We start from the raw sequence: 269,547 nt of genomic DNA on the forward strand, positions 1-269,547 counted from the left end.
AACTGGGAAGGACTTCCTGGAGTGAGGAGAACTGGGAAGGACTTCCAGGAGTGAGGAGAACTGGGAAGGACTTCCTGGAGTGAGGAGAACTGGGAAGAACTTCCTGGAGTGAGAACTGGGAAGGACTTCCTGCAGTGAGGAGAACTGGGAAGGACTTCCAGGAGTGAGGAGAACTGGGGAGGACTTCCTGGAGTGAGGAGAACTGGGAAGGACTTCCTGGAGTGAGGAGAACTGGGAAGGACTTCCTGGAGTGAGAACTGGGAAGGACTTCCTGGAGTGAGAACTGGGAAGGACTTCCTGGAGTGAGAACTGGGAAGGACTTCCTGGAGTGAGGAGAACTGGGAAGGACTTCCTGGAGTGAGAACTGGGAAGGACTTCCAGGAGTGAGGAGAACTGGGGAGGACTTCCTGGAGTGAGGAGAACTGGGAAGGACTTCCTGGAGTGAGGAGAACTGGGGAGGACTTCCTGGAGTGAGGAGAACTGGGAAGGACTTCCTGGAGTGAGGAGAACTGGGAAGGACTTCCTGGAGTGAGAACTGGGAAGGACTTCCTGCACTGAGGAGAACTGGGAAGGACTTCCTGGAGTGAGCAGAACTGGGAAGGACTTCCTGGAGTGAGAACTGGGAAGGACTTCCTGGAGTGAGGAGAACTGGGAAGGACTTCCAGGAGTGTGTACAACTGGGAAGGACTTCCAGGAGTGAGAACTGGGAGGACTTCCTGGAGTGAGGAGAACTGGGAAGGACTTCCTGGAGTGAGAACTGGGAAGGACTTCCAGGAGTGAGCAGAACTGGGAAGGACTTCCTGGAGTGAGGAGAACTGGGAAGGACTTCCTGGAGTGAGGGGAACTGGGAAGGACTTCCTGGAGTGAGGAGAACTGGGAAGGACTTCCTGGAGTGAGGAGAACTGGGAAGGACTTCCTGGAGTGAGGAGAACTGGGAAGGACTTCCTGGAGTGAGGAGAACTGGGAAGGACTTCCTGGAGTGAGGAGAACTGGGAAGGACTTCCTGGAGTGAGAACTGGGAAGGACTTCCTGGAGTGAGCAGAACTGGGAAGGACTTCCTGGAGTGAGAACTGGGAAGGACTTCCTGGAGTGAGGAGAACTGGGAAGGACTTCCTGGAGTGAGCAGAACTGGGAAGGACTTCCTGGAGTGAGAACTGGGAAGGACTTCCTGGAGTGAGGAGAACTGGGAAGGACTTCCAGGAGTGTGTACAACTGGGAAGGACTTCCAGGAGTGAGAACTGGGAGGACTTCCTGGAGTGAGGAGAACTGGGGAGGACTTCCTGGAGTGAGGAGAACTGGGAAGGACTTCCTGGAGTGAGCAGAACTGGAAAGGACTTCCTGGAGTGAGAACTGGGAAGGACTTCCTGGAGTGAGGAGAACTGGGAAGGACTTCCTGGAGTGAGGAGAACTGGGAAGGACTTCCTGGAGTGAGGAGAACTGGGAAGGATTTCCTGGAGTGAGGAGAACTGGGAAGGACTTCCTGGAGTGAGAACTGGGAAGGACTTCCTGGAGTGAGCAGAACTGGGAAGGACTTCCTGGAGTGAGAACTGGGAAGGACTTCCTGGAGTGAGGAGAACTGGAAAGGACTTCCTGGAGTGAGGAGAACTGGGAAGGACTTCCTGGAGTGAGGAGAACTGGGAAGGACTTCCTGGAGTGAGGAGAACTGGGAAGGACTTCTAGGAGTGAGCAGAACTGGGAAGGACTTCCTGGAGTGAGGAGAATTGGGAAGGACTTCCTGGAGTGAGGAGAACTGGGAAGGACTTCCTGGAGTGAGGAGAACGGGGGAGGACTTCCTGGAGTGAGGAGAACGGGGGAGGACTTCCTGGAGTGAGGAGAACGGGGGAGGACTTCCTGGAGTGAGAACTGGGAAGGACTTCCTGGAGTGAGGAGAACTGGGAAGGACTTCCTGGAGTGAGGAGAACTGGGAAGGACTTCCAGGAGTGAGAACTGGGAAGGACTTCCTGGAGTGAGGAGAACTGGGAAGGACTTCCTGGAGTGAGGAGAACTGGGAAGGACTTCCTGGAGTGAGGAGAACGGGGGAGGACTTCCTGGAGTGAGGAGAACGGGGGAGGACTTCCTGGAGTGAGGAGAACGGGGGAGGACTTCCTGGAGTGAGAACTGGGAAGGACTTCCTGGAGTGAGGAGAACTGGGAAGGACTTCCTGGAGTGAGGAGAACTGGGAAGGACTTCCAGGAGTGAGAACTGGGAAGGACTTCCTGGAGTGAGGAGAACTGGGAAGGACTTCCTGGAGTGAGGAGAACTGGGAAGGACTTCCTGGAGTGAGGAGAACTGGGAAGGACTTCCTGGAGTGAGGAGAACTGGGATGGACTTCCTGGAGTGAGGAGAACTGGGAAGGACTTCCTGGAGTGAGGAGAACTGGGATGGACTTCCTGGAGTGAGAACTGGGAAGGACTTCCAGGAGTGAGCAGAACTGGGAAGGACTTCCTGGAGTGAGGAGAACTGGGAAGGAAATCCTGGAGTGAGGAGAACTGGGAAGGACTTCCTGGAGTGAGAACTGGGAAGGACTTCCAGGAGTGAGCAGAACTGGGAAGGACTTCCTGGAGTGAGGAGAACTGGGAAGGACTTCTAGGAGTGAGCAGAACTGGGAAGGACTTCCTGGAGTGAGGAGAACTGGGAAGGACTTCCTGGAGTGAGGAGAACTGGGAAGGACTTCCTGGAGTGAGCAGAACTGGGAAGGACTTCCTGGAGTGAGCACTGGGAAGGAATTCCTGGAGTGAGGAGAACTGGGAAGGACTTCCTGGAGTGAGGAGAACTGGGAAGGACTTCCTGGAGTGAGGAGAACTGGGAAGGACTTCCTGGAGTGAGGAGAACTGGGAAGGACTTCCTGGAGTGAGGAGAACTGGGAAGGACTTCCTGGAGTGAGGAGAACTGGGATGGACTTCCTGGAGTGAGGAGAACGGGGGAGGACTTCCTGGAGTGAGGAGAACGGGGGAGGACTTCCTGGAGTGAGGAGAACGGGGGAGGACTTCCTGGAGTGAGAACTGGGAAGGACTTCCTGGAGTGAGGAGAACTGGGAAGGACTTCCTGGAGTGAGGAGAACTGGGAAGGACTTCCTGGAGTGAGGAGAACTGGGAAGGACTTCCTGGAGTGAGGAGAACTGGGAAGGACTTCCTGGAGTGAGAACTGGGAAGGACTTCCAGGAGTGAGGAGAACTGGGAAGGACTTCCTGGAGTGAGAACTGGGAAGGACTTCCTGGAGTGAGGAGAACTGGGAAGGGCTTCCTGGAGTGAGGAGAACTGGGAAGGACTTCCTGGAGTGAGGAGAACTGGGAAGGACTTCCTGGAGTGAGGAGAACTGGGAAGGACTTCCTGGAGTGAGGAGAACTGGGAAGGACTTCCAGGAGTGAGAACTGGGAAGGACTTCCTGGAGTGAGGAGAACTGGGAAGGACTTCCTGGAGTGAGGAGAACTGGGAAGGACTTCCTGGAGTGAGGAGAACTGGGAAGGACTTCCTGGAGTGAGAACTGGGAAGGACTTCCAGGAGTGAGGAGAACTGGGAAGGACTTCCTGGAGTGAGAACTGGGAAGGACTTCCTGGAGTGAGGAGAACTGGGAAGGACTTCCTGGAGTGAGGAGAACGGGGGAGGACTTCCTGGAGTGAGAACTGGGAAGGACTTCCAGTAGTGAGGAGAACTGGGAAGGACTTCCAGGAGTGAGGAGAACTGGGAAGGACTTCCTGGAGTGAGGAGAACTGGGAAGGACTTCCTGGAGTGAGGAGAACTGGGAAGGACTTCCTGGAGTGAGAACTGGGAAGGACTTCCAGGAGTGAGGAGAACTGGGGAGGACTTCCTGAAGTGAGGAGAACTGGGAAGGACTTCCTGGAGTGAGAACTGGGAAGGACTTCCTGGAGTCAGGAGAACTGGGAAGGACTTCCTGGAGTGAGGAGAACTGGGGAGGACTTCCGGGAGTGAGGAGAACTGGGAAGGACTTCCTGGAGTGAGAACTGGGAAGGACTTCCTGGAGTGAGGAGAACTGGGAAGGACTTCCAGGACTGAGGAGAACTGGGAAGGACTTCCTGGAGTGAGGAGAACTGGGGAGGACTTCCTGGAGTGAGGAGAACTGGGAAGGACTTCCAGGAGTGAGGAGAACTGGGGAGGACTTCCTGAAGTGAGGAGAACTGGGAAGGACTTCCTGGAGTGAGGAGAACTGGGAAGGACTTCCTGGAGTGAGGAGAACTGGGAAGGACTTCCTGGAGTGAGGAGAACTGGGGAGGACTTCCGGGAGTGAGGAGAACTGGGAAGGACTTCCTGGAGTGAGGAGAACTGGGAAGGACTTCCTGGAGTGAGAACTGGGAAGGACTTCCTGGAGTGAGAACTGGGAAGGACTTCCAGGAGTGAGGAGAACTGGGAAGGACTTCCTGGAGTGAGGAGAACTGGGAAGGACTTCCAGGAGTGAGGAGAACTGGGGAGGACTTCCTGGAGTGAGGAGAACTGGGAAGGACTTCCTGGAGTGAGAACTGGGAAGGACTTCCTGGAGTGAGGAGAACTGGGAAGGACTTCCAGGAGTGAGGAGAACTGGGAAGGACTTCCTGGAGTGAGGAGAACTGGGAAGAACTTCCTGGAGTGAGAACTGGGAAGGACTTCCTGCAGTGAGGAGAACTGGGAAGGACTTCCAGGAGTGAGGAGAACTGGGGAGGACTTCCTGGAGTGAGGAGAACTGGGAAGGACTTCCTGGAGTGAGGAGAACTGGGAAGGACTTCCTGGAGTGAGGAGAACTGGGAAGGACTTCCTGGAGTGAGAACTGGGAAGGACTTCCTGGAGTGAGAACTGGGAAGGACTTCCTGGAGTGAGGAGAACTGGGAAGGACTTCCTGGAGTGAGAACTGGGAAGGACTTCCTGGAGTGAGAACTGGGAAGGACTTCCAGGAGTGAGGAGAACTGGGGAGGACTTCCTGGAGTGAGGAGAACTGGGAAGGACTTCCTGGAGTGAGGAGAACTGGGGAGGACTTCCTGGAGTGAGGAGAACTGGGAAGGACTTCCTGGAGTGAGGAGAACTGGGAAGGACTTCCTGGAGTGAGAACTGGGAAGGACTTCCTGGAGTGAGAACTGGGAAGGACTTCCTGGAGTGAGGAGAACTGGGAAGGACTTCCAGGAGTGAGGAGAACTGGGAAGGACTTCCTGGAATGAGGAGAACTGGGAAGGACTTCCTGGAGTGAGGAGAACTTGGAAGGACTTCCAGGAGTGAGAACTGGGAAGGACTTCCTGGAGTGAGGAGAACTGGGAAGGACTTCCAGGAGTGAGAACTGGGAAGGACTTCCTGGAGTGAGGAGAACTGGGAAGGACTTCCTGGAGTGAGGAGAACTGGGAAGGCTTCCTGGAGTGAGGAGAACTGGGAAGGACTTCCAGGAGTGAGGAGAACTGGGAAGGACTTCCAGGAGTGAGGACTGGGAAGGACTTCCAGGAGTGAGGACTGGGAAGGACTTCCTGGAGTGAGGAGACCTGGGGAGGACTTCCTGGAGTGAGGAGACCTGGGGAGGACTTCCTGGAGTGAGGAGAACTGGGAAGGACTTCCTGGAGTGAGAACTGGGAAGGACTTCCTGGAGTGAGAACTGGGATGGACTTCCTGGAGTGAGGAGAACTGGGAAGGACTTCCTGGAGTGAGGAGAACTGGGGAGGACTTCCTGGAGTGAGGAGAACTGGGGAGGACTTCCTGGAGTGAGGAGAACTGGGAAGGACTTCCTGGAGTGAGGAGAACTGGGAAGGACTTCCTGGATTGAGGAGAACTGGGGAGGACTTCCTGGAGTGAGAACTGGGAAGGACTTCCTGGAGTGTGGAGAACTGGGAAGGACTTCCAGGAGTGAGGAGAACTGGGAAGGACTTCCTGGAGTGAGGAGAACTGGGGAGGACTTCCTGGAGTGAGGAGAACTGGGGAGGACTTCCTGGAGTGAGGAGAACTGGGAAGGACTTCCAGGAGTGAGGAGAACTGGGAAGGACTTCCTGGAGTGAGAACTGGGAAGGACTTCCTGGAGTGAGAACTGGGATGGACTTCCTGGAGTGAGGAGAACTGGGAAGGACTTCCTGGAGTGAGGAGAACTGGGAAGGACTTCCTGGAGTGAGGAGAACTGGGGAGGACTTCCTGGAGTGAGGAGAACTGGGAAGGACTTCCTGGAGTGAGAACTGGGAAGGACTTCCTGGAGTGAGGAGAACTGGGAAGGACTTCCTGGAGTGAGAACTGGGAAGGACTTCCCGGAGTGAGGAGAACTGGGGAGGACTTCCCGGAGTGAGGAGAACTGGGGAGGACTTCCCGGAGTGAGGAGAACTGGGGAGGACTTCCCGGAGTGAGGAGAACTGGGGAGGACTTCCTGGAGTGAGGAGAACTGGGGAGGACTTCCTGGAGTGAGGAGAACTGGGGAGGACTTCCTGGAGTGAGGAGAACTGGGGAGGACTTCGTGGAGTGAGAACTGGGAAGGACTTCCTGGAGTGAAGAGAACTGGGAAGGACTTTCAGGAGTGAGAACTGGGACGGACTTCCTGGAGTGAGGAGAATTGGGATGGACTTCTCCTGGCAGGCGCTTGCTCAGGATGGTGGAGGAGCAGAAGGAGGGTGCCTTGGCACCCTGTTCTGTTGGCCGTGAGGGGCGATCGTTCTCAGGGCAGTGGCCAGGCTGGGCAGTGCCTGGGGAGCCTGAGTACCAGGTGTGTGCCAGGCTGGGGGGCTGTCATGCAGTGACGTGCCATGTGACACGCGGGGTTGGACAGTCTCCCTAAAGAGCTTGGGGTGAGTCCAGCCTCCACTGCGAGGGGCATTGTGTGGAGTAGGGCGCGGGAATGAGGGAGGGGGAGGTCGGCTCCTGGGTTGTGGGGCTCAAGAAGCAAAGCTCGGTTTGTGAGTAGGAAAGGTGTGCAGCGGGGAGGAGCTGAGTCTACCAGGACCTGAAGAGGGAAACGGAGCGGCTGTGAGCGTGGCCTGGCGGCTAGGGGCTGGGCCAGCACGCGGTGGGCACCTGTGCAGAGCGCAGCTGTCTGTCCACACTCCCACCGTGCGTCCGTCTGCGTGCGGTGCGCTTGCGCGTGCTGAGCTCGTCTCTGCCCCCACCTCAGAGTCAGCTATAATGGGCGGCCACTGCTGAGTCCCCAAAGCTGCCGCGGAGCAGGTCGTGGTGTGGGCTGCAGAGGAGTGGAGGCCCCAGGACCCCACAGCCCAGAGGCAGATCACGAGGATGTCTGTCCAGGCTTTAGGCTTTTCAGCTCATGGGCTGGTGTAAGGAGGTTGGGGCCGCTGCAGTGTCCTGAGGAGAGTGTCGCTGGCCCAGGGGAGCCCGCGCACTCACACGCTCCTCTCTGCTCCTCTCTGCTCCTCTCTGCTCCATCGCCCGGACTTCCCAGCGAGCCTCCCACCTACAGGCTCCCTTCTGCTCTCCCTCCCTTCTGGGGACCGGGGCTGTGATTCCAGGGCTCCATCCACTGTCACCCTGACCCCACCACTAGCCACTATGGCTTGCCTCCTCCGCTGGTCCCAGGGGGCTGCACGTCCCTGCTGACCCTCTGGGCTCCAGCAACCTCATCAAGAACCCCAGCTTCAAGTTTAGTATCTAGGCTGAGGGCACTGGGGCCTGGCCAGAGGAGGTGAGGGGCAGGTGGGGGTCTCAGTCCATCCTGCAGTCCTGGACACTGGAATTCCACATGGCACCCTGCAGCTCCGACGCAGAGCTGGGTCCCCAGGTGTGGACGGGTACCTGGTACTGCCCTACCCCCCACCCAGCACACGGGCATGTACACCCCACCCAGCACACGGGCATGTACACCCCCACACACAACCTGCACTCCCGCAGCACGCTCACACCTGGCTGGTGGCCTCCAGTTCCCGGACACACAGCCACCCTGTCTGCAGGCTGCCTGAAGCCCTTCCTGTCCCTGCCCTTGTCCCCAGCTGGGCCTGACCACGGCGGTCCCATGCTGCAGGGACGCGTCTGCTGATCTTACAGGAAAGCCAGAGCTGAAGCCCTTCTGGGTCTGCGTGGAGACTCCCCAGGTGCCAGGGCCGCCCACCAGGGGCCAGGGTGCAGCTCCACCAGCCCAACAGATTATTCTCAGGGCGGCTGGGGAGGGGTCGGGGGTGGGGAAGGGAAGGCAGCTGTTCTGCCCGGGCCGGGCCGAACTAGCATTTTCCGCAGACAGTGTTTCTCTGCGGGGCCTCAGGGTCCCCAGAATGATTCCTAGGGAGGATTAACCTCTGAATTCCTCTCGGCACTCCTTCAGCCCCAGAGTCTCCCGGTGACCCACCTGGCCCTGGGGGAAGCAGGAAAAGGGAATGGGGAGGGCACGGAGAGGGAAAGGGAAGGGGAAAGCGGAATCTCACGGTCCCCCAGCAGGGCCCTGGCCCAGGGCTCGTGGGTGTGGGGGGCTGGGCCCTGGCAGAGCACTGCGTCCTGAGAGGGTTGAGAGGATTGCTGATTCAGGCCCCGCGTGCTGGGCTCTCTTCTAGGCTGCACTGTAGCCCTTCCTCAAAAGACGGTGCCAGTCAACATCCAGCCGCCTGTCACGACCTGGGCCGGGAGGAAGGCTCCTCCGAGAGCGCCCTGTCCAGGGCTCCGTGGGGCAGGGCTGGCGACGCCCGGGGCAGCCCCACACCCTTGATTTTGGCCGCCAGATGTGCCCCTCCAGTGGGCGGGCTGGAGCCTGCAGGCCCCCTCTCTGCGTTGCACGAAGCTCCCCAATTATTAGTCCCCTTAACCCTGAGCCGTTCCTTTCTTCCAGGCACAGGGCTGCAGGCTCACCCTGGGCTCACCTCCGGGATTTTATTCAACCTACAAAGAGGGGGAGTCTCCTTGAGCCTCCTTCGAAAGCCAAGGGGGCCCAGGGAACGGCTTTCTGGAGACCTGGGACAGAGACATAAAGCAAACTCGTGAACTCGGCTTGCCCAGCCTTGGCATTGCCAGACGGCAGAGCAGCAGCGGGCACAGGCCCGGAGGAGGGCGGGCAGCGCGGCGGGCAAATCCACACCCTCGCCCGCCCCTCCCTTGGAGAAAGAAGGAAACCCCGGACAGCCACGCAGCCCTCGCCCACCCCAGAGTGGGACTTCCCTCCAGGCCCCAGGCCCCCTCCACTCGGAGGGGTGCGGGCGGGAGCCACACACACAGCAGCCAGGCTCCGCTGACCTTCGGGTCTACACGGATTTATTTTGTTTAAATATTTTTAAATCTTTTCTTCAGTCCCGTAGCAAATGAAAACAGTGCAACGAAAGCAACAGCACAACCAGAGCTTGGGCGAGCGGGGCCGAGGCCGCGGCGCCCACCTGCGACCCCCTCCCGGGCCAGTCCGGGAGTGACCGGCCGGGCTTAAAAACGAACCACGACTCCACAGCACCTCCGCGCCCGAGCCGGGGCGGGCCGAGCCTCCGCGGGAACCTCGGCGTCCCGACCGCGGAGACGCCAACAGGGCCTGGGGCGTGGAGAAACTGCAGCCCCGCGGGGTCCGGGCCAGCCCCGACCCGGCTGCGCTCCCGCCCTCCCGGCAGGGACGGCCTGGGCGCGGGCGCGGGGCGAGGGCGCGGGGCGAGGGCGCGGGGCGAAGGCGCGGGGCGAAGGCGCGCGGCCCGGGACGCAGGGCGCGGGGCGCGGGGCGCAGGGCGAGGGCGCGGGACGCGGGGCGCGGGGCCGGGCGGGAGGGGGCGGAGGGGCCGCGGCCCCTCGGAGCGAGCGGGAGGCGCATGCGGGCGGGGCGGGACCGGCTTCTTCCTCCCGGCTTTCTCCTCCAGTCACCGAGCCAAGTCATTAGAGAGGCTTCCAAAACCAGCCCAACTTTCCAGGAGGTGCGGGGCAGAGCGGGGAGGAGCGGGCCAGGTTGGGGTGGGGGGTGCGAGGTCCGGCGCTGCCCGGGTCGCCCGCGCTCGCCCCACGCGAGTCCCCGCGCGCTTCGAGTGGGTGACGGGGCCTCGGCGACCGGAGCGGCCCGGAGCTCGGCGGCGGGCGCGAGGCGGTTCTCGTGAGTCTCCGGCCGCAGGGTCCCAGCCCGGGCCCGGGCGGCTCTGGCGTCGGCGTTCCTGGCCCCGGCCCCGGCCCCGGCCCCGGCCCCGGCGCTCACAGGAAGAAGTCGGCCGAGCCCTTCGCCCCGCCGGGGCCGGCCTGCGGCGGCGACGCCTCCCGCGGGAAGCCCGGCCCGCCCCGGCCCGCCAGCTTCTCGTATTTCTCCTTGTACAGGTCCCGCTCCTTGGCCAGGCGCCCCACCTCCAGCTTCAGCTGCTCCACCTGGCTCTGGAGCTGGCACTTCTCGCTCTCCAGAATGTGCCGCTGCTGCACCCGCTTGAAGCGGCACGACTGCGCGTAGCCGCGGTTCTTGAGCGTGCGCCGCTTCTGCTTCAGCCGGATCACCTCCTCCTTGCTGAAGCCGCGGAGCTGCCGGTTCAGCTCGCGCACGGACATGGACACCAGCTGGTCGTCGGAGAAGCGCTCCTCCAGGCGCACGTGGTGGCCCGCGCCGCCGCCCCCCGCGCCGCCGTGCCCGGGGCCCGCGCCGCCGTGCCCGTGGTGGTGGTGGTGGTGGTGGTGGTGGCCGGCCGCGTGGTGGTGGTGGTGGTGGTGGTGCGCGCCGTGGTGCGCGCCGTGGTGGTGGTGGTGGCCGGCGCCCGCGTCGTCCGCGCCGCCGCCGCCGCCGCCCGGGAAGCCCTGGCCCCGAAAGGCCTCGTAGGCCGCGGCAGCCGCGGGGTGGTGCGCGCCGTGGTGCGCGCCGTGGTGCCCGCTGCCGATGAGCGCCTCCACCGCGTCCTCGGGCGTCAGGTTGAGCGCCTCGGGGTTGAGGGGGTGCTGGTACCCGCTCATCCAGTACAGTTCCTCCAGCGCCGGCTTCCCCGGGGCGCCCCCGACGGCGCCGGGGCCCCCGGACGGCGGTCCCGGGGCGCCCCCGGCCGGAGCCGCGCCGCCGCCGCCCCCCGCGCCGCCGCCGCCTCCGCCGCCGCCGGTGCCCGGGCTGGGCGCGCAGAAGCTGGGTGAGGAGGGCACGGAGGAGCAGGGCGTGCTGAGCGGCGTCGAGGACAGAGAGCCGGGCGGCAGGCGGTGGCAGAAGCGCTCGGCCTCGGGCGGCTCCTTCTTCACCTCGAACTTCATCAGGTCAAAGTCGTTCACGTACTCGATGGCCAGGGGGCTGCCGGGCAGCTCGGCGCCCATCGCCAGCTCCGCGGCCATCGCCCGGGGCCCCAGCCCCCGCCGCTCGCCCCGACGGGCGGGGAGAGGGCGGGGAGTCACGGGCCTCCCCTCCCCCGCCCCGGGCTCCCCGTGCGCCGCGGTCCCGGCCGGGGCGGGCGCCGACTCCTGGGCGGAGGATCACGAGGAAAAAGTTTCGCGCAACCAAGTGAGCGGCGGCGCAACGGCAGTGCCGCCCGCGGGGCCTCCCCGCGGGGGCGCAGGAGCCGCGCCGCCTGGGAGCCCGGGGCCTGCGAGTCCCCGCCCCGCCCCCGGCCCCGCCCCGGGCCCGCCCGCGCCGCCGGCCGGCCCCGCCTCCCACGGCCCGCCGCCGAGCCGCGCCCGCCTTTATAGAGCCCGGCTCCGGAGCCCGCCTCCCCGGGAGGGGGCGCACGCCCCCGGGCCAATCGGAGCCCCAGCCCCGCCGTCCTCATTTGCCTATCCCCATGGCAACCCGGACCCAGCTGTCAATCTCCTGCGGGAAACAGCTGTGGGAGGGGTGGGGACGGGCCGCTGGCGGGAACGTGGCCAGGGCCCCCTGGTGGCAGCCGCGGGGCACTGCAGGGCCGGGGCTCGGGCGCGCCGGGCGCGGGGCCGGGCGCCGAGCTCGGGGGCCGAGGCCGGCCTGGCCCGGGGCCCCCTGGACGCCGGGACGCCGCCGGGCCCCCGGCCGGCGCAGGCGGCGCAGGCGGCGCAGGGACCCGGCGCGCCCGGACGCCCGGACGCCCGGACGCCCGGCCCCGCGCGCGGTATTTTTAGCGGCGGCCGCGGCGGGCTCAGGAATTCCGTCAACAAAGTTGTTGGCACCTCGGGCGCGGCGGGGGCGCGGCGGGCCCCGGGGCCGGAGCCCGGGCCTGCGTGGCCCCCCGGACGATCCCGCGCGGTCGCCCTCCTGGCGCGGCTGCAGGGAGCCCGGGGCCAGCGGTGGGGACCCCGGGGCCGCGGGGCGCCTGGGTTCGGGCGTCGGGGCGGCCCGGTCCTGCGCCTGGTTGCGCTTAGGCGGCCGAGCGCTGGCCAGGCTGGCTGCCTGGGAGGTGGAGCCCGAGGGCCGTGGCTGCAGGTCTCGCGCCTGTCACTCCAGCTCGGGCCAGACCCACCTCACACGGCCAGGATCGGCTCTGGGGCCACGCCTGGAATCCTGGCTACTCGGGGCTGACAGGTGTGGGACTTGAACTCTGGGCCTGGGCGCCGTCCCGAGCTCTTGGCGCATTCGACCGCTCTACCCGCTGAGCCACAGCCCCGCTTCCGCTGGGGATAAGAGTCTCATGGCCCTTCTCGACAGGGCTGGCTTTGAACTGTAATCCTCATTCCTGAAGAGCTAGGATTACAGGAGAGAGTCACCCAGAGAAGCTCATCTCCAACTAAACAGGAGTGTGGCCTAGCGGCAGAGTGCTCGCCTAGCTTGCCTGAAGCCCTGGGTTCAACTCCTCAGTACCACATACACAACAAAAAGCTGGAAGTGGCACTGCGGCTCAAGAGGCAGAGCACTAGCCTTGAGCAAAAGAAGCTCAGGGACAGGGCCCAGGCCCCGAATACAGTTACCAGGACTGGCATCAAAACAAAACAAACAAAAAACAAAAACAAAAGCACACAGAAAAGCCAGACGTGGCTCCAGTGGTAGAGAATCAGCCTTAAGTGAAAAAGCTAAGGAACAATACGCAGGCCTTGAGCGAAGCCTCAGCACTCGTACCACCCGCACACACCAGCAAGATGCAATGAGCTGAAGTCGCGGCTCAAGTGGTAGATGACTTGCTTTGCAAGCCGGAGGCATTCAGATATCTGCTGCCTTACGGGGGAAAGGGCACACGGTCGGGTCAGGCAGTGCCGCCACCTCTCCAGCGTCCCACAGCTCTGGGCTGTTGGAGGCTCTTGAAGGCCAGGCTCTCTGCGCTGGGAACTTAGCTGGGAAGGCGCTCCACGGGCCTGGCCTCTCGCCCTGGAGCGAACCCCGTGGCTCAGGACTTGGTACAACCATCCTCCTAGCCCATCTGTTTTCTGGGGGAGAAAACAGGACCCTGACAGTAACAGAGCAGCTTTGCCTAAGAAGCCCCCGCTGGGGCTGGGACCTGAAACTGCCCAGATGGTTAGACAGCAGGGCCAAAGTGCAAGACCCTCGTGCCGAGGGAGGCTGCAGGCCGGAGCCTGGCTCCCCACGCAGCGGCTGTCAAGCTGCCTCTTGCAGTCAGGTGAGGCCTGGGGCCAGAGGACCCAAGAAGCTTTCTGTGGAGCCTGGGCACTCTGGGAAGGAGACAGGAGGAAGCTGAAGGCCGGGAGTGGGCATGGCCTATCTTCTAGGCCCCTGCAGGCCAGATTCCTGGGGGACACTGGGGAAGTGAGCCCTGGGGAAGGGGGACAAAGCCTCTGGCCCAGGCTAAGGGTCAGCCTCTGACTATGTGCGGGCTGGGTGGCTTTCTAGTCTGCTCAGTGCCTCCTCCTGTCCTGAGAGGCACCGGAAGGGGCTGTGAGACTGGGCAGCCCAGCAGACCTGGGCCACCCGACCCAGGGGAACTCTTCTCAGGGCTTCCAAGCCCCACAGCTCTCCGGATGGTTGAGCATACCGGGCCTTGGCCCAGCCCTGTCAGAGCCCACCATCCTTCACTCCGCACTCATGCGCAGTCTGGGCCCCATGTGCTTGCCCACGATGGTGTGTGTGTGTGTGTGTGTGTGTGTGTGTGTGTGTGTGTGTGTGTGTGTGTGTGTGAGCGCGTGTGCCCCCAGGCAGAGGGAACAGCTGGTGCTGGGCCTGCCTGGCACACAGAGAGCCATGGAGGGAGAGAAGGCCACTGCAGCAGCCATGAGGACGGCACGGGCGGACAGGGGGTGGCCTGGGTGCCACTGCAGGGAGGCGCGGGGGAGCGGAGGAGGGATGCCCGCGTGCTCTGGCTCCTCGCGCAGAGCAGCCTAGGAGGAGTGGAGGAGTCGGGACTGCCATCCTCCTGGGGCCAGGTAGCTCCAGGCTGGAGGCTGTTTCCCCTTGGCTCTGAACTTGGTTTTTAAAAGCCAATGGAGGGCCAGGAGTGTGGCCTGGTGGTGGAGTGCTCGCCTAGCACGCACGAGGACCCGGGTTCGATTCCTTGGTACCACATACATAGAAAAAAGCCGGAAGTGGTGCTGAGGCTCAAGTGGTGGAGCTCTAGCCTTGAGAAATCCAAGGACAGTGCTCAGGCCCTGAGCTCAAGCCCAGGACTGGAAAAAAAAAAAAAAGCCAATGGATCGGGCCAGCTTTCTAGACATTCTGTGAGCTGACAGGCTCCCTTCAGCTCCTGGCCTGTCCTTGTCCCGTGTCGGTGCTGGCTTACCTCCTCGCGGCCAGTCCCCCAGCCCAGGGGGAGGGAGAGGGTCAGTCCCCCCTGAGGGCTCACCAAGGTCCAGCCTGTGCTTGGTGACCACATGCACTGCACCGTCTTTCCTGGGCATCCACTGCATGCCAGGGCCCCCGGGCCACCAGCAGCTGCAGCAGCCTGGGGGCTGTGTTGGGCTGGCCATGGGGCTCCCGGGAGACGGGTGGCGTGGCTGGGCAATGCAGCCCACGCTGGCTGACAGGCTGGCTGGTCTCCCCCTCACCTTCCTCAGAGAGGAAGGTGGCACAGCAGCGGCGTGGCTGGGGAGGGCAGAGACACCACCTGGGCAGACCAGGCTGAGAAGCTGTCCTGGCATCTCTGGCAAATGCAGTCTTTCAGACGGCGTTAGAGAACAGAAAACAGCTCTACAGTGACGTGGGGAGTGAGCTGCTGTCCACCCTCGGAGTCTGGACTGGGCCTGGCTGAGCTCCTGGTGGGTGTCCAGGCTGCAGCTGGGGTGGACGGGGGTGGGGGTGTCAGACTACCTGTACAATGACTTCCTGGAATCCAGGCCTGAGTTCCTGGCTCCCGCTGGCCACCAGGGGCTCCTCAAGGCCTGGGAATTCTCCAGGCCTGCAAGCAGAGGCCACGGGCAGAGCCCTGGTGAAAAAGGGCAGCGGAGGCCTACCGTCCCCCTGTCAAGCCATGGTCTCCTGGAGGGCAGCACGTGTGGGTTCTGTCTATGGAAAGGTCTGGGAGGCAGAGGCTTGTGAGGGTTGGTTGTTATGTGAGGCATAAGGGTAGGAGGGGCCAGCTGGGTGGGAAGGTAGAGGAGGGGCTGAGGGGCTGAGTAGTGGGGGGGGGTGGCCTGGGCCTGCTGTGGTGGGGATGGTGCCTTCCTCCCCACAGCCTGCTGTGGGTCTGAGCTCAGGGTCCCCAGCAAATCCATAGCACCCAGGGGTGCAGCCATGGCAGGAATGAGCTGCCTGAATTTTTTCTTTCTTTTTTTTTTTTTTGCCAGTCCCGGGCTTGAGCTCAGGGCCTGAGCACTGTCCTTGGACTTTCTCAAGGCTAGAGCTCTACCACTTGAGCCTCAGCACCACTTCTGGCTTTTTTCTATGCATGTGGTACCAAGGAATCGAACCCAGGCCTTTGTGCATACTAGGCAAGCACTCTACCACTAGGCCAAACTCTGGGCCCTTTCTTTCTTTCGTTCGTTCTTTCTTTCTTTCTTGCCAGTCCCGGGCTTGAGCTCAGGGCCTGAGCACTGTCCTTGGGCTTTCTCAAGGCTAGAGCTCTACCACTTGAGCCTCAGCACCACTTCCAGCTCTTTTCTGTATATGTGGTATGGAGGAATGGAGCCCAAGGCTTAATGCATGCCAGGCAAGCACTCTACCACTAGGCCACATTTCCCCACCCTGCCTGAATTATTGTGTGTGTGTGGGGGGGTGGGCAGGTCTTGGGGCTAGAACTCAGGCCTAGGTGCTGTCCCAGGCTGCTTCAGAGTCTTCATGCAAGACTGGGTCTGTACCACTTCAGCCACAGCTCCACTTTCAGATTTTTGGTGGCTAACCGGTGATAAGAGTCTCACAGACTTTCCTGTTGGAGGCCGGCTTTGAGCCCCTATCCTCAGATTTCAGCGGCGAGGGTAACAGGCCTGAGTCACCAGTGCCTGGCTAAGGCCAGGCAGAGTTCTCTACTGACTGTACACACACCTGGACCTGTGGGTGTCATTGCTGCGTTTTATTTCAGAGAAACACTGGCTGTGGTGTCTCGTCACACAAATCCAGGGCTTAGTGAGGAGAGGGATTGGGGGAGCACTTGCCCCACACAGAGATGGTTTTCTAAGTGGGGGTGGGGAGTGCCCACCCCTGGGACCCCCCCCTTAATAGACACCGTGGGCTCATGTGCACTTAAAAAGGCAGTGGTGGCTGGGTGCAGTGGTCTGGAAGCCTAGCTACTCTGGAGGCTCTTATCTGAGGGGCTCCAGTTCGAAGGCAGAAAAGTCCCTGGGAGACTCTTATTTCTAATTATCCACGCAAAAACTGGAAGTGGAGCTGCAGCTCCAAGTGGTAAAACCTTGAGCAGAACAGCTCAGTGACAGCACCCAGGCCCTGAGTTCAAGCCCCACAACTGACCCAAAGCAACAACCCAATTGGTGGCTTCCAGGTGGCCTGCAGCCTGGCCGTGGTGCTCTCCCAGCCTTCCCCTCCCAGCGTGTGCCACCGGCTGTATACCTGGCCCGTGAGGGGCACACGGACCAGCCCAGTGACGCACGGAGCCAGGTGGGCTGGGTCTGAGGCTCTCCACAGGGCCGCCACAGGTTGGCCGGGGCCCCATCTCCCCAGCTCCTTCCTCCCAGCCCAGGGTAGGTCACAAGATGCCCCCGCCCCAGCCCCTGCCCCTTCTATGTGGGCTCTGTGGTCAGCTGTGGCCCCACCTGCTCCTGTGCAGCTGGTCCTGTGCACCTGGCCACTAAGAGGCACGCCTTGGCATCTGCCGGGCCTCCTGGGGGCACAGCCTTCGGCCCACCTATCATGGCTTTGGTGGCACCACGAGGTGCCCAGCCTCAGCACCTGGACCTCCGGCATGTCCATGTCTGCAGACCACCGTGAGGGCTGCTGGGCAAGGCCCCCTCAGCTGGGGCAGGGCCTGCCTACCCCTGCCATAAGGAGCCAGTGGCGGACAGGAAAACGCAGCTCAGAGGCGCCATGGATGGGCACCAGGCCCCGGCCCGTTCTGGGTTCCGAGCAGCTTCTTAGATGGTGGGGCCAGTCCTTCCTGGGCCTGCCTGATAGCTGCTTTGATGAGGGGTCCACAGAGGTGAGGAGGGGGAGGGGGAGGAGAGGGGAGGGGGGAAGGGAAAGGGGAGAGGAGGGAGGAGGGGGATAAGGGGAGGAGGGGGGAAGGAGGGGGGAGGGTCCCCAGCTCCCGCACTCTCCTGCCCCCTCGTGGGCCCGGAGCCTGAGTGGGCTGCCCGTGGTGTCTGGTCTGCCCCCTGTGCTGCCCAGGGATGTGATGGTGATGTGTGCAGGCTGTGTCCGCCCGGCACCACACAGGAGGCCTGGACTGAGGCCAACTGCAGAGGGGCAGCTACAGGCCATCAGGAGGCCGGGCAGGGGCCGCCCCAGCTGAGCACTGCCAGCGGTAGCTGCAGCCCTGGTGTCCGGGACCCCCTCTGCTTGCCCGCACTCAGGAGCAAGAGGGGGCGCAGGCCATGTTCTCGGCTCTGCCGGCTGCAGCAGGACCAACAGCCTCAGCGCCCTGTGCCTGCCTGGCCTGGAGCCCTGGTTCCCCAAGGAAGGGGGTGGGCGGAGGGGCAGCCATGTCTGCCCCAGTCCCCTTCTTGGGGACTCAGGTGATGGCTGGCACAGAGAAACCAAGGACCCCAGTGTGCGGCGAGGACAGCACAGAGCATGCCCAGTGGGGAGCACGCCCACCTCCCTCAGGCCCTGTGGGAGCCCCGCACACCGCGGTGCGCGGTGGCATCGGGGAGCTGAGCCCAGGGCCTGTGCACGGCTCCCAGCTCAGGCCTTTCCTCAGGTCCTCCCCACCTCCCACCTGGGTGCACAGCGGGCCTGCTCCATCTGTGGCATGGGTGTGGCATGGTAGTGAGTGGGGACAGAAACTAGGGCAGGCTCATGGGTGGTGGTGACCCGGGGTCTACAGGGAAGTGTGGGGGACCCCAGGGCTCCTGGCCTGTTCCTCGGAGGCCTCTGGTCAGCCATTCCAGGGGCCACAGTCTCTGTCCTCAGGAGGGGACACAGTCACAGCTCGGCCTCCTGGATCATCCAGGGTAGGAACGTGTGCCTAGCTCTCCCTTCAGGGCAAGGCCTGTCCCCTGTGTCCTTCCCTACCAGCCCAACAGGGTGACCTCCGAGCCCCCCTGGGGCAGGGAGAGCAGGGCCCAGGGGTGGCCCAGGGCCCTGAGGCGAGGTGAGGGTCAAGAAGGGGCAATCGGAGCCAGGGGTGGTGGCTCACACCTGTCACCCTGGCTACCCAGGAGGCGGAGATCTGAGGTCCGCAGTTCAAAGCCAGCCTGGGTCCTAAAATCTGTGAGACCCTCTTCTCCGGTTAACCACCAGAAAACCCAAAGTGGAGCTGTGGCTTATGGGGTAGAGGGATAGTCTTGAGCTGAAGAGCTCAGGGACGGCGCCCAGACCCAGAGTTTGAGCCCCACGACCGATCCAACAACAACAGCAACAACAAGGGGCAATCAGACACAGGATAGCCTTTATTGCTGAACATAAAATGCTCACCATGGACGCCTGGCTGGAGGCCTCTTCCCCTGGCAGGGGTCCTGGGTAGAGATGGCTGGGGACAGCTGTCTTACAGCTGCCGCCAAAATCATGGTGGATAACAGGCTGGGGTGAGGCCTGCCTGGCACCCCAAGGGATGGGACAGGGAAGCTTGTCCTGGGTGTGAAGTCGAGGGCCCAGAGAGAGGGGAGGCTGGGAGCCTGGCCTAAGGGGCACTCGGGTAGGAGAGGCTGTGAGTCAGGTGGGCAGTGCTGTGGCCTGGTGTGGGCATCTGGTGGTGGCCGATGGCCCCCGGGGGCAGAGCCTCCATCCTGCCAGGCGTGAAGGTCTGAGGTAGGTGCAAGCCGGTCCCGGAGCCTCACAGGCGTGGTTTGATGTGCAGTGGTCTCCCTGTACAGAGAGGCCAGGGGTCAGGTGCCAGGCAACTCCAGCAGTTTGGGGAGTGGGGGGGCTTCCATCGCCATTTCTGGCTGTGGTCTCTAGACCCTGCCTGTCCGCAGGCCCTGGAAAGGGAAGGGCGGCCTGGAGCCTGCAAAGGGGATGGGGTGGGTGCACGAGCAGGAACGCACTGCATCCCCAGCCTGAAGCCATGCAGACACACGCTGTGCTCACACCTGGAACAGGGCTGCCTGATGCATGTGAGGCGGCGGGCGCCAGGCTTTCCATCTGGGAAGCAGGGTGTGTGTGCACAAGTGGCTGGTGGGGTGCAGGCTGCTCAGAGGCTGTGTGGGGTGAGGCAGGCAGGATGCAGGGGAGGGTCCAACAGCAGGGCTCTAGGGATGGAGGGGGGAGTCCCAGGGGCTCCTGCCTGTCTGGGACACACCTGCTGGCTCCCATCCACAACTGCCACCTTTCCAGGCACCAGAGTCCTGCTGGTGCTTCAGAAGGGCTGCCACAGGCACAGCCACCCCATCTCCCTGCAAGACCCCTCTCCAAAGGGGGGAGGGTGCTTTTCAGGTCCACTCTCTCTGCTCTGCCTGGCAGCCAGGTCCAGGGCCAGGCGGGCAGCCCGTTCCCGCTTAGGAGCTACTTATGAAGACCCAGCCCCCCTTCCACCCCTCCAGTTCCCTTCTGGCCAAGTCCACACAGGACCGCGCAGCTCTGCGCCTCCTCTGGCCTCCGCTCCGGCTCCGGGGCCTAGCTCCTGGGCTTCTCATCTTCCACACAGAGGTGGTGGCTCCGGGGATCCCTCCCAGAGCCACCTGGACACTGGCTGGTTCCGCCCTGTCCAGGGCAGCCTGGCTGCAGCTCCGTGCCCGGGAAGGAGGCTGCACACAGGAGGCGGCCCCTTGGAACAGGCGCCTGAGTGCGCAGCGGCCGCTAGAGAAGCCTGCAGCAAGCATCTTCCATTAACGTTACGACCGTGAAATATGACAATAAAATGATAGCCGTATGGTCGCAAATTTGCAGCCCGCCGAGCTGCGTGGGGTTTATCGTCACTCAAACGCGCAGAGAGCTGTAAAATGTTTACAGAAAGGGTCGTTTGCAGCCATAAAATCCTCTTTTCTCTCCTAAACAAGGCTGAGTGGAGCCATTTACCAAGCCCCAAAGCTCACTGGGGAGAGGAAACATCTGTTCTCTCCAGGAGGGTGTGTGGTGCTCGTCCAGAACAAATTAACAGAAGCGGGTGCTTCCTAATTAAATCAGCCCTCACCGGGGGGTCTGCGTGGCTGCCACTGCCACATGCGCCCCTCGCCGCCCCCCCCACAGGTGTGCACACGTGGGCACTGATTCACCAGGCCACCTGCAGGGCCCACATGGAAGGACTGAAGTGGGCATTTCAAAGACCCCTGTGTCTGGACATGTAATTCTACTTACCTTCAAGATGGAAATCAGGGGATCATGGTTTGAGGCCAACCTGGGTGTCATTTACCTCAACCAGTGGCCAGGAAGCACAAACTGGAGGATTAGGGTCCAGGCTAGCCTAAGTATAAAGTGCGGCCTTGTCTTGAGAGAGTCGATGCAAGCCAACACTGGTGGCTCACGCCTGTAATCCCAGCAACTCAGGAGGCTGAGCCCGAGGGGTGTAGTGCATGACAGCTTGCGCAGGAAAGTCAGTGAGACTTAGTACCAAAAGAGCTCAAGTGGGGATGGAGCACTAGACCTGAGCAAGGCCCAGGACCGGCACCAAAAAAGAAAAGTAACGCAGAAAGTGATGAGTGGAAAGGCTCACGTGACAGAATAGCTGCTTAGCCAGCTCCACGTCCCAAGTTCAAACCCTGGCACTGCTACAGGACTAAACACTGGGACCCTGTGCGGTGCTGGAGGACTTGCGAGGGGCTGGGCCACTTACCCGAGTCCTTGGAGACGGGGCTCCTGGGGGTCTGAGCCCTGATGTGGCCCCCTGGGCTAGGAGAGGACTGCAGGGAGATGAAGGAGGGCAGCCCGCAGAGGCTGCCCACGGCAGACGCCTCCTCCTGGAGGCCTGACTCCTCCTGGTCCAAGGACAGGGACGGGGAGCCAGACGAGGGGGAAGAGGAGGCGGCTGCTTTTGCTGACAGCAGGGAGGCCGAGGCTATGGCTCTTGAAGCTGGGGTCAGCGCCCGGGGGGCCGGGGAGCTAGGCAGCTGCCGGGCGGAGCGCTGGGTGGCCGAAGACCTCCTGCAGGGAAGCAGCGAGAGCACAAGTAAGGGCAGTGACACTCAGGAAGGCTGTGGGACAAGATCTAGGCGGCACCTGTCTCACACAGCATCCTTGTCCTGACCTCATTTCCTACCCAGAGGCCACCGGGCACTGCCACTATGTCCATGCTTGGCTCTGGGAATCCCAGCTCCACGCCAAGCCTGACCCGGCCCTGGCAGGTGCTGCCGCCTCGCTGGTGGGCTGGTGATGCCTGGGCTCTGCCCAGTCTTGGTGGCCTGGTGCAGGCTTCTTGCCATACCGGGTACGCAGGGGACATGTATGTGTGTCTCCCACCTCTGACTTATCTTTTCTTACGGGAGGGGGCGCAGTCCTGGGGTGTGAACCCAGGGTCTGGACAGTGTTCCTAAGTTTTTGTGCTCCAGGCTAGCACTCTACCATTTTGAGCCACAGCGCCACTTCCAGTTTCCTGGTAGTCAGCGGGAGGTAAGAAACTCACAGAGGAGCCAGGAGTGTGGCCTGGTGATAGAGTGCTCGCCCAGCACGCACAAAGATCCGGGTTCAATTCCTCAGTACCACATACAGAGAAAAAAGCTGGAAGTGGTGCTGAGGCTCAAGTGGTAGAGCTCTAGCCTTGAGAAAGTCCAAGACAGTGCTCAGGTACTGAGTTCAAGCCCCAGGACCGGGGGAAAAAATATCATTCCTTCACTCTCTCAATATATATATATTACAATTTTATGGGAATCTACAACTATCTGATTAAAGGCAGCAGCCTGAAAAAGCACAGCTGCAGGGGCTGGAGTTTGGCCTAGTGGTAGCGTGCTTGCCTAGCATGCACGAAGACCCGGGTTTGATTCCTCGGTACCACATACATAGAAAAAAGCTGGAAGTGGTGCTGAGGCTCAAGTGGTAGAGCTCTAGGCTTGAGAAAGTCCAAGGACAGTGGCTCAGGCCCTGAGCTCAAGCCCAGGACTGGCAAAAAAACCAAAAACCCTCACAGACTTCCCTGCCTGGGCGGGCTGGTTTTGAACTGCAATCTGTCTTCAGATCCACCAGCACCTGGCTTGTATGACTGATATTTCCTTTTTTCTTTTCTTTTTTTTTGGGGGGGTGGGGAGGAGGAATTGGTCACAGGGATTAAACTCTGGGCCTGGGCGCTGTTCCTGAGCAATTCAGCTCAAGGCTAGTGCTCTACCACTTCGAGGCACAGCTCCACTTCCAGCTTTCTGGTGGCTAGCTGGAGGTCGGAGTCTCAGGGACTTCTGTGCCCAGGCTGACTCTGAACCACGTCCTCAGCTCTCAGGCTCCTGAGAGGCTAGGGTTATAGGCGTAAGCCGCCAGCACCCTTTATTGTTTTTGTAGTCCTGCATCTTTAACTGAGGGCCTGGGCACTGACCTTGGGCTTTCTCAGGGCTAGAGCTCTACCACTTGAGCCACAGCACCACTTCCGGCTTTTTCTGTGTCTGTGGTACTGAGGAATGGAACCCAGGGCTCTTCGTGTGTGCTAGGAAGCCCTCCACCACTATGCCACACTCCCAGCCCCTCTGCGAATCTTTTTTAGACACGAAGCCCGAAGCGCTGGGGTGGAAGTGGGCCATCTATGGCTCACACGTTCAACACCACTGCCCCCTCACCTGGATCCATGACCAGACGAGGCCCTGCTCCTCGGGAGGCTGTCACTGTGAGCAGGAGGAGGGGGCGCAGTTGCATGGCGGCTGGGGCACTTCTGGTTACGGTGGAGCAACTGGCACTGGGCACCGTGGGGACACACGCCGCTGCGAGCAAAGTCTGGGCACAGCAGTGTGTGCTTCTTCTTGCACTGGAGGAAGAGGAGACAGAGCTGGGAGGCCGGGTGGAGACTGGGGCCCCATGTGGGGGTGGCACAGAGGCTCCAGGCAGCACCACGGAGGGCCCACTGGCCTCGCTGCAGCATTAGGCCACCAGGCCACAGCAGCCCTCCCTGGACTCCTGGGCATTCAAGAGGGCAAGGATAGGCCGACCTGGAGTTTCCCAGAGCCCGTGCCAGGCCACCTCCAGGGCTCTGCTGATGGCCTACCCATCGTGGAGGGTGTTCCAGGAGTTCCGAGGAAGCAGGGCTCGAGGCCTCAGGGGACCCTGCCGAGTGGGGTTCAGGCCCAGAGCAGGCCTCGAGGGTGCGGCAGGTCGGCTGAGGCCGGGAGCACTGGGTCAGGGCCGGGCCAGGCACTCGATCCACGGCACCTGTCACAAGGCTAATTATACCACGAGGGGGTGGAGGAGCGGCCTGTGCCAGACGGCAGGTGTCCCAGACAACACTGGGCCCCCGTGCTGCTGTGAAGCCTCCTCCCGGTGCCGGTGCCGGGCCAGCGAGGCCAGGGGTGGAGATGGCGCTCAGGAGGCGGAAGCGCTCCCAGCCACCACAGGAGGCCTTCAGGGAGCTGTGCCTCCCTCCCCACAGCTGGCCCGTGGGCCAGGCCTGGACCTCATAGCTGCAGTTCACATCAGACTGAGTGACAGGAACCCCAACCCCAGATGAAGCCCCCAAACTCACAGGACCTGCCATGAATCACACACCAAACCAGCCAGCGCCCCAAACCAGCCAATGCCAAAGTGGCTCCTGCGCCTGTCATGGTGAGGACTCACTCGACCTGTAAACTACCTCCCAGCCTCCAAGCCACCCTCTCGGACCACACACCCACCCTGCGGGCATCGATCCTGCCCCATTCCTTGCCCCCAGGGGACCTCAGGTTCAGGACATCCATGGTGGCCTCTGGTCCTTGGTGTGGCTAGGGTGCCCCCTTTGTTCCCACACAGAGTTTGGGCCCAGCTGGTGACTCAGGACCTGAAGTTCAATTCAGCACCAGTGCCCCTGCCCCAGGCACAGTGGCACCACCCAGTGCCAGGACAGGGGTGTGTGATACAAACAAGTGGTTGAGGGAGCTCCTGGGACTTGTCTTATCAGGCCAAATGCGTGGACAGTAGAGGCCACTGAAGGCTGAGGCATGGCAGGGACAAGCTGAACTGTGATGCCAGGGACGTGTCCAGAGCTGTGGAACAGGGAACCTCTAGCTGTCCACTGATTATATGCCGGGATTCTGGTACGCTAAGCTGGTTAAGTAAAATACATTTCTCCTGGGTCCTTGGTGCTGGGGGTGAGCCCAGGACCTTCTGCATGCCAGACAAGCACTCTGCCACTGAGCTGTCCTGGATTTTTGTTTTAGGTTCTTAAAATGGCTTCTAGAAACACTGGAGTTAAACACGTAGCTCACTGTGCTCCTACCAAAAAGTGCTGGCCTCAACTGACCATTCTGAGGACAACCAAGAATCTAGGGTGAAGACCGGCACCGGTAGGTCACGCCTGTTATCCTACCTACTCAGCAGGCTGAGCTCCGAGGATCACAGACAGTTCAAAGCCAGCCCAGGCAGGAAAAGTCGGTGAGACTGTTATCACCACTGAAGTACTCAGAAAAAGCCAGAGTGGCACTGTAGCTGAAATGGGAAGCATTTTCTTTAATCAGCCAAGAGATATAAAGAAAAGGTGCTGCTGGGGGCTCACGCCTGTCATCCTGGCTACGCGGGAGGCTGAGATCTGAGGATCAAGGTTCAAAGCCAGCCTGGGCACAAAAGGACCTGAGAATCTTAACCACTAATTAACCACTAGAAAAGTGGAAGTGGGGCTTGGCTCAAGGGTAGGGCAGTAGCCTTGAGCTGCAGAGCTCAGGGACAGTGCCCAGGCCAAGTTCAAACTCCATGACCCACAAAAAAAGAAAAGAAAAAAAAAAAAGGAAAAGCAACATGATTGAAAATGTCCCAGCAGCAAACTTGATGTGAGACAGATCACGGGACCACGCAGGGGACAGCAGACAGCACAGAGTGCCAAGGAGGACGCCGACACAGCTCAGCTGTGAGGCTGACAGTACACACAGCCTTCGGGGATGGTTTAGAACAGAAGAACATCTCCAAAGAGACGGACATGAGCAATGAAAGTGAAATAGAACAGAAACCGGAGGTCAAGGAAGGAAAAACACTGGCTCTCGGAAAATGCTAAAGTTTCCAGGCTCAGATTCCAGGCTCAAACCTGTAATTCTAACTACTCGGGAGGCTGAGATCTGAGGGCTGCAGGAAAGTTCATGGGACTCATCTCCAGTTAACCACCAAAAAGCTGAAAGCGGAACTGAGGCTCAAGCGATAGAGCAGTAACCTTGAGCAAAAAAAGTCAAGGGCTCCAGGTCAAGCCCCACTACTGGCATGTGTGTGCGCGCACACACACAGAGTGCTAAATCTGTCCAGTTAAAAGGAAGAGGAAATGAAGAGTAAGTAAACACACCGGAGTAGCCTCTGGTGCAGTGAGGGTACCTGGATGACAGGATGAGGGCTGCAGGTGCAGTGCAGGCAGGGTGTGGCCTGCTGTGCAACCCCTGCAGTCCCGCAAGGAAGAAGAGACAACCACCCCAGGGACATGACAACACAGGCCAGACTGACCAATCAACAGACAGTGAAGAAAACCCTACGTTTCCTTCTCTTTTCTTTCTTTCATTTTTTTTTAAACCCTTCTCGGGGCTTGAACTCAGGGCCTGGGCACTTGGACACTTTTTGCTCAAGCCACCTGAGCCACAGCACCACTTCTGACCTTTTCTGTGTATGTGGTACCGAGGAATCAAAACCAGGGCTTCCTGCAGGCTAGGAAAGCACTCTACCACTAGGCGACACTCCTGGCCCCTACGTTTTCTTTTCTTTTGCTTTTTTGTCAGTCATGGGGCTTGAACTCTGGGCCTTGTCCCTGAGCTCTTCAGCTCAAGGCTACCAACCTACCCTTGGAATCACAGTGCAACTTCCCGTTTTCTAGTGGTTAACTGGAGATGAGTCTCACGTTCTTTAGTGCCTAGGCTGGCTTTGAACCTTGATCCTCAGATCTCAGCCTCCAGAGTAGCTAGGATGACAGGCGTGAGCCACTGCTTCTGGCTGGCCCCTACATTTTCTTAAAATATTTTCATAAAAATATTTCAATCAGCTCCAACTCAGGGTTTTACTTACACTTCTCCTACTAAGTATTTCCAAAACATACGATCTCAATCTTTTACCCACTAGCTCAGCTTGGACTGAAAGGCAGCAGGAAGGGGTCTGGGGCTCCCGAGATGGGTGGCTATGGGGCTGAGGCAGGGCTTCCCGGGGGAGCCTAGCAGGAGGGAATGATGAGGAAAATGGAGGGTGACAAGAGGAAAGAAATCCTCACCCGAGTGTCAGCCATGGCAAAGACCGGCTCCTCACAAGGCCAGAAGACCAGCAGAAAAGCTGGGGACAGAAGCCAGAGTAAACACGGAGGAGGAAGGCAGAGCCGAGGCCACCACAACCACCCTGAACACCTACAAGGAATGGCCCCGTCTGCGGGAGAGGAGGCCAGACGGGCATAAAAATCACCAGAAGGGACTTCCCATGCCTCCAAGACGGAGCGGGTGGCTGTCCAGGCTCTGCAGACTCTGCAGGCTCCACAGGAACGTGGGCAGACACTAGTGAGGGGCCTCCAGTGGCCTGGCGTGGAAAGGCACGTAGGTCTGCTGTACACTTAGCAAGCCTGGTACCACCGGGCAGCAGAGGATGAGTGGCAGCCTGGACTTGACTCTGGCCAGGGGTCAGGCCGTGCCATCCCTCCCCCCAGAGATGGTGAGAGGCCCCACCCATGGTGTCAACGTGTGCAGGGGAGGAGCGAGGGGAGGGCCTCAGGAGTGTGGAGGGGAGCCCAGTAGCAAGCAGGGAAGGGTAAGCGGGGGAGACGGCAGGTAGCACTCCCCTCCTTAACAACAACCCAATTGTCTGGTTTAAATACAAAATGAGCCAGATGCCAGTGGCTCAGGCCTGTAATCCAAGCTACTCAGGAGGCTGTGATCTAAGGATCATGGTTCAAAGCCAGCTAGCAAAGTACATCATCGGTCATTTCCAATTAACCACACAGAAAAGCTAGAAGTGGAGCTATGGCTCAAGGTTAGGGCTCTAGTCCTAAGCCAACAGAGAGAGAGAGAGAGAGACAGACAGAGAGAGAGAGAGACAGAGAGAGAGAGAGAGAGAGAGAGAGAGAGAGAGAGAGAGAGAGAGAGAGAGAGACAGAGAGAGAGAGAGACAGAGACAGAGACAGAGACAGAGACACATAGACACACACCCAGGGACAGCAACCAGGTCAACCAAAAGGTCTGAAGATGCAGCAGGAAAAGAAACAACCAAAAAAATAGGAAAGAGAACTTCCTTCTTCCATTTGGCACAGGAAAAAATACTCAAGAAACTGAGTGAACACCAAAGAAGTAAACCAAAAAAATCTACCCAGAATACATCATAGTCAAATCCATAAAAACCAGAGAAATCCTCAAAACAAATCCACCAAACAACCAGAGAAAGGTAATACTTTACTACAGGGTAAATTTTCAGATGATGCTACATTTCTTAGTAGATTCCATGGAGACAAAGGGAAGTAGCATAACATCTTTCTTCCTCCTCTTCTGCCTTCCTTCCTCTCTCTCTTTTAATAATTGTATTGTTATTATAAAGCTGACATACAGGGAAGTTACCATTATATAAGTCAAATGAAGAGTACTAGTGGTAGAGTGCTTGCCTAGCATGCAGGAAGCCCTGGGTTTGATTCCTAGGTACCACATACACAGGAAAAATTGGAAGTGGTGCTATGGCTCAAGAGGTAGAGCTGTAGCCTTGAGAAAGCCCAAGGATAGTGCTCAGGTCCTGAGTTCAAGCCCACGACTGGCACAAAATTAAAAAATTGGACATCTGCAGTTTCACTGTTGTGTTTTCAGACATGTAAATAAACTCTGTCTCTTTTTGAGTTTCCTAATTTGTTTTATGGTTTAAGTGAATATAAAGAAGGCAAATGCTGATAGTTCTTTCAGATTCATACAATGCTAATATCAGTAGACTTTAAAAATTATGAATATATAATGTAATATCTTTGGTAACCACTAAGAAAACTGTAGAGCCAGTGGCTCATGTCTGTAATCCTAGCAACTCGGAAGGCTGAGATCCGAGGACAGGCAGCAAAGGGCAGGCCAGGGCGCTGACCTCTGACCTCTGAGCCCCGCAGGGCAGGGAGGAGGTGAGGCAGGGAAGGGCTGGAGAGGAACACGCCTCTGTAACAAGCCCTGGCTTTATGAAGCAAGGTTAACAATTTCACTTGATTCAGTGGAATATTACACACTCTCTGGGGCCCATTTGAGGACTTCCACTTCAGGCGCAAGTGACGACTCAGCACTTTTTATATTATTTAGAGAATGAAATTAACCCTCGCAGGCCCGGGCGGCTGCCTCCCGTGCTGATCCGGCCTGCTCAGCGCTTTCCCATCTATAATTACAAGCTGCCATCCATCACGCACCAGCGGTGCGGCTGACACCCGCGCACGCGTGCTCGCGCACACGCAGAAAGGGACGCAGTAAGCACTTCCTCTCGAGCAGAAGCAGCACAACTTAAATGCCGCTCTGGTATTTTCATTCAAGTTGTCTGTAGCCCCGGTGGGCCCGGCTCCCCCTTGGGCTGTGCCTGGCTGCCCCAGCCAGGCCTCAGGCTCCGGGGCTCCTCAGGTGACTGAAGTGACTGTGCCAGCACCCCTCCCTCCTCGTGGCAGAGCTAGAAGGGCGTCAGGACGGACAGCGGGCTCCACCAACTGCAGAGGGCTGTGCAATCTGCGCCCAGAGGCAAAGCCTCTGCAGACCAGCGGGTGAGGCCTCACACAGGCTTTCTCAGGGTGCTGAGCGTCCAGCTCAGACTCATCCCTACCCTACCAGGGCCCATAGGTGTAGAAAGACAGTCCTGTTGGACCAAGCCTGCAGATGCCCTTGGTGGTCAGGAGAGTGGGAGTTCATTGGAGAAGAGAGCTCGGTTAGAGGGGGCAGTTTCACCCCAGCCCAGCAGGGGGCCTCAGCCACCTGGGCAGCCAGACAGGCAACCTCACCTGCCGGCAGCCGGGCGCAGGGCAGGTGCCCTGTGGGTGGCAGCAGAACCTGGGTCCCCAGGTCACGCCACGAAGGGCCACAGCAGCAGACACAGGAGGTGCCAGGGCATCTGTGGGGAATCCTGGGCCCCTGAGACCACCTCACCTTGGTGCCCAGTGGGCAGTAGCCTTTGAGGAAGTCCTTGCAGACCTCAGCCTTGCGGGACACGTACACGTGGCTGTAGGGGCAGTTGCTGTTGTTGCAGATTCCCTTCAGGAAGTAGGAGCACACAGGCATCTGTGGGGGGGAGGCGGGGTGAGAGGGGGGCCTGCACCCCAGAGCCGCAGCCTGCTCTTCAGGGAGGGGCACAGGCTAGCCGGGTGCGGTGGTGCAAGCCTCGGGAGGCTGAGACTCGGATGCCCAGTTCTAGGCATTGGGCAGAATCTAGGTGCACCTGGAGCCACCCAGAAAGGGGTATGTCTCTAAATTTCCCAAGTGGCCAGCCACCAGCTGGGGGACTGGAGCAAAGTCAGTGCCTGGGCCGCAGGGACCCTGCAGGCCTGCACCTCTTGTAGGACCCCTTCCTGCTGTGTCCTGAATCAGAACCCTGGGTTGTCACATCTTTCACCCTGCAATTCCTGAGAGCTGCTTGCACTCAAGAACACACCAGAGCCGGAAGGGTCTTCCCCACTCCAGCCCCCACAACAGAGAGGTGCGGAGAAGTCCAGGTTTGGGGGGGGGGGTAGAGGGGAAGGCAGAACCTGGCTACCGCTGAGGTGGGGAAGAGGGAAGAGCAGGGCAGTAGCCCTCAAACAGAGAGGGAAGGAGGGAGAAATCTAAGAAACAAAGGGTGATTTACTGAGCAAGAGTTTAGTTTAATTGTCTTTTAACTGCAGCCGCAGAGGGAAGAAGGGCTGGGGCCCCGATTGGGGCTGGCGGTGGTACGGCTGGAGACAATTCCCTTAATGTGGTTTTTGATATAGAGCCCAAATTAGCTCTAATAAAAAGGGATAATAAAGCCAACTCTTGCACCAACCGGCGCTCCTCCTGGCTGTCAGTGAGGGGCCGTTACCAAGAGGAAACTGCGTTCTCATTTCAATTAACCTTGTTTGCACCCCACCACGTCCACACAAATAACAATAACATTAACTCAGGGCGCTGGTGCAGCCCACATTAGACAGCTTGGGGCGCGTGCCCGCCTTGGCGCTGGCGCTTAATGAACCCGAAACTCGACGTGAATTTCCAAATTGCTCACGACAGAGTTTCGAAGCTAGATTAGGGAGAAAAATGCTGATTCTCTCCAAGCTCCTCAAGGGGAAAAGCTGTCGGAGCAGCAGCGGGCCTCCCCCGTGGCTCCCTCACACCGAGCCCTGCCCTTCCCAGAATCCTGGCAGGCTCTCAGGGGCCAGTGGAGGGCTTGGGCATGGGGCGAGGCTACCTGCTTTCTGGCTCAGGCTCCACCTGGCCTTGGCCTGTGCAGTGCTCTCTCAGCCCGCGGAGCCCCGGGCCTGGAGTACCCCACTATGACTCTCCTCCCTGACCCCCATCTACCCAGGAAGGCCCTTGGCCTCCATCAGGGCTCTCAGGGTGCCTACAGAGGTAGGGGAGGCCTCATCCCTGACCCCAGAAGCACCCATGGGGTGGTGGGAAGGAGCCTTGCCTCTCTGGAAGACCTGGGGAAGGGAGAGGTCCCGGTCTGTGCAAGCCCGGTTGGTGCTGGCATGTAGCCAGGGTAGACGCAGCTGGAGCACAGCCTCCACATAGGGGAGGCATGAGCACAGGCCACCAGGGGCCACCAGCTCCTTGTGGGACCTGGGATGGGGCCCAGGGAGGGTTAGGAAGGGCATGCCTGCTGGCAACCTCACCTTCTCCTTGGACACATGGTGAGAGAAGGGGCAGGTCCCATCCGTCTTCTTGCAGGTGCCCCGGAGAAACCTGCAGTGTGGGGAATAGGGTTTGAGAAGGGCTGGGGAGGGGAGGACCCATGAAGACCCCCGGGCTGTCGGGGCGGGCACCTGGTACACACGGCCACCTTCTCCGGGTCATGGATGTAGGGGCAGCGCTCTCCGCGGTTGCACTTGCCGAAGCGGTTGTAGTACATGCAGTACTCTCTCCTCCTCTTCTTGTGCTTTGCCTGCCGGATGATGGCCAGGCTACGCTGGACGGCCCGGCTGCACACAGGGAGAGGTTCGTGGCCTGAGGGCGTGCCGGGGGCCCCCACCTGCCCACCTCCAGGGGACTCACCTGGCCAGGGAACGACTGCAGCTGCTAGTAGTGTCTCCTCGGCCTGTGGCAGGAGAGAGGCATCAGGCCCCGCACCACGCCCCTGCCCTTTTCCCCACTGACCCACCCTGCCCAAAGCCCTGGCCTCCTCTAGGACCCTCCCTCCAGAGTCACGCCCGCGGTAGGCAGTGCACAGGGGTCTCTGGCAGGGGGGTGGACTGCTTGGACCAAGGGCAAGAGTGGCCCGTGGTCCCCAAGACCACACTTGGTACTGACTGGCACTCCCCACGCCCACCCTGGCAGACAGGCAGCTCAAGGAACAGGTCTTCTGACAGAGGCAGTGACCAGCCTGTGGGGCATATCTGCAGGCTCTGTCCTCTGCCTGGCCATCCCTCGGTCGGAGCCTGAGCGGAGGCCCGGGGAGAACCTGGGGCCACATGGCCTGGCCCTATAGGAAGAATGGTCCTGATACTGGGAGGTTCATGACGCGGTCAAGTATGGAAGCCTGCCTAACCCTAGCCACCGTGAAGGCAGAAGTACAAGACCTTTAAGATGACCACAGAAGTACAAGACCACAAGACAACAAGACCTTTAAAATGACCACAGGGATGAGTGCGGCAGGCAAGCCCGCTGTGCTGGCGCTGGCTGTGGCTGTGTGGACACAGGAGTCTGGCCCTCAGGCCCAGGCGGGGGCTCACTGACATTCTGAAGCTGTCCTCTCAGGCACGCCTCAGACCCCAAGCCCAAGACTGGTAATACGGCATGCAGAGGACAGCCAGGACAGGGAACCAGGCAGGGGCTCCCTAAGGAGTGGAAGGGAGTTTCAGGCTCTCCTGCAGCCTGCCTGATTTTGTTTCCCCCCTCGTTCTTGCGTTTGAACTCCAGGCCTTACACTCTGGATAGGTTTCCTTGCTCACAGCCATGCCTCTTTGCAGGTTAAGTGGAGATGGAGTCTCCAGGACTTTTCTGAATAGGCTGGTGGCTTTAAACTTTGATTCTCCACATTTTCAGCCTCCTGAATAGCTGAGATTATAAGTCTGGGCCACCTGCTCCCAGAGTTCCATCGTGTGCGTGCGTGCGTGTGCCTGTGTGTGTGTGTGCGTGTGCATGCGTTCGTGTACTGGGGCTTGAACTCAGGGAGCTGTCCCTAAGCTTTTTCTTGCTCAAGGCTAGCACTCTACCACTTGAGCTACAGCTCTACTTCAGGCTTTTTGCTGGCTGAAGGTAACAGGCTCATAGGCTTTCCTGCTTGGGTTGGCTTAGAACCATGATCCTTAGGCCTTGGTCTCCGAGTAGCTAGGATTACAGGCATGCCTTTTAAAGGCAGTCCAGCCCCAGGGTCACAGGCAGGCGGGGCAGGGCCTGCTCAGGACGGCTTTCCCAGGTTCCTCAAATACGCACATGACCCTTCCCAGACCAGATCCCATTTCCTACGGGGCAGCTGCTGAAATAGATACGGCACCAAGAAGCAGAAATGACATCACTCAGAAATTCTGAGGAGCTGAGGTGATGAGGAAGCCATCCTGCTCTAGAAAAGGGATGTTCTGAAATGCGGCCCGGCCTGCGCCTCCGCCTGGGCTCTGGTGTGGGTTTGAAGGGCCACTCTAACAACAGTCCTTGCTCACACGGAGACCTCCGCGAGCCATCCTGCTTCATTCTGTGTGCTCTTTTCTCCCCAGGCCGTGCCTGTCCAAACGGCCTACCTTCCAGGCCTCCCTCTTCCCGTGTGTCCAGTAGCTACTTGGTCTTGCGAGCCTCACACCCTCCCCACAAGTTTGGAGCAGGGGAAGGGGCCAGGAGTGCACTCTACTCTTAGCCTCTCATGAACTTGGGGCCCAGCACAGGATTAGGCCCACGGGGAAGAGCCTGTCTGTGGTGTGGACTCTGTGGGGTTTCCAGGCCTGCGCTGGATGGGAGGCTGGCCCTGCCCTTCTGGAGCCCCTGGGCTCCCCCAGGCAATGGCTGAAACGCAGTGTCCGGTTTGAAAGCAGTTCCCCGCCTGGGTAGCCAGACCCCAAGCAGGAAGGAGGGCCTTCACTGCAAGGCCCTGGGAGCATGAGTGGGGGCTGGGGAGGGCTGAGGGTACAGACAGGGATGTGTGAGAGCAAGGAGGGCACACAGCGCCCTGAGCGGGGTGCCTAGGAAGGAGGCCCACGTGTTCTCTGCTGGGAACACCTGTCCAGTGGGGGCGGCCAAGCCCCATCCAGGTGGCAGGCGCACCCTGGCACCTGCCAGCCTCTGCAGCAAGGCGATAGCCTGTCAGTGAGCCCTGGTTCCCCGGCCGTCACCCAGGCTGCCGGTGACACTGGTACCATCTGCTCCCGGCTAGGGGCACGCGGGTATCACGTGCTGCTTGTCAGGCCCTGGTAGGCGGGGGCACTCTTCTACTCTTTCCACTTTCTGCTTTAAAAAAACTGACAGCCTAGGGCTTGGGGTGGGAGTTTTGACAAGGGAGGGGGGGCACCTTTCCAAATGCTTTGCAGTGTTAAAAATGCACATAAAGTAGCTGGCTTGAAAAGAGGAACTGGAGGTGCAAAGAGTTCAACTGAACAGCCCGCCACGGAGCACGACGAGGTGCTGTGCTCGGGGCTCCACGGCCCGGGCGCTGGCTCCCTCACCCGGCCCCCCGTGGCACCGTCTCTTCCCCACCCACCACCTGCCCACCAGTCCTCCACAGGAGCCCCTGGGTGCTCGGCTCCCAGAGGGAGGGGGCGCATCTCCCTCACAGGTCAGAGCCCACTGCGGGGCAGTGACTGGCTGTCTGGGGTGCAGCCCTGCCCTGCGGAGCCAACCTGGCTCAGAGGAGCTGTTAAAATCCCTGGACTGCTCAGCTGGGTGCCTGCCAGGCCCTGCGGGGGCATATGGGTAAAAGGCACAAGAATGGCAGAGAGCTCAGGGAGAGGCAGCAGGGAGGGACCCCAGGGCATGGGGAAGAGGAGGAGGCAGGGACGTGTGCGGCTGGTCGGCAGCAGGGAGAGAGCCAGCCCTCGGGCTCAGAGCAGGGCTGGCACCTCTGCTGGTTCATTCCAGGGCCTCTGCTGACGTCCTCCCCACTGAAGGGACAGCACAGGTCAGCCAGCTGAGGATCAGGCCCCACGCCAAAATGTGGAGGCGGAGGTTGGAATCCCCAGGGTCCTGGTCCTGCAAGGGGCAGGGCTTAGCCTCAGGGAATGGCTCAGAGGGCAGCCAGCCGAGATGGAGCCCAACCTTGGGGGGGGGGGGTTAACCCTTTCTTGCCACACTGACACCAGGGGAGTAAGTTTTTGAAGTATGATTCATCTGAGTGAGCACTGGGAGCTGGCCCCTCCACTCCAGCGGGCAGGAGCGCCACCAGTGGGTGGTATCCAGGAAGCAGAGCTCCCCAGCTACCTACCACCTCCTCTTGCCCTTAGTAGGCAAGCTGTGGCCTTGCCAGCTCTGCCTCTGCTCACATACCCTGCATTTCCACCCTATGAAAGGGAAGACTAACACGCAGGATGGACTCACAGTCAGAGCTGGTCAGCAGGACATAGGCAGATGTAGCCCTGTGTGGTGGCAGCCTGTGTTGCCCTGGGCAGGAAAGATTCTCGTCCCACGTCCTCTGCAGGTGCCCACTGCAGAGCCAGAGCTGGTGGAGGCCAGCCTGAGTGGCTGTCAGGGCAGGGTGTGTTTTTGGGGGGGCACCTGTCCCACCACAGCTGTGCCTTTCCCTACTAGCCTCACCCCAGGCCCACCAAGCCCAGTCCAAGCCCCTGGTGCCTGCGGGCATACAAGGGTGGACAGGAGCCCTGGTGACCAAACCCATCAGCCTGGTGTTGGCTGAAGGTGTACCAGCACAAGCCACACAGCCACACGGATGGTGGTGGTCACTTCCTGTGGGCGTGGCTCTGGCATCAGAAGTGACCAGTGGGCAGTGCAGGGCGATGGGAGGGCCTCTGTCTCAACCCCGGGTGCCGGTCACTGAGTGCTCAGAGGAAGGGGCTGGGCAAGGCCATGATACACATAGGGCCTCACAAGAGTGGACAGGGAGAGGTCCAGGGCCTAGGTTCTCTGTGAGTGTTCTAGGCTCCTCTGTGGAGGAACCGCCAGCTGGGAACCTGCTGTCCTGAAGAGTCAGGCAGGGTGTGGAGGGCTGGCTGGGGGGGGAGGGGGAGGGGAGGGGAAGGCTCCCTAGACCTGAAGAGTCAGGCAGGGTGTGGAGGGCTGGCTGGGGGGGGGAGAGGGAGGGGGAGGGGGAGGCTCCCTAGACCTGAAGAGTCAGGCAGGGTGTGGAGGGCTGGCTGGGGGGGGAGAGGGAGGGGGAGGGGGAGGCTCCCTAGACCTGAAGAGTCAGGCAGGGTGTGGAGGGCTGGCTGGGGGGGAGAGGGAGGGGGAGGGGCAGTCTCCCTAGACCTGAAGAGTCAGGCAGGGTGTGGAGGGCTGGCTGGGGGGGGAGGGGGGGAGGGGGAGGCTCCCTAGACCTGAAGAGTCAGGCAGGGTGTGGAGGGCTGGCTGGGGGGGGGGAGGGAGGGGGAAGGGGAGGCTCCCTAGACCTGAAGAGTCAGGCAGGGTGTGGAGGGCTGGCTGGGGGGGGAGAGGGAGGGGGAGGGGGAGGCTCCCTAGACCTGAAGAGTCAGGCAGGGTGTGGAGGGCTGGCTGGGGGGGGGAGGGGCAGGCTCCCTAGACCTGAAGAGTCAGGCAGGGGTGTGGAGGGCTGGCTTCCAGGGGGGAGGGGGAGGCTCTCCAGACCCTACTCTACCTGAATACCACCCCTTCCCTTTGTTCCCCCATCCCCCCACCCCAGATCTTTTCTTCCTCAGGCCCCCTACTGGGGGCAGCGGCCTCTGTGATCCCACAAGGACCAGCAATCTCACGTGTTTGATGGGCAAAGAAAAGTATAAAATGGAACTGAAACCAAAATATTTTTCTAGTTGATTTGCACGCTAAGCACGTCCGAAGCATTTCCTTCTCCTCGGCCTGTTTCCCGGGCTCAGGGGTTTGTGGTGGCAGTGGCCGTGGCTGCGCCAGGCGCACTTGGTGAGGCATTGCTGATGCGATTAGGCCCAGCATGGCCCCAGGTGTGGGCTCACCGGGCACGGTTGCCACACCTGGCTCATCCTTTGTCCAGGAGCAGCGCACAGACGCCCGTGCACAGCTCCCACAGAGAATCAGGGCCTGCTTAGCCCCGTGAGAGGCCGGCGTTGCTTGGTCTGTCCCAAGGGACTGCAGCCCCCCCCCCCCCTCTGCATTCCGGCTGCCCAAAGGGTGTGACACAGACAGCTCCCAGCGCTGTGCATGGACGACGGACAGTAAAGTGAATTCCCAGGCTGGGACACGGCCTCTGGAAAGCTCTCCTGTGGATGCGCCCGGAGCCAAGGTCCACGGAAGCCGTGCGACGCTGTGGGCAGCGCGCGCCACCCCTGCACTCACCTGTGCGGAGGAGGCCCCTGCTGCCGTCTCCCGGCCGGCTGGAGGTCTTGGAGAGCTTGTTGGCTGACACCTTGTAGAGGACCCCGCCGATGCAGCGATAGCCTTTGCTCCGCCACCGAGGGGAGCCAGACGGTGATTTCCCACTGCTGCTGGTGGCTGGGCGCAGGCGATTCAGCACCAGGGACCTGCGGACCCAGAAAAAGACCACTGCTGTGGATAGGGCAGGCTGGAGCCTGCGTACCCAGAGCCAGGTGCAGGGCCCCGCTTGGAGCACTTGCTACTTGGGTTGTGAGTCCCACTGCCAGGAAACCTCGGTCCCCTGCCTCCATGCAGGGACAGTTCTGTGACAAGGAGTCCCATGTGTGATGTTGCCAAACCCTGCCGGGAATTCCCGAGCCCTCCAGAGGTCGTGGAGAAGGGTTGGCCTCCTCCTCCGACACACCGCCCAGGGTGGCGCAGAGGGTGGCTCCTCTGAGCAGCAGTGTGGGGCTTCCGCGTCTCTCCGTGCTGCCCTGGACAAGTCCCCTGGCCTCCAGACAGCAACTGCATGGGGCCAACACATCCTCCCCCTCCCTCTGCTCGTATCATGTTTGGAAAGGCCAGGATTGCCTCTAGTCCAAGGGCCCAGCAGGCCTGAGGTGGCTGAGAGCAGACCCGGTAGCTCCCTTACTGCTCCCTGCCTCCCTTTCCTCTTCCTGGAAGCACTATTCTGCCACGTGTCCCACGCCCCCACGGACGCCCACCTGCAGGATGAGCTAGGGAGGAGCCCATGCTGCTGCCACTCAAGCGAAGAGGGCTTTGCCCATTGCCTCACCCAACTGCGACCCCAGTGGGCAGTCCCCGGGGAGGGGCTGCTCAGTGTCCAGCCACCAAGCGGTCCCAGAAGGCTCAGCATAGCACGGCCCTTCAGATGCTGTTCAGTGGGAAATAATTGCAGCTTTTGCTGACCATCTGCTTCGTAGACTACCCCCACTGGTAGGAAGGGAGGCCAAAATGCTCAAGTGGGAGGTGAGAGCAGCTGACCCACCCTGGTACAGAGCTGGGCCGAGTCCCTTCAGGGGCCTCTACTGTCCCTCCCTCCCCAGCCCTGATGGCCCTAGCTCCTAAGGGAAGCAAAGCTAGCAAAACAGTATCCCCTAGCCCTAGGCTGCCAGAACAGCAGGCAAGGACCTGCTTGCCTGGCTGGACAGGGTAGTGCCACCCAGAGGGAGGGGTGCTGGGAGGGGAAGCTGTTCTGGACCACTGTCCCGGCACGCAGACGACAGCTCCTGTGGGTCAACTTGCCAGCCAGTGGCCTTGGGGGGCGCATTAGTGAGATAATGTGAGCAAAGCGAGCCAGCGCTCAGGGGACCAAAGCTGCAGTGTAAGTACTAGAAGGGCAGGGAGGCCGCAAGAGGCACTTAACCCAGTTTCCCTTAATTAAAATTCAAGTTCACAAACACCCCTCTGAAGAGAAAGAGTCCTGCCAGGGGTCCGGACTGCTCCCCCACCTCCTGCATGCACAGAGGGACATCCTGACACCAAGCTCTCGCAGAGCTCGGAGCCCGGGGGTCCGACAGCCTTCTGAGCTCCTGCATTTGCTCTTGGATTGCACCTGGGCAGGAGCTGAGGTGAAGGAAGGCAGGCCATCACCCACGGGCCCTGTCAATCTGGGGTACAGAGGTGGGTCCTGACCCCAAATCCCCCGTCAGGAGTGAGGCCGGACCCCTTGTGCCTTCTGCACACCTGACTCTGTGTCCACCAGCCTGGAGGCCCACTCTGGCCCTCACCATCCAGAGGCCTCACCCAGTCTCGTTCTGTGGGCCCTGCCCTCACACCACCTCTTGGAGCAGCCCACGTCTGCTCACCCAGAAGCCTCAGAGACAGTGTGCAAGGGCACATGCTCACCATCTCCTGGACCCCTTCCTGCAAGGACTAACCAGCATGAGTGGGCCTCACTGAGGCCTACCACCACAGGGTCCTGGGGAGCTGAATGTGAGGTCTCACCCCTCACAGCTCTCAGGAGTAGCCCCAAGTGTGAAGCCAAACCAAAGCAACACAAAACAGGCACAGAACTGGCTGGTCTGGCTGCCAGGACTGCTGAGCTTCTCCAGTTCTGAAGCCCTGCCCAGAAGATTTGTATTCCCTTGGCTTTGTGCCGGAGGAACTCAGGTTGCTAAGGACTCCATTCCTCCTGCATGCATAGTACCTCCACTGGCGGTAATTAATGCGCATGCGTGTGTGACTAAGGTTTGAACTTAGGGCCTTGTATTTGTTAGGCAGGCATTCTATGTCCAGTTCTTTCTTTTCTTTTCTTTTTTTTAACCAAGAATATACCTGGACTGCATGCAGTCTACCTATCTGAGGCTCCCTGTGGTAGCTAGAACTCGGCACAAGCCACTATGCTCTGCAATGAAGTCTCCAAGACTTCTGCCCACACTGGCCTTGAACTCTGATCCTATCAACCTCAACTGTCCAACTAGCTAAAATTACAGTGTGAGACACCACTGCATCACTGGCACCTGGTAGAAAGTCCTGTGGCTTGTACTCTGGGCCTGGGTGCAGTCTCTGAGCTTTTGTGCTCAAAGTTTGCACTCTACCAGCTGAGACACAGCTCTACTTCTTGCTTTTTGGTAACAGTTAGTCAGAGATGAGCCTCAGACTTTTCCTGCCCAAGCTGGTATTGAGCTGTGATCCTCAGATCTCAACCCCCAGTAGCTAGGATTACAGGCCTGAGCCATCTGCACTGGGTGAAACCATCTTATTAAGGTCTGCTTTTCAGATTGGACTTCAGAGCTGGTGGGCATGGCTTGTGTTTCTTTCCCAGAGAGCCATACATGACCACAAACAGCAATCCGTCACCTCCTCTTCCCTCAGAAGACCACGCACTGGATTTGGGTAGCAGCTATGGGACACATACAGGATGGAGGTGTAGCAGCTGGCTGTCAGACCTACCACCCCCTCCCACGCCCTGGCACACACACACACATACATGCCTGCAGAGCTCAGGACCTTTAGGCATCAAGGAGAATCTGCATTTTGGGGTGCTGATGTGGATGCTGAGAACTGGGGAGGCCCAGTCAGGTCCTCGGGCACAACAGCTCAAAGCAAGGCCTGCTTGGATTGCCTGCCGCCCGCCCACCCGCCATCTGCCAGTTTTAAGGCCTTCAGCAAGCGGTGCCGAGCGGGGCCTTGTAGCTTCTCACTGCCATGGGTGTCACAGCACTCCAGTAAATTGTTACCCTAATGGAGAGGACAGCCTTTGGAAAGGAACTGTACAGAGAAGAGGGGATAAAATTAATGAGATAATAGCGGGGCCAAGGCCCCTGCAAGTGCCTGCCCTCACGGCATGGCTCTGTAATTCCTTTTCTGCAATGGGAGCCGCAGATCTAAAGGCTTCTCCCATCCGTCCGGCAGGCCCAGGCCGCCAGGAAATTTCATTAACGCTGGAAAATAGGAAAGGTATTAAGCGTGGATAATGAAGGCCAGGGAGGGAACAGCGCCTTAAGATAGTCTTCTTTCTCGCCTTTGTAATGGGAGCATGAACCTTCCCTTCAAATCCATTTCTAATCCATTTGAAATACTACAGCAAATTATCTTCCCTCCAGCCCGAAAGCGGCCAGCCAATTTACTCCGAATAGAAGTGACAATGCCCCAGGATTTATCACCATAACCTTGACTACACCGGGGTGAGGATGGGCCTCCCCTCTCCCCCTGGGGGGCACCAAGGATGGGCAGGGGTGGGGAAGATAACATTCTAAATGAAAAGCAGTAGTGATGGAAAAAAGACACACACACACACACACACACACACACACCACAAAAATAGGTAGATACACACATAGCTATGAGTCTACTACCTTGAGAGCAACAGAAACTTTCAGGCCAGAGGTTGTCCAGGTCAGCAGAGGGGCAGTGTGGGATACTCGGGTGGCTGAGTCTCGTGTCCCTACCTTGGAGAGGTCTGAGCATGACGGAAGGCCTCAACACTGTTGCTAATAACAGTACTAGTCTACATGCTGGTGGACTAGCCCCCCTGCAGGTGCCCACAGCCCCCCACAGGCACAGCCCACACTCTGGACATCCCTGGCCCCTTTTTGTCTCTGTGACCTGACCTCTGTCTTGGAGATGCCCAGTCCTAGAGACCAGCTAGCCCCATCTACATAGGGGCGACAGTGCTGACCAGGGCACAGATGGTGAGGGCCAGGGACCTTGAAGGGCACCATCAAGTGAGATCCAGCTCTGACTGAGCTGGGCCCAGGCCTCACCCGCTAACCTCTGTGGTTTTCCCACGTCCAGTCTGGCAGCTCCCCCTTACAGGATGGCCACTGGTTTGGAGCTGTACGTCTGATCAAGTCTCCCCACAGCCTGCAATGGGTCCTCTCTCTCTCAGGACTGTGGGCCAAGGGGCCCACATGGCGAGGCCCCCGGCGCTGCAGGAGTCCTGACCATGTCTGCCAAAGCTGAAGCATGTCTCAGGGATGCCTTCCCCGATTCCTGAGGAGCATGGCACCCTCCGGGCCTGGGGACCATGGTGCCTGGTTTCTGCCCCACCACCAGCCAGAGGCCTAGGGCTTCTGGAGGACGGGCTGTCTGTTAAGGGCACTGCTGTGCCGACCAGGAGGGCAGCTCTGCACATGTACGAGGGGGAATGTGTACCGAGCACGAAGCAGAGGGTGAGGGAGAGCGCTTGACTGACCCTCTGGGACGGAAGATCAGGAGGACCTGGACTTGCAGGGAGCAAGCTCAGGCGAAGAGGCCCAGGGCAGGGGACAAAGGAGGCGGGGGAGACAGGGATCAGGAGGCACGCGGGGAGGGGGCTGTGAACTCAAGACCCTCAAGGACCCCCAACATGTCTAGCTACCTGGGGGGGCGGGGCTGCGTGTGGGGTCAGGTGGCAACAGGGCAGGAGATTGTAGGCCGGCTGGGGAGCGGAGAAAACAACCAGGGAAGCATTTTTCAGGAAATGGAGCATGGTTTTTGGAGCCGGGAGCGGAGAGCGCAGAGTGCGCAGTCAGCAGAAGAGGCAGCTTGCACGGCGAATCCCCAAGTAGGTCAGGCAGAGCCACCGTGACAGGCACTAAACTGCTTAGTGGGGCTTTCCACCGGAAACGCCAACAGCCCGCCTGGCCACTCAGCTCCGGGGACGCCTGTGCATTTGAGCCTGCGTGTGCATGGGACACGAGCGTGCACATGCAGGAGACCAGTGAACGCTGGCCCAAGGCTAGGCCAGCCCCAAGGCTTCTGCGCCCGTCTGCACCAAGGAGCCCAAGTGGCAGCCTGCAGTCTGGCTATGTGAGATTCTAGGATGGAGGTAGTCCTTCAGGGGACTGACAAGGCTGTGTGTGTGGCAGGGGGTGACAAAGCAAGCGTGTGACCCCAGGGACCTAAGGCTGCTTCTGAATTGCCAAGGCTGAGACCTGATACCCAGTGGGCAAACAGGCCTTTGATTCTGTGGCCGCCGGTCTGGCTGGGCCCTTCTCCACCCTGGTCACTTGACTTCTCAACAGTCAAGTTCACCAAGCCTCCATGCCCACACTGGGGAACCAGCGAGCAAGCTCTGAGCAGGCCCCAGCTTCTGGCCTGGCCTCAGCACCATGGGCAGCGAGCTGTCCCTTCTCCAGCTGTAGGCCCTCGGCATCTGCCCCACAGGATGGGTGCGGGGACGGGCCACAGACTTAGTTTACCAGACACACTTGTAGCAGGCAGCCAGGAAAGAGACAGGCCTGAGCAGGAGCTGAGACCCCACCTCCACCCCGGGTCATCTGGTGGTCTTGAGCCCCAGGCTCTATCTGTTCTGGGGGACTGCCTGCCCTGGTATGCTACAGTGAGGGCAGGGAACACAGGAAGAGCACTGCCCAGGGCACTGCCCTGTGCCAAGCCAGGCGGGGAGGCAGGCAGAGAGCTGTGCATGAAGGAGGTAGGAGGGAGCTGGCTTGCCAGAGTCCTGGGCTGGACAGTGGGGCAGGGGCGGCCTTCTGGTGCTGCAGCTTCCTAAGGGACCATACCCAGCCCCTCCTGTCCCCAGAAATGAGTAGCCATGACTCGGGGTGCTCCTCACCAGCCAGCTGGAGGTGGTAGGTGACACTAATCCCACTGCCTCCATTACCAACGCTGCTGCTCCACTGTGAGGGGCCAGGACTATTTTATGTATTTTATGTGCTCACATCTATTCAATTGGTATTTCGATCAATGGATGCATTACAAGCTTTCTCTTTAAGAGCCTAATAAACAACAAGATGGAAAGTAAAATTCTCCATAAAATGACACTTTTAAAAATCCATTTCAGCTGAAGCTATTGGTGTTTTGTACGTTAGCTGGGCCTTGGAGGCCTCGCTCTGGAGGGCAGCGTTCAGCTCCACAGGCAGAGGGCTGGGGCCCTCGCCAGGCCTGCTGCTCACTCCACAGTACCCTGTGTCCTCTGCCCGGCACTACTGGGGTTTCCCAGGCTGCCACTGGGGCCCACTCAGGGCCCTGTGTCCTGAAGGAACATGGCAGAGACACCTCTCTGCTGTCCCACACAGCAGCCACTCCTAGACTGGCCAGCCAGTCCAGCAGGCTCCCTGAATACAGGTGGTGACCTCGTCATGTCAAGCTGCCAAACAGACAAGACGGGGTGACTGCCCCTCATCAGGGAACAGACAAGGCTCAACAAAAACACACGGCAAGTAGAGGAGTAGACAGCTAATTACAAAATAAATACACATGAAAATCAATAGCCTTCTAAGACATCAGCAAAAACAAGATGCAACACACAAGGAAGTAAAGCAAGAAAACTTCCAAAACCCTACAGCCGGCACGTGCAGGCCTCGGGTGGAGGGGAGCCCGAGCAGGGAGCAAAATGACCACGGGCAGTGCTGTTGACTCTGAGGATGTGCTGGGGGAAAGGCTCGTAAAGGTCACCTGGAAGAACAAACATTGGGAATAACTAAGACGGACAGGTGCACCTGCCTGGCGTGTGCAAAGACCTGGGTTCAATTCCTCCATACCACATACATAGAAAAGGCTGGAAGTGGTGCTGTGGCTCACGTGGTAGAGCTCTAGTCTTAAGAAAGCTCCCCTTCCTTTCTGCCGGTCCTAGGGCTTAAACTCGGGACCTGGGCACTGTCCTTGCGCCTCTTTGTACACAAGGCTAGTGGTCTAGTTGAGCCACAGTGCCACTTCTGGCTTTTTCTGAGTAGTTTATTGGAGATAAGAGTATCATGGACTCAGGCCGGGAGCTTGGCCTAGTGGTGGAGTGCTTGCCTAGCATGCACGAAGACCCGGGTTCGATTCCTTGGTACCACATACATAGAACAAAAAAAAGCCAGAAATGGTGCTGAGGCTCAAGTGGTAGAACTCTAGCCTTGAGAAAGTCCAAGGACAGTGCTCAGGCTCTGAGTTCAAGGCCCAGGAATGCCCCCCTCCCAAAAAAAAAGAGTATCATGGACTCTGTTGCTCAGGCTGGTTTTGAACTGTGATCCTCAGATCTGAGCCTCCTGAGTAGCAAGGATTATAGGTGGGAGCCACCAGAGCCTGGCTAAATATTTTTAAAAGAGGATACAAAAAACACTACTCACAAAAGAAAAGAGTGATCACCAGATGTCATCAGGAGGCCGGCTCTAGGGCCGGAATGTAGCTCACTGCTGGAACATGCATGCACAGGCCCCCCCATCACTCTGCACTGCAGATTAAGAAAAGGAAGGGAGAGGGGCTGGGAATGGGGCTGTGGTAGAGTGCTCGCCTGGCATGTGTGAGGCTCTGGGTTTGATTCCTCAGTACCACCTACACAGAAAAATCTGGAAGTGGTGCTGAGGCTCAAGTGGTAGATCTCTAGTCTTGAGAAAGCCCAAGGACAGTGCTCAGGCCCTGAGTTCAAGCCTCCCAACTGGCCAAAAAAGCAAAAAAGAAAAGAAAAGAAAGGAGAGGAGAAGAGTAAAGAGGAGAGGAGAGAGGAGGGGAATGCAAGACATTAGAAGAGCACAGGCATGGAGCAGATGTCAAATGTAGCAATAGATGTTTACCAGGGCATGCAAATTAGGACATCAGTGAGATGTGCTGTCATGGCACCAAGGAGAAAGATGCCCAGGAGAGCTGGCCAAGGCCACAGGACAATCACCAGGGGACACCATCCACTAACACAGCATTCGTGACCACCCCACCCCACCCCACCCAAGCAACTTCACAGATGAGGTGTTTTGTCCCCAGAGACAGGCAAGCCAAGGTGGGAGCAGCTGTTTGCAGCTGCCAGAAGTAGGACAAATTCCGGTTAACCACAAAATGGATGTGTTGAGCACGGCACAGCCTTTGCCACACACAGCATGATGGACAACCTGAGGACCAATGGTACAGGGCCAGTTGAGACTGTTCATGAAAATGTCACCGGCTGAGTGCTGCAACAGCACGACCACACTTCCTCACCAAGCGGGCTTCCTAACCCGGGAGGGCTGGCCTGTCCTCCTGGCTTGCATACGCTACCTCCTCGCTCTGGCCTGTCTTCCTGGCCTGCATACGCTACCTCCTCGCTCTGGCCTGTCCTCCTGGCCTGCATACGTTACCTCCTCGCTCTGGCCTGTCCTCCTGGCCTGCATACGTTACCTCCTCGCTCTGGCCTGTCCTCCTGGCCTGCATACGTTACCTCCTCGCTCTGGCCTGTCTTCCTGGCCTGCATACGCTACCTCCTCGCTGCGCTGCACCTGCTTTTCCTCCAGGTGCGAACATTGGGGCCTCTTTCTCCTCCGATACGGCATCTGTCAGAATGCATCCACCCATTTAGCCTACATCACTCCTTGAGACCCATTCTCTAAATACAGTCACACAGGCCTAGGACTTTAAACTTATTGTGGTAGGACACAACCCAACCCACAGTGACTAAAATGTGCCCGCCATAGGCTTCAGCTCTTACACAGCCCCGGCGGGGCCCTGGGGACTCAGGGTGCTGGGGGGGGCGGGCAGCGCACTACCAACAGATGCACCAGTCTGAAGGAGGAGACACTTCACAGTCAATCCCCCAAGTGAAAGCAAAACTTAAACTTGTCATTTAAAATATGATGTAAACATAAGCCATATAATGAATGATTGCTGTTCTTAAGGCACTATGTTATCTCTCATCACTTCTACTGTCCCTTGGTTATCTCATATGGTTACACTACCTCACTTTGTTACCTGATATATCGGATATATTTGTATTTGGTTATCTGAAATTGGATAGGGAACGGGGGAAAACAAGATGAGGGGTGGGGGAGGGGGGAAGGGAAATGGGGACCAAGACATGAGAAAGGGTATCAATGTATGGGAATTAATGTACTGTTTATCTGGCAAATACCATGTAACCCTTCTATTAATTACAATAAAAATAAATAAATAGATAGACAGATAGATAGATAAAAACTGAAACGGAGGCCAAGGCCCAAGGGTACCCCCATACAGTTAAAGGATCTGCAAATACAGGGAAGCCCACGAGCCAGAACCAGTGCCGGCAGTAACAGGAGCAGAGCTGACCCTGGCAGATATTGAACCAACTGAAGCGAAACCTGGACCTAGTTCGGTGGCAGTGACTAGTCAAGAAAGAGCAATCTACCAGCCTCCCTAAACCATAACTGGGCTGCACGAGGGAGCCCCCAGGGACAAGCACGGAAATGTGAGCGGAGGGCCCCACCAGCGTCCAGATGGCACTTCCCCTGACAAGGCTTCTCAGCTGCATCCCTCAGAGAAGGGCGGTGCTGGGTCTAGAATCAGTGGCCCCTGGTGGAACCACGTCCTGATACTCAGGTTGATGACCCGTGGACTATTCTAGCACCTGTGAGCACCAGGGGCCAGAGCCCAACCTGCGAGCTCAGGGAGCCCGGAGAAGAGAGCTGGCAGCACAGCAGCTCCCTGGCCGCTCACACACTAACACCTGTGGGCAGAGCAAGGCCAGCCAGCCAGGCCCCACCCCAAGCCCCAGCTCAGCTTACGCGAGGTAGGCCTGGGCCCACGCTCAACTTCAGTGTGGAGGAAGAGTGAGCCATAATTTACGCTCCCCGCCTATGCTTTATGGCTTTCTTAATTCAGCTCCTGCTACTATTAATGTAGTTAATGCTGAGATTATATCTATTTTCTGGCGTCAGGCAGAGATTTATTCAAGCCATTTTTCCAGTGGAGGCTCCCACGCTGTTAAATCAAGTGCCTTGCCAATTAAGTGCTGACTTGGGAAGTGGACGCAATCGCAACAGACATCCCACCGCAAATTACACGGGGTGCCTCTCTGGGGAGGAGTGGACAGCCAGGGCGCCCGCGGACGAGGGGAAAGCAGCGACGCACGGGGTCTGGCTCCACAGGCGCTGACAGTGGCTTGGTTGATGGGAACTGGAGTGCCAGCTCGCCGACGTACCGAAGGCCAGCCCAGGCCTCAGGGCCCACTCTACCACCCAGAGATCTCTCAAGCTGCCACCCGGACCGTACACCAGGCCAACATGTCCGACAAAACGCCCCTCAGCCCCTGACGGTGATTAACAGTGCCCCAGAGAGCACTGTAGCAGCCTTAGCACCTGTGAGGTAGAAAGAAGGGTCGACGAGGGCAGCCACAGGGGCCAGGGGCAAGGAGAGAGCACCCCTGGAGACCTGTCCACTGTGGGGTGGAGGTGGGGACAAGTTTAGAGGAAAGGTAAACAGCCGGGTAGGCAGGGACAGGGCCTCAGCCCCTCCTCGAGACCTCATCACCCCTGCAGAGGACCCGAGCTGCTGGTCGGTCCTATGTCCCCCGCTCCCCGGCATGGCATGGCTGGGTCCCGAAGGAGCCACTGTCAGGGAGCCAGGGCCACAGGCAGCCGGGCAAGCCCTGGGGACACAGCACAGCCGCTGTTGCCACTGTCGCCACTGCCAGGGGAGTGGGTCCCCAGTAGTGCCATGGGTGCCAGGTTCCGAAGCCAGCTCCCCACCACTGGCAGGCACACACCCTGAGAGGCATAGCATGTTTCAGGGTAAAAGCTAGAAGGTTGATATATGGTAGGAGTTAGGTATGATATTGATTGCCTGAATGGTACTTTACTACTTCCTCTAAAACCAGGGTACAAATGGAATTTAAAACTGTATTGAATGGTGGAAGGCACACAGGTGGTGCTGAGTGACAAGGAGAACAGTGTCCACTGTTGGGGTTACATCAGATACTACCTGCAGCCACATACAGGCTCTCCGAAGGCCCACCCCTGCCAGCTGAGGTCCTCCCTACAGCTCCCCAGGCTGAAAGCAGTTTTCTAGGGTCCACAGAGACATCTAACAGGCCAGCTAAAGGTCACCTGTCCCCATGGGCCCTCCTGTGGGCTATTACTCATCCACAGAGGAGGCCACTTTGTAGCCTGTAGTTTTGTTTGGCAGTGTCCTACCAAAACTGATGAGGGCCCTGCATCTCGGGCTCACCTCCGACAGAAACAGGGATGGTGTCAACAAGACAGATCTGGGAGGGGTTGTACCCTGCCTGGCCCTTCAAGAGGACACCTCCCTCCTACTTCCCACCACCAGGCCTGCCTGAAACCCATGGGACAGAAGGTAACAGAGAAGTCACCTTCACACAAAACCATCTACAACATGGCACTCAGGGCCCACAAGCGTCTCAGTGGACAGAGTCCTCTTGCTCCCAATGCCCCGGCCCTCTGCCACCTCCTGGCCTGACAGCGCCATCCACATGCAGTGAGGCTGAAGGCACAGGCAGGGCAGCGAGCAGGGGACGCCCTGGGCACCAGCGCTCTGGCCAGGGAACAGGCATGGTGGACTCCGGCAGGAGCAGGGCAGAATGTGCAGCCACATCCTGGAGCACTACCCCTCAGGCCGCGCTGGAGGGGCCTCAAGTGGCTGCACAGCTTCAGAAGCACGTGCTCCACCAGGCGTGAGGGCGAGAGAGAGCCCAGGGGCAGACCTTGAGGTTCCCCAGGCAAGGACAGGAGCGTGCCAGAGAGACGAGAAACACAAAGATACGACCGGCAGCACACGGACCCAGGGGCACACACTGATGTGGGGCACACAGGATGGCGGCCCAGGATTTGCAGACCAGAGAAGCCAAGCCGAGGGCAGAGCCCCGGGGAGGGGAAGGCGCTCTCTGGCCTTGGCACCTCTAGCACCTCCTGCTGCCCTCTCTAACTTAAGGGGAGACATGGAGACCGTGGATGGCCCAGTGGGACTCAGGACCAGGTCCCAGCGGGCATGAAGCATGTGGGAATCTCTGCCTGCTCTGTTCTTCCTCCCCCCGGGCCTCTCCAGGCCCACGACCCTGCCCCATCTGGTCAGGCTTTTCCTGGCCCCTGGCTGGCCCCTCAGGCGACATTGAGCCACAGAGCTCTCCCTGCACCATGATAGGAGTTTCCAAAGTCCACCGAGGAAGGCCCAACAGGGCATGGAAGGGGCAGGCTGATATGGGGTCCCTGTGGAGGAGGGGCCCGTGGCTGTGCCTCCGCCCCGTCCTTCTGGCCCATGTGCAGCCTCAGGACCAGCAAGGGCTTGGCCTGGGTTGGCCCCTGGCTGGACGCGCAGGGCCCAGGGGCCCCCGAGGGACGCTCAGGGCAAAGCATGCTCGCCAGACTGGGGTCCCCACGAGAAACTGACCACTCAGGTGAGATTGCAGTAAGCAAGAGAAGAGGCCTCGGCCCAGAAGCCCCAGCTGATTTCCTTCCCCGAGGCCCTCAGGAACAGGACTTCTGTGGGCAAGGCCACCTCCCCTCACACAGCCAAGGACGGAGCCATCGGCACCGGCGGGGCCCTGGCAGCAGGCGCTGCCTCCTCAGGGCCAAGGGCCCTGCCTGGCTCTGCCCCATCTGCCAACCAGGGTGGGGGCTTTAACAGCTCCAGCTCAGAGCCCCTGCCCTGCCTTCCTCAAGGAGGCCCTAGTACGATGGCTCTGCCCTATCACCACCTGAAAGGCTGAGGGAGGCCTGGGCCTCGGCTTGCCCATCGCCAACAGAGGTGGTGGTGTCTTGACTGACAGGATGCTGGCTCAGCCTTGGGGCCCAGCACCACGGAGAGCCTCAAACACACAAAAATAAATAAGGCGCACTTTGAAATGACTTCCAAATTAAGAGTTGCATCGTATTGTCAAGCCCCTGCTAGCAGCTTCTGTGGCACCTTCCATGCAAAAACCTATCTCAGCCCATTTATTAGAATGATGAAGGCAAAGGGATCTAAAAATTGCACTCCTTCCTTAATGAGCAGCCGAAGGGATCGGTAAGCATAATTTCAGAGGCCAGTAATATTTTATATAATCGCCGAGTGGTTTAAATTGAAAACCCCCAACTGAATCAATATTTACTGCATTGAAACGAAATGAATAGTAATAAGTCACTAAGCTCCCTGTCCTGTTTCATAAAATAAAAAATTATAAAAATGAGCACAGGCGCAGGGAGGCCATCACATTAACTTTTACAGCACTTGGGGAGCCGTAACCGCCTGTTCTCATAAAATAAAATTCTAAAAAACCTGCTGGAGGAGACCTGCTTTGGCACTACGTGGGAAAGTGCGGGAGCTAGGACAGGAGGGAAGGAGGGGCTCAGGGGTCATACCACAGGCCCACAGGCAGGCCCCGGGGCCACCACCTGGAGGCTGGCCACACCTGGCACCCAGGCCCTCTGCAGGAGGTCAGAGGGGAGTGGCCCCATGGGTGCCCTCCAGGCAAGCATCCTGCTTTGTTTTCTCCAATCCAGAGCCTGGCAGTGGGCACCACTGCCCATCACATCCAGCCCAGCATCACTGGCCAAGAAGGGAACAGGGCCCCAAGCCTGGGCCTCCCCTTCCACCCCCCACCCCTCCCAGCAGGGGCCTGAAACCACACAGCTCGCTCATGGCAGGACTGACGGGGGGGAAGGGGGGGGGGCGCCAGGGTGCTACCCCAGGCATGGGCAGGGGTGTGCACCTGCACACTCCTCCAGACTCTTCACTGCAACGCGAGCTCCTATCCACTTGGGAGGCTAACACAGAAGTCAGAAGTGAAAAAACACCACCACTTAAAATCATACACAAAATACCTGAATGGATCTTTCAAAGGGGAAGAGAAAAAAATGCCCTGGAGGCAGTCTGTGAAGGAGTGTTCTTCATCTCCTGTCCCCAGGGCACGCAGTGAGAAGCCTGGTATGAAGAAAACTGCGGACCTGAAAGTGAGCCAGACAGGGTAGCTCAAGCCTGTAATCCCAACTACTCCAGAGAGCTGGTACAGAAAGGATCACAGTTTGAGGCCAGATCAAGCAAAAAATTAAAGAGACTCACTGCAACAGAAAAGGCCGGATCTCTGGGGGCTGGTGGTTCACACCTACAATCATAGCTACTAGAGAGGCTGAGCTCTGAGGACTGAGGTGTGAAGCCAGCCCAGGCAGGGAAGTCCACGAGATTCTTGTCTCCATTTACTACTCAGAGAAGGCCAGAAGCGGCCCTGAGGCTCAAGGAGTAGAGCACTAGCATCAAGCAAAATCAAGCTCAGGAACAGGACTGGCATGTGTGCACCCCCCCCACGCATGCACACACAGAAAAAGGCATGGCTCAAGTTGTAGAGTGCCTACCTAGCAAGGGCAAACCCCAGTGTCCCTGCTCCCCACAAAAAGGACAATGAACCCACACAGAGTAAGGACAACAAAGTCGCCTGCTCTGGGACAGACTAGGCAAGTTCATGTAAGTTAAACCTCTTCTTTCCCTGTGCCCACCACCCAGCACACGAGGGAGGGGAGAGCTCAGGGCACCTGGCTGCCCAGCAGTGCTTACTCACCCTGCCACCCTGCCACCAGCTGCAGGGCTCTCCCCAGGAGGACTGACAGCAAGGGCTCGTCCTGGCGATAACAGGCGCACTACAGACTCTGTGAGAACAGAAGCAGAGAAACGGGGCAGGAGAACAGGGGAGGCCAGGCACAGACGTTCCGGACAAAGCAAAGGAATACACCGTACAAAAAGTCCAAACGAGGCTGGGACTTTGGCCTAGTGGTAGAGTGCTTGCCTAGCATGCACGAACACCCGGGTTCGATGCCGGAAGTGGTGCTGGGGCTCACGTGGTAGAGCTCTAGCCTTGAGAAAGTCCAAGGACAGTGCTCAGGCCCTGAGCTCAAGCCCAGGACTGGCAAATAAAAAAACCCTCCAAACGAGGCTGCACAGGCTGGAGGGGACATGGGGATGAAGTCAGGGTGACCAGAGCGCAGCTCCACGGAGGCCTCCACTGCACAGGTGCAGGTGTCTGGCAAAACTCAGACTTGGACTTGGACGCTTAGATTTCTACATCTCACCACACCAGAATCTAACCTGAGGAAAGAACCATAGCAGGGCACTGGTGGCTCATGCCTATAATGCTAGCTACTGAGGAGGCTGACATCTGAGCACTGTGTGTCAAAGCCTGCACCTGCAGGTGTGGCTCAAGTGGCTGAGCAACGGCCTTAAGTGAAAACACTAAGCAAGAGCTTGCGGGTGCGCGTGCTTCATGCCTGGTTAAGCCCCTGTACTGGCAAAAAACGAAAAACGAATCATGACCAAAGATGAAACTCCAGTCTGTAGGCTGGCTGACCTCTGTGGGGGGGTCACATGTTCTGAGACTTGCACTGTGGCCTGAGCCCACAGACTGCGGCCAGCAGACTAAGGACTCTCAGGTAGAGAAGAGCCAGAGGGCTGGAGTGGACACAGCAGTTCAAGTGTGTGCCCGTGCCAGTGCAAAATGGTACACAGCTGCTCGTCCGGCCCAGGAAGACCAGAAGCAGTATGCCTGGCTGGGCAGAATCACCCTGTGTTTGGCCCAAACTTCAGCACCAAGGAGGCTGGGTCCCACGGGGCTGTCCTGAGAGTCACTGGATCCGACAATGAGCCATTTTAGAAATTTAAAAAGTAGATGATTCACGGGCCAAGAAAGGAAAAGCCCAGGGTGGGCTGGAAGCACCATACCACACAGGAAGTGGTGAAATGCCAAAAGTGGTATGTTGTTGTGTTGAAAGAACCTAGGCCTGCCAGAAAGATAGGACTGAAGTTAATGACAGCAACAGACTGTAGGCCAATCAGAAAGAACACGAACCCTGGGTCCACACGGACAGGTGGATCCCACCACCCAGTCCCGGAGGAAAGACAGGCTGGAAATTCCCTACAGGACCTCGAGGACGGGGTGGAGCTCAGTAGAGTGCAGGATGCCGCAGTCCTCCTATGGACCTGGCCAAACGGCTCAGGGGACAGAGCCTGGCATACACCAACCAGCGGCTTCTGCAACTCTGGGCAAGGCCTGTGAGCCAGACGAGAGCAGGAACCTCATTCCAGGGAGCCAGCGGGACAGGCAGTGGGACATTCTGCACGCATCTGGCCTTCACTAAACACCTGAGCATCTTAAAACCAAGGAAGACTTCGTTCGCCCCTGGGGCCTGCTCAGAACCACTGTGTGCCCATGACAGCCCCTGACGGTCACGTGTGACAGAAAACAATGGTGTAGAACATAAGGAAGTGCCATCTACCATATGTCACTTCTCTGTAAATACAAAAGTGTATCAAAATGAAAGATCCTGCGAGGCGCTGGGGACTCGCTGTCGACTCGCTGCCTATAATACGAGCTACTTACAGGCCGAAATCCAAGGATCGTGGCTCAAAGCCTGTTCAGGTGAAATTCCACGAGACTATTAAGTCCAATTACCCAGCAAAAGGCTGTAACTAGAGGCATGGCTCAAGTGGTAAGTACCAGCTTGGAATGAAAAAGCCAAGAAGGCACAAGGCCCTGCGTTCAAGCCCCAGTTCAGAGCACATACGTGTGTGTGTGCATGCACCTACACAGTTACCGAAAGAGATTAGAGGCAAAGAACTAGGTAGGAAAGGGAGCTGGGCAAGCCAGGCACCGTCCAGCAGCTCCCCCTGGTGCAGTGCTGCTGAGATAGTGAGGAGACAAGCAGGCTATGTCCACTCAGGCCAGAAACAAGGAACAGGCGACTCTCAGGCAGCCTGCAACCCTGAGACAGCATCACTCCAGCCCAGACCCTGCAGCTGCAGCTTTTTCAAATTAGTAGTCTACCTACAGGCATCTAGCAAACAGGGCACAGAGCCCTGGCCAAAAGAGCCCAGGCTGCCAGTGGACAGGCCAAACCTGCACATAAACATTATGACCACCTGCTGGTCCCAATAGGACCTAGGCCAGGGCAACTGATTTGCCGTGCGCAGGCCTATTCTGCTACCCTAGAGCCTCACACTCCTCCTCCACGGTGAGCCCCCTCTGCTCAGTCTACTCTAGAGCCTTCACTCCTCCTCCAGGGTGAGCGCCCTCTGCTCAGTTTACTCTAGAGCCTTCACTCCTCCTCCAGGGTCAGCGCCCTCTGGCTCAGTCTACTCTACAGCCTCACATTCCTCCTCCAGGGTCAGCTCCCTCTGCTCAGTCTACTCTACAGCCTCACATTCCTCCTCCAGGGTCAGCTCCCTCTGCTCAGTCTACTCTAGAGCCTTCACTCCTCCTCCAGGGTCAGCCCCCTCTGCTCAGTCTACTCTAGAGCCTTCACTCCTCCTCCAGGGTCAGCTCCCTCTGCTCAGTCTACTCTACAGCCTCACATTCCTCCTCCAGGGTCAGCTCCCTCTGCTCAGTCTACTCTAGAGCCTTCACTCCTCCTCCAGGGTCAGCTCCCTCTGCTCAGTTTACTCTAGAGCCTTCACTCCTCCTCCAGGGTCAGCTCCCTCTGCTCAGTCTACCCTAGAGCCTTCACTCCTCCTCCAGGGTCAGCTCCCTCTGCTCAGTCTACTCTAGAGCCTTCACTCCTCCTCCAGGGTCAGCTCCCTCTGGCTCAGTCTACCCTAGAGCCTTCACTCCTCCTCCAGGGTCAGCCCCCTCTGCTGTCTACTCTAGAGCCTTCACTCCTCTTCCAGGGTCAGCTCCCTCTGGCTCAGTCTACCCTAGAGCCTCACACTCCTCCCCCAGGGTCAGCTCCCTCTGCTCAGTCTACTCTAGAGCCTTCACTCCTCCTCCAGGGTCAGCTCCCTCTGCTCAGTCTACCCTAGAGCCTCACACTCCTCCCCCAGGGTCAGCTCCCTCTGCTCAGTCTACTCTAGAGCCTTCACTCTTCCTCCAGGGTCAGCTCCCTCTGGCTCAGTCTACTCTAGAGCCTTCACTCCTCTTCCAGGGTCAGCCCCCTCTGCTCAGTCTACTCTAGAGCCTTCACTCCTCCTCCAGGGTCAGCTCCCTCTGCTCAGTCTACTCTAGAGCCTTCACTCCTCCTCCAGGGTCAGCTCCCTCTGCTCAGTCTACTCTAGAGCCTTCACTCCTCCTCCAGGGTCAGCCCCCTCTGCTCAGTCTACTCTAGAGCCTTCACTCCTCCTCCAGGGTCAGCCCCCTCTGCTCAGTCTACTCTAGAGCCTTCACTCCTCCTCCAGGGTCAGCTCCCTCTGCTCAGTCTACTCTAGAGCCTTCACTCCTCCTCCAGGGTCAGCCCCCTCTGGTTCAGTCTACCCTAGAGCCTTCACTCCTCCCCCAGGGTCAGCTCCCTCTGCTCAGTCTACTCTAGAGCCTTCACTCCTCCTCCAGGGTCAGCTCCCTCTGCTCAGTCTACTCTAGAGCCTTCACTCCTCCTCCAGGGTCAGCTCCCTCTGCTCAGTCTACTCTAGAGCCTTCACTCCTCCTCCAGGGTCAGCTCCCTCTGCTCAGTCTACTCTAGAGCCTTCACTCCTCCTCCAGGGTCAGCTCCCTCTGCTCAGTCTACTCTAGAGCCTTCACTCCTCCTCCAGGGTCAGCTCCCTCTGCTCAGTCTACTCTAGAGCCTTCACTCCTCCTCCAGGGTCAGCTCCCTCTGCTCAGTCTACTCTAGAGCCTTCACTCCTCCTCCAGGGTCAGCCCCCTCTGCTCAGTCTACTCTAGAGCCTTCACTCCTCCTCCAGGGTCAGCTCCCTCTGCTCAGTCTACTCTAGAGCCTTCACTCCTCCTCCAGGGTCAGCCCCCTCTGGTTCAGTCTACCCTAGAGCCTTCACTCCTCCTCCAGGGTCAGCTCCCTCTGCTCAGTCTACTCTAGAGCCTTCACTCCTCCTCCAGGGTCAGCCTCCTCTCCTCAGTCTACTCTAGAGCCTTCACTCCTCCTCCAGGGTCAGCTCCCTCTGCTCAGTCTACTCTAGAGCCTTCACTCCTCCTCCAGGGTCAGCCCCCTCTGGTTCAGTCTACTCTAGAGCCTTCACTCCTCCTCCAGGGTCAGCTCCCTCTGCTCAGTCTACTCTAGAGCCTTCACTCCTCCTCCAGGGTCAGCCTCCTCTCCTCAGTCTACCCTAGAGCCTTCACTCCTCCCCCAGGGTCAGCTCCCTCTGCTCAGTCTACTCTAGAGCCTTCACTCCTCCTCCAGGGTCAGCTCCCTCTGCTCAGTCTACTCTAGAGCCTTCACTCCTCCTCCAGGGTCAGCCCCCTCTGGTTCAGTCTACTCTAGAGCCTTCACTCCTCCTCCAGGGTCAGCTCCCTCTGCTCAGTCTACTCTAGAGCCTTCACTCCTCCTCCAGGGTCAGCCCCCTCTGCTCAGTCTACTCTAGAGCCTTCACTCCTCCTCTAGGGTTAGCCCCCTCTGCTCAGTCTACTCTAGAGCCTTCACTCCTCCTCCAGGGTCAGCCCCCTCTGCTCAGTCTACTCTAGAGCCTTCACTCCTCCTCCAGGGTCAGCTCCCTCTGCTCAGTCTACTCTAGAGCCTTCACTCCTCCTCCAGGGTCAGCTCCCTCTGCTCAGTCTACCCTAGAGCCTTCACTCCTCCTCCAGGGTCAGCTCCCTCTGCTCAGTCTACTCTAGAGCCTTCACTCCTCCTCCAGGGTCAGCCTCCTCTCCTCAGTCTACTCTAGAGCCTTCACTCCTCCTCCAGGGTCAGCTCCCTCTGCTCAGTCTACTCTAGAGCCTTCACTCCTCCTCCAGGGTCAGCCCCCTCTGGTTCAGTCTACCCTAGAGCCTTCTCTCCTCCTCCAGGGTCAGCTCCCTCTGCTCAGTCTACTCTAGAGCCTTCACTCCTCCTCCAGGGTCAGCCCCCTCTGGTTCAGTCTACTCTAGAGCCTTCACTCCTCCTCCAGGGTCAGCTCCCACTGCTCAGTCTACTCTACAGCCTTCACTCCTCTTCCAGGGTCAGCTCCCTCTGCTCAGTCTACCCTAGAGCCTTCTCTCCTCCTCCAGGGTCAGCTCCCTCTGCTCAGTCTACTCTAGAGCCTTCACTCCTCCTCCAGGGTCAGCCTCCTCTCCTCAGTCTACTCTAGAGCCTTCACTCCTCCTCCAGGGTCAGCCCCCTCTGCTCAGTCTACTCTAGAGCCTTCACTCCTCCTCTAGGGTTAGCCCCCTCTGCTCAGTCTACTCTAGAGCCTTCACTCCTCCTCCAGGGTCAGCCCCCTCTGCTCAGTCTACTCTAGAGCCTTCACTCCTCCTCTAGGGTTAGCCCCCTCTGCTCAGTCTACTCTACAGCCTTCACTCCTCTTCCAGGGTCAGCTCCCTCTGCTCAGTCTACCCTAGAGCCTTCTCTCCTCCTCCAGGGTCAGCCCCCTCTGCTCAGTCTACTCTAGAGCCTTCACTCCTCCTCCAGGGTCAGCCCCCTCTGCTCAGTCTACTCTAGAGCCTTCACTCCTCCTCCAGGGTCAGCCCCCTCTGCTCAGTCTACTCTAGAGCCTTCACTCCTCCTCTAGGGTTAGCCCCCTCTGCTCAGTCTACTCTAGAGCCTTCACTCCTCCTCCAGGGTCAGCCCCCTCTGCTCAGTCTACTCTAGAGCCTTCACTCCTCCTCCAGGGTCAGCTCCCTCTGCTCAGTCTACTCTAGAGCCTTCACTCCTCCTCCAGGGTCAGCTCCCTCTGCTCAGTCTACTCTAGAGCCTTCACTCCTCCTCCAGGGTCAGCCCCCTCTGCTCAGTCTACTCTAGAGCCTTCACTCCTCCTCCAGGGTCAGCCTCCTCTCCTCAGTCTACTCTAGAGCCTTCACTCCTCCTCCAGGGTCAGCCCCCTCTGCTCAGTCTACTCTAGAGCCTTCACTCCTCCTCCTCTAGGGTTAGCCCCCTCTGCTCAGTCTACTCTAGAGCCTTCACTCCTCCTCCAGGGTCAGCCCCCTCTGCTCAGTCTACTCTAGAGCCTTCACTCCTCCTCCAGGGTTAGCCCCCTCTGCTCAGTCTACTGTAGAGCCTTCACTCCTCCCCCAGGGTCAGCTCCCTCTGCTCAGTCTACTCTAGAGCCTTCACTCCTCCTCCAGGGTCAGCTCCCTCTGCTCAGTCTACTCTAGAGCCTTCACTCCTCCTCCAGGGTCAGCCCCCTCTGCTCAGTCTACTCTAGAGCCTTCACTCCTCCTCCAGGGTCAGCCTCCTCTCCTCAGTCTACTCTAGAGCCTTCACTCCTCCTCCAGGGTCAGCCCCCTCTGCTCAGTCTACTCTAGAGCCTTCACTCCTCCTCCTCTAGGGTCAGCCCCCTCTGCTCAGTCTACTCTAGAGCCTTCACTCCTCCTCCAGGGTCAGCCCCCTCTGCTCAGTCTACTCTAGAGCCTTCACTCCTCCTCCAGGGTCAGCCCCCTCTGCTCAGTCTACTCTAGAGCCTTCACTCCTCCTCCAGGGTCAGCTCCCTCTGCTCAGTCTACTCTAGAGCCTTCACTGCTCCTCCAGGGTCAGCTCCCTCTGCTCAGTCTACTCTAGAGCCTTCACTCCTCCTCCAGGGTCAGCCCCCTCTGCTCAGTCTACTCTAGAGCCTTCACTCCTCCTCCAGGGTCAGCTCCCTCTGCTCAGTCTACTCTAGAGCCTTCACTCCTCCTCCAGGGTCAGCCCCCTCTGCTCAGTCTACTCTAGAGCCTTCACTCCTCCTCCAGGGTCAGCTCCCTCTGCTCAGTCTACTCTAGAGCCTTCACTCCTCCTCCAGGGTCAGCTCCCTCTGCTCAGTCTACTCTAGAGCCTTCACTCCTCCTCCAGGGTCAGCTCCCTCTGCTCAGTCTACTCTAGAGCCTTCACTCCTCCTCCAGGGTCAGCCCCCTCTGCTCAGTCTACTCTAGAGCCTTCACTCCTCCTCCAGGGTCAGCCCCCTCTGCTCAGTCTACTCTAGAGCCTTCACTCCTCCTCCAGGGTCAGCGCCCTCTGCTCAGTCTACTCTAGAGCCTTCACTCCTCCTCCAGGGTCAGCTCCCTCTGCTCAGTCTACTCTAGAGCCTTCACTCCTCCTCCAGGGTCAGCCCCCTCTGCTCAGTCTACCCTAGAGCCTTCACTCCTCCTCCTCTAGGGTTAGCCCCCTCTGCTCAGTCTACTCTAGAGCCTTCACTCCTCCTCCAGGGTCAGCCCCCTCTGCTCAGTCTACCCTAGAGCCTTCACTCCTCCTCCTCTAGGGTCAGCCCCCTCTGCTCAGTCTACTCTAGAGCCTTCACTCCTCCTCCTCTAGGGTTAGCCCCCTCTGCTCAGTCTACTCTAGAGCCTTCACTCCTCCTCCAGGGTCAGCCCCCTCTGCTCAGTCTACTCTAGAGCCTTCACTCCTCCTCCAGGGTTAGCCCCCTCTGCTCAGTCTACTGTAGAGCCTTCACTCCTCCCCCAGGGTCAGCTCCCTCTGCTCAGTCTACTCTAGAGCCTTCACTCCTCCTCCAGGGTTAGCCCCCTCTGCTCAGTCTACTGTAGAGCCTTCACTCCTCCTCCAGGGTCAGCTCCCTCTGCTCAGTCTACTCTAGAGCCTTCACTCCTCCTCCAGGGTCAGCTCCCTCTGCTCAGTCTACTCTAGAGCCTTCACTCCTCCTCCAGGGTCAGCCCCCTCTGCTCAGTCTACTCTAGAGCCTTCACTCCTCCTCCTCTAGGGTCAGCCCCCTCTGCTCAGTCTACTCTAGAGCCTTCACTCCTCCTCCAGGGTCAGCCCCCTCTGCTCAGTCTACTCTAGAGCCTTCACTCCTCCTCCAGGGTCAGCCCCCTCTGCTCAGTCTACTCTAGAGCCTTCACTCCTCCTCCAGGGTCAGCTCCCTCTGCTCAGTCTACTCTAGAGCCTTCACTCCTCCTCCAGGGTCAGCTCCCTCTGCTCAGTCTACTCTAGAGCCTTCACTCTTCCTCCAGGGTCAGCCCCCTCTGCTCAGTCTACTCTAGAGCCTTCACTCCTCCTCCAGGGTCAGCTCCCTCTGCTCAGTCTACTCTAGAGCCTTCACTCCTCCTCCAGGGTCAGCCCCCTCTGCTCAGTCTACTCTAGAGCCTTCACTCCTCCTCCAGGGTCAGCTCCCTCTGCTCAGTCTACTCTAGAGCCTTCACTCCTCCTCCAGGGTCAGCTCCCTCTGCTCAGTCTACTCTAGAGCCTTCACTCCTCCTCCAGGGTCAGCCCCCTCTGCTCAGTCTACTCTAGAGCCTTCACTCCTCCTCCAGGGTCAGCCCCCTCTGCTCAGTCTACTCTAGAGCCTTCACTCCTCCTCCAGGGTCAGCCCCCTCTGCTCAGTCTACTCTAGAGCCTTCACTCCTCCTCCAGGGTCAGCGCCCTCTGCTCAGTCTACTCTAGAGCCTTCACTCCTCCTCCAGGGTCAGCTCCCTCTGCTCAGTCTACTCTAGAGCCTTCACTCCTCCTCCAGGGTCAGCCCCCTCTGCTCAGTCTACCCTAGAGCCTTCACTCCTCCTCCTCTAGGGTTAGCCCCCTCTGCTCAGTCTACTCTAGAGCCTTCACTCCTCCTCCTCTAGGGTTAGCCCCCTCTGCTCAGTCTACTCTAGAGCCTTCACTCCTCCTCCAGGGTCAGCTCCCTCTGCTCAGTCTACTCTAGAGCCTTCACTCCTCCTCCAGGGTCAGCCCCCTCTGCTCAGTCTACTCTAGAGCCTTCACTCCTCCTCCAGGGTCAGCTCCCTCTGCTCAGTCTACTCTAGAGCCTTCACTCCTCCTCCAGGGTCAGCTCCCTCTGCTCAGTCTACTCTAGAGCCTTCACTCCTCCTCCAGGGTCAGCTCCCTCTGCTCAGTCTACTCTAGAGCCTTCACTCCTCCTCCAGGGTCAGCGCCCTCTGCTCAGTCTACTCTAGAGCCTTCACTCCTCCTCCAGGGTCAGCTCCCTCTGCTCAGTCTACTCTAGAGCCTTCACTCCTCCTCCAGGGTCAGCGCCCTCTGCTCAGTCTACTCTAGAGCCTTCACTCCTCCTCCAGGGTCAGCTCCCTCTGCTCAGTCTACTCTAGAGCCTTCACTCCTCCTCTAGGGTTAGCCCCCTCTGCTCAGTCTACTCTAGAGCCTTCACTCCTCCTCCAGGGTCAGCTCCCTCTGCTCAGTCTACTCTAGAGCCTTCACTCCTCCTCCAGGGTCAGCCCCCTCTGGTTCAGTCTACCCTAGAGCCTTCACTCCTCCTCCAGGGTCAGCCCCCTCTGCTCAGTCTACTCTAGAGCCTTCACTCCTCCTCCTGGGTCAGCCCCCTCTGCTCAGTCTACTCTAGAGCCTTCACTCCTCCTCCAGGGTCAGCCTCCTCTGGCTCAGTCTCCATTGGCACTTGACTGGCCACAGGCTTGAGTCTCAGGGGTTTCTCACTGGGAGACCTGAGACAATACTGTGTCCTCTAATTACTAGAGGCCATCCATGTTGCACAGAAGCCCTGAGAATCCTTCCCAGACCTTGCTGGGACTCTTGGCCCAGGAGCCATGGCCTGCTCAGGTCCAGTCTCCACTGGCCAGCGTCCTGGAAGGCAGGAGCCTGAGGTGAGGCTCTCGAGGAACTGGGCGTTGGGTGAGTGTACAGATGAGCACACCCAGGGCACGAGGGAGGAACGCCTGGATTGTACGCCAGGCCACTTCTGACCTGGGCACTGGCAGGGAGCCAAGGAGACCCACCTAGTGACCCTTGAAGAAAGGTCAGAAGCTAGCTATGGCCTAAGTTGTGACATAGAGCCAGACACATAAACACAGGGGGGCCAAGCCAGGTAACCAGGCCCACAGGAGCGCCCCACGCTGACTCCTCAGAGCCTGGGGTGTGGCCCTCCTGTCTGCCTGTCTTGAGCCCGTCAGGAGCCTGATATACTTTGTTCACTGGCACTCAGATGGGCTGCCCTGGGCTACAGCCTCTGCATGGGCCCATGTACAGAGGGGCCTTGCCTCAAGTCTCCAATGCCAACCACAGGGGGAGGCCAGAGTTCCAGGGAGGCTGGCTTACGTCAAGGCCATTCAGGGAAGCTCGGGATGGGTGGCAGTGCTCTGGACCACGGCTCCCAGGGACTGCCCAGGGAGCAGACAGCACCCCCCCTCCTGGAGCTGCAGGCCCCGAGCCCCGCGTTCTGCCTAAGAACCTCACATGCTGTCAAGACCAGGTAGGGACTGAGTTAAAAGACAGCATGCAAGACTGGCAGGCAGAGACTGGCAAGGAGATGGAGAAAGGGGTTCCTGGGGCTGTGCCTGGTAGAGAAGGGCCTAGAGACAGAGCTGTGGCTCGTATTCCAGCCACTGAGACCTCCTCAGGGGAGCCCCTGGTCCCACCCCCTCCCAGCCAAGGCCATCTTGTTGGGACAGTCACCAGTCATGGTTATCACCAAGCTGAAAATACCAAAGGAGTCGTCAGAGCAGGAAGCCAGGAGGGGGTAAATGGACATGGCGAGTTCTGAGACGGGGCAGCAGCACGGTGGGACACCAGCCCCCAAGCCAGAGTGGGGTCTGAGTTGGGAAAGCGGCCGCCAAGGCCCAGCTCAGCCTTGAGTGGAGCGGGGCTCTTAGCACAGCCATGACTGGGCGATACAGAGTCGGTGAGGTAGCCCCACGGTCAGCTTTTTACTGGAGAGAAGTGGGACTGGGGACAGAGAAGAGAAGGCAGTGGCCTGTGCCAACCCCACATGTCTGCTGTGGGGCACTGGGTCCTGCCCAGCTCCGTTCCCTACCCCTGGGTCTGCCTCTACCTCATGCGAGTGCCCAGTGCCTGACTGGTCAGGCACAGGTTTCCTACAGCACAGAATAGCTAGCAGCAGCCCCCACGCCCACCCCTGCAATTCCCAGAAGTCCCACAGAGACCGGGCACAATCCATCACGGTGCCACGAGGAAAGTCCTGCCAGCAGAGGATGCGGGTCAGCCGGCCCCTTCCTGTAACACAGAAGCAGAATGTCTGTACACACAGCTGCAGCCCCAGAATGGCCCTGCAGCAGGCATCCTGTCCAACACTGGTGCCAGGGCTTGGGAGAAGCTGCAAAAAGGGCACCTCAAGGGCAAGACTTGAAGAGTGCCATGTGAAACCTCCGAGAATCCATTAACCTCAATCCTATTATGCTTAAGCATGGCCCCAGCTCTACTGCTGTTCAAGCCACACCCTCTGAGCTCCCTATCACCAGGCCTTGGGGGCCAGCAGAGCCAGGTAAGATACAGGCAGCACACAGGCAGGGCTGCAGCCCTCTCTCAAGTAGAGGGAACGGGCTGCCCTGGGAACACATCTCCAAGCTGCAGTACTGCCGCCAGGCAGGGCAGGCTGGCCCCATCTCGAGTCTCTCCTGCTGAACAGGAGCAGGCCCCCGGGACCACCCTTGAACACCAAGCCAATGATCTGCATCCTCCTCTAGGCCACAGAGGGCCTTGCTGGTGTGACCTGGGTTGCCCTCCCACCACTAAAGGCGCCGATGCCACACAAGCCTCCTCTGAAACCACTGCCCTCTGTCCTGGGTAGGACTTAGGGCCTCGGGAGCCCAGCAGTGGCAGTATGAAAGTACCTGCTTGTGGCCCACATACTTCCTGACCACCCTCCCTGCCCAGGTCGCCAGCTGGCCCACAGACTCCTAGAACAACACGCTCATCCCCCTTGGTATCTGCTAGCCTGCGGCAGGGCCCAGGCTGGGCTGGGCATGTCCGTGCATGCTGCAGGCAGGTGGCATTGCCTGAGATTCCTGGACTTCCCAGAGCTACCACAAGCCCTGGCATGGACCAGACAGAAGAACGGAGAAGAAAAGGGAGCACTGGCACATCAGGAAAGGGAATCCTGGCTGCCTGTCCTAGACTGAATGCGCCCTCAATGTACACTGAGCCGATGGCTCACTGTAATCCTAGCTACTCAGGAGGCTGAGATCTGAGGATCAAAGCCAGCTGGGGAGGGAAAGTGTATGAAACTCTTATCTCCAATTAACCACCAGAAAAGTCAAATGGCACTGTGGCTCAAAGTGGTACAGCATTAGCCCTGAGCAAAAGAGCCCAAGGGACAGCATCCAGGCCCTGAGTTCAACCTCATGACTAAAATAATTAAATAAATGATAAAATCCACCTGGAAGCCCCTAGCTCCAGCAAGACAGTTACTGAGGTGGGCCCTTTAGGGGGCTGCTAGGGGTTAGATAAGGTCCTGTGGTTAGGGCCTTACAAGGAGACTTGGTCAGAGAATATGGGTGGTGTGACTGTTCTCTCCGGCCCCTCCTGTGTCCCCCTGCCAGTGAAGACGCAGTGAGAAGATATTCCCCAGTAACCAGGAACCAGTTCTGACCATACATCAAATCATTCACACCCTGATCTCAGACGGCTGGGTGAAGAGCAAGAGGTGAACACTTGCTATTGAACCACACGCCTGGTGACACTTTATGGTGGCAGTCCTGGCAGCCTGCTGGCTAAGACAGTCTCCACGCCAGACAGCGGGCAGGAGGCAGAGCAGGGCGGTGGCTGGCAGGCACACCTGCTCATTAAGAAGACGCTCAGAGGGAGCGCTCAGGCACCAGGGCTGAGCGGCGCGCCGCCTCCATCTCCGGCTGAATCCTCTTTAATGAGATGTCACTTTGCAGAAGTGTTTCGGAGCCTTTCAAAATCTTGGTCTAAACCTCGTCAAACTGCACAGAGATTACTTAAGATTTACCGCATGGGCACAAAATAAAATAAAATAAAAAAGGCAGCCCAGCCAGCAGCAGCTCTGTGACAGGACCATTTGTAGTACGGATGGAAAAGCCTCCAGATTCATATGCTTAAGCACAGCAGCTTCTGTTTATTTCGCACTTTCATGTCAAATGAATTTGGAGAGAGAGAAAAAGTGACAGGCAGTTTAGGGATATAAGTCACATTTCAGCCTCAGTTCAGATTAATGAACTTGCTGGAAGCCAGAACTACGCAGGCAAATCCACAAATCTTAGAACAAAAACCAAAAAAAAGAACTCCTGCTTGCTAGCAACCTAGTCCCTGGCTCCCCTGGGGGCGTCCTCTTACCTTCAGGGGACCCTCTGGATCCCAGGGTGGGGGCTCTGGGCCTGGCTCTCCCTGGGGAGAGGCCCCACACCAACGCAGCCGTGTGCGCAGTCCTAGGGCAAGTGCAGGGCGGCTTGCGGAGGGAGGGACAGAGCTCCTGGGGCCACACAACAGCCTGACCACTTCTAGCACTTCCCAGGACTAGGTGATCCCCAGCAGCCTCCTGCACCTGCAGAGGACGGGACCAACATGGCCTGCCCTGTCCTGGAGGGGCTGAAGTCCCCCTGTCCTGGCCAACACAGCGCAGCTGGTCTGGTCACCTCACCTGCCAAAGAGCCCTCTGCTCTGCAGCACCCTAGACTGGGACAAGTGGTGACCAGGTAGGAGAGCCCAAGGCCACCAGGGCTTCTGGCTGCCCCACCCCCCTGCACCCTGTCCCTCCACGTCCAGCCTGCAGATTACTAGTGGCAGGAGAGAACTGCCTGTCCCCTCACACTTGTGGCCCCATGATGGCCGTCAGCTTCTCACCAGACAAGGAGAACAGCTTTCCCGAAACAGCCCCTGAGGCTCTGCACAGCTGTCCAGGAGCCGGGATGCTGCTCAGGCTGCAATGGCTCTGCCATGCAGAAGAGGACTGACGGAAAGGGGGGACAAAGTGGGAGGTAAATGAGGCTTCATCAACAGCACAAGAGGACCTCAGGGGAAGGGGCGACCTTCACCCACACTGTGCCACCATTCCCTGGCCCTCTTCAGTCACCAAAAGTCCAGCCCCTCAAGACACCAGACTCAAGCCTGGTGGCCCTCCCCACGGAGGACAGCGATGTGGCAAAGCCAAGCAGATGTCAGGTGAGCCAGACTGATGACAGGATCTAGCCAGTGGACTCTCTCCAGGCAGCCATTCCTAGATCGCTGAGGCTCTACCTGAACCCCCAAGCCTTCCTGCTACTTGTCTGCCCATGGCCTCTGCACACAACACCTTCTGTCCTCTCTCTGCAACCTCAGGTCAGGAAACGGAGGCTCCAAGCAAGAAGAGGGGTGCTCAGGGCCCCTCAGCCTTCTAAGGCTTCCCAGCATCTCCCACAGTAGGCAAGCCTGCCAACCTCGTACTGCCACGAAGACAGCAGGGAGAAAGGCACACAAGGCACCCGCTTGGCCACTGGCTCCAGAGATAGGCTCCTTCTGCTGTCTCAACAAGCCAGGCCCAGGCATGTGCAGCTGACGGCAGGCTGGGCAGCTGGCTAACAGCCACTCTGCTGAGCAGGCAGCCGAACCAAGGCACAGGTGACCTTGGGTAAGGGAGACCCAGCCTTCTGACAACCACTCTTCCTAAGGCCTCTCCCCTCCCACACCGACTCCCACTCTAGAGCCAGGGGTCATGGCCCTAAGGAGCCCAGGAACAAGCAAGGAATTGACCCGGCTGACAGGTGGTAAGGGAAGAAGGGCCATTCCCACAAGGCCCCTCGAGGGAGGCTCTGGGGCTATAGGCCTTGAGCCACCTAAAGGCAAGGCCTTCCCTACCTCCTGTCCACCCCTGCTCACCACTAGCCCACATCAGGCACCACCTTTGCAGGATACAGCTTTAAAGAGCAAGCCAGCTGACCTGGTCACTCTTGGCCTGTGGTCGCCACGGGAATCCACGTGACAGAGCAGCTGACAGTGCTCGTGGCTGTGCTCTTCCGAACCTTTCACCTCCTCAGTCTTATCTTGGCCCTCCAGGCCATTCTGGGGTTCTCCTAGGGGGCCCAGCTAGGCTCAAACCTGGGACCCCTTCAGTTCTCAGAGGCCAGAGGGCCAGGCCAGGTGAGTCCCCAAGAAAATTCACTTCAGACCCCTAACCATGCCCCTGGGAGAGGAGGGTCTTAGGAGAATGCGGAATGCAGGAGGGAGAGGCTCTTGGAGCCGAGAATCAATCAATCTGAACCTCATTCACAATGATCTGGGGCTCTTATTAAGTAAATTAATTTAAGTTAATTTAGCTCGATCATGGCTCCCGATCACAGTGATTTAGTAAGGGGGAAATTGCATTAGGAAAGGCCATGCTCACCAGTTAGAGGAACGGAAGAAAATTAGATCCACTTAGCAATGTGAATTAATATGGAAATAGCAGGTGTAAATTTAACCTTATCGAGAGAGTAAAAATTATCTTCATAAATTTGTAGAAATAGCCCCCAAGATGCTTATAAATCTATTTAAAACAAAAATATTACAAAAAGTATAGTAAAATTAATTTAAAATATACTTCCAGCTATTGCCTCCAGAAAGGCAGCGGCCGCTATAAGGGAGAGGCTGAGGCCTGAGGCAGGCGGGGCCCCCATGTCCACATAGCCCAGTGCACAGGGGTTGACCTCACGTCTGGGACACGGTGGGTAGCCTGGTGGCAGGCAGGCCCCTGGATGCTCTACTCAGTCCAGTGGCCTGCCCATAATTGCAAGCCACCTCAGTTCCCTGGGGCCAGCCTCTGCCACCACCCCTCCCCCTCCCCATGTCCGGAGGTGGGGCACTTCGACCTCAGCTAGGGAAGGAACCAGTCCTCGGACCTAGAGTTGAGCTATCTTGTTCCGGAGGTGGCAGAGCCTACCAGAGGCTCCAGAAGACAGGGGCAAGCTCCCCTGATGCCCGGCCCCACCCAGGTGCTCTAGGATGTGGCTACAGCAGGTCAGAGCAACACCGCCCAAGGTCGACTAGGTGGCGTAGAAGCTCACGTCATCACTCCTGGCAACACACTGGCCATTTTGGGGCCAGGCCATTTGCCGGCAGTTTGTCTCCAAGAGCAAAATGGCTCATCATGGGGCTTCAGTGGTCTTGGTAGTGGCTGCTTCTACAACACACAAGTGCGTGCCCACGTGTGTGTCTTTGTGTGCATATGTAGAGTGCCCTTATAGCTCGTGTACCAGCTGCTCAGCAAACCCCAAACCAGGCTGTCAGCCATCATGCTGTATATGTATACACACCGCAACCTAACGCAAGCTTGGTTTCCACATCCTTTGGGCCCAAACCTGTAGCCCTCAATACCCAGCCAGCCCAGTGCCCAGGCCTGAGAAGCCCAAACGAGGTCCCCTACCTGGACAGGGAGGTCCGCCGAGCCCGCCAAGAGGGCAGAGTCAGGGGGAAGGGCGGGATGCTGAGAGGAGACGCTGAATTCTTCTTGATGATTCTATAGCGCGTCTTGATCACCTTGCTAGTGGGTGGGGGCCGCAGGTGCAAGCTGGATGCTGCAGAGAAAACCCAAGGCACAGGTGTGGGTCAGTGGACACTTGCCTAAGAGGTGGCCGTGCGGCCGGGAGCGTGGCCTCGGGGAAAAAGCCCCGGGTTCAATTCCTCAGTACCACATACTCAGAAAAGGTTGGAAGTGGCGCTGTGGCTCAAGTGGTAGTAAGCAAAAGTAGCCTTGAGCAAAGGAAGCTTAGGACAGCGCTTAGGCCCTGAGTTCAAGCCCCAGGACTGCCAAGAAAAGAAAAAAAGGTGGCCTGACTCACACCTCCTCCACAGGCAGATACCTTTCCCTTCCCACCAACTCCAGCCTGACCTCACGTGACACAAGTGTGCCCTGCAGAAGGCCTGGCAGGCAGGAGCCACACGTCCTCACAGCTGTCCTGTTCACAGGGAGGGCCAGCCCTCCCCAACGCAAACCCAACAAGTCAGGCTTGGACAGACTGGCCAACCGGGAGGCACTGCAGTCAAGCGTGCACTCCAGGAGCCCCCAGACTCCAACCCCAGGTGGCTCCGAGGCTGGGGTGGGCCGAGCTCCTGTGCTGGTCCTATGCCTCCACGCGGGGAGGGCACTAGAGCTCCCCCCCACCCGGGCACCTCCCCTCCGCCGTGCCCAGGCAGATTTATGTACTTAATCACTGTTTTCATAACGTTCTGCAGGGTGATAGCCACGCGGCTTTTTCTTGCTGAATGTTTCTGCAATTAGTGGGGATCTGTTTTGCCCGAGTTCCCTTCCACTTGATAGCCGGCAATTTCTCCACAGCTTCGAGGAACGAGCCTAATTGCCCGGCTTTCATAATGTACAGCTCTAACTGCCCAGATAATTAAAGCTAACACGGCAGCCACTCATGGCTGCTCCCCTCTGGCCCTGGGCACAGGGCCGCAAGCAGAACCTCAATCCAACCTTCCCAGGTGGCCTGGCTTCCCTCTGGCCCAGGAAACCTTCCCCCACCCCCAGATCCCAACTCCCCACCCAGGACCCACCCAGGATTGAAGGCTGGTGCCAGCCTGGCCCTGGCCACACAGCCAGGAGTGCTGCTCCCCACACTGGAGGTGAGCGAAGGCCCCTCCTTTGGGTGTTCTCCTCTCATGCCTGGCAGCCACAGCTTCTTCTAGAGGAGCCGAGTCAAAGCCCTTGAAGCCCCCCAGCCCACCGTGGGGGGAAGGGGGGAGGAGAGGCTGCCCCGCCCAGCCCCCAAAGGGAAAGAGCGCAGAGTGGAGGTTATATGTGCCCATGCTGGCTCAGGGCAAGAGGCCCTGGGTGGCAGGAAGGAGGCCACGTCTTATCCTGGGGGGCTCTAGTAACACAGCCCAGCAGGCCTGGAGGCTGGACACAGCTGAGCAGGACAAGGCTAGGACCTGGTCATGCCCCATACCCGGCTGCGCTCTCTTTACCCTGTTCCCTTTGGCTACAGTCAGTTTCACCAGAGCTCCTTTCCTCTTCTTCTGGCCCTAGAGATGTCACCTCCTCCAAGAAACTCCCTGTCCCACCCACAGGACCGGACTCAGTTCTAGAAAGTTCCTCCCTGGCAGGTCACTCAGCAGGCTATACTTGGATGGTAGCTACCAGGACTTGGCCTCTGGCTGCCCTACTCCTGCCTGCCAAGGAGCTGAGTATGAACTCATTCCTATGCCCACCACAGGTCAACTTCCACTGCATTTCCTTACAGAAAACACAAAGCAACAAGTCTGGGAGGTTCGGGGAGGGCGGGCAGGGGCCTAGTGCACGCCTTCCCCTCCCTTGGCCTCTGGGAGCAGGCCTCCCATCAGACGGGTGCTACAAGGGCTCACGGGAAGGAGGGCTCAACCCACGCCACCCCAGGGTGGGGCTGTACCCCTGGGCCTTGTCCCAGCTACCTGCAGTCCCTCTCTCTCTCAGTAAGGAAGCTCAGATGCACCCCAACAGTGGCACAGGACACCCAAGGGCCATAAGACTGTGGGGACACAGACCCAGAAAGTCAGGTTGGAGAGGCTGGGGTCCCACTCAGTGGGCACAAATGTGGGGCCTGCAGGAAGCCCAGCTCAGTCAGGAACAGTCTGGCCTCCTCAGAGGACGGCCTCGTTGCTGGCCAGGAGTTTTGTGTAGATAATCATGCTATTTAGATAGGATGTTGGTTTAATTCCTTTCATTACAGACTCCCAGGGTTGTAAATTTTTCTCCACATGATGTATCCCCGTGGCACGCTTCACTCAAACCAAGCCCCTTGGCGCTTTTATTGCCAACGCTGCCCGCGCCGCGTTATCAGGCCCACACACGCAGCCCTCTCCGCCCGCCGTCCAGAGGTCACTTCTAATGACTAATCGATCTCATTAGCTTTCCTAATTAAAAACTTTACTACTGCAATGGAAGACAAACTACAAAAAAACTGCTGGCATCATACGTGAATGGGATATGAGTCCCATCTATCAGCAGGGCCCCCGCTCCTGCTGGGGGCATGGTGCCCTCTGCATGGGGCCTTGGGCTCTAAGCAGGCTGGGAGCCGACTAGGGGCAACCCAAGGGCCCCCGATGAATGTGGCTGAACTCCAAGCATCCCCCCTAGGCTGTGCTGTCAGAAGGAAGGCCAGCACTAGCCACAGGCTGGGCAGCCCGGGAGCCAGCCCCTGCCCCACCCACAGGCCCATCTCCCTCCTTGGGCAGGCAGGGCCTCACCACAGACGGCAAAGTGCATGCTGAGGTCATGCTCTCACCCTGCTTTAGTGCAGGCGGGAGTTTAGAGGCAGTTCAGATTTTTATGGAGCTTCAAAGAGAAATAACTATGAAGAAAATGAGTTGCTAATTTCACAACTGGCTAATGAATAAGACTGAAACTACTACTTGTGCAAAGAATTGCCTGAGGCTGCCAATGGGGGTGAGGGGGGCAACTGCCCCCTCCTCAAGGTGGTCTGCAGCCCCAGCAGGGCCCAGACACAGAACAGCCAGCTCTATCAGGCGCTGACAGAGGACACTGAAACTGAGCTTCTGTCTACCCCTACACAGGGGACAGATGCCCAGGCTCCTCACCATGCCCCAGGCTGATGCCCATGGCTAAAGGAAGGAGCACCAGGGCCCCAGAGAAAGGCAGTGGAGACTGGAGCTATGGCACAACATGACAGAGCAAACAACCTCACAAAGGCAATCCTGAGTCCAAGCAAACAGGCAGGCACTGGTGGCTCACACCTGTAACCCTAGCTACGCAGAAGGCCGAGATCTGAAGGTCTCAGTTCAAAGCCAGTCCAGGCAGGAAAGTCCATGAGACAACCACCAAAAAGCCAGAAATAGAGCTGGGGCTCAAGTAGTAAAGACCCAGTCTTCAGCAGAAAAGTTCAAATACAGTGCCCAGCCCTGGGTTTAAGCCCCAGGGGATGGACACACCCACACCCTCCCCCCCACACACACATATATATATAAAAGGCTGGATGTGGTGGCATATGACTGTCATCCCAAAGAGGTAGTGCAACAGGCCTGTGTACGGCTGCTAAGACAAAGACAAAGGTAGCTGCTCACTATCGTACTCTAGCCCAAGTCCTTCAGGCCAGCTCAAGGGAAGGCCATAGACTGACACCTGAGCACACACATGCAAGGTCAGCAACCCAAAGCAACCATGCCAGTAGGACAGGACAGGCTGGACCCATGTCCTGCCATGGACATGGGGGAAGGCCACAGGGCGCCTGGATGCCACACACAAGCAGAATGGGCAAAGGTCAGGGGCAGTCTGGTGTTGGGTCCTTGGAGCCACTGCAGGCCAAAAACCAGGGGGCGGGCTGCAGGGAGGGCCTTCTGCCAAGTAGGCTCTCCATCTCTATTTGGTGTGATTCAACTTTGCTCACATGCATCCTGATCTGCTTTTTATCAACAGCTGTCCTGACACTTCTTCAATATCTCCCAACTGTCCATCCCTACACTGGCTGAAGACAACTCTGAAATGCTGCTGTGGCTCAACCTTTCAGAGGCACATTGATTTCTGCTCCCCTGCTCCATAAACCATGCTCACTTCCCGGTCGGCTCCGGTCCCAGCCAGCCCGTCTGCTGTCAAGAGCCCTCCCCATGGCTCCAGTGCCCGACCTGGCGAGGCCCAGATCTGGCACAGGCAGTCCCCGCCCAGCTCGCAGCACCCCCGACAGTGGTCTAAAGCCTTTTGTCCCCACCTTATGGTTTCTGCGCTGTCCCAGGTGGCCTGGGAGAGGCACCCCTGAACAGGAGACCAGGAGGGAGAACGACAGGTACCTGGCCCTCCACTGGCACAGTGGTGGTAGAGGACAGCTTGATACTCTGCAGGAGGCACAGAGTGGTAGAGGAAGGCCGAGACCCTGGGAAGGCAGGGTCCTCTACCTCAGGTGCTGTCCCCACTAGCCCACAGCTCAGGTGGCTCTGCCTCTTTCCCCATTGCCCCAGAAGGGTGCCAAAAGCAGAGGCAGTCTCCCAAGAGCCTAACACCGGATACCGATGGCTCAAACCTTTAATCCTAGATACTCAGGAGGCTAGTGCTTGAGGTTCCTGGTTCAAAGCCAGCCCAGGCAGGTAAGTCCATGAGATTCTTTTCTCCAATTAACCACCAAAAGGTCAACGTAGAACTGTGGCTCAAAAGCACCACCCTTGAGTGAAAAAGCCAATGAAGAGCACAAGGCCCTGAGTTCAAACCCCAGTACCAGCAAAAAAAGAAAGCAGGTGGGGCTGCGAAGATGGCTCAGGCGTAGGAGTGGTCACCTCACATTCATGAAGCCCTGGGTCCAATTCCCCAGTACCACAGACACAGAAAAAGCCAGAAGGAGCACTGTGGGTCAAGTGGTACAACACTAACCTAGAGAGGCTCAGGGACAGTGCCCAGGCCCTGAGTTCAAGTCCTGAGACTGGCAAAAAAAAAAAGGGGGGGAGCAGGTAATTGCCTAATTAGCCATGGTTACAACCAACAGTGCTAGGTGATGTCACATGCACACAGCAGGTAGGGCCTGCTGAGCAGGAGTCCCTCCAGAGCAACCAGGACCAGGGCTTCCGGGAGCAGAGCAATGCCCCGGCCTCAGGAAGCAGGGGCACCTTTGGCAGAGATGATCTCTCTTTCTGGCAGGGTGGCGAGGCAAGTATGGCATGGCTAAGCCAACACCCCTGCATCCCTCATTGGCATATGCTTGCTGGCCATTCACCAAAGCACTGACCAAACCCAGACCCTCATTTCTCATGCCTGGACATCTAGCCTCAGGACATTTTTTTTTTTTCTGGCAGTCTTGGGGCTTGAACTCAGGGCCTGAGCACTGTCCTTGGACTTTCTCAAGGCTAGAACTCTACCACTTGCGCCTCAGCACCACTTCCAGGTAACAAGGAATCAAACCCAAGGCTTCGTGCATGCTAGACAAGCACTCTACCACTAGGCCAAACTCCCCAACCTGCTCCAAGACTCCTTCTATGGGACACTGTCCTGGCCTCCGGACAAGAGCTAGGAGAGTGTTAAAGGACATGGGTCAGAGAGTGGATGCTGGGCAGGGACCCTGGGCCAGCTGGGTCCAGGATGGACAGCTAGCATTCATGCTGAGGGTAGACCCCACAGCCCAGAGACAATACCCCCCCCCCAGCTACCGCTTCCCCAAAGCCCTATCTCCTGCCCTGTTCAGGGGGTGCTCTGGGAGATGTAGCCCCATTCCCCAGCCCCAGGGCCCACGCCTCTAGCTAAGCCACCTGCTGCACAGAGCGGGCCTGGGATCCACCCCTGGCAGCCCCCACAGTCACTGTGGTCCAGCAGGGCTGTGCAGGCCCACCAGGTCTCCTTCCTACCAGCTGCTGAGCTGCACTTCTGGGACGCAGAACATGCAGCACACATCTCTCAAAGGCCTCTGCCCACATTTAAAACCGTGGCATACATCTGGGCTGTTTACAGCAAAGCCTGCAGGCCTGCTGGGAGCACAGGGCCCACTGCTGCCACAGGAGCAGAGGCAGTGGCAGCACAATTCTGTCTCCCTAGCTCACCCCCGGGCAAGGGCTGCTCCAGGGGTGGGAGGCCGCCCAGAAAAATCAGCAACACTGCCTGAGGATAAGGCCTTGGGTCAGGGCCGGGGGTACCATCTTGTAGAAGGCCAACAACCAATGAGGGCTTGATGCATGGCCAGGCCAGCCTTGCAACGGAGCCTGCCTGTCTCGACAGCCCACAGGGAGGGCCACTGCACTGAGGCTGCGTCCAGGGCAGGCTCTGGTGCTCGTGCATTATGACGGAGGGCCCTGGGAGACCAAGCTCCTTGTGGAGCACCTAGACCGCCACTGCAGGGCCATTCCTGAGTCAGGCCTGTTCCTCCCCAGTGCCTGCCACACCCCAACAGAGCAATGTCACCGCTGGAGCCCTCTGACCTGCCTCAGGCCTGCCCAGACTCCACCCTCAATGTCTGGCTGTGGCTATGCTGCTCTCCAGGTACGCTGGCTGGCACCGCCCATGTGCAGGGACGGGAAGACGACTGGCTACATGACAGAACAGACCCAGATCCCTGCGGATGCTTCTCATCCACTGTCACAGTCCTCGACTGTGCCAGGGAGAGGGCAAGACCATAGCTGCCTCCGTTCTGTGCCAGGCCCGGCCACATGGTGCCTGAGTGCAGCAGCCTCACTCCCGGCACCAGGTGATGTGGGGTTTTCCATGCCACTCTGACCACATGCCTCACCCATGCTTCCCTCCCATCTCATGTCCCCAGCTGCTCTTTCTGCTAGCCGTCTTGCAGCCCCTCTGAACATCTCCATCTCTTGTCTCTGTGGCCTGGTCAGACTTGGCAGTGGCAGCATGTGGCAGTGGCTCAAGGGTGCCAAGCCAGGTACCACAGGTACCCGGTGAAGCTCCATTCAGAAGACCCCTGTCCCTGGGCCCTGAGAGCTCACTCATGCAACCCAAGTCCCCACACACACACCTAGGCCCAAGCCTGCCGTGGAGCCCCTGCCCTACCAAACCCCATCTAGAAGCTACCCTCTGCCTTCTGCTCCCTGACACACAACCCGGAAGTTCCAGCTGCTCTTCCTGCCCGGACCAGAGACTGAAGGATGGGAGCGCGCCCTGCCCCTAGCCCTCCCTCAAAGTGGGCAGGCGGGCAGCAGCAAGGACCCTCAGGACCAGCAGGTGGAGTGATCAGTGCTATGAGCACGGCACTCCAGACTGCTCGTGCGTGACACTGCTTCCCTGCTGGTAGCCCTGGAAAGCTGCAGCTCTGGGGGGAGGCCTGGCCACATTCCCCAGAAACCCAACAGGGGAGCCACTCTGCGTCTCCCTGGGTAATACCCAGACCTCCAGGCCTCTCAACTGGAGGTAAAGAGGCCACAACATCTGCGTCCACCACTCAGGACACAGGCTCCACCTGGACCAAGAAGCCTACAGGCCAAGTGGGCCCTGCAAGTGCCTTTCTGTCACCACTGTCACCAGCCTGAAAACAACTGTGGAAGCACCTGATTCTCCATGTGTGACAACTGCCTGCCTGGACCAGCCCATCTCCACCTGTGGGGCTGATGGAGACTTGTGCTTGCACGCGAGGGCTCAGATTCCTGAGCCTGGCTAGTGTTGCTCCAGGCCCTTGCCTGCAGCTAGAAGCGGGTGAGTTAGCCCACCTGCTCTTGCCATGTTATCACAATGCCCGCCCCTCCTTGCTCCCCCCGGCTGCCTGCCATTCTCGTGTTTCCGGGGCCCGTCTATTTCTCTAAATGAGACAGGGTGGCAGCTAACGCGGGAGTAGGGAGAGCGCCCCGCCTGTGCTGGTGCAGGGGGAGCTGCCAGGAACCATGCTCTAACAAGCTTCACGTGTGGGATGCCTGGAGTCACAAAGTATGAATTTTTATGAGTCTAATAAATCACTCCACTTTCCCTGTGCTTGATGCTTCCCAGCACTTCAAACACACAAGCAGGGAGCCTGGCTGTGGGGGTAGGCAGCCCTTGGCCACCCCTACGCTGGGGATGAGAGTGCACGGGGTGTTCACACAGACACAGAACACACGCTCGTCCTCAGGGCAGACAGTGGAGGCCCAGGCCAGGAGCTGCTCAGTGCCTCCCCAGGGGACATGGGAAGCCCTGGGGCCATGCCCTCGCCACCCCTCAGCGGGTAGCTGGCTCCTCACCAGCCTGCCTTGCAGCCCCACAAGGGATCCATCTTTGACAAACATTTACAGATTATCAAATCACAACAGCAGCCCCAGACAGGCCCATAAGTCACCCTAAGCGGCAGTCCACAGTGCAGTGTGAGGAGTTTGGGTAGCTTGGTGATGACAAATAACCGCTGTCAGCCGTCCTGTCCCCCGTGCAGGACCCGTGTTCTCTGTTGTTCCACACTACCTGGTGTTTAATGACAACACTGTCAGACCACTGGAGCTGCCGCTAACACTGCCTCAGACTGTCAGAGCCCTATTAGAAGGAAGATTGAGACCCTACTCTTCCCAAAGTCACTCAAGCAACACAAGCCGCTAGTTCCTGTAATTATTGTGCGCGAGCCATCGATCGCGCACTGACACCTGACCCGCTGCTATGAAATGGGAGTAGTTTGCTTCCTGACAGTCGCTATAGATTACAGAGGGTGGGTCCTTCCCACCCTCTTCACCGTCTCTCCCAGACCTCCCGGCGAAGGAGGAAGGATGAAGACAGCACCACCCACCACATTGCCCTCTAACCCCAGGAGAGCCACTCCAACTGGCCTCTGGCCTCCCAAAAGGGACAGGGCAGCAGACGGCTAAGGTGACGGCTACAGAAGGTGGGCCCAGCCTGGGCAGGAGTCAGCAGCACGAGCCCTGCTGTCTGGGGCGTATAAGCCAGGCACACCCCAACCTCACCCTCTAGAATCCTCTTCAGAAGACGGGGGTGGGGGAGGTCTTGAACTCCCATTTCCTGCATGGGGAACAAGAAATGTTTCTATGTTTCTCAACTGTGACCCTGTGAGACCCCTCTTTTATAAGACTCCTGAAATGTTCTTCTTGACTACACAGGTGCACCTGGGATCTGTACGGAAACTGGGCAGCAGCGGGAAGCCCTCATCTGCTCTCTGGGGACGGAAATTGGCAAGCCTGAGCCAGGAGTTGGTGCTCAGAAGCCACCAACCCACCAGCATCAAATGAGACAGTTATAAAAATGACTTGATGGCTCCTGATCCCAGTCATCTCCTCATCCCGACCAGGGGGGCCTTGCAACTGGTCACTCGTGCTATCTCCCAAATCAGACAGGACCCCATCTTCCCAGGGGCCAGCAGCCCCCCCTGCGCAGGAAGATGGCCTTGGCCCTACTGACCCCCCCTTTTTTTTTGCCAGTCCTGGGCTTGAACTCAGGGCCTAAGCGCTGTCCTTCGGCTTTCTCAAGGCTAGTGCTCTACTACTTAAGCCACAATACCACTTCCAGTTTTTTTATATATGTGGTAATAAGGAATCGAACCCAGGGCTTCATGAATGCTAGGCAAGCACTCTACCACGAGGCTATGCTCCTGGTCCTACATCCCTCTTAAAATTAAAAGGTGCCAAAGTTACGTAGAGGGGAAACAAAGCAAGTTAAACAGATGATGAATCTGGGAAATTATATGATTTTGAACAAATGTCAGAAGGGTCAGATTCAAGGGTTAAAACTAAGCTGGACGCAGTGGCTCACACCCATAATTCTAACTACTCAGGAGGCTGAGATCTGAGGACTGTATTCAAAGCCAGTCCAGGCACTACAGGAGACTCTTATCTCCAATTAATCACCAGAAATCAGGAATTGGCTCTGTGGCTCAAGGGGTAGGGCAGCAGCCTGAGCTGAAGAGCTCAAGGACAGCACCCAGGCCTAAAGTTCAAGTCCCACGGCCAAAAACAAAACAAAACAACACCAAAAAAAAAAAAAAACCCAACCCTAAGAATTATGTAAACTAAAACAATAGCTGAGCCTCCACAAATGTCCTCTGCAGTTCAGTGATACAACAGGCAGTAGGGAATCTATGAAATCTGAGCACCAGGGGCTACACGTGAACAACGCCCTTCTTTAGCGCATTAGACAACACTGCCTCCGTGTACAGGCCGCTCAGCAGCCCCCTGGCCCCGCCCCTCAAGCACACCAAATCCAGCTGAGTCCAGGGTCAAAACTGGCTACAAAGGCGCTGGCACACAGAACCCATGGCAGGGCCCCTCAGGAGAAGGGCTGGCCTTGTGACCACGTGCCCTGCCCAGAGGTGGCCCAATGGGAGCTTCTACTCCCAGGCGGTGTGACAGGGACTGCCAGCTGCTCGTCTCCTAAACCCCACACTCTGCCAGGTGGAACCTGGGCCACAGTCTACCCTGCCACACCGCACACAACTTCACACACATGCTCTAGCTGCTCGCTCACAGCTATGGAGAAGCCAGACATGGACAGGAGCGAGAGCCAGCTCTACCCTCGTGGAGTCTCCCGGCGGGGGGTGAGGGGGCTCCAAAAGAAAGCAGGCCTTCAGCACACTTCCCAGCAGAAGACAGGGTGGGAAGGGAGACTCCTGGCCCCTGCCATCTTCTAGACTTCAGAATACAGGGGGACGCACCCTGCTTGGCCTCTCCGTGCCTGCCCTGTGAGTCACGGATGGGGCCTGACCGCCTCTCCAACGCCTCTCTCTCTCACATGGCTGGCCGACTGCCCCCAGCAGCAGTAGGAGTTCCACACACCCACGTGTGCTAGCACTCCCACTGACTCGCTACACGCCTGACACAGGTGGGCAATTAGGAAGGAAGCTGCCAGGGCCCATCACAGATCTACGCAGCGTGGAACACACCAGGGGAGGCAATGATTTAGACAAGCAGAGCCCACAGAACCATGAGACAGGCTAGAAGCCCACGGAGTCCACAGCAGCTCGAAGGAGCTTTGCAGATGCAGAGAGAGCACAGCCCTAGATGGGAGCCCGGGGACTCTGGACAAAGATCAACAGATCTACACTCGAATCTCACAAGCCCTCCCATGCTGACAGACTGGTTTTGTTTTAGGTGTACCAGGATTTGATCTCGAGGCCGTCCACTTAGTAGGCACGTGCTCTTCTATTTGAGCCGCACCGCCAGCTTTCTGTCCTGGAGTTTTCCTGGGCATTCTAAGTGACTCAGATCATGACCGCGACACCATGTTCGGCTGAGCAAACCCCAGAACTCTGGGTAACTGGGTTACCGGCCCCTTGTACCCACACTTTTAATGAACTTGTAGGTGCACCAGGACCCTAGCCCCCGGCACAGGCCTCTCCCTGCGGATGCCCTGATCCCGCAGCAGGTCCCTGACCTGTGCAGCGCTGACCCATTGGCCAGCCACAGCAGGGAGGAGCCTATGCTAGAGCCTGACAGCTACTGCCCCAAGCCAGCTCCTATGCCCACCTAGGACTGTGGTGGACATGTAGAGAGCCACCCGAAGCCCGTCGTGGACCACACACCTGAGCCCCTGCACTCTCCAGTGCTACAAGTCCACAGGTGGGAGCACAGTGGGCCTATGCACAGGGGCCCAGACGGCACCGCCCCTTGTCAGGCAGCCAGACAGGTGACTCAAAAGCCCCCTCCATGGGGAGCGCGTGGGACTCTCAGGGGCCAGCCTCCCAAGTGCCCAGCAGGCCATGGGGCGGCCCTCACCCCGCCCGGGAAAGACAGCACAGGCGATGCCCTGGTCAGCGGGCCATACAGCATCCTAGTGAGTACACCATGGTCCCCATCCAACCTGGACCCGCAGGACCCGTCACGGTCTCAACCTCCAACCTTGTAAACAAGGCCCACTACTCTACAAAACAACCAGGCATGAGCAATCAGAGGAGATTCAAAATTAAGAGGAAAACAACAACGGGCAAATCTTAACAACTGGATGCCTTTAAAAGTACTGGAGGGCTGGGAGTGTGGCCTAGTGGTAGAGGGCTTGCCTAGCACGCACGAAGACCCGGGTTCCATTCCTCAGTACCACATACATAGAAAAAGCCTGAAGTGGTGCTGAGGCTCAAGTGGTAGAGCTCCAGCCTTGAGAAAGTCCAAGGACAGTGCTCAGGCCCTGAGCTCAAGCCCAGGACTAGAAAAAAAAATCAATTGTCAGCCGGCATGGTGGCTCACGCCTGTAATTCTAGCTACCCAGGAGGCTGAGACCTGAGGGTCCAGGTTCAAAGCCAGTGGCTCACCCTGTCATCCTGGCTACCCAGGAGGCTGAGACCTGAGGGTCCAGGTTCAAAGCCAGCCTAGACACTAAAGTCCATGAAACACTTTTTCGTTTTTATTTTTGTTGGTCACGGGGCTTGAACTCTGGGCCTGGATGCTGACACTGAGCTCTTCAGCTCAAGGCTAGCACTCTATCACATGAACCACAGGACCACTTTTGGTTTTTTGGCGGTTAATTGAAGATAAGGGTCTCACAGACTTTCCAGCCCAGGCTGGCTTTGAACCACAATCCTCAGATCTCAGCCTCCTGAAGTAGCTAGGGTTGTAGGTATGAGCCACCGGCGCCCGGCCTGGGCGTGTCCGTGAAACTCTTATTTTCAATTCAAACATCACAGCCGGGCACAGTGCCTCACGCCTATCATCCTAGCTACTCAGGAGGCTGAGATCTGAGGGTCCAGGTTCAAAGCCAGCCTGGGCACTGAAGACCATAAGACTCTTATGGTTAATTAACCACTAGAAAACCAGAAGTAGTGCTGAGGCAGGGTGCTAGCTTTGAGCTGAAGAGCTCAGGAACAGTGACCAGGCCAGAGTTCAGGCCCCATGACCAACAAAAAAAAAAGGTGGGAAGGAGAGACCAAAAAAAAAATCAGAAAACTGGAAGCAGTGCTGTGGCTCAACTGGTAGAGCGCTAGCCTTGAGCTGAAGAGCTCAGGAACAGTGCCTAGGCCAAGACCAACATAAACAAATAAATAAATAGGTGTGTGTGTGTGTGTGAGAGAGAGAGTATGTGAAGTACTGGACTCCTGTGGAGATGCTAAACCTAAAAGACATACATAGCTGGGCACTGGTGGCTCAGGCCTGTAACCATAGCCACTCAATCTGAGGATCACAGTTTAAAGCCAGGCTGGGCAGAAAAGTCTGTGAGACTCTTATTCCAATAAACTACTCAGAAAAAGCTCCAAGTGGTGGTGCTGTGGCTCAAGTGGTAGTATGCTACCCTTGAGCAAAAGAAGCTTAGGGACAGGCCCAGAGTTTAAGCCACAGGCCAAAAACATGAACCTACATATACACCTATATATGTTTCCTTTTTGAATATACCTAAGTTTATATACATACACATAGAACATGATTTTAACTATGGGACTATTTAGGAGAATGGGGGGATGGAGAGAAAAAGAAAGCGTTAATTTCAAAATACACTGCTACAATAAATGAAGTAATGAAAATGAGAGCTGTTGAGACAGTGGGTTTGCAAAGGAGGGGGAAAGAAAAGGCAAAGAGAGGGTTATTCTGATCAAAATGTAACTAACACATGTGTATCTGACATACCATGATGACACCCCCTCGGTGCAATTAAAACACACTACACGATGAAGGGCAGAGGGCCGCAGCTCCTGGGGCCCACGACTGTCACCAGGGGACCTTGGGCGGCTGCCCCCAGGAGTGAGGAGACATTTAAGTGCAAGGACCTCAAAAGTGGGACAATATATGTCTAAAGAGCCCAAAATAAATGATGCTATGCAAGAACCAGTTAACTGCAAGCCATGCGAGGTGGCTCACGTCTGTCATCCTAGCTACTCACGAGGCTGAGATGTGAGGATCAAGGTTCAAAGCCAGCCCAGGCACAAAAGGACCTGAGACTCTTATCTCCAATTAACCTCTAGAAAATGGGACGTGGGTAGGGTGGTAGCCTTGACACCCAGGCGTGTTCAAGTCTCATGACCCTCCACACACACACACACACACACACACACACACACACACACACACCAGTTAACTGTACACACTACCTTGTTCATGTATTTTCCAGCACCCAATGTAACTTGTAAGGGTTCTAGCAGCAAAGAAACACATTTTACTGGAAATGAAGCTGGCCTTCTCCGGCCCATATCATGCTGAAATGTACGTGGGCTACTCCTACAAGGAGGCATTTGCACGGTCTCTTTTCCTTGGATGGTTAGGGCAGATCAATGGTATCTTAGGAACCCTGCATTGGGTTTACTGAAGTTTTGCACTATAGGATTTTGTGGAAGCTGGGCACCAGTGGCTACTCAGGAGGCTGAGATCTGAGGATCGCGTTTCAAAGCCAGCCTAGGCAGAGGAAAGTCCCCATGAGACTCTCACCTCTAATTTACCACTCAAAAACCGGAAGTAGAGCTGAGGCTCAAGTGGCAGAGCTAGCAGTGAGCACAGAGAGCTTAGGGACTGGTCCAGGCTTACACCCACAACCAACCACAACAGACCAATAAAAAAGGTTTGGTGGAACTGCAGGCCTGAGTTTATTGTTGAACCTTCAGATGGAACTAGTTACATTATAGATTTCTATGGAACCAGACCTACAAGACTATCACTAGGGCCGGAGTTTGGCCTAGTGGTAGGGTGGTAGGAGTGCTTGCCTAGCATGCATGAAGACCTGGGTTCAATTCCTCGGTACCACATACATAGAAAAAAGCCAGAAGTGGTGCTGAGGCTCAAGTGGTAGAGCTCTAGCCTTGAGAAAGTCCAAGGACAGTGCTCAGGCCCTGAGCTCAAGGCCAGATTGGCAAAATTTAAAAAAAAAAGACTATCATTAACAAAACATTAGAAAAACACAATTATAGCCATAAATACTCAAAAAGAGAAACACAATTGAGCCTCCTTGAGCTCAGGGCATGAGCACTCTTATTGGAAACTTTTTTCTCAAGGCTAGAACCCTCTCACTTGAGCCACAGCACCACTTCCAGCTTTTTCCATGTATGCAGTATGAGGAATTGAACCTGGGTCTTCATGCATGCTAGGCAAGCACTCTACCACTAGGCCAAACTCCTGGCCTTCCAATATTGTTTAATGTCTCTTATGAAGGTAAGTTGCCCCTTGTCCTTTTTCTCTTTTGAAAGGTATAACTTAAAAAAACAAAAAGAAGGGGCCGGGAGTATGGCCTAGTGGTAGAGTGCTTGCCTAGCAAGCACGAAGACCCGGGTTTGATTCCTCGGTACCATGTATGTAGCAAAAGCCACAAGTGGTGCTGTGGCTCAAGTGGTAGAGCTCTAGCCTTGAGAAAATCCAGGGACAGCGCTCAGACCTTGAGCCCAAGCCCAGGACTGGCAAAAAAAAAAAAAAAAAAAAAAAAAACAGGAAAGTAAGGGTCTACTGGAGGTAGAACCCGCACAAAGGAGAAGGATCCACCAGGGAGTGAAGGAGGGAGAATTTGGTTGAACCAGTATGTTTTCATGCATGAAAACTGAACGATACAGCAGAGGGCCAGTGGCTCACTCCTGTAACCTTAGCGACTCGGAGGCTGAAATCTGACAATCAAAGCTCAAAGCCAGCCCAGGTAGGAAAGTCCATGAGACTCTTCCCTCCACTGACCCATGACGGCTCAAGCTGCACAGCTCTAGCCTTGAGCACAAAAGCCCAGAGACAGTGTCCAGGTTCAAAGAGTTCAAGCCCAAAGACCAGCAAGAGAAAGGAAAAAAAGAAAAGACATCATAAAACCTATTCGTTTTAAGAAGCAGAGGGGATAGGGATGATTGAGAATGATGAGGGGGTGACGCTGACTGGGATACATTATAGGCAAGCTTGGAACTGCCACAATGACAAGTCACACACACACACACACACATACACCTACGTACAACCAATGAATGAAACAACAACAAAAATAGAGCCAAGCACTGAGCACCCAGCTGGCTCGCGCCTGTAATCCTGGCTACTCAAGAGGCTGAGATCTGCAGATCAAGGTTCAAAGCCAAAGCCAGCCAGGCACAAAGGGCCTCTAGAAAACAGGAAGTGGGGCTTGGCTCAAGGGTAGGGTGGTATCCTTGAGCTGAAGAACTCAGGGACAGCATGCAGGCCAAGTTCAAGCCCCCCCCCCCCAAAAAAAAAACAAGAGTCATATGCGGGTGGCTCATACTTGTAACCCCAGCTGCTAGGGAAGCTGAAAAGTCTGTGAAACACTTATCTCCAATTAACTAAAAAAAGTCAACAGTAGAGCCCTGGCTGAAGGAAAGCTCAACACAAACAAGAAAAAGGCCTGGGGTCAAGGCGGCAGCTCAGGGGTAGAGAAGACCACACCTCATGTATATGAAAACCTGGTTTGATCTACATCGCTGCAAACAAACAAAATGTACAATAGGACTCACATGCTATCCTCCAGATTCAAGCAAGCCTCAAACGTGGTTAGAAGCCAGCATGGCGGCATGTGTCTTAAGCCCCAGCAACTCAGAAGGCTAAAGAGGATGATCACAAATTTCAGGCTAGCATAATAAGATCCTCCCTCCCTCCCTCCCCCACCCCCCCCCCTCTCTCTCTCTCTCTCTCTCTCCCTCTCTCTCTCTCCCTCTCTCTCTGTCTCTCTGTCTCTCTGTCTCTCTCTCTGTCTCTCTCTCTCTCTCTCTCTCTCTCTCTCTCTCTCTCACACACACACACACACACACACACACACACACACACAGGGATCATGTGCAAAGGCTAGAAAAAAAATAGCAAACTTTGATAGAGACCAAGAAACTATTCAAAAAGACAAATGGAAATTTTACAATTTAAAAACTGAAATCAAGGGATGAACTTAGTGGCAAATTATACTGAGCGGAATAGCTGACAAGTAAGCTAGACAGAATAAATTAAAAGCACACCTCAGCATGTGATAGCAAAACTGCTGAAAACCAAAGAGGGAAAAATCTCAGCAACAACCAGAGGGAGAGGAAGATGTGTGACTCTCAAGTCCCGACAGCAGATTTCTCAACAGCAGCAGCCAATTCAGAAAGCAATGGAACGAGATCACCAAAACACAGAAAGAAAATAACTACTCTAAAACTGGTATGTTTTACTGTCTGCAGTGCTAGTATCGGCCCAGAGCCTCACAGATGCTAGGCAAAAGCACTGCCACTAAAATACTTTACCCAGCCAAAATACCCTTCAGAAATGCAAGTAAAAATAAAGACATCATCCTACAAACACTTGAGGGACTGGTCCACAGTAGGAACTGCATTATTTAAAGAAAAAAAAATATGTATATATTATATATATACTTATTTTCTTTTTCTTTTTTGCTGGCCATGGGGCTTGATTATGGGCCTGGTGGTTGCCCTGAGCTCTTCAGCTCAAGGCTAGCATTCTACCACTTGAGCCACAATACCACTTCCAGGTTTCTGGTGATTAATTAGACATAACAGTCTCATGGACTTTTCTGCCCAACCTAGTTTTGAACTACAATCCTCAGATCTCAGCTTCCTGAGTAGCTAGAAATATAAGTATGAGCCACCAGTGCCCGGATTTATTTAAGAAATATTTTTATTTTACTTATTTAGTTTTTATTTACTTATTTTTTGTCAGCCGTGGGACTTGAACTCTGAGCCTGGGCGTTGTCTCTCAGCTCTTCAGCACGAAGCTACCCCCCTACCTCTTGAGTCACAGCACCACTTGTAAGATATATATATATATATATATATATATATATATAATTTTTTTGTGGGTTATGGGGTTTGAACTCTGAGCCTGGGTGCTGCCCTTGAGGTCTTCAGCTCCAAGCTACCACCCTACCCTTGAGCCAAGCCCCACTTCCTGATTTCTAGAGGTTAATTGGAGATAAGAATCTCACAGCTTGGGGGCCGGGAGTTTGGCCTAATGGTAGAGTGCTTGCCTGGCATGCACGAAGACCCGGGTTCAATTCCTCGGTACCCCACATACATAGCAAAAAGCCGGAAGCGGTGCTGAGGCTCAAGTGGTAGAGTGCTAGCCTTGAGAAGAAGAACCCAAGGGCAGTGCTCAGGCCCTGAGCCCAAGCCCAGGACTGGAAAAAAAAAAAAAAAAGTTTCAATCAGCCCAGCTAAGAAATATTTTAAGAAATATTTTTTTCTAGGTATAAGCAGAGAAAGGAATCAAGAGAAACAACAACAACAAGAAAAAGCTCAGCAACACTGGTTCATGCCTGTCATCCTAGCTACTATGAAGATCATAGTTCAAATCCAGCCTGGGTAGAAAAATCCATGAGACTCTTATATCCCATTAATCAGCAAACTGTCAGACTAGAGGCAGAGCCAAAAGAATAAAGCTGCGAGTGAAAAAGCCAAGAAAGAACACAAGGAAGACCCTTAGTTCAAGCTCTGTACTGGCACAAAAAAAGAAGAGAGAAATGGGGGTCTGGGAGTTTGGTCTAGTGGTAGAGTGCTTGCCTAGCCTGCACAAAGGCCCGGGTTTGATTCCTCGGTACCACATACATAGAAAAAAGCTGGAAGTGGTGCTGTGGCTCAAGTGGTAGAGCTCTAGCCTTGAGAAAAACCCAAGGACAGCATTCAGGCCCTGCGTTCAAGGCCAGGCCCGAAAAAGAGGGGGGGGGGGATGGAAGACTAACTATGCAAGTCTAAGTGAATGTCTAATGCGTAATCATCTTATGATATCTGAGTTCATAGAGAAAGCTGTGCCCCCGTGGCTCACACCTATAATCCTAGCTACTCAGGAGGCTCAAAGATGGCCCAGGCAGGAAAGTTGATGAAACTTTTATCTCCAAGTAACCATCCAAAAATCCCGAAGTGGAGCTGTGGCTCAAATGATAGAGTGCTAGTTTTGTATAAAAAAGGCTGAGACTGGGCCAGGAATTTGCCTAGTGGTACAGTGCTTGCTTAGCTTGCATGAAGACCCAGGTTTGATTCCGCCACACCACATACATAGAAAAAAAAAAGCCAAAAATGGTGCTGAGGCTCAAGTGGTAGAGCTCTAGCCTTGAGAAAGCCCAAAGACAGTGCTTAGGCCCTGAGTTCAAGGTTCAGGACTGGAAAAAAAAAAGCTGAGGGCCGAGAGTTTGGCCTAGTGGTTAAAGTGCTTGCCTAGCATGCACGAAGACCCGGGTTCGATTCCTTGGTACCACATACATAGAAAAAAGCTGGAAGTGGTACTGAGGCTCAAGTGGTAGAGCTCTAGCCTTGAGAAAGTCCAAGGACAGTGCTCAGGCCCTGAGCTCAAGCCCAGGACTGGCCAAAAAAAAAGCTGAGACAGCACCTAGACCCTGAGTTCAAGCCCAAGAATCAGTACCAAGAAAATAAATAGGGGGCTGGGAATGTGGGGAATGTGGCTTAGTGGTACAGTGTTTGCCTAGCATGCATGAAGCCATGGTTCCATTCCTCAGTACCACATATACAAAAAAAGCTGGAAGTGGTGCTGTGGCGCAAGTGGCAGAGTGCTAGCCATAAGCCAAGAAGCTCAGGGTCAAGTGCCCAGATCCAGAGGGCAAGCCCCAGGACTGGTAATAAACGGACACGCACACATGCACATCCATGAATGCATACACACACAGTTAGGAGTTTAGGTCATGACAGCTCTCCCATGAGGAAGCCATCTCCCTTCTTCCATTGTCCACAGCATGACTGCAGGTGGGCTGACAGGCGTCTATCGCTGTGGTGATGTCCACAGTGGGACATTCCAGTGGGTATGCAGCACAATCTGTGGGGAAACCACTAAAAGTGCAGGAAAAATGGCTAGGAGCCTGTGATCCCAGAGACTCAGAGGAGCATGGTTCAAAGCCAGCCTAGAAAGTAAAGTTTATGAGACTCTTGTCCCCAACTAACCAACCAAAAAGCCTGAAGTGGAGCTGTGCCTCAATCAGCTAAGGGGCAGCCGGGCACAGTAGCTCATGCCTGTAATCCTAGCTGCTCAGGTTTAAGTCCCACAACCAAAACAAAACAAAACAAAACAAAAAAGCTAAGGGACAGTGCCCAGCATGGAGTTCAAACCCAGGACCAGCACAAGTAAATAATTTAGTGGGGGGGAGTCATGGGGTTAACTCTGAGCCTGGGCATTGTCTCTGAGCTCTTCAGCTCAAGGCAATACCCTACCCTTGAGACAAACCCCACTTCCCACTTTCTAGAGGCTAATTAGAGATAAGAGTCTCAGGTCCTTTTGTGCCTGGTTTTGAACCCTGATCCTCAGATCTCAGCCTACTGAGTTGCTAGGATTACAGGTGTGAGCCACTGCGCCTGGCACAAATAAATAATTTTTAAAATGGCAAATTTAAACCCAAATAAATTAATACACTGAATAGCCAGGTGCCAGGAGCTCATATCTATAATCCTGGCTACTCACGAGGCTGAGATCCGAGGATCAGGGCTTGAAGCTAGACAACTCTTTCCTTTTTTTTTCCAGTCCTGGGCTTGCGCTCAGGGCCTGAGCACTGTCCTTGGACTTTCTCAAGGCTAGAGCTCTACCACTTGAGCCTCAGCCCCACTTCCGGCTTTTTTTCTAGGTATGTGGTACTGAGGAATTGAACCCAGGTCTTCGTGCATGCTTGGCAAGCACTCTACCACTAGGCCACACTCCCGGCCCCCATCTTTTCCTTTTGAAGTCCAAGACTGGGACTGGAACTAAGTACCTCCTAACATTTTTACTCAGTGGCTAACACTCTGTCAACTTAGTCATACCGACAACCCCAAAGGTTTTTTTTCTGTTTTTCTGTTTTATGTTTTTTGTCAGTCATGGGGCTTAAACTCAGGGCCTGGGCACTGTCCCTGAACTCCTGCTCAAGGCTAGCACTCTACCACTTGAATCGCAGCTCCACTTCTAGCTTTTCTTGGTGCTTCATTGGAGATAGTCTCCAATGTTTTCCCGCCTGGGCTGGCTTCAAACCATGATCCTCAGATCTCAACCTCCTAAGTTGCTAGGAATACAGGCCTGAACCACCACGGGACCCAATAAACATTCTTATCTCCACTTAAACGGAAACAAAGAGCTCTCTCTCTCTTTCCCCCTTATCCTTCTCCTCCATCTCATGCAGCCAGCAGTCTGCCCCCCACCCCCAAGCTCTTGAAAAAAGAAAGAAAGAAAGAAAACCCTGAACAAACAGACGAGATATTCTAAATGGCATTTTAAGACTACATTTAAAAGCCAACTATTTGGGCCAGGCACAGCAACTCACACGTAACCCTAGCTACACAGGAGGTGGTGCTGGGGAGAATCAGAGCTCTAGGCTATCCGAACATCTCTAGGCTAACATCTCAATTAATAAGCCAGGTGTGGTGCCATGCAGCTAGAATTCTGGAGGCGATAGGTAGGGTTGCACTTTGAGGCAAGCCCAAGCAAAAACGTAAGACCCTACCTGAAAAACAACTAAAAGCAAAATGGACTGGAGACATGGCTCAAGTTGTACAGCACTTGCCTGGCAAGTACAAGGCCCTGAGTTCAAACCACAGTCCTGCCAAAAACAAAACCAATAAAGTAATGATATGCTACATACAGATCAACTAAACACAATAGAGACAAGCTGAGCATATGTGTATCATATACATGTCCATATGTATAAACCTGTACATTTTCTGTTTATATACATGGGCCCCCATACTACAAATGTCAACATGTGACAACACAGCACATGAAGCATTACTCAAGACTGAGAGGACATTTCTCCTCCAGGGAAAAACAATTTCAAATTGGTTGCATGCAGCAAAGTGACCTCAAGATATCAAATGCTGGGTTGGCACAATGGAAGGTTCTAAGACATCTTCACAGGTCTGCCACTTCCTTCCTCCCTCTGGACCTGGAAGGCATACAATTAATACTATTTGCTGTCTACATCCACACCCAGAGCTGGAAACCACACCCTTTCCAAACACACACACAGCTCGACTAAAAATCCATCACAAGCTGACCTCCCCTAGAGTGCTCAGGCCAGCCATCAGCACGGCCTCCTGGCCAGACAGCTCCCAGAGCCCTCCCGCCCTTCACAGCACCCCCACTCAGGACCTGCCTGCTGCCAACATCCTCTGTCCTCCAGCCTTCAGGAAGCCCTATCCAGCCAAGGGCCGCCACCCACATGGAGAGACCCCCAGCTCAATGCCCACTCTGCCCTGGCTGTCCCCAGACCACAAGCTGGCCATCACTACATGGCAGGGGAGGGATGGCAGAGCAAGGGGGCCTCATCAGAAACCCAGGAGAACCAAGGCGTCCCCTGGCCGACACCCACATCCACACGAGGCTCTGACCAAAGCCAGCCTGGCTTGGTGGGACCACAGCACCACTAAGGGGTCCTCAGGCAAGGGTTCCTGAGGGAGGAGAAGGCAGAGGAGAAGCTACAGGGAAGATAAAGCCCTCAGTAAAGAGAAGCCCCAGGCCTGGACACAGACAAATTCCTAGGACCTCCAAGACATCCAGGGCCACACCCACACCGGGCACTCTTACCAGCAGACGCCCACCAAGGCTGCCTGAACACTTGCCAGGCCCAGAGGACTTCCTGCTGGTGACGGACAGTGCCAGGAAGTGTGCGGAGAGCCCACATGCAGCCACAGGGCTCCACTGCCTAAGGAGGCAGAGTGGGAGGAGCAGGGCATCCAGCACCACACTGTGCCATGCTCCCTAAAACCCCCAGCACCAGAAAGCACGCCATGTGGGCCCCAGCAGCCTGCCAGAGGTGGCTGGACACAGCGTTGACCCTGGAACCCAGCTCCTCTGTCAGGCCTGGACTCCCAAACAGTCTCAAGCTGGCCCAGATCTAGCTGCCAAGGCACTGTGCTTGGCCTAAAGTCTGCCAAGAGGCACAGGAGATGTAGTCATTCCCGAGGAATGCAGGTGACAAGAGGACCGTCTCAGTTCACCTGACCCAAGCCAGGGGACCCAGGGCCCCTCAAGGAACAGGCTCTAGCCCCTTCCCAAGCCTGGAATCACACAGGCCTGGCAAGCCCCGGGACTCTGCCATGAACTGCACACACATGCACTGCCACGTCAATTCTTGTGGAATAATTAATTAGCACAGCCACGACAAACGGAGAATCAGAGGCCTCCGGCGTGCCTGATAATTTATGCAAGACCCAAGGATGGCTGTGGCTGCCTCTCCCAGAGCCTAACTCAGCACTTTGCTTTTCCCTTATGAAAGCAGGACTCCAGATTTAAGTGCTCTCACACCCTGAACGGTGTTCACAGTGGTGAAATCAAGCAGCGCAGCTGCGGAGCCGTGAGCCATGATGGGTTCAAGCCCCAGGCCAGGCTCTGGGCAGGGCTCCCACACAGCACTGCCAGCACCCACAATGCATAGGCACGCCACCCTGGCCGTAGCACCCAAAGGCTCCACTGGCTCCATCTGTGCAGCAAGTCCAGAATCAACCCTGACGGATAAGGAAATGAATGAGGGCGCAGTTTCCTGGCACTGAGCCTGGAGGGCAGAGCTGCTCCATGCCCACCCTCCAGCCAGGTTCCAGGCCCTCGCACCAGGCACAGGCTGCTCCCAACACCCACAAGAAAGAGAGGCCTGGCCTCTGTCCTTTGCTGCAGCCACAGTGGCCTCCCGGAGCACTGCCCACAGCACCTTGGGTCCCAGGGGACAGAGCCACCAAACACACCGCAGCGGCTGCCTCCTCCACTGGAGCCACACACAGGGAGAGGCATCCATGCCTGGACCAGGCAGCACGTACGTCACAACCTGAGCCTCCACGCCTCCAGAACGCAGTCAGCAGGTGCACTCCGCTGCAGAGGCCCCGGAAAGCTGTCCAGCTCAGGCCCTGCCAGAGGACCCGTTCCCGAGGCTGCAGCTTAATTTACAGCCCAGGGTGAGAGGGAGCCTTTGCCTACTGTGCCCACCTTGGCAAGGGGCAGGGGTACCATCCCAGCAGGGAGGTCAGCTCCTTGCAGACCTCTTCTCTCCCTCGGCTATGAGCTGACACTTCAGACCACGTGAGGTCCGGAGCTCCTAGGTACACAGGACCCTTGTCCACACTCTGCCCATCGTCCACGCACCGCCCACTCAAGGGCCGGCTTGGGAGGTCAGACGGGAGAGGGGGCTCCTGGCAGGACAGAGCTCGCTCACTTATCTGGAGCTGTGTGGTGCGGCAGGGAACACTTTCCCTGAGCACCCTCTGCAGCCAGCCCTGCACACAGAGCCTCCGGCAGGCCCACCCCACTATCTGGCACCTCACACAAGAGGACAGGCAAGTCCTACAACGAAAATAAGGACATGGCTCAAGTGGTGCAGGGCCAGCACAGCAAGTGTGAAGCCTGGAGTTCAAACCCCAGTACTATCAGATAGAAGAAAAGAAATGGGGGGGAGGGGAATGAGGGGCCCGGAGTTTGGCCTAGTGGTAGAGTGCTTGCCTAGCATGCACAAAGACCCGGGTTCAATTCCTCAGTACCACATACATAGAAAAAAAAAAGCCGGAAGTGCTGCTAAGGCTCAAGTGGTAGAGCTCTAGGCTTGAGAAAGTCCAAGACAGTGCTCAGGCCCTGAGCTCAAGCCCAGGACTGGCACAAAAAAAAAGAAAGAAGGAAAGAAAGAAAAGTAGGGAGATGAGGTATAAGGCTCAAGTGTTAGAGCCCCAGACGAGCAAGCTAGCCAAGTAAGTGCAAGGCCCAGAGCTCAAACCCTGGTACCAGAATTATTTTTAAGAGGAGGAAGGGAGAGAAGAGAGGGGAAATGAACGAGGCAGTAAGCAGACCTATTCCCGGTGCTGGGGCAGCCTGAAGATGGTGACCCTAGACCAGGTAATCTGGGAAGGCTGGCCACGACAACACACCGGCCATCCACGGGAAGGGAGGTCTGGTGGAGGAACAGCACTGGGAAGCAGGCAAGCGCAGAGCTTGCCAATATTGGGCTCCGAGAGGCAGGGCCTGGGAAGAGGCCGGAGAGAAGGTGGGCCTTCTCACTGGACTTCAGAGCGCAGTGAGAAAGGTCTAAAGGCTTCCAGAGAAGACAGAAGGGGCTGCTGGGGACAGCAAAGCCAAAAGGCTAGCATATTCCAGGCCCCAACACATCTGTGAGCACACTGAGGGGAAACCCTTGGCGGGAGGAGGAACACCAGCCAAGCTTCCATGCCCAAGGCTGCCAGCCAAGCCGCCCCTTCCCCCAGGTGGCTGGGGAGGCAGCTAAGAAAGGATCCCTCTCCACCCCACCCACCCCATGCTCAGCACTCTGCAGGAGCAGCGGCGCCAAAAGATAAGCCTCTGAGTGGTCAAAAGAAGGACGCCAGCCAGCTGAAGTGGCTCACACCACGGGCTGAGCCCCCTAGCTGCTCAGGGGGCTGAGATCTGAGGACTTCCTGCTTCACGCAGGGGCACAGGGACAGTGGGTGGAAAATGGCCGCAGCACATCCATTTGCCTGGGCAGGTGAAGCACAGCAGAGCTGAGTGGAGGGAACCCCTGCCTGGGGCCAAGAGAAATGGTGCACAGGGGACCTGAGGTTTGTAGGCCACCAGCACCTGGGCACCACCTCCGCAGAGTCCAGCTGTCACCTCAGGCCCCAGGACACAGCCGGAGCTGAGAGCCATCGGCTGCCATCACGCTGTGACTACTGAGGGCTGCAATTACACGGACACCCCAGACTGAGCGGGTGTGGTGTCACTGCGTGCACAGCCTTGGCCTCCCCTGGGGCACCCTGAACCAATCCTCCATCCCAGACTGACAGCAGGGAGAGGCCCTCAGCCCACTCCTCAGCCTAAGTCTGACTCAGGTGGAAGAATCTTCCCAGGGAGCACTCAGGAGGCCTTGGGGCCGCAGACAGGAGGAAGGCACTGAGTCAGGCAGGAACTTTCCTGACACTCTCAGTCCCCAGGCGGGAGCAGCCCTCCTCTGCTGAACAATGCAGTTTTGAATTCAATTAAAGCGATTATCTGTTGTGCCAAATAAATTGTGTACAGCATATATCCTGCAGCACTTTACACCTCCAGGCTCATTATTTCCTAACGTTTCCTCCTGTTTATGTGCTCTCAAATTAAATTGCTGATAATATGCGCCAAAATAAAAAATGAGCGCACCTTGTCCCAAGAAAATTGATTCTCCTTCTCCTGAACTGGCGATGGCTGGGTTTTATATACTCGGTTCCTGGCGATCATTAGTAATTCAATTTTCTTTTTATTAGCCCCCTTATCTGCTGAGCAGTACAGTGGCAGGGCTGACCTCTTTCGCACGGGTAAATGTTTAAAATCTTTGCCCTGATTAATTTTGCCAGTTAAGAAAAAGAGGAGAAATGGCCCGGCTCTTAACCATCACAATGAATAAAGCTTAATGTTGATTGTGATGGAATTTCTAATGCCAAAGAAATTGATTGAACGCGGCAATTACGCTGCAAGAGTAACTCCAAGAGATGGGATCGCTTTCTCCTGGCCCTAGCCTTTTGGTTATTTAAAACAATCCAATTTGCAAGGATAATTATGTATTAGTGTTTTATCTGCCACTTGAAATGAACAGGGGAGTTTCGATACTGGCCCAGCATTAGCAGGTTATTGCTGCAAATTACCTGATATCTGCTTTCTTTCACATAAAGAGGAAATTAGGCAATCAATTACCAGAAAAAGGTGGATAAGGAATAAGAGGAACAAGGGTGCCCTCTGCTGGAAGCTGGGCTGTACAGCAGGCCTGAGGCCTTTCCTCCCTTTCCCATGCAGGCGCCCACTTGGCAACCACGTTCTTCCCTGGACAGCCAGGCACTCATGTCCCTTCCAAAAGGACAGTGAGAGCTGACGGTAAGCATTTTCTGCAAAGATATGGGATAAGAGAAGGCTCCAAGCAGCCAGAGGAGGGGGCAGCCCTTGCCATGTTCAGAGGCCACTCCTTTAGCATCGTGGCTCATTCTAGTCCCCAACCCATGGCAGCCCCAGAGTGCCCAGGACACACAGGCCTCAGTTCCTGGGCAACCAGGGAGGATGTAGCCTGTTCAGGGAATTTCCTCACTCCCATCCCCTCCCTTCTCCTCAGCCAATGCCCCAGACAGTCCACCCACGGGCCTCTGCCTGCCTGGAGGTCTGCAATAGATCTCTGGGACCAGCTGCCTGAGGAACTGCGCAGGACACAGGCTCAGCTTCACTCCTGTGCTCAACTCTCACAGGCCACCTGCCTGCATGCAAGGATAAGGACCACACCTTGGCATGGCATCATGCCCTCCTGCTCACGGTCTGCTCCAGCCTGCTAGGCACTCACGGTCCAACACAACCACCTGACGCTCCTGAACACAGTGACCTAGCCCAGCTCCCTCTGCTGTCCCTCCCTGACTTCCCAATGAGAACCACAGCCACCCCCTCTTCCCACAAGAACTTTCCTTACAACCTAGCGCCTGCCCCTGGCCTCCTCGCTTCCCTGACCCTGGATCACATACGGCTGTGAGGCCTTCCTTCTACCCTGGTTGGCAGCCAACCTGAGGCAGTGCACTGCCTGCACGCACAGCTGCCCCCTGCCTGGCTGCTCCATGAGACTCCTGAGTGTCACAGCGAGCCAGCAGGAGCCAGCTTCACTGTCCACAGCCTGCACCCCACCCTGCCTGGGACCTAAAGAGGAAATACACCAGGGCACAGGCACAACTTTGGAGATTCCAGCAATGGTCTCCACAGCATTACATTCATATTGCTGGTCACACCAGCAGGCCCTCTACTTCTGCCACTCAAAGCCAGGGGCCTCTTCCACCTTGCGGGGGTCCACTGTCCAGCTCACTCCTGGGTCTGCATTCCCACGCAGCCCCTCACCATAGACCCCAGCCCCTGTCACACAGAAGACCACACCGGCCCCAGCACACAGCCACATGGGATAGCCTGGCAGCCGTGCCCTCCAGCCTCGCTTCCTCACACCCTGTGGCCACGGTGACAGAGCACCTTCCGCCCTCGGAAGGCTCAGGCTCCATACCCACTCTCTATGGCCAGACCTGTATAGGCTCTTGGCTCTTCCCAGAACCACTCCTCCATGAGCCTTCTCCAGATTGTTCCTGTCCAGCCAGGAACAGTCCCCAAGTGCCACACCCGGCACACAGTCACCAATGTCAGTGCCACTTGGACTACCTATATCCAGGCCTGCTAGTCCCCAAGCCCTCTACCCTCTCCATCTACCCACATCTGCCCAAGTACATCAAGAGAGAACACAGGACTGCAGGCGCCAGACAACCCACTCTGCACGCTGACACCAGAAGTGCCATCCCCAAGCACGCACCCTTCTGGGCCTGTCCTGGCACAGCACTCCCAGTGGGGGACAGGCTGTCACAGGACCATGCCACACCCGCATGTGCAGGCTCTCAGGAGTCATCGCACAGGCGACCAGTCACTCAGATGAGGGCTACTGAATTCCCACCAGACTAGCTTGGGACAGGAAGGGGCACCCTCAGCCCTGGGCTGGCTCAGGAGGCAGAGGCTGGAAGCACTGAGTGGCCACCGTCTTCAACTTGCCCCGGAGGTGCAGCAGGGACAGACAGAGGAACGCACAGTGCACAGGACAACGCACCCTGGCCTCTGCCCCACTCCCCCCATAACCTTCCAGGGCCAGGACCACGTGACAAGAGAAGCCGGTTAACACCCAACTGAGGCTGGCAAGATGACCATTCCCAGGCTGTGCCCGCCGTTCCCGGCATACCTTCCTTGGTGGGGAGGTGGCCCCGGCTCTGCGGCAGACGGCACAGCCGATGCTTGGTGACCTGCACAAGGCCCCTGGTGGGGGTCTTCTTCAGAATGGGGCTGCTCTTCCCGCGGAGGGCCTGTCTCCGCCGCAGACTGAAATGGCTCCTGGTGCTGGTGGCAAGGGCGGGGCTGTTTTTCTTGTCCCCAGGAAGGCTATGGAGACAAAACACATGCCCTATCAGCAAGCTCACCAGGTGATTCTGCCCGCCCAGAGACCAAGGGAAGGGGACAAGGGAATGCAACCAGAGCCAGCCAGGGCCCATGCAGGGCCCTGCCCTCCCCATCCCGCCAGGGCCCTGACTGCCACAAAGGGAGTGGCGGGGCTAAACCAATCTGCCTGCACTGGGGCAGCCACCTTCAGCCACAGCAGCTTCTCTCAAGGGAGCCACAGAGCCCAAGGCTCAGAAAGCCCAAAAACTGCAGGGCACCAGCCCCACCACAAGTGGCTACCGCAGCACAACCAGAGCATCCCTCCACCTGCGGCAGGGCAATGTGCCCACAGCCTGGGCTCCTAGAGCCAAGAGCACCCCTAGGTAGTACCCAGAGCTCCAGGCTGGGAGCAGCCGCGAGTCTCCCACCTCCCCCCCATTCCCCCCCCCCCCCCCCGCCACACACTGAAGACCCACGAGGCTGCTCCTCCAACACCTGGACTACCACATGTGTCCTTCAGCAGGAGAAAAGGATGGGCCTTGCAACAAGGCCCTTGCAGCCCCCTCCCAACGCATGGCTGGGGTCCTGAGCAGGTCCCTGAGCCACCCCGAGCCCACCTTATGCATCTTTAGCTCTAGCCTCACTGCTATTCTAATGGAAGCACCCAACCATGCTCCTTCCTTTCCTCCCCACAGGACAAGAGCCAGGGTGGTGCTGGTGGGGGCAGGGGGAGGGGGGAGGGCGGGGGCCTCACCTGGCACTGCCCCGCCTCCGAATGATCTTGGTGCGACTCTTCACTTTGTATGCTGAGGTCTCCCCAAAGACAGGCTTCACGCTGCTGGACCCCACTGCTGGTCTGTCCTCCGTCGGGGATCTAGATGGGGCTGGGGAAAGCTTGGAAGTGGGGTCCTTGCTGCCACCCTCTGGCTCCCAACAGAAGGAAGGGGCAGGGGCAGCAGCAGAGGGGCTGGAAGCCTTCCACTTGTACTTGCTATGAGAGGCCCCAGGCTTGGAGGACGCTGCCAGCTTCCGGGGCCTGGCCTCTGGCTCGGCTCTGGCTTGTGGCTTCTCTGCCTTTCCAGCCGTACCACAGGGAGCCCTGTTCGCACTCTCCACCATTGTTCTGGGGCTAAGGGACCTCCGAGTGGCCCGAGGGCTCTTCGCTGAGGCAGCCACCCATTTGTAGTTGTTTTTCCGGAACTTATTGCTTCTACAAGGTACTAGCAGAGAGGCCTCCCGGGCCTGCTTGGTCCCCGAAACTGGTCTTGTCAGGGCCAGCACTGAGCCAGAGGGAGCTGGCTCATCAGGGAGGCCAGAATTCTCTTCTCGCTCATCAGAGTGTGTGGCACCACTGCTGGCAGCAGGAGATGGCGCTGCCTTGTGGGCCAGGGTAGAAGATGAGAGGTGGCCTTTGACAGTGATTTCACTCTCACTGACTGTCCGCCGGGAGGGTTCGGGGGGACTGCCATTCCTGCTGCCCACAGATTTCACTATTCGAGACTTGCCAGGCTCCTTCTGGCAGACCAGAAGGGGCTCCTCTGCACTGTAGCTTCCCTTGGCTCTTCCTGGCCTTGAGGTGGGCAGCTGCCCACCAGGGGGCTCACCTTCACCTTCTTGGGGTCTTTGGTCACTCCAGGCAGGGTCACAATACTCTTTCAAAGAGCCCCGCTGGGCCCCTGAAGCTGGACCCATGGAGCTGGACTTGGATGGCGGCTTGATTTTGATGATCATGTTCTGATCTGGATTGAGCTGGACCTGTCTCTCAAAGACATACTGCTGGGGGTCAGGGCCTTGGCTTCTTCCAGCTCCAAGTGGCGTGGACACAGCACGGTCACCAGCTGTGTCAGATGTTCTAGAGGGCCGATTTACAAGAGAGTATTTCTTGCGCCATGAAGGCCCATTTTGGGAGGAGAAGCTCCTCCGACTTGAGCGAGGATAGCGGGCACTAAAGGCCCTGCCACTGTGGTAAGCAGATGGCTGCCACTGGGAAGCTGCTGAGGTGCTCGGAGCAGGGGCATTGCCATGGAGGTTCTTGTAGTCATCAATTAGACCTGGAAAGATACAATCACAGCCTCAATTAACCAGAAGGTATAAATCAAAGTAACAGTAGTCAGCCAAGTGCCAGTGGCTCACACTGTAGTCCTAGTTTATATTCCAGAGGCTAAAAATCTGAAGATTTCTATCCGAAGCCAGCCTGGTAAGGAAAGTCTGTGAGACTCTATCTCCAGCCACCAAAAATCCAGAAGTGGAGCTGTGGCCCAAGTGGTAGAAATGCTTTAAGCAAACAACTCAGGGACAGCATCTAGGCCTTGAGTTCAAGCCCTGGCAACAAATGGCAGAGCACTTGCTTAGCAAACTCAAGGTCCTGAGTTCAAGCACCAGTACCAACACACACAAACACACAACTGCTTTTGAACCAATCCCCTGGAAGAGCATCAAAGATACCCCCAACCAGACCCAGACCCTATCTTATACACAAGCCCTGCTTGCTTCGGAGTAGCAGCTCCCAGTCCCACCAACCACTGACAGCTCAGTCCAATCCCCTGGGCCTGTTAATTCCAAGGTGCCTTTTCCCCATCAGTCCTACTCCAACCCTGTTTCTATTTGCTTTTTCTGAAAATGCAACCCTGTGGTATGACAGTTTCTACTTGACAGAGTACTGTGTCTACAATGCTTTGGGGGCAAGCATCACTTCACACCACTCAGACCCAGTAATGTCTGGACAAGAGGGACAAGCCAGCCACAGAGCCCTTCTAGCTTGCCCACCGCTGGGAAGGGCAGACTCGAACCTCAGTAAGCTCCACTCGGAGTAACAGATCTGACACACATGGCAAAGAAGAAAGAAGAAGAACTGACACACCGGCTGACGAAATGCCAGACATGACACCATCTCCTACAGAAGCGGAGGGGCAGGCAAGTCAGCAGGCAGTGGCCGGGCTGGGGCCCAAGGCCCCGCTCTTGCGGGTGACCCTTCAGGCGAGGGGCGAGGGGCGCCGGAGGCAGCCGGACTCTCCTCCGCACGCGCCTTCCAGGCCCTCCTTGTGGAAAGAACTTTCCGGAGGATGACGGCCCGGTCCTCAGAAAGACCCGCCTGGGTATTACCAAGCGGGAAGCCGGGAGGCGCGCGGGAGGCGCCCGGGAGGCGGCCGGGCCTCGGAGGAGGCTGTGCCAGCCGCGGGCGGGGTGAACGGCCGCCGGGCCGGCCCCGGACGCGGCCGCCCGAGGGGAGACGCGGAGGCCGCCGGCCCCTCCCGAGGCCGCCGACACGCTGGCCACCGCGGCCGGAGCCAGGGTCGGGCCGGGCCCCCGACGCCCCCGGAGCCCAGAGCGGGCGGCGCGGAGGGGAGGCGGGCCCGCGCTGCGGCCGCGGCCGACTCACCCTGCAGGAGGCGGATCTGCCGCCGGAGCTGCTCCTTCTCCTCCATCTCCGGAGTCCGCAACGCCGGGCCGTGTTCCCGCGACGTCATTACTGCGCGACGGCCCCCAGCAGGCGGGGCTGCAACAGCCGGGAGCCGGGGCGGGAGCCGGGCGAGAGCCGGGCGAGAGCCGGGGCGGCGCCGAGGCCGCTTCCCACAGACGTAGACTGCGTGGGGGGGGCGCCGTCGCCCGGGCAACGCGTGCGCGGAGCGAGCGGCGTCGGTGGCGTCATCCGGCGGCGCCCGGAAACGGTAGCCCGCCGCCGAGCTGCCGCCGCACAGCCCGCGTCGTGCGCCACGCACGGGGGCTCCGGGCGCGGGCGGGTTCGCGGGCGGCCTCGCGGGCCCGGGGAACCCCGCCGACGGCCCTGGGCCCTCCGAAGACGCGGAGACTGGCTTGCGGTGGAGACCGGAGTTAGAACCGAAGTCGGGGGTGGAGCGGGGCTTCGCCGGGGGCGCGGCCTCCTCGGGGGCGGGGCCTGGGCGGCGCGCGGCCTCCTCGGGGGCGGGGGCGGGGCTTCGTCTGGGCGGGGCGCGTCGGGCCGGCGCCTCGTCGGGGGCGGGGCTGGGTGGGGCGGGGCTTCGTCGGAGGCGGGGCCGGGCGGGGCGCGCCGGGTCGGGGGTCTGGAGCCTGGCCCGGCGGCCCCGACGGTGGAAAGCGCCGTGCACGCGGGTGGACGTTCGTCGTCCGCGCAGGCGTGCTGGCCCGGCAGCCGCTGATGGACCGCACCGCCGTTCTTGGGGCCCTCGGGCTCCCCCCGGGCCTCCACCGCCCTGCAGCTGCAGGCTGCCGAGTCGCAGGTCCAGCACTAAGGCCTGTTGTAAGTCGATGAAGTCTTCATTCCGAGCTCCTAGACCGGGGAGGCCGAGAGGCCGAGCCGGGGTCTGTCCGGCCTCGTCAGTGACTCCGGGCCCGGGCGCTGCCCGGGGCAGGGCTGCTCAAGGCTAGCGTTCTGCCGCTGGAGCCCCAGCCCCAGCTCCGGCCTCCGGCCTCGCCAGGCGGGCCTGCCCCGCCGGGCCCCACGCTCCCCCCGCCCCCGGGTAGGAGTGTGAGCTCAGGGCCGCACCTCTAGCCCTGTGACTATTTCACATTTAGGAATTTCCCCAAAGGAAAGAAATGAAGCACATGTAAAAACTGTGCACAAAAAAAAAGATCAAGGGTCCTACTGTTTATGAATACCGAAAAAGGAGAACGTCTTATAGTCCTTTACAGCAGGTTAACATGCTTTCAGATAAGAGCACTTCACCACACCCCTAGCCCTAACATCTCATCTTTAGGACCCTGCCCCGTGTCCTGCCTGTCTTGGATTCGTGCAGAGTGACAGGCACTTGGGCAGCTCAATTAGAATGCAAGCTGGTTCTAGCACCTCCCAGTGACATGGCTTTGGAGATCAGCCTTCCGTCCTCTTTTGTGAATCCTCAGCCACTATTCTGTGGTCTCCTCACTGACTACTGTCCCTCACCTTGTTTAACCTGTTCTCTTTCTGCAGGCCTGCTCAGCTTTCAACAAATCATCCCTACCTGGGTGCTGGTGGTTCACACCTGTAAATCCTAGCTGCTCAGGAGGCTGAGATCTGAGGGTTGAATCCTGAAACCAGCCCAGGCAGAAGTACTCAGGAGACATACCTCCAGTCAACCAGCAAAAAATCTGGCCTGAAGGTTCAAAGGGTAGTGCCTGCTGTGAGCAAGAGGCGCGCACACACAGTATTCTCTAATAGTACACTGTGGTCAGTGTTGTGCTGGGCTGGCCTGTCTCTTTCCCCATGAGATGTTTCTCTGTGCCCCTCTTCCATGCTCCCCTTGCTTCCTGCCCCAGGCTTTCAGCTCTTCTGATGTCACAGCCTTACCCACTGGTGCTCTCCCTGAGCTCTGCGGCCCAGACCAGCCTTGGAGCAGGGGTGCTGGGAGCCCCGTGAGATGTGCTTTCAGTGGTGGGGATGTGCGCACACACACAGTTTGCCCTACAGAAGTGCCACCTCTCTGGCCCACTGACCCAGCAGCAGCCGCCACACCTTGGGGGTTGGTTTGGGAGCCAAGACTCTTGCCTCCTTCCTGGCCAAGTGAGAGGTCAGCAGGCAGGATAGTCAAGTGGCCTTGGCTTCCTAGGCCTTGCAGGGGGACTGGTCATAGCCTGGCCATGTGCCCCTTACCTTCCTGGGTGGAGGACAACAGGTGAGTGGGATAGAACTGCCCACAACACTGAGTCCTGCAGCCCACTGCAAAGCCTCTGTCATGGGGCCGGGAGTTTGGCCTAGTGGTTAAAGTGCTTGCCTAGCATGTATGAAGACCCAGGTTCGACTCCTCGGTACCACATACATAGAAAAAGCCGGAAGTGGTGCTGAGGCTCAAGTGGTAGAGCTCTAGCCTTGAGAAAGTCCAAGGACAGTGCTCAGGCCCTGAGCTCAAGCCCAGGACTGGCAAAAAAAAAAAAAAAAAGCCTCTGTCACCACTGGGCCAGATCCTTTGGGCACCAAGTTTACATTGTTGCTGACACAAATGAGACAAATGAGATCCTCCTGGCAGAACCAGTGCCAGCCAGGAGAGCACACCTTCCTGAGATGAGCTGACCTCTCAGCCACTCCCCAAGAGCCCTGGGAGGGATCCCTCCTCTACGCATTCTCCGTGCCCTGGACACCTGGCACACACATGCACACGCAATGCTAGCAGAGCTGCTCTCTCACATCGCAGCAGTCCAGACCTGGTACTCGGGACAGACAACAAAAGCACCTCCACCCACGGCGGCCTCTGGTCCCCAAGAAACAGGGACTTGCATCCAAGCAGCCTACCTCAGCTGTCTCCCCTCGGCCCGTCCCCTGACTAACGGCGCCATCCTTCTCTGGAGACCCTCATTCTCCGGTGAAGTCTGTCTCCTTTTCTCCAGGATGGAGAGGTGCGTGGTGAGAATCCAGACCCCCACGAGCCAGCCCTGCATCCCACCCTGGCCACCTCAGCTGCCCCGACTCTTCTAGAAAACAAGATTCACCCCAAAGTCATATGCAGATTCTGGCAGTTGGCTTTTTCTAGCAAAGAGATCCAGGTCCAAGAGGGGAGTGAGGTGGCATTGGGCACACACAACCTACTCAGTTGGGACAAGGACCACCCCTTCCCAAAAAAGAGACTGGAAGAGAGCATGCCCGGACGCTGCTTGAGCCTTCCAGCACCCACACTCGCGGTCTAGCAGTGCCCTGGGCAGCAGAGCCGCCACTAGAAAAGGACCAAGCATCGGACGGGCAGAAACGGCAAGAGTGAAGGGGGTAGGGACTGAGCCAGGGTGCCGCCCCAGGGTGGCTGAGGGTCGGAGACAGGATGCAGCCAGCACAGGCAGGACCTCGTCGTCCCAGGGTCCTTGCTCCATATCCAGACTGCATTGTCCAGCCTGGCCTGCGTCCGGAGGCTGCTTGCTGTCCGCTTCCCTCTGTGGCTGGCTGCCTGGTGCAGGCTGGGCACCAGGCCAGTTCACACAGGCAGGCTGTGCAAGGAGCTTCCTCCTCCCAGCCCCACCCATCCTGTTGTGCAGGTCCACTTTGCTAACCTGCACAGGTCACCGCGAGGCCATCCATCACACTGGCTAGGAGAAATACCGGCGCTCCAGCCTCTGGGCCTCGGAGGAACTAGAGCCCCCAGCAGCCTGAGATCAGGTGCCCACCTGCCCGCCTTCCCCTTCTGCTCTTCCTCACCTGTCCTCCCTCCCTCCCGCCTTCCCTCTCCTGCCCCCAGGCTCACTGCCCTCAGTGTGGAGTCAAGAGCACCAAGCCACGGCTGGTTTTGCATCATTACTGAAGAACTGAAAATAAGAACCAGGAGCAGTGCTCAGAATAGTCCCCCTAAGCAGGTGCAGTGGCTCACACCTGTAACCCCAGCTACTCATGAGCTAACAGCTGAGGCTCCCCGCCTAAGGCGGCAGTGGTCATGCCTCCCCGCCGGCCCCAGCAGTAGCTCCTCACTCCAGGCTCTGCGCATGCGCTGTTGGAATCCGCCCAAACTCCGGGCAGGTGATCGAGGCCCCCCTGTCCAGGTCAGGACAGGACCTCCAGCACCCCGCACCTGTGGTCCCCCAGGACAGTGTGTGTCCAGCTGGCCCAGTCTCTGCCCTGGAGACCACTCTTGTGGTCAGCATGTTGAGACTGCTGGCTCACAGGGCAGCACGGTGGGGCCCAGGAAGCGGGGGGACAGTTCTGCCCCCCTTCGTGTCCTGAGATGAAATCATCGTAGACTCCCCTGACCTGACACGAGCTGAGAGGCAGCACCATGGCCCCGTGGTGACCAGGCCAGGGGCTCGGGTCAGAATGGCCCGTCCACACCACAGCAGAACCAGGAGGGCTGGGTGCTGTGAGGCATCCTCTTGCCAGGACACCGGGCCCTGAGGAGTCTGGATTACTGTTTCTGCTGGGCTTCAGATGGGGGCGGGCAGTTTGGGATTTGAACTCAGGGCCTGAGCTTCTTTTGCTCCAGGCTAGCACTCTACCACTCGAGCCACAGCTCTGCTTCCAGGTTTTTGGTGGTGAGCCATGCTGGCTGGGAGCCAGGACCCTCAGATCTCAGCCTCCTGAGCAGCGGGGCTCACAGGTATGAGCCGGGTGGTTATACTCACCGTCCTCCCTGGCCACGGCCACTCCAGTAGCAGGTGTGGACATGTAGCTCAGGACACAGTTCCAGGCACCTGCAGGACTCAGGTTTTATCAGCAGAACGGAACTGGACAGATTTAACATCTTTTTCCTCATCCAGGTGCTGGGCGTGAGAGTGATTTCCACTATTTGATGGTGACACTGGCGTGTACATGTTCGTTTGGAGCACAGGGTGGGTGTCGGGAAGGTGTGGGGCCCGGGTGGGGAGGGCTCTGGTGGGGAGGGCTTGGATAGGGAAGGCTCTGGTGAAGAGAGCTCTGGTGGGGAGGGAGTGAGGTTCGGGTGGGGAGGGCTCAGGTGGGGATGGTGTGGGTGGGGAGGGCTCCGGTGGGGAGGGCCCAGGTGGGGAGGGCTCCGGTGGGGAGGGCTCGGGTGGGGAGGGCGGGCGGGCGCCCTGGGCAGGCCGGGGCTGGCGCTGCGTCAGATCCCGGTTTCACTTTTGGCTTCCTGCACGTCCGGGCTCAGCGGCCACTTTCCCCGGCCCTGCGGCAGGACGCCCGCGGTGAGCCCCCCTGCCCCAGCCCCAGCCCCAGCCCGCCCAGCCCCGAGGCTCTTCCAGGAAGGCCCGGCCCGGCCCGCGCCCCAGCGGCCCTCCAGCGCCCACCTGCACCGCCCCAGCGCCTTCCCGAGCCAGAGCCGAGCCAGAGGCCAGGCCCCGGAAGCTGGCAGTGTCCTCCAAGCCTGGGGCTCCCGGGGGAGCCGGGCGTGGAGGGGGGGATGGGGAGCCGGGCGTGGAGGGGGGGACTGGGGAGCCGGGCGTGGAGGGGGGGACGGGGAGCCGGGCGTGGAGGGGGGGACGGGGGAGCCGGGCGTGGAGGGGGCGGACGGGGAGCCTGGATGTGGAGGGGGGGACGGGGCAGCCGGGCGTGGAGGGGGGACGGGGCAGCCGGGCGTGGAGGGGGGGACGGGGCAGCCGGGCGTGGAGGGGGGGACGGGGCAGCCGGGCGTGGAGGGGGGACGGGGCAGCCGGGCGTGGAGGGGGGGACGGGGCAGCCGGGCGTGGAGGGGGGGACGGGGCAGCCGGGCGTGGAGGGGGGGACGGGGGAGCCAGGACGTGGCTGGTCTTGCAGGGTGCCTGGAGGTGTCCACCAGCCAGGGCCAAGCCCAGCGCCCCTGTGGATCCATCCAGCCCAGGCCAGGAGTTGAGTCCCTGGTGAGCCCAGACGTGCCAGGCAGTGGCAGGCCAGCTCTGCCCAGGCTGCCCCTGCCCCCCTCGGCAGCCTGCCCTGGGCCTGGTGGGGAGGACTGAGTGGCCAGACCACCCCTGCCCCCCTCAGGAGCCTGCCCTGGGCCTGGCCGCCCCTGCCCCCCTCAGGAGCATGCCGTCGGCCTTCGAGGGGGTGGTCCGGAGCGTGGTGCGGGAGCTGGACCACAGTGGAAGCCTCATCCCGGTGGACAGCCTGCGCAGCTCCGCCAGCTTCCGCCCCTACTGCCTGGTGAGCAGGAGGCCCTCACGGTCCTGGTTCTGGAAGCCTCCGTACACATGTGTCAACCTGTCAATCAAGGACATCCTGGAGCCTGATGCCCCAGAGCCAGGTACCCTACCTGGTGCCAAGGCCCTGGGGTCAGGAAAGGGAAAGGGGGGAGGGGGCTGCTCTTGGCTTGTGGCTTACTAGGCCTCTGGCTTGCTTCCAGAGGAAGAGCTGCACACACACACACACACACACACACACACACACACACACACACACGCGCGCACATGAGAGCCAGTCCTGGGGGTTGAACTCGGGGCTGGGAACTGTCCCTTGGCTTCTCTGCTCCCATCTCCGTTTCCATCTCTCTTGAAAGGTAATTGGAGCTAAGAGTCCCAGACTTCTGCCCTGACTGCTTTGCACAGCCATCCCCAGATCTCAGCGTTCTAAGCAGCTAGCGTGACAGGCGTGGACGGCAGCCCTGGGCTGGAGAGGCTTTTGGAGGGCTTGCCGCCATAGAGGCAGGGCAGGCAAGTGGCGGTGGGCGAGCTCTGCTGTGTCTCTGCTGTAGACCTGGAGCGCAGTGGCCCCTTCCACTTCTCTGATGACGTGGACGGGGAGCTGAAGGGCAGCGTGGAGCTGGCGACTCCAGGACAAGGGAAGATCTCAGGCGGGGCTGCCGTGTCCGACCGCTCCAGCACCTCCATAAATGTGTGCACGCTTCGTGTGGACCCAAACGTCTGGGAAGCCATGCACCAGGAGAGGTGAGCCCAGCCCCCCAGGGACACGTGCAGTGGACCTGAGCAGCCACTGGGTCCCCAGAGCCAGGGGACTTCCACGGCCGCACAGAACACTGTCACCCATCACAGGCTGCAGGAGGCTTTGCACAGCCCTGGGTCTTGGTTTGCAGGGAGGCAGGGGGGGGAGCGGGGGCAGAGGTGCGGGGGAGAGGGAGTGGAGAGGAGGTGACTGTCCGGGGGTCACACCCGCCCACTCACTCCACGTGGGGCTCATCCCTCTTCCCCACAGCCACGCGGACACCCTTGCGTGGGCTCAGGGAGGGTGCTCGTGCCTGGCACCTGTAGGTCCCTGTAGGAGCGGGGCAGAGGGCAGGAGCTGGGCTCCGGCACGCACACCCAGTCACGTTCCTCCAGGCGCCTGCGGAAGCCAGAGCACAAAATCCTGAAGCAACTGAGGAGCCGCAGGGACAACTTGTACGTGGTGACAGAGGTGCTGCAGACGCAGGAGGAGGTGCAGGTCACCCGGACTCACAGAAAGGAGGGCTCGGGCCAATTCACCCTGAGTGTCGCCATGTGCTTTCAGGTTCGTGGCCGGGCGGGGGTCCTGCTGGCCCCACGGGTGTCCGCGGCCATGACAGGCAGGATCCCGGGGGGCAGGAGAGCTGAGCTCTGCTGAAGCCCTCTGGGAGTAGCCCACAGATCCCTTGGCCTGTGGGCTGGAGCCTGGCACCAGTCCCCAGCCCACCTTCACACCCCGTGGCTCTGCGTCCAGAGCCCAACCACGAGCCATGTCCACGCTCAGGGCGAGGGCCAGGGCCACGTGAGCCAGAAGAACACCGTGTCCATCCCCGCAAAAAGCATCCTGGCCTTCCGAGTGGCCCAGCTGGTCATTACCTCCGACTGGGGTGAGCCGGAGGACGGGCGGGGGCGGGGAAGCTGGTCAGTTCCTCCCACGGGGGCGAGCAGGGCAGGTCTGGGCAGCGTGGAGGAGGCCTCTGGGGCCCAGGAGACAGAAGGCCTGAAGACCTTGGGACCAGCCAGGGTTTGCCCAGGCTCCAGGGATAGGAAAGGGCTCCCCGGGTCGGGGGATGACCTGCCTCTCTCCATGTGCTCCCACCTGTTCCAGACGTCCTCCTCTTCCCGGATGAGAGGCAGAGGACCTTCCCGCTGCCCTCCACAGGTGAGGATGGAGGCCTCTCGGGCTCAGGGCACTGGTGGCCAGGCAGCGCCCTGAGGGGTGGGTGCCCACATACACGCACATGGGGTGCTGGCCAGACGGTGCTGCCTGCTCGGCTCCTGCCCGTCTCAGCCCTCTTCTGCTCTCCCACCCCGCACCTCCCCCTCGTGCCCAGGCCACCGCAGGGCAGGCAGCCAGCCACACAGCTTCAGCCTGTCCGCCATGTTAACGTCCTTCCATGACCGCTTCAGACTCACGACAGGTGAGTGCCCTCTCCACACCCGTGGGCTGTTCTCATCTTTCCGTCCCCCTTGGGCCTGCCCTTCTTCACGAGGGCCCATGGGCTCCAGGCAGTGCCAGTCCTGTCCCCACAGACTGCTCTGAAGACTGGGTGGTCACAGAAGACTTGCGGGGCCTCCGGGCGGAGGTGGAAGCTGGCTCTGCCGAGCTGGAGCACATGGAGGTGGAGCTGAAGCAGCAGCTGCTGGAGGAGCTGGGAGAAGTGCTGCAGAGCGAGCCGGCCCTGCAGGGCCTGGAGGCGGCGGTGAGTGGGTGGGGGGTGCACGGCTGCCCCCCGGCCCTCCAGCCCGGGCTCACCGCCCTGTCCCTGCCCAGCTGGAGCAGGGCCTGTGCTGCAGCACGCAGGTGGAGCCTCTGGAGGGCCCGGCCGCTGCCATCGTGGAGTGCCTGGTCCTGCCCTCCCGGGTGCTGGTGCAGGAACTCGCTGCCCCCATCCTCTACCTGCTGGGAGCGCTGACCGGTAAGGAGCGGGGCTGGGGGAGGCCCCCCACCACTCCTGCGGGCTCTCCAGAACCCCCTCCCTCCACAGTGCTGAGTGAAGCCCAGCACCAGCTGCTTGCCAAGGTGCTGAAGACGGATGCTGTTCCCGAGCAGCTCCAGCTGGTGAGCAGGCACACGGGCGGGGGGGCGGGGGGTGGGGGGGCAGTGTTGGGAGGCCGGGGGGCAGGGTGGGGAGGCCGGGGGACGGGGGGCAGTGTGGGGAGGCCGGGGGGCAGGGTGGCGGGAGCCGTCATGACACTCTCCACCCTGTCCTGGCAGGTGGAGCAGGTCCTAGAGCAGAGCACGCCGTGGCACAGGCCGGGCACTGCCAGCCTGCCCCCTGGGCTCCTGGGGGGGCAGTGGGGTGAGGAGGCGCTGGCCTGGGCCTTGCTGGAGGAATGTGGCCTGGAGCTCCAGACTCCTGCCCCTCAGGTGCGCTGGGAGCCACAGGCCCAGGGCCCCACCTGTGCCCTCTACGCCTCCCTGGTCCTGTTGTCAAGACTGAGCCCGAAGCCCCGCTAGCCCGCATGCCTGGCACTCTCTGCCAGTGGAGAAAGGCCAGAGCCCACTGGTCAGGAAGGCCAGTGGAGAGAATTTAATAAAGATGTTACACAAAAGGCAAGAATGGCAGCCGAGGTTCTGAGAGGGCCCTGGATCTGGGGAGGGGAGGGGAGGGGAGGGCCAGTGCCCACAGTATCAGGAAAGACACGGGGACCAAGAGCAGGCATCTGTCCACACCCCCTGTGCTGAGAGGCTCGGGGGAGCCTGGCCTGAGCGGAGGTGTGGCCACAGTAAGACCGGCTGGCTGGCTGGCAGAACACGTGCCCGGTGCCAGGATCTTTGCCGGCAGGCCCTAGCACAGCGGCACTTCTTGCAAAGAAGGGACTGGCGGCTGGCATGGCTCTCCTGCGACACACCGCCCTCTTTCCTGGAATTCTAGCAGAGGAATTCTGGTGCAGCCTCACCTCACCCCTGGGCAGCCAGCCAAGGTGTACAGGCCAAGGCCAAGGCCGACGGGGCGGCTGCTATCCAGAGCGGCAGGTTCATAGGTCGCCACACATCCATGCTCCATGCAGCCCTCAAAAGGACAAAGTGCCTTTCCTGAGCACCGCAGGGCAGGCGCTGCCTTCCCACACGAGGTGCCCCATGGACGATTCAGCTGGCTCTGGGGCGCAGTGGAGCCTGTGCTTGGGAATCCGGGGGGAGGCCTCCCACGCCCCCGCCTGGGGGCCAGGAGAGCAAGCTGCTCCTGTCTTGGGCCAGTGCGACCTGGGGTCTGCCGGACCGCATCCTGACATGCGGACAGGAGCTCCGGACAGGTGGCCAGCTTGAGGATTCCTGAAGGGCGACACAGGCACCCACCACGCTTCGCCAGCCGCCTCTCCTCTCCTCCCTCGGTTCTACCGCGGCGTGGACACCTCCTGGCCTCTCCAGCATTTTCCTCGATACATGTCTTCCACACGTCTTCCTTGGCTCCAAGCAGCCCGTGCCTCGGCCTGCACCTAACCTCCCCTGAGAACCAGCTACCAAGAGACCCTGCCGGTCCGGGTGGCGTGACGCCAGCCCCTCAGCCTCTCCTCTGACCCAGGGTGCCCACGCCTGGACGCCTGGCCTCCGGGCTGCCTCCACACCGACCATCAGCCTCACCTGTTGATTTGCGCAGCCCAGCCTGGTCTAACCACTGGTACTCAGATGCCAGCCATACAAACCGAGCGTTTATTTGAACGTCCTTTCCACGTGGGTGTGGGGAAATGGGAGGGCAGGCCCCTTCCTGTGCCCGTGGAGCCCCCGAGCGGTGGAACAGCCCCCACGCTTCTCTGGTGGTTCGCACTGTGTGGGGGAGGCCACGGAGGGCGGGTGGGTGGGCAGGGCAGACTTCCGGGTGTGGGACCTGCCCAGGCTACAACAGGAGGGGTGAGGTGGCAGCTCTGGCCTCTGGCAGGGCCCTCTTCCTGCCCATCCTGTCATGCCACCCCACTCGGCCCTGCACCGCGCTGGGGGCTGCCACCCATCGAGGGGATGGGTGGGGTGGGGTACGTGCTCTCCGTTCCTCAGCTCACAGGGCGGCCCTAGCCCAGGCTGTCAGGCACAAAGGAGGGCAGGGCTGCCTTCTCGGGAAGGCTGTGGTGAGCAGGGGTGAGGAAAGGGTCAGTCAGAGCGCGGACAGAAGATGGGGCCAGGAAGGCAAGAAGATGCTGCCCCTAAGCAGACGTCACGAGAGGAAGCAGGGAGAGGAGGCACGGGAACAGGATGGGGGATCACTGCTGCTGTGGCCAGAAAGGACCCCGAGGACGCTGGAGCTCAGCCGGGGGTCCTCGCAGCCTACACAGGCGCCGACCTCAACAGTGTCCCGTCTCCACTGCCCGGGAGACATGCTGTCCAGGCCAGAGCTGGCCGGGATGAGGTGCAGGACCCACGTCAGGAGGGGACAGAGCCAGCTGTGCAAGAGGAAGACCTCAGAGTAGAGGGGAGCTGCTGTCCCTCTGCACTGGGGACACCTTGTCCTGTCATCTGGAGCGCGGTGTCTGGCCATAGGCACAGGGCACCGGCAGGTGCTCCTCTTCTGCAGACCCTGCCGGGGGCACCGTCAACAGCACAGGTGCCCGAGAGCCCCAGCCATGACCCTAAGTTTGGTCTCAGGACCAGGTTCAACGGGGCCGGGGGCAGCTCCAGCGGCCAGCCAGACTCCGTCGCTGGAAGGGGCTGTCGGCATAGAGCGGCACAGGTTGGGTTGGGCAAGGGCTTTGCCAAAGAAGGCGTAGAAGGCGGGGCCTGCGCGGGTGGCCTTGCGCCCGGGCCAGCAGCACCACTTGCTGGGCGGACACTTGTGCCGCGGTGGCCACTGCAGACTCCGGGTCCCTCTGCAGCTGCCCTAGGTCTGCAAAGAGAGGAGGCTCAGCCCTGGAGCTGCCCCGTCTGCCCTCCCGCTCTGGCCCAGCACCCTCCACTTCTCCAGGACCCCAAGCTCCAGCAGGTCTGGTCCCTACCCTGACACAGAGAGTCCAGCAGGTCCGGATGGACTCCACGAGGACTGGCATAATAGACCAGGAAGCCTGGACCAAGACAAAGCCGGGTGCGCTGCTGAGCCTGGGCCCAGGCCCCACCAGGAGGGACGGCTCCAGCTCCCTCCCTGGCGTGACTCCAGGCCAGGCCCCACCTATGAGCATGGCAGCAGCCCGGCGAAGAGGATCCTGTGGGCTTCGCAGGTAGCCCTGGGTCTGGCTCAGAAAGCAGGGCACGTGGCTTGGATATCGCTGAACCTGGAGACAGAAGGGCCAATGCTGTGTGGGAAAGGAGACTCAGGAGGCCTGCCTGAGTCTACTGGGGAGGAGACCTGAAGGGGGGCAGAGCCATCGGGGTGGTACTGGCCGTCGGGAGCCCAGGGGGGTATGACCATGGGGAGGGGAGGGCTGCCAGAGAGGTCAGGGCCACAGAGGAGGGGTAGGGCCATGGGAAGGTAGGCTGCTGGGGAGGCCAGGGCCACGGGCAGAGGGTGGAATCAGGCAGCAGGGCTTCGGGCAGTGGACCTACTCTACGGGAGATGTGATGGCCCTCCATTTGGAGAGGGCAGCCCTCGCACATACTGGAACAAGCAGGCAGCAGACCACAGCCTCCCCCCCCCCCATCACATTCTCTACTGACCAGGCGGTGGCAGACTCGGCCCAGGGCCTCAGGGCTGTCGTAGTGGGCCACGGTGACCAGCTCCTCCAGCAGGCCCCATCGGAGCGCCTGGTCACAGCGGGCCAGGGTCCACTCTGAGCTCTGGCACAGGGAAGGGAATGGGGCACGGGGAGTGGCAAGCAGTGAAGGGAAGGGGCTGGGGTCAGGAGGGCTGCAGAGCCCGGGGAGGGGCTTGTGTACAGCAGCCTCAGGGAAGATCAGGAAGCTCGGAGCCCAGGAGACCCTTGTGGGCACCCTGGCCTGGCAGAGGTGGGCATGGGGGGAGGGGATCAGTCCCCAGGACTGACCTCAGCAGTGTCCCGGCTGGGATCGTGGAGGCGCAGCAGGAGTGTCACGAGACTCTGCAGCACCAGTTTCCGCAGGGGTCCCCGGAGCCCCAGCCGGAGCCCACCCCGCCCCCGCCGCACCAGGGTACCAAGGAGCCCCACAGCCGAGGCGCGCACCGCGTCCCGGGCCTGCGTGGGAGGGGGGTCAGGTGGTGAGGTGGGGTAGGAAGAGGCAAACCTGGCCAGGGCGGCCAGGGTGGGGCCAGGAGCAAGGCCAGGGGCTGGCCAGGGTCAGGGATGCCGTCCGAGGTCAAGGCCCAGGCCCAACCGGGTAGGAAGGGCCTAAGGTGGACAGGGCCTGGAGGCAGCAAGAGCAGGAGGAGCGGGAGCGCAGGGGCTGGGCAGGGGGGGAAGGGGGGGCTGGGCAGGGGGGGAAGGGGGGGCAGGGCAAGGGGGGGCAGGGCGGGGCGGGCGGCTGCTCACGTCGTCCAGCAGCGGAGGGAGCCGCGGCCTCAGCTCGGTGCTCAGCAGCCGCACGGGTGCCCGCGGCTGCAGCAGAAGCCGCCGCAGGGCACCCAGCGCCGCGCCCACGAGCCGCGCGTCGCCCTCACCCAGGGCACCCAGGAGAGCGGGCAGCAGGGCACTCAGGTGCCGCGCCTGCGGGAACAGGGATTAGGGAATACGCATGCCTTGGCAGGGCCAGCCCCACCCACCAGCCCCACCCCCAGACACTGCCCCGCCCACCCGCCCCGCCCCAGGCACTGCCCCGCCCACCCGCCCCACCCCAGGCACTGCCCCACCGTGCCAGGCCCCGCCCCCATGCACTGCCCCGCCCCACCTGCCCCGCCCCCAGACACTGCCCCGCCCCAGGCACTGCCCCACCGTGCCAGGCCCCGCCCCCATGCACTGCCCCGCCCCACCTGCCCCGCCCCCAGACACTGCCCCGCCCCAGGCACTGCCCCACCGTGCCAGGCCTCGCCCCCATGCACTGCCCCGCCCCACCTGCCCCGCCCCCATGCACTGCCCCGCCCACCCTCCCCGCCCCCAGGCACTGCCCCGCCAGGCCCCACCCCCGCCTGGCCCCGCCCCCACCTTTCCACGGTTCAGGGCAAAGTGGCCCAGGCCCAGCAGGCCCAGCCAGCGCACGGTGGGCTCGGGGTCGCCCTGCCAGGCGCGAAGCCGCTCCAGGATGAAGTCCTCCCGCAGGAGCCGCGCCGTGGGCCCGCTCTGCAACAGCTGGGGGGGACACTGAGTCGGCACACCGCTCTCGCGCGGGCCTGCACCTTCCCTTCACCCCGGGAGAAGGGCTCACCCCGGTGAAGAAGGCCACGGCCGTGAGCCGCTGCAGGCGGTCAGGGCTCCGCAGCCGGGGCAGCAGGTCCGCGAAGAGGCCGCGGAGGTGGTGGTCCGCGTGTGCAACCATGGCGCTGGGAGGGCAAGCGAGAGGCCTCCAGAGCCGCGCCGACACCCGGGGGAGCCGAGTCCCGGGGGAGCCCCGTCCCAGGGCCCCTCCTCACCTGGCCAGCAGCAGGACGCCCTCCAGGTGGGTGTGAGCGCCTACCAGCCTCCTCCAGCCCCCAGCCTGCTCCATGCACGTGACCACCATGCGGCCCCCATCCCCGGTGAGCAGGGCTTTCAAGGCCTCCACTGTGCAGCTGGAGGGGGCCGGCGGTGAGAGGCCCTGAGGGCCAGGAGCCCCGGCCCATCCCCACCCACGGGTGTTTCCTCTCACCTGGCATGGCTGTGCGGTGGTCCCCGCTGGCACGGGGTCCACACCCTGGGGCTGTCCGGGGAGCGTGCATCCTGAGCCAGCTGATGCAGCTGCGTGACCAGCACAAGCAGCAAGTGCGGATAGAAGCCGCGGGTGGCTCCCACACAGCCAGACACCGCCAGCATTTCCCCAAGGGCATGCGTGGCCTGCAGAGCAGCAGCCACCCTGGGTGTTAAAAAGCTGCACCTGGCGCTGCATCAGGCACCAGAGTGGCAGGAATGCCACCGATGGACCTAGAACCCCTCTGTGTAACTACAGCCCATGCCTGGAGTCTCAGCCCCGTGGCCCACTCGCTCAGCACCGCCCAGGGGCGCGCACCCAGCCGAGCTTCTCACCGCCAGTGCTTCAGGCTCCGCCACTGCCGCGCCTTTCAGCGCCCACAGAAGTTGCACCAGCACCTGTCCATTCACCCGCTGATTCCGGCTGAGGCTGCGCCACAGCTCGGCTGCCGCCCTGGGAACAGGGTGCAGGGGGTGTCCTGTGTGAGGAGCTGCAGAGAGGCCCCAGAGAGGTGAAAAACACCGCCAACGTGCCAGCATGAGGAAGGGACTAAACCTCCAGGGCCCTTCCCTCACCCTCAAGTCACGGAGGAAACAAGAGGCCACTGTGCCAGACACAGACCTGGAATCAGAGGCTGCGGGAAATGTGCTCTGAGCCCAGTGGGGTCAGTGACTTGGTGTTAGACAAAAATCAGCTGAGAGCTGGTGGCTCACATTGTAATCCTAGCTACTTAGGAGATAGATCTGAGGATCGTGGTTCAAAGCCAGATAGTGTAGGAAAATCCATGAGACTCTCATCCCCAATCAGCCTCCAGGAAATAAAAACCAAACAACTGGAAGTGGAGGGTGCTAGTCTTGAGCAAAAAATAAGCTCTAAGACATCTCCCAAGCCCTGAGATCAAATCCCAGGATGGGGGGGGGGGAGCCCCACCGTAGAGAATAAAACCAAAGATGACTTCTAGCACGAATTAGCTGGAGCCCAAAGGAGCCTTATGCCTGCCTGGCCGGTCTCCATGGCAACCCCATGTGTGGGGGACCCGCCCCAGGCAAGACCTCAGCATCTGAAGGCAGCCCCACAAGGGCAGGGGCGGGGCTGGCCCAGGGGCTCTGACAGCCAAGCAGGAAGGGGGGAGGAAGCCGCGTGGGGGACAGGGGCAGCAGTGTGGGGCAGGTTACCGGTCTGGGGGCAGTGAGCAGGGCAGCAGTGCGCACACCACGTCCCCAGCATGCTCCAGGGCCAGCGCACTCAGAACCCGCAGGGCTGCGCGGCGGGGCCTCCCCTCTGCCAGGCCGGGCACCTGCGCCAGCAGCCCGCGCACCAGCGCCCGCACCTGGGTGGGGGGAAGACTTCAGTGACCAGGCCCCCGAGCCCTTGAAGGTGACCCCTTGGACAGCGGCCCACCCCCATCTGCCACCGGGCAGAAGCAACCCGAAGGGGCCACAGGAGCGGCACTGCCCACTCCAAACCCCACTTGGCCCCTGAGGGACAGGGGATGACTGACCTGGTCCTCCAATCGCTCCCCACGAGCCTCCAGGACTGAGGTCAGGCTGAGCGCGGTCGCCTGGGTCCCAGCAAAGCCAGCCTCCTCCAGGCAGGCAGCAGTGTACACTGCGAGGTCGGCCAAGGCTCCTTCCTCCCCAGACCCCTGGGGCCAGGGGCAGGGTGGGTGTGTGGGGAGGTCCCTAGGCCCGCCCCTGCCCACCCCTCCACCTCAGGCTCTCAGCCCCACTGTGCCTCCTGTTACAGCAAAACCCCAAGCCCCTGCCCTGCCTCCGAGCCCATTTGCTCTCCCATCCCTCTCCCTACCCTGGTCCCCCCACACCAACCCCATCCAGTCCCTCCCCTGGCCCTGGCACCCTTCAGTTTTGTAGTGCCCCTGTGAGCAGCAGCCCCATGGCTCCTGGTCCCCGTGCTCACCTGGCAGGGTCCCTGAAGGGCTGGATCCTGGGCGCTGGGTGGGGAGCAGGGCTCAGTGCCCGCTGAAGGGGTTGCCACTCTGTCTCCAGATTCGGCCTCAGAGCCAGGGGGGGCCTGTGCTGGGGGCTCAGCCTCGAGTTCTCGCTCCTGAGGCTCAGGCTGAGGGCCTGTGGAAGGGGGTCTCAAGGCCGGCCCCTGGCTGGCACGGATTCCTTCAGCCAGAGCTGTCAAGGTTAGGGCCCCCACAGGGGGTCCCTGGGCCCTGCCCCGGGCCCACACGCCCCCTGCCATGGTGTGCCTGCCAGCAACACCTGCCCCTGCGCCTCCAGGAAGTAGTCTACAGGTCTACAGGTCTGACCTAGAAGCCGGCCCTGGGCGGGCCCGTGGACCAGCGCGGTGGCGTGCATGCGTGGGTGTGTGCCAGCGTGCATGAGGATGTGAGCATGTGTCAAGAGTGACTGAGGAAACATGGCTGTGTCCTGGCTCGGGGCAGGACCTTCATGCCCAGGCTTCTAGAGGCTGGTCTGAGTCCTGAGAGCCTACTCTGGTCCCGACTGCCAGGGCCCGGGGAGGCCATGCGAGGGGAGGAGGGAAGAAGAGGCCCTAACCCCCTGCTTGGGGCCAGGGCCAGGACTGGGCTGGCTCTCTGCATTCTGGCACAGTAGGACATCTGTGGCATGGGCATGGCTGGCTGCTGTCCCCATCTCTGAGCTCCAGGCATCCCGGTTTGCAGTGTGAGTTTGCAGTGTGGGGGGCTCTTGTGGGCCCCCCACTGTGGAGGCAGTCCCCAGGCAGGGAACTTGGCTAGTTAGTTCTGCACTGGGGTCACGTGCCCACCCTCACCCACTCCACAGGGTGCCTGGACACTGCTAAGTGGGAGAGTGGGTCAGTCCAGGCTGCGTCCCAGGCTGGCCTGAGGAGGCCTCTGCCCCCCAGTCCCCGCCCTCCGTCCTCACCAATCACACAGCAGGCCCTGCCCAGCCCTGAACCAGAGGAGCTGGATGAGCTGGTCTGGTGGGGATCTAAGCAGTGGAAGAGCTCTGGAAAGGAAACACCAGGTAGGTGACCCCCATCCACACAGGTGACACCCCACATCGTGACACCCCCATACAGGTGACACACACACTTGATGGTGCGTGGGCCCCAGGCTGCCTAGAAGCCTAGGAACCCATCCCACTGCCTGGCAAACCTAGAACCTCCCTCCTGCATAGTTCCTCTCAAGTCCAAGGTCACTAGCTTGGGACAGAGTTAGGAACAACCATCAGGGAGCCTCAGTCTTCCTCCCTCTCAGCTGGCTGCTCGGCGGTTCCGCGGCGGAGGCCCCAAAGCCAGGGTCTAGCTGACCACTGACAGAGGCTTCGGTCATGCAGGCCTGGCAGTGGCAATGCGAGGGACGTGTGGGACATGACATCTCACTAGCTGCTGGCTCACGCCTGCAATCCTGGCTATTCAGGAGGCTGAGATCAGAAGACCTTGGCTCAAAGCCAGCTGGGGCAGGAAAAGCTGAGACTCTTTTTTTTTTTGCCAGTCCTGGGCTTGAGCTCAGGGTCTGAGCACTGTCCTTGGACTTTCTCAAGGCTAGAGCTCCACCACGTGAGCCTCAGCACCACTTCCAGCTTTGTGCATGCTAGGCAGCATGCACAGCCAGCTCAGGCACAAAAGGACCTGAGACTCTTATCTCCAATTAACTTCTAGAAAACGGGAACTGGGGCTTGGCTCTAGGGGTAGGGCGGTAGCCTTGAGCTGAAGAGCTCAGGGACAGCATCCAGGCACAGAGTTCAAGCCCCATGACCTTCAAAAAAAAAAAAAAAAAAAGAAAGAAAGAAAGAAAGAAAGAAAGAAAGAAAGAAAAAGAAAGAAAAAAAAGAAGAAGAAAAAAGAGAGAGAGATAAGGCCCCGCGTTCAAGGCCTAGGACTGTCAGAAAAAAAACAAAACAAAACAAAACAAAAAGCTCAGGGCAGTGCTGGGGACCTGAGTTCAAGCCCCTGCACTGGTGTGTGTGTGTGGGGGGGGGGTTACACCCCCCCCACACACACACTCACTGAAGTCCAGTCCCAGAACAGTGTGCTCAGCAGGTGTAGAACCCATTGCAGGACCGGGGTTTGGCCTAGTGGTTAAAGTGCCTGCCTAGCATGCATGAAGACCCGGGTTCAATTCCTCAGTTCCACATACATAGGAAAAAGCCAGAAGTGGTGCTGAGGCTCAAGTGGTAGAGCTCTAACCTTGAGAAAGTCCAAGGACAGTGCTCAGACCTTGAGTTAAAGCCCAGGACTGGCAAATAAAAAAAAAAAAAGCATCGCTAGATGAAAGTTCTGGAAGCTGCTTGTACAGCTGCAGGAGAAAGAAAGGCAAGATTGAGAGGTGACTTAGGACTAAGGTGGAGCTGAGGCTGAGAGTACAGACGGACCCTAAGCGAAGAATGAGGCTGGGTGAACAAATGACACATGACAAGTCGTGAGGACAGTGAGTGACTTGCTTCCAGTCAGTTCCCCACCCCGCACCCATCCCAGGGGCTTCCAGCACTCAGATCGTCCACCAGGGCCCGGAGCTTCTCAGACAGCGCCACCTGCAGAGGAGGAGGCTGGGGTCAGCGGGTACTGGGCACCCAGGGCAGGCTCACCTGGTGGCCCTCTGCCTACCTGGTACAGAGCAGGGTTCTGCAGCCGCTTCTGCGCAGGGCTGAGGCGGCTCAAGGACCACTGGGCAAAGGCTCGGGACTCTGCCAGAGATGGGAGTGGCTCACACGGCTGCCAGGGGGAGGCAGAGGTTAAAAGACTGTCAGGACCCAGGCTCCCCTGGGGCTGAGGGTGCAGGTGCAGAGCAGTCACCTGTCCCTCATGCAGCCAGGGTCGGAGCAGCGGCTCCACCTGAGCGGGCTTCACAGTGCAGGGGTCCTGGGCCCCTAGAGGCCAAACCGTCAGCTCCTTCTCAGCCTGGGGTGGGGGCTCTTCTGCCAACTGCAGCACGTCCAGTAGCAGAAAGCCTGTGCAGGCAGAGGGCAGGGGTGACTGTGGGGCAGCCACAGAGCCTCGAGGAGGCAGAGGCACAGGAGGGTCTCACCAGCAGAGTCCAGGAGCCGGAAGGCAGCCTTGCTTCCGGGAAGCGTTTGTTTCTCAGGGTCCTCTGTCAGCTTCATTCGAGCCTGGCCTCCCACAGACACCAGCTGCAAGAGGAAGGGGCCGGGACTCTGTCCCACCCCCGCCCCCACCCCACCTACCCAGGCCCAGAGTTAGTCCCCACCTTGTAGACACAGCCCAGGGAAGGCTGCTGTGGACAGGTGACCAAGCTGGTGCCAACCCCGATGACGTCCACCTCACTGCCCTGCTGGGAGAGGAAGTGCACGGAGCTCAGGCAGGGGCCTGCAGGGACCCAGGGCCCTCCACACCACCCTCCCCTCACACTACCTCCTGGGACAGCCGGGCCAGCTCCTCCTCGTCAATGCTGTTGCTGACTGTGATGGGGACCGACTCCAGCCAGGGCACCTGGAACCTGCACTCGAGGGGGCTCGGGTTCGCCTTGGCTGCCTCCTTCCCTCCCCACACCAGCTCTGTGCTTTGGAGCTCCCTGGTGGGATCTGTCAGGGCCCCGCCCCTCCCGGGCCCCGCCCACCACTGGCTTCAACCAAGCTCCACAGCAGTGCACCCTGGGAGGGAGAGGGGAACTCACCGGAGGGCGGCGGTCCTGAAGACCCCTCGGACCTCCTGAGCTTGCTGAAGTAAGTCACCGCTGTCCAGCCTCACACCCACCGCCCTATAACCCAGCTCTCCTAGTGCCAGGGCCACTGCCAAGAAGTTGGGGAGACCGCTCCTGCAGGCGCAGACAAGGGTGAGAGGCCAAGGCTGTCCAACCAAGGCCCCGGGAGCACGCCTGCCCTTACCTCTGCACGCTGTACGAGTCCAGCAGGCCCTGGAAGGCCCTGGGAAAGGCCAGAGCATAGGCCACGAACGCCGCCCGTTCCCCGGGGTGGGGCTCCTGCACGTCCAGCCCCAGGCAGGTGCACACGCGCTCCAGCCACCACTTCACACTGGCAGGCAGGTCCACCTTTGGGCCTGGACCAACAGCTGGAGCCAACATCTGTGAAATGGAGTCAGCGGAAGAGACTCAGGAGCGTGCACCGTGGGAGTGGCCTACATATCCTGACCTGAGGGCAAAGACAGTAATGCTATCCACGTCCTGAGGTGGCGCTAGGCCACCCGCCCAGGGCACCATTGGTGACTGCCCACCACCAGCCCAGATCACCCCTGCCCGGGCCGGAGCTGCTCTTGGGCCTGCCCTCTTTAGTGGAGTGTTTGCACACAGGCACTAACCGGGTCTGGTGGTACCTCACTCCCCAAAAATGAGGTGACAAAAGAGTGGGCTAGGGTCCCTGCCACGGGCACACCCCTCAGCTGCCCAGCGAGTGTGTTGCTGCTGCTGTCAAACCCTGGAGAGAAGGCAGGCCAGCTTGAGGGGGCTCTGGTGCGGAAGGGCTTCCCTTCTCCACCCTGGGCTGGCCCACAGGTCCTCACCGCCCATGTAACTGTACGTGGACGCTGTAAGGCCCCCGTCGGGGCCCTGAGCCCGGCGCAGGCCAAACTCCAGCAGCCGCTTATTGGGCCCCACAATCAGTCGAAGCCTAGCTGCGTTCGTGGCCACCAGGCTGTGGGGAATGAGAATGAAGGCCCTGTCCCCCAGCCCTTCTCCAGGCCCCCGGCAGCCATTCCCTCCTGCAGCACAGGCGTTCTGGGAGCCGCCAGTGCCGATCCCACCTTGCGTAGCTGACCAGGCAGAGCAGAGGAGTCTCCAGCAGCTGCACCAGCAGGAGAGGCCCAGACACCTGCAGCAGGGGCACCTGGAGAGAGGACAGTCAGCGGCGGGCTCGGCCAGTCCCCTCCAGTCACCCACCTGCCCCGCTCGCCCTGAACTCACGCCCGGGAAGGCCAGGGAGCCCTCGGGCAGAGCCCGCACTGTCACCCCCGAGCAATCCAGGGCCCGGAGGTGTTGGAAGAAGGCAGGGTCGGTGTCTGGGGGCAGCACGGATGCCAGGAACTGCACATCTAGAGATGAGAGGCACAGGTGGCTCAGCTGGGGTCCAGCGGGGGCCCAGGCTCTCCCTGGCTGAGAGCCAGCTTTGGAGACCAACCAGGTGGGAGTTCTAAGGTCCTGGAGTAGGAACCCTCCCGGGGTCACAAGGGCAGAAGTGAGCTCTGGGAGTGTCAGGGGTCCTCCAGAGGGTTTGGGGGGAGTGGGGGCAGGAGGTCTCAAGGTCTGCTCCCGGACCACACCTGCATCCCGCAGGCGGAAAGTGCGCAGGAAGCGCAGGCAGTCCCGCAGGCCTGCGGCCAGGACGAAGCCTCCGCCGAAGGGGCAGCGCCGGAAGAAGAGCTCGAACTCGGCGGTGTCCTGCGCCCGGCCCGCTCGCCAGTAGCCCAGGGCCATGGTGACCTGGTAGAGGTCGGTGAGCAGCGGTCGCGCTGCTGCCTGGTCCTCCCCGCCTAGCATGGCCGCCATCAGATCCACCACTGGGACCTCAGGGAGGCGAGGTGGGGCGGGAGGCGGGAGGCAGGAGGCGGGAGGGGGAGGCGGGAAAACCTTCCGGGAAGGGAGGGCGGGGCTCCCCGCAGGCCCCCAGCCCTTTAACCCTTGCCTCCCCAGGGCCTCTCCAAGCTGCACCTCTGCACACAGACCACCAGTGTGAACAGCTCTGCACACCCAACACACAGAACCACAGTGTGGACAGCTCTGCACACCCGAGGACACACAGACCCTCAGAGTGGACAGCTCTGCACACCCGAGGACACACAGACCCCCAGTGTGGACAGCTCTGCACACCTGACACACAGACCCCCAGTGTGGACAGCTCTGCACACCCGAGGACACACAGACCCCCAGAGTGGACAGCTCTGCACACCCGACACACAGACCCCAGAGTGGACAGCTCTGCACACCCGAGGACACACAGACCCCCAGTGTGGACAGCTCTGCACACCCGAGGACACACAGACCCCCAGTGTGGACAGCTCTGCACACCCGAGGACACACAGACCCCCAGAGTGGACAGCTCTGCACACCCGAGGACACACAGACCCCCAGAGTGGACAGCTCTGCACACCCGAGGACACACAGACCCCCAGTGTGGACAGCTCTGCACACCCGACACACAGACCCCCAGAGTGGACAGCTCTGCACACCGGAGGACACACAGACCCCCAGTGTGGACAGCTCTGCACACCCGAGGACACACAGACCCCCAGAGTGGACAGCTCTGCACACCTGACACACAGACCCCCAGTGTGAACAGCTCTGCACACCCGAGGACACACAGACCCCCAGAGTGGACAGCTCTGCACACCCGAGGACACACAGACCCCCAGTGTGGACAGCTCTGCACACCCGACACACAGACCCCCAGTGTGGACAGCTCTGCACACCCGAGGACACACAGACCCCCAGAGTGGACAGCTCTGCACACCCGAGGACACACAGACCCCCAGTGTGGACAGCTCTGCACACCCGAGGACACACAGACCCCCAGAGTGGACAGCTCTGCACACCTGACACACAGACCCCCAGTGTGAACAGCTCTGCACACCCGAGGACACACAGACCCCCAGAGTGGACAGCTCTGCACACCCGAGGACACACAGACCCCCAGTGTGGACAGCTCTGCACACCCGAGGACACACAGACCCCCAGTGTGGACAGCTCTGCACACCTGACACACAGACCCCCAGTGTGGACAGCTCTGCACACCCGAGGACACACAGACCCCCAGAGTGGACAGCTCTGCACACCCGACACACAGACCCCCAGAGTGGACAGCTCTGCACACCCGAGGACACACAGACCCCCAGTGTGGACAGCTCTGCACACCCGAGGACACACAGACCCCCAATGTGGACAGCTCTGCACACCCGACACACAGACCCCCAGAGTGGACAGCTCTGCACACCCGAGGACACACAGACCCCCAGAGTGGACAGCTCTGCACACCCGAGGACACACAGACCCCCAGTGTGGACAGCTCTGCACACCCGACACACAGACCCCCAGAGTGGACAGCTCTGCACACCCGAGGACACACAGACCCCCAGTGTGGACAGCTCTGCACACCCGAGGACACACAGACCCCCAGAGTGGACAGCTCTGCACACCTGACACACAGACCCCCAGTGTGAACAGCTCTGCACACCCGAGGACACACAGACCCCCAGAGTGGACAGCTCTGCACACCCGAGGACACACAGACCCCCAGTGTGGACAGCTCTGCACACCCGAGGACACACAGACCCCCAGAGTGGACAGCTCTGCACACCCGAGGACACACCCCCTCCCCAGGTGTGGACAGCTCTGCACACCCGAGGACACACAGACCCCCAGAGTGGACAGCTCTGCACACCCGAGGACACACCCCCTCCCCAGGTGTGGACAGCTCTGCACACCCGAGGACACACCCCCTCCCCAGGTGTGGACAGCTCTACAGCATCCGAGGACACACAGAACATAGCTGGGGCTGTCTGCCCTGCTCCAAAAGAGAGCTACTGTGGTTTGGGGGACCCTGCACTCCAGGGCCCCTTAGACACCAGTTATCCCATGAAGTCACCACATTCTAGAACCATGGAAGCAGCGCTGGCCCCAGGAGGTCAGGGGAGGGAAAGAGGGAAGCACAGCGAGGTGAGTGCAGTTCCAGGCCGGGTTCTGGCCTGTCCAGAATGTAACCAGAATGAACAGTGCCGACCTCCAGCAGGTGATGGGGCAGGAGCCAGGGCAGCAAGGGCAAGAGGCAGACTGGAGAAGTGGTGGCTTCTCCAATGAGCCAGCAGAAGGTTCCGGCAGAGCATCTGAGCAGGAGGGGAGCCGCCCACGTGTGCCACAGCTGTGTGTGCCGCACACAAAACCCCACCAAGTGACAGAACAGGAGCCACAGTGCAGAGTCTCAAGTCTTTAATTTCAGCAGAGGCTCACACACACACACCACGCATTCAGGCTTCAGATCTTGTTGAAAGCGGCAATGTCCACACTCTGCACCTGTGGAGGGGGAGGGAGGGGTGTGCTTTCCGGTGCCAACCAGCTTCCCAAGGCCTACCACTCCCACTCCACCTCCTCTCCAAGCTCCTCCTGGGTCTGACTCACATGCTCTTCAAACTTGGTGATCTCCTCTTCCAACAGGTCTGTGCCCACCTTCTCGTCTTCCACCACGCACTGGATCTGGAGTTTGCGGATGCCGTAGCCCACGGGCACCAGCTTGGAGGCCCCCCAGACCAGCCCGTCTAGCTGCACGGAGCGCACACAGGCCTCCAGCTGGGCCATGTCAGTCTCATCATCCCACTGTGGGAGAGTGCGAGAGGCAAGTGAGTCATCTCAGAAGACTCCGCCAGCAGGCCGGAGACGCCAGCGCCGCGTCCTGGCAGCCTGCACCTGCGGGGCTCTGCTCCTGTCCCTGCACTTCTACAGCAGATGGCTGCCAGGCCCTGGGGGACAGGGAGGCCCCCCTCCCCCCACTCACAGGTTTGACGTCCAGGAGGATGGAGGACTTGGCCACGAGGGAGGGCTTCTTGGCTTTCTTCTCTGCATACTGCCGCAGCCTCTCCTCCCGCAGGCGGGCTGCCTCCTTGTCTTCTTCCTCCTCATCGCTGCCAAACAGGTCAATGTCATTGTCCTCGTCGTCTTCTGCTGCTGTGGCTGCCTTCTTGGCTGGGGGCTCCACTTGGCGCATGGGAGACACGTGCTGCCACAGGCAAGCAGAGACTGAGACCCACCCAGCCGCACCTCTCCCCACAGCACAAGAGGGCAGCGGGATGGCTGCCCCTTGAGCAAGGCCCTATCAGGCAGCTGGACCAGTGTGCTCAGGGTTTAGGAGGGCCTCACCTGTGTCTGTGGGGCGGTGACTCGGTGGCCAGGTGAGCTCTTCTCCAGGGCACTCAGCCGAGCCTCCAGCTTGGAGATGGCCTGCTGCAGATCCTGCACCACTGCAGCAGGGAACTAGTCAGAGGACAGAAACAGAGGGCGGCACCCACCCCAGCAGGCCCCGGGCCTCACCTCCTCGCAGGCTCTGGTTCTCCACTTCCAGGCTGGCAATCCTCACGGTGAGTTCACTGTGATCTCCACCAGGCCCGCTGGAAACCCCAGGGCCCGAGCTCTGCAAGGAAGAAGCCTGAGACTCAGCACCTCAGCTTGTCCGAGGTGTCCTCACTCACAACCACTCAAGAAAGAGCTCTGCCAGCCTCACCAGGACCCGGCTACGCTCAGGACCATGGAGACTGGGCTCGGCCCCAGCCCATGCTCACAGGTGACGCAGTCCGGAAGGATGGGCTGCACAGAACACAATGCCATTCTCAGCCATGCAGAGGGCACAGCACTAAACAGAGGCAGCGTGCAGTCAGAACTGCCACTGTTCAGAGGACTTACAGTCCCAGGGGCGGCCTGGCTCAGAGCCTCAGGGGGGCCGGGCAGCACTGCCTTGAGCTGGAAACGGGAGGGAAAGCAGTTAAAGGGCTGCCAGCACAGCACCTTGCCTGGTCTAGGCCATGCAGTCACCATGTCCGGAGGGACAGCCTTCAAGGGACAAGGTGGGAGGAAGGCAGGCCGCCATGCAGGGGTGAGGGGTAAATCAGCTCTCAGCGCCAAGGACAGGGCACACCTGCCTGCGTGCAGGCCTGGCCAGACCATGTCAAGGCTCCTGCGTGGTCTCAGTTCCCAGCTTCTGTGCAGCAGAGCCTGTGGGCAGCAGGTGGCCCGCTACCCACTGAACGTCAAACCAGTGCCAGCCCTGGGGTGACACTGGGCTGGCAAAACCACTTGTCCTGACTGTAAATGAGGGAGCCAGTCCTGCAGAGCAGTCCTGGGCAGAGCTGGAAGCCCAGGAGAGAGAGAGGCCCTCCTGATGGACCAGGTACTCTGGTCGAGTCAGGCTGTGGAGACAGCAAGCACCTCTGCTGGGTCCTGGGGCCACGCAGGAGGCCGAGATCTGAGGATCTCGGTTCAAAGCCAATCTGGGGCACTAAAGACTCTTAGCTCCAGATCTCCATTTAATCACTAGAAAAGGGAAGTGCGGCTGTGGCTCAAGGGGTAGGGTGGCAGCCTTGGACTGAAGAGCTCCGGAACAGTGCTCAGGCCCAGAGTTCAAGCCCCATGCTTGACCAAAGAGTAGGAGGGGGGGAGAGAGGGGGGGGGAGAGAGTAGGGGGACAGAGGGAGAGAGGGGGGGAGGGAGAGAGAGGCACAGGGAGGAAGGGAGGAGGGGGAGAGGGAGACAGAGAGGGAAGGAGGCAGGGGGAGAGGAGAGAGAGAGGGAGACAGAGACAGAGAGACAGAGAGACAGACAGACAGAGACAGAGAGGGAAGGAGGGAGAGAGGGAGAGGGGGAGGGAGAGGGAGGAGGGGAGAGATGGAGAGGGGAGGGAAGAGAGAGAGAGAGAGAGAGAGAGAGAGAGAGAGAGAGAGAGAGAGAGCGAGAGCGCGAGAGCGAGAGAGAGAGCGAGAGAGAGAGCGAGCGCCCATGTGCGCACATTTCCATCAGAAACAGAGCTTGGGAGCAATCTGGCCAGAGCACCAGGGGCCTTGCTCATACCTCACAGGAGATTTGGGGCTCAAGAAAAAAGTCCCCTCTGAGAGAACTTGGCAGGCTATGCTGGCTCTGGGAAGGCGCTCTAAGCAAAAGCCTCAACCTCTTAGCTCTCCTGTGCAGTTTCCAGGAGATTTGGTCATGAGAGCCCTTCTGGACTCTAGGTACAGGTTGAATGTCTCGATGCTCACACACTTGACCTTAAGACTAGCCAGTGTTCATAAGATGCCCAGCTCTGTGACACAAGTCTTAAGCCCCAACAGTGTGCTCTATGCCTGTCCCCAAATCCTGGCACCTGGAGGTGAACCCCAGCTTAGCCTATGTGGAAATTCTAGGAGCCTCAGGGCCACTGAGTCCCGTCTGGTTAGAGTCCATGCTACTATGATTCCCATATTTGCCAGGCCTGAGCCTGGCTGGTACCCAAGCAGGAACGGGTCACAGGCTGGGATCTGAACTTGGTGGGATGAGGTCCAAGTAAAAGTCAAGATAGGGGGTGGGAGTTTGTCCTAGTGGTAGAGTGCTTGCCTGGCACGCACAATGACCCAGGTTCGATTGCTTGGTACCACACACAGTGGTAACCAAAGGGGCAGTGAGGGTGAATCAGAGCCACAGATGTCAACATCCTGCAGGCAGAAATGCTGGCAATTTCCAGCTGCAAATAAGCACTTTTTTGGTGAACCCTGACTTCTAGGCGAGGCGCCATGAGCCAATAGGCTGTCTTCAAAACTTGTGTGGTCAGCTTGGCTGGACTTTGAGTTCACTTGGGACCAGTGAAGCCCTTGTTTCCTCCCCCCCACCTTTTTTTTTTTTTTTTTTTTTTTTTGCTGATCTGGGGACTGAAGTCAGGGCCTAGGCATTGTCCTTGGGCTTTCTCAAGGATAGCATTTTGTCACTTGGGCCACAGTGCCACATCCGGCTTTTTCTGTGTGTGTGTGTGGTTTTTTTTTTTGGCCAGTCCTGGGCCTTAGGACCTGATCACTATTCTTGGGCTTTCTCAAGGCTAGAGCTCTACCACTTGAGCCATAGCACCACTTCTGGCTTTTTTAGTGCATGTTAGGCAACAACTCTACTACCAGGCCAAACTCCCAGCCTTTCCTTAAAACAAAACAAAACAGCAGGGCGCAGTAGCTCGTGCCTGCAACTGTAGCTATTCAGCCTGGGCACTAAAGTCCACGAGACTCTTATCTCCAATTAACCACCAGAAAACCAGAAATAGCACTGCGGCTCAAGGGTAGGGCGGTAGCCTTGAGCTGAAGAGCTCAAGGACAAGGCCCAGGCCCAGAGTTCAAGCCCCACAACTGACAAAGAAAAAAAAAGCAAAAAAAAAAAAAAGGTAAGAAAAACATCAAAACACCAGGATCATCTGTCACATCTGACCTGTGCCCATACTGGGGGAACAACTTACATTCTAGGTCCACTACTTCACCCCTGAAGAGGAATTGTGCCTGACTGCCCATGTTCTAGACTGACTCAGTGTAGGAGGACAGGCAAGGCGTAGATTGAACCTGCCCGACTCTGGGGCACCACGGGGTACACTACAGGGTGGTCCTCTCTATCAATTTTGTCACCTTACACAGCAATAGGAAATCAGCAAATACAGAATCAATGAAGTTTGCAATTTTGGATGGGAAGGAAATCCTAGACTATCTGGACAGGTCAGCTGAAATCACAAGAATCCCTGGGCTTGTGGGAAGGCAGGGGGCTCAGAGACAGGACGGCAAAGACAGAAGCAGAGGCTGTAGAGTTGAGACTGTCCACCATAAGCCAAGGAACCCCAAAACTGCAGAAAACAGATTCGTCCCCTGGAGACTGAGGGCATGCTGTGTCCTGCTGGCACTGGATTTAGGCTGGAAGACCAAGACCCATTTTGGACTTCTGTCATCCAGGACCCTGAGCTGAATTTACACTGTTTTTTTTTTTAAACCAGTCCTGAGGCTTGAACTCAGGGCTTGAGCCTTCTCAAGGCTAGTGTTCTCACTTGAGCCACATCAACACTTGCAGCCTTTTCTGTGTATGTGGTACTGACGACCCAAACCCAGGGTGTGCACACGGGAGGCCATGCTCCTGGCTGAGTTGATACTGTTTTAACCTCAGGGCAGTGGTAACCTGTTCCAGTAGCCCACTACCCTGGAAGGATGGGGCCCCCACCCCCACCTTGGGAGTAAGGAAGGAGGCCAGCTTGCCACTAAGACCATGTCCTCCCACAGTCACAGACAGCCCTCCACTCCTGACCTGTCCAGTGCCTGGAGGCCACACAGGACTATAGGGCCAAGATGGCGCTGATTCTACAGCCCAAACTCAAGAAATCTAGTGAAACAGCACCCATTCGGTGGGCAGTTCCAGCAGTCACTCAGCTCCTTCAGCAGGAAGCAAGCAGGAAGGAAGAGACCCCCACACGTGCCCAGTGCCCAGTGACACCACTCAGCTCAGGCAACCCAGGCCTGGCACAAAGGAGTAGCCAGAGTGACTGCCAGCAGACAAGAGGATCCATACAAAGGTCCCAGACCAGGCATCTCCCATGGTCCAGTGTGGGTCTGGGGGCTATAGCACCCCATGCCCTTCAAGAATACCCCACCATACTCTGTAGCCTAATTTGGCCCCAAGGGCCAAAATTGTCAGCAGCAGTGAGGGGGCATCAGACGTGCGACTTGGCCGAGCACGAGCCCATGGACACGTGGGCCGACAGCAGCAGTGAGGGGGCATCAGACGTGCGACTTGGCCGAGCACGAGCCCATGGACACGTGGGCCGCGGGTACTCACTCCGGCCAGGGATTTCTGGATGTTCTCCCGGGCTCTTGCAATGTCACGGAGGATCACGCTGGCACCGTTCTCCTGCAGACAGTGCAGAAAGACCAGTCTTTTTTTTTTTTTTTTGAGTTACAATTAAAAAACCGCCAAGGCCCTGAAAACCGTAAGAATCCTCACCCAGAGAGCAAAGCAGCATTGCACAGAATAAAAGCAAGCATGACAGTGAAAGCAGATGACACTGGAGGCCAGGCCACTGTACTGCAGGGCTCCGTCTGCAGGCAGACTGCGTAAGCTTGCCCTAGCTGCCTGGGCTGTGTCCCCTGCGCTACGGTCAAGAACCAGTAATACCCACCTCCCCAAGCCTCTAGAGCCACTGGGCCCTAAATGCCTCTGCCCACCTGGCCAGCCAGCCCCAGTCAGCTCTCACCTGGCGGGAGACACCAGCTGCAGGCCCATTCATCTGCTCATAAAATTTCCTTTCAGCATCATCATATTTGAACTTGTCAAACCAGATCTTCTCATGCACCAGAAAGTTGGTAGCCATTTTTCTGCTGGGAGGAGAAGTTAGGTTAGCATGGCCAGGTGTATGGGGTGGGGTGGGGGGGGGGGGGAAGGAACGGTCCTGAAGATATCCCCTGGCCTCATCTTCCCCACACACGCCATCCCAGTCTCAAATGCCAACTCCAGGCTGTGCCTGTTGGCTTATGGAGAAGAGAGTGTCTCTCACTGAGCACATCTCACCATGCAGCCCCTCTGCACAGTGACCACACCAAATACTCCACACACCTCCTTTCCCCAGCTAGTCCTTCACACTGGTGTCCCAAAGTTGGCCCAAGGACCTCTGGGAATCCACAAGGCAATACTCCCTTTCCACCCCATGTACCACACAGCAACTGTCTGAGCACAGGGAGAGCATACGAATCCAGCCACAAACCAACCAGATACAGATCTGCAACAATGTCGTAACGACCACTAAGCCCACTGCTTTTTTTCCCCTGCTGTTTGAAGGGCATTTTTCATATATGATGTGCCAGTAACAAGCTTATTCTTCTTTAATATACAAACACTTTTTTTTTTGCAGGGGCGGGGGGGGGGGGGGGAGGGTCCTGGGACTGTACTCAGGGCCTGGGTACTGTCCATGAGTTTTTCCAGCTCTAGTATTCTACCACTCGAGTCGCAGCTTAGTTTCTGGCTTTTTGTGTGTGTGTGATTAATTTGAGGTAGGTCTCATGGACTTTCCTGCCCAGGCTGAGTTTGAGCCATGATCCTAAGTAGCTAGGGTTACAAGTATGAGCCACAGGTACCCAACTTGTATGCATATTTAGTGTTCCTCAGTTGCAATCAGTGAGATATCTGGCAAATATAAATACACATAATTAGGTTCCTTTGTGAACCAAGATCAAGATGTTCGAGTCTATGGTTCTAGACAAGGTCCAGCCATATGGCCTGTGGGCCTCATCTCTCTGCAGTCAGGCTCCCTGACCCTCCTGTTGCCCTGCAAATATGACACAGCCCATCACTCCACCATGCACTACTCTGCTCCCATGAACATGGCTGACTAGCTTAGCTGGGGAGCGGGGCCACTGTGAGCCCGGGGCAGGAAGGCAGGGATAGCAAGTGGGACACTGGGGTGTCTAGGGGCCATTACTGCTGCTGCTTCTCAGGAGGTCCAGGACCTCCGAATCCTTCCCTGACCATTCGTCTGTTCCAGCTTCCCTTCCACGCCCAATCACCCCCACCTATGTCCTCGAAGCCCAGTTGGCAGCAGGGGATGAAGCTGTGCCTCTCCCACAGCCTGGCATTGCCCTCGCCTCAGACCAAGTTCCAACAGAGGCTGCTGACTAGCATGAGCTCCTGGGTCTGCTGCCCACCTCTTCTCAAAGGCAGGTACACCTTACAAGGCTATGGAGTACCCATGCACGGCCCCCACAGTCCACCTCAACACCCCAGGGGCCAGGCTGCAAGGCTTCTCTTGCCCTGTCCTGCACCATCCCCATAATCCCAACAGTTCAGAGCCACGACCCCCAAGAACACTACCCTTGTCCACCCTTTCAACTCTGCCGGGCCCCAGGTCTGGGGAGCCCCCACTTAGGACAGGACAGGACAGGACAGGGAAAAGGAGCCCCAGCCTGGGACAGCTGTTCCTATGCCAGGCCAGGCACCCACTGCCACTTTTCCTACTTGGGTCTCAGGCTGGACATGGACGGGCCAGACCGGGGCCCGGGGCGGTGAGCCAGGGAGGCGGCTTCCAGGCGCCAGGCCATGCGCAGGGCTTCAGCAGCATGATGGCGGCACTCGGCACTGTCATAGCTGGGCTTGCTGAGCCAGGGTGCCTCGGCATCCTTGTGCAGGAAGTACCAGTAGGGCAGGGCGGAGGGGACCTCCCCATCAGTGCGCCGTGGCCCAGCCCGCTTGCTCCCTATGGCGTTGCGGCCCCGCCGGTCTCTGCGGCCCCGCCGGGTACCCTCGGCCTGGTTGGCTCGCTCCTGCAGGCGCACTTTCCCAGGAGGGTGGCCATCAAACAGGGCCTCATAGAAGACCCTCTCTGCTGTGTCATACCGAGGCTTCTCCAGCCAGACCTCCCCAACCAGTGCCTGCAGGCTCCCTAGAGGGGGCTGCTCATCAGCTGGTAGGCTGGGCTGGCAGGCCAGGGCCAGGTCAGCAGTGGCCACCTGATGTCCCATGTCAGGAGCTCCCTGCGTTTGGCTCTGCTCTGCAGCCAGCAGCAGAGCTTGAGACCACTCCACAAAAGCGCGCTCAGCCTGGTCAAAGCAGGGTTTGTTGACCCAGACCCCCCATGTCACGTGGTGGCAGGCCACCTGGCTCCCGTGTGTGCAGGGCCCCCGAGGGGCCTGCGGAGGCTGCTGGGCTGACGCATCTGCCAGCCTCTGGCGGTAGGAGCTTTCTGCCTGGTCAAAGAGTGGCTTCTCCAGCCACACGTGGTCAGCTGAGAGGCCCACAAGGGCCAGGTCATCCTGGCCAAGCCAACTCTTGGGGGAGCGCTTCCTCTTTTTCTGCAGTGGCTTCTTGCTGTCATGGCTCTTCCCAGGGTCGCTCGTGCTGCTGGTATTGGGGGCCTCGGCCTCACAGGCGTCCTCGAGGTCCTCCTGTCCAGGCCCGTTTACTGCTGGCACCTTGGCCAGGAGCTGCTGAGCGGAGGTGGCAGCCTGCATGGCCTTGTGCTCATGGAAGCGCCGCTCAGCTTCCTCATACTTGTGCTTGTCCTCCCAGACGGTCTCCAGGGCACAAGAGGCCTTCCCGCTCCTCATCTTCAGACACAGCATTAAAAAGCAAGCACAAGAAGGCAGTTGCAACACAGCAGAGGCACCTGCCTCCCATGCCCTCCGCAGCCTGACAGGAGGGGCTAGCAGGGAGGCAGGGGAGGAAGGTGGGACTTCCTAAAGGGGACTGTCTGTGACACGACATGCAAGGGCCCAGAGGCAGAGTCACACGGGAAACTCTTCTAAGAGAAAACTAAGAACATGCACTCATATGTTTACATGTTCTTACTGCAAAAGTTGCCTTTGCTAAAAAATAAACACGCCCCACAGACTGCCAAGGGATCTACTGGACACCACCTCCAAACTTGCCACAGAAGCCTCCTCTCGTGGCTTCCAGATAAAACAGCTTGTATCACCAGCAGTTTCCTCAGGTAAGTATAGCTAATGAAATGCCCCATCTCTCTTACATTTAGAAACCATTCCCAGCCTATCTGAACAAATGGAGCCAGCCAGCTGGTACTTCTGGTCCACAGGGATGATCTGTGGCCACCCGAGGGTGCCCCCACCAGCCCATCACCAGCACAGGCTGACTGCCCACGCCTCAAGGGTCCACGGGAGACCCAGGTAGGATGCTGAGGCCTGGCCCCTGGCAGGGCGAAAGCATGGACACCAAAGGCCCCAACTCTGCCAGCCCAGGAAGCCAGCACCTGTGTGCCCCAAAGGAAAAGCTGTCAGGAAGGAACTCCTTTAGCCAGATCCAACTAACTACCCATGCCACAGCCGACTAGATGGGAGGGGGCCGTGCCTTGCCACGCTTACAGGGTGGCAGGGAACAGCCCAAGGCAAGACCGCCAGGCCCTCTACTGCTTCCCGCCAGGAAAGCAGTGCCTCACTGCCCAGGGCTCTCTCCTAACAAAATCTAAGTCCTACCCATGAGCAAGACTCTGGAGGCTCTTTGAGGGAACCCCACCAGGCCCCTCCCACTACCAGGAGCTGGACCAGGAGCTACTAAGGCCCAGGACAGAGAGGACACCCCTCACTTACCAAAGGCAGATTTCAGGGGCACTGGCAGGGGCAGGGGCAGGAGACCTGGAAGCAAGGCACTGTGACATCACCCACTGTTACCATGGGGACAGGGACACTGGCTTTTGGAGGGGCTCCCCAACACAGCCAAGCTTGAGAGACCTCCAAGCTCACAGGCACATCACCTAGGACTCTACCTAGGTCTGGGTCTTTCAGAGCAGCCCAGTTCTCGACTGACCCCCAGGACCAGTGCCTCACTACCCAAGGCTCCCAGAGCAGCTCCCGAGGAGGCCACCTCTAAGCTGTTGGCCAGTAAGGGACAGGGCTAAAGACATACTGCTCCCTCAGGCCACAAGCCAATAGGAAGGTGTACTTACTTTTGCTTTGGCCTCCTAGGACAGCATGAAGGAAAAGCACCAAGGTTAGACCAGTGGGAAAGGTCAGCTGCCCCAGACAGCAGCTCAGACATCCAAGCAGGCTGAGCCTTTGGGTCTACTGAGGGGGCTACAAAGCCAAGAGCAGGACAGAGCCATGCCACCAGAACCTCGGGTGGCTGGCTATCTAACCCACACACCAGATTCATCCCTTGAAATGTAGCTCTTGGGCTCCCACCAGAGCCACCCTCTCCTAGCTGTCCTCAGTTGAGCCCAAGAAGTCTGGGACAAGGTGAAGGGCTGGGTGGTCCTGAGCTCCTGTCCAATACACTCTAAGGCTGTCTGCAGGGACTGGAGGTCCACCTCTCCTGGAAGATGCTCCATGTAAGCCGGGACCCTTCAAAACAGCTTCCGGAGCCCCAAGAGGGCAGCCTGGCCAGCCACATCTCCACACAATGGGGGATAAAGCTGGTCTCAGGCTTCTGCAGGCAGGGGCAGGAGCTTGGAGAGAGAATGGAATACAGTGAAGAAAGCTAGCTGCCACAGAAGCAGGCCCAGATATTCTGAGCAAGAAGAGTGGCCCCGTGCCGTCTCAAGAGGAGCTGAGCAGGGTGCTGACCCGCTCAGCCCAGAGACAGCACCAGTAGCACTCAAGAGAAACTGGCTGAAGGGGCTTGTGGACTGGCTGTAGCCTCCAAAATACAGGCAGGGCCTCTTACAGACTCTGCCAAGGACAAGCTTAGCTGGAAGACTGAGTCCTGAGGAAGGTTAAGGTGTCTCTATGCATCAGGATGGATGGTGAAGGTTTTATTCTTTCTTTTTTGGCCAGCCCCGGGGCTTGGAACTCAGGACCTGACCATTGTCCTTGGCGTGAGCGCTCTCTCTCCCTCTCCCCCCCCCCCCCCCCCCCCCCCCCGCCTCCAGTCCTGGGGCCTGACCTCTGGGCCTGGATGCTGTCCCTGAGCTTTTCAGCTTTTTACCGCCCTAACCCTAACTCTACCCCAGGGCCTATGCACTGTCCCTACAGCTCAGAGACACTGCCCTACCCTGAGCCAAGCCCCACCTCCCATTTTCTATTGGTAAATTGGAAATAAGGGTCTCTCCATCTTAGTCTTTAGTCTCAGTCTTAAGTGCCTCCGGCTGGCTTTGAACAGGGATCCTCAAATCTCAGCCTCTTGAGTAGCTAGGATTACAGGCGTAAGCCACTACACCTGGCTTTGAGCTTTCTCAAGGCTAGCACTCTACCACTTGATCCATACCACCACTTCTCATTTTTTCTATGCATGTGGTACCAAGAAATGGAAGCCAGGGATTCATGCATGCTAGGCAAGCACACTACCACCAGGCCATACTTCCTGACCGAGGTTTTCAAGATCAGCTTACTGGGTCCTACCCCTGACAACTGTCCTGCACACCCTCAAGTAGCCTGTGCCTGCCTGCAGGAGAAGAAAAGTGAAGTGGGCAGGAGAGTGAGTTCCATGCACTCCCACTCCAGCAGCACCACTCTGTGTTTACCTGCCTGAGTCTGTGGACCAGTGCTGCCCACCAGAACGCTGGTGTCCCAAAGCACAGATGCCAGCACTTTGCATGCTGAGGGTCGGAAGGAACGGGTGCTGAGTGCTGTCCTATGTGAGCAGGAGTGACACTTCAGCCGTTCCTTTTTGGCAGTATGGGGGGTTTGAACTTGGGGGGCTTTGCACTTGCTAGGGTGGCATGCTACCACTGCACTATGCCTCAGTATCTCACTTCTAGGATAGGGCTTCATGGGCAGGGGGGGAGCAACTGAGCAGTCACCTACTTTTTTTAGGCTTTTGGTTGTTGTACAGAGCACACAGAGCACTGCTTCCCTTTCATGGAGACAGATGCCTTCTGAATTTTTCTGCCTGGCATCTTGACCCCCCTAATCTTGGCTTGGACGACAGTCATGCACTGTCCTGAGGCATCTTTCAATCGTTTCTGCACTGACTACCTCCGTCCTCCCAGGATTACAGGTTATGTCACACCCAGCAACCAATCCTTCATCCTTTTGTTTTGTTGTGCCAGTCCTGGTCCTTGAACTCAAGAGCCTACATGCTGTCCTAAGATTGCTCAAGGCTAGCACTTGAGCCAAAGCTCCTCTTTCGGTTTTCTGGTGGTTAGCTGGAAATAAAGAGTCTCAGGGAGTCTCAGGGAGTCTTGAGGAGCTGACCACAGAGATGGGCCACTGGCACCTGGTTCTTTCATTTTTTAAGAGTTAAATTCCACAGTCTCAAGTTCCCACTCACAGCTTCTCTGGCCTGAACTCTTGCAGACCGCAGCCCTATCCAGAACCACTGACTTAGTCTGGCGTAGTGGCTCGCGCCTGTAATTCTAGCTACTCAGGAGGCTGAGATCGGAGGATCAAGGTTCAAAGGTAGCCCAAGCACATAAGGACCTGAGACTCTTATCTCCAATTAACCCCAAGACTGGAAGTGGAGCTTGGCTCAGGGTAGGGCCGTAGCCTTGAGATGAAGAGCTCAGGGACAAAAAAAAAAGAACCACTGACTCTTGTCTTATGGCAGAAGAGGCCTGCACGCCTTAGGCCTAGAGCTGACACGCAGCTACCAAATCACTCCAGCCCAGGCCTAGACAACCCCAACAACTTCCTTGCCTCAAATGCTAGCTCATCAGTTCTGTTTTTGTCATGACCTGTGGTACTGGGCCTGCTTGATAATTGAAGCCCTTAACAGCCTTTCCTTATACTCATGACGGACCTCACAACTACTTGAGGACTGGAACGGGGCATTTCATACACACAGGATAATCATGACTCCCCGTGCAATGACCATGGAAAGCCATCAAGCCAGGGGGCTGAAACCCACAGCATGCTCTTCACACTTACACAGCCCACAAAATGTATCACTGCCGGTGGCTCATGCCTGTAATCCTAGCTTTTGCCAGGCTGGGCAGAAAGCCCTAATCTCCAATTCAACAAAAAGCAGGAAGTGGTGGTGTGGCTCACGTGGCAGGGCCCTGGCTCGGAGAGAGGAAAACAAGCTAGAGCACCAGGCCAGGATCAAGTCCCAGAACCACCAACACACACTCATAACAATAAAAACCCCTAAACAAGCACACATGTCCCATCACCTCCACCTTCCAATGTGCACTGGTCAAGCGATGTTCTCTCGCCAGGGATGATGCCAGCACCCCCCACCCTCCGTCCCTGAAAGGCTGAAACTAATACACACCATCCCAAATCCTGTCAGGCACACTTGCCCATCTTGTCTAGCCTTCAGCTCCCCCAAAGCCAGGACTGGAGCGCTGGCCCTTCAAGGGACCGGAAGCCAGCCTGCCAGCCCTATGGGCTCTGAGCTTCCCAGCTCATTAGGAGACGTGGCTGGCCCCTCACTCCAGGGTGAGGAGGACTGCACTGAGTCTGCCACCACAGCCTGGGATGGGAGGCTCCTTTCTCTTACTTTCAGGTGGACTCCTGTCTGCTAGCCTATGGCTTAGAACCAAGAAGCCCTGAAGAAGCAGGGGTAGACGCATGGCTGCATCTGAGTTTATGTGCCGGGCATTTGATGAGTCTTTTCTCAGGAGGCACGGGGGAGGATGAAGTCCTGCCACATTTCTCCTTTGCCACGTCCAGGTCGATAGCTCTGCTTCACCCGCCACGCACACCCCAGGCTGGGCTCCAGAAAGTGGCTACCACCAGAGGTGCAGCGGCCCTTCGAGGGGACCCCGTGGCTCACGCCCGTGCTTCTGGATGGGAGATCCATCCCGGCCAAGTCAGACTGGGCCAGGTCAGAGAAGCCTGCCGCCTCGGTCCCCCCGCTCTTCCCCGCGAGCCCTGGGGTTCCGCCAGGCTTGCCCCGCGTCGGTCCCTGTGCCCCGCGGCCGAATACGCACGTGCTGAGCGCACTCGAGGGCTCCAGGCCGCCCTCGGCAGCGGAGCCCGGGCGGGGCTGCGGCTGGGCCGCGCCGGGGGTCCGCGCCGCGCTCCGGGACCTCCGGCCACGCGGACGCCGGCGCGCCCCCCGCGCCGCTCCCGCCGCCCGCCCGCCCGCGCCGGCCGCCCGCCCCGGCCCTCGGCTCGCAGGGCCGGGCCTCGAGCCCCGGGCGCGTGCGCGCCCAGCGGCGGGGGCCGCGGTACTCACGCCAGCCGGGGAGGCGACGACCGCGAGGAGCGACGGCGAGCTCGGGGCTGCGGAGGAGCGGCGTGCGCCGGGACCGCTCACCAGAAGTGAGCCGGGCCGTACCACGTGGGCCGCCGGGGGGGGCGAGGCTCGGCGCCGGCGCCGCCGCGCCACCGGGGAGCCTCGGGGTCACGCGTGCCGTGGGCGCCCAGCAGGCAAGAGGGCGACGAATAATCTCGGAAGCCGCTCTACCTTGAGGCTGTGGACGCAACGAGCTCGGGACTGCGAGGCGGCCCACCCGCCACCCCTTCGCCGGCCGCGGAGTGGAGCCGTCCTGACGACTCGGGGCGGGGCTGACGGACGCGCGCCGCGAAGGCAGCGCCCGGGCACCTCTGCGCAGGCGCGGCGGACCGGCGGGCCCAGCGCGCAGGCGCGGCGGACCGGCGGGCCCAGCGCGCGTGCGCCGGTCCTGCAGCCCAGACAAAAGGGAGGGACCCCGGCGGCCCCGCCCTCCGGCCCCTCCGCGGGAGGCCGGCGCGGGCGGCGCGGGCGGCGCGGGCGAGCGGCGGCTGGGCTCCCGCGCCCCCCGCGGCGGTCCCCGTCGCCGCAGCCGCCATGGACCCCGTGAGTTCCCCGGCCGGCTCTGCCCTGCACCGCGGCCGCCTTCCCCCGTCCGGGCACCCGACCGAGGCGCCGCGGCTCCCCGCTCCCGCGCCGGGCTCGCGGGCTCGCGTGGCGGCGGTGAAATTGACCTTCCGCAAGGCCTATTCCATCAAGGACAAGCTGCAGGCCGTCGAGCGCGTCAAGGGCGGGGAGCGGCAGGCCAGCGTGTGCCGGGACTTCGGCGTGCCCGGCGGCACGCTGCGCGGCTGGCTCAAGGACGAGCCCAAGCTGCGCCGGTTCCTGGACCAGCTGGGCGGCGAGGTGGGCACGCAGCGCAAGAAGATGCGGCTGGCCAACGAGGAGGCGATCGACCGCGCCGTGTACTCGTGGTTCCTGGCGCTGCGCCGGCTGGGCGCGCCGCTGTCGGGGCCCGTCATCCAGGCGCAGGCCGAGGCCCTCGCGCGCCAGATCTACGGCCCCGAGTGCACCTTCAAGGCCAGCCACGGCTGGTTCTGGCGCTGGCAGAAGCGCCACGGCATCTCCAGCCGGCGGATCTATGGCGAGGCCCGGCCCCCGGCCCCGGGTCCCCTGCCCCGCCCGCTGGTCAAGGAGCCGCCGGCGCAGCAGCCCCCAGGCTCCGGCCCACCCCGCGACCGAGCCCCGGCCCCGCCGGCCCCCTCCGAGGGCGGCTGCGGCCACGAGCAGATCTACGACGCCCGCGTCACCGGCCTCTGCTGGAGGCCGCTTCCGGAGCGGGCTGCGCCCCCGGGGGCGGGGCGCCGGCGTGGCGACCGCGTGACGGTGCTGCTGGCCGCCAGCCTGGCCGGGAGCCCCACGCTGAAGCCGCTGGTCGTCGGGCCCGGGCCCGTCCCGCGCAGCCTGCGCCGCCGCCGCCCCCGGGGCGAGCCCCCAGCCTCCTGCCGCCCCAGCCCCGACGCCTGGCTCCGCCGCCCGCTGCTTCGAGGATGGTTCTTTGAAGAATTTGTTCCCGGCGTCAAGCGCTGTCGACGACGGAGCCGCCTGCAGCAGAAGGCCGTGCTGCTGGTAGCCCCTCCGCCCTGTCCGAGGAGGACCGCAGCGATGCCCACCTCGGAAGAGGGCGAGGACACTCCCAGGCCCTGGAGGCCTGAGCGCCTCGGGTCCCCGGACGAGCTACAGACCCCCGACGTTAGGGTTCTCTTCCTGCCCCCGGGCTGCGGCCTCGCGCACATCCCGGCCCCCCTGGAGCAGCGGGTGGTAGCGGCCTTCAAGCATCTGTACGAAAGGGAGCTGCTGCGGCTGGCGCTGTCCCGCGGCGGTGGCTGCCCGCCGGACTTGGTGCGCAGCTTGATGCTCAAGGACATGCTGTCCCTGGCAGGGCTCTCCTGGGACCTGGTACAGGCGGGCAGCATGGAGCGCCGCTGGCGGCTGGGTCTCCGGGCAGCCGTTGAGCCTGGGCGGCAGCCTGTCCAGCAGGTAGAGAGTGCGGCCGGGCACCGCAGGCTGCTCACCGACCTCACACGCCGGGCAGCCCTGGCTTATAAACACATGGCACCCAGGGAGGTAGCAGAGCCCTTACACCTGGATGATGAAGGGGGACTCCCCGCGGGTGGCATGGCGGCAGGGAACCCTGTCTGGCCTTCCTCACTGGCTCCTGAGGCCCCTCCATCCCCAGCCAGCCTGCCCTCCAGCACAGCGGGTGGAGAGGAAGAGGAGGAGGAGGAGGCTGCCAGGGAGCTCGAAGGGGGGCTGGTGACGCCCACTGCTGGAGGGGCTGTCTGGGGACTGGAAACAGCTCTGAGGTGGCTGGAGAGCCAGGACTCCAGGGAGGTGGGGCCACTGGGGTTGGTGCAGCTGTGCTCCCTCGTCACCACGGCCCCGAGGATAGGATGTGTTGGGCTGTCCCCAGTCGTGCCTGGTGATGGAGTGTGACCAGCCTGACCCTGTGGCCAGTTTCCTACTGAACTGGGAGGGAACAGGCACCCAGTCTGTCATCTCTCCCACTAGGCTGGCCCACTCACCACATGGACCAGGAGATCGCGGTGGTCCAAGCTCAGCCTGGTGTGAAGGAGCAGTTGGAGGAAAGTATCCAGCTCCTGGGATAGCAGTCCCTGGCTCACTCCCTGGGCAGGCGCCCTCCCCCGGGCAAGCACGCACAGTAGGGTCCTTTGCTCAGCTGGTCACACAGCCCAGTACCTGTGACCAGCAGTTCTGGCCCCTGTGGGGTTCCCCTGATCTCTTCCTGGCCTGCCACATGCACTGGCAGCCAGTGGCTGGTGCTAACCAACTGCCACTCTATCTCAGTGGGGAGGCATGTCACTTGGAATTTTTTGTTTGTTTCTAAGACACATTAAATGTGCTTTTAAAATTACTGTTCAGGTTGGGAGCGTGGCCTAGTGGTAAGTGCTCACCTAGACCCAGGTTCCATTCCCCAGTACCACATACATAGAAAAAAAGCCAGCAGTGGTAGAGCTCTAGCCTTGAGCAAGCCCAAGGACAGTGCTCAGGCCCTGAGTTGAAGGCCCAGGACTGGCCAAAAAAAAATAAATAAATAAAAAAGATGCCATGATAACTGGGCAAAATGGGGTGGTCTCTAGCTGCTTCTGTTCTTGCTCTGGAAACTTCTGGCGTGGCTCTGGATCGACTCCCTGGCCTAGCCCTTTTGTCCAAGCTAGTCCATCACAGTGGTGGATGCAGTCCAGTACTTCCTGGGGTTCTGAAATGCAGCAGCAGGTATAGACCTCTGTCCCTAACAAAATTCCATCCTGGGTTTATTACATGGTTTGGCAAGTATTTGGATCTGACCCTTGGTATTTTGACCAGTAGTAGAACAAGCTCCTCAGATTCCCTGTTGTTGGCTTCTGACAGCTTTGTCAGGCCCCACTCACTGCCAGCCAGTGTCTCAGTGCCTTAGTGGCATCTCCCACACAGCCCCAGGGTTTCTTAACCTTGTGATGCTGCCAGGGTTGTGGTCTCAGAGCTGCTCTGAGTGGCCCAGTTTGAGAGAGGAGAAAGGGCTCCCGTGACTGTGTAAGCTTCATTCCCCTCTGATGTTCCATCCAGATTCCGACTGGAGGTGGTCTGGATGTGGGAAAGCCGGCCTCTTAGGCAGGAGCTGGGTCGCTGTATTGCAGAGATGCTGCTGCCCCCAACCCTTGTAAAGGGAGGGGTCTGGGTCAGAGGAGCTGCCTGCCTTCCAGGGCTCTTCCCTCATGTCACATGTCCTGAAGTCAGAGCCTTGGGAACACAAGTGGGTGAGGCATGGACCCGCATACAAGTGATGTACACTGAAGGGAAAGCTACGTGCTGGCTGGGCAGCAGGACAACTGAAGGAAGCATTTCCCAGAAGTGGTTTCCACCCAGGCCTGGGTCAGAACACAAGTTGCTGCAACTACCTCCCATCCCTACTCAGACACTGAGCGCAAGCCCAGGACCCGGCCTGCTTGGCCGGGTCAGTCAGCGGCCTCCACTTGTGTGTGCTGGCTCCCTCTGGTGACCCACCGGGATACAGCCTTGGGCATTTGGCGACAGCTGAGAGCCCAGCCTGAGCAGCATTACACCATCAGCCTCCCCTTGGGCCCAGGTGCCCCAGCTAGGAGCTGCCACCCAGTGCTGGCAAGCATGTGCTTTGGGGACTCCAGGAGAGCCCCATCTCACAGCGGTAGAACCCAGGCCTGGGTGCCCATCCACCTTCAGCACGGCCTACCAGAGCTGCTCCTGCAAGGCTGCCAACATCACCTTCCTTCTGTGTTCTTTCTGTTAGCTTGGACCAAATAAGCTGGAGTCAGCAGAGACTTTGGTCACCGTCATTGTGCCTGCCTCTCTACCCGTCTGACCCCTCAAGGCCTAGGGGTAGCCGTTGTATGAACAAGGCAAGTGGAAGTCTGTATACTGGCATTTGCTGGGCTGGGAAAACCCCAAGGTGGCTCAAGGGGTTGTCCAAGCAGTCCAGGTGATTGCCCTGCTTCTGGAGTCACTGAAGGCCCTCTGACCAGCAGCACACTGCAGACACCATGCAGAAGACATAGCCCCTCAGCACTGCTGCTGGCTTGAAACCACCCCACCTCTCCACGCAGTTCGGTGCAAAGTAATGGGGGCCGTGGGTTGGTGGGCCCCACTGGGTGTGCATGGCTGCATACCCACTTGGCCTGTCCCCCTTCTGTTTCCCCACCCTTGGTGGTCTGAGGTAACAGAATCAATGCTGCAGTTTCTTTAGGCAGCCATTTGCACCTGCTGGATAGCTGTCAGACAATGTGTCAGAATTCTGGATCTCTTGCTCTGGGGTTTTTTCCTGGTACCCACAGTATGTGTGGGTCCCTACAGCCTGGGAGGTTCAGCCAGCCTTCCCACTGGCCCTGTGATAGACTGCTGTCCTTGCAGTTAGTGACCCTTATGCTGAGGCCATGCACAGAGCTCCTGAGCTGGGCACAAAACAGTATGGAAAGATGGGTGTGTGTGGCTTATATTAAGATGGCACCAGGAGGAATGGGGAAGCTGGCTTGAAGCAGTCATAGGCAACTGTGCCCCCAGACCTGTGCTTGGAAAGTAATCAGCTGGATATGTTGGCTGGAGTGCAGGTGAAACAGCATGGAAAGGAGAACACGGAAGCCAGGGCGAAGTCCTCTGAGGAACTGCAGGCCCTCACTCTACCTAGTTGCAGTGGCCTGTGGGGAGCCAGGAGGAGGTCTGGCAGTCACAGTTCCCGGGGAGATCCTCAAGAGGACCTGGGGCTGTGCTGTCGGAGGGCCCATCGTGCCACCTTGCTGACACAGAGTTTGCCTGCCAGGCCATGCAGTGGCACGTGTGGACTGAAGCTGATGCTTGATCAGCATCCGTCTTAGTTGCAGTTCTGTGATTCAACCTAATACTTGGGTCTGGGGCACCCTGTACACTGGGGGTAGGGTATAAAAAAATGTTGATTTTAAAAAGATGCCACATGCCTCTAATCAAAGCCAGCCCAGGCACTAAAGTCCATGAGATTCTGGGCACCTAGGCCCAGAGTTCAAGCCCCATGACAAAAAAAAAAAAAAAAAAAAAAAAAAAAGAAGCCATAGGCTTACCTTCCAGTTTCTTTCTTGGAAAACTGTGGACTTAAGACTGGTGGTATGCAATGGGAAAAGTACTGGCTGGCAGAAGTCAGCCCTGCGCCCACTAAAATACCCCTCTTCATTAATGTGTGTCTGTGACCTAGCCACCACTAGCGGGCCTGCAACACATAGCTTAAGGCCAGGACTAGGCAATGGAGTCTTCTCTGTGCCTCTATCTGGGCTACCCTGGTCCCCGGGCAGACTTGTGATGTCTCACCTTCAACAATGGCTCCCTTCACGGCTGGGTTACCTGAGGGGCTACAGCAGGGGACATCTGCACCAGACTTGGGACCGACCCTGTCCAGGTGCAGCACAGCTGGGAGGGAGGCTAGTGTGCAGGAACGCTGGTGGTCTCACACTGGTACCACCTGAGTGACAGGATTGGAGCCCTTTGCCACCCACATCACTGGACGTCTTGGCCTGATTCAAGTCAGCACATTTGTGGGGCAAGCCCGTCATCCGAGCTACTCAGGAGGCCGAGATCTGAGGATCCTGGCTCAAAGCCAGCCTGGGCACTAAAGTTCATAAGACTCTTATCTCCAGTTAACCACCAGAAAAGTGGCGCGGTGGCTCCAGGGGAAGGGCGGTACCTTGAGCTGAAGAGCTCAGGGACAGCGCCCAGGCCCTAGAGTTCAAGTCCCATGACCGACAGAAAAAAAAAAGTCAGCTCATTCAGTGTTCCAAGATGGCACCTTTATTCCTATCTCTCAAATGAGGAAGCCAGAACCAATCGTGGTGGGTAGCCAAGAGGGGTGGGATATCTGTCCTGTCACACGCATGCCACTGGCCCTGCTGATAGATGGAGGGGCATCCTGGCTATCACCCAGCTTGAAGATGCCGCTGCCCAGACGGGTCTGCCCCAGTGTGGTCTGGGGCACTGGACGGGTGCCCTTTCCATCTCAGGAAGCTGCAAGGGAGGCCCAGGAGAGCCTTGCAAGGTGGGGCCTGGGGCAGGGGACAAAGTGGGAGGCCAGCGCAGGTCCTCTCCCAAGGCTTTGCTCTTCCTGACCATTAGGGGACATGCCCAAGAGCCACATCCTGCAGAGGACAGTGGTGGTACAGCACCCTGTAGACTTGTGGCGGGTGGTGGTAGGGGAGACGCATGGGCTCACCTCCCACATACCAGGAGCTCTGGAGTGGGAGGGTGGAGGCGTATGCGCAGATGGAGGCAAGGGAACGCCCATCTGACCAAAGCCCACCACCCCCAGCAGGTACAGCCTGAGGGCCAGCGTGGCTCTGGGGATGGCTCCTCTTTAGCTTGGGGAAAAGCAGACCGCCTGCGGGCTCTGCCGTCCTCTTGGGGCCTGCCCTGCAGCACTGAGGCCTCGGGCGTTCGTGGGAGGGCATCTTGGACTTTATATTCCTGGCTGGGCCCCAAGCCCCTATGGCTCTGCTCATGGTCTCCCGCCACCCTAAGATGTAGACTCAAGCTTTCAGTACCTGAGCCCCAGCGCTGTCTGCATTGTGGCAGCAGGCTCATTAGGAGAGGGACTGCGACTGAGGGAGGGGCTGCATGTCCCTGTGTGAGGGATGGAGAAGCACCTTCCTTAGGGGAAGGGCAAAGGAGGACTTGGGCAGGCGAGGAGTCCTGGCAAGCAGCTGGCGGTCCCCAGGAGCCCCGCCTACTTCCTGCTGAGCTCTTTGGCGCGCTGGGTGGCAGCCTCCACGGCACTCATAGTGGCTGCTCTCAAGCCACCCTGCTCCAGAGCGTGCAGCCCGTAGATGGTGGTACCGGCTGGCGTGAGCACATCTGTCCGCAGCTGGGCCGGGTGTCGCCCTTCCTGCTGCAGCATCTTGGCCGTCCCCTGGGGAAACGCATTGGGACCGTGAGCCGGGGGAGGCCAGGAGGGCTGGAGGCCGTACCAGGCCCAGATATGCCCAGCCCTGCCGTGGGGAAACGCACTCACCAGCAGGGTCTGGGCGGCGATGCGGTGGGCCAGGCCACTGGGCATGCCCATCTTGACGGCGCCTTCAGCCAGGGCCTCAGAGAATGCACACACCTGGAGGGGAGCAGGGGCTACAGCCAGTCTAGAGAAACCCAGACCAGTCTAGACAAAGCTGAGACCCACTGGGAACCAAGCCCAGGGTGTGGCCACAAATGCCCAGGTCGAGGTTGGCCAGCAGCTCACACGGGGCCTCCTGAGACCCCCCCCTCCCCCCGCCCAGAGCACCACGTTCTGAGGGGAGCAGTGGCAGTGGGCTGAGGTGCTCACACAGGCCCTGGCGGGCCAGCATGGAGATGCAGAAGGGCTGCTCTTTTACTTGGGGGGGGGGGGGGCAATCCCGGGGCTTTCTCAAGCGAGTGCTCTACCGCTGAGCCACTGCACCACTTCCGGCTTTCTCTGTGTAGGTGGTACTGAGGAATGGAACCCAGGGCTTCGTGTGTGCTAGGCAAGCCCTCTACTGCTGAGTCACATTCCCAGCTCACAGAAGGGTCACTCTTTGAGGAGGGCTTGCCTGTCAGGGTGGGGGCAAGACAATACTTACAAAGGCCACGCCACTACCGCTGAGCCCAGTGTGGATGTCCACGTAGGCCTCAGGCACCTCCTCGCACTGCCCACAGGCCTCCAGCAGGTTCTGCAGCAGTTTGGCCTCCTCACTCCTGGCATGGCAGCCCCGAGCGAGCACCATGGCCCCTTCTTGTACTACGCAGGGCAGGTTGGGTGAGACCCGGAAGACTGATGTGCCTGGAGGTAACAGCTGTCCAGGGAGACAGAGGTCAGGCGATCGTGGGACAGGGCCCTCTCAGCAGGCGGCCCTCTCAGCCAGCTTGCCAGATACCTGGCCAGGTGGACCACCAGTCACCTGTGTGGAGCGGCTGGGAGGCCGTCTGCCACCTGAGCTGGTCAGAGGGCCTATGCCTGGGCCAAAGCCTCGCCCCTGCCACAGCTCTGTGGACCACTCACCTTCTCTATGGTGCTCAGGGAAATCCCGGCAGCCACAGACACCAAGATGTGCTCGAGAGTGACAACAGGGGCTACCTCTGCCACAACAGCTGGCAGGACGTGAGGCTTGGTGGCGAAGATAACAAGTGTGCAGCTCTGCAGCACCTCCTGATTGGAGTGGGTCGTCTGGCAACCCAGAGCCTGCACAGGAAACCAGCGCCAACGTGAGGGGTCCTGCCCCACCACAGCCCTTTATGCTACAGGTTAGCCGAACCCCTCTGCCCTCTGCCCTCTTCTGCTGCCGTGTCTACACAAGCTCCGCTCTAAATGGGGGCGGGGTGCCACCAATCCTGCTCCCCACAGACCTCCTGAAGTGTCTCCTTCATGAACTCAACTCTCACATGCACGTCTCCGCACACCCCAGCCCAGCACATGCCTGAACATACAGATATGAGCCTGTGTCTGCTCTGGCCTTCCACAACCTTCACTTTCTTCCTGACCTCTAGTCTTCCTTCCCCTAGCCTAGCAGACACAGTCTCAGATCTTCAGCTACACTGCCCTGGCCCTGGCAGCTGTCCCAGAGGGACAAGGACCTGAGTCTCACTCACCCGGAAGTGGCAGAGGTTCCGGTCTGTGGGTGCACTAGCCAGCACCTGGCTAGCTTCTACTTTGCCTGGAGAGAAATGCAAAGGCAGAAGATTGGTGAGGGGTGCCTGGCCCTTCTCCTGCAAAGCTCAGCCCAGCCCCCTGCTGGCTGGCCTGAGGCCCTGCAGCAACTCAAAGCAGAAAGCAGGGCCCCATCATCAGTTCCATTTAATTCTTCTTAGCACTTCTGTCTGCCGCCAGGGCCAGGGGTTTGCTAATCCAGTGAAAACACAGATCCCCAGGTTCTAGGGAGGCCAGTGTGCTGACGCCAGTTAGCAAAAAAACATCTGCTGTGTGGAGCACCGGGCTGGAGTTCTATGTAAGGTAAAAGAAGCACTCCCCACCACCGAAACACAGCTCATTCATATCAATGTCAGCCACACACAATATTCAACATGCATGTCTCAGTGAGTCCCAACAGTCTTGGGAGGCAGATGAACAGCCGGGTTTTACAGATACATGCCTGAGATTTGCAATAAAGTATTTTCTGATTGATTCCTCTGGACTTTGAAGTATGGCTGAAAGCAGAGAGCCAAAGGCCACCAGCTCTCTCTACCTGTAATCTACATTAAAGGCTTCTACGTGCTGCGCCCTGCTGTTAGGGCGGCAATAATATCTCCTCTGATTTACCAGGGTCCTTGGCCAGGATAACTTTGTCCCTCTCCTTGCCCTGGTACAGGAGACATCTGGCAGTGTCTGGAGATACACTGTGGGCTACACCTTGGCTACTAAAGGACAGGGAGGGACCCCATTCTTCCACACACACACACGGTGAACTGTAAGGTCCCAGAGCTCTCCACCTCCAGGACAAAAAGAAAAAGAATTAGAGCCAGGGGAGGTGGCTCACACCTGGAATCCTAGCTGCTCAAGGAGGCTGAGATCTGAGGATTCAAAGCCACCTGAGGCTCTTCTCTCCAATTAATCACTCGAGAACGGGAAGTGGCTCTGTGGGTCAGGAGTGGGTGGTATCCGTCAGCTGAAGAGCTCAGAGGCAGCGCCCAGGCCCAGAGCCCGAGCTCCATGACCCACACGAATAAAAACAAAAAGAACTGGGACCTCCCAGAGGTCACCGTGGCCAAGACCCCGCATCCAGGAGGTGGCCTGGTGCCAGCACTAGGACCCTGCTGTCCGCGAGGAGGGTCCGGAGCCCACGAGGGGCTCGGTCTCGGGGCCACCAGGCAAGGCCTGCATCCCGCACCTCAGGTGCCTGCGGTTTCCGGCCAGCTCCCTTCTCACGAGGGCTCGGGCCGACGCCGGGCCGGGCCGGGGTGCTGGGACCCCGATCCGCGCGCCCCCGGCCCGCAGCCCCGGGGACGCCGCCCCGCCCGAGCCGCGCGCATCCGCCCCCCCGGCAGGAAAGTCCGCCCGGCCGAGCTCTGCCGCCCCACCTGCTCGGATGAGGCCCTGCGCGATGGCCTCCGCCATGCGACCTGCGCCCACGAAGCCCACGCGCGGCGGCCCGGATTTCGCCGACGCCATCGCGCTCGCCACTCGCCCGCCCGCCGGCCGCCCAGGCAGCAGGCCCCGCCCCTCGCCGCTCATTGGCTCGAAGATCCATAGGACCGTCGCCGCCCATTGGCGGAAGGCAGGGGGCGGGGCCTCAGGGGGCGGGGCGAAGCCGGGCGTGGAGGGGGCGGCTGCCTGCCGGGAGCCGGGCCGCGGGGGCCTGGGCGCCGCTGCGTGGACCCTGCGGTAGTTTTCTGCTTCACCCTGGGAAACGCAAGCTTGTAGTCGCCCCAAAAGCAGCGCAAGGGAATCCCCCCAACCATCACCCCTGAAGCCAGAACTGGGTGGGGAACCCGGAGGTACCTGGTGGTAGAGTGCCTGCCTAGCATGCATAAGACCCGGGTTCGATTCCGGGTAATCCTAGTAATCCGGGTAATCGAAGCCAGAAGTGGTGCTGAGGCTCAAGTGGGAGAGTGCCAACCGTGAGTAAAAGAAGCTTGGGGACAGTGCCCAGGCCCTGAGTTCAAGCCCCAGGACTTGGAGGGGGGGACCTTCCTGCTGTACTGTGCTGCCTTCCCCATCACCAGAGGACTGGGATCAATGGTTCTGTCCCACCATGGACCATAACCTCTGAAAGCAGGAGTTAAAACAAACCTGTAGTCCTTCTGTATAAGTTCGTTTTCTGAGGATTCTGTTACAGTGACAAAAAACTGACCAACACAGGCCGGGAGTTTGGCCTAGTGGTAGCGTGCTTGCCTAGCACGCACAAAGACCTGGGTTCAATTCCTCGGTACCACGTACATAGAAAAAGCCAGAAGTGCTGCTGAGGCTCAAGTGGTAGAGCTCTAGCCTTGAGAAAGTCCAAGGACAGTGCTCAGGCCCTGAGCTCAAGCCCAGGACTGGCAAAAAAAAAAAAAAGCTGATCAACAAAAAGTTGCAAAACAAGCCAGGAGCGTGACCTAGTGGAGAGTGCTTGCCTAGCAAGCAGGAAAGCCCTGGTTTCAATTCCTCAATACCACATTCATAGAAAAAGCCGGAAGTAGTGCGGAGGCTCAAGTGGCAGAACGCTAGCCTTGAGAAAGTGCAAGGACAGTGCCCTGAGCTCAAGGCCCAGAACCCTCATTAAGGACAAGTGTGAGGTGTGTCCACAAGGGGGGATTGGGATATAGTAGTGTTTGAGGGCTCAAGGAATTTAGTTCAGACTCGGACTCCTTTCTTGCAGTATTCTGAGCAAGAAGCCTAGATACTTTCATTAATGCCTGTAAATGTTCAAGGCAGGCTTGAACTCAAATACGAGCAGCTGGATGATCAGAAGATGGTGACCAGCTAAGAGGCGGAGAGTGGGGCAAACACTACAGGTTCTGACCCCAAATGTCAGTGCACACCTAGTGGGTGTGCGTTGTCTTGACAGCAAGAGCTAACTCACTGGTGGCTGCACCAGCATTGTGCAGGACTGAGCGGAGGGCAGTTCAGTCAGGCTTCAGACCCTAGGGTCAGTAAGATCGTGGGGGACCAGGACCGGGAGTGGGCTCCCTCTAGGTGGGGGAACTAGTTGGCAGTCTCTCTGGCAGATTGGTCAGAGGATTTGGCTTGCAGGAAGTCGGTGTGGGATCTGTGAGCCAGAGTAGCCACAAAGGCCTCCTGGCCATGCTAGCGGGTAGACAGAGGCATGGACTGCTCTGAGGAATGCCTAGGCACCAGAGGGGACATCAAGCTTCAAACTGCAACTGCAGGTCAGGGTTGAGAGAGAAGTTGCGTGTGTTTGATACTGCTGGAAACGGAGAGTAAGAATGTTTGGGAAGGTTGGGCTAGACTGAGGTGGCATTTCTGAACTTCCACGAAGATGCACATTAATGAGCCTGGTTTTCTTTCTTTCTTTTTTTGTGGGTCATGGGGCTTGAACTCGGCCTGGGCACTGTCCCTGAGCTCCTCAGTTCAAGGCTACCACCCTACCCTGGAGCCAAGCCCCACTTCTCCCTTTCTAGAGGTTATTGGCCTTGAACCTTGATCCTCAGATCTCAGCCTTCTGAGTAGCTAGGATTACAGGCGTGAGCCATGCACCTGGCTCCAGCCTGGTTTTCTAGGGGTGGGACAGTGGGGGCTGTGGGGCTACAGGTCGTGAACCAGGCACTTGGAGAACTGGGGTCCTGATGCTTTGCACAGGGGCAAACTGTCACCTCTGCCCTTTTGTAGCTACTTTTACTGTACCTTCTCATTGTCCAGGTCCCTTTCTAGGCTGCTGGGTTACAGCACCATGCTCTCCCTCAGCCTCCAGGGACAGGAGTAGTACCTCAGTCCCCAGACTGAGGGGAGGTAAGAGGAATGATGCCCCAGCCCTGTCACCCACCTATCCAATAAGGTGAACAGAATCCAAGTTGATGGGGCCACAAAAAAAATGACTCAGGCTGCAGTGAATGGGCAGAGGCGAGGGGGCCGGGGCACCCCCCCCACCCCCACCATGCCCAGATCTACCACTGTCCACTGCTGGTCTGCGTCCCTGTGCTGCCAGGACCGGCTCAGACAGACCTCGTCTTCTCCCCACTGGGAATGGGGAGATGCCCATTTGATGATGCCCACTCGCTGGTGGCCAGAGCTGAACAATCACAGGCCGGGCTGGAGCCCTGAGTCACCCAGCTGACATCCCGACCCCCACCCCCAAGTATGTCCAAATTCAGACCCAGCCTCTTTGCCCAGGGTAGTGAGGGTGGAGGCCAGGGGGCCCAGATGAGCAGCCCCACAACAAGGAGGGCTGGGTGTGACCAGGATCTCAGGCTGGGGAGGCCCTGCCCCTCCCTTAGCCCACTGACCTCCTTGCCTCTCCACTTCCTGTGCCCACATTTACAGGGCTGGGCTGCCTTCCAGGGACTTTGGCCCTGGGCCCAGCTGTTTCCTCAGGGCTGAGCACCCCCAGGACATGGGTTCTGGTAACGAGCCAGGCTAGTGTGGGGGATGAGAGCTGACGAGGGCAGGCGGTGAAAATGTACTTTATTCTTTCCCAGACGTGGGACGGGGCCAGAGGGGAAGGAGGGGTAGTGCCAGCCCAGGCCTTATTTTCCCTGAGGACAGACATACAAGGGCCCTGTTGGAGGGCTGCATGGAGCCCCAGCTGGGGGGGCCGGATGGCGGCCCGGGCTCCTGAGCAGTGCCCTCCCCTCCTCGGAAGGTCTGAGAATGGGCAGCCGGCCGCCGCCACATGCCTCACTTCCGGGCCTGCTCGTAGTTTTCAGTGAACCAAGCACAGGTCTCCTTCACAGCTGGGGAGGCAGACGTGGGCCTGGTGAGGAGATGGGGCCTCGGGGAAGTGGGGATGTGGAAATCTCCCCACCTGAGCTGCGTCCTGATGCCTGCATGGTGACCATGCCTACAGGCCACCCTCCCCCATGTCACCGCAGGCTGGAGTCCAGTGAGGGGGTGTGAGCATGGAAGGGGAGGACTGAGGGGGAGGGGAGCTCACCCTGTTTGAAGGGCGTGAAGCGAAAGTCTGGCAGGTAGGTGCGAAGCTTGCCATTGCTGGCTGTCTTCTTAAACTGCCCATCTGACTTGGTGGTATCAAACTGGGCACAGTGGTCAGGGCCACAGCAGAAAGAACAACACCCCCACCTCAACCCCCTGTCCTCGGCCTGAGGGAGGGCTGGGGATGGCAGCCTGCCCTCTGCTGCCAGGGCAAGTACCACCAGAGAACTCACCAGTGTCTGCTCTGCAGCCCCTCATGGGGAGACCACAGCACCCCTCTGCACCCTCATCCTGGAGCCAAAGGATACGGTGACTTCCCCGTCAAAGCCCATGGCCTCTACCACGGCCTCGGCTGCCTCCTGGATGGAAACCTCGTCCTCCTCCCCCACTGTGAGGGGGAGCAGGTCCGCAGCCAGGTCAGGTCTCCACCCAGGCCCTCCCTTGGGGATAGTCTGCTCCCACCCTCAGTGAGTCCCCAAGGCAGAGGGAGGGGGCTGGGCTGCAGGGGTCCTAACCCGCTGTGGGACAGGAACGGGCTGCAGGACCCACCAGACAGGATGATGGGCTCCACTTCATTGTACTCCCGCAGGACCCAGAGGAAGAGCCTGGCCAGGTCCTGGAGGGCAGAAGGGCAAGTTAGATTCCCCGAGGGATGGCCAGATGCCCCCTCAAGGCCACACGGGGGCGCAGCCAGGGTTTGCTTGGATGGCAGCCCTTCCCCCTGCTGAGCTTAGGTGCGCCCAGGGACGCTCGGGGACCCTGACTGCAAGGGCCAGGGAGTGACCCTGCCGCCACGCTCACCAGTGAGTAAATGAATTGCCTCCGAGGCTTCCCGGTGCCCCACACCGTCAGTGCTGAGCCAGTGTCTGTGGATGAGGGGTGGGGGTCAGGGCGCCGGCTGCCACCAGCCCCTCGCTGTGCCGGGCGCCCCTCGGGTGAGTGACCCAGGCCAGGTGTGCGCCGGCTGCAGCACTCACTCTTAGCCAGGTGCGTCTTGTGAATGAGGCCCGGCAGCACGTGGCCGTCCTCGATGTTGAAGTTGTCATGCGGCCCAAAGACGTTGGTGGGGATGGCAGCGGTGAAGGTGCAGCCGTGCTGCTGGAAGTAGGCCCTGCAGAGACACAGTCCCTCCTGCCCTCACGCCAGGACACAAGCCCACGCCGTCAGCCGCGGGCCGGGCCTCTTCCAGAGGCAAAGCCGAGGCAGCGAGGCCAGCTCCGTGACCCACCCCGCCGTCCCCCCCACCCAGCAGGGCCTGGGGAGGAGCCTGGGGAGACCTGTTCTGCACGTCAATCATCCGCTTGGCATACGAGTACCCAAAATTGCTGCTGTGAGGAGGCCCGTTGTGGATCTGGGGGAAAGGAGGTGCAGTGAGCCCCCACTTCCCAGCTCTGCCCTCAGAGCCAGGTCCCTCCTCCTGCACGCCTGCCCCTACCATGGTCTCGTCAATAGGGTAGGAGGTCTGATCGGGGAAGATGCAGGTGGACAGGCAGGAGACCACCTTGCGAGCGCCCACTTGGAAGGCCGAGTGCAGGACGTGGTCGTTGATGTGCACATTCTTCCTCTGCAGGATGGGGAGGGGGTCAGGAGGCCCAGGCAGAAGCCACGGCCTTGCCCCACTCTCCATGGGCAGAGGTGGGGACATACCCTGGCCACTCAGGTATGGGCAGTACCTGTTGTCCTAACCTCTCCCAGGACAAAGCAAAGTTTCCCAGTACTGACCTTACAGAAGCCACTGCCCGCCCAGGGCCACACCAGGGCTGTAGGTGCAAGGCAAGTGGCAGAAAATGGGGAAAGAGCTGGGGCACCATTATGGCTGGGTGGGGCTCCAACTGCATGAGAGAAGGGTCTCTCCACCACTCACCACGAGGACTCTGCTTCCCAGTGGCCTGCAGGCCCCCTCCAGGCTCAGTTATCTTCCTGGCGGGGAGCCAGGGTGTGGTGGCGGCCTCAGCTGGGAAGGTTGGGACACTCAAGGAGTCTAGATGACCGAGCTCCTTGGCAGAATCTGGTGGGAGCCTCTGACCCTAGTGCCTGGTACAGGCTGGCCAGGCTAAGGCTACCTGGAAGATGTAGGCCAATGCCCAGGCAGAGGACTCACAGGCAGAGGCCTTACCTTGCACTCCTTCTTTTCAGGGTATTCCTATGGGCATAGTGGACCTGTTCTGGGGAGTTGTATAGATAGGATCAGCCTGGAAGCCTGGGAATCCGGCAGTTCAGAGATCTCAGAAAGCAGAATTCAGCCCTCAGCCACATGGAACCATTGGCTTCTTTCAGCCCCCCAATCCTGCAGGTCAGTGCTCCGACTGTTCTACTGTGCAGGTGCCTCCATGCCTACCTAGAGGCCCTCTGCCTGCCACATGGAGGGGGGTGGCTAGTGGGACTCCCAAGGCGCAGTCTGTAGGGACTTCCTGGAGTGGGGAAAGAACCCTGTGTGCGTCAGAAGCCTACCAGGAAGCTCCCAGATCTGGGCTGCTGGCTTCCCCCCAACTTACCCAGAAGTCCAAATTGTATTTGATATTCCGGAACAGGCCCCCCACCATTGCAGCAAGATGGATGACATGGGTGGGTCGGACTTTCTGGAACAGGGCTTGGGTCTGTGCTGCATCCCTGGGGGGAGCTGGATGTCAGGGGCCCACAGAGGCCTCAGGAAACAGCACCCTGGACTGGGGGCAGTGGGGGCAGGAGCTGGGCGGGAGGAACCAGGGAAGGGACACGTAGCCACATTCAGTGCCTAGCAGGTGTTAGGGCGTGGGCTTCCAGGAAGGTATGGCAAGATATTTGTTCACATCACTGCCAACCCACCGGAGCCAGGCCAGTCACCTGGCAGAGAGGGCCTAGACTGTGTCTAGTGCCAGGCTCAGGAACAGACCCAGGCAGAGAGAGAGGGAAGGGGAACCTGGGTGCTCTGGGGATGACAACTCACGTGAGATCTGCATCTTTGGAGGAGACAAACACCCACTCCTCTCCAGGTAGTCGGGCCCCATCTGCTACCACCTTCTGGATGGCTCTGCCCACCAGTCCAGAGCCCCCTGTCACCAGGATCCGCATGGACCCCTGGGGCTCACCCATGTTAGCTGACCTGGAAGACCAAACGGCATGCGGGCAAGGCCACACAGACCATGCACAGTCACGCATCCGGACCGCGCCGTCGTCCCAGCCCCATTCCCGAGGCAATGGACGGGGAGCCCAGAGCCGGACCCTCAGGAGGGGGATACAGACCACGCGGTCAGGCATCTGGGCCTAGGGCTCCCCAAGGAGCCTGGAAGTTAGTCCCGAACAGCAGCACGGAGCCAGAGGCCGGCCGACCCCTCCCCGCCCCCGAGTGACCGGAGGGAGGCCGGCGGCGCAGGAGCTGCTCGCAGACAAAGCCCAGGCGCCCCAGACCCGCGAGGGCGGCGCCCACGCGCGGAGCCCGGGCCCACGCACGCGGCCCTCGGGAGCCCGGCCCTTCGGGGCAGGCCGGGCCGCCCCCGCTCGCACACCCTCGGCTGGGAGTCCGGGCCCCTGCCGGAGGTCTCGGGGCCCCGCGGTCACCACCCCGGCGCCCCCGGCCGCCCTGCCGGACCTGCGCAGACCTCCGAGGCGAGGCGCCCTCCCACGGCCCAGACCCAGAGCGCGGGGCCCGCTGGCTCGCCGCTCCGGCTCCCGGGGCTTTCGTCGCGGCCCCTGGCGGCCTCACCTGCGCCCGGCCCAACCTGCGGGGAGAGCCGCTTCCGGCGCGGGGTGTCCTCCGCCGCCCGGGCCAGGTGGAGGGGGCGGGTCCCACCCAGGGCCCCGCCCCTCCCACGGGGCACTCTGGGAAATGGAGTCTTCGGCCTGTCACGGCCCGGCGCGGGTGCTTCTGGGAGACGTAGTCTCGTCCGCGCCGCACAGGCCCGGCAGCCGGGGCTCCGGAGCCTTCGGGGCGCGCACGGGGGGAGCGCCGGGGGGACGGACCCCGGGGAGTCGTTCCCCGCCCCCCCCTTTCTGAAGCCGGATTAACCAGGGGAAAAGGAGGTGCAGTCAGCTAACAGCCAGGGCAGCAGCTGTCGCCTTAGATTAAGGAAACGCGAATCGGCGGGGTGATTTAGGGAAACGGAGGCAGCTCAGAAACATGGTGTTTGGGAGACAACAGGACGCACGCAAGGCTGAGGCATGCAGTCATCGATGCCTTCCTGAGAACCCCAGCCACCTGCCCCGACATGCAGGTCTGAAGGAGCGGGAAGATGAGGCCGGTGGTTAGAGCGGAGATGGGGAGCCGCGCTGTGCGCGGCCTTGAAGGCAGCCCCTGGCTGAACCCGGTAACCCAGCCCGAAGACGGCGCCTCCCTCTGCAGGGCGCCCCTCGGTGTGTCTGCTGCCTGCTTGTTTACTTCTTCCACAGGGAAGGCTCTGCCAAGTTTCCTACCATGTGACTTGCCCAGAATCCCCATTCAGCATCCAAGACAAGGACCCTAAGTGAAGAGCTCCTGCGTTTAAAGGCATTTAGGGGCCAAACCTCGCCCCTAAGCTTCAACCCGACCGGTGACGGCTCCAGTGGGGGCATGCGGGGGTTCCAGGCCTGCTGCCGGCTCAACCTAGTGGACTGGCCCAGGCAGATAAGTGCTATGAGACTCTGATGTCCAATTAACCACTTAAAAACTGGAAGTGGAGCTGCGTTCGAGCAAAAGAGCTCAGGGAGAGCGCCTGGTCCACAACCTACCAAGACAATGGCTTTTTTTCTTTTCTTTTTTTTTGCCAGTCCTGGGCTTAAGCTCAGGGCCTGGCACTATCCTTGAGCTTCTTTTTGCTCAAGGCTACAACTCTACCACTTGAGCCTCAGCACCACTTCTGGCTTTTTTCTATGTATGTGGTACCGAGGACTCGAACCCGGGTCTTCGTGCATGCTAGGCAAGTACTCTACCACTAGGCCAAACTCCCGGCCCAGTCCACTGCTTTTGTATGTATGTGCTGGTCCTGGGGCTTGAACTCAGGGTCTGGGTGCTGTCCTTGTTTTGTGTAGTTTTTGTTGTTGTTTATTTTGCTTAAAACTGGTGCCTGCTACTTGAGCCACACTGAGCTTCTGGCTTTTTGGTAGGTAACTGGGTAAGAGTCTTATGGACTTTCCTGCCAGGGTGGCTTTATACAACAGTCCTCAGTTCTCAGTCTCCTGAATACCTAGGATTTCAGGCGTGAGCCACCCGCACTGGGCCAGCTGGTCTACCTTTGGAACCATGCCTCCAGTTAATTTTTCTTTCTTACTCCTTTCCCTTCTTTCTTTTTCTTTTATAATTTTTTATTGTAATTAATAAAAGGGTTACATATTTGCCAGATAGAAGGTGCATTAATTCACATACATTGACACCCTTTCTCCTTTCCCTCCTTTCTTGTGAAAGAATTGGGGTTTGAATTCAGGGCCTCACTCTCTTATCTTGCTTTCTCATGGCTGCGTTTTAGCTGCAACTCCAGACCAGCAATTTGCTGGTTAATTACCTTTCAGCCAGTTCTTTTTGCTGTGGTTTTTTCTGAGATAGCTTATCACTGCCCAAACTGGCCTGGGGTTCTCCTATTGGTAGGTCCCACCTTAGCAAGGACAAACAGGCAGGTACTACCATGCCTAGCTTTTATTGTTGGAGCTGGAAGTCTCATACTTTATGCCTAGGCCAGCCTCAAATTGTAATCTCCTTATTTTAGCCTTCTAATTAGCTAGGACCGCAGGTGTGAGTCAGTGCATCCAGCTCTTTGGCAGGAGTGAATTAGGATAGAGAAAATGAGACATGTGAAACAATAGTCAGGAATTCAAACAAATACTATATTAATGAGTACCTTGATTAAAATAAGTACAGATAGACACATATGGGAACACTTGAGAAAATGACTCCTAGGTACAAAATGTATTTGCAAAGAAAAATAATGATCTCACAGCTTGGCTTGATACTTTTGTGAAGAAAAAAAAATTTTTTTTTTGGGTGGGTCTTGGGACTTGAACTCAGCCTGGCGCTGGCCCTGAGCTCATCAGCTCAAGGCTACCACCCTGCCCCAGGGCCTGAGCATTCTCCCTGAGCTCTTCAGCTCTAGGCTACTGCTCTACCCTTGAGCCAAGCCTCATTTCCCATTTTCTAGGGGTTAAATGGAGATAAGAGTCTCAGATTCTTTTGTACCCAGGCTGGCTTTGAACCTTGATCCTCAGATCTCAGTCTCCTGAGTAGCTAGGATGACAGGCGTAACCCACCAGCTTCAAGAGATTTTGTGTTGGAATCCACCACCTGTTTATAGGGAAGTTCAGATATATGTGTTGAGGTAATTCCAGCTTAATAGCCGACCAAGTTTGATACCTCTGGACCCAATTGATGAAACAATGAACCAGCAAAATTGATCAACTACACCAGCCATCAATGTAGTCATCCTGGAGTGAGCAGCCAACACCGGCCCCCTTGCTTTTCACCACAAATACCATGCTAGTGTTCAGGGCAACCGCACTTCGATGTGCTTGTATCTATGGGTAAGAGTACAGTTTTCCTTTTCTTTCCTTTTGTGCTGGTCCAGGTGAAATGAGGATACTGGATCCAAGTAGCATGTCTGTCCCCACAGCTGGGTGGTGGAGGCTTTTCACCCAGCTCCAAAAACCTAGAGGTGAGCAAAAGCCATTTTTTTGAATTGCAGATGCTTAGTTCCAGGACAACTAGGAAAGCTCCACTTTGGAGAATGTGCAGATGTGCTATTTTGCCCGAACGCTCTCCCTGATGGTTCCCCACCCCATATGGGACTTTTGTCTTTAAAAACTGGGTGTAAACTGGATTCTGGGCAGCCGCCCGCTCTCCTAGAGACTCCCAGTCCTGGGGCTGGGAGTGTGGCCTAGTGGTTAAGTGCTTGCCTAGCATGCACGAAGGCCCGGGTTCGATTCCTCGGTACCACATACATAGAAAAAAGCTGGAAGTGGTGCTGAGGCTCGGGTGGTAGAGCTCTAGCCTTGAGAAAGTCCAAGGACAGCGCTCAGGCTCTGAGCGCAAGCCCAGGACTGGAAAACCAACCCCACTGCCAATCCGACCTCTGGAGATGTGGCGGCCGAGCTCCGGCCCAGCGCGGCGCCCGGGCTCGGGGCTGCGCGTCCCGGGCGGGCTTCGCCCCGAGGGCGGCTTTGGCTGCGGAGCCACCGCTCCACTGGGCCAATTCTCCACCGCGACGCGGGGTCGCCACGGCCACGAGCGCCTGGGTGGCTGAGCGGAGAGAGGAGTCTCGGGAGCTCCTGCGCGGGCCCCGGGCGGGCGGGAGGCGGCTCCGTTCTCGCTGGTCCGCACTCCGACCCCGGGCACGAATCCTCCGCCCAGGCCCCGGCGGCCCGAGCGCGCCGAGCCAAGCGCCGGCTCGGGGCTGCGGCGAGGCCCCCGCGCGCCCGCGGAGCGCTGCGCCGCCAGCCGGAGGTCCGTCCGCACCACCGAGAGGCGCCCGGCCTTCCTAGAGAGGCGCCGGAAGCCGGGGGGCGGGGCCTGCGGCGACTTCCGGCCGCGGCGGCGGGAGGCCGCGCTGGCTTTGTCGGTGCCGGTCGCCGCGCCGGGTGCGGCTCCCGCGTCGGGCTCGCCGTCCTCGCCGCCGGGCGCGGGTGAGTGGCGCCGCGGGCTGGCCGGGCGTGGGGCGGCCGCGCGCGGGCCTCCGGGGCCGGGCCCGGCCGTCTCCCCGCCGAGCCTCGTGTGGTAACTCCCCGCCTCCGCCGCGGCCCGTGCGCGGGAGCGGGGCCCGGGGCCCGGGCGGCGCGGGCTTGGCGGCGTGGGCCCTCCCTCCGCTCCGCCCGCCTGAGGCGGAGCCGCGCGGGCGGCCCGGCCGCGGGGCCGAGGCGGGAGGGAGGCGCGGCCCGCGCGACGGCTCGGCCCCGGGCGCTGCCACTCCGTCGGCTTTGCAGCACTTTGGCTCGCCCTCGGGCGGCCCCAGCACGTTCGGTCGCCTCCCCAGGCACGTTCTGACCGCAGTCCCCGGGGCCTGAGCCGCGTTTCCGAAGGGCTCCCAGGGGTCGTGGTGGCAGATTGCCTGGAGTCTTCGGAGACCGGCAAGCGTCCCCTGCCCACCTAGCGTCGGAGACGCGCTTGTCCCTGTCAAGACGTGACATATCGTGCCGTCAGCTCCGCCTGTGGGGCACAGCGGGACTTCTCCAGCCTGCACCCGCGGCCGTGTCCGCTCCCGGAGCCATTGGGTGGATTCTTGGTTCTCCTAGACTGAGCCTGGGGATGGTAAGGTGCCAGGGCCACGCTGGGAATGCCCCAACCACCCTCATGATCAGAATCGAAGATGGGGTAGCCAGGAGTGGTGGACCCAGAACAAGGAGGGCTCAGACCGGAGCCACAGGACGGATGAAGTCAGGAGGAGGAAAAGCTTGTAGGTGTCTTTGGCAGAGCTGGAGAGAGCAGCTGGCAGTGGCTGGCTGCAGTTTTACTTTTGACTTTGAGTTGGTCGGCTGGAAGGTTGTGAGGAGAAGGTGAACAAACCTGCCTTGCTCCCTCACTGCATGGGCACAGGCACTGGGGGCCCATCCGGTGCCCTCGTGCCCTGCAATTCTCATTCCCGAGCTGCACACCTCCCTTTCTGTGGTCTTTGACAAACTGGACTGGATACTTAACAACGAATCCTAGGGTGTCCCCTCATCGCTAGGATAGGAACTGCAGGCTTCTGGTGCTGTTAAGGGCACCTTACAGGCACCCCACCGTCAGTGCTACTGACACTTAGCATTGACTGCATTGAGATGTGGTGTTTCTTCCAGCAGATTCCACATGCTGCAACAAGAAAGCATTATCTCATCAGCCAGACAACTGGTGTAGTTTACCTCCTTTTATTCTTTCTGTCAAGAGGTTTTAGTGAGAGGTGCTGATTCAATTTTACTTGTACAGACCTTTCATTTTACTCATAGACCTTTAGTACCCATGGGCCTAGGATTCCAAGGAAACTGGTGTTAAGAAAAAACTCCAATGTTCCAGATTTAGAGAAGACAACTGGTGATAATTCAGCATTGAGACCTCAGCACCAGCTATGTGTAACCCCTGAACAGAGGTGTTACTGGGGACAAACCTCAGAACAAGGCCAGTTGATGTGTTTATAGAAGTAGCTAAGCAGAAACTGAAGATTGTTGATTTTGAGATAAATGTTCCTTCAAAGTAAAATATATTCTATTTTTAAAAACTTCCTTGCCAGGTGCTGATAGCTCACACCGATAATCCTAGCTACACAGGAGGCAGAGATCTGAGGATCTTGGTTCATAGCCAGCTTAGGCAGGTTTAACATGGACTTAACGTGAGACTCTTATCTCCAGTTCAAAGCCAGAACTGGCAAAAAAAAAAAAAAAAAAAAAAAAAGCCAGGCCAGGAGTGTAGACTAGTGGTGAGTGTAGAGTGCAAGCCTAGCATTCACGAAGCCCTGGTTTGATTCTTTCGTACACTGCGGGGGACGGGGTGGGGTGGTGCTGGCAAAAAAAAAAAAAAAAAAAGTGGCACTGTGACTCAAGTGTTAGAGCACTTGCCTTGAACAAAAGAAGCTCAGGGATGGTGCCCAGGCCCAGAGTTCAAGTCACAGGACTGGCAAAAAAAAAAAAAAAAGGCAAAAATTGTCTGGCCAGACACCTGTGGCTCATGTGTAAGCTAGCTGCTTAGGAGGCTGAGATTTGATGATTGTAGTTGGAAAACAGCCCAGGCAGGAAAGTCAATACAACCTTTATCTCCAATTAATCACCAAAGAAGGGGAAATAGAGCTAGGCTTAAGTGGTAGAGAGCTAGCCATGAGCACAAAAAAACTCAGGGACAGCACCCAAATCCTGAGTTCAAGCCCTGAGATCCAAAAACCAAAAGCAACTTCTTTACCTTGCTTACTGGAGGATTCATGGCCTGAGGCCAGCCTGGCAGTTAAGGAGACCCCTATCTCTGTCAACACAGGTCTGGCATCACAGCTACCAGGGAGGCCACAGAAAGATGGCAGTGCGAGGCTTGCCCTGGGCCAAAAGTCAGGGCCCTACCTGAAGTAGAACTAAAGCCAAAAAGGCCTGGAAGTCCGGGTCACATCAACTGCCATAAGCAAAGGCCTGAGTTCAAACTCCAGTTCTACAACAACAAAATTTTTAGCACAACACTTTCTCTAAAGTTAAAGCAGTTCTGAAAACTGTTAGGAAGCATACATATAGGTTCTAGCTCTTCCTGTCAACAAGGGAAACCTTGTTCCTGGGCAACATGCACTCATTTTGAAAATAAAGCAGAGATTGAGAAAGTGGTTTAGTGGTAGAGTGCTTGCCTAGCATGCAGGAAGCCCTGGGTTCAATTCCTCGGTACCACATACACAGAAAAAGCCAGAATTAGTGCTGTGACTCTAGTGGTAGAGTGCTAGCCTTGAGTAAAAGAAGCTCCAGGGCAGAGTCCAGGCCCTGAGTTCAAGCCCCAGGACTGGAAAAAATAAATACATGAAAATCAGGGCCAGGAGTTTGGCCTAGTGGTAGAGTGCTTACCTCGCATGCACGAAGACCCGGGTTTGATTCCTTGGTACCATATACATAGAAAAAAGGTGGAAGTGGTGCTGAGGCTCAAGTAGTTGAGCTCTGGCCTTGAGAAAGTGCAAGGATGATGCTCAGGCCCTGAGTTCAAACCCAGGACTGACAAAATAAATAAATTTAATTAAAAAAAAAAATCAGGGCCGGGAGTTTGGCCTAGTTTTAGAGTGCTTGCCTAGCATGCACTAAGACCGGGTTCAATTCTTTGGTACCACATACTTAGAAAAAGCCAGAAGGCTGAAGTGGTAGAGTTCTAGCCTTGAGAAAAATCCAAGGACAGTGCTCAGGCCCTGAGCTCATGCCCAGGACTGGCAAAAAAAAAAAAAAAAAAAAAAAAAATCGGGCTAAGAGTAAAGCTTAGGGATGAGTGGTAGAGTACCAGTCTAGCATGTTAGAGGGTCTGGCTTCAATTCCTACCACTAAACACCGTATCATGATTTCCAAAGACAGACACATTCCCACCTCAACCCTCCCTTTTTCAATCAAGAAAATGACAAACTTTCAAAATAATCTTCCTTTCAGCAGGTACCAGTTGCTCATGCCTATAATCCTAGCTATTCATGAGGCTGAGATCTGAGGATCCAGGCTCAAAGTGTCCACTCTTACCTCAAATTAACCACCAGAAAAACAATCCAGAAATGGAGCTGTGGCTCCAGGAGTAGATTTCTAGCTTTGGGCAGAGAAACTCAAGGATAGTGCCAAAGCCTGCGTTCCAGGACTGACACCATAAAACAAGAGCAAAACAAATGCGTGTGTTCATCCCGGCGCTTCAACCCAGGGGTTGGGGTTATTTTTCTTTCTTTTTATTTATTTATTTTTTTGTGGATTGTGGGGCTTGAATTCAGCCTGGGTGGCATCCCTGAGCTCTTTAGCTCAAGGCTATTGCTCTACCCCTGGGCCTGGGTGCTGCCCCTGAGCTCTTCAGCTCAAGGCTACCACCCTACCCTTGAGCCAAGGCCCACTTCCCATTTTCTAGAGGTTAATTGGTCCTTTTGTGCCCAGGCTGGCTTTGAACCTTGATCCTCAGATCTCAGCCTCCTGAGTAGCCAGGATTACAGAGGTGAGCCACTGTGCCTGGCTGCCCTTGAGGGTTTTTTTTTTTGTTTGTTTGTTTGTTTATTTTTGCCAGTCCTGGGCTTGAGCTCAGGGCCTGAGCACTGTCCTTGGACTTTCTCAAGGCTAGAGCTCTACCAACTGAGCCTCAGCACCACTTCTGGCTTTTTTTTTTTTTTTTGCCAGTCCTGGGCTTGAGCTCAGGGCCTGAGCACTGTCCTTGGACTTTCTCAAGGCTAGAGCTCTACCACTTGAGCCTCAGCACCACTTCCAGCTTTTTTCTATGTATGTGGTACCAAGGAATCAAACCCGGGTCTTTGTGCATGCTAGGCAAGCACTGTAACCACTAGGCCAAACTCCTGGCCCCTTCTGGCTTTTTTCTATGTATGTGGTACCAAGGAATCGAACCCGGGTCTTCATGCATGCTAGGCAAGCACTTTAACCACTAGGCCAAACTCCCGGCCCGTTTTTTTTTTTTTTTAACTGTATTTTTTTTGTCTTTTCTTTTTTGGCACTGGGGATCGAACCCAGGACGTTGCACTTCCTAGGCAAGCGCTTTGCCACTCAGCTACATCCCAGCCCTGCCCTTGAGTTTTTTGCAGGAAAATGTCTTATAAGAGTGACATTTGAGAAGGTAAAGGTCTTACAGGAGGGGTGGGCACTGGAGAAGGACAGACCTGGATTTGAACCTTAGCTCTTACGGGTTTTCCACCTACCCGGGAACCTGGGCAGGTGTGCTGCTGAGCACAGCCCGGCCAGCCTCTGGCTTCCTGACGGCCCTGGCGCTGCTGAGGCTGGAGAGTGGGGCACGTGGAGGTGGTGGGCTGCCCTGGTGCCAAGGCCTTTTTGGAGTAGCACTGAACTTCCTCATGCTGCATGTGGTTCGGCCCTGGTGTCCCCTGGCTGAAGCAGTGTCTTGCTGCAGCCTCCTTGTAGAATTAGTCCTACTTGGAACTCCTGGTGTGGAAGAACAGACCAAAGCACGTGCCCTTGGGACAGCTGGCCCTCAGGCTGGGTGGTAGAGGAGCTGGCATCCCATTCTGCCAGCTGTTTCACACCTGCTTAAAGAGTGCTGGCTTCCTCAAAGTCAGCATTTGATTCACATTTTTTTTGGGGGGGTGGGGGGTCATGGGGCTTCATTTAGGCTTAGGCACTGTCCCTGAGCTCTTCAGATCAAGGCTACTGCCCTACCCTTGAGCCAAGCCCCACTCCCCATTTTCTAGAGGTTAATTGGAGATAAGAGTCTCAGGGCCTGTCATGCTGGGCTGGCTTTGAACTTTGATCCTCAGATCTCAGCCTCCTGAGTGAGTAGTTGGGATGACAGGCGTGAGCCACCAAACTGGGCAGAGTATTTATTTATTTTATGCTTGTTTTTGGCACTGGGGATCCAGCTCAGGGTGTTGCCCTTGGCTAAGTGCACGCTTGCCACTGCACTACATCCCTGCCTGAAAACCCGAGAGGCTCTTACCTCCAGTGGACATGAAAGCCATTTGAGGAACTGTGGCTCTAGGGTAGAATGTTGGCCTTAAGCAAACATTTAAAATAGACCCTTGGGGTGGGGAGTGTGGCCTAGTGGTAGAGTGCTCGCCTAGCATGCACAAAGACCTGGGTTAAATTCCTCAGTACCACATACATAGAAAAAAAAAAAAGCCAGAAGTGGTGCTGTGGCTCAAGTGGTAGAGATCTAACCTTGAGAAAAGTCCAAGGACAATGCTTAGGCCCTGAGCTCAAGCCCAGGATTGGCAAAGATAAATAAATTTAAAAAATAGACCCTGAGTTCAAGCCACAAGCTTGGCATACAAATGCACACACAAGCCGGTTGTGGTGGCTCACGCCTGTAATCCCAGCTACTCAGGAGGCTGAGATCTGAGGAACAAGGTTCAAAGCCAGCTGGGGCACAGAAGGACCTGAGATGAGACTCAACTCCAATTAACCTCTAGAAAATGGAAAGTGGGGCTTGGCTGAAGGAGTAGGGCAGTGGCCTTGAGCTGAAGAGCTCAGGGACAGCGACCAGGCCGAGTTCAAGTCCCATGACCACCAAAACAAAAAACAAAAAAACCTGCTACAATGCCTGGAATCCTAGCCTCTCAAGAGGCTGAGATCTGAGGGCCAAAGTTCAGAGCCAGCTTGGTCAGACAATTCTGACAGATTTTTCTCTCCAGTTAACCAGCAGAAAAGCTGATTGATTGTGTGGCTCAAATGATCTCAGATGATGGAGCACCAGCTGTGGGAGTAAATGAGGAGGAGGAGGACATGAGTTTAAGCCCAGTGTGTACACACACACAGAATTGATGTAGGCTGCTGCAGAACTGGAGGCGGAGCTCCGTGGCAGAGCTCTGACTAGGTAGGTGTTCATGAGACCTTGCTGGGTTTGCTCCCTTGCACTGCAAAGAAAACTGCTGCAGTAACAATGTGTAATGGCTTGTGTGTGTACTACGTAGAACAAATTAAATGCAGTCTGTGGAATGTGGGGTCTGGTGGTGGAAACTGAAGTCAGGATGTGAAGAGCTGCCGGGGCTCCTTTTGCATCGTGCATCTTGGTTTCTGAGGACTGTCCCAACCCTATCCCTTTGCCCACTCCCCCTAGGACAAGTTGGTGACATAAACCTGTCCTGCATGTGGCTGGGTGGCTGGTTGGGGCCATACCAGAGCTGCAGATAGAAGTGTGGAGGTCAGGGGTGGGGTATGAGCTGAGTCCTGTACTTGCTTCAGCAGCTTCAAAGAGAGGAAAGATAATCTCCTCTTGTTTCAGATTATTTTAGGAGCTGCTGACAAAAAGGTGACTGAAGCCTGAATCTCTGAGGATGAAGATACACATGGGGTGCTGTCAGACTGTGTCACAGTGATGGAGCCCCCTGCCCCTGAGTCTGGGGGACCCCATGAAGCCAGACTGGGGAACCCCACAGAGGATCAGAGCCCCGGGAGTTCCCCCTCCCAGGGGACGGTGACCCACTGGAAAATCCAGACCGGAGGGACAGCCCAGGTATGTGGTAAGTCAGGAAGGAACTCTGTTCTGAACCCGAATCTTCTTACACTTCAAAGAGATTTTGTAGAAGGGGAGGCACATTCCTGTGGCATTTGTGGCACAAGCTTCCCATTCAGTTCAGACCTAGTCAGACACCAGATCTCTCACACTGGGGAGAAGCCTTACCCCCGCGATCAGTGTGGTAAAGGAGACTTCATTCACTACGCAAGCCTGATGGAACATCAGCAGGTTCATGCAGGGGAAAAGCCATTCAAGTGTTCTCAGTGCGGAAAAGCGTTCTGTCACAGTGCAGACCTGCTTCGGCACCAGAGGGTTCACACCCGAGAGAGGCCTTTTGAATGCAAGGAGTGTGGGAAAGGCTTTGGTCAGAGCTCGTTGCTCATTCGCCACCAGAGGATTCACACGGGAGAAAGACCCTATGAGTGCAATGAATGTGGAAAGTCCTTCATCAGGAGCTCCAGCCTCATCCGCCACTACCAGATCCACACCGAGGTGAAGCAGTATGAGTGCAGGGACTGTGGCAAGGCCTTCCGCCACCGCTCGGACCTCGTGGAGCACCAGAGGATCCACACGGGGGAGAGACCCTTTGAGTGCCGGGAGTGCGGGAAGGCCTTTATTCGGAGCTCCAAGCTGATTCAGCATCAGAGAATTCATACTGGAGAGCGGCCCTATGTGTGCAATGAGTGTGGCAAGCGTTTTAGCCAAACATCCAACTTCACCCAGCACCAGAGGATCCACACTGGGGAGAAACTCTATGAGTGTAATGAGTGTGGGAAGGCCTTCTTTCTGAGCTCCTACCTGATCCGACACCAGAAGATCCACACTGGCGAGCGTGTGTATGAGTGTAGGGAGTGTGGGAAGGCCTTTCTGCAGAAGGCCCACCTCACTGAGCATCAGAAGATCCACAGCGGGGAGAGGCCTTTCGAGTGCAAAGCCTGTGGCAAAGCCTTCATCCAGAGCTCCAAGCTGCTCCTGCACCAGATCGTCCACACGGGAGAGAAGCCCTACGTGTGCAGTGACTGTGGGAAGGGCTTCATACAGAGGTCCAACTTCCTGCAGCACCAGAAGATGCACGCCGAAGAGAGGCTCTATGAGTGCGCTGAGCGCCTCCCGCCCCCAGGCTTTGTCCAGCAGGAAGGGCTTCCCCTGGGTGGGGCCGCCTGGCATCTGGCTGAGGGGGCCACGGAACAGGAGGCTCGGGTGAATGACTTGGCCAGCAGTCACTCCCCAAGTCAGTGATGCTGCTTGGAACTGGGCTACACCCACAGGCCCAGAGTACAAGGGGCCAGTCAGCTTATTACCTTGAGCCGAGATGGGGGGGCTCACAAGAGAAGGGTTTTAGATGTTACGCACGATTACCGACCCCTTGCGTTGAATGCTTCCAGAGAACAGAGTAGTCTTCCTATTTGGAGGCTGGAGAGAGAGGCTTTGTCGTGAACATGGACTGAGTTGGCTCAGCCGCCGTCCTGAGTCCTGCAGCTTTGCACCCTTGCTGCTTAGCTCCTGGCCGCACGTGCTCTACAGGACACCACCTCCCCACCAACTCTTCCTCGGGCATCCCGCTCAGCCAGTGGGTGGCTTCCTGCTTCTGATGCCCAGTGCTTACCTCTCTTTCTGTATTTCTTTTGAAATACCAGAATTATGACTTCTCATTTCTGATTCATTGTCTTCAGTGACTAGCGCATAGCAACAAAAGACACCCCAAAGTCTGTAATTGACATTTTTTTTTTTTCCAGGCCTGGGCTTGAGCTCAGGGCCTGAGCACTGTCCTTGGGTTTTCTCAAGGCTAGAGCTCTACACGTTGTCCTCAGCACCACTTCCGGCTTTTCTATGTATGTGGTACTGAGGAATTGAACCTGGGTGCAGGTGCATGCTGAGCACTCTACCACTAGGCCAAGCTCCTGGCCCCCATTGACATCTTCTTTTCCTTTTTTAAAACAGTGTCACTGTATGGCTGGGCTGGCCTTGAACTTGCAGCCCTGCTGCCTGGGCTTCATGAGTACTAGGGTTACGAGGCTTTGAGTGTTCCTTGGTTACGCGTCAGTGATGTCTATTCTGTTAGGTCTGTCGTTACTCCACTGCTTAACATCTCCTGTTCCTACCTAATAAAGAGTTGTGCCGTCACCTGTCTGTATCTGGGCCCTCCTATGCGGCAGTACCGGGCACTCCCTGGGTTGTCCCTGTCCTCAGAGGCTCAGTCCTCACTACGCTTTGCACCTCACCCAGCTACCGGAGGATGCACACGCGGGCGCAGTGCATGTTTCTGTCTTACCAGCTCCCAGGTTGTTTCATTCCTTGTCACTTTTTGCCTCTGGCCCACATCTCCTGTTGAAGCTATCCTGAGCTCTACAGGGGATGACGAGCACAGATCCGGAGCAGAAAGCGAGGCTCACCACCCTGGAGGCCCTCGGAACGATTGCGGAGTGGTGGAGCGCAGGATGCTCCAGAGGTTCCAGGAAGTCCAGGGACAGTGCTCAGGCCCTGAGTTCAAGCCCAGGACTGGCCAAAACAAAAGAGGAGGAAGAGGTGGGTAGCTTGGGAGGAAGGGGTCCAGGAGGGGGACTGCCGGGCATGGCAGGCTCCTGCTCCTGCTCCGCCAGATGGTGAAGCAGGAAGACTCAGCTCACCAGTTGTTCCATCCACCAAGTCTGCTAGACTAATTTTTGCCTCTCAATTTCTGTCATCTGAACACGAACCACCAGTTTTGAGACAATAACTTTTGTTTATAATGGCATAATTTCAGGTATTTTAGTTGGTTACAGGGCTTGAACTCGGGGCCTGGGCATTGGCCCTGAACCTCTCTGCGCTCAAGGCTACCACTCTACCACTTTGAGCCACAGCGCCACCTCCAGTTTTCTGGAGATATAAAACATTGGAGATAGAGACTTTCCTGCCTGGACTGGCTTTGAACCATGATCCTCAGATCTCGGCCTCCTGAGTGGTTGGAATTGCAGATGTGCGTCCCCAGTGCCTGGCTTATAATTTGTTCTGTTTGTTGTTTTGTCAGTCACACAGCTTGAACTCTGGGCCTGGGCGCTGACCCTGAGCTCTTCAGCTCAAGGCTATCACTCTACCACTTGAGCCACAGCGCCACTTTTGGCTTTCTGGTGGTTTATTTGGAGATAAGAATTTTGCAGACTTTTGTGCTATTATTTATTATTTTATTATTATTATTATTAGTAGTAGTAGTTGTAGTAGTAGTATGCCAGTCCTTGGACTTGAACTCAGGGCCTGAACACTGTCCTTGGGCTTTCTCAAGGCTAGAGTTCTACCACTTGAGCCACAACGCCACTTCCAGCTTTTTTCTATGTATTTGGTACCAAGAAATTAAACCCAGGTCTTCGTGCATGCTAGGCAAGCACTCTACCACTAGGCCAAATTCCTGGCCCTAATTTCAGTTTTTAATGAATTCTGGGGACCCTGGATGTCTCAAGTAGACATATAGTTCAGCAAGGACATACCATGTTCTTTCCTGGAAAGTTTGCCTTCTTGGTGGCAGAGAAGCAGGTGTTAGACCATTTCAATCAGTGTAATACAAGACCCATCCAAGTGTACAGACATGGAAGTCCCTACAGCAGTGTCACCACCACCTCAGTCAGGAGGCATGGCAGGGTTTCAGCCCACAAAGTTCCCTCTCGCCAACCTGACCTCCACCCTTGGCAACAGCTTTCTGCAGGGGCTTAGCATTGCTTCCAGAACCTCATGTGGCCCTGAGGCCTGTATTCCTGTCCTGCTGGTCACTCTGTGTTTAGACAGCGAGATTGTGTTGTGGTAGTTGTATGTGCTGGGCAGTGTGCCATTGAAAAGATGCTCAGCCATCTGTCCTCTCGTTTGAGGAAATTTAGCTTTCCAGTTTTGACTCAAGAATAAAACTGCTTTTGTGTAGAAGTATTTGTTTGTACGTTTTAATTTCTCAGGTGAATACCTACTGGGTTTTTGTGGGTTTTTTTGTTTTTTTTTTTTAAGATATGGATACCTGTGTGTACTCAAGTCTGTAATAAGCTAGGTAAGCCAGAGGCTGGCAGGCCATGGGAACTTCTCCCTCAGCCCAGAGGCTGGGGTGCTCAGGAGGCAGAGGCCTCTCCCCTGGCCCCTGAAAACCCTTTGTGCAGGCTCTGCACCTGTGGTCCATGGCCTTGGGGGTTCACAGGGAATCCATCCTGTACCGCCAGTGTTTGTGGGCTTCTGTGGCTCCTCCGTGCCTATTCAGTATTGTCAGTCTAAAGATATGTCCTGAGTCTGTCCTCAGCCGTGAGATCCCTTGTCTTGAGCCTCCCAGTTGCTGGAGTGGTAGGATACAGGGTGTGTCTGTGTCTGTGTCTGTGTCTGTCTGTCATGTGTGTGTTGGTCCTCGGGTTGGAGCACAGTCTGGGTACTTTCCCTGAGGTCTTTTGCTCTAGGCCAGCACTCTATCACTTGAGCCACAGCTCCATTCCCAACTTTTTTTTGTGGTCAATTAGAGGAAAGAAATTCACGGGCTTGTCTCAGGCTTTTCTGCCCAGGCTAGCTTTGAACCTTGATCCTCAGATCTCAGACTCCTGAGTAGCTAGGATTACAGGCATGATCTACCAGCACTGGTGCTTTCTGTACATCCCATTATACTGAGTATTGTCTTTTATCGTGTTTTTTTCAGAATGGCCATTTGTCTTCTAATTTATGGTGAAATTTAGTTTTTCATTCATTTTTCTGTCTAAAAAATATCATGCCTTTGAATTTTGTCTGAAAATGGTTTTTTTGTTGTTTTTTTTTTGGGGGGGGTCATGAAGGTTGAACTTGGCTGGGCACTGTCTCTAAGCTTTTTCAGCTCAAGGCTACCACCCTACCCTTGAGCGAAGCCCCACTTCCCATTTTCTAGAAGATAACTGGAGATAAGAGTCTCAGGTCCTTTTGTGCCTGGGCTGGCTTTGAACCTTGATCCTCAGATGTAAGCTCCTGAATAGCTAGGATTACAGGCGTGAGCCACTGCACCCGGCTTTAAAATATAGAAAGCTAAAGCTTTCTGACAAAAACAGAAAACAAAATATATATATACACATACACATACATACGTGTGTGTGTGTGTGTATATATATGTGTGTGTGTATATAGCCAGGTGCCGGTGACCTATGCCTATCATCCTGGCCACCCAGGTGACAGAGATCTGAGGATTGAGGTTCAAAGCCAGCCCTGGCAGGAAAATCTGTGACTCTAATCTCCAGTTAATCATCAAAACACTGTGAGTGGAGCTGTGGCTGAACTAATAAATGCTAACCTTTGTTTAAAAAAGCTCAGGGAGGGTCTGGAGTTTGGCCTAGTGGTTAAAGTGCTTGCCTAGCATGCATGAAGACCTGGGTTCGATTTCTAGGTACCACATACATAGAAAAAAGCCGGAAGTGGTGCTGAGGCTCAAGTGGTAGAGCTCTAGCCTTGAGAAAGTCCAAGGACAGTGCTCAGGCCCCGAGCTCAAGCCCAGGACTGGGAAAAAAAAAAAAAAGCTCAGGGACAGCACTTAGTCCCTGGGTTCAAGCCCCCAGGACCATACACACACACCTTATTTACACTGATTTTCCCAAATAGTTTTGTCACAGTGATGAAAAACTGGTTACTAAAATTTGAGAAATTATGAATAAAGTTACTATAGACATTCATGTGCCCTAAGCTTTCTTTGGTAAAAATTCCAAGGAGCCCAGTTGCTGTATCTCATGGTAAGAATACATGTTTTTGTAAAAAACCTTCAGGCTGTCCCCAAAGGCACTGCACCACTTTGCAACCCCACCAGCCATGAGTGTGTGTCGGTGCTCACTTCTCCAGACATATTTGGTGGTGATTTACAAAAATCACAACTTTGACTGTCTGGCTATCTGGCTCTCTCTTTTGCCAGTCCTGGGGCTTGAACTCAGGGCCTGGACACAGGGCTATCTCCAGGCTAGTGATCTGCCACTTGAGCCACAGCACTACTTCCGGCTTTTTCTGTGTATGTGGTACCTAGGGATTGAATCCAGGGCTTCGTGCATGCTAGGCAAGCAGGCATTCTTACCACTAGGCCACACTCCCAGCCCCTGACTTTGTGTTTCTGCCACAACTTTTGATTTAATTCTTTTTTTTGGGGGGGAGGTCATGGGGCTTGAACTCTGGCCTGGGCGCTGTCCCTGAGCTCTTTAGCTCAAGGCTACCACCCTACCCTTGATCCAAGTCCCACTTCCCGTTTTCTAGAGGTTAATTGGAGATAAGAATTTCAGGTCCTTTTGTGCCCACGCTGGCTTTGAACCACGGTCCTCGGCCTCCTGAGTAACTAGGATTAAGGCGTGAAGCACCGTGCCTGACTTGGATTAAATTCTTGCAGTTTCCAGGCTTGGTGAGGTCTCTGTGTCTTCCCTTCCACCCCGCAGGGCTCGCTGCAGGGTGTGCAGTGAGTGAGTCTCAGGTGGGAGATGCTGGCCCAGGGGGCGGTGAAGAGGAGCCCGAGTGCTCAGGGAGCATGGAGGAGGGTGAGAACTGGGAAGGGAAGGGAAGGGATGTGGCCTACCTGGTCCAGGTGCCACCCAACGCCCAAGGGCCCCACAGGCCTCCGAGATGGAGCAGTCAGACCTCATTCGAGGCACTACGCAGGAAGCAGCAAAACCCAAGAGGAGACCTGGAGGGCCGGGAGCGCGGCCTGGTGGTCGAGTGCCTGCCTAGCATTCATGACGACCCGGTTCAACTCCTCCGAACCACACTCAGAGGGAAACAAAGGCGGAAGTGGTGCTGCGGCTCAGGTGCTAGAGCGCTGGCGGTGAGAAAGCCCAGGACGGCGCCCAGGCGCGGACTCGGGCCTAGCGCGAGCCAGCGGTCATCTAGCGTTTGCTCCACACTGCATTTCCGCTGTGCCCGTGGGGACACACGCTGCCTTCGCGGCTTCATGGGCAGCGCGGGCGCCCTCCGTGGACGCGGCCGTGGAGCGGCATCGCCCTTCCATCTTTGTCTACGTTGGAAATTTTCTAAATTCCGGAAAAACTCTCCGCGGTGCCCACGAGGCCGCCTCTTCCCAGGCACCCACGGCTGACCGGGGCTCCCGTGGGCTCCCGCGCGGGGGCCCCGCCCAGCTCCGCGCCCCCTGCCTCTGCTGGCTCTGGGGGTCGGGGCGCACTGGATCCCGGCGGCACGGCACGAAGGAACCAGACACCCAGCCTGGAGCGGGCGCGCCGGGTCGTGCGGGCGCGGGTGGGCTTTATTCCCCAGCCCGCCCGGCCCGTGCGCCTCCCGCTCAGCCGGAGAGCACGTTGGCCTTGTCGTCGATGTTGACCGACTTCCTGGGGCGCAGGGCCGGACGCTCGCCCTCGTGGGACAGGCTGGAGCGGCCAGATTTGGCGGACGGGAGCGTGTCTTGTGAGGTCCCCCGCAAGGAGGACTGCGTGGAGAACCGAGAGCCCTCGTGGGACGTGTCCGAGCTCCCGGGTGACGGGGTGGGAGACGAGGCCCCCGAGCCCCGGTGGGACAGCGACGGCATGCGGGAGCTCCGGCGGCGGCGGTGCGTCGGCGTCAGGGACTGGGCCCGCGAGCCGCGCGCGGGGACGGCCGCTGGGGGCGCCAGCAGGCCCTGAGAGCTGGGGCGCAGCGCCATTGCCGAATGGGCCCTGGAGGCCGCGAGTGCGGGCCCCGCCGACGGGTGCCGCGAGCGCGAGGCGGGGAGCGCCTGGCCTTCCGTGGGCGTCAGGGAGGCCAAGCGCGGGGAGACGGGGGTCGGGGCCCCGGGGGCCGGGGCGGGCCCGGGACTCGCGGGCGCGGCCGGGGTGGGGGACTTCCAGAGCTGGGGGCCCCCGGGACCCCTGTGCAGCCAGCCGTGCACGCGCTGCAGGCTCCGCGTGTCCTCGTGCTCGCCCCGCAGCAGCTCGCGCTGCTCCAGCAGCCGGTGCCTCAGGAGGTTGAGCAGGTGCTTCCGGTGCAGCAGCAGCAGCAGCTCCTGGCGGAGGCGCCAGTTATCGGTCTTGATGGCCTGCGTGTGCGCGACGAGCGCGCGCGCCGCCTCCCGCTCCGCGCGCCGCCCCAGCGTCTGCACGTGCTGGCGCGCCTCGCGCTCGTAGGTCGCCTTGTCCTCCTGGAAGCGCCGCTTGGCGTGGTGCAGCAGCTGCGTGTGCTCCACGCGCATGTGCAGCAGCTCGCGCTCCAGCGCTCGGATCCGGGCCAGCTGCTCCACCTGCAGCTCCTGCGGCGGCAGCGCGGTCAGCGCAGGGGCGGGGAGCGCGCGCCTCCCCGGCCCCCCCCCACCCGTCCCCGGACGCGCGCGCGCGCACTGGCCTTGTAGGGCTGCAGCTCCCGGACCCTCCGGGCCATCTGCTCCGCTCGGGTCTCCATCTCCAGCAGCTGCGCGCGCACCCCATCCTCGCGACCCTGGTAGATGGATGCGAGCTCAGCTCGCTGCCAGTGGATCTGGGTCAAGTCCACGCGATTCTTCTCGTCCAGTGTTATGATGGCATTGGCGCAGCGCTGCGCACGCGCGGTCAGGTAGTTGGCGATGAACCGGTTCTTCTCGCGCATGCGCATCGCCTCACTGTCCAGGAGGGCGTTTTCTTGCAGCACCTTGTCCACGTGGCCGGTGCAGGTGTCCAGCTGCTCCGTGAGCATCTGGCACTCGCGCTGCAGGTACTGCATACGCTCCGACAGCTGCGGCTCTGCGCCTTGCCCGCCACTCACCCCACGCTTCTTCTTGGGCGCCATGGCTTGGGCTTGGGGCAACAGGACTCTTGAGGGCGCCGTGCGCCGCCCGCCCCCGCTGCTCAGCCCCTCAGCTTCGTCAGCTAAGAAGTCCTAGGCCCCAGTCCAGGCTCGGGATGCACCTCAGGGGCACAGGTGTGGGGAGACGCGAGCCCACGTCAGGCCGGCGTCTCCAGACCGTGGCTGCGGCCCGGGTCTGGATAATGTGGATGTTTGCGGGTGCGGTTTCCACGGAAACAGAACGTAGTCGTCCCCCCGCCCCAGCCGGTTCCTTGGGCAACAGCTAGACTGCTTCGTTCCTGGCAGTTCCCGCCTCCAAGTCCTGGGATGGGGGGGCGGGGGGAGAGGCTGGAGAAGGGCGGGGCCCGCGGGAGGAGGGGCGGGGACTCCGGGGAAGGGGCGGGACACTGGAGAGGGCGGGGCCTGCGGGTGAGGGGAGGGGCCGCGGGAGAAGGGGCCGTGGACTCTGGGAAGGGGCGGGGACTCCGGGGAAGGGGCGGGACACTGGAAAGGGCGGGGCCTGCGGGGGAGGGGAGGGGCCGCGGGAGAAGGGGCCGTGGACTCCGGGGAAGGGGCGGGACCCTGGAGAGGGCGGGGACTCGGGAAGGGGCGGGGTCCGCCGGGGAGGGTGCTGGGGGCGGGGCCCGCGGCAGGCCGGGGCGGGGACGCTGGGGAGGGGCGGAAACGCAGAGGGCTTAAGCGTCTACACCCTGGGTTCCTCCGCCTCGGCAGCCCGTCCTGGGCTTGGACTCCGTGTTTCTTTCTGTGGGGGTGCGGTCCTGGGATCGAACTCCGCTCCCCAGCCGCTCGCTCGGTGTTCAAGGCCAGCCCTCTGCCGCCTGAGCCGCAGCCACTTCTGGCTTGCTCTGAGCAGTGTGTTGAGATGAGCGCTTCCCGGACCTCCTGCACCGTCCTCAGATCGCCGCCTCCCGAGTAGTCAGGATCCCGGGCGGGAGCCCCGCGCCGGCCCGCGTTGCCGTGAGCGCGTCCCCGCCGCGTGTCACCTCCTGAGCCGCCCTGGCCACGACACCCTCTTTGGGACTGGAGGTACTGGCAGTGTCCGGTCCATGCGCGCGCCTGCCATCGGCCCAGAGGCCACCGCGTTCTTTCTGGGGTTCCTAAGCCCCCACATGTGCACCCGGAGGACCGCGGGGATCCACCGGCCCGGAGACTGTGGGACCTCGGACGCCGCAAGAGCCCCACGCCGAGGCTTGCGGTTCACCTCCTGTCGAAAGACCGGTGATCACGACTTGTCTGCACTGCTGTGTGTCCTGTTCTCCACCCAAGTTTGCCGTATTTGTGGGGTATGGGCGGATTTGTAGACCGCTGAGTGGTAATTCTGGGCGTGACAGGGTTTAGAAAGCCACCCTGGCATGGGTATTTTTGCAGGATATTCTTACTTTTAAGGCCTTGGTAATTCAGATGGCTGAATACCTGCTGCGGAGAGCAGGGAAGGGAAGTTGAGTCCTGGCAAAGATGTATGTGTATATAAAAATAAAACGGTCACGATCCAAAAGACAGTGCATCTTTCCTTGTGTTTTCTTTAGATTTAAAAGCAACATTCGTCCGTGAACGCCCTCGGAACACTTTCCTTTAAGTACGGGCGTTGCTGTGAAAGTAATACTTGCGGGAGCCTTGGGGGTGAGTGCAGTTACGAGATGAGCGGGCACCCGGCCCTGGCTCCTCTGTGGAGGGCTCAGCCGCCTCCTGTCTCTGCTCCCTTGACCCAGGACACCTCTCAGGGCTGGCATGAGATCCCTGTCCTCGCGTGACAGGCTGGGAAACTGAGGCTCGGAGAGGGAGGCCTGCTCACGGGGGCGTCGGCTGACTCCGGCACGCATGAGTGAGGGAGTGGCTCTGTGCGGGGCCTGGGCGCTGTCCCTGGCTCTCCTCCGGGCTGGAGCTCTGCCCCGGAGCCTCAGCACTTCTGACTCTTCTAGGCGTGCGGTTCCGAGGGACGGAACCCGGGCCCCGCGCTGGGCAGGCAGGCGCTCCACCACCAGGCCACGCCGCGGCCCGACTTCTGGCTTTTATGTGGAGCAGGAATGGAGAAATGGAGATGAGAATCCCAAGGCGGGAGGCAGGGGCGGGGACGGGCAGGGGCGGGGACCGGGCAGGGGCGGGGTGGGAGGCAGGGACGGGCAGGGGCGGGAGACAGGGGCGGGGACGGGCAGGGGCGGGGACCGGGCAAGGGCGGGGCGGAGGCAGGGCAGGGGCGGAGGCCGGGCGGGAGGCAGGGACGGGGCGGAGGCGGGGCAGGGGCGGGAGGCAGGGGCGGGGCGGAGGCCGGGCGGGAGGCAGGGACGGGGCGGAGGCGGGGCAGGGGCGGGAGGCAGGGGCGAGGCGGGGCGGGCGCCAAGGCCCCGGAGCTGCAGACCGCGGCAGTTCCCACGGCAACGGATCCACAGGCGCCGCTCCCGGCGTCGTCCTCGGCGGAGCAGCGGGGCCGGGGCCGGGCCGGGCCAGGCCGGGCCGGGCCGCCATGTCCTCCGCGGAGGTGGACCGCCACGTGGCCCAGAGATACCAGCTCAAGCGGCGGCTGGGGAGAGGGGTGAGCCGGGCGGGGCCGGGGCGGGCGGGCCGCGTCCCCTGCGCCGAGCCCCCCCCCGCGGAGCCGTCCGGGACGGCGGGGTCCTACGCCGCCGCTCGGAGCGCACCGACTGCGGGCGGAGCGGGGCCGCTGAGCCCGGAGCTGCAGCAGCGTGGGAGACTGCGTGGGGCGACTGGGAGGGGAGGGGAGGGGCGGGGCCACCGGGAGGGGGAGGAGAGGGGCGGGGCCACCGGGAGGGGAGGAGAGGGGCGGGGCCACGGGGAGGGGCGGCCAGGCGGGAGGGCGTGTGGCCCCCCGGGTAGAGGCCGGGCCCCGGGCCCAGGCCCGCGGCTGAAGGATCCTCACGGCTGGACCAGGCGCCAGCGGAGATCAGGGCGCAGGGCGGCACAGGGCTGTCCCCGGAAGGGCAGCGCGCGCGCGAGGCTCGGTCCCCCAGGCCTCCCCGAAGCCTCCCCTGCAAGGCCAGAGCTGCAGGGCTCGGGACCCCGCTCCTTCCGGACCCAGAGGCGGACGGCGTTGCGCTCGCCCGCAGACCCGCGGGGTGGTGGGGACAGCTGGGCAGGAGGCCGGCCGGGCAGGAGGCCGGCCCGGCAGGAGGCTGCCCAAGCCGTCCACTATTCCCAGGCCTATGGCGTCGTGTGGAAGGCAGTGGACAGAAAGACTGGTGAGGTGGTGGCCATCAAGAAAATTGTGGATGCGTTCAGGGATAGGACGGATGCTCAGGTGAGGGAGCGGGGCTGGAGCCTGGCTGGGGCGTGGGCTTCCCGCAGGGCTGGCCGGCTGGTGCAGGGCTGCCTCTTCTCCTCCAGAGAACATTCCGGGAAGCCATGCTTCTTCGGGTGAGTGGCTCTGAAGGGTGCAGCCCAGACCGCTCCAGACTCGGGGGAAGCTGGCTCCTCCACCCGCCAGCCCTGGCCTCCCAGCTGCACCGCCTCTCTGCAGGCATTGGGTGTCCATCCCAACATCACCCGCCTGCTGGAGGTGCTCCCGGCCCAGAACGACAGGGACATCTACCTGGTGTTGGAGTCCATGGGTGAGTGAGTCAGAGCCGCCTCTACCCTAGCCCTAGCCTCACCCTGGGGCCTCGCCATCTCTGGCTGGGTCCTGTGCCCAGAGACACCTGGCTGGCAAACGCTGGCTTCTTGAGCCTGGGGCACTGTGTGCTCCCTTGGGGCTCTGGCCTTGTCCCCTCTTGCAGCTAGGGCTTCCTTCTTTCTCCCACTTCATACAAGGATGACATGAGCGTTGAACATAGATCTAGGGCTGGGAACGTGGCTTAGCGATAGAGTGCTCGTCTACTGTGCCTAAGGCCGTGGGTTCATTCCCCAGTATCACATACATAGAAAGCCAGAAGGAGTGCTGTGGCTCGTGTGGTAGAGTGCTAATCTTGAGCAAAAGCAGCTCAGGACAGGCCTGAGTTCAAGTCCCAGGACGGGCAAAAAAAAAACCCCAAAACAAAACAGAAAAAGAAAGAAGGTCCACAGAACTTCATTGCTGTGCTATGGTGCTCGTGGACAGCGAGCACGGTGGAGACTGTGCAGAGCAGCCATGAGAGACAGTCCAGGACAGCGGGGCCCACCTGCCCCTTACGGCAACCCCCACTCCCCAGACACTGACCTGAACGCCGTCATCCAGAAGGGCGGCCTGCTGGACGACGTCCACCAGCGCTACATCTTGTGCCAGCTGCTGTGGACAAGCGAGTACCTCCACGCTGCGGGGGTCATCCATCGAGACCAGAAGGTGGGAGGCCGGCAGCCCCGCACTGGGGCCTGGCCGCGTGTGCACCCTCCCCGTGTGCACCCTCCCCCTGTGTGCACCCTCCCCCTGTGTGCACCCTCCCCCTGTGTGCACCCTCCCCCTGTACACCCTCCCCCTGTACACCCTCCCCCTGTACACCCTCCCCCTGTACACCCTCCCCCTGTGTGCACCCTCCCCCTAGCCCCCAGTCAGCAGCGCACCCTCTCCCCAGCCGTCCAATGTCCTCTTGGACGCCCGCTGCTCCGTGAAGCTCTGCGACTTTGGCCTGGCCCGCCGCCTGGGGGCCCCGGGGCCTGAGGGCCCCCCGCTGACCCAGTACGTGGCCACCCGCTGGTACCGAGCCCCGGAGGTGCTGCTGCACTCGAGCCGGTAACCCTGGTCCCCGCGCAGCCCCCCCCCCCCCGGCTTCCCGCGCCCCCCCTCCTGCCTCTGAGCCCTTCCCGCCCCCCCAGGTACAGCCCCGGGGTGGACATGTGGAGCCTGGGCTGCATCCTGGGAGAGATGCTTCGAGGGCGGCCTCTGTTCCCCGGCGCGTCCACCCTGCACCAGCTCCACCTGATCCTGGAGGCCGTGGCCCCGCCCGCCCCCGAGGGTGCGCCCAGCGGCTCAGCAGGGAGGCCCGGGGTGGAGGCACCGGGTGGAGGCCCGGGGTGGGGGCCCGGCGGCTCAGCAGGGAGGCCCGAGGTGGAGGCCCCGGGTGGGGGCTCCGGGGTGGAGGCCCGGGGTGGGGGGCCCCGAGGGGGGCGGCTCCAGGGACAGAGGGCGCAGGGCAGGGACGGGGGAGGCCCCCCAGAAGGGGGCTGCAGGGAGGCCGGGCCCAGCGCAGGGCCTGTGGGGAGCAGGGGCAGAGCGGGGAGCGGCCCCGGCCGACCGCCGCCCTCACCAGGCCCGCGGGCCCGCCCCGCCCCAGACCTCTCAGCTCTCGGCGCAGACGACAGCGTCCTGGCTCTGCACAACCCGAGGTCCCGGTGAGTGGGGCAGGGGTGGCACAAGAGGCCGGCTGGCGCCTGCCGAGGACGCAGCCTTGGGGACTCCCGCCCCACGCCGCCCAGCGCCCTCCCGGGGCCCCGCATCCCGTGGGCTCCCGGCGGGCCCGGGGCAGAGGAGGAGAGGCGAGGCCAAGGCGGGCGGGGGTCCCCACCCGACAGGCCACACGGGGAGGCCTGCGCACCGGGCGCAGGGCAGGGCCTGGAGCGGGCCGGCGGCTTCCGCAGGCCCCGGCCGAGCCTGGAGGCCCTCCTGCCCGCGGACACCCCGCCCGACGCCCTGGACCTCCTCCGCCGGCTCCTGACCTTCGCCCCGCACCGGCGGCTGAGCGCGTCCGAGGCGCTGCGGCACCCCTACGTCCGGAGGTGGGCGGAGGGAGGGAGGGAGGGCCACCCCCGCCCCGGCCCGCGCCCTCCCCGACCGGGCCAGGGTCCCCCTCCCGCCCCCCTCCCGTCCCCCCTCCACGCCCCCCAGGGTCCCCCAAGCCCCCGTCCCGCTCCGCCCCCGCCCCGTAGGTTCCACTGCCCAGAACGACAGTGGACGTGCGGGGCGGACCTGCGGCTCCCGGAGCCCGAAGGAGCCGGGCTCTCGGCGTCCGAGTACCGCGGCCTCCTCTACGAGGCGCTGGGGCTGCGCCGCGCCGCCCGCGCCCCGCGCCCGCCCCGGAGCCCCGAGCAGCCGCCGGCGCCGGCACCGAGCCTCGGACGCCAGCCTGGGCGCGGGCTCCGCGGTGCGTGAGGCCGGGGAGGAGCCGGGGCTGGGGAGGAGCCTGAGCCGGGGAGGAGTCTGGAGCCGGGGAGGAGTCTGGGCCGGGGAGGGGGCTGGGGGAGGAGCTTGAAGCCGGGGGCGGGGGGAAGCCTGGAGCCAGGGAGGAGCCTGGAGCCGGGGAGGAGCCGGGGCTGGGGAGGAGCCTGGAGCCGGGGAGGAGCCGGGGCTGGGGAGGAGTCTGGAGCCGGGGAGGAGCCTGGGCCGGGGAGGGGGCTGGGGGAGGAGCTTGGAGCCGGGGGCGGGGGGAAGCCTGGAGCCGGGGAGGAGCCTGGAGCCGGGGAGGAGCCGGGGCTGGGGAGGAGCCGGGGCTGGGGAGGAGCCTGGAGCCGGGGAGGAGCCGGGGAGGGAGGGGCTGGGGGAGGAGCCTGGAGCCGGGGAGGAGCCTGGGGCCGGGGAGGAGTCTGGAGCCGGGAAGGAGCCTGGGCCGGGGAGGGGGGCTGGGGGAGGAGCTTGGAGCCGGGGGCGGGGGGGAAGCCTGGAGCCGGGGAGGAGCCGGGGCTGGGGAGGAGCCTGGAGCCGGGGAGGAGCCTGGGGCCGGGGAGGAGCTGGGGCCGGGGAGGAGTCTGGAGCCGGGGAGGAGTCTGGAGCCGGGAAGGAGCCTGGGCCGGGGAGGGGGGCTGGGGGAGGAGCTTGGAGCCGGGGGCGGGGGGGAAGCCTGGAGCCGGGGAGGAGCCGGGGCTGGGGAGGAGCCTGGAGCCGGGGAGGAGCCTGGGGCCGGGGAGGAGCTGGGGCCGGGGAGGAGCCTGGTCCGGGGAGGAGCCTGGAACCGGGGAGGGGGGGCTGGGGGAGGAGCCTGGAGCCGGGGAGGAGTCTGGAGCCGGGGAGGAGTCTGGAGCCGGGGAGGAGTCTGGAGCCGGGGAGGAGTCCGGATCCGAGCCCGGGCCTGAGGCCCAAAATCCCATCCCGCAGAGGCCCGGGGCGCCCAGGGCGCGTGCGTTCGGGAGACGCCGCCGGCTCCGCCCTCCCTGGTCCAGCAGGCCGAGGCCCAGGCCGCCAACCGGGTCCTGGTTCGCAGCCAGGCGGCCAGGGGCGGCGGGCAGGTGAGCGCAGCCCGCGCCTCCCTCCCCTCTCCGCACCTCCCCTCCTCCCCCCCTCCTCCCCCCTCCCCCACCGACCCCCTCCCTCTCCCCGCTCCTGCAGGTGGCTCCCCGCCCCCCGAGGCGCACTCCCGGCGGGGCCGCAGGCTGTGCAGTTCCGGGGTCTCCTGGGGGGCCCAGGGCGCCGCCCGGGCCGCGCTCGGGGGAGGACACTCCCAGGCCTTCGGAACGGTGCTCCGCTCCGCGCTGAGCCATCTGCCGGGCTCCCGGGCCCCTCCGGAAAGCCCCAGCGATGTCCCCAATAAAGCCTGAGCGCGCCCGGCGCGTGATCCCCCCCGGATCATCCTCCCCCCCCTCGTGATCCCCCCATGATCCCGCAGCCCCGCACGGAAGCCGAGCTGTGTCTCCAGTGGCAGAAAGCCAGCCTTGAGCCTTACAAAGGCCAGGGCTGCACCCAGACCCCGGGTTCGCAGATCAGCCTCGGGGTGGGTGGCGGGCAGGGCCAGGTCACAATACACAATGGGTGGGGACCTGCCCGGGCAGGCGCAGCATGGTTCAGGAAGCCTAAGCGGGCTGTGGGGTCCCAGGATGAACCTCCCAGCTTGGCAGTGACATCCTGGGGCTGCAGGCAGCTTTGTCAACGTGCAAGCCAAAGCCCAGAGTCGCCTGTCACCCCAGCCTGGGGAGGAGTCCTGGGACCCGGAGCTGTCAGATGAAAGCAGGGCCCCTGCCCAAGCCCCAATGTCTCCCCTTCTCCAGCTTCTGAGTACAAAACAAAAGACACCCACTGCCTTGGGTCTCACATTTTTCTTTCTTAGCTGACACTGGGCTTGAACTTAGGGCCTGGCGCTGTTCCTGAGCTTTTTGTCAGCTCTACTCCAGGCTTTTTCATGGCTAACTGGAGACATGTACCACAGACTTCCTGCTGAAGCTGGAAAGGAATCAGCCAGGGCCAGGAGTTTGGCCTAGTGGTAGAGTGCTTGCCCATCATGCACAAAGACCTGGGTTCGATTCCTTGGCACTACATAAAAAAAAAAAGCCAGAAGTGGTGCTGAGGCTCAAGTGGTAGAGCTCTAGCCTTGAGAAAGTCCAAGGACAGTGCTCAGGCCCTGAGCTCAAGCCCAGGACTGGAAAAAAAAAAAAAAAAAAAAAAAAAACTCCAGGGGCATATATTTCACATTGGTATTGCTAACACCTAATAGTAGTGTGTGTGGGAGTCTTTCTAAGCATTTGACCACAGATTGTATTAATTTTTTTTTCTGGAAAAAATAAAGTAGCTGGCCACCAGTAGCCTAGGACCCCAGGAGGTTGAAATCTGAGGATAAAGATTTAAAGCCAGCCAAGGAAAGAAATCTGGTTCTGAGCTTGAACTCTGGACCTGGATGCTGTTCTTGAGCCTTTCTGTCTGTGCACTCTACCACTTGAGCCACAGCACCACTTCCAGCTCTCGTGTATGTAGTACTGGGGACTTGAACCCAGGGCTTCATGCATACTAGGGAAGCTCTCTGCTAGGCCAAACTCCCAGCCTTCTTGTGGCACTCGTATCGCTAAATGGCCACCAGAAAAATGGGAAATTGAGCTGTGGGTCAAGTGGTAGAGCACCAGCCTTAAACTAAAAGCTCAGGAAGTGCCCTGACCCTGAGTTCAGCAGGAAAGGATCAGGTCGGGCTCGGGTGCCGGCCTGCTTGTGGCTTTTGGGCAGCGGCTGGGGCTCAGGCTCCGTCACCTGTTGGGGACCAGCTTCCACATCCAGCCTCACAGGGGCGCGGCTCAGGACAGCAGCACTGTGGGGTCACTTAGTGAGGCTGTGGCACAAGGCTGACGTCCAGACTGTTTTATTGCGCTGCCCAGGAATGGCTGGGGAGCAGACCTGGCTGGGAGAGGGGTGGTGCTTCCGGGGCACCTGCGGCCTGTGAGGTGGTCACTCCCGGAGCATCCCTCCCTGCCACTTCCACACACACTGCCCAGACATCGTGACATTCACTACAGCACTAAAGTGGCAGGAAGCAGAGCGGATGCAAGGCCAAGGCCAGAGGAAGGCAGGCACAGCAAGACGGTGAGAGGACAGACCCAGAGACAGACGGCAGCCCCGAAGACGAAAGGCCCCAAGGCAGATCAGGAAGTTGAGGCACCAAACGGCAAGGACCTGAGATTCGGGGCTGAGGCAGAGATGGGTCCCTGAGATGAGTGACAGTCCCCAAAGGGGTCTGAGCACAGGAGAAGGCAGAGGAGCCAGGCTGAGGGGCCAAGAGGAGGGGTCCAGGGAGGAAGGCTGACCCCTCAGTGGGGAGAGGTAGGCAGGTGCCAGGTGAGTTCAGTTGGAGGGCTTCGGGGAGCTGAGTCTGGGGGCACTGGGTTCAGGAAACACCCAGTCAGGCCCCAGACGGCCTTAGCACCAGGGCCTGGTGGTGACGACTCAAACGCAGAGACCAGGGCGGCCGGTGGACAGGCTCAGGAGCCTGGCAGGGGCGCGGCAGGCTTACTTCTTGCCCTTGAGTGTGCCCAGGATTTTGGGCATGAACTTGCCCACCTTGCTGTCCCTGGCCTCCTCCTCGGCGGGCCCGTCCGCCGCCCCGGCCTCCTCCTTCTTGCAGAAGACCTCGAAGCGGCTGTACACGCGCCTCTCCTTGCGCATGCTCTCCATGCGGTGCAGCAGCCGGTCGCGCTCCTCGGCGCTGGCGGGCAGCGTGCGGCTCAGCCGGGCCTGCGGCCCCGCAATATCCGAGCGGAAGATGGCCGAGCACTTGTCCTTGTCGGACATGTCCGGGGCCAGGTCTCCGGCGGCGGCCGGGCGGCCCGGCTCGGGGCTGCCGCGGGCCGGGAGGCCCCGGTGCTTCTGGCCGTGGGCGCTGATCTGCTCCAGGATGGCCTTGGTGTCGTCCCGCAGGTTGCTGCTGTACAGGGCGTTGGCCGTGGCCGAGGCCAGGCGCGCGCGCCCACCCCGCTCTTCCGCGGCGCCCTCGGGCCCGGGCTGCCCGTTCTCCTGCGGGGCCGGGGCGCTGCCCTCCTCCTCCCCGCGCCTGGGGCCCAGCAGCTGCCGGAGGCGCAGGGACCCCTTGCGCAGGGCCTCCATGGGGCCGCCGGCCGCCTCCTCCGCCGGCCCCGCCTTGGGACCCTCCCCGGTGAGGCTGGCCCTGCGCTCCGGCACAGGCGGGCCTGGGCTGGCCCTGCGCTCGGGCACGGGAGGCACCGGGCTGCCCCGCCGCTCCGGGGGCCCCTTCTGCTCCGCCAACCCCGTGGTGGGGCTGCCTCTGCGGGCTGGGCTCCCCCTCGGCCCTGGGGGGGAACCGGGGCCCTCGGGGGGCGGGCTGTCCCGGCCCAGCGGGGCCGCGGGGAGGAAGCGGGAGGGCAGGCGCTCGGAGCCGCGGCCCAGCGTGTCCAGCAGCTGGGCGGCGGTGAGCGAGGCGGTGCCGGGCTGCCGCTCGGCCTCCTGGTGCAGGCGCTGCGCAAAGGAGTCGCGCAGGTCCAGCAGGCAGCTCTCCAGGCTGCGGCGCTCGGGGCCGGGGCTGGGGTTGGGGCCGGGGCCGGCCCCGGAGGGCGGCGCCTCCTCCCGCCAGGCCTGGGTCAGGAGCGCCTTGCTGTGGCTGGTGACGGTGACGCCGCCGCCGCCGCCCGGGTCGCGGGCTGGGCCCTTGTACTTCTCCAGCAGCTCCGCCACTTTGGTGGAGGCGGCGGAGCGCACGGCCTCGCCGCCGGGGCCCAGCGTCTCGCTGACCGTCTGCTCCCGCTGCAGCAGCTGCACCTTCTCCGTGGTGGCGGCCGCGGGCCCGCCGGCGCCCTCCGCCTGGGACGCGAAGATGAGCGAGGAGCGCAGCCGGGAGCTGCGCTGGATGAGCGGGGGGAGGCGCGAGCGGAACGAGTCCTGCTTGGCGAGGCCCGCGTCCTCCGTGCTCCCGCCCTCCCCGCCGCCCCTGGCCGGGAAGGCCGCGGACCCGCGCAGGGCGGGGGGAGGCGGGTCGTCCGGGAAGGCCTCCGCCTCGGGCAGCCCCTCCTCGCCCGGGTCCTCGCCGTGGCACCCACTCAGGTAGGAGGCCAGGCGCCAGTGCCGCAGCCCGGCCCGGCCCTCGGGCGCTGCCTTGCGCTCGGGCTCCGCCTCGGCGGCGGCGTGGTCAGGGCCCTGCCGGCCCGGAGCCTGGCATGGGAAGCGCTGGCTCAGGTTGGGGCGCAGGGCCGCTCCGGGCTCCGGGCCGTGGCGCACCTCGCGGGACGCGCTGGACGGCACGTACTCCAGCCGCTGGGGCTCCGGGAAGCGCGGCCCCGAGGGCGGCCGGTAGTCCAGCCGCGGGGGCCCGAGCCCGTCCGCGCCCAGCGCGAGCTCGTCCGGGTCGGCCAGGCCGCGGCCGGCGCGGAGCCTGTCGAAGAGCCCCTGCGGGCGCGCAGGCGCGCCGGGCGGCTCCCACTGGTAGTGCTGCTGGTAGAGCTGGTCGCGGTGGAAGTGGCTGGTCTGGAAGCGGAGGTCGTCGCCGTGGCTCAGGAACGTCTGCCGGGACACCTGCCGCGCGAAGTTCTCCACGGCGCCCCCCGCGCCGTCCGCGAAGCTGTGCCGCTTGAAGGCGTCCACCTCCAGGTGCCGCGCCTGGAAGAAGCCGCGCGGGCCCGGCCCCGCGCCCGGCTCCGCGCCCGGCCGCAGCCCCAGCGCGGACGGCGGCTCCTCCCGGCGGAAGGCGGACAGGAAGTGGCGGTCGGGGTCCAGGAAGGAGGGGAAGCCCAGGCCCTCGTCCCGGGGCGGCGGGAACAGAAGGTGCGCCCGCTTGGGGAAGGAGAAGGGAGCCGGCGCCCCGCCCCCGGGGACGCCCACCAGGGGCCCCGCCCCCGAGTACGGGGCCAGCGCCAGGGCGTCCAGGCGGGCCAGCGCCCCGGCCGACGGCACCAGGGGCTCCGACTGCGCGAAGAGGATGCGGAACTCCTCGTCGAAGCTGGCGACCAGCTCCCCCTGGAACACGTGCGCCAGGCTGCGGTGGATCTTCTCGAAGGACCACATGAAGCTGCGGGAGGGGCGGCCGGGGTCAGGGGGGCGGGGGGGGGGACACTGGGGACGGGCGGGGGGGTGAGGGGGGCGGCCCTGGGGCCCCGGGATCGGGGGGGGGGGGGGGCGGCCGGGGTCAGGGGGGCGGGGGGGGGACACTGGGGATGGGCGGGGGGTGAGGGGGGCGGCCCTGGGGCCCCGGGATCAGGGGAGGGGGGGCGGCCGGGGTCAAGGGGGCCGGGGGGGAGGGGGGGAACACTGGGGAGGGGGGATGAAGGGGGGCCCTGGGCCCTGGGGTGAGGCGGGGGGGGGGGGGGGGGTGGGGGGGGTGGCCAGGGTCAAGGGGTCACAAGTGGACACGGGATGGGGGGCAGGGGGGACGGCCGGGGTCGGGAGGAGGGGTTACACTGGGGACGGGGACACTGAGGAGGGGGGGCCGCGGGGCCCTGGGGTCAGAGGAGCGGGGACACTGAGGGGGGGGTGGCCGCGGGGCCCCGGGGTCAGACCTGTAGCTGCCGCTCATCACTGCCAGGCAGTCCACGAGCAGAAACTTCTCCTTCACGTGGCCCTTGAAGGACTTGCCCGTGCGACAGTAGTAGGTGGGGCCTGCCACGGTGCGGACACGCAGGAACTGCCGAGGAGAGGAGTCAGGCCGAGGCCGTGGGCGTCCCCGTCCCCCCCACGCCTGGCCCGGCCACTCACGTCCACGTGGTGCAGATTGACACGACACTTGTCCACCATGTCCAGGAAGTGCTGTGCGTTCATCTCATCCAGCAGAATGTAGACTGGGACCCGGCGGGCTGCGGCCTCCAGCACTTCGCTGAGCAAATCCACGTCGGTGAACATGTCCATCACCACGGCTACCACCTGGGGGCAGTGCTGGTCAGGAGGCGGGCAGACCCCCACCCTGCCCCAGGCCTGGCCAGCTCCACCCTGGGGCCGAGGATGGACACCCCGTGGACCCTGGCCATACAAGCCTGGGGTGCCTGTGGTCTGACAGATGTGTGACTGGCGGCTGCCCCCCCCTTCGCGTCTCCTGGTCATTGTCCAGGCCAGTCTCTCGGCCCCTCCCCTCCTCAGCCCACCTGGCCCACCAGGAGCACCTGCTGGGCAGAGCGGATCATCCTTCGAGCCTCATCCTTGATGCTGGGACTATCTGGAGGTGGTGGCTGCACCAGTGTGGTGACCTCAGTCCCCTGGAAGCCGAAGGTCAGAGGCCAACCCAGGTCAAGCTCAGGCACAGCCTGGTCCGAGTTTACTGGCCAGTAAGTGCCTGAGGAGCCATCCATGTCCACATCAGGGGGGCTGCCATCCGGGGGCTCACGAGCGACATGCTGTGGGGGCTGCAGGTGGCGGTTCACGTGCTCTATCTCCTCGGGGCACAGGAAGTCAGGTGCCCCCTCAGCGGCCAAGAAGTGGCTGTAGGCTTCTGTTCCCCCCTCCGTCAGTGCGTCCACTGCCAGGCGGTAGTACTCCTTGTAGTGGGGCGGCAGATATCCTGGGGCCAGTGGGTTGTCCCCCTGCGAGGAGCACTGGGAGCGGCGGGCCATGTTGGGGCCAAGGGCCTGGAGGCACAGGGAGGCACGTCAGCTGGGGCTGGGGCGGCCAGAGACCTCAGACCGACCTGCAGTCTACCCTGGCCTGGTAGACTTCCAGGGTTCAAACAAGCTAGGCTGAGAGCATGGACAATTTCCAGGTGGGTCACAGGTAACCAGCCTCATCTTTAGCTCTGCTCCTACTGAACCCAAAGACAGCCTTCGCCCCGCCTCTATGGCTCCTGCCTCAGGATTACAACTCAGACACTAGGCTTTGGGAGTCCCTTTTTCTATAAGGATAGATTTTATACATTATTGTTTTGGTGTAAAGATAAGCATAATGTGGTTGGGAGAGTGGTGTAATGGTAGTGTTTGTCTAACATGTATAAAGTCCCGGGTTCGATTCCTCAGTAGCACATACACAGGAGTAAAAAAGCCGGAAGTGGGGTAGATCACTAGCCATGAGAAAACCCAAGGACAGTGCTCAGGCCCTGAGAGTTCAAGCCCCACGCCATCCCTGGCCAAAATAAAAAGAAGAGAGCCTAATTCAAACTCGTCCTGTGGAGTCCTGTGACACTGCGCTGCTCTTGGGAAAGTCTGGGCAGGCCTCTGGCTTGCTGCCTCCCCTCCAGAACAGACACCTGGCCCAGGGCAAGTGGAGCACAAAGGGCAGGGACTGACTCATCAGTGAATGGTGGCCTTATGCTCCGCCCACGAGCCGGCCGCACTCCCATCCCAAGCTCAGGGTGGACCCGTGGCCCCCCACAACCCAGTCCCAGCCCTCTGACCACTAGGTTCTGTCCCTGGTAGCCAGCCCTTTTTCCCGCTGCCTCACCCACCCACCGGGCCACCATCTCATCATAGCTAAAAACCTCTCTGGGTCACCACCTCATTACGCTGGCCAACCTCGGCAACCCGACACTAAACATCTCCCACAACTGCGAGAACCTTCCAAGCCTGAGTTCACCCCTGAACTTGCACCAGCAGCACTGAGGGTGAAGTCAGAGACTGTACCCTGCTCTCCACCTCCGTCAGACACCCTCTGACAGTGGACACAGCACCCAGGCGTGGCTCAGGTTTAGGATGGGGCCAGCCTCGTGCCCCTGGGTAGCACCCAGGTTCCCAGATGTTGGGTTCTGCTGAGGGGGCCTGAAGATGTGACTCACTCAGCGGACAGGTGAGAGGGCATGTGAGCGTTGGGGCCTGCTGCACAGGACCCTGAGAACTGTGCTGACCTCGGGGAGGGAAGCAGGTGAAAGGATGACTGGAGACGGCGGGAGGTGGGCACCCTGGGCCTCCACCCTCGCCAGCCCAGGGAGGTCAGCCGTGGGCACAGGGCACCAGCCCACCCCAGGCGCACAAGCTGCGCGAGGGGCTCCGTGCCTGGCCTCTGTGAGCAGAGCCAGCCGCTCGTTCAAACTTGCCTGGAATGGGACAGTGTCCACATCAGGTACTGCGCCTTCCGGGGTGGGGAGAGCGGCCGGAAGGGACGCGGCCCTCCGGCTCCCGGGAGGACAGTCCCTGCTGTTCACACGGGGGTGAGGAGCACGGGGCCGCCCACAGCTCTCGCGGCCCGTTACCCCCGCCGGGGCGAGGAGCAGCCCAGAGCCTGCTTCCCCCCGCCACCCCTGGGTCCCACAAAGGCGCCCGGCCCACCCGCCCTGCCCCCCTGCCCGGAACCACAGAGGCCGGGGGCTTCTGGACTGAGGGCAGACGTGGCCGGGCCCGGGGTGGGAGGGGGGCAGGGAGGTTGGGGGCTCCCGGCCGGAAGGCGGCACTGCGGGGACCAAGCAGCAAGTGGCTGCCCAGGCTGCGGGCGCGGCTACTGGCGGGAGGAGCCCGGTTCCCGCGGCCCGCCCGGGACAGCGCCAGGCCGGCGCGGCCCACGAGGCCGCGGGACGGCGAACCGGGGCGCGGCGCCCCTGCGCGGCCCGCCGGCGCCCGCCCGTCCGTCCCCTCCCGGCCCGGCCGGAGTCCCGCACCCCGCGCCCCGGCGCCCGCGGCCAGGCCGGGCCCGGGGAGGGCGGCGCGGGTCCTGCCTCCCCCGCGGCCCCGCGCGGCGGCGCCGGAGCGGGCCTACCTGGCCAGGTGAGCGGGGTCTCGGCGCAGGGGCAGCAGCAGCAGCCGACCGCCGCCCAGCGGCCTCGCGGTCCGGTCGGTCCGGCAGCCACTCCCCGGCGCGGCCCGCCCGCCCGCGCGGCCTGATTCACGCGCCGCCTCGCCCCGCCCGCCGCCCGCGCTCGGCCTGCCCGGGCAGCACCTGGGTGGGGCGGCCCCGCCCCGGCGCGCCCGCATGCCGGCGCCGCGCGCCGCCCGACCCCGCGGGCGTCCCCGCCCGGGACCCCGGCCCGGCCCGCGGGGAGCCCCGGACCACCGCGCCCGGCCCCGCCCGGGACCCCGGCCCGGCCCGCGGGGAGCCCCGGACCACCGCGCCCGGCCCCGCCCGGGACCCCGGCCCGGCCCGCGGGGAGCCCGGACCACCGGGCGCGCGCGCGCCCCGCCTGGGGAACCCGCGCCCGCGCCCCGGGGAAGCCGACGCAGGACGAGCCGACGCCCCAGCCCCTGCGCCTGACCCCTGACCCCTGGCCCCCGCCCCGGAAGTCGGGTCGCCTCGGAAGTTCCGGCTCGGTCGCTAGGAGACGGCGGCCTGACGAAAGGGGCGGCGACTGCCCTCAGCGGCCAGGGGCAGGTGAGGCAGGTGAGGGCTGGGCGTGGGGGCCTCGCCACGGGAGACCCCGAGCACGGGAGACCCCGCCACGGGAGACCCCCCCACGGGAGACCCCCACCACGGGAGACCCCCCCCCACGGGAGACCCCCCCCCACGGGAGATCCTCCACGGGAGATGTTCACCATGGGAGACCCCCCACGGGAGACCCCCACCACGGGAGACCCCCCCCCACGGGAGATCCCCCACGGGAGATGTTCACCATGGGAGACCCCCCACGGGAGACCCCCACCACGGGAGACCCCCCCACGGGAGATCCCCCACGGGAGATGTTCACCATGCGAGACCCCCCACGGGAGACCCCCCACGGGAGATGTTCACCATGGGAGACCCCCCCCACGGGGGACCCCCCACGGGAGATGTTCACCATGGGAGACCCCCCCACGGGAGATGTTCACCATGGGAGACCCCCCCACGGGAGACCCCCCCACGAGAGACCCCCACCACGGGAGACCCCCCCACGGGAGATCCCCCACGGGAGACCCCGCCACGGGAGACCCCCCCACGGGAGACCCCCCCACGGGAGACCCCGCCACGGGAGATGTTCACCATGGGAGACCCCCCACGGGAGACCCCCCACGGGAGATGTTCACCATGGGAGACCCCCCCACGGGGGACCCCCCACGGGAGATGTTCACCATGGGAGACCCCCCACGGGGGAACCCCCACGGGAGATGTTCACCATGGGAGACCCCCCACGGGAGATGTTCACCATGGGAGACCCCCCCACGGGGGACCCCCCACGGGAGATGTTCACCATGGGAGACCCCCCCACGGGGGACCCCCCACGGGAGATGTTCACCATGGGAGACCCCCCACGGGGGACCCCGCCACGGGAGACCCCACCACGGGACACCCCCCACGGCAGACCCCCCACGGGAGACCCCACCACGGGAGATGTTCACCATGGGAGACCCCCCACGGGAGACCCCCCATGGGAGACCCCCCCACGGGAGACCCCACTACGGGAGACCCCACCACGGGAGACCCCCACCACGGGAGATGTTCACCATGGGAGACCCCCCACGGGAGACCCCCACCACGGGAGACCCCCCACGGGAGATGTTCACCATGGGAGACCCCCCCACGGGAGACCCCCCCCACAGGAGATGTTCACCATGGGAGACCCCCCCCACGGGGGACCCCCCACATGAGACCCCCCACGGGAGACCCCCACCACGAGAGATCCCCCCACGGGAGACCCCACCACGGGAGATGTTTACCACGGGGGACCCCCACCACGGGAGACCCCCCCACGGGAGACCCCACCACGGGGGACCCTCACCACAGGAGATGTTCACCATGGGAAACCCCCCATGGGAGACACCCCCCACGGGAGAACCCACCACGGGAGATGTTCACCATGGGAGACCCCCCACGGGAGACCCCACCACAGGAGATGTTCACCACGGGGACTCCCACCACGGGAGACCCCCCACGGGAGACCCCCCACAGGAGACCCCGAGCACGGGAGACCCCACCACAGGAGATGTTCACCATGGGAGACCTCCCCCAAGGGAGACCCCCCCACGGGAGACCTCCCACGGGAGACTCTCACCACGGGGGACCCTCACCACGGGGGACCCTCACCACGGGGGACCCTCACCACGGGAGATGTTCACCATGGGAGACCCCGACCCCTGGAGACCCTCACACAAAGAGATTCTCACGCAGGGAGATCCTCACACAGAGGAGATCCTCACCCAGAGGAGACCCTCACCCAGAGGAGATCCTCACGCAGAGGAGATCCTCACCCAGAGGAGAACCTCACGCAGAGGAGATCCTCACACAGAGGAGACCCTCACGCAGAGTAGAACCTCACCCAGAGGAGATCCTCACACAGAGGAGACCCTCACGCAGAGTAGAACCTCACCCAGAGGAGAACCTCACGCAGAGGAGATCCTCACACAGAGGAGATCCTCACACAGAGGAGACCCTCACACAAAGAGATTCTCACGCAGGGAGATCCTCACACAGAGGAGATCCTCACGCAGAGGAGACCCTCACCCAGAGGAGATCCTCACGCAGAGGAGATCCTCACCCAGAGGAGAACCTCACGCAGAGGAGATCCTCACGCAGAGGAGACCCTCACACAGGGAGATCCTCACACAGAGAGATCCTCACACAGAGGAGAACCTCACACAGGGAGATCCTCACACAGAGGAGACCCTCACACAGAGAGATCCTCACACAGAGGAGATCCTCACACAGAGGAGACCCTCACATAGAGAGATCCTCACACAGAGGAGACCCTCACACAGAGGAGATCCTCACACAGAGGAGATCCTCACGCAGAGGAGATCCTCACACAGAGGAGATCCTCACTCAGAGGAGACCCTCACACAGGGAGATCCTCACACAGAGAGATCCTCACACAGAGGAGAACCTCACACAGGGAGATCCTCACACAGAGGAGACCCTCACACAGAGAGATCCTCACACAGAGGAGATCCTCACACAGAGGAGACCCTCACATAGAGAGATCCTCACACAGAGGAGACCCTCACACAGAGGAGATCCTCACACAGAGGAGATCCTCACGCAGAGGAGATCCTCACACAGAGGAGATCCTCACTCAGAGGAGATCCTCACGCAGAGGAGATCCTCACTCAGAGGAGATCCTCACGCAGAGAGATCCTCACGCAGAGGAGATCCTCACGCAGAGGAGATCCTCACGCAGAGGAGACCCTCACGCAGAGGAGACCCTCACCAGAGGAGACCCTCACGCAGAGGAGACCCTCACGCAGAGGAGACCCTCACTCAGAGGAGACCCTCACGCAGAGGAGACCCTCACGCAGAGGAGATCCTCACGCAGAGGAGACCCTCACTCAGAGGAGATCCTCACGCAGAGAGATCCTCACGCAGAGATCCTCACGCAGAGGAGACCCTCACTCAGAGGAGATCCTCACACAGAGGAGACCCTCACGCAGAGGAGACCCTCACCAGAGGAGACCCTCACGCAGAGGAGACCCTCACTCAGAGGAGATCCTCACGCAGAGGAGACCCTCACTCAGAGGAGACCCTCACGCAGAGGAGACCCTCACGCAGAGATCCTCACGCAGAGGAGACCCTCACACAGAGGAGACCCTCACGCAGAGGAGACCCTCACGCAGAGGAGACCCTCACCAGAGGAGACCCTCACGCAGAGGAGACCCTCACGCAGAGGAGACCCTCACTCAGAGGAGATCCTCACGCAGAGGAGACCCTCACTCAGAGGAGATCCTCACGCAGAGGAGACCCTCATGCAGAGGAGATCCTCACGCAGAAGAGACCCTCACGCAGAGGAGACCCTCACACAGAGGAGACCCTCACGCAGAGGAGACCCTCACGCAGAGGAGATCCTCACGCAGAGGAGACCTTCACGCAGAGGAGATCCTCACGCAGAGGAGATCCTCACGCAGAGAGATCCTCACACAGGGAGATCCTCACACATGGAGATCCTCACGCAGAGGAGACCCTCACTCAGAGGAGACCCTCACGCAGAGGAGACCCTCACGCAGAGGAGATCCTCACGCAGAGGAGATCCTCACGCAGAGGAGAACCTCACACAGGGAGACCCTCACACAGGGAGACCCTCACACAGAGGAGACCCTCACTCAGAGGAGATCCTCACGCAGAGGAGATCCTCACACAGAGGAGATCCTCACACAGAGGAGACCCTCACTCAGAGGAGATCCTCACGCAGAGAGATCCTCACACAGAGGAGACCCTCACACAGAGGAGACCCTCACACAGAGGAGACCCTCACACAGAGGAGACCCTCACACAGAGGAGACCCTCTCGCAGGGAGATCCTCACGCAGAGGAGATCCTCACACAGAGAGACCCTCACGCAGAGGAGACCCTCACGCAGAGGAGACCCTCACACAGGGAGATCCTCACACAGAGGAGACCCTCACACAGAGAGACCCTCACGCAGAGGAGATCCTCACACAGAGGAGACCTTCACGCAGAGGAGATCCTCACGCAGAGGAGATCCTCACGCAGAGAGATCCTCACACAGGGAGATCCTCACACAGGGAGATCCTCACACAGGGAGATCCTCACGCAGAGGAGACCCTCACTCAGAGGAGACCCTCACACAGAGGAGACCCTCACGCAGAGGAGATCCTCACGCAGAGAGATCCTCACACAGAGGAGAACCTCACACAGGGAGACCCTCACACAGAGGAGACCCTCACTCAGAGGAGATCCTCACGCAGAGGAGATCCTCACGCAGAGGAGACCCTCACGCAGAGGAGACCCTCACTCAGAGGAGATCCTCACGCAGAGAGATCCTCACACAGAGGAGACCCTCACACAGAGGAGACCCTCACACAGAGGAGATCCTCACACAGAGGAGACCCTCACACAGAGGAGACCCTCACACAGAGGAGACCCTCACACAGGGAGATCCTCACGCAGAGGAGATCCTCACGCAGAGAGACCCTCACGCAGAGGAGACCCTCACGCAGAGGAGACCCTCACACAGGGAGATCCTCACGCAGAGGAGACCCTCACACAGAGAGACCCTCACGCAGAGGAGATCCTCACGCAGAGGAGACCTTCACGCAGAGGAGATCCTCACGCAGAGGAGATCCTCACGCAGAGGAGACCTTCACGCAGAGGAGATCCTCACGCAGAGGAGATCCTCACGCAGAGAGATCCTCACGCAGGGAGATCCTCATACAGGGAGATCCTCACGCAGAGGAGACCCTCACTCAGAGGAGACCCTCACACAGAGGAGACCCTCACACAGAGGAGACCCTCACTCAGAGGAGACCCTCACTCAGAGGAGATCCTCACGCAGAGGAGATCCTCACGCAGAGGAGATCCTCACACAGAGGAGACCCTCACTCAGAGGAGATCCTCACGCAGAGAGATCCTCACACAGAGGAGACCCTCACACAGAGGAGATCCTCACACAGAGGAGATCCTCACACAGAGGAGACCCTCACACAGAGGAGACCCTCACGCTGGGAGATCCTCACGCAGAGGAGATCCTCACACAGAGAGACCCTCACGCAGAGGAGACCCTCACGCAGAGGAGACCCTCACACAGGGAGATCCTCACGCAGAGGAGACCCTCACACAGAGAGACCCTCACGCAGAGGAGATCCTCACGCAGAGGAGATCCTCACACAGGGAGATCCTCACATAGAGGAGACCCTCACACAGAGGAGATCCTCACGCAGAGGAGATCCTCACACAGAGGAGACCCTCACACAGAGGAGACCCTCACGCAGAGGAGATCCTCACGCAGAGGAGATCCTCACGCAGAGGAGATCTTCACGCAGAGGTGACCCTCACACAGAGGAGATCCTCACACAGAGGAGATCCTCACACAGAGGAGACCCTCACACAGAGAGACCCTCACACAGAGGAGATCCTCACACAGAGGAGATCCTCACACAGAGGAGACCCTCACACAGAGGAGATCCTCACGCAGAGGAGATCCTCACACAGGGAGATCCTCACACAGAGGAGACCCTCACGCAGAGGAGATCCTCACACAGAGGAGATCCTCACACAGAGGAGACCCTCACACAGAGAGATCCTCACGCAGAGGAGATCCTCACACAGAGGAGATCCTCACACAGAGGAGACCCTCACACAGAGAGACCCTCACACAGAGGAGATCCTCACGCAGAGGAGACCCTCACGCAGAGGAGATCCTCATGCAGAGGAGACCCTCACACAGGGAGATCCTCACACAGGGAGACCCTCACACAGAGGAGATCCTCACACAGAGGAGATCCTCACACAGGGAGATCCTCACACAGGGAGACCCTCACACAGAGGAGATCCTCACACAGAGGAGACCCTCACACAGAGAGACCCTCACACAGAGGAGATCCTCACACAGAGGAGATCCTCACACAGAGGAGACCCTCACACAGAGGAGATCCTCACGCAGAGGAGATCCTCACACAGGGAGATCCTCACACAGAGGAGACCCTCACGCAGAGGAGATCCTCACACAGAGGAGATCCTCACACAGAGGAGACCCTCACACAGAGAGATCCTCACGCAGAGGAGATCCTCACACAGAGGAGATCCTCACACAGAGGAGACCCTCACACAGAGAGACCCTCACACAGAGGAGATCCTCACGCAGAGGAGACCCTCACGCAGAGGAGATCCTCATGCAGAGGAGACCCTCACACAGGGAGATCCTCACACAGGGAGACCCTCACACAGAGGAGATCCTCACACAGAGGAGATCCTCACACAGGGAGATCCTCACACAGGGAGACCCTCACACAGAGGAGACCCTCACATAGAAGAGACCCTCACACAGAGAGACCCTCACACAGAGGAGATCCTCACACAGAGGAGATCCTCACACAGGGAGATCCTCACACAGGGAGATCCTCACACAGGGAGACCCTCACACAGAGGAGATCCTCACACAGAGGAGATCCTCACACAGGGAGATCCTCACACAGGGAGACCCTCACACAGAGGAGATCCTCACACAGAGGAGATCCTCACACAGAGGAGACCCTCACACAGGGAGATCCTCACACAGAGGAGATCCTCACGCAGAGGAGACCCTCACACAGAGGAGATCCTCACACAGAGGAGATCCTCACACACTTAATACCTCAACATACAGACATGCACATTGAAATCCTGACTCTCATACAGGGAGCCTTTCTCTTACCATCTTTCCTACAGAGTGAACCCCTCACACACAGAGAGAATGCCTTACACCAAGAGACCTCACACAGGCAGCCCTCACTCATGCAAAGAATATCACACAGTGAGAACCCCTCACCCTCAGCAAATTCTTCACATACACAGAGAACCTCTCGTTCAAGTACAGAACCTTTTACACACATGGAGAATCTCACACTCATACAGAGAACCCCTCACACACAGAGAGGATCTCTCATTCACACACAAATCTGGAACCTCTCATATACAGAGAGCCCCCACACATCGAGAGAATTCTTCACACCCACATACACACACACACACATAGAACCCCACATTCGCATAATCTCTCATACAGAGAACCCTTTAGTCACACAGAAACACACACAGACACACACACAACTCCTGAGTCACACACACACACAGAGAACCTCTCATTCACATACACACAGAGAATCTTTAACTTATACAGACTACCTGTCACATACAAAGAACCCCTCACACACAGAGAGAACCCCTCACACACAGAGAACCCCTCACACACAGAGAGAGAACCTCTATCACACAGAGAGAACCCCTCACACACAGAGAGAACCTCTTACACTGAGAGAACCCCTCAAACATAGATAGAACCCCTCACCCATAGATAGAACCCCTCACACACAGAGAGAACCCCTCACACACACACAGAGAACCTCTTACACTGAGAGAATCCCTCAAACATAGAGAGAACCCCTCACCCACAGAGAGAACCCCTCACACACAGAGAGAACCTCTCACACACAGAGAGAACCCCTCACACACAGAGAGAACCCCTGACACACAGAGAGAGAACCCCTCACACACAGAGAGAGAACCCCTCACACACAGAGAGAACCTCTTACACTGAGAGAATCCCTCAAACATAGAGAGAACCCCTCACCCACAGAGAGAACCCCTCACCCACAGAGAGAACCCCTCACACACAGAAACCCCTCATACAGAGAACCCCTCACACACAGAGAAAACCTCTCACACACAGAGAGAACCCCTTAAACACAGAGAGAACACTTTACACACATAGAGAACCGCTTAAACACGGAGAGAACCCCTCCCACACAGAGAGAACCCCTTACACACACACACACACACACACACACACACACACACACACACACACACAGATAATCTCACACATACAGGGAATGTCTTACACAGAGAGCACCTCTCAAGCCGACCGCTCACACTCCCTCCTGTCCCTCAGAGACGGGGCCACACTGATACTGAATGCATGCAGAAAAATGGAGGGTCAGGAGGCTCAAAGTTTGGCCTAGTGGTAGAGTACCTGCCTAGCATGCATGAAGCCCTGGGTTCGATTCCTCCGTACCACATACATAGAAAAAGCCAGAAGTGGTGCTGTGGCTCAAGTGATAGAGCGGTAGCCTTGAGAAAACCCAAGGACAGTGCTCAGGCCCTGAGTTCAAGCCCATGGCTGGCTGGGGGGGGTGAGGGGGGGAAGAACACTGGAAGGCCCCAAGGGTGTCTCACACACTAGTGACCATGCAGGTATGCCAAGCGTCCCTCAGCCAGGACCTTGCACATTCCAGCCCACGGACACCCCAGCTGCACACATATCAGCACAGTTTGCACATGGAAGCCTCCCGTGTTCCCAGGTGCTGAGTCTGTGCAAGTTCCACTCGACCCTCACCTAGGTCCTGCTCTGTCCAGGCACCTGCCCTGTCCCCCAGGTCTCACCCCACCTTCCCGAGCCCTTCCTCCCAAACAGTCCTCAGTCCCCTCCTCCCACCTCCAGGTGACCCTCCAGGTTCTTTACACCCAGACACCCCACTGCTGTCTCTGCCACAGGGAAGATCTGACCCAGCCTGGAACAGGAAGGAATTTTGGGGCGATTCTCAGCGGGGAGAAGGCTGCTGATTCAGGACCTGACCGCAGCATCTACCAAGGTCAGGGCCAGAGAGGGGCTGTGCTGGGGAGGGCATGGCTCCAGAGCAGACCTGGTCCTCGGACAGGGACAGCGGGCGCTTGCTGAAACCTTGTCCTGCTGCTGGGCGCATGTGGGCAGAGGGGAAAATGAGTGCTGGGAGTAGGTGTGCCCAGCAATTGCTCACCCAGGGGCACAGTAGTGAGCCCTGAGGGTGCCCTGCCCTGCCCTCTGCCCTTCTGAGCATTTCCTCCCTCTCCCAGGAGGATGAGCAGTAAGAAGGGGGGGCCAAAAGCTACCTCGAAGAAGGGGCAGACAGCTTCTGCTGGGCCCAAGCCACGCACGGCTGCAGGTGAGTGCCCCCCTGCGCCAGCACTGACCTGTGAGGCCCGGGCAGCACCCGCCAGGCCTCTCAGAGCACTTCCCAGAGAGCTCTTTCAAGGGACTCCCCACTGGTCATGAGAAGCTGATGGATCACAGCTCTGATGTGCGCTGGCCCTGCCCTAGGCCCTGAGTCCTGTGCCCCTGGCCTGAGGTGGCTGCACAGCTTTAGAGCCCTGAAGGTATAAAGAGGGGAGGAGCAGATGGCCAAAAAGAGGGTCTGAAAGAGCGGGGCTTGGGTCCAAGTTGGGCAGGAGGCTAAGTGTGCAGTCCTTCCTGACCCTAAGCCTCAGGCCCCTACTGCAGCGCAATTCCAAGTTGAAATGGGGAGTCAGGAAGGCACCTCCCCAGTCCTCCCCAAGCCTCCCCTCTCTCAACAGCTATCTCCTCCCTGAATTGTTTTTCTATTCTTCGTTGATGTGGGCCTTAAACTCAGGGCCTGGACACTGTCTCTGAGTCTCTTTGTGCTCAAGGCTAGCGCTTTACCAATTGAGCCACAGCACCACTTCCATTTTTTGTTTGTTGTTGTTATTGTTTGTTCCCATTCCTGGGGTTTGAACTCAGGGCCTGAACACTGTCCTTGGGCTTTCTCAAGGCTAGAATTCTACCCCTTGAGCCACAGCACCACTTCCGGCTTTCTATGTATGTGGCACAGAGGAATCGAACCCTGGTCTTTGTGGATGCTAGGCAAGCACTCTACCACTAGGCCAAACTCCTGGCCCCTGGTTTTTGTTCTTGGTTTTTAATAGTTAAATGGTGACAAGAGTCTTATGGGACCTTTTCTGCCTGGGCTAGCTTCAAACCATGACCCTCAGATCTGAGCCTTCTGAGTAGCTAAGATTATAGGCCTGAGCCGCATTCCTTCAGTCACAGCTGCACACACTTTCCAGGATGTATCCCTCCAGTGCTTTGTGCCAGCCTGCATGGAGCCTCTGTGCACCGATGGGGCATTTGTCTAGACCTGACCCCTGTAGCTTGGAGTGGGCCTGGCCTAAGGACCCTAGAGCTGCATCCCTGGAGCTGGTAGGGTGGAGCCGACTGCATACCAAGCTGAGGTTAGATCCTAATTGCCCAAAATAGCCCCAGCCGCGTCTGAGGCCAGCCTTCCGCCTGGAATGAGGATAATGGCACAGGGCACAGCGTGCTGCCTCGGGACCTCACGCTCTCAGTGCCGCACTGCAGTAAACAGCAGCAGAAGCCAGTCAGGAGGTGGACAGGGTCCTTTCTCCCTTGGTCTGCACCAGGCCCTCACCCCTATGCATTCACCTGTGTACTGCCCTGGACAGCTCCAGTGGCTGCGTGCCTGGGTCTCTGACCCAGAATGCCTGGGTCCTCTGCCAGGACTTCCCTGTCCTCAAGCAAGCACCTTCCCTCAATGGACTCTGCCCTCTATGCATCTTCCTGATCTTGGTCTTGGCAGTGTTCTGGGTGGCAAGTGCCAGCCTCCCTTGGCAGAGGTAAACAAAGGCTCCAAAGCTCCTGAGACCATGCTGACCTCACAGCCCATGACTACAGGCTGCTCCATTGCCCCTCCCGAGCCTTCCCCAGGTCTTACCTGGCCTTGGGTCTGCAGGGCCTCGAAGCCCTCACTCTGGAGCTGCTCCAGCTCCACGGCCAGCTGCAGCCCCTCCATGTGCACCCAGGTCTGCTGCTCCTGCAGCTGCTGCAGCCACAGCTGCTCCTCCTGCAGCTGCTGCAGCCACGGCTGCTGCTCCTGCCACAGCTGCTGCAGCCACGGCTGCTGCTCCTGCCACAGCTGCATCTGCAGCTGGACCTGTCGCCGTCGATCTTCCAGAAGCAGCTGTTCTTGGGCCAGGCACAGTTGGACCTCATGGAGCCTCAACAGCTCGGGGCCCAGGGCAGGCATGGGCGCCACAGCTCCACAGCCTTCCATGTGTTCAGGCACGGCCAGCACCAGCTCAGATCCTGCAGCAGCCGCCTGCACTGGCCTCCAGGCTGCCTGTAGCTTCTCTGGCCTGGCCACCCTGGGGTGTCCCAGGGGATCTGGCTGGGTGCTGGTCACGTGCTCTGCAGTGGCCACCCCTGTCTGGCCCAGAGGGCCCCCTGAGGCGGGGAGTGGGGGTTGGGCCTCAGCGCCCTGTGGCCCAGCTGCCCTCTGGGCTCTGCCTGCCCTTCTGCCCCGGGGTTTGCGAGCGCGACCTCGTTTTCCAGACATGGCCCTGGATCCGGCACCTCTGTGACCCGATGTGTCTGATCCCGGGGCCTGGCTCATCCACTGGTCGCCTCAGGCAGCTCGAGGCACCCGACAGGCTGTGTGGCTACCTGCTCACCAGCCCCCGTGGCCTTCAGCAGCGGCTGCCTTACTTGCCTGCCCGGCCCCCCCGGCCAGCATCTGTGGTGCAAGGCTCCAGGCCTGGCTCTGCCTCTGGCCTCACGGGCCCCACTCAGTGGGGCCGGGCCACGCCAGGGAGTTTATAGGGACTGGGCGGCTCAGTGGCTCACCAGGCCCCAAAGTCTGACTAACGTGCTGACACAGGGCGCCGGACTTTACGGGCCATGGGCCTCACTGGCCAGACTGGGAGGGAGACGGAGAAACCAGAGGCGGCTCTCGGCATCTACACAGCAGCAGCGGCATGCCTGGTCCTGCCCGGGTGGCACAGAGCTTCTGCCCCACCCTCACCCCCAGCCCTGCTCCTGTGAAACTCAGACTTGGGGGGGGGCACAGAGCTGGAGCTTCACCCTGCCCTCCCTGGCCAGGACAGCCAGTGCCCACCGGACTCAGCCTCAGGCCAAACCCATGAAGCACCCTGAGGGGAGCCCTGCACAACGGGGCGCTCCACACCCTGCTGCCAGCCTCAGTCCTCCCAGTGGCCTGGGAAGGCACCCGGGCCCACACTGGGTGAGGCAGAAAGGAAATGAATGCAGCCCTTGCGGTGGCCTCATTTGGAGACCAGCTCCTCTGCCCACTGAATCAAGGCCCAAGAAGCCCTGGCCTGCCTTCAGGTCCCAGGGTGGGGGTCCAGGGCCAGCTCCCGCACTCCCAGGCTTCCTGGAGGGAAGGGGAGGCTCCCGGGGGCTCCTCTGCAGGGATGTGCCAGGGCTGACTCACTTCCACACCCAGGGCCCCAGCCCGGCCTTACTGGCTGGACTGGTTTGCCCGGCCTGGCCCTCCATGGCAGGCACACACCCCTCTACTCAGTCCTGGCCCAGAAGTCTCAGCCACAGAGAGAGAGCACCTACCCAGGAGCACTGACAGGCCAGAGAAGCAGCACTGTGCAGAGTGGGGTGGCAGTGGGGGTGGACTAGGAGGTGCTGGCCGGCGCACTCATCCCAGCAGGACCCGCACCACCTCATCCCAGGGGCCTCCTTGGCATCCAGTGCAGCTGCCCATGCAGCCTCTGGAGGGGTCTGCATGCCTGCCAGCAGGAGCGCCTTGATGGCTGAGGCCAGGGCCCTGCTAGTGGGCTATAAGCTAGGGTCTCAGAAAAACCCTGATTAACAGGCTGTCACTTTTCCCCCAGGGAGGCCAGGAGAGAACAACCAGCCCCAGAAGAAGGCTGGCCAGCAGGCCAGGGAGCCCCAGAACCCCAAGCCGCCTGCAGGTGAGAACCCTGGAACCTGGTTTCTGCTGGGGAGGGGCAGATGCAAGGAAGGAACCGTCCTGGACCCAGACAATACAGGGTACGGAAGCCTGTGCACAAGGCAGGACATGTGCACAAACACTGGGCCCATGTCTGCACCCCAGAGCACCAAGCCCCCGCACATCGCCCTCTGGTGGCCTGAAGGAGGCCTGGCCTCGGGGCAGGGCTCGGGGCCTCCCCCTCCTCCCCACAATCGGCCTGCCAGCTGGTGCTCTGTGCCTCAATGCCCTCAGTCTTGCCAGGTTCCCAGCACCCATCTGGATGACTTCCCAGGGACTTCTCCCCCACAGCAGTGCCTTTTCCCCCAACTGCCCCCCCCCCGAGTTCTCCCCAGCACCCCCCATCCTCCCTACCATTCTGTGTCCTGCCTGTCCCCCAAGGCTCTGCCTTCCCCCTGCCCCCTCCCCCTCCCAGCACTCTGGGGCTGTCTGTGGTGCTTCCTGGAGTCTTGGCGGGTGTCAGGGTGTAGGCGCAGCCAGGGGAGGAGCTGTTGCCCTGGGCAGCCACAGTCACCGCAGTCAATATTCACCTCTCAGGACCAGGACCGATGAGGAGGCTGCGCCTTGTATGGCTCTGCAGATCCTGGCTTTTGTGCAGCTCATTCAGGGTTCTGGACAGGGAGGGGTGAAACTGAGGCAGAGAGGTTGTGGACCCTGCCTTCCTTCTGGTGTGAGCCTGTGTGGAGCAGCGGGAGGCACGTGCAGGATGGCGTCCCCGGGTTTGGGAAGGGCTCCTAAAGGCAGAGGCCAGCCTCTCCACACACCCTCCAACACCCGCAGCTCTGTGAAGGCCACGGAGCGGCTGGGGATGCTGGGGTTTGGCAGGTGGAAGTGAGTTGCTTTTGTCTCTCCCCGGGACAGAGGCTAGAAGAAAGCATGCTGCCCCAGGAGCCACCTACTGAGTGCTGTCTGCTGCCACCACCTGTCCTGGCAGAGGCCTCTGCCAGCAGGGCAGCGCTTCCACTTTCAGTTTCCTGTAGCTCCATGTCTGCATTGTTGATTGGTCCTGCGTCTGGCTGTCCTTGGGCTTTCTCAAGGCTAGAGCTCTGCCACTTGAGCCACAGCACCAATTCCAGATTTTTCTATGTATGTGGTACTGAGGAATTGAAGTCACACTCCAGGCCCCTGTTGATTTTTTTTCCCCAGTCCTGGGCTTGAGCTCTGGGCCTGAGCACTGTCCTTGGACTTTCTCAAGGCTGGAGCTCTACCACTTGAGCCTCAGCACCACTTCTGGCTTTTTTCTATGTATGTGGAACCAAGGACTGAAACCTGAGCCTTGGTGCATCTAGGCAAGCGCTCTACCACCAGGCCAAACTGCTGCCACTCCCACCCATCTTTTTTTTTTCTTTTATTAAATAATTTATTAACATGGATTTTTACATCATATTTCAAGTGATGTGTTTAACAAACAAGTATTCAAGAAGGGAATCTATATACAATCACTGGCACTTAGATTTTAGAACATAATTAAAATTAGGCTGAGGGTTTGTATGTCATAGATACATATTAATCTATGTAATAAAACATATCTATAGAGTCATAGATTTTTTATGTCTATGTAGTTATGTTTATATTTCCAGTACCATATCCATAGCATTGGGTACGTGAATATTGAGTCCTCGCTCTTGTACTTTTTGGATTTAATAGCCACATATTAAGGATACCGTGTGCCTTTTTTTCCTTAGGTCTTGACTTGTCTCACTCAACATGATTCACTCTAGATTCATCCACTTCCCTGCAAATGCCATTATTTTATCTTGTCTTTTGGCTATGTAGAATTCCATTGTGTATATATACCACATTTTCTGTATCCATTCAGCTGCAGTAGGGCATCTGGGTTGTTTCCATCGCCTGGCTACTGTGAATAGTGCAGAGATGAACATAGCTGAGCAGGTGTCCTTATCATATCCTGGGTCATGCTGTTCAGGATAGATGCCCAGAAGTCATATGGCGGGATCGTAGGGAAGGTCAATTTTCAGTTCTTTAAGAAACCTCCACACTGCTTTCCAGAGTGGCTGAACTAGTTTACAATCCCACCAGCAGTATAGTAGGTTCCTTTTTCTCCACAACCCCGCCAGCAACTGTCATTGTCTGAGTTCAAAATCTTGGCCATTCTTGTTGGGGTAAGGTGGTATCTTAGGGTTGTTTTTAGTTGCATTTCCTTTATGACCATGGATGATGTGCATTTTCTCATGTGCTTTTCTGCCAATTTAACTTCTTCTTTTGCTAAGTTTCTCTTTAGTTCCCTTGCCCATTTACTGATTGGTTTGTTGGGTTTGTGGGGGATTAGTTTCTTGAGTTCCCTGTAGATACTGGATATTAAGCATTTGTCTGATGTATTATTGGTAAATATCTTTTCCCAGTTGGTTGGCTGTCTTTCTACTTTAGTAGCTATGCTTTTATCTGTGCAGAAACTTATTATTTTTAGGTAGTCCCATTTATCGAGGCTCTCTCCAATCTGTTGTGACCCTGGGATTCTGTTCAGGAAGTTTTTGCCTGTGCCTGAGTTCCAGTGTCTCTCCAACTCTATCATGTAGCAGTTTCATGGTTTCGGGTCTGATGTTGAGGTCTTTGATCCACTTTGAGTTAATGCTTGTGCATGGCGAAAGGCTAGGGTCAATCTTTAGTTTTCTGCATGTGGCTGCCCAGTTTTGCCAGCACCAATAATTGAATGGACTGTGTTTGTTCCACTGTATATCTTTTGCTCCTTTGTCAAATACAAGTTGACTATAGGTATGTGGTGTTATTTCTGGATCTTCTATTCTGTTCCATTGATCTCTGGTCTATTTTTGTGCCAATACCATGCTGTTTTTGTTATTATGGCTCTATAGTAGAGTTTGAAGTATGGTATTGTAATACCACCTGCATTGCATTATTTGTGCCTAGAATTGTTTTGGTTATTTTAGGTCTTTTATTGTTTCATATGAACCTCTAGATTATACCTTCAATTTCAGTGAAGAAAGTCTTTGGATTTTAATGGGGATTGCATTGAATTTGTATATCAATTTTGGCAGTATTTTCACTATATTGATTCTCCTTACCCATGAGCATGGGATGTCTTTCCATTTCCTGGTATCATCTTTAATTTCTTTCGTTAGGCTTTTAGAGTTTTCATTAAATAATTCCTTTACTTCTTTGGTTAATTCTTAAGTATTTTATTCTTTTGGGGCCTATTGCGAATGAGATCATTTTCCTGATTTCGCCTTCTGTTTGTGTATTGTTGGTTGTTGCAGATTAATTTTGTATCCTGCCACTTTGCTAAAGTGGTTTATTAATTCTAGGAGTTTGGGAGTGGAACTTATTGAGTCACTCAGGTAAAGCATCATGTTACCTGCAAATAGGAATAGTTTGATTTCTTCTTTCCCTATGTGGATCCCTTTGATGTCCATCCTTCTATTGGCTTATTGCTCTGGCTAAGGGTTCCAGCACTATATTGAAGAGAAGTAGAGAGGGTGGGCATCCCTGTCTAGTTCCTGATTTTAAGGTGAATGGTTCCAGTCTTTCTCCATTTAGTATAATACTGGCTGTAGGTTTGTCATATATGGCTTTAATTATTTTTTCCATATATTTTATTGTAATTAATAGAAGGGTTACATTATATTCACCAGATAGAAGGTGCATTACTTCACAAACATTGATACCCTTTCTCATGTCTTGGTCCCCATTTTCCTCCCCCCACCCCTGCCCCTCATCTTGTTTTCCCCCCTTCCTGGCTTTAATTATTTTAAGGAATGTATCTCTTATTCCTATTTTTTCTAATGCTTTCAACATGAATGGATGTTGTCTTTTGTCAAATGCCTTCTTTGCATCCAGAGAAATTATCATATGATTCTTATTCTTAGCTCTATTGATATGATGTATTACATTAATTGATTTGCAAATGTTAAACCAGCCTTGCATCTGTGAGATGAAGCCTACTTGATTGTAGTGTATAATTTTTAAAAATTTGTTTCTGGATTCTGTTGGCTAGTATTTTATTGAGGAGTTTTGCATCTGTGTTCATTAGAGGGATAGGTCTGTAGTTCTCTTTTTTGTTGTTGGGTCTTCCCCTGGTTTGGGGATGAGTGTAATATTAGCTTTATATAATGAATTTGGTATGGCTCCTTCTGCTTCTATTTCTTGGAAGCATTTCAAGAGTATAGGTATTACTTCATCTTTAAAAGCGTTGAAGAATTCATAGTGAAACCATCTGGACCTGGGCTCTTTTTGGATGGCAGTTCCCTGATTGTCTCTGCTATTTCATTGAATGAAACTGGTTTGTTCAATTTGCTTATCTTTGCTTGGTTCAGTGTGGGTAGCCTATATTTATTTAAGAAATCACCCATTTCTACTAGATTTTCCTGTTTCTTTGCATATAGGCCCTGGTAGTACTTATTCATAATGGACTGAATTTTTTGAATATCAATCATGATTGTTCCTGTAGGGTCTCTAATCTTGTTTGAGTCTCCCCTCTCCCTTTCTTTTTTCTTTTCTTTTTTTTTGCCAGTCCTGGGCTTGAGCTCAGGGCCTCAGCACTGTCCTTGGACTTTCTCAAGGCTAGAGCTTTACCACTTGAGCCTCAGCACCACTTCCAGCTTTTTTCTAGGTGGTACCGAGGAATTGAACCCAGGTCTTCGTGCATGCTAGGCAAGCACTCTACCTCTAGGCCAAACTCCCGGCCCTCCCCTCTCCTTTTCTTCAATTAATCTTGCCAGGGGTCTGTCAATTGTGCTGACTCTTTCAAAGAACCAATTTTTTGCTTTATTAATTTTATGTATAGTATAGCTTATTTCAATTTCTATTTCTGATTTTATTTTGATTATGTCTGTCCTTCTAGTTGTTTTAGAATTAACTTTTTCCTGCTCCTCTAGGTGCTTCAGTTTCTTCTTTAGGTTATTTATATGATCTCCTTCTGCCTTTTTAATATGGGCTCCTAGTGCGATAAATTTGCCCTTTAGAACTGCCTTTGCTGTGGTTCCTTTGTGATGTATCGTGATTGTCATTACATTCAAGAAAGTTTTGAATTGTTTCTTTTTGAAGAAACAATTTTTTGTTTGATCACCCTCATTATTTCTCTTCTTTTGTCCTTTGTCCTCGAACTCTGTGCCTCATGTTCTTTTTTTTTTTTTTTTTTTTTTTTGCCAGTCCTGGGCTTGAGCTCAGGGCCTGAGCCCTGTCCTTGGACTTTCTCAAGGCTAGAGCTCTACCACTTGAGCCTCAGCACCACTTCTGGCTTTTTTCTATGTATGTGGTACTGAGGAATCGAACCCGGGTCTTCATGCATGCTAAGCAAGCACTTTAACCATTAGGCCAAACTCCCAGCCGTGCCTCATGTTCTTACTTAGCTTTTTCATTCAGGATGATGCTCTCCTGTTGAATCACACCTCCACTTGTGGCTTTTTGGTGGTTAACTGGAGATCTGTGTGTCATGGGGCTGGGAATGTAGGTTAGTGGTAGAGCACGCATGAAGTCCTGGGTTTGATTCCTCAGTACCACATATGGAGGAAAAGCCAGATGTGGCTCTTTCTATAGTGGTGAGCACTAGCCTTGAGCAAAAGAAGTTCAGGGACAGCACCCAGGTGCTAAAGACAAGCTCCAGGTCTGGTAGAAAAAAAAAAGTCATAATCTTTCCTGCCTGGTCTTGTTTCAAGCCTTGATCCTAAGATCTCAGCCTCCTGACATACAGGAGGCAACTAGGCATATAGGAACAAGCCACTGGCTCCTGGCATGATTTTTCTGCTCTATTTTTGCTCTGCATGTCATTAACCTCTCCCATTCATTTCTTTCCTTCTGATAACTTTGGGCTTAATTTTTTGCTTAGTTCCTCAAGCTGTACATTTCTTTTTGGACAGTGTTACTCCTTCCCTTACACTCTCCCATCCCCACCCACAGTTGTGAAAAAAAAAAAACAAAAACAAAAAAACCCCAACAACTTCTTGTTACCATTTCCTAGAGTTCATTTTGATAAGCATTATTTTATATGATCAGATGCATATAGTTTGTTTTGTGTTTGTTTTTGTTTTGCCAGCCCTGGGGCTTAAACTCAGTGTCTGGGCACTGTCCTTTAGCTTCCTCAAGGCTAGCACTCTATCACTTGAGCCACAGCACCAGTTTTCACTTTTCAAACCAGGGCTTTGTGTATGTTCTGCAAGCACTCTACCACTAAGCCACACTCCTGGCCCCTGTTTGTTTTTTTTTTTTTTTTTAAAGAATTTATTAATGTTGATTTTTACATCATATTTTAAATGACTTGCCACAGACATGAGAGCCTCAATACAATTATTAGCAGATTTCTCATCAGAACCACCAAGAGCAAAAGGCAATGAGGTAATATTTGTGTTCTAGGCCAGCCTGTCGTACAGAACTAGACTTTGTCTTAAAAACACAGGGGCCTTGTTTGTTAAACTTGTGGTAGGCTAGAGCTCTACCACTTGAGCCACAGCACCACTTCTAGCTTTTTTCTATGTATGTGGGACCAAGGAATCAAACCCAGGTCTTCGTGCATGCTAGGCAAGCACTCTACCACTAGACCAAACTCCCAGCCCCTCTTGCTGCTTTTAGGGATCTCAGTATTTCAGACATTTGCTTGTAATCTGTTCTAGTGTGTGCTCCTCTCATGTTTTTCTCGGTGTTAGCTGTTTATATTCATTACCTCCATAACATTTGGGAAATTTTCAGCCACTATTACTTCAATCATCTCTCTGCTCCTCTCCCTCTTTCCTCTCACCCTTCTTCCCTCCCCCCCCACCCCTGGTCTTCCCTTCCCCTCTTCCGAGGCCCCGTAGTGTCTGGCTGGGATGGTACCCACAGGCTGACCAGGTGTGGGCAGTGTGCAAAAACTGACTGATGTGTCAGTCATTTTTTTTTCAGCCCTTTTTTTTTTTCTCCGTTCCTCAGTCTTGGTCATTTCCATTGTCCAGTCTTTAATCTTACATTCATCTCAGGAACTGTAATTCTTAGTTGCAGAGGTTTCACTTTAGGTCTTAGCTCCCTGTTTTGATCTTCTGGGTGTTTGTTTTGTTTTTGCCAGTCCTGGGGCTGGCACTCTAGGTCTGGGTGGTGTCCCTGAGCCTCTTTGTGCTCAGTGCTAGTGCTCTACCACTCGATCCACAGCTCACTTCCAGCTTTTCCTGAGTAGTTCACTGGAGATAAGAGTCTCCGGGACTTTCCTTCTCGGGATGGAGTTGAGCTGCAGTGCTCAACCCTTGGCCTCCCGAGTAGGTAGGGTTCCAGGTGTGAGCCACTAGTGCCCAACAACCTGTCTGTTTTGATCATTCACTATTTTTTTTTACTTTTCCCACATCCTCCTTTGACCGTATGATACATCACCACAAACCAAGTCCCTGAGAACAGGACAGGTTGATGAGATCATGGTGTCAGTGGCTGGGGCACTGAGGGCAGGACCGGGGTGTGGTCTGCTGGGTTCTGCTCCACATTAGTGGGAGTGTCTCATCTGGAGGCCTTGGGTGCAAAGAATCCACGTCCATGGCAGAATGAACTCTGATTCATTTTTTTGTAGTTGCACCCTGGGGCCCAGGGATTCTGCGAGGGCCCAGCCATTCTTTGGCCTTCGGTCTATGCACCGTTCTGTCCCCAAGCAAGCGTCATCATGGCTGCTGTTTCTGTGAGGCAGGAAAGCCGTGAGCTGACAGGCAGTCTCTCTCATGGCGTGGTGTGGCACAATGAGTTCTGGTATTCCGTCACCTCTGCCATGCTCTTGGTTGGAAGCAAGTGGCAGGTCCCACCCCATTGCAGGAGGGGGACTGGGCATCTCCATGGGATTCTTTTTCTAATATTTTAGTAGTTACCCTAGAGCTCAGAAATTCTTTTTTTCCTTCCTTCCATCCTTCCTTTTCTTTCTTTCTCAGTCAAGGGGCTTAAACTCAGGGCCTGAGTGCTGTCCCTGAGCTTTTTCACTCAAGACTAGCGCTCTACCATTTGGAACCACAGCTCTACTTCCACCTCTCTGGTAGTTAATTGCAGATAAGTCTTGTGGAGTTTCCTGCCAGGGCTGGCTTTGAACCTCAGTCCTCAGATCTCAGCCTCCTGAGTAGCTAGGACGACAGGTGTGAGCCATGGCACTGGCTCCTTGTCTTAATGGATACCATGTTTATGTTTTTGTTTGTATTCATCCCTCTTGGGATTCCAATACATGCCAAAGCAGTGACTCCATGCCTTTATTTTCTTAATTTTGGGGGGAATTGTAGGGTTTGAACTCAGTGCCTCTAGTTTGCAGTCACTTCACCACTGAGTCATGCCTCCAGGCGTGATTCTTGTTCATAAGCAATACTCCCACTCCCTCCTTGGGCCTGTGTCTATGTGGTGATCTGTGGTGGTCCCTCTACTTCAGGCTCTCCCGTGTGCACCCTGTACCATCTCCCCTGCGGAGACGGAGACAGAAGCTCATGGACTTTTCTGCTTGTGCTTACCTGGAGGCCTCCCAGGAAAATAGGGTCATACCACCAGGGCCTACTGGCGTGGTGTCTCTTGTGAATTTTCAAAGCTTCTCTTCAGATACTAATATTACATGTACAACTTTAATTACATCTGTCTTAATTTTTGTCTCTGTGTTTTTATTCTGGATGTTATCATTTGTGTTATGCCTCTAGATCACTCATCCTAACTTCTGCTGTCTTTATGCTGTTAAACACCTCCACGGGTCTCTTAATACCAGTTTTATGTCTTTCAACTGTAGAATTTCCATTTGATTATTTATTGTTCCCAACCTTTTACCTCAACTTTTTTGGTTTCATGACATTTTAGACCTAGAATCTTTCCAGAATTATGTCCTATAATTTTGTTACCTAACTGAAGCCACTTTTGGGCCTTGCTTATTCTTTGACTGTGGATGTTGACTCTTCATCCTGGGGTCATCAGCAGCCCCCTCCCATCTGCTGCTGCTCATCTGTGCTGTGCACTTGGCACAGGTGCTCCACAGCAGACGAAACCCCCTGCAGATGCTGCACCCTGCTGCCCCTGGTCCCTCACTCCCATGGCTTTGCAGCACCTCAGCCGTTTTCAAAAGATTTACCTTCTCTTTCCTCTTGCTGCTGTTGCAAAGGCAGCTTAGGTCTGGAAGCAGAACCATGTATATAACCTTCCTGGCTACTTTTTCCCCTCAGGATTTTGTGGATACCTGACTTACTGTCTTCCGTCTTTGTTGCCATTTTAGGAGGTCTTGACTCGAGTGGGCTGCCACCATGGAGACCTTCCCCACCCTGGGGCAGAGGCCCAAGCCCTGTTTTATAGTTTGCTTTGTTTTTTTTTTCCCCCTTACTGGAGTTTACTTATTAGGCTGGAGCCCTATTAATCGAGCCATGCCTCCAGCCCTGTGTTTCACTGGTTGTGTATACTTCTCCCTCTCCCACTGGAGTCACAGCTCTGCTTTTGGTGTTTCTGATGGTTAATTGGAGATGCGCGTGCCGTGGGCTTTCCTGCTGCGCTGTGAGCTGCGATCGGATCGCAGCCTCCTGAGTGGGCAGGACTGTGACGGGCGGAGCCTCCGGGCCTGGCTTGCGGCTTCGGGGCGCACCCCTGGCCCGGGCATGCGCCCGAGCTTGTCCGCGGGGGCTGGGACCAGGCTGCGCGCCCTCACCGTGGCGCCTGGCTGGCAGGAGGCCCGCGGGATGGCGGCTGGAGGAGGAGGCCGGGGTTCACGAGTCCCCCCCGCAGGGCTCACGGCAGAGCACCGGGCGGCCACGATCCTCCAGTGCGCCTTCCGGCAGCACCTGGCCCGGAAGGCGCTGGGCCGCCTCCGGAGGGAGCGCCAGGAGTACCTGGAGGAGATGGAGAAGCTGCAGCGGGAGGTGAGCGGGCGGCGGGCGGCGGGTGGCGGGCGGCCGGGCTGGGGCCGGGGCGGGGCCGGGGCGGGGCCGGGGCCGGGGCGGGGCCGGGGCGGGGCCGGGGCCTGGGGCCGCGCGCCCGGCCAACCTGAGGGCCGGCCCGCCGCACCTCCGGGGCCCCTCGCAGGCCTACCTGGCTCTGGTGCGCCGGGAGCAGGAGGCGGCGCGGCGGCAGCGCGAGCAGGAGGAGGCGGCCGAGCGCGCGCGGCGGGAGGAGCTGCAGCGCCGCCGCCGCCTGCTGGAAGCCGCCTTCGACGGGGACCTGACGGAGATCAAGGCGGTCCTGAAGGAGGTGGGCGTGGTCTGGCGTGAGGGGCGGGGGCGGGGCCGCTCGCGGGGCGGGGCGGGTGTGGCGCGGGCGCGGGGCGGGGCCTCTCGCGGGGGCGGGGCTCGCGGGCCCCGGCCACGCCCAGCGGCCGCCCGCCCCGCAGGTGGAGCAGCTGCTGACCCGGGAGGGGGTGGGCCACGATGAGGCGGGCAAGGCGAAGCGGCTGCTGCGGCGCGTGGCCATGGTGGAGTGCGAGGACAGCCACGGGAACACGCCGCTGTCGGAGGCGGCCGCGGGCGGGCAGCCCTTGGCCATCCAGCTGCTGGCCGAGCTCGGCGCCAGCCCCAACAGCAAGGTGGGCACCGCGGGGCGGGCGGGGGCGCGGGGCGGCCGGCCGGGTCTGGCTCACCGTCCCGCCTGCAGGGCGCCTTCGGCCGGTCCCCGCTGTACCGCGCGGCCTTTGGGGGCCACCTGGAGGCCGTGGAGGTGCTTCTGAAGCTCGGCGCGGACCCGCGGGTGTACGCGGAGGACGGCAGCACCCCGGAGCAGGTGCGGGCGGGCGGGCGGGCGGGCGGGCGCGGGCACCCCGGCCGGGCCCCGGCTCTGCTGGCTCCGCTGCGGCCCAGAGCCGACCCCAGACCCCACCTGCGCGGAGGCGGCCCCGCTCCCGCCGGCCCCGGCGCGCCCGACCTGCTTCCAGCCCAGTGGCCTCGCTCCGCTGGGGACAGGGCACCGGCGTGGGAGGCCAGGAGAAACCCGGGTCACCGGGTGCCTGGGCAGCAGGGGCTCTCCTCCGCGCGTCTCTCTGTCTGTCCTCTCCCCTCCTTTGCATCAGCTGAATCCCAGCCTTCTCCAGGGCCTCCACTTCAGTGGGTCTCCGTCTGCTCATTTGCCTGTAAACCTAGCTACTGGGGGGCCGGGGAGGGGGGGGGAGTGACCAGAGGATTTTATTTTGAAGCCAGCTCTGGAAGGAAAGTTTGTGAGACTCTTCATCTCCAATAAACTTGTCAGAAATTAGCTGGAAGTGGAGCACCAGCCTTGAACAGAAAAGCTCAGGGATTGTGCCCAGGCCCTGAGTTCAGGCCCTAGCACCGTCACACAGCCACACACGTGCACACACACACGTGCACACACACACGTGCACACACACGCGTGCACACACACGCACATGCACGCACACGCACACACGCACGCACACATGCACACACACATGCACACACACATACGCACGCGCACACACACACACGCACACATACGCACACACACACGCATACACACGCGCACGCACACACACACGCACACACACACACGCACACACATACGCGCACACACACACGCATACACACACACACAGTCTGCTGGTAGACCCTTACTTCTATGCATCATCCCAGAGAGGGAGGGGCAGGGCTTTCCAGAGCCTGGCAGGAAGGCCCTGGGTGCCACCTGCAGGCTCCTCCTCTGGATTCTCCCTGGCCAGGCTCCACTCCTGTTGTCTCCAGGGGGCTCTGTGAGGGGCAGAGGTAGGAACCTGAGGAGAGCCCACTCCGCCAGCCTGGGGCCAGGGGCTGGTGGCAGCAACAGGAATAAGAAACAGGGAAGCGGGGGTGTCAGCCGGGAAGCGGGGGTGGTCATCTTAACTGTCCTGGAGACTCTGGCCACGTGACACCCCGCATGGACCTCCTCCACAGCCTCATGCCTTTCTCCAGATCAACTCAACACAGACTTGACATGTGAATGTAAAGCTTACCAACTTTTAGACAAATACTGGAGGAAATCTTTGGGGCTTAGAGCATAATGAAGCGTTCCTAGATAGAACACCAAAGATACCACCAAAAGGAAATGAAGAAATTGGGCCTCAGCAAAACCCAAACGTTTTGCTCTGTAAGTGATTCTACTGAGAAGAAAATACACAGACACACGTATCTGACAAAGGGCATCTTTAGAACATATAAAGAGCTCTCACAGCTTAACAGTTACAAAATGAGCAGAGGGCAGGAGACAAAATGTCATTGCAGGGGCCGGGAGTGTGGCCTAGTGATAGAGTGCTTGCCTAGCATGCACAAAGACCCGGGTTGGATTCTTTGGTACCACAGACATAGAAAAAAAGCCAGAAGTAGTGCTGTGGCTCAAGTGGTAGAGCTCTAGTCTCGAGAAAGTCCAAGGACAGTGCTCAGGCCGAGTTCGGTCTCCAGGACTTACAAAAAAATAAATAAATAAATAAAAGCCACTGCAGAGGATGCAGAGAGAGCAGGTACACATGCCGGGAGATGCTCCATTGAGCCCAGTGAGGAAACAGGGTGCACAGCAACATCCACAGCCCAGACACTCCCTCGGGGGAGATGCGGCCGCCTCCCAGCAGGCTTCAAGTTACATAGCACTCCTGAAAGACAACACCCCAAATAAAATAGAACTCCTAAATGACAATACCCCAAAATGTCATAACTGTCCCGAATGACATTACAGCAGTGGCCTATAATCCTAGCTACTCAGGAGGCTGAGATCTGAGGATCATGGCTCAAAGCCAGCCAGGCACAAAAATCTGTGAGATTCATCTCCAATTAACCACCAGAAAACCACTGTGGCTCAAGGAGTAGGGTGGTAGACAAGCTGAAGAGCTCAAGGACTGCCCAGGCCCAGAGTTCAAGTCCCAGAATGGGGTGTGGGGGCAGGGGAGAGAGTTGGAGGGCTGGGAATGTGGTTTATTGGTAGAGTGCTTGCCTAGTGTGCATGAAGCCCTGGGTTGGTTTCCTCAACACTGCATAAACATAAAAGCCAGACGTGGTGCAGTGACTCAAGTGGTAGAACACCATCCTTGAGCAAAAGCAGCTCAGGCACAGTGCCCAGGCCCTGAGGTCAAGCCCCAGGACTTGAAGAGATCAGCCTGGTACTGGTGGCTCACACCTGTAATCCTGACATCTGAGGATCATGGTTCAAAAACAGCCTGGACAGGAAAGTTCATGGGACTTGCAGAGGCATGCAGGGGACCAGGTGAGGGTCTGAGGAGTCCCACTGGCCCCAGTGGGGAAGGAGGAGGGCTGGGGTGGGGCCTGGGGTCCCATCTAGGTGGAGACCAAGGAGCAGTGGTGGCACCAGGGGTGTGCAGGGAGGGGACGGGCTCTGCTGTCATGGGCAGACATGGTCTTAGCTGCAGCGGCAGATATTAGGTGCAGGCTTGCAGGATATGCAGTGTGTAAAGCTATGCTCCTCTGGGCGCCCCTGAGTGTGGCAATGCGGGGACCTGTGCTGCCATGGTAAGGGGCCGTGGACCAGTCAACAAGAGCCGTGACCCTCGTCTGTCTGTGGCATGGGGCGGGGGATCAGCTGTGCTCCTGACCTCCAGGCCGCCACTCTGCCTCTGGCATGGGCAGACTATGGCCCAGCCAGCCATGGCCGGCCAGGACCCGCAGGCATTCCTGCCTTCAGACTGGAGAGCCAGTCGCGGTGAGCTGCCTGCCTGGGGCGGCTGGCTCAGAACCCAGCTGCTGCGCCCCCCCGTTGCTGTCTGGGGGAGGGGCCTGCTCTGCTCGGGTGGTCCGGTGGTGCGGACAGGCTGGCAGCACTCTGGCTCCGGGGCAGCTGTCGGGCGGGGCTGGCAGTGGGCACCTGCCTTCACAAACACGGGTGCCATTTCTTCTAAAGTGGGGAAGTTCTTCCCTCCTGTGCCAAGCAGACCGCTCAGCCCTGGACCGGTGCCGTGACAGGTGGCCTCCCTGGACACGGTGGTCAGGGTGCTGCAGTCCTGGGACCTGAGCCTCACAGAAGCCATGCTGCAGAACATGGAGGCCGAGCGGCAGCGCAGGGACCAGGAGGCCCGGAAGCACAAGGAGGCTGAGGCCAAGCGGTGAGTGTGTGCACGCACACGTGTGCACAGGTATGCGCACACATGTGCACGTGTGGGGGCGGTGGGGATCCTGACCCCTCCCCCTCCCCCACCTCCAGAATAAATCTCAAGGTACAGCAGCTGTTCAAGGAGCAGCAGCAGTGTCACAAGGAGGTAAAGGCGGGGTTGGGGGGTGGCCAGCTTGGGGAGGCCCGCCTTGGAGGGCACTGGCCGGCGTCTGAGGGTCCACTGCCTGTCCAGCTGCAGCAGGCCTACTGCGAGCTCAACCGGAGGATCACAGAACACGATAAGTGTGAACGGAAGCGCATGGGCAAGACAGACCTCACGCTGCAGGTGGAGAATGCCCCGGACGCCCTGCTGTGCTGGCCTCCCGGGGCCGGGGCCGGGGCCAGGAGTCGGGCTGGACAGCACTCTGTGCCAGACAGGGCAAGCCACTCTGCAGGTGGTGGTTGAGCGGAGTGGGGGCAGGGCAGGCGATGGTCAGCACGGCCCTTCCTCCAGGCCATCAAGGATGCAGAGGCCCAGGTGGACAGGCTGAGGCAGGAGGCCCAGAAAGCGGAGGAGATACTGGCCATGGCCAGGCTGGAGCTTCGGGAGCAGAGCCAGGAGGGTGGGCGTGGCTCCTGGGAGAAGCTGGGGGCTGGGCAGGGGTGGAGCTTCAGGGGCGGAGTCAGGTGGGTGGGCAGGGCTCCAGGGAACTGGGGGCTGGGCAGGGGTGGAGCTTGGGGGGGCGGAGCCAGGTGGGTGGGCGGGGGCTCCGGGGAACTGGGGGCTGGGCAGGGGTGGAGCTTGGGGGGCGGAGCCAGGTGGGCGGGGCTCCCGGGAGAAGCTGGGGCTGGAGGGCCGGTTGTCCAGCCCGGGATTGTGTGCCACTGCCCCGCAGAGGAGGAGGAGGTGCCGGGGCTCAAGTGCCAGGTCAGCGAGCTCCACGACGTGCTCATGAAGGACGTGGGTGACCGCATCCTCACAGACGGCCGGTCAGTGTTCTGGCTGGGTGTGGGCTGGGCTCTGTGCCCGTGGAAGTGACCTGGTGGCTGCCCACAGGTGGCCTCTCGTCATCGACCCTTCGGGCCAGGCGGCCACCTTCCTGCGCTACCAGGACACCAACTATGTGGACACCGTGAACCCCGAGCACCTGCAGCCTGAGCGGATCCGGCTTGCTCTTCTGGGGGCACTCAGGTGAGGTGGGACAGGGCACTCCAAGCACCCACCGGTCTGCCCCGCCCCACCCCACCCGCCCTCACTGGTGGCGCCGCAGGTACGGGAAGCCGCTGGTGTTCGACATGCGCGAGATGGATCTGTTCCCGGTGGTGCAGCAGCAGCTGGAGGCGGTGCAGGAGGGCCTGGCGCAGGCGCTGCTGAGCAGGGAGCTCCTGGCACAGGAGCGGTACCTGCAGCTGCTGCGGCCGGCCGACGGCCCCGAGTACGAGCCCTCTCAGTTCCAGGAGGCTCGCCTGGCCCACTTCCGCCTCTTTGTGGTCACCCGGGTGCAGTGGCCGCCGTTGGAGCAGCTGCAGCTGCTGCTCCCCGTGCGGGTTCAGCTGCCCAGCCCAGCTCTCCTGTAACCTGGCCCAATAAAGCCGCCCGCGGGCGCTGTGCCCTCACCGGCTGTGTGACTCCACACTCCCAGCCAGCTCCCGCCCCGCTGGCGTCACCTGGACACTTACAGGGCCCGAGGGTGCCGGGCAGCTGGGTGGACTGACAGACAGGAGGTAAAACGTAGTTAACTTTATTCTCCTTAAACCACAAAATAGAGTCTTTGGTTGTACAAACATCACTAGTTACAGTCTTGCCGCGAGACCCTGGCTTAGGGACAGTTAGTCAGAGGCAGCACTCCAGAGGGGTCTCTTTAAAATCCTAACAATCAGGTTAAAAGACTTGGGGGCAGGGGTGGTGAGGGAACCCCACCCCGAGTCTGGGGAGGCAGCGCCTAGGAGGGTACAGGGCCCAGGCCACGGTGTCCCGGCCGCATGGCCCGGCCGCTGCTGCACAGTGTCACGTCTACGGGGCTGGCGGCGCCGGGTGACAGCCTGCCAAGAATGGCCAGGGCCGCCTCCCCATCTTTCTGTGGGCCTGGTGGGCAGAGAAGCAGCTGTGAGCCAGTGTGGCCAGTGCCTTGAGCTCCCCTCAGGAAGGCACCAGCTCACCAGGGCTGGCAGATGGTTCCAAAGGCCGCAGTTCCTCCACCAGGTCCGGCGACTGCGACAAGAAGAAGCCGTCAGTACCCATCCCAGGCCCGCGCCCAGCCGCCCAGCTCTGCGGCCCAGAGTCCGGATGGGGTCTGGGCGGAGCTGGGCTTTGACAGGGAGGCAGGAGGGAGGAGCAGGGGCATGAACACAGAAAGGGGAAGGAGCATGCATCCGGCCCGTGCGCGTGCATGAGCCCGGAGGCCCCAAGTACCTGGATGTCATAGACAGGCCTGGAAGAAGGCAGGGCTGCAAACGCCCTGTAGTCAAACTTCTTTCCAGACAGAGTCTTGGAAGGGCAGCGTGAGAGGGGGAGGCAGAGAGTGCGCAAGGAAGAGGTGAGGGCAGTGGGGAGGGCAGGGACCCCTCCCCCAGGCTGGGTTTGCTCCTCACCAGGCGTCCGGGGGAGGTGCTGGTCTGGACACCAAGGTCTGCAGATAAAAGGAGGTGAGGGCCCTGCAGGAGGCCAGAGCCCCACTGTGACGGCCCACTGTCCCCACACTGACCTTCTGAGGGGGGAGGGGAGGGGGTGGGGGCTGGCGAAGGGGCCTCAGCCAGCTGCTCCAGGGGCCCTCGCTTGCCCCTGCCCTCCTGGGACTTGCTGAGCACCATCTGTGCCCGGAGAGCATCCTGCTCCAGAGATTTCATCCTGGGAGGACCAGAGTGGGTGAGGCCCGTGGGCCGGGGAGGGGGGGTGGGGGGGTGGTGCGCGGGCCCGGCCTGGTTGTGGGGCTCACCTGGCCGCCCTCCACAGCGCCCGCTTCTCAGCCTCCAGGGCGCGTCGCTCGGCGGGCGACAGTGCCCGCTCAGGGGCAGGGGGCTCAGGGCTCTGCAGGCGAAGCCGCTCCTGGTGGCGCCGCTCGGCTTTGGCCGTCCGCACCGGGGCACTGCCCGCAGGAGGCGGCGGGGATGCAGGACTGGGCCTGGGGAGCCGGGCAGGGAGACGGTGAGGGGGCCCCCTCGGGAGGGCCAGGGGCGCCCCCCCCCCGCCCCCGGTCCAGCCTCACCCTCTAGCAGGGCTGGGGCCTGCCCAGGGCGGTGGGCCCGTGTCCTCCGGCGGCCCCTCGGCCAGCTCTTCCCGGAGCCTCTGTGCTCTCTTCTGCTGCAGCTTGCGGGCTACAGGGCAGCAGTGGGTCAGTTGGTGCAGGCCAGGCCCCCAGCCGTCCAGCCACACACACCTCCCCTCAGCAGCGCCTCACCTTCTTCTTCCTGCATCTTCCTCAGGTCATCGGCGCCCACCAGGGACACACGCTTTGGGTGGCCCTCAGCCTGGGGCGTCCGCACATCCAGCTCAAAGTACTTCTGTCGCTCGCGGAACGACAGCTGCTCGGGGGAGGCTGCTGGCCCAGGCATGGGGGGCTGGACGGGGGTGGGGGGCGCTCTGAGACTTGGCTGGCAGCTGGTGTCCCCCATTGGGGTCCGCCTCCCTCTGGAGCCCTCCGGGGCCCTGCCCCCAGGCAGCCCTGCACGTGACAGCATTACCTGGTCAGCGCTGTCCTCGGGAGGGTGAGCGGCGGGGACGGCGGCGAAGGCCCTGTAGGCCTGCTTCACATTGGCGGGCAGCTCATCCGGGGAGGGCGGGGAGGGCGGCTGGGGACAGAGCGCCCGTGAGTGAAGCTAGGGCAGCTACCCCACCCCCGCCCCGCCGAGGAAAGGGCTTGGCCACCCCAGACCTGTGCTGCAACCACTCACAGAGCAGGGACCACCTCGGCCCCTGGGCCAGGCCTGAGCCAGTGGCGGCAGGAATGGGTGGGAAGGAGAAAGACAGAGATGAAGCCAAGGGGAAGCACGGCTGGGGTGACTCTCGCTGCAGAGGGGCCCCCGCAGTGCACACCCACGGGGGAGAGGGTGGGCGGGTGGGCACGGGTGCTGAGCCTGGCGTGAGTGCATGGAGGGGAGGGCTCCCCCATGGCGGCCCCCACCCCTGGCCACCGGGCTCCCGCTCACATCCTTGGGCACTACCAAGGGCACACTCAAACTGGCGACTGGGAACAGACCAAGGTGAGACAGTGATGGGAAGCGGGGAGGCCCCTTCTCCAGAGGACGCTGGGCCCCAGCCCCCCGAATGGGCTCCCTCTACCCTAGGCTCCTCGGTCACGCCAGTGCCCTGGCCAGGCTGGTCCTCCCGGTCCTCTCTGGGTCCTGTCCCCAGGCTCACACGGGGCTGGAGGCTGCCTGCAGCCCGAGCCCCACCCTCCTCCCCCGGCCTCCTGAGAACATACAGCTGAACCCCAGCCCACCCCACCGGAAGCCCAGACAGCTCTGGGGGCTCCAGGAAGGGCAAGAAAAGAAGTCAGGGCTTCAAAGGGATTCGTAAGCCATACCCTCTCCTCCGTCACCCGTGTCCCCATCTCCACGCCCTCCCGTCCATGGCCAGGGCAGACATGTACCACTCACCCTGCGTGCACTGCCAGCACTGGGCACCGCCGCCAGGGAACGGTAGTCCAGTTTTAGAGGCTCCAGACTCCGGGCCTGGGGGGCAGAATGGAGAGGATGCCCGCAGAGCTGTGGGTGTCTGGGACACAGCCACTCAGAGCTCTACGTCAGGCTGTGGGGAGACTCACCATGGCCTCCGCAGGTGCAGGCCCCCAGGGCGGAGTGTGGCCAGGCAGCTCCTCCTGTGGGCACAGTAGACGCGGTCAGCGCCTGGCCCCTCGGGCTCCAGCCGCCGCGCCAGCTGCCACGCTCCTTACCCTGCCTGAGCTGTCCGGGCTCAGCTCCCGGTCGATGGACGAGAGGCTCTCCAAGCTGTTCCTGCACCCCACGCCTGCTGCAAAGGGGTTGGCAATCACTCCTGGAGACCCCTGGGAAGAGAGGTGGGGCTGAGCGGCACGGCGCCAACCTGACCTCCAGGCAGGCCAGAGACACCCAGTAGACCCAGGGGCCCACCTCCGGCCATGCTGGCCAGTCCCACACCTGAGGAGACCTCTAGCAGCCCCCGTGGGTCACCAGCTGTGTCTGTGCCAGCTTGCTTAGGACCCTGGTGGCTGTAGCACCTGCCTCGGCCATCTGGCAGCTGGCACGGGAGAAGACCAGCTGAGGTGGCCATTGAAAGGAAGGAGCGGCAGGCAGGTGAGCCAGGCCCGGGACTGGGGCACATGGACATGACATGCCCGGAGGTCAACAGGTTCCAGGGCTCAGACCCAGACCTGGGGCATCCAGAGAGTGTGGGCATGGCTGGCAGGGCAAGGCGGCGGGGGTGTGCCCAGTGCGGGGTGCTGGGGCTGGCTCATTTCCACCCAGGCACCCCGGGACCTCCTGAGGCAGGGCTGTGGGGACACTGCCCAGGGCAGTGGTGCTGGCAGCGGCTGTCTGGGCAGTCCCGGCATCAGTGCTGGCAAACTCCGTGGAAGCACAGCAAAGGCCTCTAGGGACGCGCTGGAGACGTCAATGTTTCTCTTAGGTTCTGACAACACGGGCAGATCTAACAACACCCCAGATGCCTATCTCCTCCTCAACTTTCACAACACCTGAGCCAAAAAGGCCCTGGGAGCGGGGCACATGGCTCACTGCCTATCATCCTAGCTTCTCGGGAGGCTGAGATCTGAGGATTGCGCCCTGGCCACTAAAGACCTTGAGACTCTTAATTAATCAGCAGAAAACCAGAGGTGGTGCTGTAGCTCAAGGAGGAGGGTGGTATCCTTGAGCTGAAGAGGACAGCGCCACGCCCAAGTCCCATGAGCAACCCTGCCCCCCCCACCCCAAAAGGCAGCCGAGAGGCCAGGAGCGTGGCTTAGTGGTAGAGTGCTTGCCTGGCATGCACGAAGCCTGGGTTTCATACACATACACAGAAAAAGCCAGAAGTGGTGCTGTGGCTCACGTGGTAGAGCGCCAGCCTACCATCACCAAGCTCCTTGAGAGGCAGAATCTAGAGGACCTGGGATCAAGGCCAGCCTGGAAAAAAGTGAGACACTCCCATCTCAAGCCCTGTCCTTAAGCTAGGCATGGCGTCACATGCCTGCCTCCCCCACGGGGACGTGAGAGCATCCTCCGCTTGCCTGGAGCCTGAGACCTGCCAAAGTCCTAGATCCCATGGGAATCAAGGGCTGAAGGCACGCCTCAGGTGAGTGCCTGGGCGCCTGTCTGCCGGGCCCTCGGCCCTGAGCTCCAGCCACTCACACGAGTGCTAACGCAGTCACGAGGCACCTCACGGGGGAGACAGTCCACTGCCAATACTAGGCCTTTGGCCACCAATAGCTCCAGGGCCCTGTGCGAGAGCCGGGCAGACCCATGCAATGAGGTGCCACCCTCAGTAGGAGGGAGCCCTGCCTCACAGTGGACCCCCCAAACCACCAAGCTAGTGGTAAGAAAGTACCCCAAAAAGATGGTGCCAGACCCCACTCAACTTCTATTTTAGAACCTGACACAGTGGCCTAAAAGAGAAAATATAAGACAAAACAACACACGAGGGCAGGCACGCTGGCTGGTGCAGTGCGTGGCCACAACGCTGTCCAGCCCAGCCCAGCCCAGCCCAGCCCAGCCCAGCCCAGCAGCAGCACCTGCAGCTCCCTGGGACCAAGCCCGGACCCAAGCCTGTCTCGTTCCCCAGTTCAGCAGGTGTGACCTTGAGGACACACTGGTGTCCACTCCCATAGCAGCCGTCACAGCACTGAAGAAAAAAGAATGGACAAGGCTTCTGCAGCCACCACAAGATAAACACAGAAAGCAGAGTCCAGCAGTCCTAAAGGAAACTGCAGGAAGACTTAGCTCATACAGAGGGTACATTTTCACGACCCAAGAGATGTTTGCCTAGCACGCACAAAGCCCTAGGTTCGATTCCTCAGTACCACATACACAGAAAACGCTGGAAGTGGTGCTGAGGCTCCAGTGTTAGAGCTCTAGCCCTGAGAAAGTCCAAGGACAGTGCTCAAGCCCTGAGTTCAAGCCCAGGCCTGGTAATATAAATAAATAAGCGAAAGCCCTCAGTGATGGATGGAGAAGACAGATGGCGCTGCAGGCCCTACCCTATGGGAGGCCTCCAGCCAGTGTCTGCAGAGGACAGCGGGCACACAAGAAGACCCTCGATCCCGGAAGAGAGGAGGTTTCCGACCTCAGCATGAACCTGTCTGCCAGGATCCCACCAACTGCAGACTTGAGGGTCAGCCAGGCACCACGGAGACAGCGCATCTCCCTGCAGGGACCAGATGCCCAGCCTGGGGATGCTGCCAGGCGCCTGTGGCGGCTATGAGCCTGCTTCTCCCCAGCCCCACCTGCTGGGAGCTTGCCCCTTCCTGAGGAGACTTCCTCTGTGAAGGAGAAGGTGTAGCTGGATGGGACCCAGTGCCTTGCAGTCACCTGGGGCATCCTTCCACTGTGCCAGTGACCAGAACTGCACACCCCCAGGATGGCAGCGCGTGGCGTGGACGCGGTGGCATGGACGCAGCCTGCACCCTGTGCCAGGATGGGGAGGAAGATGGCCTCTCTGCAGTGGCCCAGGGCTCTGTGCTCACCTCCAGGCCTGCAGCGGCGCTGGCATCGAAGCCGTCACACACGAGCACAGAGAGCGCGTCACCCACACCTCGCAGCAGCTGCACGGCCTCTGTATGGGTCAGGCCCAGCAGGCTCTGCTGGTTCACCTCCAGCAGGCGCAGCCCCACTCGGAGCCGCCCGTCGCGGCCAGCTGCCCCCGTGGGGCTCACCTGCAGGATGGAGGCTGGGTGAGACAGCAGCGGGGCGGCGGGGGGGGGAGGGAACGCCCAGCCCGAGCGAGGCCTCACCTTGGAGATGAAGATGCCCTCGTCCGTGGGGTCGCAGGGGTTGCCCGCACGGCCCCTGGCACCCCCACGGATGCTGATGCCCAGCTTTTCCCCTGGAGCCTTCTGGATGCAGAGCTCTCGCATGCCTGGGGGCGGGGGGTCCCTCTGGACCAGCAGGCACAGCTCCAGGCAGGGCCGCAGCAGGGCACCGACAGCCTCCTGGTGTGTGGCTTCGCGCACGTCCTGCCCATTCACCGCGAGGATGCGGTCCCCAACACGGAGGCCACAGCGCTCGGCGAGGCCCCGAGGGAGCACCTGTGGGTGGCACCGCGGAGGGATGGCATGCACGCCCTGCCCGGGCACCGCGGAGGGATGGCATGCACGCCCTGCCTGGGCACCCTATGCCACTGCTCCACCGGCCCTTACCTTGGAGATGAACACGCCAGGCTGCTGGACACCAAATGGGTGGCTGGAGTGGTCAGAGCCCCCAACGATGCTAAGCCCTAGCGGGCCCCCGGCTCTGGGCAGCCGGACCTCCTGAGGACACAGGCGGGCCTCAGGGGGGTGCGGGGAGATGTGACTGCCCGGCCCAGAGCCTCACAGCTCTGCCACCTGCAGCCTAGGCCCCCCCACCCCGCTGCTGGGGACAGGCAGAGCATTGGCAGGGAGGCCTGGCCCGGCTCCTCCGGCACACACAGCAAGGCTGCCCTCTTCCTGGAGTGACCGTGTGGACGGGGCGGGCGGCTCACCTCCACGGGGTAGGGTCCTTCCAAGGCAGCAGCCAGGAGGCCGGGGGCCAGCCGGGGCTCTCCAGGGGTGACGATGCCCACAGCGGCCGGAGCGGTGGGGGGGGGAGTCGGGGAGGCATGGGGTGGGGGACTTGGCGGGAGAGGGCCCTCAGTCTCCCTTTCGAGCAGCAGAGCAATGGTGGGGGAAGCGGCGGTCAGCAGGGAGACGGCATGGTCGTGCCTGGCCTCCGTCATGTCCACGCCGTTGATCTGCAGGGGTGCGGCTGGGTCAGGGAGCGGGGCAGGGCAGACAGAAGGCACAGGGCAGGCCCGCCCCCCACCTACCGAGAGGACCCGGTCCCCGACTTGCAGTGTGCCGGCCCTGTGGGCAGCGCCCCCCTCGGCAATGCGGGAGATGAAGATGCCCTGCGGGAGGGGCGGGGCTGAGGCTGGCGGGCGGCCCCCCCCAGGCCGGCCCGGCCCGCCAGGACACCGCACTGCACCCCAGGTGCCGCTCACCCCGTCGCCTGCCCGGTAGGGCGTGGAGCCTTTGCCGCCGGCGATGCTGAAGCCCAGGCCCTTTTCACTGCGCACAAGGCAGGCGGCATGGCGCTGGCGGAGGGGCGCAGGGACCTCCGGCTGCAGCAGGGCTGGGCGTGGGCCCCCTGCCCGCCGCTCCCGAGGGCTGTAATCGTCCTCGGGCCGCAGGGGCGTGATGGTCACCGCATTCTCCGGCTCCACCATTCTCTCTCGCCACACTCGCATCTGCACCGCGGCTCCAGCGCCACGAAGCGCCTCCACGGCCTCGTGGTGCTCTGCATCCTGCAGGGCCACGCCGTTCACCTGCACACGGGGCAACGCGCAGGTGCGTCGGCTGAGGGCTCCCCTGCAGGAGGAGACGGAGGCCCACAGCAGGGTCCCCACCCCCGGACACCCCGGGCACTGGAGGGAGAATCCCCTCGGACAGGTGCTTGCAGGCAGAGGGCGGGACACCAGAAGCCCCCCCAGGGAAGGAGCCCTGCCCCAGGCCACTGCCCAGATGGGACCTCAGGGGCTCCCTGACAGGGAGAACCCCTGCAGCAGGTGCCAGCATGGTGCTTTGTGCCACAGGAGGATCTCTATGGGTTCCCTTCCGGCGGGTGGCACCCAAGACTCCAACAGCTGCAACTGTGTGGAGCTCGGAGATCTCGGCAGCCCCTGCCTGCCAAGCGCCAGTGCTCACCTCAAGGAGTTTGTCCCCTACACGGACTCCAGCGCGGGCTGCAGGGCCCTCTTCAGATACCCGGGAGATGAAAACACCCTGGAAGACAAGCAGAGGGCGGCCACAGGGCTAGGCCTCTGTCCTGTCCTCTAGGGAAGTAGCCTGAGATGGCCATCCAAGGCCTTAGGGCACTGGGCAGAGGAGCTGCCCTCTGCAGACCACGGCCTGACCTCCAGGGTGTGAAGAGTGGCCGGGGGGGGAGGGGGGGATGAGCTCGGGTGGCCCAAGTCCAGGGAACTCAAAGTGCAGGTCACTTTGGAAGAACCTGATCCCAGCAGACATGGGAGGAGAAGTCAGAGGCTAGGCGCACGCACGCACGTGTACACACACACACACACACACACACACACTGTACAGAGAGAGACAGACAAAAGACAGAGAATTCACATGCAAAAGCAGCCAGGCCACCCGCCAACTGCTGACTAAAAACGCCCCGTGTTCACACTCTGCCCGGGCCTGTGAGCTGGTCTGGGGATGTGGGTACCCGAGTGTCAGGAGGGTGGGGCGGCTGGCCGGGAAGCTGCTCACCTCGTCATCCCCCTTGTAGGGCGTGGAGCCCTTGCCCCCCGCGATGCTGATGCCCAGGCCCCCCGTCTGCCGCACAATGGTGAGCGTCAGCTGGAACAGAGCAGAACCGTGTCTGGGAGGGTCAGGGCCGCCTGTGTGCCCGAAGGAGGGGCTGGCTGCAGCCATGCCAACCGCAGAGGCCGGACCTGCTGATGCCAAAGCCTCTCAGCTTGGCCAATGAGCCCCTCCTGTGGGGTGGCCCATTCCGCCACCAGGGCCGCCTCAAGACTCGTGTGCAACATGGCCGACAGCGCAGCAGCCCCCCCCCCCCCCCCGGCCCCCGAGGCTGCCTGGCACTGCGGCCTCAGGCCCGGGGAGACGGCTCCAGGACCCCAGCCCTGGGGCTATCTGGAAAGATCTGCGCTCAATCCATTCAATCCATGCTGTGTGTGGTGGGGGGGAGGGGGGTGCATGGGGGGGGCAGAGAAACAGTGAAAGCCCACAGCCCAAGCAGCAGCAGTGACAGCCCGGCCCTGCGTGCGGCCCTGAGCGTACAGACCTCTTCCTCCTCAATGCGGGCGGGCTCTATCAGCAGGTTATTGGCCTGGTCAAACGACACCCCCTGTTAGGACAGGAGCAGCGAAGCGTGCAGGTTAGCCACCACGGAGGAGCGTCACCACTGCACCAGCCCGGACCAGGAGCAGACAGGACAGAGAGCTGACCCCACCCCCACCCCGAGCTCTGGCAGCCTGAGCCAGGCCTCCCCCCCTGGGCTTGCTGCTGCCCATGCCCGGGTTTCCGCCCAGTCTGCACGTGTGAGTGACCACAGATTGCCACATGGGCAGGCCCAGGCCGGCCAGCTGGGATGGGGACTCCAGAATGGAGCAGGCCCAGGCCTGGCTGTCTTTAGGGCAGGGGTGGCGTGTGTGGGAGTGCGGGATTTCTGCTCAGGGCACCTGGGCGTTTGCGAGGGTGTTCTCAGGGACGTCCTCAGGGCGCAGGCACAGTCCTCTGTGAGCCAGCAATTGCAAACGTGAGGCCCAGGAAGGGACACAGCAGTGGCCCCCAGATGTGCCTGCAGTCTGGGAGGGCCTGCACAGCCCCGGCTCAGGTCAAGCCACAGGTGAGCAGCTGGACTGGTCATGGCATGAGAAGACCCCGAGAGAGCCAGCAAGCTCCTGCAGAGGCTGGGACCCTGTAAGCACCTGGCTTTGGTGGTTTAGGGGCCCTCCCGGCCTATCAGCCCCATCACGTGGCTGCTGGCCCAAGAAGCTACCATGAGTTTCAACCAACGTCAGGGTCAGGAGCCTGGGAGGAAGCAAGGGGCATGCAGGGATGGATTCTAGAGCACACACGCCCCTGCTCTTCCTTTAGGCAGCCTGCGGTCAAGGCAGCAACAGGCCTGAGAAGTACTTTCTGCCGTGGCACGAGGACAGGAGAGGCTGGTCAGGCGGGGGAGGTGAGACTCACCTTGACAGAGGGGACAGGAGCTGCAGCTCCTTCCTTGTCCTCCTCCTCCTCCTCCTCTTCCTCCTCCTCCTCTGTGGTGGGCTCGCCCTCCTCCTCCTCCTCTTCCTCCTGGGCCTGAGGAGCCCAAGGTGCCCGGGGCCCATTGTGCCAGCTCCCAGGCCCTGTGGGGCCCTCTGTGACGGGCCGCGTCCCCTGCAGCAGGGCCACCACGGCCTCGGGCTGCGGAAGCCTGGAGATCTTGAAGTGCTTCTTGTAGTGAGGTGTGTCCTTCCGGATGAGACGCTGCCGCCCGCCCGGCGGGGGCCGGGGGGACTCGGAGTGGCCCTCCTCGCTTTCCCCGTCCTCCCTAGACAGCAGGGTGTCCTCTGCGAAGTGTACTGAGGGCTGTGTGGGTGTAACGACGCGGTGGTGAGGGCCAGGCAGGCTCAGGGACGGGGCAGAGGTCCTGCCTGAGGCCACCGTGCCAGAGCCATGGGCATGCTGAGGCTTGCAGGGCCTCTGGGGAAGCACCCAGAGGGTCCTCAGGGGCCAGGGCAGGTGACGGGGTGATTGCCCTCCTGTGACCCCTCCTGGTCATCTAAGCATCATGGGCACAGGCTGGGCAGCCTCCACCCAGCGGGCCCTGCTCCCGGCCACTGGCCGTCACCCTGCCGTGCTCACCTCCTCGTACTCCTCCTCCTGCTGGCCCGGCTCCTGCGCGTCCTCCAGCAGGCCCTCGGCCTCTCGCTCTCCCTCCGAGGCGGTGCTGGCGGTGGGGCCAGAGCCTCCGCTCAAGGCAGACTCGGCACTCAGCCTCTTCTCCTGGGGCGGGCAGGGGGTCAGGCCACATGGAAGCTGGTGGTGCACAGGCCCCCTGGGCGTGGCAGGCTAAGCCTTTGCTGGGCGTCCAGCTGCCCCCCAGCCGCACATGGGGAGGCCCTGCCAGCTGCCCGACCCCATCCCAACCTAGGAAGCAGGCTGCTTCCCGAGCCACGGGCACTAGGCCGGGAGGGCTTGGCCCTCAGCACGGGACAGCGGGCGCCTGAGTCCAGAGCTGGGAGGCAGGAGGCTGAGGACAGCCCATCCCTACAGTCCACCACACCTGGACTCCAACAGTGTCCCCAGTCCTGAGGCCCAAATGAGCCTGTGCCCTCCCTCCTCTCTCCTGCGGGGATGGGGCCTCACTGCCCTCCAGAGCCTTCCTGCCAGCAAGACTCTCCTAAGAGGCCCTCCCTGCTCTGCTAGGCTCAGACTCAGTGCCCGGCAGCGCTGGGCAGGCCACGTGAGCCACGCCCTCAGGGCCTCTCCGTCCCTCAGGCGCACCTCCTCCGAGGGCGAGGGTGGCTCTGGGTCAGGCGTGCAGGCGTAGGCCTCACTCCGGCGCTCCTCAATGCTTCTCTTCATCACCTTGAGCTCACAGGGGTGAGGCGTGGCCCGGCGCTGTAGACCCTGCAGGGGCACAGGGATGAGGGACAGGAAGGGGAGGGGTGAGGGAGGGGTGGGGCAGAGGTACACCGCCCAGGGCCCCACCCCTCCATACCCGCTTCACCGCAGCCTCCTCTCCATCGTCGTCACCCTCGGGGGCCTCCAGGAACTGGATGACGCTGACCCGAGTCAGCGGGGCTTCGCTGCAGCTCTCCGAGGGGCTGCCCTGCTGCCCGGATTCTTCTGTGTGACACGGGGCGGGGGCGGGGGGGGGGGGGAAGGTCAGGGGACTGGGCCTGGCCTCAGCCCGCCAGAGACCTGCCCCCACACACCCACGCCCCTGCCGTCATGGCAACCTACCGAGACCGGGCAGCGGCTGCTGGGGCAGGAGGTAGCAGGTGAGCACTTTCTCTCCCGTCTGCACGTCATCCTCCGTCTGGAATCGGAGCATGGGCTGTGCCTGGTTCTCAGCCAGCCACAGGGCCTTGAGGTTGAGGTGGGTGAGCGCAAATGGCAGACTCCGCAGCCTGGGGGCCGGGTGGGCAGGGTCAGTGCACACCGGCCACGCATGCGCGCTGCCAGGCGGCAAGGGTCAGCACACACGGCTACAGGTCTAGATTCCAGATTCCCGCTATGCACTCACCGGTTTCCAGCCACGTCCAGCACGTGGAGCTCAGCTGTGTGGGCAAGCTCGGGGGGCAGCACAGCCAGGCGGTTGTCCCTTAAGGAGAGGACACTGAGTGCCACACAACCCCCAATCTCAGGAGGCAGGGCCTCAAGGTGATTCCGATCCACGTTAAGGTTGGTAAGCTTGGTCAACTTGCCCAGAGAGTGGGGCAGCGCCTGCCCAGAAGGAGAAAAGGGCAGAAATTGTGACACCCCTGAGAGCAGGGAGAGAAAGAGGGCCACCGGGGCAGAAGAGGGAGACCGCGCTCACGGGGCTTCCCTGGCCCTTAGAGACGAGGATTGGGGACCCCCTCTGCAAAGACAAGCAGCACACCTCTGCCCTCCGCTGCTCCAAGGCCACATAGGCCATCCTGGGCCAAGGCCTCAGGAACACAGCATTTCCACACTATCCCGTAGACACTCCCGGCTGCGACCTCCACAGCTGGGTGCCTGTGAGCCGTCTGGCGTCCCTGCCAGCTCTGCCCCTGACCACCCATCTGTCCCCAGGGCTCCCTCTTCCCCTGCTGCTGTGACTCTAGTAGGTCCCACAGATACTCCCCACAAGTAGAACCTGTCTCCCTGGCATCCCCATGCCCACTTTAACCGCAACCCCAACCCCACAACCTCTGCTCTCCCTAGCCTGCACAGCTTTCCACATGTGGGCCTGTTCTCTGCCTTCCTGACGCCACCCTACAACCGTCCTGGCCCTGCCCTGGCCCCATCCTGACTTGTGCCCATCCTCCCCCAAGCAGCCTGCACAGACTCTGAGGGCCGCCGCTTCAGCGCCACCTACCGTCAGCAAGTTCTCTGTGAGGATCAGCTCAGAGAGGTTCTCACAGTCCCCAATTGCCTCCGTCACCTCACACAGCCGGTTCTGGTCCACCTTCAGGATAGACAGCTGCTTTAGCTGACCTGATGTCAAGGAGACAGGATGAACACGCTGAGCAGGGCCAGGACCATGGCTGCACTGTGTGACCCCCCCCCCCCCCCGCAGGAGAGATGGGTCTTCAGAGAGGCTCAGCCCTCCGTGGACACCATGAGCCTCTGATCTGCCACAGACCTCTGCCATCCTGGCCCCATGCACGTCGGACCCTCTGAGCTCTGACAGGCTCAGTATCTGACTTCCCCTCTGCAGAACGCCCGCAGCCTAGAGGAAGCTGGGGCCTCACCCAGCCGGGACATGCAGCCCCGGCCCGGTCTAGGCGCACTGACCGATGCCATCTGGCAGCCGCTGAAGCAAGTTCTGGGAAAGCAGCAGGTCTGTGAGTAAGGCCAGTCCACCCAGCTCCACAGGAAGCTCCTCCAGCCGGTTCTCTGAAACATCCAGGCACACCAGACGCCGCAAGTTTCCGAGCTCCTGAGGACAGACAGAGGGTCAGAGGGCAGCAGCTAAAGGCAGGTGGGAGGGGTCCTGTCCCACTCACCGGAGGCAGCGAAGACAGCTGATTTCGGTCTAGCCAGAGCTCCCGCAGGTTGGGCAGAGCCCCCAGTGTATCAGGCTGCAGACAAGGAGGGGGACGGGAGGAGCCAGGGTGATGCCGTGTCCTCTGGAGCAGCGGCCCTGCCTCTTCCCTACCCCTCAGCCCTCACCTACCAGCACCTCCAGGTCATTGCCTCCCAGATCCAGCTGCTCCAGCTTCACCAGGAAGGACAGGGACCTGTGGAGGAAACAACCTCGATGTGGCCCAGGCCCCAGCACAGCCCCACCCTGAGCTGGGTGTCGGTGCAAACACTCACGCAGGCAGAGACTTGAGCAAGTTCTCACGGAGCTCCAGGGTCACCAAGTTGGCCAAGCTGAAAAAAGACCAGGGGCAAAGGCTGAAGAAAGTGGCCTGAGCCCAGTACTTCCCAGACCCTTCCAGCAGGCGGGCACTCACTTGCCTACGTCCCCAGGCAGGGCCTGCAGGGACACGTCATTCAGAGCTAGGTGGGCCAGGCTGCGCAGCTGGGTGAAGCCATCGGGAAGCCTGGAGGAGGAAGCTGGCACCTCAGACACCTGCTGAGAAGCTGCAGGGCATCCCACTGCCCACTGCCAATGGCCACCAAGGGTCACCACCCACCTTGACAAGGGGTTTCCGCTGAAGTCGGCGATCTCTAGAGCCTTACAGAATTTGATGCTTTCCGGTATCTCAGGAATATCTGTGGAGCAGGAACACCACAGAGACACACTTGAAGCCTGTGAAACTCCTTGGATACTCCAGTGTCCCTGTCCCCCCCCCCACCTACCATTTCGGGACACATCCAGCTCCACCAGCTGCATGAAGTTGGCGACTTCAGGTGGTAGCCGCTGGATCTCATTGTCACTGAGGCCCAACTTGCGCAGGTTCAGTAGCCGGAAGAAAGGCTGAGGGCATAAGGTGTGATCAGGGGGTACAGGAGAAGAAGTGGACACGCAGGGTCATGGTGTGTAAGTCTCCAGACCTCCTGCCTGCCACATCATACAGGGCCCTAAGACCTAGTCATGAGCCCCGGTCTTGTCATATTTGACTCCCACTTGAGGTCTCAGCTTCCACAAGGTCCCTTCAGTCCCTCCCCTGCAGCCAGCCCGGCAGAGAAGCTGCGGGCTCCTGACTGGATGAAGTCTAGTCCCCTGACCAGCGTGTCACCCTCAGGAATTCACCACCACCTACACCGTGTCTACCCTCCAGGGGGCTGCACCCAAACAATGGGCGTTAAGAACTTGCCAAGAGCCAGGAAGAAAACAGTGATGACGTGATATATGATATAGGGACCCAGGACACACACAGGGCCACCCACAGCGTTACGGAACCCACGTGGGTCCTGGGAATCACCAGCACCAGGGGAAAAGTGGTCACAGCAAGGCCAGGAGTAGAGCCACGTCCTTTGTCACCCAGCCCCCAAACCTCAGGCCATTCGGCCCCCCACGCCAAAAAGGAAATCTTTCATAACCTGCTTCCTTTGCTCTCCTCTCAACAGAAAAACACACTGACCGGAAGGAACACAAGCGAGCAGAGGCGAAGAGCGAGGCGCCCTGGGCGCCCTGCCGGACCCTGGCGGAAGGCTTCAACCCCGGAGCCGTCCCGCTCTGACTACCCACCACCTCCCGCTCTGCCCTCCGTTCTCCGCCCGTCCACCTGCCGCGCCCCCACGGGTTTCTGCATGCGGCTCGCTTTCAGGCTCAGCGTCCACCCAGTCCCCGGGCGGGCACCCGATGGCCGCTGCCACCTGGTGCCAGCGCAGGCGGCTGCGGGAGGGTGGGGCTCTGCAGGGCGGGGTTCTGGCCAGTAGGAACCAGCCGAGCCGGCTGGAGGCTGTGGCGCCCCGCCCGGGCAGCGTCCGCCCGCGGAGGGTCGGGTCGGGCTGGCGGGCGGCCGCCGGGGCTTCGGAGCCGAGTCCCCGGAGCGGCGGGCGGGCGGGCCGAGGCGCGCGGCGGCGGCAGGTGCGGCGGGCGCTCACCTTGGGCAGCTCGCGCAGCTGGTTGGCGTCGAGCAGCAGCTCCTCCAGGCTGCGGCTGTAGCGGTAGATCTCCTCGGGCACCGCCTGCAGGGAGCAGTGCCGCTTGTCCACCGACTCCACGTGCCGGTTGCAGCGCCAGAGCGGGATGCACTTGAGCATGGTGCGGGCGGGCGGGCGGCGCGCGCGGGCTCGGCCGGGGGGCGGGGCCCGGCGCTCATGCGGGCCGAGCGCAGCCGGGGCGGGCGCGGGGGGGGAGGGGGCGCCGGGACCGGGACGGGCCGCGGCGGCGGGCGGCGCTGGGCCCGGCCCCGTACGGCGCGCTCCGATGGCGGGGCTCGGCAGGGCCCCGGCCCAGCGGCGCTCCGACGCTCAGGCGGCCCGGGCGCGGCGGCGGCTCCGCATCCCGCCTGCTCAGCTCACCGCTCGTCCCTCCTTCCGCAGCCCCGCCGCTGGAACCGCCGCCGCCGCCGCCGCCGCCGCTGCCCGCGACTACCGCCCGACCGCGCAGCCCGCCGGGAAGCCGAGGCCCGCCCTCGCCACCCGGGACTGCGACACCCAGAAAGCCCCGCGGCATGGACCCTCCGAGGATCCGTAGCGCTGGCGCGCACGGCCTGCCGGGAAGCCCCGCCCCGGCGCCGTGGGAGCCACCCGGAGTGGACCGGTGGCCTGGCCAGACAACGGGGACAGCGCGCCGACCTTGTCCCCTACTTAGCGCGTCCAGAACTCCATGACGTCACAGCAGAGAGCGGGGCCCCCCCAGCAGGACGCCGCTCCCCCAGGAGCCCCCCCAGCAGGACGCTGCTCCCCAGACCCCCCACCCCACCAGGACACCGCTCCCCCAGAACCCCCCACCCCACCAGGACGCCGCTCCCCCAGGAACCCCCCCCAGCAGGACGCCGCTCCCCCAGACCCCCCACCCCACCAGTTCGCCGCTCTCCCAGGCCCCCCCACCCCACCAGGACGCCGCTCCCCCAGGAGCCCCCCCCCAGCAGGACGCTGCTCCCCCAGACCCCCCACCCCACCAGGACGCCGCTCCCCCAGGCCCCCTCTCCAACCAGGACACTGCTCCCCCAGGCCCCCCCAGCAGGATGCTACTCCCCCAGGACCCCTCCCCAACCAGGACGCCGCTCCCCCAGGCCCCCCCCAGCAGGACGCTGCTCCCCCAGACCCCCTCTCCAACCAGGACACTGCTCCTCCAGGCCCCCCCAGCAGGATGCTACTCCCCCAGACCCCCCACCCCACCAGGGCACCGTTCCCCCAGGCACCCTCCCCACCAGGACGCCGCTCCCCCAGGAGCCCCCCTCCAGCAGGACGCCACTCCCCCAGGAGCCCCACCCCAGCAGGACGCCGCTCCCCCAGGCCCCCTCCCCAACCAGGACGCTGCTCCCCCAGCCCCGCCCCCTAGCAGGATGCCGCTCCCCCAGGTCCCCTCCCCAACCAGGACACTGTTCCCCCAGACCCCCCCACCCCACCAGGACGCTACTCCCCCAGGCCCCCCCCAGCAGGACGCTGCTCCCCCAGACCCCCCACCCCACCAGGACGCTGCTCTCCCAGGCCCCCCCAGCAGGACGCCATTTCCCCAGACCCCCCCAGCAGGACACCACTCCCCCAGGTCTCCCCAACCTCCCAGAAGGACACAGTTCTCCCAGGCGGCCAGGGCTTTGGGCAGGGAGCCCCTCCCACCCCCACCCCAGTGCCTCACTATCCCAGGGGGGCAGATGGACGGAAGGAAGGAATGACACACACACGTTCTTTGGGTGGGGGACCAACGGTGGTGTTGAGGGCCAGCAGCATGTGCACCTTTATGCACATTACAGGCGGGGCGGGCCCAGGAGAGCCACTGTTTATATCACTACAAAACCCGGGGGAAAGAGGGGCAAGTGCAAGTCCAGGAAAGTGGGCCTCGGTCACGCGGAGAGGTCGCTGTTGTCAAAACGCTCCTGGTCATACACTTCGGCCACCACCTTTCGGCCAGCAAACCAGCGCCCGTTGAGGGCCTGGATGGCCTTGTGAGTCTCTGAAGCCATGGAAAACTCCACAAAGATCTTGACGATGATCTCGGCGTCCTCCTCCTCGCCCTGCTTCTCCTGGTAGATGATCACCCGGCTCACAGCACCGAACTTGCCACATTCCTCCGTCACCTCCCCTTCCAGGTCGTCGTCAATGTCCTTGGGGTCCACCATGTTACGAAGAACCATGACTGTGGACTGGGGGAGGGGTAGAGACCAGTTGACCACTGTGGCCGCCCAGACCCCCCACCTTCCGCTGGGCACCGGGAGCAGACCTGGCCACCTACTTCCTGCTTCCGCAGTAGCTTCTGCATGACCATGTGGCGGGCACTGCTGCCCGAGATGCTCATGTGCTCCTGCTCACTCAGCATCTCTGGCCGTTCCGACTCGGGAAACAACTCCTCCTCTTCCTTCTCCTTCTTGGGCTCCAGGAGACCCAGTGTTGGGGGACTTGCCAGGATGGGGTTCACCACTCCCACAGAGGGGATGGTAACCGGAATGGGAGGACGGGCTGGGGTCACACCTGCAGCACAACCGGGTCCCAGTCACTCTTTGACACACACACGCCCCCCTCACACCAACAGGCTCTTCTTGGAAAGCAACAGGGTTGGCCTGCCCTAGGCACAAAGGGTCACACCTGCACGCGTGTGGGCCCAGAAGTGGAGAAGAGCTGAAGGCGGAGCCTAGAGGCAAGGTGGGGGGTAGGGGGCAGAAACAGAGGCACAGCAGCCAGGCTGCGAACTCACCGGTGATGACGCCAGGCGCCTGTGCAGCCATGACCGCCTGGGGCAAAGCCCCCAGAGGCTGGGCCAGAGTCAGTGCCGGAGACACTAGTCCAGGAGTGGCCAGGGTGCCCAGCACCGCCGCTCCAGCCACCGCTTCCTGCAACCCGGAGACGCCACTCTCAGTCCCCAGACTGGCTCCCTCCCAAGGCCAGCTGAAGAGCCGGTCCCCAAAGGGTCAGCAGTTCTGTCCACCCACCGTCCAATCCCCGCAATGCCACCAACCCTCACCTGAGCTGTAATCTTGGCTGTGGCTGCAGCGGCGGCCACAGCAGCAGCGGGCGGGAGGCCTCCGGGTGTGGCAGGTGTTAGCAGGGGCATAGGGGGGGTGACGGCCTTGCCCACCCGCAAGTACTGGCCACCCAGATCAAAGAGGTTCATGGAGGACACAGCATCCTGGGACGACTGGGCCTTCTCATACTCTGCGGGGCGGGAGCAGCAGTGAGGCGGGCCAGCCCTAGCACCAGGCCATCATGCCCTCCTCTCCTGGGGCACCCCCAACTCACCAATGAAGCCATAGCCCTTATGCTTGCCAGTCGTGGGGTCCCGGGCCAGTGTGCAAGATTTGATCTTCCCAAAAGCCTCAAACACACTCTTGATGTCATCATCTGAGAGGTCTTGGTGCACGGAGGCCACGTAGATGCGGTTGAAGGCCCGGGCCTCCTCAGCCAGCTGGTCTATGATGGGCTGGGCCTGCCCTATGTTGCTTGGCCTGCCCACCTGGGGAAGACACAGGGGATAAGAACAAACCGACTCAGCTCAGGCAGTCAGGGCAGGCTTCTGTGGACAGAGTGCTCCATGCCCTCAACCCAGCCCCAAACAGGTCCTCCTCGCCCTCACCTTGATGTTTCTGCCACCCAACATCACGGAGTTCATCTGCTCCAAAGCCAGCTGCGCAGCTTCCGGGACTTCATACTCCACGAAGGCAAAACCCTAGGCAAAGGGAAGGAGAGTCGTGCCAAGACGGCCCACGGGGGGGGGGGGGGGGGGGGGAGGGTGCTCGCCTGGCCTGGGGCAGCCAACAGATGCAGAGGCCCAGCTCACCTTGTGCTTCATGGTGACCGAGTCCCAGGACATGTCGATGCTCTTGATGGGGCCGAAAGGGGCAAAGGCCTGGCGAATGGTGTCCTCCCCTAGCTCGTAGTAGATGGAGCCTACGTAGACCCGGCACATGATGGCCAGCGCCCGCTGCCGCTGAGCTGCCATCTGCAGCGGGACACAAGGAGAGAAAGCCACTGGCTTGTCAGGAGGGCAGGAGGAGGGCAGCCCTTTCCCTCCTGGCCCACCCACCCGGCTCTGCTGCGGGAAGGGTTCCCCACACAGCAGCAAGGTGAGGGCACAGGGGTCAACAGGACCCCACCCGAAGAAGGAAGGCCAAGCCACACAGCAGGATACAGACACACCCCAGTCCGCCTAGGGCCAGGCGCACCGAGTCAGCAAAGCTGACAGGCAGGTAGGAAGCAGGGCCGAAGCCCTACCACCCAGGCCACCCTTCTGTCTGGGGGCTGGGAGATCCTCCCCCCATCCCAGCCAAGTACTCCGTGTGACAGAAGAGGGAAGGAGGTGCTGTCCAAGCCAAAGGGACCCACTGGTATGGCCAGAAAAAGAGGGAGGCAGAAGACAGCAGCCACTGCCCAGAAGAGAGCCCAGGGGAGGAGCTTAGGAGCCCAGCGGGTTCCCTGGGGGACAAGGAGCAGTTGCTCATGCAGGACTGACTCAGGCGGGGCTCAGTGCTCTCCTCTCCTCATCCCAATACTCTCCCTACCCCAAAAGCAGCTGCCTACAGCCCTGCTCACAGCCCTAAGAGCTGGCCCAGGCAAGAGCCGATGGCCTCCAGGAACACCACGGGGTAGCAGAGAGCCCAATGGAGAAGGCCCCGGGCTCCCTAGGGCTGGGGAGCTGACGGCCCCGGCAGGCCCGAGGCCCTGGCTGTGAGCTGGCCACTCCAAGGAGGACCGTCCCCGTGTTCCTCCTGATGCCTCTCACAGGAGAGGTGCCAGGCTGGGGCTGCCAGGGCCCCACCCCTTGACACAAGGAAGGGCTCCTCTCACCCTAAGGAAGGTGCCAGGGGCCAGAGACCGATTTGTTTAGACCTCAGCAACCTCACCAAAGTGGAGCCTGGAAGTGAGGTGTCTGTCCTGCCCCCAGGACTCCCCAAGTTGGAGCCTACCTTCCCTGAATCTAGGAACCCTCTGAAAATAGGACTGGCTCCCTCCTCAAAGCCAGCTCCTAACAGACCTCAGGCTCCTGCTTAGCTCAAGGACCCCTGAAGGTAGAGTCGTGGCACCATGGCCCAGCAGGCTCCCCAGACGTGACAGCCGCCTGCCCCTCAGGCCAAAGCTCCCCCAAAGAGGGACATGTGTTCCTTTTAGGGCGAGGCAGGCACCTAGCTCCCACCGCCCAGGTCTCAGACAGTGGACAGATGTTTCCCAGAGAGAACACGCGGCCATCTCTTCCAGGGGTATCCCCACCAGATGAGGGCCCCACAGAAAAAGCCACATCTTGCCCTCAGGATCTCCCCAGCCTGCCGCTGGGCAAGGGAGGGGCATCTCCTCCCCAGGCTTCTCTGCTCAAGGTGGCCAGAGCCACACAGCCTCTACCCCTTGCCAACAGCCAGGCCACGGCCCGAGTCTTCGTGTGTCCTTCCCTCTCTTGCTGGCTCAGAGCCCTCTGCCCCCACCCATCCATCCATCCTCCCTCCAGGGTCTGAGAGGCCATGAGTTAGGACCCCTCTCTCTTAGAGGCCTGACCCCAACCCAAGAGCCCAGGTAGCCTGGAGGCTGAGAGCGGGTGGCCCTCGGGTGCGCCCTGCACGGGGCAGCGAGGCACAGGCCCGACACTGGCGGCCCCTCCCGGGCTGGCTGCCGCGGCCGCCCTCCGCAGTTACCTGGCCCTCAGAGCAGATGGAGGCCTCCCCAGGGGCGGCCCGGGGTGGGTGCCCACACCATGGCCCCGCCATGCCTGGCGCTCTGCTGCGCTCGTCCAGAGCTGGCGGGCAGGGCCGGCCAGGGGAGCAAGGTCCCCAGCAGTGGGCTGCACTGTCCCCCTCTAGCCTGACTAAGGACATGAGCCCCGGAAGAAGTGAGCATTTCTATTGACCGATTGCAAAGGTGAGAGAGGATCTCCAAAGCCCATTGTCACTGCTGCCATCTGAAAGACAGTAAAGACAGAGTTCAGTCTGTTGGAGCCGAGCAGTCTCCCGCTCTCGTCAATACCTCACGCAGACAGCGGCAAGGCCCGGAGTCCCCGCCCTGCCAGGGAGGCCCGCCTGCCTTCCCACATAGCCGGCCGGCCGGCTGGCCACTCTGGCTGGCCACCAGCACCTGCCCAGGGGGGGCCTCAGAGCCCCCGGTGCCCTGCCCGCAGCCTTTGCAGCAGGGCTGTTGAGGGCGGAGGGAGGGAGGAGGGACGGATGAGCCAGTACGGTAAACAGCCAGGCCATCTCCTGACAGTGTAAATGTCTCAGGGCTGGGCTGGGGGCGGGGAGGGGGCCTGCTAAGGAACAGGCTCAAGGCCCAGGACCTGCTGATCTTCTATAGGCCTTTTCCCAGAGATCACAGCCTCCGAACCTAGAGCAGAACCAGAGGAGGGACTTCCAGACTGTGCCCTCAGTCCTAGGTCCAGTCCAGATGGTCTGGACTACTGCAGGGGTGGGGGGCTGGCCTCAGGGACAGGAAGAAACACAGCCCACATGCCACCACCATGTCTACATACAGCTGGGGAAGGGGGGGCGCGAGGATGTAGGGAAGCCCCAGAGGCAACAGTGGGAAGACAGATGAGGACTGGGGCAGAGCTACAGAGGAGCAGGAGAAAGGGGCAGCAGAAGGGCCACAGCGAGCAACAGACAGGAGAGGCTGAGCTGCTTGTGCCTCCGGGAGGACCCCGAGGGTCCCGAAAATGAGCCTTGAGCTTCTGAGAGTCCTAACACCTTCTGGGGGCGGCCAGCTGCAGGCACAGGAGGAGGAGGAAGAAGAGAGGAGGAAGTGGTGGAGGTGGTGGGGAGGGGCAGAGGGCCTCCTGGCCCAGGCTGGGTGGACAGCCTCCAGCACGGCCAGGCCTGAGGCGGTGGCTGCAGCGTGCAGGCGGGGCCGGGACTCACCTGCAGGTTGGTGAGCTGCTGCTGCTGGTGTGCGATGGTCTGCTTCACCAGCACACTCTTGATGCTCTGCTCCATGGCGTACTTCTTGGCCTGTGAGAGACAGTGGTGAGGAGCGCTGGGAGGCCTGGTCTGCAGGGAGCGGCCAGCCCCCACACCAGGCCGAGAGCAGGGCCACAGCACCCCGGGGCGCTCTCACCTTCTGGAGGGCCTCCTGCTGCTCAGGCGTCAGGGGAGGCAGCCCTAGCTTGGCGCCTGTACTTTGCCCATTCTCCATCTTGATGGAGTCTGTGCCCTGGATGAGAAGCAGAGGAGTTTTCAGCAGCAAACTCAAGGTCTCCCTCCCCTGCCCTTTCCCCCAGACTGTGTGCAGACTGTCTCCTGCCTGGATGCTGGGCTGCCCCTCTTGTACGGCTGGACCCATGGGTAGGTGGAAACTCTGGGCCTGCCTGGGGTACCTGCAGAGCCTGGACCACAGTGGTCTCTTCAGAAGGCAGAACAGGCTGTACGCCGGGAGAAGCCGTCTGGCCTGCTACAGCCAGCCTGACGCCACCTCCAGACAAGGCAGTAAGTAGTGGGGTGGGTATCAGCCCCTATGGCCAGCCTGACCCTGTCTCCATCTACTGCTCTGCAGGAGAACCAGCCTCAGTTGTCCTCCAGGGCAGGGATAAGAACAACTCCTCAGTCTTAGGCCCTCTAGCGCCCTGCCTCATGGCTTCAAAGCTCTTGCCACAAGCACAGACTTGGCTTCTCTGAGGGTCCCACACAGTAAAGCATAAGCAACTGCCCCCTCCTGGCACAACTCCTAGAGGCCCCACAAGACCTGCGTGTGTGGATGTTCAGCCTACCCCACTGAACTCCTGACTGAGGGAAGCCCGGGGAGGAGGCGGCTTCGGGGACAGCACACCAGACACCAGGACACCAGGAGGTGCTGACCACGGCAGGGGTTTGCCATGGCAGCTGCAGACCCGATATTATGCTCTCATCTGTCAAAGCCGTTTCTAAGCTGCTTACAGGCAGAACTCAGCCATGTAAATGGGTAGGGGTAGAGAAGCCCCATGTCAGAGCCAGCAGAGCATGGGGCAGGGAGGAAGGGTGGGTAAGACACACCTGTGTGCCAGTGTACAAGCTCAAAAGACCACCAAGAGCCCTAAGCTTCCAGATATATTCTTGAGAGGGATGGTAGAGAAGAAAGGAAGGTCCCAGCCTAAGAGTCGTGAGCAAGGACCAAAACAACAAAGAGGCAGGCAGAAACCAGCCGACTCAAACCCCAAGAATCCCTTTCTGGATGCCCAAGTTTCCAGCCCGGGTCAAAAGGTGGAACATGTATAAGCGCCCTCACCCACCACCTGCCCCAGCAATGAGAGGCCCAATGGACCCCAAGACCCTCAAGGGCCTGGCAGTGGTAGGGGCCAGGGGCTGCAGTCTGTACTCCCAGCTGGCCCCAAGCCTGTTCCTCCTCAGTGGGAGAGGGCCCAAAGGCTGGGAGGCCAGTGCAAGCTGTCACCATGGAAATCTATGCCTGCCCCCCTCAGCCCCCTAGAAACTTTTCAGTCTCTTCTTTGTCTTGCAGAACAAAAGGCCCTTTTCCCACCAATGGTTGGCTGGACAGCCAGCCAGGGCCGGGAGCCCCCACAGCTTCCCAGGATCCAAGCTGCATAGCATGCTCCTGTCCCTCCCCCAGGGTGCCTGGGGGCCAGGAGGAGGGCTGATCCCCAAGAGGCTCAGAGGCCGCAAGGACACCCCCTCCAGACCTGCAGGGACTCTGTGGAGATGCAAACTGCCACAGAAAAGCTGAAGAACTGACTGCACAGCAACAACAGAGCCGAGCACCACATGGCAGAGGACGGACCCATTCCCACAGGCCAGACAATGGAGGACGTGACCCACCCGAGCCTGGAGGGAAGCCCAGGTGGGAACTCAGCCCTGCTACCCCTGTGCTTGGACTCCTGCGGTTTCTACTCTGAATTAAAACGGACTAGAAGTGACCTCCTCTGGCTCTGAACACAAGGGCTCCTGTTTGGTTCTGCGCAGTGCTAATGGCTGAGATCTTCAGTGCTCCAGTCCCAGCCCATTGCCAGGTCTGATAAGAGCACAGGGAAAAGGCACAAAAAGACCCTGGGCCCCTCACCACCGGCCCCCCAAGCCCTAGGATTTTCTGGACCCATGCCACGTATGCAGGCAGGCAGGCAGGCAGGTGGGTCTGAGGAAGAGGACGCTGAAGGTCAGTACCTGTGGAGGTTTCCATTTGTCTCCTGCTGCCACCACTGCCGCCGCCACCGCTGGCTCGGACCCCCCTCCTTGCTGGCCATTGACCTGCTGCAGGCAGGAAAGAGACATTGTAACCAATACTCACACAAGCCCTCTCTCTTCTTCTCTCCCCATGGCTGAGTCAAGGTCTAGCTCTAGCTCAAACCCGAGGACTCCCAGCATTAGCCTTCACCTCGCGCTGTCTCTAAAGACCACCTGCTGCTGCCCAAGACTCCGGCAGAAAGCAGAGCAGATGCTAGGCAGGCTCAAGCAGGCAGAGTGTCTCCACGAAAAAGAGTAAGCTGGGCACGGGCAGCTCTAGCTACTCAAGAGGCTGAGACATGAAGATCACGGTTCGAAGATAGCCTGGGCAGGAAAGTTGTAAGACTCTTTATGGCCACTAAAAACTACCCCCAAAAAGTCAGAAGTGGAGTTGTGGCTCAAGTGGCAGAGCGCTAGAGAGCAACCAGTGCACAGGCCAGCCTTTCTCTCCTACAAACAGATGGGCCAAACTGATGACGAAGTCAGCAGCTGGCGATGTCCCCAGCCCCCTGAAGCCCGGGGGTGTGTGTGCCCCTCAGCTCCTTGCACACGCTGGCCGCAGCACTCTCCGCAGCGCTCTCCAGGCCTCCCTCCTCCAGCAGCTGCTGTTCAGGGCAGTCTAGATTCCTAGATTCACCAGAACCAACACTCAGAAAAGACAGAGAAGAGTTGTGAAGAGACAGCTCCCAGGAAGGAGTGGTGGACGGCAAAGGGCCAAGACAGGCCTCGTGTGGAGGTGGACAGCTGGTGGAAGCAGGAGGAGTGGGAACAGACACAGGAGGCACGCATCCTGCTCGCAGCTCAAGGACATGACCCACAGATGACTACGGGAGTGAAAGGGCGGCTGGCTGTGCCCACTCTCGGATACATGCACAGAGAGGAAGACTTGCGCGGGGCGCGTCTCTCGGGTCCTTGAACCTTTGAAAGACCTGGGGATGGACCTAGCCACTGAGGCTGATTCTGTTAGCACCTTGCCAGGAACCGTTATAAATGCAGCGTGAGTATGCTACACTGCCCGGTTCAGCCGCCCTGTTAGAAATGACACCCCAGACTCACCCCTCAGACAAAGCCCACTCACAGAGGCAGAGGCTGCTTAACACCCACAATGAAAGCACACTTCCAGGTCCTGCCCAAGACACGCCAGCAGCAGGGTGAAAGGGGGGCACGTGGACAGTTTCCTACAGCTGCTGTGCTAGCCAACATGCAGAGCAGGACAGAGCTGGGACACAGCCAAGAGGAGAGCTCTGAGGCAGGCAAGGTGCTCACGCCTGTCACCCCAGCTACTCAGGAGGCTGAGACCTGAGGATCGCAGCTCAAAGCCAGCCCAGGTACTAAGGACAGTGAGACTCTTATCTCCAATTAATCTTTTAAAAAGGGGAATTGGGACTGTCTGTGGCCTTGAGCTGAAGAGCTCAGGGACAGCGCCCAAGCCCAGAGTTCAAGCCCCACAACCCCCACCAAAAAAAAAAAAAAAAAAAAAAAAAGAAGAAGAGGAGGAGGAGGAGGAGAGCTCTGGGGAAAACTGGGCTCACTGGTGGACGTCAAACATGCTCACCCCACTTCTAGCAGGACTTAGTTCTCGGTCACAGTGAGCCTAGAACTCCATTCAAAGCAGCCACTGGAGAGCTAGGAGAATAGTGTCACCTTGTCACATGCCAGCACTCTCTGAAAGGGGAAATGTCAGCTGTGCAATCACAACATTCCCTAGGACCAGGCAGTGGAGCCTCAAGAGGTAGGGACCCCCTGAACCAGAAGCCCAGACCAAAAAGGATTACTGCAATTGGACAAAAAGGAAGTTAGGCGAGCAGGGGTAAATTACAAGGCTGCAGGTCCAGGCTCCTCCACACGGAGGGGAAATCCTCTGGAGCAGTTACAGATTCACTGAGAAAGTAGAGCTGTGGCTCCAATGATAGAGCATTAGTCTGAAGAGTTCAGTGACAGCACCCAAGCTCAGAGTTCAAGTTCCACGGCCACCCCCCTCTAAAAAAAATTAAAAAGATACTTTTCAGACTAGGAGTTTAGCCTAGTGGTAGACTGCTCATCTAGCAGATATGAAGCCCTGGGTTTGATTCCTCGGTACCATATACTTAGAAAAGGCCAAGTGCTGTGGCTCAAGAGCCAGTCTTGAGCAAAAAGTATCCAACCAAGGTCAGTGCCCAGGCTCTGAGTTTAAGCCCCAGGACTGGCAAAAAAATAAAAAATAAAAAAATAAATCACTGAATCATACTCATAAAATCCCTGTGGAGAAAGCTCTTCCACATAGAAAGACAGCCACAGGCGCTTGTTACTAATGCCAGCATGGCTGTAGAAAGCTGTTTCTCATCTGTTCAGGCCCCTTTATATGCTTAATTCACAGCCAGGATCTTTGCTGAGCACTGCAGACACTGCAAAAACAAGGAACTACAAAATATAACTTTCTCGAAAGCCCCACGATCAACTACTGGCAGGAACGTTCCATCAGACGCCTCCCGAGCTAACCCCGTAGTAGCCAGCATTAAGTGCAGCACCAGAGGAGTGAACTGGGGCAGTCAGGGCTGGGCTGTGGCACCTAGGAAGGGCTCATTCATTCATCCATTCATTATTTAGCTACTGCCTCATTCACTCATTATTTATTTATTTTTTGTTGGTGGGGTTTGAACTCTGGGTCCCAGGCGCTGTCCCCGAGCTCTTCAGCTCAAGGCTACCACCCTAACTCTGGAGCCACAGCACTTCTGGTTTTCTGATGATTAACTGGACATAAGAGTCTCATGGACTTTAGTGCCTGGGCTGGCTTTGAATATGGATGCTTGGATCTCAGCCTCCTGAGTAGTTAGGATTATGGGTATGAGCCACCACATCTGGCCTTTTCTTTCTTTTTTTTTTCTTTTTCTTTTTTTGTGGGTCATGGGGCTTGAACTTGGCCTGGATACTGTCCCTGAGCTCTTCAGCTCAAGGATACCACCCTACCCTTTTCTGCCAGTCCTGGGGACTGAACTCAGGGCCTGAGCACTGACTGCCTTTGGTCTTTCCTCAAGGGTAGAGCTCTACCACTTGAGCCACAGCACCACTTGCAGCTTTTTCATATATGTGGCACCAAGGAATCAAACCCGGATCTTTATGGATGCTAGGTAAGCACTCTACCACTAGGCCAAACTCCCGGCCCCTGTCCTACCCTACCCTTGAGCCAAGCCCCACTTCCCTGTTTTCTAGAGATTAATTGGAGATAAGTCTCAGGTCCTTTTGACTGAGGCTGGCTTTGAACCTTGATCCTCAGATCTCAGCCTTCTGAGTAGCTAAGATTAGAAGTGTGAGGCACTGTGCGGCTGGCTTATTTTTAAATTATTTATTTTTATTTTTGCCAGTCCCAGGTATGAACTCAGGGCCTGCGCACTGTCCCTGGGCTTTCTCAAGACTAGAGCTCTAACAGTTGAGCCATAGCACCATTTTCTGGCTTTTTCCTTTTCTTTTTTTGGTGGGTCATGAGGCTTGAACTCTGGGCCTGGGCACTGTTTCTGAGCTCTTCAGCTCAAGACTACCACCCTACCCCATTTTCCATCCGTTCTGGCTTTGAACCTGGATCATCAGATCTCAGCCTCCCGAGTAGCAAGGATTACAGGCATGAGCCACCACACCCACTTTTTTTTTTTTATGTATGTGGCATAGAGGAATTGAACCTGGGTCTTTGTGCATGCTAGGCAAACACTCTACCACTAGGCCAAACTCCTGGCCCTAGGGGGATCTCTTTTGCGAGGTGACATGAGGAGAGCCTTCAGGAGCTGAAGAAAACAGCTGTGTCTATACAGAGAAGGAACTCAAGGGTAAATGCCCTGAGAAGGAACAAATTGGGCAGAAAAAAAAGGAATCAAAGACACAGTGAAGACAGATTTTTTTTTTCAATTATTATTATTGCCAGTCCTGGGGCCTGAACTCAAGGTCTGGGCACTGTCCTTGGGCTCTACCACTTGAGCCACAGCAACACTATACTTTTTCTGTGTATGTGGTACCAAGGAATCGAACCCAGGGCTGTATATGCTGGGCAAGCATTCTACCAGTAGGCTGCTCTCCCAGCCCAAGGCTAAACTCTATTCAAATAAAGAGCTCTGCAGCTACCAGGCAGGGCAGGTCTGCGGTAAAGGAAGCCTCTCTGTATCTTCCACACCAGACCTGTGTTAGCCAGGGCCGGGCACTCCAAGAGCTGAAGAACCATGACACAGGGAAACAAGCTCTCATTATTCTCAACCAGAAAACCTTTCCAGAAGTCTCTCCACCCAAAATCTGGGGCTAGGGTGCAGCTCAGTGTAGGGTATAATTGGAAGGTGAAAGGCCCTAGGTTCATCCTCAGATCTGTCACCTGAAAAGAGGAGGAAGGAGAGGGGGGCTACGCCTCTCTAAGCTGAGTTAAAGAACATGCACTAATGTGGAGAGAAGAGTCGGAGACAACAAACACCTCACAGAGAAACCACTGCTCCTGGGGTCAGATTTAGCGCCTGTGCCCGTCTCCATAACGACCTGGCGGTGAGCCGTGAGGAAGCACAGCGCAGCTGTGAGGAGGGCGTCCCCCTCCTCAACTGTGGGCGATTCGGGAGGCCCTTCCCTCTGGCTTCCCCTCCACCAGCCCGTGTGGCCCTCCAGGTGTGAGAAGCAGCGTGGTAGGGTGTGAGGATGGGCCATGCGGTGAGGGCCCCAGGACCACACCGGGCTCGTCCCTTACCAGCCACACACCCTCTCTCACCAAACAAGGGCTCCATCCCCGACCCGGGTGCACTCGAGCTGGCGGTCCGGCCTCCAGCGGCCCGCAGGAGGAAGGCGGGGTGCGGGGAAAGGGCTGAGGTGCTGGGGCTCCTCTCCACCCCGCCCGGCCCCCCGGGGCCCCGGCGGCACCAGGGCGGCCTTTACCCGCCTCCCGACTGGACCCGAGGCCCCCGCCGGCCCGCAGAGCCGGGCACCGCGCGGGGTCGGCGTGGGGCGGGCCGGGGGGCCCTGCCCGCCGGCGGAGCCCGGCCCCGCCCGGCCCCCGATCCGGGCCGCCGGAAGCGGCCGTCCACAAGCCGGAAGCTCGGCCGCGGGCCCGCAGCCGGCCGTCCCGCCCCCCGCGCGCCCCGGACCGCGGGGACCCCGCTGCGTCCCCCGGGGAGGCTCCGCGCCCAGGACGGGCCGACGACACGCACCGGGCGCCCAGGCCCATCCCGCGGCTGGGACGGGGTGCTCACTTACGAGAGCTATGGTCGCCGTCGCCATCTTGAGCCCGTCGCGGCCGCCGCGCGCGCCACACACACACACGCACACACACACGCACACACACGCACACCAGCTCCCTCCGTAGTCTCGCGCGATCTGGCTGCGAGCAAACGAACTCTCGCGATGAAAGGTATTTTTCCAGCGACGCGGAAGGAGAGGGGCACTAGCTTCCGGGGGCGGGGCCTGTCCGGGCGGGGCGGGGCGGGGCCCGGCGGGGCGGGGCGGGGCCCGGCGGGGCGGGGCGGGGCGGGGCCCGGCGGGGCGGGGCCCGGCGGGGCGGGGCGGGGCCTGGGTCTCGCCTCCCGTCAGCTCGCGGCGTGATCGTCCGGCCGCGTCCCCTGGGCGGAGGCCCCGGGAAGGTCGAGCGTCGGCCCCTCCCGCGGCAGCCGCCCCCCCGCCCCCGTCTAGAGGCCCCAGCTAGTGGACCGCCTGTCTCTTCCCTCCGGACGATGTGCACGCGTCGGTGCGCGGGCCCCGCGGTGGGACAGCCAGGCCTCCGGGAATAGAGGCCGAGGGCTGCGTCTCCAAGCCCCGTGTCGCCAGGCACCGACGGCCACACCTGTAACCCTAGCTCCTCACCAGGCGGAGGTCCCAGGATATGGTCCCGGCAGGCAGTCGTTTCTCCAGTAAACTACCGAGGGAGGTGGAAGTGGAAGGCCAAAGCCCCAGCCCAGAACCGCGCCCTAGCTCCGGGTTCAAGGCCCAGTGCTGGCACATGTGCGCGCTCACGCACGCACGCACGCACGCTCATACATGCACGCTCACACACGCACACTCATACACGCACGCTCACGCACGCACGCTCACACATGCACACTCATACATACACGCTCACGCACGCACGCTCACACACGCACACTCATACACGCACGCTCACGCACGCACGCTCACACACGCACACTCATACACGCACGCTCACGCACGCTCATACACGCACGCTCACACACGCACACTCATACACGCACGCTCACGCACGCACGCTCATACATACACGCTCATACATGCACGCTCACACGCACACATACATGCACGCTCACGCACGCACACTCACACACACACGCTCACACACGCACACTCATACATGCACGCTCACGCACGCACGCTCACAACGCACACTCATACATGCACGCTCACGCACGCTCATACATGCACGCTCACACACGCACACTCATACACGCACGCTCACGCACGCATGCTCACGCACGCACGCTCATACACGCACGCTCACACACGCACACTCATACATGCACGCTCACGCACGCACGCTCACACACACACGCTCACGCACGCACGCTCATACATACACGCTCATACATGCACGCTCACACGCACACATACATGCACGCTCACGCACGCACACTCACACACGCACGCTCACACACGCACACTCATACATGCACGCCCACGCACGCACGCTCACGCACGCACTCTCATACATGCACGCACACACACGCACGCTCATACATGCACGCTCACACACGCACGCGCACGCACGCTCATACATGCACGCTCACACACACACGCGCACGCACGCTCACGCACGCACGCTCATACATACATGCTCATACATGCACGCTCACACGCACACTCATACACGCACGCTCACGCACGCACGCTCACACATGCACACTCATACATGCACGCTCACGCACGCACGCTCACACACGCACACTCATACATGCACGCTCACGCACGCATGCTCATACACGCACGCTCACACACGCACTCATACATGCACGCTCACGCACGCACTCATACATGCACGCTCACGCACGCACACTCACACACACACGCTCACACACGCACACTCACACATGCACGCTCACGCACGCACGCTCACACACGCACACTCATACATGCACGCTCACGCACGCATGCTCACACACGCACACTCATACATGCACGCTCACGCACGCACGCACGCTCATACATGCACGCTCACACACGCACACTCACACATGCACGCTCACGCACGCACACTCACACACGCACACTCACACATGCACGCTCACGCACGCACACTCACACACGCACACTCACACATGCACGCTCACGCACGCACACTCACACATGCACGCTCACGCACGCTCACACACGCACGCTCATACATGCACGCTCACGCACGCACACTCATACATGCACGCTCACACACGCACACTCACACATGCACACTCACGCACGCACACTCACGCACGCACGCTCACGTACGCACGCTCATACACGCATGCTCATACACACATGCTCATACATGCACGCTCATACACGCTCATACATGCACGCTCACACACGCACGCTCACGCACGCACACTCATACATGCACACTCACACATGCACACTCACGCACGCACACTCACACACGCACACTCACGCACGCACGCTCACGCACGCACGCTCATACACGCATGCTCATACACACATGCTCATACATGCACGCTCATACATACACGCTCATACATGCACGCTCACACACGCACGCTCATGCACGCACACTCATACGTGCACTCTCATACACACACGCTCACACACGCACGCTCGTACGTGCACGCTCATATACACACGCTCATACACGCACGCTCGTACGTGCACGCTCATACAGCACGCTCACACACGCACGCTCGTACGTGCACGCTCATACAGCACGCTCACACACACACGCTCGTACACACACGCTCATACATGCATGCTCATACACGCACACTCCTACGTGCACGCTCATATAGCATGCTCATACGTGCACGCTCATGCACGCATGCTCATACACACGCTCATACGTGCACTCATACATGCACACTCATACACACATTACATGCACGCTCACAACGCACACTCATACACGCACGCACATACATGCACGCTCATACATGCATGCACACACACACCACAGCTCCAGGTGTTACATCTGTGACATGCAAAGAGCTTCCCTGATGTTTGCCAGACTGCAGCCAGTGCCAAGACCCCCCCAGGATCCATTTGGAAGAGGATATCCATGTAAGCTCTAGCTTCTCAGCTTCCCAAGGCCAGTGTCTTCATGGGACAGGCCGTCTCCCTTCAACTTCGAGTAAGTGTAGAGTGGAACACAGACACCCCCAGCAATCTATGACAGTATTCTCTGTCTTGCAACCCCTCTAATGTGACAGGATAGATTCACAAGGCAAAGCCTGTGAGCTGGAGTTTTGTAGGACTGGTAGAGGTTAGACAGCAGAGCTGCTCTGCTTGGCTGGAAAGGGGAGGTCCTGTCTCAGGGATAGTGTTGCTGGAAGAAAGCATGCCTTGGTCCAGGAATACAGCCTAGCCTGCACAAAGCCCTGGGTTTGATTCTTTCATATCACACACATAGAAAAAGCTGGAAGTGTGGTGCTGTGGCTTAAGTGGTAGAGTGCTAGCTTGAGCAAAAAAGCTCAGGGACAGTGCCTAGTCCCTGAGTTCAAGCTCCAGAACTGGCGAAAAAAAATGGAGCATGAGTGAGATTGCAGCCCCTTCATCCACACCCACTCCCAGAGTCCGAGCTCCCACACGTGCCGCGGGGCTCGTCTGAGAGGAGGTCTCCTCTCCACAGATCCCAAGTTGAAAGACAAGACTAGCTGACCAGGGTTGTCTAGAACGGCCCAGCCAGAGCCCTGGGCATGGCTCACCACGTGGTGTGTTCCAGCCATGAACAGCACCTCACTCGTAGTAGAACACGGGACTGCACAGGATCACCAGGCACGGAAGGACGAGGGAAAGACTCAGAACCAAGGGTCGGTGCTTGCTGTGGCATCCCTGGAGTCCAGTGAGAGAGGCAGGGACAGGCAAGTACAGGCCTGGACAGCGGAGCAAGAAGTAAAAGATCCTAGCTCACACCTGTCATCCTCGCTACTCAAGAGGCTGAGATCTGAGGATCAAGGTTCAAAGCCAGCCCAGGCAATGCAAAGCCTAAGTGACTCTTATCTCCAATTAATCACTGGAAAACGGGAAGTGGGCCTTGGCTCAAGGGTAGGGAGGTAGCCTTGAGCTGAAGAGCTCAGGAACAGCGCCCAGGCCAAGTTCAAATCCATGGACCCCCCAAAAATAAAATAAATAAAAAACAAGAAGAGATATGCCATGGCTCAGGAGACAGAGCTGTAGCAAGTGTGAGGCTCTGAGTTCAAAACCCCAGTGCTGCCAGAAAAAGAAAGAACTCACGCAAGAAGGCTAAGGAAAGCAAGGGGAAAAAGAGCTAAAGGACATTCTCAGACCTTTGAGAGATGTTACATCCAGAACACAACCGGCAGAGAAAGAACACTCACCAAATGAAAAATGTGACAAAAAGTCAGCAATTAGATGTGCTGTAAAGATGAACTTGAGACCTTTCAGAATGCCTAACAACAAAACCAGACAGCAAGAAAACAGAAGCTACTCTATAGCTTAGAACCAGGCCAGAGCTCTGGCTGTGCCAGGTAGCTGGAGGCTGGACTCACCCCCACCACCAGAGGGCACACAGGTGCCCAGAGGCGGCAGCTCAGTGGTGGAGGTGAGGAGCTCTGGGCTCAGTCCTTGATTCCTGGTCTTGCTGCTTCTCACACCAGAGCTCACTCACCCCATTCTTGCCGCTGCCCTCTGCAGAGCTCTCCCCCCACCCTGGCCCTGTTCACTTCCAGAGTAGCTCCCGATTCACATCCAACACCTCTAGAAAAGCAAACCCAGCAGGGCACCAGTGGCTCAGCCTGTAATCCCACCTGCTCGGGAGGCTGACGTCTGAGGATCTTGATTTGAACCCATTTCCGGTTTTCTGGTGATTAACTGGGGATAAGAGTCTCAGGAACTTCCTACCCGGAGTTGACTTTGAACCGACCCTCAGATCTAAGCCTTCTGAGTAGCTAGGATTACAGGATTACAGGTATGATCCGCTGGCACCTCCTTTGAAATGAATAAACTACTCAGAAAAACCACAAGTGGCACTGTGGCTCAAGTGGTAAAATGGTAACCTTGAGCAAAAGAAGTTCAGGGAGAAGAGAGGGGGAGGAGGGAGGGAGGGAGGGAAGGAAGAGGGAGAGAGGGAGGGAGAAAGAGAAGAAGGGAGGGAGGGAGGGAAGGAAGGAGAGAAGGAGGGAGGGAGGGAGGGAGAAATGTTCATGGAGGTTTCTATTTCGGGACAAGTGAAGCGACACTCCAAATAACCACCAAAAAGCTGGAGGTGGAGCTACGGCTCAAGCAGTACAGTGATGATACTGAGTAAAACCTGCTCAGAGACAGCACCCCCAGGCCTGGTACACACACACACACACACACACACACACACACACACACACAGACAGCACCCCCAAGCCTGGTACACACACACACACACACACAGCACCCCCAAGCCTGGTACACACACTCACACACACACACACACAGCACCCCCAGGCCTGGTACACACACACACACACACACACACACAGACAGCACCCCCAAGCCTGGTACACACACACACACACACACACAGAGACAGCACCTCCAAGCCTGGTACACACACACACACACACACACACACACACACCAGGAAGACTCTACGAGTTTGCAGGCATCCTCTCAGGAGACAGCTCCTCTTGAAGTGAGCAAGGGAGCTACAGACCACAGGCCAGGCTCCCGGCACCCAGGGAAAGCGTCCCAGGAAGAGAGCCGGGGCACAGGACTCCCCTGGTGAGACGGTTGAGTTTTCCTGTGTCTGGAGAGGAGGTCCATTTCTAGAAGAGTATCTGGCAGACACAGAAAATGAAGTAAAAACATCATTAACTCTCGGGATACAACAGTTGGACAAGAAGGAAATATAGCACAGGACACCTTGCTGTCCATGGCCCCTGTGACGTAGCTGGAGCCCTCGTGGGGGATGAGCTCACGGGAATGGTGGAGGACTCCTGCAGAATGTGCTCCGCGGACACCTGCTGCCCACCCCCCAAAAAAGACCCCAAGACTAAAGACATTTTTAGTTGTTGATTTCATTTATTTGATAGGACTTGGCGATTTTGTCCGGGTTTGGGGTTTGGTTAAGGCAGTATGGTTTTGAGGAACACAGATTCTAAGCGCCTGAAGAAAGCATGAGAACTGAATTGGGGATGTGCAGAGGAAGAGACTACACTTATTAGCTCTGGGCCCCCAAAGACGTTTCCACTGTTAGGACAATGTGTACGTAAGATAAGACTTGACGTGAACCTCAACAAAGACACCACGTGGCCCGGGGTGCTGGTGCCATCACTGGCTCAGTGGCTCACGCAGTTTCGCGAAAGAGCATGCGCAAGCTCTCAGCTCCCAGAACTCCAACTTATTTGAGATTTACAATTTCTGGCTGAAAAGTAGGAAGTTGAAAAAAGTTGTGACTACTATTGGAATATTGATGGTGGCTTGAAATTCATTCTCTTTTATTTGATACGCCTTGGCAAGTTGTAGTTTTAACTTTCTGTTAAGGTGGGGTGGTGGGCAGCACGCCCCCCCCCCCACACTCCAGAAAAACAAAACAAAACAATTGTCAGATCCCTAACAGCATTACCAGCTGATGTTATTCAACAGGGCAAAGGGTGCTTTGAGGGTGTGATTGGTTTTACAGAAGTTGAGAAAGATGGCTTTCCTGGGTTATCACCGGGGTCCTCAGGGAGAACCCTCCCGCCTCGAGGACCAGATGATAGGTTTACCAGATTCAACTTGTTGCTGCTGGTCTCATGTACAGAAAGGAGGGGCAGGAGGGTGGGTGGGCCCAGAAGCTAACAGTGGCTTTCCTTTTCCCCTTAATGGGTGCCTAGGCCCTACAGTTGCAGGGAGTGAATTTTGTCAGTAGCTTGAATGATGCAGGAAGTAGATCCCTCCAGAAAGGAATGCGATGAAAATCAATGCTAACACTCGATTTTAGTCTAGTGAGAGACTCTGGGTCATATTTTCAGACCCACAGAATCATAATAAACCTGTGTTTCTCTTGAGTCACTAAGTTTGACATGTGAAATGCTTAAAGAGAAAGTTGAATGTATGAAGTTTACACATACAATTTAAAACACTGACTATGCTACTAAGATGGAAACTGAAAGACAGGTGGTGCCAGAAGCCAAGGTGGCATGAGCATCCAGCGGGCTTCTGAGACTGTGAGACTGAGGCGGGAGCCAGGTGGGAGAGACAGGCAGGCAGCCAGGAGTCTGTGGCCACAGCTGCCCCAGGAAGGTGTGAGGGGTGCTTGCCCTCTATCCTCCAGGCTGAGAGGCATAGGCGGTAGTCTTGTGAGAAGGGAAGACCAGGGACAGAGCTCAGAGCTGGTGAGCCCAGAGCAGGCCTGGGGTTTTGCTGGCAATGACCCGATTCCAGGCTCTCCCCTGAATCTCCTGTGCTGGCTTTGCAGCTCAGAGCTGCAAAAGACACCCAGGAGACCAGGTCACAGCTTCCACTCCAGGTCCTTGCCTGGGTCTGTGGTGTCAATGGTGGGTGCCTGCCCTCCTTTCCAGGTGGAGCAGTCTCCCTTGCAGAGGTCTGCTCAGGGCTGACCCCCTCCCGCTCAGCATCGTGCTCCCTAATTCTCTGCTGGGCTCCCCACCATCCTTGGGGCCAGCACTGCTCTGGGAGACCCTGGGCCCTTACTGGTAGGCCCAGGACTCCTGAACTCAGGGAAAGCCAGCTGAGGGAAGCTCTGGGCAGTGCTAGCCGCTCCCAAGTTGGGGACTACCCTGAGCAGAGGCACCTCGCTGGGTTCCAGGGCCGATCAAGCCTGGGTCCCCTGGTACTTGAGGAAAGTGCTCTCCAGGAAGGCAGCCAGCTTTGCCCGGTCGTCCTGCAGCGGGGAACAAGGCATGGCAGGCCCAGCTGCAAGGCCCATGCCCCCCACCAGGCCCCACTGCCCACGTCACCTACCTCATGCAGGAAGCCATAGTGCACCAGCTCTGTGGCAAGGTCCTGGGCCTTATCAGCTGCAGGCAGGGTTGGGGGCAGAGGGAGGTGGGAGGCTGTGGCACTGGGGCCACTAGGTCTGGACCACTGCCCAGGCCCCTGGACCACCACCACCCTGGACCACCACCCCGGACCACAGCCCGGGCCTCAGCCAGCCTACTTGGGAGCAGGTCGTAGGTCAACTGCCGGTGCAGCCGGTCCTCCAGCACCAAAAGCAGCGTGAGCTGGAGGCGGGAGGGTGTGGTCGGGCGGGAGCCGCAGAGCAGCAGCCCTGCCTTCCCCAGTGCAGCCCAGGCCCCGCTCACATGCCAGCACGCCTTGTCCTCGCTCCTCTCCACGTTACACTGCATCTGCACCACCTGGGGGCAAGGTCACCTGTGAGGGCAGGAGCTCAGCACGGCCTCCAGAGGGACGGCTGAGACTGCAGGGGGACCCATCTCACAGCCAGTGCCTTGGCCTGGAGGCAAACTTGTAGGCGTAGGCATTGGGCCTGGGTGCTGAAGGAAGAATGGGAGCTTTCACACATGCAAAGAACACTGGACACGCAGGGAACTATGGGAAACAGGGGAGAGAGAGGCCTGCTGGGATGGGATGGCACCCAGGTGCAGGATGCCAGCAGGACGCCAGGGTGAGGCAGAGCCCCTAGGCGCAGGCTGAGGACGGAGGGGCTGGCTCCGGCCTGGACCCAGGCTGCTTGGACTGTGAGGATGTGAACGCAGAGTGCATTATGGAAGGGACAGCACTAAGAGGAAGAGACCAGGGTCTCCTTCCTGGTGCAGCATCCAGACAAGGGCCACAGATGACTTGGCTCAGGGCCACAGCAACAGAACACAACGAAGACAGAGCCTCTGGAGCCACGGAGCTATGGCTTCAGCCATGGCCAGGAAAGCCATGTGGGCAAAGTCCCAGGGTGCAGGTATTAGGAATCAGCTGCCCTAGAGGGTGCCATCTGAGAGCCCAAGCAGTGTCTAGAAAAAGCGTCCCAGTTGGACCCTCCCAGAGGGTCCAGTGTACACCTGAGCTCCAGTGGCCTGGAGGAGAGCCCGTCTACAGGGAGGCACCTCCCCAACTCGTGCAAATCTTCGGGCAGCTCTGAGAACTCACCTTCCTGGTCTCTGAGTCAAAGGGCTCTGGGGTTGGGGTCTTGGCCTTCTGAGCTTCCTCTGGGGGTGGGGCTAACACACGAGGCAGCCCCAGGGGCCGAGCAGCCGCAAAATTCATCAGTGGGTAGATCCCATTCCTGGGGACACAGCCGAGGGTGGCTGGGGGCCGTGGCCTGACAGCGCCAGCTCCCCACCTCACTTCAGCGCTCACCTGACGTCCTCCAAGAATTTGTCCAGCTCCAAGAATGAGACCTCGGAGTACCTGGCGTGGGTGGAGACATGTGAGGGGCCGGCCAGGGGCCAGGGGGGAGCTACCAGGGGAGGCCGCTGGCTCACCCTCCTTACCGCCACTGCATGGGGGGCCCATGGGGCTGGGGCGTCTCTGCCAGAACTGCCTGCAGGTCCATTGCTTTGGTCTTTTCCTCCACCACATTTTCAGGCATGAGATCTGCGGGCGTAGGAATGCTCAGGGTGGTGGGCCCGGGGCGGCGGGCCCCAGCCACGGGTCCCCGGCCCCCACCCAGCCGGCCTGCCCCTCACACTGGTGCTGGATGAAACAGTGAGCGGCCAGCAGCTTCAGCGAGTGCACCTCGAAGAGCACGCGGTGGAAGAGGAGGTTGTGAGCAGAGGGTCGGCGGGCAGGATCGCGGGCCAGGCAGGAGAGGATGAACTCCTGGGGTAGGGAGAGGAGAAGCAGGTGGGTGGAGGCCAGGCATGTGGATCCCAGATCCCCATGACCTTCCGTTTGCCAGGCCGCAGGGCCCCAGGCCCACAATCCCCCCTTCCCCAGGGCCCCAGGCCCTACAGCCCCTGCCTCCCTCAGGAACACACAAGGGGAAGTCAGCTTGTTAGCAGCCTGGTCAGGCCCTGATTTGAGGGACTTGAGGACAGTCAGGACCTAAGCTTAACAAGTCCTCTCTAGTATTCCTTTTTTTTTTGTCGGTTGTGGGGCTTGAATTCTGGGCCTGGTGTACTACAGCTCAAGGCTATCGCTCTACCATTTGAGGCAAAGCACCACTTCCAGTTTTCTAGTGGTTAATTGGAGATAAGAATCTCACAGACTTTGGTGCCCAGGCTGGCTTTGAACCTGGATCCTCAGAACTCAGCCTCCTGAGTAGCTAAGATGACAGGAGTGAGCCACCGGGTCCGGCTGGCTCTAGCATTCTTGCAGACGGGAGCGGTGAGTGCTGGGGCGTCCTCCCTCCAGAGGCCGTCCTCCGTGCCCCAGCTGTGTCAGCCCCCTCACACCTTTGGCCTGCGCAGAAGCACCTCCCTGGCCTCCTTGTCCACTCGGAGCCTGGCCCGGGGTGCAGGATGCGTACTCACTCGCATGTTGGGGTCACCCAGGGAGCACCTGGCTCGAGCAATGGCTTCTTCTGTGACTCGGGTATCCCCGTTGGCCTGGATCTCCAGAACAGCCATCTGGGGTGCAGATGGGTGGACACGGGAGGGGATGGTGAGGTGGGGGAGAGCCCACTGGAAAGGGGCTGGGAGGGGGCCAGTACCTCCAGGGCACACATCCCAAAGGAGAAGATGTCGACCGCAGTCCCATCGTTGACCTCTGCAAAGGGGAGATGGGCGCAGGTGGAACGGCAGGTGGACGCGCCGGGCGCCCCGGCCGTCCTGGACTCACCGCCGTACTCCGGAGGAAAGAAGTGCAGGTTCCGCAGCTCCTCACGCTCGGCACGGATGGGGCTGCGGAGGTCGTCGGGGAGCGCTAGGGAAGAGGGTGGGGCTGAGCACAGGGCTCCCCTGGCACGCCCTGGCACCCCTCAGAGGCCCCACGCACCATTGGAGAAGATTCGGTACCACACTGCACAGGCCACAGCAGAGAGAGTGAGTGTCAGCAGGCTGGGTCACGGGCAGCTTCTGTCCTAGGCTCTCCCAGATTCCCTAGACATCCCCCCCACAGCCCCCATCCCTGCCCTCCCCCCTCGCCCCCAGGCCCGCCAGCACCAGAGCCAATCTTGATGAGGCCGTTGTGCTGAATGAAGATGGTGTCGCTGGTCAGGTTCCCGTGGATAATGGGAGGGCTGCAGGCATGCAGAAAGCTGCAGACGTGGGAAGGAGGAGAAGGCGTGGGCTCAGAGGACGTGGGGGCGACGGGACCCAGTGGGACCAGTGGAACCAAAGGCAGCAAACCCAGCTTCTCACCTGAGAGCAGACAGGATCTGTGTGCACCAGCGCTTCCAGGCCTGGTGGTGGACGCAGGACTCCGTTGGGTGGGCGCAGACACAGCTGGGCCTGTGGAGCCTGCCTGCCACCCTGCCCCTGCCCCGAGCTGCCCGGAGCCCCATCCCTGCCCCCATCCCAGGCCTGGAAACCTTCGGTGGGGGTGTGCCCTACCCCACTCTCCATACCCGGGCGTTCATGGCCTTGTGATTCTTCTTGGTCTTTTTGAGGAACTGCTTGAGGCTGCCCGAGGACACGTACTCGGTGATGAAGATCACCTGCAGGGCAGATGTGTGGGCTCTGCCGTTTCAGGAGGCAGCCAGCGGCCAGGGCCCGCGCGGGTGTTCCCAGCCCACCTCCCCTGGATCCCCTGGCTCCCCTGGCTCACCCTGGCGCGTGCCTCAGAGGCATCCAGCCAGTACTTGTGCAGTTTGACGATATTGGGGTGGTCCACCAGTGCCAGCTGCTCGAACATGGTCTGGATCTTCTCCTGGGGAGCGGGACAGTCACCCGGCAGCCTCAGGCCCGGCACGAGGGTGGAGGGGGGGCGGTTCTCACCTCGTGGGCCGCGAAGGCCTTCCTGTTTCCGAAGTGGAGCTCATTCCACACCACTTCCACCCCCTCCTCGGTGTCCATGGCTAGGAAGGTGCTCTGGATCCCTGGCATGTTCCCCTGGTTTACCTGCCGGTGGGGACAGGCGGCCCGGTAGGTGTGGGGCCAGGGTGGGGACTCGGTCCCGGGGGCCAGGTGTGCGCCACAGGCCCAGACCCGCTTCTGGAAAAAGCTGCGGGGCTGGAGAGGGGCTGGGCCCCAGGAGTGGGTGCGGGGCTCCGGGGCGCCGGGGCGGGCCTGGGGCGGTCTGGTCCCCGCTCACCGAGGCGCCTCCCGCCCCCGCCGCGGAGGGCGGCGTCACCCGCGGCCTGGGCCCACCTGCTCCCTCCGCTTCTGCCAGCGGCCGCACGGGCTCTCCTCCAGGATGTCGCTCTCGTCCTCGCTCTCGTCCTCCCGCTCCCGCTCGCGGCCCCGCCTCGGCGCCTGCTCCGGAGCCGCCATGGCTCCGCGGGCCCAGCCACCGCCCTCCGCGCGATCCGCCGCCCGGCGCCGCTCGGCCCCTTCTGCCTGGCCCTGCGCCCAGCCGCCCAGCCCGGAACCCAGCGGAGCCGCCGCCTGGAGCCCCTCCTCGGCCCCGGGAACTGGCAGTGCGGGCTGGTGCGGGCTGGGGGTGGAGCCGGCCCGCCCCTTCGGAGCCGCCCCTGGGGGCGGAGGCTGGAGTGCGGCCCGGGGAGAGCAGCTCCGCCCGGGCCCGCCGGGCCCGCCCCGCCGCCCGGCCCAGCCCCGCCGCCCGGCCCGCCCCGCCGCGCCGCCGCCCGGCCCGCCCCGCCGCGCCGCCGCCCCGATTGCGCTCCGGTTGTCCAAGCCCCGCCCCCGACGTCCAGGCCCCGCCCCAGCACCGCAGATTCTGCCCCACGCCAGGCCCCGCCCACTCACCCAAGCCCCGCCCAGTAGAAGCCCCGCCCACCAGGAGTCCCCAGGCGGAGGCTCCGCCCCTCGAGGCGGCGGGCCGGGCTCTCCGCCGCCCTCGGCGCGCCCGGAGCAGGCTTCTTCCCGCCCGCCGCCTCCTCCGCGCTCTCGGCCCGGGGTGGGCCCGGCTCCGAGTCTGCCTCCGTGGCAGTTACCCCAGCGTCTGGGCCCCGTGGGCTCCCGCGGCGGGGCAGGGGCGGGGCGCGGCGGGTGCGGGCTGCGGAGGGCTTGAACTCGGCACGCAGGCCTCTCCGCGCCAGGCCCGCAGCCGGCCTTGGCCCCCAAACAGGCCCCGCGCCCCTCCTCGCAGGCCGGCCCGCGGGAAGAGAGGCTCGGGCGCCGTCCCGCGTGCGCTCCCTTCTCCTTGGACCTGTCTGCCTTCCTACTTCAACCCCGCGAGGCGCGCCCCTCACCCCGCGCCCCGCACCCCGCACCTCGCGCCCCGCACCCCACATCCCGCGCCCCGCACCCCTCATCCTGCGCGCCCCGCGCCCAGCACCCCGGGCCCTGCACCTGCGCGCCGCGCCCGCACCCTGCACCCACGTGCCCCCTATCCCGCGCCCTGCACCCGCGTGCCCCCTATCCCGCGCCCTGCACCCCGCGCCCGCACCCTGCACCCGCGTGCCCCCTATCCTGCGACCCGCACCCTGCACCCGCATGCCCCCTATCCTGCGCCCCGCACCCTGCACCCGCGTGCCCCCTATCCCGCGCCCCGCCCCCTGCGCCCCCGCCCCCCACATCCCGCGCCCCACACTCTGCACCCCCGCACCCCGCGCCCCGCATCCCGCGCTCCTCGCAGAGCCATCTGGATCGCATGGATTGGCTCTGCATGGATTGGTCAGGAGAGCTGAAACCCAGCACCTTCCACGGGAACGCCATGAGAGAGGGGCGCCTGCTCAGCCACCGCAGCGCAGAGGACGACTGCTTCTCACCACACCTTGGCTGGCTTCCTCCCTAGCCTTAGCTGTAGCAAATGGCACCTGTGCCCGGGGTGCCTTTCTGAGTCCTTCTTATGAATCACCAGAGCCGGGGCTGGAGCAGGGAAGCCCCAGGGACCCTCTCACTCACTGGGGACACCAAACTGAGACCTTCACGGTTGGCCCTGACACCTGGCCTTTATTATTATTATTATTATTATTATTATTATTATTATTATTATTATTTCTCCTCTTCCTCCTCCTCCTCTTCCTCCTCCTCCTCCTTCTTGTGGGTCATGGGACTTGAACTCATCCTGGGCACTGTCCCTGAGCTCTTCAGCTCAAGGCTACCACCCTACCCTTGAGCCAAGCCCCACTTCCCAGTTTCTAGAGGCTAATTGGAGATAAGAGTCTCAGGTCCTTTTGAACCTTGATCCTCAGATTTCAGACTCCCTCCTGTGTAGCTAGGGTCACCGGGGAGAGACACCATGCTAACCCAGGTCCACGCTAACCCGCCTCCTTTCTCCTGACTTCCCTCTTGGTCCTGCCTGGCAGTCTGGTCTTTAGCTGTCAGTCCACTAGACAAGAGCTGCAGTAGAGCTTCCTCCACCCGGAATGCCTTAGCGGTGACTCAGGTCACCTCTCAGGCAGACAGCACAACCCGCCCCCCCCCCAATCTAGCCTCATTTGACTTTCTCCCTGCGTGCTTGTGGCCCTCAACACTATGGGTTACTGTGCTTCTTTCTGGAGGTCCAGGTGGGAGAACTACTCTCTCCCATGCTAAGGATGGGGCCTGGCACATAACAGGCCCTCGGCAAAGGTGTTGGCTAGATCTGGGGGTAGGCAGGGCACAGGGCTAGGCAGGTTACCTAAGGAGACAGCAGCCAACCCCTGGGGACCTGGGAACCTGGCCTTATTTGAAACAGGCAGAGGAAACTAAGGAGGTCCTTATGCCAGACCGCACAGACAGAGGGTGGCAGAGACAGGGCAGTGTTGCAGGAACCATTACTGCTGGTCACTGGGGTAGGAGAGCTGCCAGCCCTGCCTGCACACTGTGGTTGGCGCAGACTAGAAGAAATGTGTATGATTTAGAGCCTAGACCCATAGAACTCCTATTGAATCTGCACAGAAGAACAAGACACGCACGTGAGGATGACCTCACTCCCCAAGGACTTCTCTGAGGCCCCGCTCCTGCAGGCAGGGGGATGACCCGCTCTCTCCATTCCTGCCTTTCTCCCCACCACAAGTGGAGCAGGACCTGGCTCCCTGGGCTTGGGCAGGCATCTCAGGTGCAGGTGGAAAACAGTCAGGGGAGAGGCACCTAGGGGGTGCCCTCTGCCCTGTGGCCTTACCTTCTGGGGATGGGCAGACTGGACTTGAAGACGTGCTTCTGAGATCACAGCACAGCAGTGGTGAGGGTCTGGCCCCTCTGAGATGGATGGCAAGATTGTGACCCCCATTGTCCTTCTAAGGCCATTTGGCTTTAGTCATTCCAAAAATATGTCCAAAAGATCAAATCGTACTGTGTCAACAGAGTAATAAGATGAAGCTGACCTGCTACCATGGCATTAATCCGTGGAGCATGTTTCCATTTTCTCAAGGCTAGCTAGCACTCTACCATTTGTGCCTCAGGTCCACTTATGGCTTTTTGGTGGTTAACTGGATCTCATGGAGTTTCCTGCCCAGGCTGGCTTTGAACCTCGAACCTCAGCTCTCAGCCTCCTGAGTAACTAGGATTACAGGCCTAAGCCACTGGCACCTGGCTTTGGTGGCTACTTTTAAGACTTGTTCTTTTTTGGTATGAGGAGCAAATGAGTTTTGAACTCAAGACCTTGCATGTGCTAGGCAGGTTGTCTACCCCTTAAGTCACAACAGAGACCTACTTTGCTTTTATTATCTTTCAGATTTTTTTCTTTTAGCCAGTCATGGGGCTTGAACTCAGGGCCTGGGCACTGTCCTTGAGTTTTCTCAAGGCTTGCACTCTATCACTTGAGCAATGGTACCACTTCCAGCTTTTGCTGTGTATGTGCTACTGAGGAATCGAACCCAGGTCTTGGTGCAAGCTAGGCAAGCACTTGACCACTAGGCCACACTCCCTGTCCCTATTTTTCAGATTAAAAAAATATTTTTCAGGGGCCGGGAGTTTGGCCTAGTGGTTAAAGTGCTTGCCTAGCATGCATGAAGACCCGGGTTCGATTCCTTGGTACCACATACATAGAAAAAAGCCAGAAGTGGTGCTGAGGCTCAAGTGGTAGAGCTCTAGCCTTGAGAAAGTCCAAGGACAGTGCTCAGGCCCTGAGCTCAAGCCCAGGACTGGCAAAAAAAAAATATTTTTCAAATTCTTGCCTGGGGACCTGCATCTACCTTACAGCTGGGGTTATAGACATAACCCCCCCCCCAACTTATTGGTTGAGTTTGGATCTTGCTAACTTCTTCTTTTCTTTTTGTTTTTCTTTTCTTTGCCAAGGCTAGCCTTGAACTGCAATCCTCTCCATCTTTGCTTCCCAAGCATGTGTGTGTGTTCTGATGCTTAGCCCTAAGCATGGCTCTTGGCCCTTGGGTATCAGCAGCATGCTGTGGTTAGGCTTGAGATTTAGAAACGCCCCGAATCTGGCCATTAATGCCTCTGATCAGACCTGGTAAATTCTGTGCCATGATCCTTGCCCGTTCTTCCTCGGCCCTCACCTTCCATCCCCTTCCTTGGAGGAAGTGGGTGGGCTGCACCGGAGGGTCTTATTGTGCGCATTGCCTCCAGCCTCCTCTCTGTCCCACCAGCCCCTGGAAGGCTGCGTTGTCGGCAGCGCTGCTGCAATGCCTTGCCTTTCACCTTCGCTTCCTCTAGCTGTTTTTCTGATTCTGGGTACAATTGCCTATGAAGTTTTCCTTCTGGCTACAGCCACTCCCCACTCGCTGTCTTCACGTAGCCCCTCGAGGGACTCAGAGTTGCGGCAACTCTTTTGCGGTTGTGTGGGTGGTGGCTAATGGTCTGTTTTTCTGTTATCACGTATGTATGGCGCTGTTGTTCTGGTGTGTGAAGCAACTGTGGCTACAGTGAGCCTTCTTAACCCACAGTGGCTGTCACGGGCTCCTGGACAGGGCCCATTTTGGAGTGGGTGCCTGATTTCTCACTCTGCCACAGGGACCTGCCCGGCTCAGCTTCCCAGGCCCCCACTTATCTAGGCTGTGCCTAGTATGGCTCCACAGCCTGGCCTTTGTCCTGTCAAAGCTAACAGGGTACAGACCGTGGCTCCCAGATAAGTGGACAGCTCACAGGGGCAGCTAGACAGGCGTGGGCTTGAAGTTCAGAGGCCTCAGCTTTGGCCTGAGGACAGCATCGTCTCAGCCCACCGTGGACATAGGACGTTGAAGCTCAGGGAGACTCTCTCTCATTCCCCTTTAAGCTTGACGGTATGAAAGAAATGACCTCTCCTTTCTTTTCTGTTTCTTTCTCTCCCCTTTTTTTTGTGGGTCATAGGGCTTGAATTGGCCTGGATGCTGTCCCTGAGTTCTTCGGCTCCAGACTACCACCCTACCCTGGAGCCAAGCTCCACTTCCTGTTTTCTAGAGGTTAATTGGAGATAAGAACCTCACAGCTTTGTAGTGCCCAGGCTGGCTTTGAACCTGGATCCTCAGACCTCAGCCTCCTGAGTAGCTAGGATGGCAGGCGTGAGCTGCTGCGTCCAGCTGTCCTTGGGATTTTTTCAAGGCTAGAGCTCTACCTCTTGAGCCACTGCACCACTTCTGGATTTTTTCTATGTATGGTACTGAGGAATCGAACCCGGGTCCTTGTGCATGCCAGGCAAGCACTCTACCACTAAGCCACATTCCAGCCCCATGACCTCTCTTTTCTTAGCCCCGTCCTGGGCCTGCCTGAAGGAGGTGCCTCTGCTCTGCACACTGCACCCAGCCCTGGGCCCCACCTCTGGGCTTCATGGAGCCCATGTAGCATCTGCACACGAGCTTTGAAAAAGAGCTGACATGGGGACTACTGGCACAGAAGGTGGGTGCCGTTCAGCCCCACACTAACCAAGATGGTGCCTGACAAAACATCGTCAGGCTCAGCAGGGTGGCAGTGGCCCAGCGCACCCCACGATGAAGAAGGATGTTCTCTCAAAGAGGGACACGCACTTAGTGAAGATCATGCGCATCTGGCAGGAGCCCCAGTTAACAGGCAGGGCTCAAGCCGAAGTCAGGGCCAGCTGATGGAGAGGTGGAAGAGTTCCAGTCACAGGCCAGGACCCAGGAGAAAGAACACAAAGGACAAAACCAGACTGACAAAAGAGAGAGGCAAAATACTGGAAAACCATGATGACTTAGAGCTCATAAATATTGATGGCCAACATTTAATGGAACACAAAGCACAAAAACCAATACAGGAGAATGAAAACAATAAAAAAATATGTAGCTATACTGCCACATCTCAGTGAATGAGAGGGAAAACCAAGAAACTGCTCAGCGCTTGGACAGACACAGCAACAGCAGCCCGGTGTCCGGATCCACCGTGGCTCTCTGCAGCAGCTGCAGGTAGGTCAGGTTCTCGTGCGTGTTGGGGTCGAAGAAGCCCTTGGTGTCGTCGCTCGGGTCCGCCAGGACGCGGCTCATGGCCTCATCGAAGTATCCCCGCTGGTAGGCCACGTCCACGGGCAGGCGGTGGCTGTGCACGGGGTCGATGACGCCGCCCGTGGCGATCTGGGCCTCCAGCAGGCGGACGCCATGGTCACGGACGATGAGGTCTTTCTGCATGGCCTGGAAGAGGGAGATCTGCTCCCCGGAGTAGGGGTCGGTGTAGCCGGTGACCGCGCGCTCGGCTGACAGCAGCTTCTCCCGGATCTCGCCGCCCACCACACCCGCGGCCACGGCCTCCTCCACGGACAGCCGGCGGTTCTGCACGGGGTCGATGATGAAGCCCGTGGCCGCCTGCGCCTCCAGCAGCACCAGGGCGGTGCCGGGCCGCAGCACGCCCCTCCACAGGGCCTGGTAGATGCTCATCTTCTCCTGGCGGCCGGGCTCCCCCGGCACGGGCACCAGCACTCCCGCGATGCAGCCGGTGCCGTCCAGGTAGCGCCTGACCGTGTCCATCTCCGTCACCTCCTGTGGGGTGGTGGTGCCCTGGGCCAGGTCCCGCAGGGTCTCGGCACCCAGGATCCCTGAAGCACGCAGCTCCGATGCAGACACCTGGCGCCTCAGGCCACGGAAGGTCATTTTGCTGAGCCTCTTCTCAGCATCCTCTACCATCTGGGCCAGGATGGAGGTGAGCTGGGCTGGCTTCAGGGAGCCAGCGGCCAGCTGGGCCAGGAGCTCGTCGCGCCGGGCCTGGCTCAGGTATGTGGAGAAGAGGATGTCCCATGCTGACACCTGCTGGCCTCGGAGGGGGCCCGAGTGGACCTGAACCATGGCCGCCCGCAGTGTGCGCTCCTGCTCCCCGCGGGGGGCTTCGGCCTCGGTGCCTGTTGGGGAGGCCCCCGAGGCCTCGGCCCCGGGCTCAGGGTGGGGGTCAGGCTCCTTCCGGCTGGCTCCAGTGTGGCCGGTCTCCGGTTGAGCATCCTCGGCTTCGAGGATGGTGGTCAGCCTGCGGGTCAGGGCGTGCAGGGCCAGCTCCCCCGACCCAAACTGGGCCAGCATTTCCTCTCGGGCTGCCTGGCTCACGTAGCTGGATGCCAGCACATCCCACACGGGCACTGCAGGCCCCCGGAGGGGACCCACCTTCACCTCCATGGTGGCTTCCCGCAGGACGCCCTGGGGGTCCTCGGCCCGGGCCAGTAGCAAGGACAGGCGGGCGCCCAGGTCGGGCACAGTCAGCGTGCCTGCCTGTATCTGGCGCAGCAGGTCCTGGCGGGTGGCCTCAGGCACCTCGCGGTAGAAGAGGAGCTCCCACACGGACACACTGTGGCCTGAGGCCAGCGTCACACGGGCATCGCGCAGGGCACCTCTCAGCTCGTCTCCCAGCTGGCGCACGGCAGAGCCCCTGCCAGCCAGCTG

At 59.5% G+C, this 269,547-nt stretch overlaps 18 protein-coding genes and 1 pseudogene across 42 annotated transcripts in view; 6 read left to right on the plus strand and 13 right to left on the minus strand.

The window, feature by feature from the left end:
* Positions 1 to 10,014: 10,014 nt before the first annotated feature.
* Positions 10,015 to 11,263, minus strand: Mafa (MAF bZIP transcription factor A). Its single transcript, XM_090338756.1, has one exon. The coding sequence runs from the start codon at positions 11,133 to 11,135 to the stop codon at positions 10,035 to 10,037; it is 1,101 nt and encodes a 366-aa protein (XP_090194882.1). The 5' UTR covers positions 11,136 to 11,263; the 3' UTR covers positions 10,015 to 10,034.
* A 7,543-nt stretch (positions 11,264 to 18,806) lies between these two features.
* Positions 18,807 to 99,929, minus strand: Zc3h3 (zinc finger CCCH-type containing 3). Of its 2 annotated transcripts, none has more exons than XM_090339506.1 (12): positions 99,774 to 99,928; positions 97,149 to 98,445; positions 96,201 to 96,397; positions 67,752 to 67,902; positions 36,768 to 36,952; positions 31,401 to 31,443; positions 31,172 to 31,327; positions 31,022 to 31,091; positions 29,322 to 29,453; positions 22,887 to 23,071; positions 20,966 to 21,273; positions 18,807 to 19,062 (listed from the first exon to the last, which is right to left on the minus strand). In XM_090339506.1, the coding sequence occupies exons 1-12, from the start codon at positions 99,859 to 99,861 to the stop codon at positions 19,031 to 19,033; spliced, it is 2,844 nt and encodes a 947-aa protein (XP_090195632.1). In that variant the 5' UTR covers positions 99,862 to 99,928; the 3' UTR covers positions 18,807 to 19,030. The 2 variants fall into 2 exon arrangements, with proteins under 2 accessions (XP_090195632.1, XP_090195633.1); XM_090339507.1 differs by lacking the exon at positions 18,807 to 19,062 and adding an exon at positions 20,022 to 20,128 and having other exon boundaries at positions 99,774 to 99,929.
* On the plus strand, positions 81,295 to 82,310 carry LOC150059337 (TM2 domain-containing protein 1 pseudogene; annotated as a pseudogene).
* A 4,914-nt stretch (positions 99,930 to 104,843) lies between the features above and the next one.
* Gsdmd (gasdermin D) lies at positions 104,844 to 109,160 on the plus strand. Of its 3 annotated transcripts, none has more exons than XM_090339509.1 (11): positions 104,844 to 104,938; positions 105,714 to 105,972; positions 106,420 to 106,612; positions 107,003 to 107,171; positions 107,391 to 107,493; positions 107,715 to 107,768; positions 107,941 to 108,027; positions 108,140 to 108,309; positions 108,381 to 108,525; positions 108,595 to 108,668; positions 108,825 to 109,160. In XM_090339509.1, the coding sequence occupies exons 2-11, from the start codon at positions 105,756 to 105,758 to the stop codon at positions 109,065 to 109,067; spliced, it is 1,455 nt and encodes a 484-aa protein (XP_090195635.1). In that variant the 5' UTR covers positions 104,844 to 104,938; positions 105,714 to 105,755; the 3' UTR covers positions 109,068 to 109,160. The 3 variants fall into 3 exon arrangements, with proteins under 3 accessions (XP_090195635.1, XP_090195637.1, XP_090195636.1); XM_090339511.1 differs by having other exon boundaries at positions 108,978 to 109,160; XM_090339510.1 differs by having other exon boundaries at positions 104,902 to 104,938; positions 105,752 to 105,972.
* Positions 109,161 to 110,959: 1,799 nt separating this feature from the next.
* Mroh6 (maestro heat like repeat family member 6) lies at positions 110,960 to 117,697 on the minus strand. The gene is given in 13 exon segments (XM_090339508.1): positions 110,960 to 111,423; positions 111,533 to 111,598; positions 111,703 to 111,805; positions 112,188 to 112,307; positions 112,514 to 112,681; positions 112,976 to 113,149; positions 113,585 to 113,728; positions 113,805 to 113,919; positions 114,010 to 114,147; positions 114,225 to 114,716; positions 115,439 to 115,593; positions 115,765 to 115,908; positions 116,181 to 117,697. Coding segments are annotated over 13 exon segments (2,340 nt in total). The 5' UTR covers positions 116,472 to 117,697; the 3' UTR covers positions 110,960 to 111,193.
* A 939-nt stretch (positions 117,698 to 118,636) lies between these two features.
* Naprt (nicotinate phosphoribosyltransferase) lies at positions 118,637 to 121,690 on the minus strand. 4 transcript variants are annotated; one of them, XR_016536719.1, is made up of 13 exons: positions 121,446 to 121,690; positions 121,090 to 121,217; positions 120,930 to 121,012; positions 120,690 to 120,820; positions 120,489 to 120,604; positions 120,059 to 120,255; positions 119,848 to 119,988; positions 119,586 to 119,670; positions 119,422 to 119,505; positions 119,242 to 119,344; positions 119,010 to 119,164; positions 118,821 to 118,900; positions 118,637 to 118,747 (listed from the first exon to the last, which is right to left on the minus strand). XR_016536719.1 is itself a non-coding variant. In XM_090339513.1 (13 exons), exons 1-13 carry the CDS (start codon positions 121,669 to 121,671, stop codon positions 118,664 to 118,666), a joined length of 1,638 nt encoding a protein of 545 aa, XP_090195639.1. In that variant the 5' UTR covers positions 121,672 to 121,690; the 3' UTR covers positions 118,637 to 118,663. The 4 variants fall into 4 exon arrangements, 3 of the variants coding, with proteins under 3 accessions (XP_090195639.1, XP_090195638.1, XP_090195641.1); XM_090339513.1 differs by having other exon boundaries at positions 118,821 to 118,928; positions 119,422 to 119,502; XM_090339512.1 differs by having other exon boundaries at positions 118,821 to 118,928.
* Positions 121,691 to 124,089: 2,399 nt separating this feature from the next.
* Positions 124,090 to 138,275, minus strand: Eef1d (eukaryotic translation elongation factor 1 delta). 5 transcript variants are annotated; one of them, XM_090339517.1, is made up of 9 exons: positions 133,737 to 133,800; positions 131,653 to 132,740; positions 129,899 to 130,019; positions 129,484 to 129,555; positions 125,200 to 125,299; positions 125,029 to 125,129; positions 124,667 to 124,888; positions 124,294 to 124,488; positions 124,090 to 124,188 (listed from the first exon to the last, which is right to left on the minus strand). In XM_090339517.1, the coding sequence occupies exons 2-9, from the start codon at positions 132,738 to 132,740 to the stop codon at positions 124,150 to 124,152; spliced, it is 1,938 nt and encodes a 645-aa protein (XP_090195643.1). In that variant the 5' UTR covers positions 133,737 to 133,800; the 3' UTR covers positions 124,090 to 124,149. The 5 variants fall into 5 exon arrangements, with proteins under 5 accessions (XP_090195643.1, XP_090195642.1, XP_090195646.1 ...); XM_090339516.1 differs by having other exon boundaries at positions 129,899 to 130,022; XM_090339520.1 differs by lacking the exons at positions 131,653 to 132,740; positions 133,737 to 133,800 and adding an exon at positions 138,205 to 138,275.
* A 452-nt stretch (positions 138,276 to 138,727) lies between these two features.
* Tigd5 (tigger transposable element derived 5) lies at positions 138,728 to 141,350 on the plus strand. Its single transcript, XM_090339521.1, has one exon. It carries the CDS (start codon positions 138,799 to 138,801, stop codon positions 140,695 to 140,697), a length of 1,899 nt encoding a protein of 632 aa, XP_090195647.1. The 5' UTR covers positions 138,728 to 138,798; the 3' UTR covers positions 140,698 to 141,350.
* Positions 141,351 to 144,523: 3,173 nt separating this feature from the next.
* Pycr3 (pyrroline-5-carboxylate reductase 3) lies at positions 144,524 to 148,890 on the minus strand. The gene is made up of 6 exons (XM_090339522.1): positions 148,771 to 148,890; positions 147,346 to 147,410; positions 146,759 to 146,938; positions 146,340 to 146,552; positions 145,760 to 145,852; positions 144,524 to 145,657 (listed from the first exon to the last, which is right to left on the minus strand). The coding sequence occupies exons 1-6, from the start codon at positions 148,859 to 148,861 to the stop codon at positions 145,475 to 145,477; spliced, it is 825 nt and encodes a 274-aa protein (XP_090195648.1). The 5' UTR covers positions 148,862 to 148,890; the 3' UTR covers positions 144,524 to 145,474.
* Positions 148,891 to 151,796: 2,906 nt separating this feature from the next.
* Gfus (GDP-L-fucose synthase) lies at positions 151,797 to 156,050 on the minus strand. Of its 3 annotated transcripts, none has more exons than XM_090339526.1 (11): positions 155,964 to 156,050; positions 155,208 to 155,363; positions 154,777 to 154,891; positions 153,717 to 153,845; positions 153,559 to 153,632; positions 153,259 to 153,392; positions 153,083 to 153,147; positions 152,831 to 152,897; positions 152,590 to 152,669; positions 152,283 to 152,382; positions 151,797 to 152,082 (listed from the first exon to the last, which is right to left on the minus strand). In XM_090339526.1, the coding sequence occupies exons 2-11, from the start codon at positions 155,351 to 155,353 to the stop codon at positions 152,027 to 152,029; spliced, it is 966 nt and encodes a 321-aa protein (XP_090195652.1). In that variant the 5' UTR covers positions 155,354 to 155,363; positions 155,964 to 156,050; the 3' UTR covers positions 151,797 to 152,026. The 3 variants fall into 3 exon arrangements, with proteins under 3 accessions (XP_090195652.1, XP_090195651.1, XP_090195650.1); XM_090339525.1 differs by lacking the exon at positions 155,964 to 156,050 and adding an exon at positions 155,850 to 155,957; XM_090339524.1 differs by lacking the exon at positions 153,717 to 153,845 and having other exon boundaries at positions 155,964 to 156,044.
* A 3,704-nt stretch (positions 156,051 to 159,754) lies between these two features.
* On the plus strand, positions 159,755 to 168,373 carry Znf623 (zinc finger protein 623). Of its 2 annotated transcripts, none has more exons than XM_090339624.1 (3): positions 159,755 to 159,841; positions 165,973 to 166,154; positions 166,563 to 168,373. In XM_090339624.1, exon 3 carries the CDS (start codon positions 166,656 to 166,658, stop codon positions 168,033 to 168,035), a length of 1,380 nt encoding a protein of 459 aa, XP_090195750.1. In that variant the 5' UTR covers positions 159,755 to 159,841; positions 165,973 to 166,154; positions 166,563 to 166,655; the 3' UTR covers positions 168,036 to 168,373. The 2 variants fall into 2 exon arrangements, with proteins under 2 accessions (XP_090195750.1, XP_090195749.1); XM_090339623.1 differs by lacking the exon at positions 159,755 to 159,841 and adding an exon at positions 160,045 to 160,463.
* Positions 168,374 to 173,701: 5,328 nt separating this feature from the next.
* On the minus strand, positions 173,702 to 175,643 carry Ccdc166 (coiled-coil domain containing 166). The gene is made up of 2 exons (XM_090338757.1): positions 175,050 to 175,643; positions 173,702 to 174,957 (listed from the first exon to the last, which is right to left on the minus strand). The coding sequence occupies exons 1-2, from the start codon at positions 175,467 to 175,469 to the stop codon at positions 174,019 to 174,021; spliced, it is 1,359 nt and encodes a 452-aa protein (XP_090194883.1). The 5' UTR covers positions 175,470 to 175,643; the 3' UTR covers positions 173,702 to 174,018.
* A 2,182-nt stretch (positions 175,644 to 177,825) lies between these two features.
* Positions 177,826 to 183,354, plus strand: Mapk15 (mitogen-activated protein kinase 15). The gene is made up of 11 exons (XM_090338789.1): positions 177,826 to 178,017; positions 178,642 to 178,740; positions 178,827 to 178,856; positions 178,960 to 179,050; positions 179,627 to 179,757; positions 179,987 to 180,144; positions 180,228 to 180,367; positions 180,686 to 180,743; positions 180,990 to 181,127; positions 181,278 to 181,492; positions 182,440 to 183,354. Exons 1-11 carry the CDS (start codon positions 177,949 to 177,951, stop codon positions 182,877 to 182,879), a joined length of 1,569 nt encoding a protein of 522 aa, XP_090194915.1. The 5' UTR covers positions 177,826 to 177,948; the 3' UTR covers positions 182,880 to 183,354.
* Positions 183,355 to 184,352: 998 nt separating this feature from the next.
* Sack1h (scaffolding CK1 anchoring protein H) lies at positions 184,353 to 191,231 on the minus strand. 2 transcript variants are annotated; one of them, XM_090339532.1, is made up of 5 exons: positions 191,149 to 191,231; positions 188,637 to 189,098; positions 188,236 to 188,400; positions 188,040 to 188,164; positions 184,353 to 187,552 (listed from the first exon to the last, which is right to left on the minus strand). In XM_090339532.1, exons 2-5 carry the CDS (start codon positions 189,081 to 189,083, stop codon positions 185,047 to 185,049), a joined length of 3,243 nt encoding a protein of 1,080 aa, XP_090195658.1. In that variant the 5' UTR covers positions 189,084 to 189,098; positions 191,149 to 191,231; the 3' UTR covers positions 184,353 to 185,046. The 2 variants fall into 2 exon arrangements, with proteins under 2 accessions (XP_090195658.1, XP_090195657.1); XM_090339531.1 differs by lacking the exon at positions 191,149 to 191,231 and adding an exon at positions 190,493 to 190,817.
* Positions 191,232 to 191,701: 470 nt separating this feature from the next.
* On the plus strand, positions 191,702 to 219,839 carry Iqank1 (IQ motif and ankyrin repeat containing 1). The gene is made up of 15 exons (XM_090339534.1): positions 191,702 to 191,757; positions 200,277 to 200,374; positions 200,616 to 200,704; positions 204,216 to 204,296; positions 213,986 to 214,119; positions 214,283 to 214,447; positions 214,587 to 214,778; positions 214,847 to 214,972; positions 218,125 to 218,264; positions 218,363 to 218,417; positions 218,505 to 218,597; positions 218,766 to 218,874; positions 219,148 to 219,241; positions 219,309 to 219,443; positions 219,523 to 219,839. Exons 3-15 carry the CDS (start codon positions 200,620 to 200,622, stop codon positions 219,827 to 219,829), a joined length of 1,716 nt encoding a protein of 571 aa, XP_090195660.1. The 5' UTR covers positions 191,702 to 191,757; positions 200,277 to 200,374; positions 200,616 to 200,619; the 3' UTR covers positions 219,830 to 219,839.
* A 138-nt stretch (positions 219,840 to 219,977) lies between these two features.
* On the minus strand, positions 219,978 to 236,121 carry Scrib (scribble planar cell polarity protein). 4 transcript variants are annotated; one of them, XM_090339528.1, is made up of 36 exons: positions 235,600 to 236,120; positions 234,409 to 234,526; positions 234,243 to 234,321; positions 234,060 to 234,149; positions 233,920 to 233,976; positions 233,777 to 233,840; positions 233,607 to 233,681; positions 233,395 to 233,539; positions 232,976 to 233,094; positions 232,160 to 232,359; positions 231,877 to 232,043; positions 231,632 to 231,756; positions 231,415 to 231,540; positions 230,773 to 230,913; positions 230,113 to 230,496; positions 229,202 to 229,264; positions 228,664 to 228,753; positions 228,097 to 228,174; positions 227,394 to 227,717; positions 227,220 to 227,300; positions 226,896 to 227,144; positions 226,573 to 226,683; positions 226,168 to 226,461; positions 225,901 to 226,089; positions 223,144 to 223,254; positions 223,015 to 223,068; positions 222,848 to 222,922; positions 221,933 to 222,040; positions 221,650 to 221,809; positions 221,458 to 221,566; positions 221,188 to 221,373; positions 220,957 to 221,099; positions 220,844 to 220,881; positions 220,665 to 220,739; positions 220,412 to 220,463; positions 219,978 to 220,337 (listed from the first exon to the last, which is right to left on the minus strand). In XM_090339528.1, exons 1-36 carry the CDS (start codon positions 235,756 to 235,758, stop codon positions 220,195 to 220,197), a joined length of 4,782 nt encoding a protein of 1,593 aa, XP_090195654.1. In that variant the 5' UTR covers positions 235,759 to 236,120; the 3' UTR covers positions 219,978 to 220,194. The 4 variants fall into 4 exon arrangements, with proteins under 4 accessions (XP_090195654.1, XP_090195653.1, XP_090195656.1 ...); XM_090339527.1 differs by having other exon boundaries at positions 231,632 to 231,759; XM_090339530.1 differs by lacking the exon at positions 227,220 to 227,300 and having other exon boundaries at positions 231,632 to 231,759; positions 235,600 to 236,121.
* Positions 236,122 to 237,348: 1,227 nt separating this feature from the next.
* On the minus strand, positions 237,349 to 250,094 carry Puf60 (poly(U) binding splicing factor 60). 8 transcript variants are annotated; one of them, XM_090339538.1, is made up of 12 exons: positions 249,972 to 250,094; positions 244,719 to 244,805; positions 242,686 to 242,781; positions 242,490 to 242,579; positions 241,490 to 241,540; positions 239,435 to 239,596; positions 239,231 to 239,323; positions 238,897 to 239,110; positions 238,622 to 238,812; positions 238,355 to 238,490; positions 237,896 to 238,131; positions 237,349 to 237,806 (listed from the first exon to the last, which is right to left on the minus strand). In XM_090339538.1, the coding sequence occupies exons 1-12, from the start codon at positions 249,993 to 249,995 to the stop codon at positions 237,507 to 237,509; spliced, it is 1,680 nt and encodes a 559-aa protein (XP_090195664.1). In that variant the 5' UTR covers positions 249,996 to 250,094; the 3' UTR covers positions 237,349 to 237,506. The 8 variants fall into 8 exon arrangements, with proteins under 8 accessions (XP_090195664.1, XP_090195661.1, XP_090195667.1 ...); XM_090339535.1 differs by having other exon boundaries at positions 244,719 to 244,802; positions 249,972 to 250,078; XM_090339541.1 differs by lacking the exon at positions 249,972 to 250,094 and adding an exon at positions 249,654 to 249,770.
* Positions 250,095 to 255,915: 5,821 nt separating this feature from the next.
* Positions 255,916 to 262,359, minus strand: Nrbp2 (nuclear receptor binding protein 2). The gene is made up of 18 exons (XM_090339544.1): positions 262,061 to 262,359; positions 261,689 to 261,811; positions 261,519 to 261,620; positions 261,319 to 261,408; positions 261,113 to 261,153; positions 260,915 to 261,009; positions 260,748 to 260,771; positions 260,592 to 260,675; positions 260,464 to 260,519; positions 260,285 to 260,380; positions 259,499 to 259,631; positions 259,304 to 259,406; positions 259,170 to 259,220; positions 258,960 to 259,095; positions 258,161 to 258,214; positions 258,016 to 258,079; positions 257,820 to 257,875; positions 255,916 to 257,739 (listed from the first exon to the last, which is right to left on the minus strand). Exons 1-18 carry the CDS (start codon positions 262,181 to 262,183, stop codon positions 257,671 to 257,673), a joined length of 1,500 nt encoding a protein of 499 aa, XP_090195670.1. The 5' UTR covers positions 262,184 to 262,359; the 3' UTR covers positions 255,916 to 257,670.
* A 5,551-nt stretch (positions 262,360 to 267,910) lies between these two features.
* The window catches only part of Eppk1 (epiplakin 1), a gene marked incomplete at its 5' end in the record, with an annotated part of 10,304 nt that continues 8,667 nt past the window's right edge, over positions 267,911 to 269,547 (minus strand). The window contains one exon of the mRNA XM_090338790.1: positions 267,911 to 269,547. This exon is cut by the window's right edge and continues 8,667 nt beyond it. Within this exon, the coding sequence (XP_090194916.1) occupies positions 268,021 to 269,547 (1,527 nt within the window).

Source organism: Megascapheus bottae, chromosome 9 (genome assembly GCF_031878675.1).
Source record: "Megascapheus bottae isolate mThoBot1 chromosome 9, mThoBot2.hap1, whole genome shotgun sequence".
In the NCBI taxonomy this organism is placed as follows: domain Eukaryota; kingdom Metazoa; phylum Chordata; class Mammalia; order Rodentia; family Geomyidae; genus Megascapheus; species Megascapheus bottae.

Excerpts from the sequence above, each read along its gene's own strand:
- Ccdc166 (XM_090338757.1), bottom strand. The coding sequence starts at position 175,469 with ATGGCGCCCAAGAAGAAGCGTGGGGTGAGTGGCGGGCAAGGCGCAGAG. Across the intron at positions 174,958-175,049 it reads GGGAGCTGCAGCCCTACAAG|GAGCTGCAGGTGGAGCAGCT; the intron begins GCCAGTGCGCGC and ends CTGCCGCCGCAG.
- Sack1h (XM_090339532.1), bottom strand. The coding sequence starts at position 189,083 with ATGGCCCGCCGCTCCCAGTGCTCCTCGCAGGGGGACAACCCACTGGCC. Across the intron at positions 188,401-188,636 it reads TGATCCGCTCTGCCCAGCAG|GTGGTAGCCGTGGTGATGGA; the intron begins GTGCTCCTGGTG and ends CACTGCCCCCAG. Across the intron at positions 188,165-188,235 it reads TCAATCTGCACCACGTGGAC|TTCCTGCGTGTCCGCACCGT; the intron begins GTGAGTGGCCGG and ends TCTCCTCGGCAG.
- Tigd5 (XM_090339521.1), top strand. The coding sequence starts at position 138,799 with ATGGACCCCGTGAGTTCCCCGGCCGGCTCTGCCCTGCACCGCGGCCGC.
- Mafa (XM_090338756.1), bottom strand. The coding sequence starts at position 11,135 with ATGGCCGCGGAGCTGGCGATGGGCGCCGAGCTGCCCGGCAGCCCCCTG.
- Mapk15 (XM_090338789.1), top strand. The coding sequence starts at position 177,949 with ATGTCCTCCGCGGAGGTGGACCGCCACGTGGCCCAGAGATACCAGCTC. Across the intron at positions 180,368-180,685 it reads GGCCCCGCCCGCCCCCGAGG|ACCTCTCAGCTCTCGGCGCA; the intron begins GTGCGCCCAGCG and ends GCCCCGCCCCAG. Across the intron at positions 181,128-181,277 it reads CGGCACCCCTACGTCCGGAG|GTTCCACTGCCCAGAACGAC; the intron begins GTGGGCGGAGGG and ends CCCGCCCCGTAG.
- Nrbp2 (XM_090339544.1), bottom strand. The coding sequence starts at position 262,183 with ATGGCGGCTCCGGAGCAGGCGCCGAGGCGGGGCCGCGAGCGGGAGCGG. Across the intron at positions 261,621-261,688 it reads AGGCCTTCGCGGCCCACGAG|GAGAAGATCCAGACCATGTT; the intron begins GTGAGAACCGCC and ends CCCGCTCCCCAG. Across the intron at positions 261,409-261,518 it reads CCTCTGAGGCACGCGCCAGG|GTGATCTTCATCACCGAGTA; the intron begins GTGAGCCAGGGG and ends TCTGCCCTGCAG.
- Puf60 (XM_090339538.1), bottom strand. The coding sequence starts at position 249,995 with ATGGCGACGGCGACCATAGCTCTC. Across the intron at positions 242,580-242,685 it reads AGCAGGAGGCCCTCCAGAAG|GCCAAGAAGTACGCCATGGA; the intron begins GTGAGAGCGCCC and ends TGTCTCTCACAG. Across the intron at positions 238,132-238,354 it reads GGCGCCTGGCGTCATCACCG|GTGTGACCCCAGCCCGTCCT; the intron begins GTGAGTTCGCAG and ends GTTGTGCTGCAG.
- Eef1d (XM_090339516.1), bottom strand. The coding sequence starts at position 132,740 with ATGAGGAGCGGGAAGGCCTCTTGTGCCCTGGAGACCGTCTGGGAGGAC. Across the intron at positions 125,130-125,199 it reads GAACCAGAGCCTGCGAGGAG|TGGTGCAGGATCTGCAGCAG; the intron begins GTGAGGCCCGGG and ends TCCCTGCTGCAG. Across the intron at positions 124,189-124,293 it reads TCACCAAGTTTGAAGAGCAT|GTGCAGAGTGTGGACATTGC; the intron begins GTGAGTCAGACC and ends CCCCCTCCACAG.
- Naprt (XM_090339512.1), bottom strand. The coding sequence starts at position 121,671 with ATGGCGGCCATGCTAGGCGGGGAGGACCAGGCAGCAGCGCGACCGCTG. Across the intron at positions 120,821-120,929 it reads TGCCTGGTCAGCTACGCAAG|CCTGGTGGCCACGAACGCAG; the intron begins GTGGGATCGGCA and ends CATTCCCCACAG. Across the intron at positions 118,929-119,009 it reads CCTGGCTGCATGAGGGACAG|CCGTGTGAGCCACTCCCATC; the intron begins GTGACTGCTCTG and ends TCCCCCTGGCAG.
- Znf623 (XM_090339624.1), top strand. The coding sequence starts at position 166,656 with ATGGAGCCCCCTGCCCCTGAGTCTGGGGGACCCCATGAAGCCAGACTG.
- Zc3h3 (XM_090339506.1), bottom strand. The coding sequence starts at position 99,861 with ATGACGTCGCGGGAACACGGCCCGGCGTTGCGGACTCCGGAGATGGAG. Across the intron at positions 29,454-31,021 it reads ACCATGTGTCCAAGGAGAAG|ATGCCTGTGTGCTCCTACTT; the intron begins GTGAGGTTGCCA and ends TCCCCCCCACAG. Across the intron at positions 23,072-29,321 it reads ACTGCCCACTGGGCACCAAG|TGCAAGAAGAAGCACACACT; the intron begins GTGAGGTGGTCT and ends CTCTTCCTCCAG.
- Gfus (XM_090339526.1), bottom strand. The coding sequence starts at position 155,353 with ATGGGTGAGCCCCAGGGGTCCATGCGGATCCTGGTGACAGGGGGCTCT. Across the intron at positions 152,898-153,082 it reads GGCAATTCATTTACTCACTG|GACCTGGCCAGGCTCTTCCT; the intron begins GTGAGCGTGGCG and ends TCTGCCCTCCAG. Across the intron at positions 152,083-152,282 it reads CTTCACGCCCTTCAAACAGG|CTGTGAAGGAGACCTGTGCT; the intron begins GTGAGCTCCCCT and ends CTGCCTCCCCAG.
- Iqank1 (XM_090339534.1), top strand. The coding sequence starts at position 200,620 with ATGAGCAGTAAGAAGGGGGGGCCAAAAGCTACCTCGAAGAAGGGGCAG. Across the intron at positions 200,705-204,215 it reads CAAGCCACGCACGGCTGCAG|GGAGGCCAGGAGAGAACAAC; the intron begins GTGAGTGCCCCC and ends CTTTTCCCCCAG. Across the intron at positions 218,875-219,147 it reads TCGGGAGCAGAGCCAGGAGG|AGGAGGAGGAGGTGCCGGGG; the intron begins GTGGGCGTGGCT and ends ACTGCCCCGCAG.
- Scrib (XM_090339527.1), bottom strand. The coding sequence starts at position 235,758 with ATGCTCAAGTGCATCCCGCTCTGGCGCTGCAACCGGCACGTGGAGTCG. Across the intron at positions 228,754-229,201 it reads CCCGCATTGAGGAGGAAGAG|CTGACGCTCACCATTGTGCG; the intron begins GTCTGTACGCTC and ends GCTCTGTTCCAG. Across the intron at positions 226,462-226,572 it reads CTGGCGTGTTCATCTCCAAG|GTGCTCCCTCGGGGCCTCGC; the intron begins GTAAGGGCCGGT and ends TGCCACCCACAG.
- Pycr3 (XM_090339522.1), bottom strand. The coding sequence starts at position 148,861 with ATGGCGTCGGCGAAATCCGGGCCGCCGCGCGTGGGCTTCGTGGGCGCA. Across the intron at positions 146,939-147,345 it reads GGAACCTCTGCCACTTCCGG|GCTCTGGGTTGCCAGACGAC; the intron begins GTGAGTGAGACT and ends TTTCCTGTGCAG. Across the intron at positions 145,853-146,339 it reads GCGGTAGTGGCGTGGCCTTT|GTGTGTGCATTCTCTGAGGC; the intron begins GTAAGTATTGTC and ends GCTCCCCTCCAG.
- Gsdmd (XM_090339509.1), top strand. The coding sequence starts at position 105,756 with ATGCCGTCGGCCTTCGAGGGGGTGGTCCGGAGCGTGGTGCGGGAGCTG. Across the intron at positions 107,769-107,940 it reads CTTCCCGCTGCCCTCCACAG|GCCACCGCAGGGCAGGCAGC; the intron begins GTGAGGATGGAG and ends CCTCGTGCCCAG. Across the intron at positions 108,669-108,824 it reads TTCCCGAGCAGCTCCAGCTG|GTGGAGCAGGTCCTAGAGCA; the intron begins GTGAGCAGGCAC and ends CTGTCCTGGCAG.